The sequence below is a fragment of the Pungitius pungitius genome, chromosome 1, assembly GCF_949316345.1.
Source record: "Pungitius pungitius chromosome 1, fPunPun2.1, whole genome shotgun sequence".
Lineage (NCBI taxonomy): Eukaryota > Metazoa > Chordata > Actinopteri > Perciformes > Gasterosteidae > Pungitius > Pungitius pungitius.
The window spans coordinates 6,345,010-6,633,367 of NC_084900.1; the positions used below are offsets into that span (position 1 = coordinate 6,345,010).

Sequence of the window (288,358 nt, forward strand, 5' to 3'; positions counted from 1 at the left end):
GGAAGGTCATATATTGCAACATATATCAAACAGAGTCAAATGGACAAAAGACGCTTGAAAGCACTTCATGCAGTTCATCACACACACGCCCACCCGAAAAATGATTCAGGAATATTCTTAAATGAATTGCTTAAGGTCAATCCATTAATATAAATCGTTCTGATGCTTGATTAAAGCAAACAGCAGCTCAGTCATTAACTGTATGTTATTGACTCCAAGTCCCATGACATTTTGATACAAAAGAAGAGTTCCACTGATTTTGGATGTACAGATTGCTGTCCGTTGTCCCATAACAGTTTTCTCTATTGGACATACTCACATTGTTATTTAGAGATTTGGGCATTAGTGGTGGGGAAATGTACGCACAGACTAGTGCGCTGTAGCAAAGCGTTTAGTACTTTATCAATGATACGGCTGAGGGCAGACTGCAATGTTCCCACTGTTGATGCTAGGACTGTTTTGAAGTGATCCTGATTAATTCCAGTAAATCTAATATTGCATGGCTGCTTCATCTGTAACGCGTAATGAATTTGTGTTCACTCAACTGAAAAAATGTGATCCTTGTGGCAAAAATCCTTTCCCCTCGACCCCACCGTGAATGCATTTGCATGACACGGGAAAGCGTAATTTCCCCTTTTCAGGTTCCCGAGACAGGCGCAAAAACGTTAGTAAATGAGGCCCTGAATGTCCTTAAATATTTTTATTTTTAAGAAGAAGATTGTTACAAATCAGCCCGATATGCGGGATGTCTTTTCAACCTGTAAGACGCTTCCTTTCTGTAAGAAGCACATGCAGAATTTCTTTTGTCCTTTGATTTACTACTTACACATCTCAAAATAATAGATAATAATTTCAACCTATTATGCTGTGCGTAACTGGCAATGAGAGATTTTTTATTCATTAAACTAATAAGAAGTTTGTTCTATCCCAATTGGTATCGCTGTCTTGTTTTCATCAAAGTTACATTGTTTTGCAGTTCAATGCGGAAGAACTGCCAGGAAAAAAGAAACACAGGAGTACATTACTGATGAACCCTAAAACATTTTTTAGAACAATAAAACCGTTTTAATGGGTCCCTGAACCCAAGCAAGTTTAGAGACCCAAGATCTCCGTAGGTTACAAAAACTAATGGAAATCAATGGCTGCCTTGATGGTAAGAGAAATACAAAGAATTGAAACAACAACGACTCAACATCTCAATTAGAGTTTACTTGGTTAAAACACACCAGGACAAGGCATCACGGGGACTGGGCAGTACAGACCGACCAAAACAAAGGAAAGGGACGAGGAGCTGACAACAAACCAATGCATCTGCACACTGTCTTCACATAGAGACAAACACATTGAGCACCGGCTTAGGGCACGTGTTCCACAACGTGCTCCCATTCAACATTTGATTCTCCGCAGCTGTCTACCATCACGTAGCCTCCGTTCAGCGGAGCAGATTCTTAAGGAGTTGCACCATCAGCATCATCGCCTCATCCGCGGGCTCTCTATGGTATATATGGTACATGGTAAGTGCATTTATTTGTACCAGAACTTGGGCCGATTGTAATCAGTAGATTAGATGTTATGCATTACTTGCAGTCGATGAGATCACCTTTTATGTCTACTATTCATCTTATGACGTGCTACTTTCACTGGAATTATTGGAAGTCTGCGACTGCAGAGTCCACATACAAACCCATAACAGCTAGCGAAGCCCCAATATATTGGGCACATCGACAATCAAACAAGCCTAGCACGTACACAATATAGAACAAGCTCACAAACCATTACATGCCAGTTTTTGGTTATTTTAACGTTGGATTCCATTGCCTGTTACAACGGCAAAGCAGGTCTGGATCTTTAAAGCTCAAAGTGTGGTGTGAGTGGCCGGGAGCAAAGACCAAAGGGAACCACAGGAAATAATGGAGAAAGTCACACAAAGGGATAAGATTACAAAAGAAAGTGTCTTTTATGAATACAATATACCTCAATAGGGCTGCAGATTAATGCCATTTTGGTGGAACGTGCATCCAAAACTTTTGGACATTTCCTTTCAACCTTTGTGCTTGATATTTAGCAAGTCGGTCAGTGTGTGCGCGCGTAACACATTATGCCGCAGTCCGTTAGTACAGAGCATGATCCCATTACAAAGAAATGACAAAGACTACTTTTTCCTAAAACGTGGTGCTTGCATGCACACTGCAAAGTTCAATGGACATTGTACTTTGCCTGCATGTTATCCTGTCTTTACATGGTACTTCTTTGTATGTGTAACCTCAATTAAACTCGCACTAAAACAAACCTGCTTGGAATTTGACTCTCAGAGGTGTTTCGGGGAGAAATTGATTGAGATTTAGCCAATTAAGAATTTACAAGGAGAGCCTGGCAGTTAGGGATGTGAATGTGTTGTTCAAAGCCTGAAATCAAACAACTTAATCAATGCACAAATCCTCTCTAAGAAACAGTCTAGGAAAATGTAAAGCTTTGACCGAGCCTGCTTTCACTGTGTAATAAAATGCAATTTAAGTCGGATATAACGACGCCCCGAACAGCCGCTTATATGAAAAATAATAGTCCTACGTGGATTAAATATTACCTGGTTTGACATCAGGTTATTCAAAGTTTTCTGAAGAAGAACGTTTGATGAAACAAACATTCACATAACATCTCTGCCTCTCCAACGAATACAGACTCTACTGCTCAGCGACCCAATTAGAAAACACGGCACTTTACAACTTCATTATTTATACCTAACTGTGTACAGCTACGTGCCAGCATCCGTGCTACAACCCGAGTTGGTATTAGCATCCAGCCATGTCGGCCCCTGTGATGAAGGCAGATGTGTACACATTAGTGGGAGCATCCCTTTAGGATATCACAGCAGAGTCCAATCAACAGTTTCCACAGAAATCCAGAGGAATATATATATTTGTAGCTATGTGTTAGCTTATTTTGGCTCCTCCCTTGCCTGTTGAAAGCCATATCTCTGGTCTCAGTAGCATATTTTTGAAAGAACACTGATTATAATCAAGCAAGGCCAAGAGATTAATGGATCAGTGAGCTCATTAGAACCACACACCTGATCTTGTGAACTCACATCAAGAAAATGTACACTTTCATCTTTCACTTCAAAACCAAAATACACTCACCGGCCACTTTATTAGGTACACCTGTCCAACTGCTCGTTAACACTTAATTTCTAAGCAGCCAATCACATGGCGGCAACTCAGTGCATTTAGGCATGTAGACATTGTCAAGACAATCTCCTGCAGTTCAAACCGAGCATCAGTATGGGGAAGAAAGGTGATTTGAGTGACTTTGAACGTGGCATGATTGTTGGTGCCAGAAGGGCTGGTCCGAGTATTTCAGAAACTGCTAATCTACTGGGATTTTCACGCACAACCATCTCTAGGGTTTACAGAGAATGGTCCGAAAAAGAAAAAACATCCAGTGAGCGGCAGTTCTGTGGGCGGAAATGCCTTGTTGATGCCAGAGGTCAGAGGAGAATGGCCAGACTGGTTCGAGCTGATAGAAGGGCAACAGTGACTCAAATAACCACCCGTTACAACCAAGGTGGGCATAAGAGCATCTCTGAACGCACAGTACGTCGAACTTTGAGGCAGATGGGCTACAGCAGCAGAAGACCACACCGGGTGCCACTCCTTTCAGCTAAGAACAGGAAACTGAGGCTACAATTTGCACAAGCTCATCCAAATTGGACAATAGAAGATTGGAAAAACGTTGCCTGGTCTGATGAGTCTCGATTTCTGCTGCGACATTCGGATGGTAGGGTCAGAATTTGGCGTCTACAACATGAAAGCATGGATCCATCCTGCCTTGTATCAACGGTTCAGGCTGGTGGTGGTGGTGTCATGGTGTGGGGAATATTTTCTTGGCACTCTTTGGGCCCCTTGGTACCAATTGAGCATCGTTGCAACGCCACAGCCTACCTGAGTATTGTTGCTGACCATGTCCATCCCTTTATGACCACAATGTACCCAACTTCTGATGGCTACTTTCAGCAGGATAAAGCGCCATGTCATAAAGCTGGAATCATCTCAGACTGGTTTCTTGAACATGACAATGAGTTCGCTGTACTCAAATGGCCTCCACAATCACCAGATCTCAATCCAATAGAGCATCTTTGGGATGTGGTGGAACGGGAGATTCGCATCATGGATGTGCAGCCGACAAATCTGCGGCAACTGTGTGATGCCATCATGTCAATATGGACCAAACTCCCTGAGGAATGCTTCCAGCACCTTGTTGAATCTATGCCACGAAGAATTGAGGCAGTTCTGAAGGCAAAAGGGGGTCCAACCCGTTACTAGCATGGGGTACCTAATAAAGTGGCCGGTGAGTGTATATAACCAATGTAGTTTGGTCGTGTGAAGGAGGCAGCAAAAAACAAGACAACCTGTGTGTTTGAAGGTTTTAAGATACTACTGGTGCACCTGTGACCAGAGCAGCTACCCCTGCCGTGACACTATCGCCAGAGTCAATCTTCAATATGCTGATTCTATCATAATAAAGAAAATTGGCTCAATCCCCAAAGAGAGAGGCTCTAATAGAAAATAATTCTGCCCTTGAAACACTCCGGGCCCGGCTTTGATTAGATGATGCTATCTTTGTTTAGACTTGAGCATCTGGGGCAGGACCATGTGTTCATATATTTAATTAAAATGCCATTGCTTGCACTGACAAAGGGTACTTATCTCATAAAAGTGTTCACCCTGGATTTTTTTTCCTTTTAATTCAAAAGATTATCTGTGTTGATTGGCCGTAGATGTGGGATGGACGGTATGGAATCTATTGGCTTGTCAGAACACTGGCTCATCCTGTGTCCACCTTGACATCGAGCCAGACATCAGCGCCGCGAGCCATCTGGCACCCGCACACAACTATTTTACCTTTATCGCCGCAATTTTATCATTTATCTAGAGGTTTGCGAGAGCATAATTACACTGTCATTATGGTTGTCATAACCTTGCGGCAGCATTTGTATCGCTGACCCACCAGATATGACCTTTGTGCTTCTGCAAGAAGCCTCGGTGAATACTGACACACGTGCACAATGCAGCCTGTGGAAAAAATGGGCTTTTGTCGTTGTTGTTATTATCATTAGTATTATTATTATTATTATTATAAGTGGGGCGGCCGCTATCTTGCTCTATTTGACCAGCAGTCCAAAGTCAAAGAAAAACTAAAAATTCTCATTTGGGAACACTGAATTGAAAAATAAACACCATTTCCCATAACGTCGGGAAATATTGAAGGCTTTAAATGTTGTATTGATCAAATGTTGGACAGAAGAGAGGTGGTACACACACACACACACACGCGTGTGTGTCGATCCAGCTGTAAATGACTATTGACATTATTTTAAAATATTCTTGATTGAAATGTATCAATTTTGGTTTTCGACAACACTTAGGTTTTCCATCAGCAGACCAGTTGATGAATCAACTAATGTCGCAACTCTATTTACAAGCACAATGTAAAGTGATTTAAGATGGATGTGCCCTGTAAGTAGGGCCAATATCTGAAATGTTGAGAAATGTTTTAGATTTGGTTGTCGCTTGTAAGATTTCAGATGCTTTTTACAGATATGAGGTGAAGCCATCACACAAGCGCCGACGTTTTCACATGAAGGGGTCAATATGAAATTGAAAAGTAAATTAAGCAACTATTCAATGTTTTTTATGACAAGTGGATGACATTTTATAAACCGTGAGCTAAATTTAGGAAATCCTATCCAGTTAAAAAAAAAAAAAAACATTAATAGAGTGAAGTCTATTCTGCACTATTTAAAATCGATCTGACGCGTTCGCAATGTATTGTGGGGAATCAGCTATGACCCAATCCAGTTTTTCAAGGGCGACATACTGTAAACATCCCCCCCGTCCTGTCCAGACCGACCGTAAACAAGACTGCAGAGGAGGGGACTTAGCATCTTGCAGGCCGCTGAGACCTTCCCCCGAAAACGAAGTAACGGGCGAACTACGCCGCGCTGCAGCAGTCCCTCCGTGTTTATGTGTACAGTAGCCCACTCCATCCCGGACCAGCGGGCGGCACCAACACACAAATTCCCCGGAGGGTCATTACCGCTTTCCCAGGTAGCACGCTCCTTCTCCTGTGGCCCCGTGCACTGAAAATTATCCTCTAAATTAAGTCACCGAGGATCCTCGCAAATGTCACGTAAGCCGTTTGCCCGTGGCACGGGGGGCCTGTTGGCTTCTCCCGGGTGAGTAAGTGTTGTGATGCTGTCAGGCATTAAAGGGGGTTCCGTGGTTCTGCTGCCTCTCCCTGCCGTCGTACAACAAGGCCCGTGATAGGACGAGACGCGGCGTGTTTATGAGGGAGCAGAAGTGACGAGGGGGGAGCTGGGCGAGTGTGATTCAGAGACAGAGCAACGTAAAAAAAAGGAATGTGTAAAGATGTATGTGAGCAAACTACTACAAGTGTTTATTCTGTGAATAGCTAGAGAAAAACAAGGTACTAGTCAGCAGTATTTGTTAGCTCCTGTTAATATTTTGAAAATGATCAGTCAATTTAATAATTTGTTGAAAGCACTATGCAACAAAACACAATAGATCATTTCATTGTTTTAATGAAGAAGAAAAAAAAAGTCCCATAATTTACTTTATTCTAGCATCTGAAATGTGCATTTTTTTCCATCTTCCTTTAATCATATATTGCAGGGAACTAAATTGGTTTGCGGCTACTGGTTTGGAAAACAAAAGACAGCTTAACTTTTGGAAAGCAGGGATGGGCAAATTGCAGTATTTCTAACATATTACAGACCAAATTATCAACGAAAAACAAACATTAAAAATGATTGGGATTGCAGCCCCAGAAGGTTTCAGTTAGATTCGGATTGTAACCACTGTGCCTCCTTCTCACAACAGTAAATCATGCATTATGATATTTGGCCCTGTAAACACGACATTTGCACCGCATAAATGTAGAAGCTTTTCTGTTTCCAATAAGTAAGGGAAATAAACCATGTATGTACTGTATACTCTATAGTGATATGAAATAAGCAGCAAAAATAAAACAAAGTGAATTCCAGTCAATACTCAAGAGAAAAAGGACTTGACAACCTACAATAAAAGCATAATGTGCGGTGTGGTTATGAATACATTTAGGCTCCTCCCCTTCTCGTACCAAAGCTGAGGCAACGCTCTAATTACCTTAATTACCAGTTATTCGTTGCAGCTGGGAATTGTACTCACTTTTTGTGTTACCAAGTCGTCTTTAACGTTCTCCCCAATTAAACAATTTCTAAAAACTGTTACCGTGTAATTACGTTGTAGGAATAATAAAGCTCACCTTTGTGGCGTCTTGTCCGAGTGGGTTTTTTTTTTTTTTTTCGGGAGACGCTTGAAGTCCTGCACGGTGTTTTAAAGTCGCACACAAATACGCCCATACTGTACTTCTCCATTTCAGCCGACATCTTCCCCCCCCCCCCCCCCCCTCACCCCTGCCCGTTAGATGCACCTTTCAGCTGGACACCTTTCACGCGGGGGCACTGTACATGTTGTGTTGGTCGCGAGGTTATTTCCTCCGCTTTGTTTGACAGGCTGAAAGCACAAAGCTTCCTGGCATTTCAAGTTATGCTACAAACGGCCCACAATGCAACACTTTCTTATACTTATACTTCCGTGCGACTGCGGTTACATTTATTGCGGCATTTACCCATTTTATCCTCCCTCATAAGTTGTTTCCAGTATAATTATTATGGAAGTAAATCTGTGCCATCGGGGGTTGAAATAAAAAGTTGATTGAATTTCTAGCACTGAATATTTATGCATTGAAATTATGTACCTGAATGTTTTTCAACATTAAAACACCGCAAAAAAATTCAACCTAAAAAAAAAAAATGTTGAAATATTCGAAATGGAGGCTACAATATTCAACCGCAAAAAATTCAACCTTGGCACACCAATATGCGGAGGCTACAATATTCAACCCAAATAAATTCAACCTTGGCACACCAACATCCGGGACACTAAGGAACAGCAATCGATTCTAGATTCAAGATCAGGAGCGTGCGTCAAGCTAAAGGAGCGAGCACCCAAAACACCTTCGGCTTTGGATTGTAAACATGTCCAATAATAACGGGGCTTTAACTCTTCTTCATGTCATCAGTGTGGTTTGTGTCTGTAAGATTCCGTAATAGACAGCTGACATTTGTACATTAACAGACTGTGTTGGACATGAACTAAGCGGAAGTTAAACAAGAGCGTACAGCCGCTCACAATACGCCTCTTCTTCTAGTTTTGAATTAATTTAATAATGCTGAGATCCTTGGACAAGCTGTTAGGAGTGATTGGCGGAGTTTTGAAAACCAGGAACGCGCTTGAAGAGGCAGATGAGCCGCTGTATCGTAGTGGGGGGGGGGGGCAGCGGCAGCGGCTTTAGCGGAGCGTGCAGACGCATAAACCCGACAGGACATGCAGGAATAACCGCAGTAGCGTCGGTGGAAGGATCCTTTTTCACAGCGGCACAAGCCGATCTCAGTTGGGTATTAAGCGACATTCAAAGTCCACGTAACGTTTAATGAGTCTTCATGACCATGGGTAAACTTTATTGAGGATCTGGCACAACACAGCGACCTGCAAGTAGCGCAGAGTCTTACATAAAGGGATGTACGTCTTAATGCGAGGCTTTAGAATTTATCTCAAAGGGATCCTGTATTTGCTCGTAAAGTCTGAAACGAGAACCCATTTTTCAGTGACGGTGTTACGTGCCTACTGGTTTTTGAACTACTGGTTTGGCTACGGGTGCGTGTTTGTTTTCCCCCGGTGTTACGTGCCTACTGGTTTTTGAACCTACTGGTTTGGCTACGGGTGCGTGTTTGTTTCCCCCCGGCAGGCAGGTGTTGTCTGCCTCCGTCACTTGAGTCGTCACACATTTGCAAACATATTGTTCTGAAAATGTTCAAAAATGCATCCCATATCCATTGCAGCGATTACGATTGTATAAGTGAGCACTACGTCACTGCCACGTATGAAGAAATACATAAAAGAACATTTATTAAAAGTCCGCCACAACCGGGATTCGAACCGTGTCGCGCAAAATAACGTAGTGCCACAGAGCGGCTGTGCTACCCACTCGGCCAACCGAGCTTAAGGGTTTACAGTTGATTTGTATATTTTAATAGAGTTGTATATCGTCAGTGGCAAGCAAACGTTTTGGTTTAGGGTGAACATTATATGTTCTTTTATGTATTTCTTCATACGTTGCCACACTGATGACATGAAGAAGAGTTAAAGCCCCGTTATTATTGGACATGTTTACAATCCAAAGCCGAAGGTGTTTTGGGTGCTCGCTCCTTTAGCTTGACGCACGCTCCTGATCTTGAATCTAGAATCGATTGCTGTTCCTTAGTGTCCCGGATGTTGGTGTGCCAAGGTTGAATTTATTTGGGTTGAATATTGTAGCCTCCGCATATTGGTGTGCCAAGGTTGAATTTTTTGCGGTTGAATATTGTAGCCTCCATTTCGAATATTTCAACATTTTTTTTTTTTAGGTTGAATTTCTTTGCGGTGTTTTAATGTTGAAAAACATTCAGGTACATAATTTCAATGCATAAATATTCAGTGCTAGAAATTCAATCAACTTTTTATTTCAACCCCCGATGGCACAGATTTACTTCCATAAATTATTCCTCCATCTAACAGTACGCTGTAGTCCCACCATAAGTGTTATAGTAGTCATTGTTTACCTTGTGTTTGGTTTCACAACACAATTTTTCTTGGAAAATAAAAAACTTAAATCTCCGGCCTAGTGTACAGTAAAACATTGGTACACATTTAGTCAACTACTAGCTTTTCTTAGAACGTGAAGAATTAATATAAATGTGTTTGAAGACATATAACCACACAAGTGATTGAATGGGCGGGTTTGACCTCAGGTGGAAGTGAGTGAAGCTAAGCTTAATTATGTATAATGCAATGTCTAATCAGTGTCTAATCACCCTAAATAAAGAAATGACTAAATTAAATAGGCTATTTATTATCACATGTAGTTAAAGGAAGGAGCAACATAAAACTCTTTATGTAAGACTGTGGAATCCTTTGAAGGAAATTTCAATGTCTCACAGCTCTCACAACATAATAAAAGTTGATGACGAAAACTCACCTGTATTTGTTTACCTTTGAGTAGATAACCAATTCATTGATATGCTTGAAGTTTCAATGTTATCTTGGAGAATAAAATGAAACAGGTATGTTCTTTTATGTGCTAAGGCTGTCAAGTTGTCCCAATACACAGCTGGAGATGACATTGATTCACCTTTGATTTTCGAGTTCTGCCATCCATTCGGCCAATGATTTTTCCACCACATAGGTGAGGGATTGGGTAATGAAGCAGTTTGTGTACAGCGTCTTTCCTTCATCAGCATTAGGAAGCGAAGCAGAAAACTTCAAGCGATTAAGGTTTTTAGTCAAAAGTTTGATGGCCGAGCCAGTTAAAAGTGAATACACGTCCACTTGTGCTAGTTTGAAACCATTCGCACTCGAGTAATCAGCGGTAATTGAAGACGGTGCTTGAATTCAATATCATAAACTGACTGCAATCTGTATCTTTATGTGCCAGTAAACATCTGTGCACCTTTATAAGTCTGCAAAGCCAACGGGAAGTGACCCGCAGTGGCGCTTATTCACAGTGCCATTTTGTGCCGTGCAAGCAGGTTTCCAGCCAGCATCGGGGCGGCTTATGAGCTCGTGTTCCAACTTATTAATAAAGTGGATGAGGAGCCAGACGGGCATCTTCAGCACATTTCATGAACTCGCCCCAGTTTGTAAATGCCATTCAAAGCGACGCAGCGGTGACAAAGCGAGCTCTTCCTGTCCACCGAAGTGATTCATGCTTAAAGCGACGTCCCCAAACCTGAGGTGCTGTTCATTAATCGGCGATTGGTTTGATGTAAGTTAGTAATTTAGATATCCGAAACCATAGAGGTGTTTGTCTTCTCTCCGACCCATTTGTAAAAATCGTCTCTCTCCAGATATCATGACCCAGCTACTCAAAATAGTCGTCTTATCGGCAGTTTTTTGAAATTTTTCAACACAAGCTTGTTACCATGTAGTCCCATTATAATGAAGATAAGGCAAACATCTCTGTAGCTGATGTCTCACAACCAAAACACATCTACACCACTGCAAAGGTAAGTAAAAAAATCCTTGCTTTTGATTTTGGGACGAACTGTCCCTTTTAAGTACATGGCCCAATGGAGGATCCAAGCTGTAATAAGAGGAGCCAAACATCCCTGGTTTCACAATGACCCATCAATCACAGAACCAGCTCTGGGGGGGGGAAAAGCCTGAATTCTTCATTTCTCCCTGCAATAAGTTGCAACAGGATACAATGAAATACAAAAGTGCAGAACGTATCATTTGTATTTGTCCACTGGCAAAGGTTGAGAATAAGGGACTTTGTGAAAAATGTGATGCTTTTTTTATGTATATATATGTACAGTATATATCCCCTAGTTGAACCTCACTTTGTCCGTGGGTCATTTGGTGCTTCGGCTGGTCGCAAACCGTTTGCAGAATAACGTAACATCTCGCTCAGAAGACGGGACATTCTCACCTCCTCCCCCTGTCCTCTCACAGGATGAACGGTCCGGCTGAAATACACACCTCCTGCCCGAGTTTACCAAACTCACGTCAAACGTACAGTGTCTGAAAAGAATTCATTGGTTACACCTGCGATGATATTGAAATATTTATTACAGTTTATGAAATCACTGCTTTCTATTGTAAAGCAGACCAGAGCATATACAGAGCACATCCACTGTTTCTGGGCCAAAGTTTATTTGGCACTAAAATGGACGGAGGGCTAATGAGGGACATTAACTGATAATAAAAAAAAATGACTTGATCATTTGGAGGTCCTTCGCTGGTGTCCATATAAAAGAGTTCCGAGACCCAGACAAAACTTTTGTTGTAGCTAAGTGATGAATCTTTGTCAGTTATTTATTTGTTGGTAAACAAGTTTCACTGTTACAACAAATATTAGTTATGCGGCCATTCAACTTGGAAACCGTTACAAAAAGGAATAAATAAGAAGCCATAACCATTTCCAAGAATAAAAACGTATCCGAGCCACTCAACTCAATCCCATCCTGCATTTGATTACCGTTTAGAAAACAGACAAATAAATATATTTTCTCCTTGAGGAAGAAAAACAAAAAACACTTCCAGTTTTTCTCACTCCAAAAGCTTTTTCTTTAATAAGTAAAACAAACACCTTTCTGTTTTGTACAAGTGCCTAGTGCTCATTAATGTTCAATTTGTTCTCGCTCTCTTTCTCTCGAAGCACAAGCGAATGCCAGTGGAGATGCAGACTGCACGACCAACCTTTCTGAGGGACACCTCGTGATTGACTTGGACTTATTCGGTGTCCCCGACGATCTGGGAATCAGAGCTCTGCTATCTACACAGTAACAAGAGGAGAAAGAAATCTAAATGAAACAGAAAGTAGACCCGAAAACAAAGACAAATGTAGCACAGAAAATGCCAGCACGGTACATGTTTTGTGGTGATAGATTTTTTTTTTTTGTGTTATCTTGCTTCTATTCAGATGTTCAATTCTTGGAAAGTGATAAAAGAGGAAAACAAAAACAATAAACAGACTGGTACCAGAAAACCAGAAATGCCAGCACAACAGAACGAAATTGCTCCTAACCACTACATTTACACAGACAAAGGGTTTGCCCGGAACAAAAAAAAGCATACTACTGTGTGCAATGCTAGTTATCTGTACAATTACATAGAAATATCTCATAATTATCTTATTAGTTTTTTTTCTCCCTCTTTAGACAACTGTTATTACAGTAAAATGAAAGAAAAACAACAGCTATGCCTGAAAGCATACGATCAATAACTCCTTCGTGGTAATTGTTCAAAGTGTGTGTGTTGGTGTTTTTTTTTTTCTTTTTTTTTCTGCGTCATGTTTTCATCGAAGGGACACTTCAGCAAACAAAATGTGCTGCAACTCACCAAAGAGGAAGAAAATCTTTCAAAAAAGCAATATAGATACAGAAGTATAATAAAATAGTCCTTTTTTTAAATTTCCCATTTATTCTGCAGAAGTCTATAGTTTAGACTTGTATAGTTGGGGGGGTGGGAGGGGGGGGGGGGGGAGGGGGGCTATGCAGTTCATTCTGACTGTCAGACTATTTCTCTGAGACCTAAAAATCCTGTGTGAGTAATTGTCTCTTTTCACACCGAGACAAAACACACCAAACCACACAGGGTTGGAGAAGAGGAACACAAACATCAACAGGTTCCTGCAATGTTTAACCAAATAGTCACACATCAGGCCTCGGACGCGGCAACAATGGCCCCCGGCTTGTGGTCAGCGAAGGCGGGTTCGAGTCATTTGCTCCGCCTCTGTCTCCGGGGGGGGGGGGGGGGGGGGACAGAATAGAATAAAAAGAAAGGCTACCACTGCCAACGACTGGAGGAACGAGGGGACACGGTGAAGAGGACTACGGGAATCGGAGGGGAACACCGGAGGAGCGGCGGTGGCGGTGGCGGCGGCGTTGGGGCCTATAGGCTGGTGACCAGGTGCGAGGGCTCCGGCGGGGCTTCTTCTGGAGACAGATCCTCTTTGTTTGGGGGCACGATGAAGCCGTCGCTGCTGCCCCGCCCTAAGTGGTAGTAGGAGTGCAGCTGGTGCAGGTGGTTGCGTGAGCCCAGGTTGGGCATGCTCTTGTAGTAAACGTCGTCCGAGCCGGCCTCGGGGCTCTTGGCGTCCCCGCCGTCGGCGGCTTCCGCGGACGGGTCGGGCAGGCCGGGCAGCATGGGCATGCTGGTGTAGAGGGAGTCCCTCTGGTGGTTGTGGCCGGGCGATGAGCCCTCGTCGTCGGTGTGCTCGTTGGGGAGTAGGGGGAAGAAGCTCTCGCTGTTCTCCTGCGGGATCCTCCGGCGAGACGAGGAAGTGGCGGCGGACGAGAAGGGGTGGTGGGGCAGGGGGAGGGGCGGCGGCGGCGGCGCGGACTGGTGGAGGTGATTGTTCATGGCGTCCACCGCCTGCAGGGACGGGAGGGGTCTCTGAGGCAACAGCGGCGCGTTGGACTCCTCGCGGATCAGGTCCAGGCCCAGGCCTTCGTCGTGGTGCGGGCCGAAGGTGGAGTGCTCGTCCAGGCTCAGCGCCACGTTCATCCCCATGCCCATCCCCATCCCCAGGCCCATGCCGTAGCCGCTGTCCTTGCCCCCGTTGCTGACGTTGTTGACCAGCTTGTTCATAAGGTTCCGGTTCTGCTCAGTTGCGCGCTCGTGGGAATTGTTGAGGTAGGAGGGGATGTAATTGGAGGTGAGCTCTTTCAGGATCTTCTTTTCCAGGGTGGTCTCCTTGTGGTTGTAACCCCGATCAATGATCTGGACGCAGTCACTCATGTACTCGGCGCTGGCGATGCTGTAGCTGTTGCCATGGTTACCATTCAGTGGTAGAGTATCCATGACACTTGTATCCCGGGCATTGTTCAGTATTCCCTCTGGAATGACAAACGTGGGTTGGGTTTGGGGGAGGGGGGGGGGGGGGGGCAGAGTGGGCGAATGAGATAAAGCTGATGGGATGTAATTGCAACAACTAAATGGCAGCCAGTCACCAACACAAATTCATTTCAGGAATTAGGAAAGACATAAAGCACAATAAAAAACGTCATCCTGTAAATATGAACATCACACACTTACCTTGTAATAAAAAAAAAAAAAGACACAATTCAAATTTGCAATATTTGATGGCGTGAAAACACTGAAATAAACGCAACAACACAGCACAGGCACAGCACAGCACACACACACACACACACACACACACACACACACACACACACACACACACACACACACACACACACACACACACACACACACACACACACACACACACACAAAGCATCAAGCAAACAAAGACCAAAAACATGGCCAAGCATGCAACACTTAGAGTGAACACAAACCAGAGCAACAGCTGTAAATTTGGCCCCCTGCCATATTGTCCCATTTGAGCGTTGCAACAATAAAAATAGACTTCATGTCTGCTTTGCCCGTGTAAAGACAATTAGTCTCTCGCTCTCTCTCTTGAGAACTTAATTAATAAAACTTAACAACCCACACTGAAAGGAATGAAACTTCGGTTTTCTCATTTTATCAGTTTGTCAGAGTCCATGCCATCAGCAAAGGGTGATGTTTGATTTAAGTCAAGCTACGTCATACAAGGCCATCCTGCTTGTTACTAGTGTCAAGCCCACAAATTGAATGACTTGAAGACTCATTTCAGTGACCTTCAAAACATATGTGGGCTTGATCAAAGTGAATAGTGTGATGGTATATTATCTACCAGCTTTTATTGTCAGACCGCTCAGTGTCCCGCACACTTGGTTGTGCAGTGACATAAATGACCACCAATGGCGCCTGTGCTCACCTTTAACAGCAGGAAGGGGCTGAATGCGGATGCAGATAGCTGACCGTTCAATCGTTAACCATTCAACAGTTAACGACAGAATTGTCAGTTGGAAAACCTTTGTCCGGATGTCTTTTCATTACTTCATCCTAACCCCACCCTTGTTCTGCTCTTCATAAGCTGTAAACATCCTGCATCAGACTGCATTGCACTGTATGACGATTGAACCTTCTCTGCACAGAGAATGAATACTCTAACATCCTCTTTTCTCTAATTTCTGTATTTCAGTGCCATTGCAATTACTTGGTACTTGTTAATACTTTTGCCACCATAATGGTACAATATTACCACAATAAATGCATGGACATGGGCACTGATAACAATACAACTTGTTTTATATTGATCGGCATGTTGAGTCTAAATGGTGAACGTATTTGGATCCACTCAGTCGGGCTAATAGATGTTTGACTGTAAGAAGCAGCATATTCCTGAAGTCTTTTTTTACATCAAGAAGCGCAAAGTACAATAAGCAGTGAAGTCAAGGATGTGATTTCAACTGATTTTTACAGGTCTATTCGAATTGGTGCGGGCCTTTGTCATAAAATAATGCTGTTACTTCCAAAGGGAATGACATTTTGTTTTCATTACCCCTTTGTCAGCAGCGAGTGAAAAGAAAGTAAAGCCAAAGTCAATTACATTTGATAAGCAATGTTTAGTTTGACTCCCATACTTGTCTCTCTGTAGGGCTCTTTTTGGGACAGCATGAGGGGAAGGAAAGAAGAAAAGAAAACACAGTAAGCACAGTGACAGGTAGAAGAGAAATGTGCACATACAGTATGCTGATGACGCATCAAGAAAATGCGGCTGGAATGCAATCGCTTTATATTATCGTGCATATATACGTATATATATATATAAAAGTAGAGATGCCTTGCAAAGACTTTTTGCAGAATCCTTCAGGTCGAAAAATAGCAACGGTGGTGGAGTGTCAAAAGTACCAGTTAATCGTTGGATGTATTTGCATTTTTATCCCTCCAGATAGTTCTTTAACATCTAAGGCAATGTAGGTGAATTATAGCCCACTGTCACCAGCTCCGATGCAGCACTTGTATTGAATACATAAATTATGCCCCGATCAAAGCTCTGTGAGTTTGTGTCTCGGTAACACACGAGTGTCTCAGTTGTACTGACTCACAAATTTACAGGAATTTCATACTGACAGCTCAAAATTGAGTTAAAATAAATAAGACTGGTATCGAATAGATTTATTCTAGGACCAATACATTGACCTACTGACCCCACCATCTCACCTCCCCCAAAAAGCTAAATGTAGAGGGGGGATCAAATTCAAGTTCAAAATGCAAGGCTAATTTATTCATTGAAGGAGTTGGTAAACAACAATTCATGGCTTAAAATGGAAGGAATTCATGAAAATATCAAAACACTAAGAATCAAATTAACACTAATCCTCATCTTTAATCTTCAGACTATTTCATTCAATGGAACATGGTTAAGCTATCGAAAAAAAAAGCTCTAAACAGAGAGACAAAAGACATGGCAAACAAGAGCACATTTAAAATAAATGCCTGGGGGTGTATCTCGCTAACAACAGGCCCATGTTTGTATGCAATGTCTATGTTGGCCAAATGCCTGAAGGTGTACTTTGTAACGTAATGGCCTGGCCTGACCTGAAGACAAGATACACCCCCAATGAAAAAACGCTCAGCAGGACAAACCTGTTTTGCAACACAAGCTGTAGTTGTTTCAATGCTAACACACACAACATGGAGCAGTGTTTTGTTTTCTTTTCCCATTTTGTATTAAAGCCCAGTAGAATCACTCAGGGGTAGACACTGGCACTTCAGCTCAGTGCAAGTCTGTCACTTGGAGCTCGCCAATCATGAAGTTGCAGTCTGTTCCCGGGCATGAACAGGGATGTGAAACCCCAGAGTTTCTCCAGGGCCAAACAGCACGAAAAAAGAAAAAAAAAAACACTGCCCTAACCACAATGTTAAAGAATGAAAAGAAGCTAGCACACCTTGTGTGTTGTACATGCCCAGAGGGTTGTTATAGACTGCCGAGTCCCCAAGCAATGTGTTATAGGGATTGTTAGTGCCATGAGGACGTAGGAGTGCATTAGGTATAAGATGGTTAGCCATAGCCCCTGGAGCAGCCAGAAAGAGACAGAGCGAGACAGAGAAAAAAAGACACAAGAGAAGAAGAGTGTTGAGAAGGGTAGGTGGGTAGTTTGAGATTTGGACGACAGAAAGAGAGAGAACACACATATCAGTTGGGCAGATGCAGCTGAGCAATGACAGCCATTAACACCCAAATGATCACATGATCATTAATGGAGTGGGGGGGCAGGGGCGGGTTTGCTACATGAAAGTGGCGGAGCTGACATTGCTAATTGGCCAAAGTGTGTCAATTGTATTGTTAAAAAAAGCATCGTACGCAACCGTTTCCTAGAAATTAATTGCTCTGAAACATGACTTATAACCCCCTGAAGGGTGTAGCAGCGTCTGCATCTGCAGAAAGCCTGCTCTCTGACTCCACTCGCCTGATTCTGCTGTGCTCAGGACGTTTCTGGGCATCAGTACAGAACATTTGGACCCCACGCGGGGAGGTGACCCCCAGCCAATAAGCAAGGGTGTGCTGCCTGTTCTCATTCCTAAGTCAAACAGCGCCTGGTACGAGTGAAAAATGAAAACAGGGTTGTTATATCCTTGTGTGTTTTTATGTGTTTTCCCCCGTCTGCCTGGTGCTACATTGGACCGTGTCAGTGACCGGGCGGAGACACGGAGACGCCACGGCCGGATGAAACGTGCCTTTAGCGCTGCAGCCCGTAGCGTTGGGGATGTGTATTTCTTCTGTAGAATGTAAACAATCAGGAGCTGTTTTTCTCTTCTTATTTACTCTCTCTCAACACATTATACCTTTAATGGCAGCCATTAGTATTTCTGTGTGCCACGTTCAGGTAGCATACTGGCGTTAACAGACATACATCACGAAGAAACGTTGACATGGCCAAAACAACACATGAACATTTCTAGACTGTTGCATGAGACCTTTCCTGAACAGATATTGCAATGATTAGCAGTTTTACAATTTAACAGTCTCACTAATGACCAGTCGGGGCAGAAGTTGTGGTTGCAAAAACAAATCAGTTTGTTTAGAAGTTTATGAGGAAAATTATCCTACGTCTTACTTGATTTATTACCTCAATGTGCTTTTTGTGTATTGTGGTCCCATTTGGAGTAAAACGAACGATAAAGCAGCATATGCTTTAGGCTTTTCTTTCAGAATCAGAATCCATTTATTGCCACATATGTAACACATAGAGAAATTTCACTTGGTGCATTCATAAAATATAATAATGTTGAAAGGCGAGTGGCATTACCTCTGTGGCCATGAGTTTTTACTCCAACCTCTTACGTAAGAAGAACATTAGCTTATTTTCTATTCATGAGACACTTATTAGACACTTGACCAGATGACACATCCAAATCCCGACCACATAGCACCAGACCAAAGCAGTACTCACAGTCTGAGCCCTGTGATTCGATTTTGATGCAATCTGAAACTTGAATGGTGCAAAACCCCAGATGTTTTTGCTATTTTTGCCATTGAGAAAAAATATTTATTTCCAAAGTGGTTGAATGCATCATGCTGAATATCAGGTATGCTGCAAAAATTCCCTTGAAAACCTTTTTACAAAACCGGTCAATGTGAAACTTTGCTATTATTTTGAAAGAAGCAAATTCAAGAATTTGGAGCAGATGAATTTGTGTGCAACCAATATAAATGTATTTTATCTGAGGTACACGTGCACATCACTTAGACCTTCTGGCAGTGTGCATTGTCCCTTTCTAATGCTTTGAATCTGTTAAACCAATCAAAGGGATTTTTATCTTGTGATGATGACCATCTTCTTTTTTTAATTTAATACGCATGATCACATTTTGAAGACAATCCTTTATGCTATTTAAAAAAAATATAAGCCTCGGTGGTTTTGCTCATCTTTCAGCATAAATCAATATTGAGATTAGCAATTATTTACCGTATTATTATTGATCTTGGAAAACAGAATGTTTAAAATGTTTGTTTTTTTTAACCAGTAATTTGTTGTTGCTGTTGCTCTATGCCCTAATTACAGTGTAGTCCATGCACACTAGCCCCTTTTGGATTCTCCAAGTGACAGATCCCCCACTTATTGTGTCTATGTTGGGTAAATTGGACAATTTCCAAAGCGTCACTGATTGCACTGATTGTGTGCCGCAATAACCCCCGAACACTGCGATAAATTGAACATGCCATGCTATCAGGATGATTGCATGACTTCGCTCTCGAGAGGGACGCTGCGAGAGTGTCAGCTGCGAGCTCGCTCTCTGGAGGTGGAGGCGCGGGGGGGGTGGGGGGGGGGGAATCAAAAGGACAAATCAGCAGGAAATAGTCGCTGCTCAACTCATAATACCTTAATCACAGCGCTGGAGCAGCCACGGATAAGTGGAATTTGATTTGCATCTGTTCCTTGTGATACTTGCGATGGCTGGACACACTCTTAAACTCTTGTGAGTGTTGTCTCTATCAAATCCAATCTGGTAAGAAGCCACGGGTATGAAATTGCATTCGTGATTACCGACTCTGCCTTTTTGCCTTCACGGAACGTCTTGGTGTTGCCTATTCCGCAGCTTTTTTTTTTTTCACTCGCTCCACCTCCCGCTCCCATCGAGCTCCTCCACAATGGATTGAGGCTGTGTCCGTTGATGGCGCTAAGCTGAGTGTCTAATTATTGAGGACCTGACACTTCTGCCCTGTGTTGAACATTAATCCATCATTGTAACTGTGCATTAGTGTCGACGCAAGCAGGCGCCCGGAGTGAATTTAGAGAGCGAGCCGCGTGGGACTGGAGCCCTGCATCCCAGGATGCGGTGAGAGCGCCGGGGATGGATGCCAGCCACTCCATGTCTGATGCCTTCCTCTGCAATCTGAGGGACTCTGGGCTGCTGTCAAATACATTCCGGAAATGTGCTTTTTACTTTTAGTGTTTGTACTGTTTATTTTTCAGCACTTTCCCCGGAGAGGCAATTTTCTGAGTAGTACCGAATGGCCAAAACCAGCATTTTGGTAAACAATTTGATTTATTCGCTCAAAATTTTGCTGATTTATTGATGCTTCGAAAATAAAATGCATGATAAAACACGTTTTTGAAGCAATGGGAGACCAAATCAGGGTTTTATCCTCTTTCAATCAGCCTCGCCTTCACGGTCACATTCTTTCTTCCAGAGCTGTTGACAACTGCACCGAGCTTTTGAAGTAGTTACATTTAACTTTCGTTTATGTTTGGTGATTATTAACATTTGGGCAAAAAAAAAAAACGTTTTCTACTTTGACATTTCAATTATTTGGAGTATTTTGTGCAAACGTTTTGTGAAAGGATTCACCTTAACTCAAGGTTTGCAGTTAAAAGCTTGCTTTTCAAAAAAACGGGCTTTCATAATCTAAAGTCTTTGTGTCCTAATGAATAGAAAGGACTGCAACCACAACATCTGCAATCTTATGTGAAAAGCTGTATCTTGTATTAGTAATACGTCTAAAAGGTGAAGGCCAGTGTATTCAAGTAAATGAAAAAAAAAGTAAATATTCAAGTACAAGTGTTTGCTGTGGGACCAAGTACCTCTGTTCAGGGATGCAGAGCTGTTGATGTCTCCGGTCATGAAAGAAGACTCGGACTGCTTTCTGACTGTGTCGTTCCACATTCGACGGATGCGGCTCTGCGAGGACAAAACGACACGGCAAACGCGTCAGAATCCACTCTGATCGTCGTCCGAAAATATAAACAACATCACTACATGTTTGTGAAGATCTATTTTGTTCACCTACTTTTGAGAACAATTAAAGGGTTAAATATGAGACATAAAGTTTTTAAGCCATTAAACGTGTCGGTCACGGGCTAAGAAACATCCAATTAAAGATGAGCACTCGTACTGGGATAGGTGAAGTCAATAATAAAGCGATCAGTCAAGCTCTCCAAATAAGTGTCAGGTTTCAAATGCTCAATCCAAAGGGGCTCACCCTGGTTAATTATGTTAGGGTCCCACGGGCTGTTGCACAAGCTGAGAAGGATTTGGGTATTCAACCATGGAGCTGAATACTTTCCATTCCATGCCAGACGGGCTTGGCACGCGATTTCACAGATTTTAGAAATTGGTGATGGTGGAAATAACTTATTTTGTAAAAACGAAATGTTTGATTCATGATTGATATCGTTAATAATACTTTGGCGCAAGAGTATCAACCCCACACTGCAATGGCACTAGCTTATATGTATGAAAGGCAAACTACAACATAGCAGCAGGGCCTAAGAGTACAAGAAGTAACGATTTCACGTTAACAAAAATCAGCTCAACTAAATCACTTCCATCATCATTACCTACATTTGAAACAAATGTCAATGTGCCAATTTACTAATTACATTTTTACTTTGACATTCCCATCTTGAGCACGTGGTTATACATTCAAACGTAACCATCTACTCTGCCCACGCAGATGTGGTATGATCAAGGCCGCCCTTCTGTGTCAGCCCCAAGTGACGCACAACTCTTAACAGGAAAAACAAACATTAACATATTCTACGTCATGTTGTCCCCGGCACCTGGGGGACAGATGGGTTTGAAATGACAGTGTTGCTTTTTTTGGGACGGATGAAAAAAACTTGAACCATTTCATAGCCAGCGGGTTCCAATGTACTTTGCTGATTACACATTCATTTAGACGCCTCAGAGAAAGCAGTAAACAAGCACATCTTTCTGAGTGTTTCCATTCCCGTCTTGCTCATATAAAGCCACTGAGCTTGAGGTTCGAGCCATCTTGTCAAAGCACTGTGTATAATTAAACGCTTTCATCTGTGTGCAGAAACAGGCTTGTACCGTGGGTTGCAAACTGCACACTTGACTCCAAGGACTATTTATATAACTGAACACTGGAAGGAAACCACAATCTTTAAAATATGCAAATATGTTCAATTACAGTGCATCACAGCAATTTGTCCTATACTTCAGGTCAATCCATAAACACTTCCCAGGGGACAGAAATTCACATATTTGGGAATGTGGAACTCAATGCCGGACTGACATTGTGTAATCCATTTTGTTTTTAGCTTAACAGCTAATTTCATTTCCGACCATATCGCAGTCGCCTCGAAAACATTTTCTCAAATGTTCTTAATGACGACGTGCAACACATCCAAGTCCTTAAAGAGGTGCACAAAGTGGGATGCCATGGAACGCCATCGCTGTGTCAAAAGGTAAAAGTTCCTGTCTAAAACCAAATGAGAGTTAGCTTGTTTCACGCCGAAGACAGAAGGAAAATGACGGTAGAGGTTTTGCCACCTGTGAGCCAGTGGAGTACCGTCCCGGGGCGCGGGAGGCGGTGCCTTTTCCAGAGCCGACGGAGCTGTCCACACTTTTGCCACTGCAGCAGTGGGTACGCAGGCATTTACCGTACTCCTTACGCACCTGTATGGAAGAAAAAAAGAAACACAGCCACAGTCAGGAACGACATCCTACTCGGAGCGCTGGGAGAAGCTGGGAGAAGGCTTGATGGCCGAAGCGTGACAAGGACCCAATGATCACGGCGCGTCCTGTGAATGACCCCGTACCTTTTTCTGCAGCACACAGTGGAAGATGAAGATGAACATTCCTTGCAGGGAGTTGAAAATGGTAAACAGGTAGGCCATGACCACAGTGCTCTCGTTGACATACATCAGGCCAAAGGCCCAGGTCAGGCCCAGCAGGCACAGCAAGGCAATTGCTCCAATGACCCATGATCTGGAACATAGACAAACGGCCATCTTAAAAAAAAATACACGCGTCATAGTGCTCAAAGGGCTTTGAATCCTGTTTTGCACACAATAAATGGAGGTTGAAAGTCACAACTTTAGGAAGAAACATCAGTTCAATGTATTATCTAATCCACAGGGAGAAAAGGCACACAAATGAAGAAGTGGGAGAAATTCATGAGAAATGACAATGGATTCTTGTTTTTTTTTCATTCTTTGCTTCCTTTTACTTTGCTTAGTTGCTCTGTGAAGCGTTTTGCCACTGATGGTTTCAAAAGCCACAGACGATCATTAAACTGCACATTTGCACATACGAGAACGCAGTTCTGCACAAACGCTAGAGCAACAGAACATGGCATTTTCATTAGAAGACTATTTAAATAAGTGCATGGGATAATGAATGCAAACACAGACTCTACTAAGAAGGAAAGGCTCCATCTCCACGCAGGGTCCACTCTGCACAAAAGTGGCCCTTTCTCTTCACCTACAGCCTTTTAGTAAAGAGGCGGGCTCTCGCACGCGTCTGTCATGTCCAACAGCCTGCATGCTTGACAATCTTCTCTTTCAGTGGGATTAAGTGCTCTCACACCCATCTGAAGGAGGCATTCGTGTTTTCTCTCGGCAGCCTCTGATCTGAGCGACACGTTTTTAGTAAAACTATCGCACACAACCAGATCATAATTGACTATTGCGACGCTGTTGGATACATCTTGATATTTCGGCTCCAGGGGTAAAGCCAATTAATTAGGCTACATAAAATGTAATATAATTAATATGAACTAGTGTACCCATGTCTATCTATTCATTATCCATCTATTCCTAGAAAAAAGGATTAATAACTGACAAAGATGAGCGCCGTATCTACATTACAAAGCTAATATAGCTATAGACTGCACTGTGAAGATGCAGGTGCCATTTAAAACTAATCTTGCTTGTCACATCTGTGGGCTGCGTATATTTAAGACAAGAGTGCCGTGTGCACACTAATGTGGCCTCCATCATAACTTAGTGCTCCGCAGTAACTCACGTTAATGATTCAGAGAGGCATCTAGATGGATTCGGCTGCGGAAATGTTCATATGGAGGAGTAAAATGAAAAATGGAATTATGGGAAAATGGCCCTTCCGTTCTTGTCTTACTTGATCTCAGGTTCATAATCCTGATAGCTGAGTCACGTGATGAGAGACAAATAAAAGGAAATAAAAAAAGCAGAAATAAATCATATCACATAACAAAACATTAAGAGACGTTATCAAAAACGTGTGGCCATAAATACAACGTAAAAACATAGACATTAGGAGGGAAACAATACAACAAGAAGGAAAATGACAATTATTTATTATTTTGGCAGCAGAGTTGAAAAGAGGAATTCACGGCGTTCACATCAAAACACCTGCCGTTCATACATTTTGGGAGGGTATTTTTTAGTGATTTACAGGTGGTAACCCTAATTATCCTGGTTCTAACTATCTAACTCCCCTCACGGACGCTGGAAGACTTTCACATTTAAGCTGTTATAAATGAGCCAGGTGTGCGGCAAAATAAATGATTTATGAATTCACCGGGGCAACCATTAAACATAATTTTCCCAGGGCTGTCTTAATGACCTGGTTGGAGAGGTACTTCATCACGACGACTGCCCCCAGAATGGACACAGAAACACAAGCAGTGGGCACAAAGAGAGCAAAATATTCTCCTCTAACGAGTGACAGCTTTGTCCGCCGGATGGTTTACGACGGAGACACATGAGGTCATGAGTAATGCGTCCGAGTGGACAGGATATGAAGAGGCTGCGACTCCTATCGCACACGGCTTATCTTTATCTGGAGTTATCAGATACAAATATAAGGGATGAGTTCGAGAGCCGCATGTAAGGAGCCTTCGGGCAAAACTTTAGAGACTGCATGAGAGCACCTGAAAAGCACAAGAGCTCACTTATCAAAGATCTGTTTTTTTCCCTACCAGGACGGCAGCATGCCTGAAAGCTACTATTACAACCGCTGCAAAACCTCTCGGTTCATATATTTGGCATCGTAATCTATGTAAGGAGCACTAATTGGTAAGGCAAAATATGCTATTTAAAAATAATTCTAATTAAATGTGTATTTTAATACCATTTTAGAATGTTAAATATAGCATCTCAGTTGCAGAAGTACTTGTGCTTCAACTGTGCTTTTTACTCAACCATCTATGTATGTTAATGGCAGTGCAACATGTAGATGTACCAGCCATCTTTGAGGGGTTGCAGCAGATCACTTCCAGGCTTTCGAAGCACAAAAAAAGAGACAGAAGCTTCATCGTACCAATCGTCTACTAGAATTTTGAAAGAATTAGCGATTTTGAGCAGAGAACCCGTTCAGACGGGTATCAAATTACCACCAATTTCCTTCAAAATGACTTCATTTGCAGAGCTGCCATTCATTGCAATGTCACAGATCATTTATGCATGAGATTGCAATTGGACAATTCAACCTGTTTCAAATCTGTATGAAGTCTTTTTATAGGCTGTTTCTGAGGGGAAAAAAGTTCTGTGACCAACTCGACAGGGTGTCAATTATTCAACCAAAAGTAGGCTTAAAAATCGCCCCCCTGTGTTTAAGACATCAAGAGCGCAAAGTTTTTTTATGTCGGCGTAGACGTTTTGTATCTTTGAAATCATCCTCGTTAGAACATTTCGACTGAAGTTTCTCATCTGTGCTGCAAGGAAGCTATGCAAGTCAAAAGGCACACCTTCCTAAACACTTCTTTTTACAGTCCATCATGTTCTAAATAATCCACATTCAGGAGCAAGATTGCTATGGAAAATCACGACGGTGCAAAAGTCATGTTGTAATCCATGAATCACAGGGCAGTGGCAGCCACTGTCACTATTAATGGGTGAGGAGGGGAAAAAAAACACATCAAACACAACACCAAATCTATTCTACATCCTCTTATTGAGAAACGTTGCATCTTACCAGTGCCATTCTACAATAACACATCCATCATAATAACGGTAGCTAAAATGAAGAGGAAAAAGAAAAATGGAAGATGAAAAACAGAAAGATGTTGTAGATTAAAAGGAAGGATGTGTGCGCTTATCAAAAAAAGGAAAGGGAGGGAGGTAGAAAGAGATCCGAAGCGGAAAAGAGATGAAACATTCATAGTAAAACAAAGCAGTGTGATGAAATCTAAAGCGAAGACGGGACATCAAACCCTAAAGAGGAGGCAAACAGCAGAAATATAACACAGTAGAGCACACGGCTCATTAAACAGGGATAGATTGACTTAATTAACCCGTAATATCATTATCACAATCAAACTGGTTCACTTTGGTGCGTCGTAGAAAAGCCGACTGGCAAATGGGGGCTTTTCAATGACTGACTGCTCCACCACAGCCCAACACTCCATCCCTGCCATCCTTACCTAGTTCTACTGGCTCATGCAGAACCAGACCCTGGCATGATGCGCTTGGCTCAACGGCACATTCAGTAAAGCCGGTTGTCCGAACGCGTCGGCCGCCCTCGTGTTGAGAAATGGGGTCTGGACCCAAACACCGTGTCAGATGAACGAGGGCTGACAAAGGCGCCGCTGCTCCAAAACCACTCTGCAGCGGTCACGTGAAACAATGCCGACTGTTTCGAAGTGAGTGAGTCTCGGGGGGGGGGGGGGGGGGAAGCGGGGAGGGGTCAAGAGGTCAGTTGTTTTGTACGTTATGAGGGGCCAGTGCAATAAATCACACGACACCGAGAGCTCCAGCAGTCAATATTTTACTGCAGAACAAAACCACGCAATGTGTCTTGCGGCACCAAAGAAGGGCAACATACAGAACCGCCGTGACAAATGTTATCCGGAAAACTAGTACAGCGTTTTCTTCTGGCTTCTGCCGGCGCGGTCGTGGTTCAGGACCTCCACCAAGCAACCTTGTTTCCGCGCCGTTCCTCAGCGTGTGCAAGTGGAGGGGGCTGCAGGTGGTGGTGCGCCTGCCACGCTGGCCGGGGGGGGGGGGGGGGTTGGCATCACACTTAAGAGGACGTTTGATGTTTCGGGGCTGAATTTGTTTTGGTCGCATATGGTGTCTGAGGGACAAACGAGCCTGTGCCTCTGAGACCCTCGCTGGGCTGCTCTCGAAAAAAAAAAAAACTACACTGTGGACACACTACTGCGGTGATTTCACTCCGTAGGAATGGAATGGGAAAGGCCGCGCGTTCCAGAAGCACAGAGGACAGTCGGATGTCCATTCAGATCGCTGGAAAAGTCCAGTCGGGGCGGCGGTGTCAACGATCCAGGCATCTGCTGCACAATTCTCTAGTCGTGACGCAATTGCTGTTCTTTCCTTTCTTCACAGAAGTGATTTAAGTTTTAAATACTGTTATTTCAATTTGCCACTATCTGGTTGCAAATTGGGAAAAAGGAGGAGATACTAAATGGCTTCAACAATGTAGCCACCCCAGTTTGCATTGACCTGTCGTCAACATTGCAGCAAAGTATTTGGACCTGGTTGTAGCTTTGCCAGAGCATGGCAGAAATAGCAGAACGACGATAGATAAGCAATAAAACAAAAATGGACTGTTCTCATATAAGTGTGTACGTATTGTGTCACTTAGTAGCAATCGTTTGATAGCATTAAGTGAGCTTGAACATATGAAGAGCTCGCGTAGCGGCTCCAACGGCAAAATATAGCGACGTAGGTGTTTCTAAAAATGGACACATCGCGTTGAATCTCGCCTCTCTGCCTCGTGCCACGTCGAGGTAACTGTAATGTCAGTCACTTTGGGCCTGCTCAAAATGCAGCACTTTAAAACCGCAGCTCCGGCCAGGAGCATCCCGCAGTGAATTTGTAATTGAAAAACAAAGTAGGGTCGGACACGGTGCAGCTTAAGCATGCTCTATCATGCCTGATGGAGATTGTTTTTCTTTGTGTATCACTGTGCCGCGAGGAGCAGGGCAGACGGGGGCCACTGCGCCGCTGAGACACAAACGGCGATGTGATGCCACAGAGAAGGAGCGCCGGGCCATAAAGTAGACTAATGTGTCCGGAGTGGCTGAGAAAGAAAGCGGAGGAGACAGCAAGACAACTCTAGGCCCTGTGTGGATCGAGACCTCACTGACACCAGGCAGCTTGAGCTTCAACCAAAGACAAGGACCGAACGTGCGGTTTCATTCTAAAGGGCAAAGGGACCGTAAAAGGAAACATTTGGAAGTCTTGTTTGGACTCGGTTTGGACTACTGAGCCTCTCTGTCGTTTCATGGATATAGATGCAACAGTGTGTATCCGTACGTATACAAAATACATCTGACGGACCGAACAGAAAACTTTTACTAGCTGAAACTTACCTTTGCAAAAACTGACATGAATGACACTGAATATATGCTGAAGGATTCAAACTGAAATGTTCTCCAGATATGTAAAACACTAAGGAACGTTTGAATCATCGCCATTATCGTCCCGCAAGCTTCCACGCCATCCGGAAGCAACCGGGGCAAAGGCAGATGAACAGACCCAAACAAACAGAGAGCACCGAGCGCGATGCGAATGTTCATCGGCGGCGTGTTGACATCAGGATCACACCCCGTCAGGAATGTGCCTCTTCCCGCGCGGACAACAGCGACAACAGCGGAGACGCAGAAGAAGACCCGTTTGACTGTAACCATGCCTGACACAACCTTTCAGCCTAATAGGAGGTGCTTACCTTGCAGCCTCAGACTCTAGGACCCCTGGGTTGGGTCTTCACACCCCTAAGTGCTTCTAATGAGGTTTTTCGAAATATTAAGGGGGGGGGGGGGGGTGAGGCGGCAAGAAAGTGTGAATTTTTCGGGAACATGGGCTTGAATACAGAGTAAGATCTTTCACCAAGGCTTCATTAGACTTGAAGGAATAGTATCTCACATCATCTGTCAGAGTGCATTTGGTGGGGGGCGACTTCGTCCCGTTGAAACATTCCTCCCATCCGTGACAAACGTCATGAGGAGGGCTATTTCTGGAGGACTTTTATGGATATTTCGGGTGATGCGAGTACTCTTACTTGATGTTGTCCAGGCAACCGGAGTCCGGTTTCAAGATGGCCGTGTGATGGAACATCTTGTAGAGAGCGATGCCCAGGAAGATCACATTGAGCTGAGAGAGAGAGAGAGAGACAGAGAGAGAGAGGTTTTATGTTTCCTGTTCATTTTAAATCAGAGCACTTTGTAGCACAGAGCTGGACCGCTGCAGCCAGACGTGCTTTTCCACTTTGCCAAACAGAGCACAAAATCCCACGGACCCTCTATGGGTGTGTGACGAACTGAACAGTGAACGCCGGGACGCGACAGCTGCATACTTGTGCGGGGCAGCGTTTCCGTCTGACTTATTCAAACTTGTCTCACACTTGGAGACAAGCGCAGGGAATATCTGGCACGGCTGCAGAGCTTGTTGCACAGGGATTAGTGTTGTTATGGTAAAGATTATGGTGTTTCATATTTTACATTGGTGTCAAACAGGAAAATGACGTTTGTGTAAAGCGACAAAATATTGTCTACATGGCGTGTGTGGTTCTTGTATAGATTGGATATTTCATTCCTTTTTTTAAGCAAATACTGATCAATTTAAGAAATTGGTTATAAATATTGATAGTCGAATATGATGGAGGTATAGTAATATTAAAATTTCCCTTACTTTACAGACGTTCACAGCTGAAATTAAGCTTATATGACGCGAGTACTCGAACATGACATCTTTGCCCGAACTGTCACCAAACTCACAGAGGACTTTTGGACCTGAGCTCTTTTCTTGCTTGTGAACCTGAAATAAATGATTAAGTTGTAAAGCATACAGTGTCATACAATGATTGCACCCAACTGGAGCATGAGGGTGCGTTATGCATGTTGGGATTTTAGCAGCAGAGCAGCAGGACCTGTGCTACGACTCGATGGAATGTCAGATTTAAAGCGGATGGATCAAAGCACGAGATATTTCATTGGTAAATTGGGGTTGCCCTAGTTGGGAAAGGCACAGAAAGTATGTGTGTGTGTGTCCTGGCTGTGTATCTACACCCAAAGCTGTCTGTGTGGCTAAAAAAGGTAGTGCGATTTGGAACAGGAACAGAATCAATCATAATCGCAGTGCGGATTACTCCAACACTGCATACTTAGTTCACTGTGTGTCCCCCCCCCCCCCCCCGCCGCCCCCGCCCCCGCCCCCTAACCCCCAATAATTGTCTTAGCCGGTGACTGCAGCGGGGCGACAAACTGCAGTATATTTTCTACACCCCTCATTCGTTTTTTCTGGACGGGTCCGTGCCCGGCGGTGGCATAAACGCTCAACAGGGCAGTGAAAAGAGGGAGGATGGGAGTCAAAATCAGGAATCTCGGTGGAGCATTTAAGCGATGACCCGCAGGCTAAGTAGGGTTAATGAGCAGAAGGGGTGGGGGTGGCGGTTTGGGGGGTAACGCTTACCATAATTATCAAGGTTGCTGGTCCTATGAAACTCCAAATGAAGTAGGTGTCCAGGCGAAGCCAGCAACTGCAATAAAAAAGAGGAACGGGGGGGAGGGGGAGGGGGGGGGGGGGGGTTCAGAAAGAGATTTGAGGGTTATAGCTTCAATTTCCCGCACAGAGGATATACATCAAGTAGGAGGCTGGAGTGACACAAAGGAATAGGTACTTCAGAACACAGATTGCCGCAAGGGGCTTGGAGAATTATGGGCATCAGTAAGAATTTGGAGGAATGGAGGGCTTTCAGGGGGCTATGACAGCAATAATGATTGGCTTTCATAGCCAAACAGGTGACCTATCAGAGATAAAGGAAAAAAAAAATCAAACGGAGTGGGATGCAGCTAAAACTGTAATGGATGCTGCCAAAAGGCCGGCAGTGACCCGACTCTAGTACACTTCTCGTTCAATTTGTCGGGTCGAGATAGGAAATTACACGTTACAAATGATAATTTATGGAAGATTCAATTGGTGCTCAATCGAATCCCAGCTGTACCACTCCAAAGGAATTGGATTGACCTTGACCCGGAACAAACCTGGTCACACAGTCCTTAAGCACTGAGCAAAGCGTCCTACATGTTCACGTTAACGGCGTTGACTCTCTAAGACTGCTGTAATCATGTCAAGAATTAAATAACACTCTCTCCTGATCTCAGCTCATATCAACAAAGAACAATCAGTTCTCCTTTGTTGAGGCAAACAGAGTACAGGCCAGAAGGGTCTGTTGGAGGTGGCGGTGCCCCTTTGAAATGGCAAAAAGAAAGAAAAAGTTGATTCATGACCTGCGGTTGAATTATTAATCTTTTAATCTCCGCTGCTGCGGCAGACAGACGCCTCCATATTCGGCCACTGGAATATTACAGTCCATACAGGCGTGTTGTCATTCAGGCTGACACAGCTGGAGTAGAAGAGTGCACGCGGTGATATCACATCGCGTTTGGGGCGCAAATTGAGATCGTGAGGAACACAACACGGGACCAGGCAGATTGGTGTATCAAGTACAGAAAGCAAAAACACAAAGAAATCCATATTTGTCTTGAAATGGCTTTAAAGTTCCTGTTCATGACGAAAGCTCAGCTGACTTCTCTTCCATCAAGGCCTATTGTGGAAGCAAAAGACAATGATCTATGATATCATGCACGCTATCACGCTCCCATTGTCTTAAGGAAAAAGCAGCATTTAACAGCCATGTTTTTCACATGTGCTTCACTTTTGGTCAGCAAATAACTAGCAGACAAATGAGAATGCTGCATATGAAGAGACAGGACAAACATGGGCTGGTCTTTTGTTGTTCCTGAGACTTGATATGTTTAAGGAAACACAGGAATACACACACGGAGGAAGAAAAGAAGTCAACAGGCGCAAACAAAAGACACACAACACGCACAGGACTCCGGGCCGCTCATCCAAGCACGTCGGCGTTTTAAATTATGCCAAAGGTTTCTTTTGGTTGTTTTCCGTCTTCTTCTTCACATCACAGAGAGATTTAAAGCCTCGGTGGGCGGCGGGAGCTGCGGGGCTGTTATTTCTCTCTGCCTCCTCTACCTTCCCTTTCTCCACTTGTGTCACGGGTTTTTGGGCTTTTGGATCTACCATCCCGGTAGGATTCCTTTTGCACTATGCCATTAGTGACCACGCAATAAAAGAAATAAGAGGAGCGTGTGGCGCCCAGAACCCGAGCCGTGCATGTGCCAACAGCGCCCGTGGCATTCTGCAGGAATCAGAGACGGGCCTTCCCTTTGAGCAATGGCGGCCTATCCGCAAAGGAGTCTTTGCAGCGTTTCATTGGCGTGACAATGAGCCCGTGACCAAGAGAGAACGCGGAGTCATGTGACGCGATTGAGCCGAGGAGATCACTGGCAGCGTTTTGGTTTGGTCTCAAGTCCTGAAGGGAAATGATGCCTTTAAAGTCGAGAGGAAAATAAAAATGCCTTTAAAAAAAAAACTTAGGAAAAAATGGGAAAATAGTTTACAATATAACCTATAACCTATTTTAGAGCACCTTCTCTAAATAACACAATATTTTCTAAATTTATAACCAATATCATAGTCCGCTTTTTACAAACTATTTAGTTTCACCGGGGAATACTGACAACACATTGGGATTGATAGAATTGCTCTTGTTTGGTAACAAAAGGTAAGAAAAGTTGCAATGGCTTGATTAGCAGGTCACTATGTTTTTTTTAATTTTTTTATCCGGTGCTCCTCAAATTCCGTCCAATGGCTTTAAGCTGATACACCAGAAGGTATACTCTTGCAATGAGTCGGCAAAAGCCGGAGAAAAGACCAAGAAAAATGTTCTCAAAGGAAGGGGCCACAACGGTACAAAGGCCAGAGTGGCGTGACGGTGGTGTGCCCCACTGCAAAATGTATATTTTTCAACATTCTAAATTTCTAAACTACTATTTAAATTGACAGAATTTTGCGACAACGCCATCACCGCACTGGAGCAGATTCAAGTTCCCATTTGATCAGCCTTTGAACCAGGAATCAGGAAACACGTATTGCCGTAACATATCAGACATATGAGGAATCTGACTTGGCTTTTGGTGCATGAAAGCAGACAGTAGGACAATGGACAACATACAACTTAGTGCAGGAATAAGAAAAACAATTGAATAGAATATAATGCTATGGGTTAGTAATATAAAGCTATGGGTCAGTTAAGTTAAAAAGAAAAAAATAAGTGCAGTGGGAGGTCTTGATGGTCCTCAGCCTTCCACCCGATGGAAGGATGGAAGGGGCACAGGGGTCAACGGGCAACTTCACAGGTTCCTGCTGCAGCCTCTTTTCAGTGTTCTTCGTTACTGCCCCTCGGCTCACGCCATCGACTAAACCTCCCTTTTCCCTTTTTGACAGCGACCTGTTGGATATGTTCAGCTCGAAGGGATCCCGCCTGTGATACCGCTGCTGTGGTCACCGAATCAATTTGCAGCCGGGCCGCGTCCCCGCGTACCCCCGCCCCCTCCCGGCGCCTTTTGCTATTCACCACGTATCACGCCTTGTCCTTCCGCCCATCCTTCAATGGCTGAGTATAATTGTTCCACCGGTGGCAGGCTTTAATTATTCACATGATGCCAAGGCTCAGGCGGTGGCAGCTATCACCTCATCCATCACCAAGAACTATGGCCCGCGCCAATCTGCAAATGCACTGTCTGTCAGTTGTGTGCAGCGCTATCTATGTATGTGTGTGTGTGTGTGTGTGTGCGTGTGCGTGTCATTTATGATAAACATCTTTGAAGCAACCTGCTGATGCCGGTCTTCATTATTTTCAGATGGATTTGGGATTAACAGGAATGGAGGCCGATCCTCTGCTTTGGCATTACACCGCTTTACAGACCACTTTGAATTTCAGAGGGAAGAGCTTACCAAGCTTTCTTAGGAAATTCAAAAAGGCAGTCAGTGTCGCGGCCCATCTTTTTGTTAATCTCCCGTCTCCTCCTCCTCTCATTGGCTCTCCATCTCCCTGGCCCATGCTCACGGCCCACCCTCCTTCCCTCTTAATCTCTCCACGCCTCTGTTGTAATTTGTGCATCCTAAAATGCTGAAGACGTTAACCATAAACAGCCCGCCAGTCATCCAGAAAAGCCATCTCCTGAAGTGGCCATTTTTCACCGTGGAAACCACGTCGATTCAGCAGCGGGGAAATGTACGCAGCTCCAATAACCGTTCGGCTTCATTAAAGGTTGATGATGAGCAATGGCTGATGGAGCGTCACCGGCAAGATTGTTACGGCCCCTCAAACCAACGCAAAACCATTTGTGTGGCTGATGATGAAGCGCACACGGGATTGTTGTCCTCTTTTTTTGTTTGTTGAGCTGAGCCCAACCTTCTTGTGGCCGTTCTGGGTTCCCACGAGTGACACTGCTTTGAACTCCTAAAGTGACACATCAATGTGGGAGCATCTTGGCAACTGCACTGGCAAAAAAAATGATATATTTTGCAATTATGAAAGTCAACTTTGTGGCTAAGAGAGCTGAACAAGATCTTCCATTCGGAGAAGCATGAAAGACTGCAGGAAGGAGGAGAGTGTTGAGACGGCATGTGCACCAGTGTTGAGGTCTGAGGTGGGATAAATGTGTGATGTGCAATAACAACCCTCTGATGATGGTAGCTTTATATATGAATACTTATTTTTGTCTTTAATTGCTACTCTGGTTTTAGGTCTTGTTTCCAAAAGTCTTTTTACTATCATCTATTTATGGGTGTAAAATGTTACATTTATAATTAATGCCATCTTAAATACAAGATGTTTTCAAAAACTATGTTTTTCTACTCACATTCGGTCGGTGCCGTAGCTGCGGTAGTCCACTGCGGCGGAAACGGCCACAATCAACGCCGGGACCCCGTAGCCCACCAGGTAGAAGTAGCGCCGCCGCGAGTGCTCGCTCTCAAACACCTCCACCAGCATGATGTAGAGCTGCACCCCCTCCAGGAACATCCACGTGAACGCCGCCAGGAAGAAGAAGTGCAGCAGGGCGGCGAAGACGGCACAAGCAATCTGGTGGCGGTTTGTTAGCCGCAGACACAGGCGAGAGAGATGAAAGAGGGAGGGGAGGAAAGAAGGGAGTTTTGAGTATTCACAGTGGAAAAAGATTTTAATCAAATCCGTTTTAATGCCGCCGCTCGAGGGCGTGGCGTGACTTGAAGACGGTGTCCTCCAAGTGACCTGAACTGAGCAGCCTCCTCTGGCCTCTGCAAATCTGTGTCTTCCCGACAATTAGCATTGCTAAGCTTTGTTTGGCCGAAGCGACTGGATGTGTGCCTGTGGCGACTGGCAGCAGAACCCTGCAGCTACGGCGCCCGGGTGCTCTTGTTTGCTGTAGCCGGCACGGATGACGGAGCGATGGGAAGAAGCTGCGTCAACAGTCCAGGAGCCAATTGGAGCTAATGGCATTTAAGATTCAAGCCGCGGCCAGGTGTGATGACGCAAGGCCAGTGTGCAGGTGACTGTCAATCCAAACACTTTCTTATAATAATAAGACACAGTACTTACATGGATCGATCTAATTATGGGCACAGTTGAACATAACTAGCGTATTTTGTCACTGAAACGGATCCAATTAAATAACTAAAAGGTCGAGTGGACATTAATTGCAGTCCAGAAGAGTGAGCTTACGGCCGGGCTGCGAATCTCACCTATAAAACGTTATGGTAGGGAAAGGTTCGAGGACAGTAGCATTATCTTTAACTGGTCCGGGGAGCACCTTTGCAGCTCAACTACGGCCGGTGAGGTTTGGCACTGATAGTAATGCAAATATTTACAAAGCTAAATATGGGGTTTTATAGCATAAAGCTAAAAAGTAAGGACATGTCATTTCTTTGTCTATGAACTTAGTATTTAATATAATTCCATAAATACTTTAGAGCTAAAACACAGTACATGAACGGGAGGTAACCTTTGGGTAGTATGCCACAAAGAATCATTTTAAACAAGTAGATAAATAGAATTATTATGAAGATTATGAATATGAACATATATTACAGCGTCTGCCCTGGTAATACATTCACAGATTGCACAGATGATCACTCTATCTAGCTCAGTACTCCGCCTCGTAAGCAAGCAAAAATGGCATGATTGCGGGAAGCTGTAGGTGGAATAAAGCCCTCCGCCAACGTGTATACATGTAATGACTCCACATTTGTCTGCTGCGTGAGTGTCGAGCACACACACTTGAGGATGACTGCGCGGTGACAGCATGCCTCCAGCTGCCATCATGGCTGAGCTCTTACAGGAAAAGTAATGCAATCCAAGCCGGCGTTATTGTGCTGGAAGACGGTTAAGTGTACTGAACAGTATAATGAAAATTTGTCTCAAGCGTTAACAAATTGGAAAACTAAACACGAAGGCTGTTGTGGAGTGAACGTATGAATTTGCGTCACGGAGTATGTGAGTTGGCAGGTGTGGTGTTGTGTCTGCGTATGAGAGTCTTCTCAAGTATGTGTTTGCTTCTGTGCAACCAGAGGACAAAGAGGGAGTGTTGGTTGAATAAAGAGCATCCATTTTTTTTTTCTCCCTGTCTCTATTTCTTCTTCTCAGTGGGCCTGGGAGAATCAAAAGAGTTCAGAGCCACTGGCCCTCTCTGGGAAGTACCACTCGCAGCACAGCAGGACACCAAAGGTTACGTTCCCTCAAAAAAAGAAATCCTTGCCTTTTAAATTTACAGAAGAAAACATGGTGAACACTCCTCAATGAAGAGTGATACAAAGCTTTCAGAGGGCCCTCGTGGACGCCTCCAGGGGCCATGTATTTGAAAAAAAGACATACCCAGACACATGCACCTCTGGGTGACCATATGCTCCCATGTTAGCGCAGTGTCAACATGGAATAAAACAGATAAGGACATCACATCTTTATTGGCTAAAAAAAATGTTTTACTTTTAAACTCACTATATTCATGGTACATATAAACATGTCAGACCACCTAATATAAAGTGGAACGACTGAAGTCAAACCCGCATACCTTCTAGATAATTATTTTCTTCTTTTTTTTAATGCAGCACACAGTAGTGCTTTGTGACGCGTGCTAAACGCATCAGTGCTAAATAAATCGATGCCCAAGTAAATATCCATCAGCGGTAGTCTTACCGGCTGGTCACCCCGATTGATCCCCACCAGGAACAGGGACTCAGCAATGAACAAGCTGATGCAGAGGTTCTTGTGGATGGTGTTACGATCACTCTGGAGGCCACGGAAGAAGCAGAAGGTGAAGAGGCTGATGAGCAGGCAGACCAGGGACAGGAGGATGCCGACCCAAGTAATGACATCCAGAAGCATGTCGTGAACAGGGTCCGAGTTCTGTAGGGAAAGTGATAATAGAGAGAGTTGTTAACACAGTCACAGTAATTTTACTTTTAATATAGTACCCTTCTTATTATTACTCATAACCACATTTTAGTATTTGACAAAAATGGAAGGACAGAATGTCATTACTACGTAATTTAAGAGCATTCATTTGCAAAGCAACAATTTGAAAACATGACCATATCCACGATGATCCGCCTGTCTTATCCAGCGACAACTCGGAAGCTGCCGTTTCGATGATATATTCAGTTTTAGCTTCAGGGCGTAAAGTGCGTACAACCATCCAAAACACCACGTGACTGTGAGCAAGCCACAGGTGGCGGATATGAAGCATGAATTAGTCAGTGTGAATCAATCTAAAATACGGTTTCATTTTGGTCAGGCAACAAAGTGGAACAAAGTGAGCAGTGCAAATGGTGGCAGGTGTCTGAGAACGACACAACAGAAATACAATCAAACCACAACATGGTCAAGCTCTCACTGATCCGTTTAGGGAATTGGTCTCTTTTCAAATAGTAATTTGCTAGCAAAGCCAGTTTTGGGACGGAAATGCCTTTCGCCGACAATAAATGCGGGCCTTTATGGGCGAGATAAGGATCACCAGTGACTCCACTGCAGCCATGAAACAAAATTTACATCAACCCATAAAACCATAGTGCACACAGGGATACTTGGACAGAAGTGGGCAAAGGCAACACCCACTAAAACAGCAGAATCTGCAGAATGACAGACTTCTGTGGCCTTAAACACATGAATGAACAGACGTTACGAGCGACATTCTGCCAAGATCATGCCCGGGGTCAAACTAAGGACAGTTGGGATTGGAGCTATATTAGCAATGTGTAATAGCTTGCATCCCATCAACAATTACAGGCCCCATCTTGCTTGATCAGGAACCAGTGGTTCCCCAGTGGGATCTTTGGATAACAAACAAAAACACATTCAGAACCAATGCTAAAAGATGAAAATACTGTAGTATCCAGCTAAAATCAATGTTTGTTAAATGGCATCCATTTAGAAATAATTTCAGTAAATCCCATTTGGAGTGTGCGGCAGGTGGTGCGCATGAAGGGTGTCCTTGATTTATCTGACAAGGCTGTCGGGGGTTCATCTAAAGATTTAACCGTGCACAAGCACGCGTCAGCGAAACAGATGCCCGGCCTCCCTGTACAATTCACATATGGTATCGAGGACTGCACTGTCATCTGGCTATTTAGTATCACGTTACCGGAAGGGAAGAAAAGACTTCAGCCAAATTATGACACATGTTTAAATAAGTGTCTCCTATATGTAAAAAAAATAGGGGGATGGGCACCACAGAGATAATTACTGTATGCAAGCACTTTGGTCAGCTTTTAAAGCTTCCTAATTTCCCAAAGGAATTGTCCTCTTTTTCATCCTGCTGGGCTTTGATTCAAAGAAGCGAGTCGACGCGGTTGTGGTGGTTAAGGGAGGTGTGTGTGTGTGTGTGTGTGTGTGTGTGTGTGTGTGTGTGGGGGCTGTGATTTGAAAGAAATCTGCAATCCTCCGGACGACTGGGTATCATTCCTGCTGGGACTCCAGTACCATCTCGGTACAACTTTTAAGTGAATTGACGACTACGTCTGAACGCTAATGAAGATGAAACGGGAATTTAAAGACAGAAGAGTGTGGAATATAATTAATGGCAGACGGCTAATTAGCAGTGACGGACAGTTTAGAAAAACAAACAGTAAAGTTAAAGGTAACGATTCTTTAACAGTCTATAGATCCAGGACTGACACCGTAAAACTACCAGACTTCAGAGGACAGTTTGGCAGTTTGAGATCAAAGGTGTGTGTGTGTGGGGGGCAAGTCGTGTTTGACTTTGAGCTATAGCGTCCGACAAACACAAAAAAATATTTGCTCAGACGGTCTAATATGTCTCATAACAAGCCCGTCTCTAAATCATGTTTCGACCACAGTCAGCAATATTTTTAGCAGTGAGAGACAGCCTATCAACAGCCGCAGGCGTTTTTTTTTTTTTTTTAATACTCCCTCACACCCGTGTAGTCGGAGTGAGGGGACCTGGGTCAGCGGCGTATTGCGCAACAGCCTTGTTTGGTGGCGGCTCGGCGGATGCCAGCAGAGAGGGGAACAGATGCTGATCATTAAGGGGCTCCGGTACAATAACAGCCGCAGTGCTCCTTGAGTCTGGGGAGTGCGCTCTTTTTGATTTTCCTGCCTTATGAGCCGATGTGTATACGTTGGAGGGCTGGAGGGGTTTAGAGAGGGGGGGGGGGGGGGAAGATGTTACACAAAGCAGACCGCCTGTGTGTGTGAATGCCTGTACCCCTGTATGAAAGGGATCTGGATGTCAGCGGCATTACTTAAAAGGGGTGCACACAGCTTATTATTGCATTTTTAAAACAATTTTTTATATTATTAGTGTTTGCATTCCCCCTACGTGCGGCGCCCGCTGCACTACAGAAGCTATCGATGCGGTGGGTGGTACTAGCTGTGGCGCATTGCGAGCGGCCCCCTAAGGCCTCCCGGGATAGCGGGGGGCTAGCGGGCTGTGCACCGGCTGCAGGCTCTATCCATCACCATCTTGCATTCAACTGGAGCGGGGCCAGGTCAGAGAGACAGAGAAGGCAAGAGAGAGACAGACACAAAGCCTTAGAAACACTCTTTCTTCGGGGGGGGGGGGGGGGGGGTGGATGATGGCAGAGACGACGCCGGCTCCTCTGCTCGAGTTTCCTTTTGCCGGCGGGTCTGCCCGGCCAAGGATGGCGATTGGCAAATGATCCGCAGAGCCTCTGCACCTAACCTCGCACCAACCGAGCCTAGATGATGGGAATCAGTCGAGGGGTCTCTGAAGGGGACAGACGTAATTTGTTCGGAGATCCTACTCGCCGCGCAGCGAGGGCGGTCGAGTCATCCAGCATCCATGTTACTTAGCGGGGCGAGGCGCATTTATTCGATTTGCCTTCCAATCTTTCCCTTCTACATTTTTCTCTTTATTTTTTTAAACACAAATATTTTTCATTCCAGGCGGATGCCTGGGGAGATCGTGCTTCGTCCCTGACAAAAACAGCACGAAATAAGGTTTCCTGGCACTCGCGCAGGGCGCCAAGGAGGAGCATAGGTGTCAACCGACCGGGTCCATCCGAACTTCTATTCTGCATCTCACACATCTAATGCATCTAATGACGGCAACCGTCCACGTCCAGAACCTCCCCGAAACCACTGCCGGAGCTGCGCGGGGGGGGGGGCGAAGCGGTGAAGAGATACGTTATGCCCACAAGAACCGCTCTCGGCACGGGGGGCCGTGGAGCCAATCCAATTAAAATGCGTAAATCTCGATATGCCTCCGGAGCCGGGCTTTGACTCGTGAAATACGGTCAGGCAGGGCAGACGGTTGCGCCAAGGGGTAGTGGCCCACTGCAGGGAGTCATGTGACAAGCTCACCTCCGGTATGACCAAGGATTTACGATCGGCACAGGGATGAGGAACAGTCGCGGAGAGAGAGGGCACATGAGTCACGGGTCCTGGCAAATTCGTCACATTTAAAAAGCGCTGGGTGAGGGAATCCAGCTCGCCTGGCGGGAGTTGACATTCAACACATGCTGCTGATGTCACATTGTGTTCTAAGCTACAATAACTATGATATAACGCCCGGGTAGGACTCTGTGTTGCTATGGCAGTGAACCCGGTCTCTATTGTCATGTGCCCTCACCGTATGAATGGAATCATTTTGAAGCATCTCCCGAACCTCGCCTATAGCGCCGCGCGTATTCAGCATCGTGAAATGCACAAGTCACCTTGATTGTCCTTTGTCATAATAGCTACTGTCTGATGGTGCCGTGGATGGAGATGTTTTATAAAGACAGTGATTAATGTCCCCCAAATATCACCCTGTTCATCATCTAGAGGGATGTGTCATTGATTTATATGAACTGGTCTGTTGAGAATAGTGCCCACTTACCAGTAGCTAAATGCCTCCATGGGGCCGATCTTAGCACAACCATCTACCACGTGAATGAAAGGACACACCTCGTCCTTATTCTCTTTCCCATTGTTTTAAACTCAATGCCCATTAGCTGTATTCTGTAATAATGGCGAACTACAATTCAAAGGAAATGATGCGGTAAGGAGCTCAAGTAGCTGCAATGGGCATGAACCACTCGACAAACCCTTGTGACAACCTCATTGAGCTCCTGCATCTGAGACCCAGACCAAGTGACTCATAAAAGGTTCAAATGGAATGAATGTATTCAGTATTTAATACATATTAACATTTTTTAATCAGAGTTAATGTGTTGGGCTCAGAAAGAGGGGAGTCCTGAGCGTTTCGCAGCAAAGTCACATTCAAGTTCGCTCACCAAAATCAGAATCCATCATTCTGTAAAGACACCAGAGACGCATAATCTCTCACGCGCAGCTGCTGTCGTGAGTACAGTTTTAATTTGTTTATGTGTTGCCATCGGCGCTGCTCGGATTTCAGGATCAGCCAAAGGCATCAGCTCTCTGGCTAGATAACTCAAAATGAGTTCACAAAGGGCTCGAGTGGCAAGACAGCGGTGACGGCACTCAATGACCTTGCGATCACCTAGGACGAGGTTACCCGATTCCCTGTATCTGACAGATATCCTTTTGTCGGGGTGCTTCTGATAAGGAACAGGCTTGCCTTAGCTATTTGATTTTAATGAGTTCTTTTGAGCTTGCCTCTTGAAAAAGATTTCACATTGGGTAGTTTGAAAAAAAAAAAAAGAAAAAGAAAAAAAAAAAACAGTACGCCGCAAAGCCACTAAGGCAATAAACATCCGTGGGTACGCAGATATTCAAATATCCACAACATGTGAGTTGAAAGTTATTCGGAGGAACTAATTGACTTCAAACATAATTAATCCCGATGAGACACAGTCTGGAGGTTCTCCACGGCTGAGTCTGTCTAATAATCTCATGTACAGCACATTCGAGTTCAAGGGATTTTCATGAATCTGAATGGTTGGGCAACTTTTTCACCTTCACCAACACTCAAAGACGGGCGGAGGATGATTACAGTGCAGATATTGCTAAATGGGATATTTTGTGTACACACATTATAATAAAGATTTAGTAACTGATCTAAAGATTATTTAACATGGGAGGTATGATTATATAATTATGTAGTCCTGATATACAAATCAACCGCAGACAGGACGGGTGTATTTTTCTGCTAGATATGAGCAGGAATAAAAAATAAAAAAATCGTATTCTCCTCATCCAAACTGTTAAAGTTCAAGCCTCCAAAACCATTCGGCAAATTCAAATCACTGTCAAGGACGAAATGACACCGGTCATGATGTCACGCTCACAAGTAGGGGCATTTAGCCACTTCTAATTCGTATGAAGTGTGTGGCACTTCAAATGCATTCTGAACTTTGTGCTAAAATTGTAGCACTGGGAAACGCATGACAGACAGCTTATTAAACTCGACATAAAGATCCCTGAATATAACATTGTCATTATCCACAGCCGGCGTGCCCACGACCCATTGGCCAAAACATCAAGATGAAGGATGATGGTGATACTGAGCATCCGTCCTCCAAAGAAAACTGTAATTGCGCCTCGCCTATCTCTTTTTTTTCTTTTTTTCTTTCAGTGATGCCACTGAGAAACAAACCAGGTTAGAATATTATCTGCTGCTCTGAGGGTAATGAGTAATAACAATGCAGAGATCAGCAGTGGTATGTTCCGTTGCCATGGATACAAAAACAGATAGTTTCTTCAATTTGCGGAATTCCTCTCACCGCCTCTCGCCTCACGCGCGCGCGCGCACACACACACACACACACACACACACACACACACACACACACACACACACACACACACACACACACACACACACACACACACACACACACACACACACACACACACACACACATTCCCTCCTTCCCTACATTGTGTTCCCAGACACAACAGTGTGACAGTTTGGCAAATGAAAAGTCTTTGTATCTTCCATTCAGTGGCACCTCCCAACAAGCGGCCTTTTATAACAACCAAGTGGAAAAGATAAAGAATAAGGGAGGGGGAGAAATCGCTGTCACTCAGCACTGGCATGTAACTACGGTCCACTTCCCTCTGCTGAATGCAGTGCAACAAGCAAATGCTAGGGATTGGCTTGACAGAAAGCACTCATTTTAACGCTTCCCTTTTTCCTCCTTTCTTCTCGCTGCTTCGCTTTCGCCGCCTGAAGGATCCCATTCTTTGCGGCTCCCTCTCTATTCCAGACTCGGCTTCATTGCTGCAAAGAACCATGTGGGTCCAAAAGTCACGCTGCTGAGTGACAAATAGTGGCTCTCTCTAGCTAAAAGTAAAGCATATCACCCGAGACAGCCCAGAAGAGTTTTAGACTGTGTGCATGATAGCGTGCACACTGGGGGAAAAAATCAGAGTTGGATGGTGGGGGGGAGGAAAAGACTACAGACAATTTATTTTAGTTTTTGCATTCAGAGGAGAGGCTCTGGAGAAAGATGCCTCGATAGATACAAAGAGCTCCTCAGACATCCTATGACAGCAGTGATTAAGCCGTCTGTCAGCATTGGAAGGTACAGCAACATCTTCAACTTCTTGCCCGACTGGATGTCCTCCTTCCTCCTCCCGGTCCAACACGCTGTGTCTCGACACACTCATACTGGTCTCTCTTCCCTTTGCTTTTTATTTTCATTCATCACTCCACACAAACCTCAGAGCCCAAACACAATTCCACTAATCCCAATGAATGGATCTCAAGCACTCCACATTTACATTAACACATACTGTGTTTATTTCCCTCTGCCTGTGCCTCTACCCAGAAGGCAAAGAAGCTAATGGCACACTGAGACAGTCTTGCAATTTTTATCCTCCTTCCTGTTTTTACATAAATAAATAAAAAAAAACATATTTCATGCATTAGTAAAGAGGGCGGATGGAAAAGGCTCAGGCTAAAAATAAATCTTGATGTTGGGTTTCATATCCCTTTATAAACGTATTCAAGTTGGGCTCAAAACTAATTTTAGAAAAAAACTGTTTCATGTTGATCTAGCGTTTGTTTAACTAGATCCTCCCCAGGGAGTCAAATATCTCTTTTTACTGGGTACAACTGGGCAAGACAGGTTACTCTGTTTTGCCAGACCATGCAGAAAGCCAAAAAGCATTCTTTCCATGCCGCTAATAGTCTTGCTAATGGTTATTTACATAATAAGGTACACTACATATTGATAATGGCTTTGGGTTCTTATGCCAAAAAGACTTTTGTTAGATTTAAACAATCCCGGTTTATTTATGTGAAAAAGACTCATTTCTAGGCAAATATCGAAAGAATATTTGCTGATGTGATACATACATACATACATACATACGTGATATATGGACTACATGCATGTGCACAAAGCACACCACCCACTGGAGCCAATCACATATTTGGGCTGCTTTTAAGGTGGCCGCAATTAATGCTCAGTTAATGCCTGTTTAAAATGATAGGAACAGGTTGTGTGTATCGCCACTTGAAATGTTAGTCCAAAAAGTGCCGTGAAGGGCCAACAACACTTGGTCTCTCTTACCCTGTGAACAGAAAGGCAAGATACTGACAAAAAGCCTCTGCTTTACAATGTTTTACGCTGCCTCAACCTTACTTTACCCGTCAAACCATCATCTCTCAGTGGACTTGCTGGGTAAAGCGTAACGGATGAATGCGTTTTCATTCCTCTCAAATGGATCTGCTAAATTGCACGGATACACATGTCCATTAGGTCCGCGAGAGAAGGAAGAGAGCTGGCCTACCTTGACGTCCACGTGGGCCATGAGGACAGCAAAGTTGGTTAGATGGGTGCAGGAGCACGTGGTGTGTGTCCTGTTGGTGCCGAGCAAGCGGCAGTCCTGCGTCGACCAGTAACCAGTCATGGTTTTCTTGGAGTAACTCCAGAATGAACAGTTGGGGTTGAAGTTCTCCTCGGATTGCTGTCGGGGGGGCAGAGAGATGAATGCATGAGTCGAATCGGAAAAAAAGTGGATTTAATAACTGCAAAACAGTGCGGCACGTCCACTCGTTAGGTACAACGCAGGCGTCTGGACTTAATCACATACAAGACTTTGTCCCTTTCTACCTGCCTTTGTTTGCAGTAAAATCACCTCAAACCCGGTTCATTATCCCCCCAGTGCAATCCATATCAATTCTAAAGTGACTAGCAGGTGCTTTTACTGTCCTAAAGCCCCGCGTCTGTGCTTTATTTTTTTTATTGTTTTCTGACCTTTCTCATCAACTTTCACAGCATGAAAATGGACTATCCCACTGTTTAATAGGCACAATCGCTGCCTGTGACGGGCTGCAAACGGCAAGCACAACAAAACAAGATCTAGATACATCGACGGCCTTTTCCTCTCCCTTTTGTATCTTCGGAGAGAGCGCTAGCCTTTCCTTGGTGACTCACTGCTTGCAAGGTTAAACGTGTACGCCGTCTTACCATTTACACCACGAGGAGCTGTAGTTTCCCCATAGTTTCACACTGGCTGTCGGGTAATCAGTCCAATAAGGTTTATCCTCTGTGAATGTAAATTTGCCGCCGACTGAGTTTACCCTTCACACATCCAAACCCGGCGTAAAATACTCCACGCTAAGGAGACGGGATGACCCCCCTGTTCCATTAATGGATTTAATTGGTCTCATTAAGTGGTGAGGCAAGGAAGCAAAACAATAACTAGAGGACACATCATTATCCCAGAAGACCAGTGATCCGCAACATCATGGTTGAGGAGGGAAGCCCAAAAACGGGAACACGAGCTCGCCATGGCGGTTTAGATAACCATGGTTAATGTTCAAGGGCAAAGTTGAAGTCAACCCAACGTACCTGAGATACATGTGGATACCTTATTTTCTCTTGAGGAGCATAGCGTATATAATATTGTATGCCAGCAAGGATGTCTATGCAGGGCTGACAATCAGAGCCAAATATAACTCCCCTCAGAAAATATTATGGGGAGGCTCTTGTCTGCAGGAACAGCCAGTTCGCCGATAAGTTCTCTCAACAACCTCTCGGACCAGTTCAACAGAGAATCAGGAGCAGCTTCATTTGATCCACCAGAGAGACGTATTGGCACTGAATGCAAAACGCCAATATCGCATCCAATCAAATGTAATTAATTGCAGAAGTTTGTAATGATTATTATTATTATTATGTAACTAATTGCACAGCCCTCGGTGAACACAAAAACGCACTCTTTGTGTAAACGCTGCATGTCTGCCGCTTTTCTTCAAAGCTGTAATGCATGCGGCGGCTCTCTCTATGAGCAGAGTGCAGAACACACTCGGCTCCAAAAGGGCACAGCTTTATTGAAACGACTTGATCTGGCCAAGAAAAGGGTATGAAAGCGCAACTGCCCCAACATTAGACGAACAGTAAAATGGCTGGATCTAGGATCCAAATTACAAATTACACTTAAGGCAGGTGAGTCAATAACTGCGCTGACATTGCCCCCTGACATTTTACCACCATTCAATTTTGATATCCATAAGCTTCTCTCCTTTCCCTCGCTCTTCACGCTGTGTACTTCACCGCCGCTCTTTCTTCCTTCCAGGTCCCTCCTACACGCGGGACCCGCTGCAATTCTCTTATGGTGGTTTCGACGTCCTCGATAATCGCTGAGGGCGCTGTTTGTAGACAAAACGGGGATATTTCGAGGGTGGCAGAGTGTGGAGAAGATAATGGAGTCGAGAGGGAGTCGTTGCGACTCCCCACAATGACTAAGCAGCCTCCAGCGAGGCTCAATATGACGGATATTTGTTCGAGAGATCAGGCTAGTATTTGTTCAAACTAATAAACAACAACATGCATCTCCAGCATCACCTTGTGAGCTGGAGATGAATTGTTCACACCTCGCACAGAATAAAACGTCATTTTAACTACATTAATTTCTGTTCGGAGAACCGGGAATCCGCCTGTTTCTGCTGCACTCCGGGCACAGACGAAATTGTGATGAAAGGGTTGTATTAAGGAGGCACATAAAACAAACATATAACACACAACAAGCATGTAGTGTTTCATAATAAAACTGAAGGAGACAAGAAGCCCATTATATCAACCAGGGAGACACACATTCAGGGACAGACGAGTACCTGCAGGTGTCTAATGGTAAATATGACGGGGTCAGAGAGATAGACTTTGTTGGCGTCCTTGTTGATGGCGGCCGTGATCACCGGCGAGTTGACAATGACGGAGTAGTTGGTAGCCATGGCTTCGCTGCCCAGCTTCATGCTGGCGTTCTCCGTGGAAAGGTAGACCCCGATGTGTTTGTACAGCACGAACGCTATCCGGATCTCACCTGCGGCAAGACGACAGGGGAGGAAGTGGTCAACGTGACACCCGAGGAAAGATTACCCCGACATGGCCAAAAGGTTACGGACAACCAACCATTGAATGATTGTTGAAAATGAGGTTCATAGTCAACCCGCACTGAGCTGCTTGATATACAGGGACGGTAAGTAGCATCAGCCTGAGGTGTGTGGGGAAGGATCAGTGATACTTGCTGTGAATGGAAGCTTGGCCCTGCTGCCCCAATTCAGTCAAACTATGTTTACAAAATAATGAATAATATCTTCAAATGCTGTCGGAGTAAACAATTCTCAAGTGGAACCAAAGTAAGGAAAGAATCTGAGGAGCAAAGGCTCCAAACACCATACAGTGTACTGTTATTATAATGTGAATGTGCTAAAGGACTATAGCTTACATGCTGTTGATCCTTCCAAGCTTTTCGCAACACTTAAATACTGTAAATAATTACTCAGTTGAAGCTTTGTGATCACAAGAATAGAAACAGTGAGGTAAAAAATAAGACAAAAACTGGAGAGAAATGTCAAGATTGCCAAAAGGGTTCAAAGAAAATTTTGGTTCAGCATGAGCCGAAGCGTTTTTCTTATCAATAACGTTTTCACTCTCCCTCACACACATCTCTTCCCCCTCCTGCTGCCTACATATTCTGCACTGATATGAAAGAAAACACTCCCGCCGGGACTGAGATCACTCACTCAAATGAAGAGAAAACCATTTGGGTGCTAGCGAAGGGAACGATCTGCTACCCGAGTTCTAACGATGCGCCCGGGCTCGGCTGGACGTACACTGAGTCATCCGCCTGAGAGGGTTTGGAATCCCTACAAAACCTTTGCAGCTCCCGATGCAATATCACATCAAGATTTATAAAAAAAAAAAAACACAAAGTAACACAACAGCGTTTCTGTTACGGTCGTGTCAAAGTCTGTCCGTGGCAATTCTGTGACATTACACACTCGAATGAAACAACAAGGGACCAGCGGATTGGCAAAGGCTTTTCCGACCACTCACCATTTCTTCCGTGCTGCTTCAACGTGTTGGCCGAGAGGTGGATAGCGTTGCCCTGTCCTCCCGTTTGTGGGAACTTCAGATCAGGCAAGTTCCCATCTGTGCTCATCCTCGCCACTTCCAGCTCTTTACACATACGGAAACAAACGCAAGCGTCAGCAGTTAATCCATACCTTTGATTTGTTTGAGACATAACAGGCAAACTGCTGTGCAATGTGCTTGCTGTAACCATTCCTTTTAGTTTCCTGTGAAACGTGAAAGGTTAGAAGTCATTCATATTGGAATTTTGGAACCCAATAACACGAGGGTAAAACTGAAGAACCAAATCCGATGACGCTTCGGACGGAAGCCGACCTCCACGTGACTTATTCGGTTGAACTTCCGTGAGGTAAAGACCTAACAACTGCTACTCACACAGCAGCCACAAGCAAACACATCTCCAATCACTTGACGCATTCATTTTCATGTACAGCTGATTTTATTAATCCAAGCATCTCCAACGAGCGCTAAATGAGACACATCTTGTCTTGATTCAAGCGGCTTTGAAGCTCCCGATGAAGGGGACGCCTGCTTTTGCTGTACTCCGTACATGTCTCTTAATCAAATGACAATCGAGTGTTCAGGTGACGTCGTTTCCTCTTTTAACTTTGTCTTTGGCCTCGACGTCTTCATTTTTAAAAGATTCTTTTTTTCCCCGAGAGAGCGAGGTGTACAAGGAGATCAAGACCAGCTACGGGAGAGGAGTTCACTTCTGTGGCAGCTCGACAGCTGTTGTTTTTTGCAGCGAGCTCCTAATTTACGGTTCAAAGAATCCGGCGTCATGCAGCAGAGGAAAGCGAGCGGCTGATAGAAGCCCAGCTGGAACAAAGAACCCTCATTCCATCAGTTATTAAGGCGTGATAAAACTCAGTTTGATCAAGCAGCCGAGCGGCCTCAAAGCTGCAGCGTCGGTGACCTGCGCGAAGTCTGGCCCTTCAGTCGCATTAAACCCCCCCCGAAGCGCTGAGACGAAGAAAAGAAGGTGATTTCAGCAGTATGGAGTAACACAGGCGATAGGAGCAAATAACCAAACACCACGTATAGACTATTCCTTTTTGCAAGTGTCTCTGACTACATTTATTTTACTTTTTTTCCCCCAGAAAGGTGTCAGTATAAACAATTGAACTCGAATGCCTTGCGTCCGAATAACATTCACGTTCATATCGGCTCCTTTCATCTATTTCGTTAACGTTTCACGGTCAATGGCAGCGCATTTGCTTTCCGCCATGCCGATGCTAATGGCAGTCATCTATGGCGCAACACATAAAACTGGCTGGCAGATTAGTCTGCAGCCGAGAATCTCAAACACAATTTTACCCAAGTGTAGGAAATGGAAACTTCATTAAGCCTGATAAGGCATTCAGGAGATGATCAGTGGACTATGACACCTCCCGTCTTTTGCGAAAGGTTAGTGCCCACGGAAAGCTACAAAGGGGCCACATCTAATCCTCCTTTTTATCGGTTCTCAAACCAAGGCTTCCTATTTTTTATCTTAGAAAAAAAAAAAAAAACCTTTGTATTAACATTCTCTATTGCTTTTTTTTTTTTTTTTTGCAGAGGCCAGGGGGTTTCGGCGATACATTCCTATTCAACTTAGCTAAGACAATACCCCAGATGCCCCCGCCATTCCCTGGATTCCACGCCTGCCGTTGGAATGAAGAGAGCATTTTTCTCTCCTTCCCCTGTGTGGTTGTGTAAAAGAGCTTACGATGGGCTTTGGGGAATGCCTTTGATGCCATGGTCGTTGTTGGACCCAAAGGCTACACCTTCAAAGCCCGTCTAAAAAACACGCTAATCGGCAGAAATCTGCTCAGAAGATTATCATGCAGAGAGTGAAGAACACATCGTGCGCAGACAAAGCCCTGGACCAGCGCACGCAGTGTGGCGTGTAAACACAAACACAGTCACACAATGGGTGAGGAAATAGCCTTCCTCTTTGAACGTGAAGAAAATAGATCTCATTATGAGCTTACATCTAAAATTGGAACCAGGCCTTTTTTTTTACTGCTAAAGATTCATTTTGACGCAGAAGAGCGACGCTCCGTGAGAATGTGAAGAGCTACGGTACACCTGTACGCACAAAAAGCCGTCACTTCGCACGTAATTCATTGTGAGAGATCAATAATTTGCTGCCGCGGTGATTACTGATGTTTAAATGGGCCACCCTCGTCTTCATTTATCCACTCTGCGGGGCATGAGGGATGGCAGGGGCCAACTGGCTGAAAAACAACAAAAAAAACAAGCAGACAAACAGAGCGTCGAGGCCAAACCACCACAGCAAAGCTATAAAACCTCACTCCAGTTGAGTTCCCCCCAAAAAAACCAGCCCAGAATCTCCTCCTCAGTACCCACACGAATCGTGTGCCAGATACGATGAAATCATTTCATTAATTCTCCTTACGCTTCCTTCCTTTTTAAGTCTATAGACCTCATTTTTTTTATGTTGCCATGGCAGCAAGAAAAAACCTCCACTTCTTGTGAGTGGAGGGCGATACATCATAGCATTGCTTTATTTCTTGATTCCTCTCGTCTCACTCAGCCCCCACCCCCCCCCCCTCCCCCCCGTGTCAAAAAATAAGGTGATTTCATTCAATTCTACTTGTGAACATCTGATGTATCAAGCTTTGAAAACTCTGCGGGTGGAAATATTGATTACAGGTGTTTCATTATCTGTGCTCACTTGGTGTTTATACACCGGAGAGTGAGCACTGATCCCTGATCTGCACAACTAGTGGCTCATTGTGGCTAATAATTAACATGAGTAGAAGCACAATCATTTGAGATAATTGTGCATTTCCAGCTGACTGCCATCAGGCATAAGAAGCCCTGCCAAATTTAACCTCCCGTTTGGGAGGAATAATGAAAGTGGTGACCTTCGCACACCTTCCCGACGCCGCAAGAGCACCGCCGTCAATATGGCAGCGCCGTGGATCAATAACTGTACGGTGAACTTCTTCACCTCAGTGCGAATGGCAAAACCAGGATGAAACACTTCACACACACACACACACACACACGAGGGAAAACACCACAAAGACGACACCAAAACATTCAGCTCTTTAAGTCGAGCGTCCAATTTGGTAAATATCATAATTGAGAATGCGGAGCCAATAATCTGTTTCTCAGCAGCTTGAGGAGAAAATATCTTAACTCGGTCCAAGACAGTCACGCAGACGGACCAAATTAAAGTGTAATTTGTTTGCTGGCAGACCATTTCCATTATTTCTATTGCTAAAAAAGAATTCCATTCCAGATATCTCCATTAAAGATCCATAACTACCGCTATGCATTCATGACAAAATGAATGGAAGATTCAACACACAGTATCCTGCTACGTTTAAAATGACAATAAAGGACATTTTCGGGTGAAGCTACAACGTCTTCCCTCGCACTCACGGATGTTGTCGGTGTTCTCTTGCACGATGTCGGTCTTCAGCAGGTTGTCGGCCAGGACGAAGGCCCCTTGCTCCACGGTGTCCAGCAGCATGGTGGCGGCCCGCAGCTGCTCGCCCGTGCTAAGCTCCCTCCAGGCCGCCTGGGCCTGCGGCTGCAGCAGGTTGTTGACCGTCTCCACCATGGCCTGGGGAGCCCAAATCAGCCATTTAGTCAACAGAAAGCTAAAGCTGTGGTCTGACATGGTGATCCGGTAAATAGGTGAGAGTGGACGAAGTGAGATGAGGGTTCAGGGGTGAACACAAAAACAACAACAACAAAAAACAAAACTGCGTAATCATAATTCATGACCTTATTTCCACTTCATTTATACAAGTTATCTTTTCATGATTGGTGGCAGCAACACCTCAATCTGTAATGACATTGGTAATGTGGTTAAATTGCTTTTGCTAGTGCTTCCTTCTCCCTAACTACAAGCAGAATGAATCACGTAAGTGAATCAGGACCTGTGCTTACACGACTGCAGGCCAGCCCGTACATGACTTGAGGCTAGAGTCTTTAATTGGTGAGATTAATGTTCTTCCATGCAGACAATCCCAAAACAACAAAGCATAACAAAAAGCAAAGCAATATCCAGACGTGCCGATGGTTGGGCAAGGTATTTGCTGGTAGCAATAACTATTCACATCCTCCCTGCATAGCAAGTAAATACTATGCCCCCTCTAATCTCCACTACGACAACGCCAAAGCCAGTGAGCACGGAAGGAACGAGAACATTGTCAAGAAATAATGAAAGATTTAGAGCCATTAAAGATTGAAAGAGCCAACGGCAAGATTTATGAATAGAATCCTAATTGGTCAGGCAAACTAATTCATTCCCACTGCCACGGCACCGAGGAGCAAAATGAGCCTGGCTGCAGGTGAAGTAAACATAAGAATACAGTCGGTGGTCAAACAGAGAATTGATACACTTTATATGAGGCTAATGTATAATAATAAGTAAAATGACATCTATGATTCGAGTAAAGACATTTCTTTACAATGGTTGTAGTGTGTAAGTAAGATATATATTAATTACATTAAGGAAGAAAAACATTTCTGACCACCTTGTTACAACAGGGATTATAAAACCTTAGGAATATACTTTTAACTATTACAAATATGGGAATTATAACACACCATCTTTGGAGAAAAACTTCCAAATTACTGACCAACAATTTTAGTGACCTACATTGGGAAGTAACTAAAAATGGATATAAACAACTAACACACTAAACACCTCATAATGTATTATAATTAGTTCACCAAGCACTCTTCATATTCCCCAAAATACTGAAAACCGAGGATAAATCATTTGACGTTTGCTCAACATTTTAGACATGGACGTAATATAAAGTATGTTTCCGAAGATTCCCCGGACCGAAGATAACAACATTCCAGAAGAATCCTAATAATTGGTTTGCCTTTTGATTCTCCGTTTGCCAGTTCAGGCTTGACATCCCTAAACTGAAGGGGGCGGGGGGGGTGGTCTCCTGAAAAAACTTCTCTCTGAACTTCTCTAAGATCCCCTCATTGATCAATGGATTATGAAAAGGAACATGAGTTTTGGTATGACTCAAAATCGGCAAGAGGATAAAGCAAAATAAGCAATAAGAGAAATCATTTGCGCTTTACCAACCAACTAAGTCACTAAGCATTACTGTAATGGACCCCACAATTACCTCATGATGTTAAGTTGTGCGTTGGCTTCAAATCACAGTGATAGCAAGAGGAGACGGACTGTATTCCACCCACTGGGCCTGGGTGAGAATTTCAAAAAGCACCAGCTGGCTTTTCCTCGTTCAAAACATACCCTGCATGCATTAAGCAGCCCACACGCACACACGCACACACACACACACAGACGTGCACGCTGTGAAGGACTGACGCAAGAGTGAACACACACCTCTGCTTCTGCTGGTAGACAAAAACACAAGAAAAGACTCATGCAAGCGCATGCACGTACACATGCACAGTCTCCCAACTTGATGTAATTATTCGTTATCTGCAGCCAATCTCCAATCACACCTTTTGACATTCTGCCAGAGGCAGAGGTTGATTCACTCTCAATTAAGGAACTCTTTTTCTTCAGGCACTGACTGGCGAAAAAACTGATTTTTTTTTCTTTCCCCTACCTTTTGTTCAACACTGCAAGATTTTTTTTTTCTCTCCTTAAAACACTGAAATAGTTATTTGGGGAAAAAGATTGATGGACTTGCAGAGGAAGCAGTTTGGTTTCTCCCCCAGTACAAAACAGAATAATAGCACACCGCAAAGACAGAAACTTGATGAGGAGAGTCTAAGTGAAGGATAATTGATAAACAGTATGTGTCAAAGATGCATGTTGTTACGGTCAATTTTCTTCCTGGCCCTTCAGGCATGTACAACATTGTCCAAGGAAATGCAATGAAGCATTAACTCAGTATGCATCATTTGGACTTCGATTACCAAATCACTGTTATGCAAGTCATTCATTACAGGTATTTATATATGCGAGGAACATGCCAATTTTCCCTCATTGGAACTAAAAAATTAAATTATTATTAATTAACGTATTGTCTGTAGAGAAGTATGCTGAAATACCCAAACCTACACTACACATACAATATAATGTGGATAGAAATACCAATAATAATATAATAACTTATTTATATAGCACCTTTCCAAACAAAGTGCTTAACATTATGCAAAAGCATGAGTCTTGTGGGGAAAGTTAGAGTTGCCTTTGCTGCATTCTGTGATATTGAGAGTTTTCTTAAGATATCTCTAGATCATTAGGGCTAACGTTTAGTTAGCATTTCACAAATCAATACAGAACGTTCATTTAGAAACAACCTAATTTGCTTACTTGAAGACATTTAGATGAAAGACTTGATAACAGTCACCATGTCTGTGCAATGAGTATAAAGTCATATTAACGTGGAGCAATCAGTCAGTATTGTGTTAGTAGGAGAGCTTTGGATGTATCCCCTATTTGTAGTTGTTGTGCTGAGCTCAGCTAACCAGCTGCAGGAGAGTGCTATTGATCGTCTTCCCACCTCTAAGTAAATAAACAAATAACATTTCCCAAAATGACAAACTATGTCTTTGAGCACACTAGAAAACAACCAATATCTTGTATCGTTGCGGTTCTTTTAGTCTTTCCATTGGCAATTTTTCCCAAATAGGGAAGTAGCAATCTTTTAGTAAAATAAGTTTTGAATGCATTGCATTGAATGCATTGAGTGAAACCTTTTTGGGCTTGCACTCATGTTCATTATTATTATTATTATTTATTACAAATAAATCCTAGTTATGACTCTGATGCCAAACACATGAGGAACATGCATATTTACATATTGTCCACCTTCCGAATAGATACCGTGTGTATGTAAGGATTTTCTTTATGCGGTCTGTATTTGGCCAATCATTCAGGAGAAAAAACACATCATATGTCTCGTCGATTCATCCAGGGAAAGTAATTATGGGACATTTTGGAAGATATGCTTTTTCAGTCTTCTTGTTACGGGACAGATGAAAGCGATTGATGCCACTCTCGTGTGTGCATGGTAAATATGAAGCCACAGCCAGCTGCTGGTTTAGATTGGGATGTGCACCCACGCATCGCATCACTACCACCATCGCAGTCTGTGCAGGTGAGACGGGACGGCGGCCTGCTGCTGCTGCTTTAGCGTTATTAGCCCACTGCCACTCCATCTGTCAAATTCAGAGGCTCAGTCTGCTGCGGCCTTCTTCCAACCGCCTCCCGCTTACGCTACACGACAATCCGGTTAATCGTTAACCCGGCTCACTGCCGGAATGTTGCACCGGGGGGGAAAAGCGCCATGACTGCGCGTGAAAAGCTGCAGTGCACAGGAAGGAGAGGTGGACATTAGTTTGAGCTTGGCAGGGGTCCCGCCCTGCCTATGGTGTGTGTGTGTGCGTGTGTGTGCTTCTATCTGTGTGCTGATTGATGGAATGAACTCTGGGTCTGGGAAATTGATTCTAGCTGAGGCTGATCCCACCACCCACCCCCCCCCCCTCCCTTCATTCCTGGCTCACTGTCATTGGCCGGCTATCTATGTAGGCTAGTTTCTCCTGCCTCCTGGCATCCTATGGACCGGTTGGACTCCTCATTTGTTGATGTGTGTGACTGCTCTCAAGATTTGTGGGGGAAAAAAAACACTAGAAATGATCATGTCCTCTCTGACTCAATGTCTCTTGGCACAGGTGAAGCTGTTGCATCATTTGTACATTTTCTTTTCCTTGCCTTTCTTGACTTCATGAAATCTCCCCCCTCTTCTAAGTGGGGAGTTGTGTCTGTATTTGAGTTACTGTGGGATTAGCTTTGTGTTTTTTTGTTCTTCTTGTGTCTTAAAGTTAATCAATTGCACCCAAACAGCAGTTCTTCATTTATTTATCATTGGCAGAGAGGCAGACTATAAAACTTTAAAAAGTTCCACAGCGCTAACTTCCTCAGTACAATGATCACGTTTCAACAACCAGTGCCGTAAACATGCATTCTTTCTAATGGCCATGAGGGGGAGACTCCTCTTTTTGCAAAAAATGATGTGTTAATACTTCTCACTCATTGTGAGGATGAGTTTAAGTTCTCAATTACTACTTTCAAGTCTTCTTAAACACATCAAGATATTTAACAACATACCCATTCCTATTTAAAGTGAAACGGTGGATGGAGCAGGTTATGCTTAATGGAGAGATGAGCTGAGGATTGACAGGTCCCTACCACAGTAGTCAGAGTTGTTTGTCTCTGTCTTAGAACTTTAGCAACTGAAAAAGGCAAAAAATAGCTAACTTGCGGCTCTCCCACCAATGAGTGACATTACAATGACTACTTCCACTTCTTAAGTGATTTCTCAAAACTCACCACAATGCTGTCAATGCGTTTTTTTTTTTTTTTACAGAGACACACTTTTATATTCACTAATTATTTCCATTTTGTTCAAGGAAGCCAGATAATTCCCATTGTAAAACAAACTATTTTCCCATTCAATGAGAAATTGGGTCCAAACGTTTGACTGGTTGCAGTTCATGTGTTATTATCTGGGATCGAGGAATTTGCAGTGTGCAAATAGCATTGTTCTGTATATGTATTAATATGACTTAAATAATGTATGAAAGAAAACCCAACATGGTAACATAGACCTGAAATCCCAAGAGTGAGAGAAACCACACACGCAGATTCAGGCAGAGCCGTGCGCAGTGAGACCGATGAACGGGTCCCGGTCGTGAGGATGAGGATCGTCAAATTGACTACCGGGGAAATGTTATCATCTCGTTACATTCCCCAACGAGGAGCCTCCCCTCGTTTCGCCTGCTCTAAGGTCACCGCGCGCTGTGACACTCCCCCGAGTCATCTTTGCAAGGTGTCATTTTAATGAGGGGCCAGAACTCGGTATCCTCCCTGTATCTTGAAAATTCACTCTCGCTTGGCTCCCGCTAAGGAGGGAGATATTAAATCTGCTCTATTATTTGTGGAAATGGCCATATGCACGCTTCATTTAATTGAAAGTCCCAAACCTTCCGTTTAAAAAAAAAAAAAAAAAATCAAATAAAGACCGAAGGAAGAGGTCTTTCAAAGCTCGCGTGTTTGACTCTCGCTACATCACGGATGGACATAATCACAGTAATTGGACCATAATGTCACTGCCTCTGAACAAGCTGCCATTACTAGAACCAAAAAGGCACAGGAGGCAGGCCGCTATTTTCATCGTGTTTGTTCAAAAATCAAAGGGCACAACAGAGAAACATTCCTCCGGGGGCAAAATCACAACGTAGGCAGTTGTTCGCTATATTGGGCGCGTTGGGGCTTTATCAGGCACAAATGGGTGGATTTAATGAAATTAAATTAGCAACGTAATTTGTTTATGAACAATAGGGAAAGATTCAGAAGGCCTCATAATGAATGGTCATTTCATCTGCAGAGGATAAACACAGGGAGGGAGATTGCTGCAGGTTGAACGGTTTGTAAATTTGTAATTCAAACAACAAATGAAGCGGCTGGAACTCCCTAATAATCCCGAACAAGATAAAGACCTCAGTGCCCGATGAATTCAAGTGGCGTCTCGTTTTTTTTTTCTCCATCTTGTTTACCACTACCGCTAGATAAAAGCCCTCAATCAGGCCATAATCACTCGTCATCTCAATGAGACACCTACCTCCAGCGCTGCACTTGATGTTGGACCGTGTCCTCCTTCATCACAACCACACCTGCCCTCCCGCAATCTGCCCTTCCCCAAAGTACCGCTGGAGTCTGCTTTCAGCGCCGTCCCCGAGCACAGGGACAGCTAAAGCAGGTGCGCCTCTCGTTTGCTTTGTATGCCTCTGCTAATCCCATTTACGTCAACCACCAGGGCCCCGTCGGAGAAAACATTGCCCAATTTCCCTAATCAATGAAAGTCCCTCAACGGCTGGCAGCGGGCGCAGTCGATGCCTGTGTGTACCTAAGGCCACAGATGTTGCTCCATTATTCCGGTTCGTCAGGTGAAAGCTCCACGCTGTTTGTCAACCCGGCGAAGGGAACGGAGGAGGGGGGGAGGAGGTCCACAGCTGAGCAGCGTGCGTACAGTTGTGCGCGGCGACGTGCGACCCATCCGCAACAGATACTGCACCATTGGAACATGAGCCCGGATGCTGGCGTAGAAGCGTGCACCATTTTTTGTTGCATGGCTGCATTGAGGGCAACATTGCACTGGCAGATCACTTTACAACGGGCTGAAACTGTGAGCAGATATTCATGGCTAATAACTATTAAGCTGACATCTAGATGATTGGTAATAACATCTAGCGCCAATGCTCATTTGTCCTTAAATTTGTCCTCAAGAGTATATTTCAATTTCAATTGAAGAAAAAGATATTATCATGTAACCTAGTAACTACACCTGTTAAACATCAGCATTTTAACATTGTTTTTTTTTTAAATGGAGATTTAAAGATTTAGCACCAAGCAACGAGAATTGCTGTATTACTATAACACAGCCAATTTTCTAATTTGACTACACAAGACAATTGGCATTTGTTGGCAAAACAAATGTGTACAGAAATAGGACACCACCGGCCTTATCGTACGAGCATCTCACACTCACAAACCCATCTGCACATGGGCGCACGCTCAGCCATATGAAAGCATTCCAGTTGGATGTCATTTGCTCAATCGGTTGGCTATACATAGCAAACGGCCTTCTGATACGCCTCAGAGGAATGGAGGCAGATACACGTTGCTTTACATGAGCGCTGCGCACTATGAATACGAAAACAACACCTGCCTCTAATGTGCAGGTTTATTGGGGCTGTATGCATGGCACACTCGGATGCCAACGTATTCCATAGTTCTCTTGTCACGGTAGGAATGATACCGATGGCAGCTAGTATGTCACCCCAGGGATGACAAGATAACCCAGAAGCCTGAGAATTAGCTGAGGGAAGCAATAGACACCTTCCTAAATTAGGACACACATGTATTATGCATCAGGGGGAATCATAACACGTCATGACTTTGGCTGACTTAGTAGTTATAAGTTGAGTTGATGCTATAATGAGGCCACTTCTTTTGGCTCCAATATTCGACTGATGCTAACCTCTCATATGGTTTATTTCACTAGAAAGCAGCTGTTATGGTTTCAGGGTCTTTCTTTATAAATGACTGAGAAACACAGAGTGGATATAAGGCATTTCATATGGCAAGTCTCATGCTCAGGCACAGCTTGTTTGAGGGACAATATCACGACAAACCATATGCATGCAAGGTCAAATAAGGACATATTACATGACTCTTAAATGTGGGTATGAAAAACTGATGTTCACTTGTTGGTATAGAAAGAGAAAGAGAGAGAGAGAGCTGTCCACTTAAAAAGGTCAAACTCTAATGATATGGTAACAATATGAAGGAATGGAAAGTGGGTACGTGGTAAAGTTTGGAGCAAATACCTGAACATAAAATCGGCAAGAACGCTCTCTTTTCTGCAGCTGCAACCAAAAGGAAATGCATAGTTAGCAAAAGGTCATAAATTCAAACAACCCCCTTGAATGCATCCCATCTGTTTGAAATACAGACTTGAAAGTAGTGAGAAAAAAGAAAATCTTTGTGTGCAAAGTAGCATATGAAGTACACAAATGATGTGCTACCAAAGAAAAACACTTGTGTGTTAATTAGCACTGGAATGAGACGTACTAGACGTTCGGGAGTACGCCTCTGACACTCTTAAATCTGATTCAAAGCCTTCTTTTATCATTTATATTTTTCACTTGAGAATTTCTATGCAAACTCAGGAGAGCTGTTTATCATCTGAACCTCTGCCACAGTTGAAGGAGAGTTAGTGCTGACAACAATTTAGCACACCTGAGAAACGCTCAGGTGTGCTCGGGCTCAAAGAAACGCCGCCGGCACTCGGTGGAGAGCGGATGATTTTAATTGAGTTCCGATACAAAGCGCGGCGGCTACGCGGTGCTGCTGTGTGGTTCACCGACGCTAAAATCCCATGCAGGTAGGCTCCAAAGAGTGGGGGGGGGGGAAAAAAAGAAGGGGGGCCTCTTCCTCTACATCACCGCCCACTCTTCTGAAAGCGCTGCCGTCCGTACCGCTAGCCGGCAGCTCTTTGATCACCAAAAACTAAACCAATCTCCCCGTTAGCCAACTCAATCCTTTCATTGTCTGCTGGCAGGACGCATTGTGCTTCGCTATCGAAAAAAAAAAAAAAATTCTTTCATTCGCTTAGCTCTTTGCAGATTGTGTCAAAATGATCGAGCTGGTTGAGGTTAAACATCAGCCACTGGCGGAGAAGAGTTCTGTGAGCTCTCACAAGCAAAGGGGGTCAAACACGAGGGAAAGATATCCGACCATTTGTCTACAAGGAGAGCGAAAAGCAACGTTAGACCGAGGACAGAGAATTACGCATTACATAATAAATGTGTAATCCCACGGCCTTCTAGATTATCATGGATTTCAAAGAAATGTTTCTTTTTTTTCACATCCCTTTCTTTTTGCCCTTCACCCTGCTTTAAAAGAAGAAGTTAAACACTCCAGAAGCAGTCACAACCACAGCCGCTGCCTCCAACTTGTTGCGTTTCAAGCGGTATTATAAACTCTAGTTGCCCCTCTACGTGGATTTGCTCATCACAATCCCTTATGGGGACTTTTGGCCGTCTTTACAACCTCCCCTCTCCTCCATTGGAGAAAAATGGCACTAAAATCTCAATGGGGACATCTGCGCCTGCCCTGGCAATGAAATAAAAAAATAAAAATAAAAAAAAGACTATCCGCGAACAGGTGTTGGTGTTTCTCTACAAGTGAAGCCGCTTTTAAATTAACGGCTGACATTTGGAAATTCACTAATGTTTGCTCGGCCTGTCGGCTGCTCGGCAGACAGGGAGCCTTATTTTAGATCGCTTTGCCTGAGTGCCCCACACTCTGCTCGACTCAAATTGGGGAGTGAGCGCATTAGATTCAGCTTCAGCAAAACCAGAAAAAAATTAATATTATCTCGCACAGTTTAGGTACAGCCCGGTGAAAACGTAGCCCGTCTCATGATTAAAAACAAAGTGCTGCGAGCGCAGGGCGTTTGACGAGCGCGACGTCGTCCGACGCACTGCCGATCCTTTTAAGAGCAGATCAAAAAGTTGGATCGATGGCGGGACACACGATTCCTCGTGTAAGTGATGCGTCGGAGCTGTTCTGCTGAAATTTAAGGCCCTCGTCGGAAAGGTGAGATGATTTTATCTGACAGCGATACGCCAGGCGGCACATCATTAAAAGAAAACCTCAGTGCTCGGGTTAACGGGGGGGGTTGACGTTTTAGTTTAAAAAAAAAAAAAGGTTTACGTTACCTTGTTGAGGCTTCGCGCTGCGCTGTCTTTGCCTCCCGGCGTCAGGTTCCTCAGCTGCACGTCCAGGAGATCCACCAGCTGGACCATGGCCTTCACCGTGAAGGTGATGTCTCCCGCCTGAAGATTGCGCTTGGTCTGTTCCGCCAACTCCCTGGCAACGACCGCGGCTGTCTCTCCGGCTCTCAGCTGCGAAAAAGGAACCATTTGATACATCTGAACTGGATAATATTTATTTCCTGAACAAACAAGCCTCATAACCTTTTAGTTTTTAGTTTTTTTTTTTTTTACTGTATCATTGTTACAATGAAAAACATGACAAATTGCTCTACAGAAGTATGTGACCCCTTAAAATGAATACCGTTTAGCCTGTACATTTTCCCCCCGACGGCTTGTATAATGCACACAATTAATGAGTTAAGACGGTCGTCAGCTGAATGTACAAACTGGGGCTCATATTGTATCCAGAAGCAATTTGGAAATTGGCTATTGGGGCGATTTCCCCAGATCCTTCCCGGGAATTAACCTTTCTTTTTTCTTCCTGAAAGCACCACATCCATTATGATACGCGAGCGTGGGCCCTTTTGTTGTCGTGAGACTTAAAAATGAGGTTTGCCTCATGACGTTTTTGACACCTCTTTTGGTTTCCCACTGACTCCACCAAGGTTACCAAGGTGACTCTTTTCTGTTGCATTGCTGCTTCGCAGACTCCCCCGAAACAATTGGCCTCGCTTATACAAGGACATTCCTCTAAACCACACTCTCCACCCAACAGCCATTATTCAATCATTGCTAATACAGCTTACAATAGCTGTGGCATGCCAAGACGGGCAGTGCTTTAATGTGAAGTTTAAACTGAAAACACACAATTACAAGTGTAAGAAATTGTTTAAGGAGTGCAGTAGGCCTTCTCCCTCATGTCAAAATTTGTTCTGTGTAGTATTTTTTTTTTTAAAAAGAAGCTTTTTGGACCTTTTTGCTTGACGTACGCATCCATTAGTCGCATCTGTCTATGGTGTTTTTCTATAAAGAAGAAGGGACTGTGCACCATGGATTTGTTTTTGTTTTTTGTTTAAGGGAGAAACTTACCAGTATCTAACGTGTGAGCTATGGAGGCATCTGCTTATTGACTAATGAGGCTCACCACAAACCCTGAAAGGTTTGCTTCCAAACTTTGGACTTTTCCCAGTTATTTAGGCTTTCAAATGAGTTTGTACATACCGTATCAACCCAGCTCTCTGTACCTATTAATGTGCAGCGGTGCCCCTTGATGTCTACCATTTCCCACTTTTTAATTTATGTGTCTCTGCTTGCCAGACAGTAAATAAATGGGTCTTAACAACTTTAACAAAAAAATAACAAGCAATTATTTTCGGTGCATTGCCATGTCTCTTTTTCAATTAGTATTAAATGCATAATGGGAAATAAAAAGACTGAAGTCAACAAATACATTTTTTACACGTCTGAAATAATAACACAAACAGTAGGTAATAGTTGATCTCAAGTCGGAACACTAAATTCATTAGCGCAGTCGACATGAATGAGCGGTGTCGTCTTTTAAAAAGGTCCGGCCCCTTCAGCGTTCTACTAAAAGACTGGGTGTGGTAAGATGGAGCCTAAAAACTGCTGTTACGCCACCGATGCGGCCCGATACGGATTTACTCTGGCGTCACCTGCTGTCACCGCCTGTGAGTTTATTAGTCGAGCCAATTATGCTGCTTAAATTGGTCTTCGCAGAGAGGTGAAAGCAGGGGATCTCGTCTTTGGAAGATGTTTTCCTCATTTCCCTCTCTGCTCCGCTCTCTTAATGAGAGGAGCTGGGGAGGCACAGTAGAAAGCAAGAGTTTTGTGTCTCTCCCTCTCTTTCAGTTTATCTGGTGTCATTTCATTCCCTTTTTTTTTCTCTACAGATCCCTTCCCCATTTTGTCTACTGAACCATCTGGTAATGAGCACAGCCACATTCAAGACAATGGCTACAGATATGAAATAACGAAGTGCCAGATGGGCATTCCAGATCTATGAAATACTGATCATTCATTAAAGGACGTCCTGTCTTCACAGTGTAGTAGTGTGACTCGCTTTTAAAACATTAAATATTCAATGAAACAATCACACGGTTACTGTTCCATCCATGCAACGGCATAGAAAGAGCCCTTAAAGCGGGAAGCCATCGCTCGAGTTCATTTCCGCTAACCGCAGCCTAGAGTGGAGCTTTATTGCGGCCTTCAAATGAACAGAAATGCACCTTAAATTTCTCTTCCTTCTATTTTGTTCCCCAGCAGCAATCCTCCATCCAAATCTGCAAAACTGCTGTTTGTTTAATGGGCCGAGCTTTGTGCTGTTGAGTACATCCTAAGTGTTATAACATGCACGCCTCAGGGCCCTGTGAGTTTAAGGGAGAACATCGCCTGCAATTCACAACCTGGAACCCTGGATCCTCACAATTTCATTTTATTCCATTGCAGATTTGAACGTAGCAACGCTTCATGTGAGGCGTTGAATAATAACTTGTCCGGAGAGGACAAGATACAAACGGTTTATGCTTGAGAAATAGCCCATGCAAATTACTGAAAGACGGAAAGTGGTCTGCATCAGCTGTGGCCCAACGCGGTCCACTAGACTAGAGGGCTGTGGTGCAGATTTACCCTCCGCCCCCTTCCAACCACCGTAGCCAAACACAAACATTCGCCCTACTGTTAACTGAGCCCGCTGTCTAATCCCTAACAATAATTGAGTAGTTCGGAGGAGAAGAGAACAAAAGAGAAAACGCATGTTTGTGTTAAAGCAAGGTACACCCTTGGTTTACATGTTTGTGTGGAAGTGGAACCTGGCGAAAGAGCACAAATGTGTATAAAAACCACCCTGTATTCATTCCAAAGCAGAGCACAAAAATGCACCTTCCAAATTCCGTAAAATCACCCCAAGTAGCACATGCTCTGCTTATTGGATCAGTTTGGTACCTTCTGGCTGATGAGTTGGACCCAAGGGGAGGTGCAGTTGCTGAAATTCGGTCCCTGGGGGTCCCAGTACCCCTCTGGACTGACACACACGTATGAGGCCACGCCTAGAGAGAGAAAAGAGACAGCGGCTTAGAGAGAGCAATGACAGCTCAAGTGACACGGCCGACGCCTTTGTTATTCTATGAAATGTCTTGAGAGACGATGAAAATTACACACATTTTCTCATGTGTCCTGCTGCTTACACACTAGCCATTGCATTAGGTCTTGTCATCTAATGGCCAATTTCTGTGTTGAGCACTTTTCTTATTTGCATAACTTGTTGAAACAAAACTGCCATTTTGCAGAAGCACAATTCTTAAGTGAGTAAATTAATGGGTGTAGCGAAATGTAATTGGATGGTTTTTATCTTATTGGGATTAAAATTAAGTTGCTTTACTTGAGGCCAACAAGGTTCACCCGGAGCGCGTATGCGTTTTAATCATTGAAAGTCAGACAGTGTCTGCATGTTGCAGTTCAACTCCTGCATGAGAAAAATGAGGTGCCAATTAAGTCTGCCATAGCAGAATTCATCACCAAAGGTCAATTAAGAAAACTGTCTCTGCAGACACATTCATGGTTCTAGTTTCACTTAAGAACAACACCAGCTCCGATTCAAACTAAACAGTGGGACCATCATCTATTAAAGGCTATCTCTATTTCTACCTTCAACCTCATTATAAATAATAAAAAAAAATAGAATTGTTAATCCAATGTTTAAAAAATAAATTCTGTCTTTGACTTGCTCTACCAAGCATTCCAAGTAACACACTGACATTTAATTGCCCTTGCTTGTGCTTAGAGGGAGAGGGTGTGTTGGCGGGTGACACGGCCGGCATTAGCGGATATAAATTTTGATTGACATACAATTTCCTCCACCAGTCCACCTTGGACAGCCTCGTGTTTGATGGTTTTATCAGATAAGGGAACTGTGTATTTCCTCCTATATTGAGAGGCGGGAGAAGGAGCGTGAAAGAGGGAGGGAGAAAGAGAGGGAGTCAGACGGGTGCAGGGGGTAAACAGAGTGGCAGTGAGCGAAGTGAGGTGGATGGAAGGGGAGCTCGAGGAACTTTCAAAGACCGGCAGAGTCGCGCTCTGCATTGGCGGCGTCGTCTGAAGAGCAATGGCTTTGAAGAATGTGCCGAGAGGAGGTGGCGTATGCGTTCCTCTTATCTTGCCATATGACGGCTGTTAGTGAGGTCTCTCGGCGAGTGCTGGTGCGGCCCATTAATGAAGCCTGTATCTGTGTGTGTGTGTGTGTGTGTTGACTGATTAAATGAACAGGCACTATAAAATCATAATGAAAGAGAGGTTTTAGATTACCTGACAAAGGCATGTTTTACATTTCAACGTCTCATTTGCATTACTTCCTGTTGGAGTTTCTGTCTTTGTTTCCTGAATACTGAACTATAGACCTACGATGACACAGTTGCACCTTCTCTGCGATGTGATTCCAACAGACGTGTAGCGGTGCCCTGCTGTACCCCTGCACAGTACGTCTATGGAGCACTTTCCAATACATGTGTTCCTCTCAAGACCTCGCACTTGACTTTACGCTTCCTTGAATTGTAAGCGATACACAACGTGTTAAAGTTGATCCACTACCGAGTTGCTCGATTATTGGAACTGACAGCAGAAACGTACATTTTCATGGTTTCTAGGTTACATTAGAGTTAAACTTTAATTCTTCCCACGCGATTCGATTGCAGCAAGATCTTCATCAATATAAAATCAAAGCTTCTTTGCAATACGTTCCCAGGGCCATTAAAATACATTTAAAAAGCTGTAAATGTAAAGCAGATTTATATCTTGGTTACAAAGACTGAGCTGAAACAACGTAGGAAGACAAATGGTCCGATGCCTGTTAAACAAAACAGTCCTTTCAACAATTAATAAATTACTCCCATTGCATCCTGAGAGGCAGCAAATACATATGGTTGTTAGGGGCAGTAGTTTACTAGTTTCCATATGGATGCAGGGCTAAACTATCTTCAGCCCTGCGTCAGTGAGTCACGAATAAAGGGTGAGACGAGAGGACAGGAAGCCAGACGATGAGAGCAGGAGGGGAAGTGTAAACATAAACAAAACACAGTCCAGCAACCAACATTAAGGAGAAGAGCCCGATGGCAGCGTCTCTAAATGAGAGCAACTAAACACGTCTATTTGGAAGATCAATCAGGTTAACTTAATGGGACTTTGGAATATGGTCTAATCTCCCGACGCGCTTTGTTGGTGCAAACGATGAAAACCATGCTGTGAAAAGTCCACTCCCAAGAAATATTTGCGTTATCAAAACTGATTTTTCGATTTAAGTGGCTAAAGTGAGGCGCCCTCACCCTATACTCGATCATGACTCGCCCTGATACAGTACAGGTGAAACTTGAAAAAATAGAATGTCGTGCAAAAGTTCATTTATTTCAGTAATTCAACTTAAAAGGTGAAACTAATATATTATATAGACTCATTACAAGCAAAGTAAGATATTTCAAGCCTTTATTTGATATAATTTTCGATGTTTACGGCATCTAAAGAAAACCCCAATTTCAAAATCTCCTAAATTTTTTGGCAGTTTGGGCAGGTTCCAAGTCCTGCTGGAAAATGAAGTCAGCATCTCCATAAAGCTTGTTTGCTGAAGGAAGCATGAAGTGCTCTAAAATGTCCTGGTAGATGGTTAAGTTGAATTACTGAAATAAATCAACGATATTGTAATTTTTTTGAAGGTGTGTGTTTGGGAGAAGACTTTCAGGGCAACGTTTTTTTACCTTGCTATTGTCACAATTTGGATCCACAGTGGAGGTTGAATGGAATACCCTCATTTTATCTTCCAAGAGAACCAAGGGCCAAACTACAAAAATTGGACTGATTAAAAATGAAAAAAAATCGAATCCCCGGTACCTGTGGTTCCTGGTGGACAGGGCATCGTGGCCACCAGGCCCTGCTTGGTCTTGGGCCAGGAGATGTCCATCATCACCAGGGGATTGCAGTTCTCTACCCGGATTTTGGGAAACTGCGAGGAAGGCGGCGCCCCGTTCTCGTCCTCAGGGACAAAACCCTCCAGAGACGTCTGCACGGGGGCCACCACCGTGGATGTGGTCCGGGGCCACGGGGCCATCGCGTTTGTTGTGGCGGGCGTCTTGGTGGTGGTGGTCCTAGCCGGTGTGGATGTCATGGTACCGGTGGTCGGTCGAGTGGTGGTCCTCGTTGTCATGGTGGTTGTGTCCATGTACACCATGACAGAGGAGGACGTTTCTGGTAAAGCAGAAAGAAGCAACAAGGAGAATCCACAGATGTTAGGAAAAATGCAGTTGGAATAAGAAGACTAAGAGTAAATGTCTCTCTTTTTAGGCACGACTTATTTATGCATGAGGTGGGGGAGGGGGGGGGGGCAGGAAGTGTGCACGCAGCGGGGCTTCTGTTCTTCCCTACTTTTCCACATGTCAGTTTAAGAGGAGATAGTTAGGCGGAGATCAATTGGAAGTGGCAGGTGTGACTTGCGCGGGCACGCGTGGCGTTTAGTTTTGGACCCCCCCCGCTGGTTAAGCTAACAGACGTACACAGCTGTGCAGTATAAGGGTGGATGTTGACGAGGGCACATCTCTGCGGGTCAGTAGCCGGGTGTTGTAGCTACATGCTATTCCTGGGTCGGCCCGGGACAAACTGAGTGGCCTATTTCCAGGATGCGAGTCCTCCCTGTGGTTACACTCCAGGAGGTGCTAGCTCATGACATTGTTTACCTGAGCAGTTGGGGACGAGGGCCGTCATAACACCAGAATACACACACACACACACACACAAACACATTAAACCGGCATTGGTTTGATTAGGGTCCTGGGTTTGCTTGTTTTTCACGAGTTTTGTTTACAGTACAGCAGCACACGCAAACAAACGCACACCAATATGTGGTGACTCGGTAATCCTTCTCTTCCTACTCAAATGTATTTACACCTCCTCGACCCGCCGTCATCAATCATCCCGTCTACTGAGCCATTATGTCCCCTTTTTTTTTTTTATTCCTTCCCCTGTGTTACTGATTGGAAAATACAGCCCACAAATATATTTAACTTTCGGACTTTTTTTTGATGAATGTGTTCACCTTGTTATGCTTCAAAGTGTCAAAGACAACACTACGAGGTCATGCTTTAATGGGGAAGTAGCCGCTGTTCCAATGACACTGTTTCCTGTGGAATATCAGCAACAGGATTGCTCTGCGGTACTCACAATACTTCTGCATTATTGTGGAATGGAGATTGTTCAATATGAACTACTTGCATTTTCTCTAGTCATGATATTACTGCTGGGTGTAGTCTGGAGTAAGGCCTTTGAATAATTTTTGAATAAGTTCCTATGAAAGAGCAATACACCCCACACACACACACACACACACACACACACAATCGGGCCTTTGCAAAAAATGCAATTTAGGATAGTCGTCTTCCCCCCCCTCAATGCAGCAATACAATCAAAATGACAGAAGGGACAAATGTCCCAATCTTTGCAAGATAGGGGCGCAAAACTAAATTCAATGAGGGTGGATTTTAGGGTACAGCACACAACCACAGAGCTTAAATAACGGACATCACTTCTGAATTCCAGTTTTCCCAGATTCAATTTGCACCTGGACGATTCCCCTGTATGGTGAGTTGGAAAGCATTAAAATAAGACTAAATTAATGCCACTGTTTGTGAATTGCAGAGATGCCTGTAGGCTGTAATGACACAAAAAAAACAACTTGCAGCAGTCAATTCCGTCGGCGTTTAACAGAATTCACCAATAGCCAAGGTTGATTGAATAGGTTGCCACCACACCTAAAGTCCCGGGCTGATTGAGTATTTGTTTTCTCTCTCACTAACTAAATAATTTGCTGTGTTTGTAAAGATCCGCAGGTATCTTGGGCGCCCCCGTGGAGACACTCCATCAGTGAAGTGGGACTACAACAAGAATCTCATTCAATTGCAACGTGAACTTAAGGCATGCGGAGCATTAAATGATAGTGCGCCATTATACAACTTCAACATATCCATCACCAGGATTAAAAAATATATATATGCTTATTATACAGACAACATGTTAAGTGGAATGAACAAAACTTGGATGAAGATGTTCTTGAATACGCTGGTAGAAAAGCAGCCACGTGCACGATCACCGGCCGCCGCGCACATCACCAAGTTAATTTGACGCGACCAACCATCAACGGGGCTTTAAAAATAAATATAGAAGTCCCATGAATACTCAAAAAGGCATTTAACATTCCGATCAGCCACAGAGACGTCAGAATTTACATTCTCTAACCACCGTTAGACATCATCATCAATCTGCGCCACGGCAGCCCAATGGTCATGAAAGCGGGAGGGTGATATATCTCCGCGCACGGCACTCTATTCATTGGCTTATTTATGAGTGAGGGAATTCATCTTTGCATTTGTACTTGAGAAGTGATGATAACCCCTTAAAATGCGTTACACCGACTCCTGGTAAAGGCAATGGCATTCATTTGAGTTTATTGAAATCAGTGCGGTGGTGCTCAAGGTGCGTATGGTAGGAATGCCCACAAGATTACCTCATGGAATCCTGATCATGGAAATTCACCGCTCATATCGGGGTCAGCAAAGGTCACCCTGCACACACTCAGATAAGCCAGTGGCTTGAAATCTGCGGCGACGGGCCTCTGAACATAAGGGGACTATTGTACTGGTGGAGGACGGCTGATGCGGGAACGATTTGGAATGTCACAGATTTCTTGCTGATGGGAGTTTGCAGCCTGATGCAGGTAAGCGCCCTGTGCAGGAACGCGGGGCTTATTTCATGCGCTGAATGCAAAATGCAAAGGCCTTTTTAGTGCATGTGACGCCCCAGTCAGTTTAGCCCGCCGTCGCCCTGCACACGGCGGGTTGTTATGACGCCACCATGATGAGAGCCATGTGGAGGCAATCACTCAATCATAGAAATACTCCGTATGAAATACACTTTCCTATGGGGTTAAAAACAGTGTAATAATTACACCGCACAATATATTAGACCTTGTATCATTGATTTAAAAATCAGTGTCATCATTAGAGGAGGTGAACGCAGCAAAGAATGATGCGTTCACCTCCTCTTTAAACATTTTGTGATTATCTGGGACGTGCTAAAAGCATGTCATCATACATGTCTCGTCTCATCAATTTTAGAAAGGCAGCAGTTTGCCATTTTGCTAACATTAGCAGCAGTGTGTTGCATGACTTAAGACAAACTATTCACTCTCCTTTTAAATGTTCAACGCTCTGGCTCTGCAGTTCCTCAAAACACCCAGAGCAACATTCATATATCATTGTCCATCAATTTCAAAGAAATGAACTCAGTAAACCTATCCTTCCTTGAATAATCAAAAAGTTCCATCGCTTTTATCAATGCTGGGTAACATGACGGTACGAACAAATATGTCCCGAGGAAATTGCCCGCACGGCATGAGGTTGATTCAAAGTCGCGAAGAACCATGTCTAGAATGTAATTCCATACTGCCACATAATCCCGTTGAGCCGGCTGTTAATATTATCTTTCAACGCGCGGCATGTTAAATAGGCCCTACACGAGACGTACACAAGAGGCAGAGAGCGGGAGTGGGAAAGAAGAAGGCGTCCTTGAGCAAACTTGCGTATCTTTTCCATGGGATGAGCAGCAGAAAAAAAGGAAAGCCACAGCAGCCACGGTCTGAGAGCCCTATCGCCTTGGAGACATCACAAGGACATTTTGTTTTGCCAGCTAACCCATTCTCTCCAAGGGGATGAAGGGGGGGGGGGGGGGAAATGCTCAGGAGCCCCAACAAGGTTAAACATTTTTTGGTATTCTCAGGGGGATTCACGAGTCAACAAAGCTGCCGACCACATTCATAGTGAAAATAGTCTGGTGGATTCTTCTCATGCTTTTGAATAACTGAATTCCAAGTTAGAACCTCGACTACCTCTCAGCAGTATCTTTAACAATTAACTGGGTTCTTTGATGTGATCAGGTATTTCGCAATGAGGTTTTAGAATATAAATCTGCATTCAACGAATTCTCCAAGGCATTACAGACCTGATTAAAAATGAAAAGTACCAAAATCCACCTATCAGATATTCATGATTCTTAAGCTTAGGGGGCTTACGGCTGTTCGTACACCTGATCAGGTGACCTTTTCATTCATACTAGACAGGAGCAAGCTGCTGTGTGCGCTCCAGCTTCCTCTCACTCCACTCATCATTCCACACCTCTTCTAATGCACAAAATCCCCCTCACTAAACGCATCAAGTCTGTTTCCACCACACACCGAGCTTTGTGCTCCATTTCAAAGCATTCATTTCTAACTAATTAGGCTCTCTCTCTGTATCCCAGGGCTCGTGGCTTTCACAATTAGATAAGCGCGCTCTACGTTGCTCCTGGAGAAGAAACTGCTATGCTGCTATGAAATGAATCCGGTCTATACGACTTGCCGTTTCCGCTAAGAGAGCGCGCTCGTGGGCTCTGGGAAACTTCTGCACACTCGAGATCAAAAGAGGTGCAATGGACTTTCGGGGAGGAAAATGAAACTGGCATCAGACAGTGAAGTGACTCCTCTTTGTGCTGAGCCCAATTACCTCTTAATTTTGATATTTGAACCTTTATGCATGGTTATAACATCTGAAAATAGAGTCAAATATTAGAAAGTAGTGTGATGTCCTCCATTAGCTTTCTACTGGCCTGTTTCAAGTCTTCTAAATGGGATTTCTGGGTGCTGGGACATGTATTTTTAGAGTGACGCGTAGTAGTGTGGCTATTGGTGGAGCTATCAGAAATACATTTGACCATATACTTGTGTCATTTATTTGATCGGAAAGTGCTGCTTCTATATTCATTAGTTCTGATGTCAGAAACTCTTATTAGCTAGGTACCAATAAAAAACGGGTTATCCTCTAATTTTAGCTTTTAGTTGACCAATACATATACATATAACATATTTGCGACTGTGGGTGATTGGGGAGCGCGGTCATCCTCCGGTAAGAGGGTCGGTGGTTCGATCCCAGGCCCTAACCTGCATGTTGAGGTGTCCTTGGGCAAGACACTTGACCCCAGCATTGCTCCTGTGGCTGCGAGTACAGTGTGTGAATGTTGATTGGCTGGTGCCACTGTGTGTGGTAGTTCCTGTCATTAGTGTATGAATGGGTGAATGATGTCATGTCATGTAGTGTTAAACCGCTTTGAGTGGTCAGAAGACTAGAAAAGCACTGTACAAGTCAATTTACCATTTGAAATGAATGTTAAGAAGGTGTTTTCTTATATCAAATTGTATATATAGGAAGAATTTAAATAAAAAACATATCTGAAACAGGGTTTGTCAATTCTCAGCCAATCAGATCATTCATTAGAACAACGTTTTATCTTATGGATGAAAAACATAATAAAACATGGTCTTGTTTTAAGCAATCTTGCAAAATAATAGCAGTAGGCACTTAATGATAATTAAATAAATAATTCTCTACACTCACAAGCATATCAATTCCCTAATGTGTATGTTGCATGATTCCAGCAAAAATGCTACGCGTGACAACACGTGACCTCTTGTGCTGAATGGTTGGCAACGCCGAAGAGGTCCAGTCATTTAATGGAGTCTTTTGTGGCAGGACCACAAATCCATCATAGAGTGTAAATGGAATGTGTGTGGGGGAGGGGGGTGGGGTGGGGGGGGGGGGGGGTGCAAAGATGGTGGAGGTGGGAGTGGGAGGTAAATAATGCAGCCAGACGTCCGGTAATGCTCCGATATCATCCGACATGATGAGAACCATAATGGATAGGAACTATGCATTGTTTGCCAATTAATTTCGCATCCCGAAGCTCTCTTCCCGGGACTTGAAGAGGGCATCTATGGAGGTCACACAGCCCTTGGATAAGGGTATGCTCCGGGCTGATATATATGCACGCATAGACGCAGGCCTGCAGGGACACTCACAGGGTTTGAGTTAGCGAGAAGAGAAGAGAGCAAAGCATGCTTGCTTATGTAATGTGCAATAGGGTGAATTCACAGAACTACTAGATCTACTGTAATTACATGCAAAGGCATAAGAACACCATCCCCAAGTTTCTTTTATTAATTGGATATATTGTAAAACTGTCGAAAAAACCTAAAGAAATACATTATGGAAATACGTTACACATCTACAGTACATATGTAGCAATAATATATATCCTATAACACTGCACTGGTTGTTTTTATCATAAAACAGTCTATATTCAGCCAAAATCCTTTATGAAGCCAAATGGAGTAATGTTGAAGTCTCACAGGCTAGGGGGGGACGCAGGAGGATGAGGAGAAAAGAGAAAGCATATCATCAGAGGGGATTTCAGAGTCACTAGGAGGAAAGGAGCACTCCTTCAAGGTCTCTTCCCTCTGCCAAAAAGTTCAGCGAAGCTTTTCAAAAGACTCTCGGCCAACAGTAGTACTGTCCAAATGGAAAGAGCCAAGCCGAGTCAAAGAACTCTGACCCTGGTTACGAAGACAATTTTAGATACTCCTGAGGCCTCCGCTCAGCTTGTTCTTGGCTGATTAACCAAACTAAAATCCCTTTTGATTTTTTTTCCTTTGAGTAAATCAAAAAGCTGTAATGTAATATGCTAAAACTCTAGAGTCATGGTTTCCCAAACCCATGCGCGCACACACACACACACACACACATAAACCCATGTGTAGACTGAGGAGGAGGAGAGGGGGCGACACTACTCTTGTTAGACATTGCTTTCCTCCTGTTTGATATTCATTGGGTGAAATCCCTGCCAACTACCTGCTTGGTTCACTCAGTGCACGGCTGATTGGCTGTGTGGGGGAAGCTCGGGTGAAACGTGTGCGTTTTAGCCAAACAAATGAAAGACAAACTGAGAGGACACGGGGTATCATTTTGTTCACTCTTCTCAAACTAAAAAGGGGCCAATAAAGTATATTTTGCTTTTGTAAACAGGTCGGGAACAATGGCACCTGTTGCTTATGATCCCCATTCGTCCTTTTTAAGTGTTTTTTGTCCATGTCCATGGTGTCCATGTCACGACAGATGGATTGGTTTATGGGCCTTAATTGAGGGATTGCCTGCCACCTCTCTGGCCACACAGGTGATCTGTGCATGATTTCCGGATGAAGGCAGAGCTGCCAAGGCCCATGACGGATGGCCAGCCAGGAGGAGGGACACCAGGAGATATCACGCGACTGACAATGCCGCTTCACACGGACCAAGTGAACGGACATGCTGAATCCACTTGTAACATGAGCTCGCACAGCTCAAAGGATCCATTCAAAATCCAAATCAGAAGAAAACAAACATGAGCAGAAGACGATAGCGTTAATGTGGCGACAATGGTTTTATAGTAGAATGTATTGAGTAAATAGTATTCACATTGAGAGGCTTTTAAACACCAATGAAGTTGTCCCTGTTTCCATGCAAAGAAAAAAAAAAAATCTAAAGCTGCATTACTAACAGAGCCCCATTGTGCTGCAGCATTAAAGGCTTTGCAAGACGATCGTGCATTTGTGCATGTGTTTGTGTGTTGGACGGAAATCCTTCGAAACTATAATCCCAAACCTTGCACTTTCCCTCAAAGAGATGCCCTGTGCATGAGGTGCACCGGGCACGTGTTAGGTGCGTAGCCTGCAAATAAGCATGTAGCCTACATTTCTAAGCCTCGACATCAAAAAGGGGATTCATGCAGCATGCAAAAGGCCGTTTACGACGCAAATTTTTTCTTAAAGCTGTGTTACCAAGAAAGAAAAAAACCTTCTGTGATGACAATAAACAACTGCAGGGTTTCACTTGGATCCATGCAGGAAAGCGTCAAAATGTATGAATCGAAAAGCAGCATGACAGGTCTGGGATGCCAGTGCATGAGCAACGGAGGCCGATGGCACTGCAGGTTTTTTTTTTTGCCTTTAAGAACACACTGAGTCACACTGAGGATTATCTCCATCAGACTCTGCCAGCCAGCGTTCACTGCTGCGACGCTCTTAATCAACTTAGCATGTCAGGCACTTCCATCTAAAGCCAAGACCGGCCTGAGCTTCCTAAACATCAGCTGCTTCGGGCATGAAGGTCAAGGCACCCCATTCCGCGGGCTCCCTCCAGGCCAGCGGCGCTGGCACCGCGCCTCGGCCAGATGGCAACATGCGGCGAAATGACAGGAACGCCAGACGATGGCTGTATCTATGACACCAACCGCAGTATCACTCACACGCCGTCTCTCTGGAATGCGAGCTGGAGCCAACAGACACTCCCCTACACACCGTTATCTGAATGCTGCGATTGAAATGAAAGAAATCATCGAAAGGCCAAATTGCTCTATTTCCACAAACAGTGTTTCACTGGGAGTGAAGCTAACGCAATGCGTCCGAGTCGACACACGCGTATGATGCAGCGTAATTATCAGCAGGAATTGTGCATCAGCAGGTGTGTGAGACTGGGGGTAACTTTCTCAGGGTCTCAAAAGGTGAGGTCAGGTTCAGAAGGAACGTCTTCAGGCTTCTTTTGTTATTGTTAGTTAGCTTTCCCCTCCTGCTGAGGGTAGGTCAATGGCATCAGCCTCGGGCTTCTTGACCGTTACATCTGGACACGTGTTTGTGCACGACCGTGTGGGTGGGTGGGATGTTTTCACGTGTGGAAATCAAATGAAATGTGTTATTTTTAAGGAAAATAATCACGTTTGCTTTGAAATCTAATACATAAAACTATCGTTTTGGAATAAAACTGCGATCTGCACTGAGAAATAAAGCAGTCGGAATCTGATGGAACACAGACTTGCATGGTATATTTCTACAGACGTTCTGTGAGGCTTTGGTTGAGTCTGAAGGAAGTCTTGTAGTGGCTAAAGCAGAGTGTTGAGATGATGTAATGGTGACTGGCTGGTTAGTATTGATTAGAATACTTGACACTGATTTCAAGCAGGCGAGCTAACAACCCTAGCTTTGCTCTGCGGAGGGGGGTGATGGAGCGGATCGCGCACTGATGAAAGAGGAGGAACACTAAATGGTGGATTTGGAGAACTGGGTCATGGCTAGTTGGGGGACAATTACTTTCAGAAGATCGGCAACCTCTAGTGAGGCCATTAGCGTCGTCGCAAATGAGTTTGCAAAAAGTTCCATTTACCAAAAAATACATTTTTTTTTGTCACTGGTTGTATATATCTTTAATGTTTTTTTAAAAAGATCATAGAGCAATTACTCGGTTGTCCTTTCATACTCGGCATTGGATGTGATCATGTGAAGTGGATTAATGGTGGGAGAGCTTTTATATCTGCCTGGTAATAACAGTCTGTGCAGCCTCGTTTTTTCATCCCCAATTCAGTGAATTTAATTATCAATCGAGTTGTCATGGAAGCACTCTTGGGCATAGATCATCCGTCCTTGAAAACAGCCTCCCTGCTGAATAGACTTCAGCAACTGCGCTGATCAGCACATGATTATTTCTCGGAGCGTACTAAAAGGGGCTAAATGTGTTTCTATTCATGAATCTTTTTCACTTATTTCTTGGTGAGGTTAAGAAACAAACTAACCTTTTTCTAGCATAAGATTGCGGGCGGCAGGGAGTGGTTCTGTGCTATTCCAGGTATCCTCACCCTGCCCCTGCCAGCTGCCCTGTAGCAGGTGCCGTGCCCTGGCCCATGTGGTTGGGCATACGGTAGCTCAAGCTGTGGCCTCGCCATTTCTCTCTCGCCTCTGCCGCCAACTTGCCATGCTCCGCTTGTCTGGCAGGTCATGCTTGCTCGTGGAGGGGAAATGAACTCGAGTCGAATGATACCTTTCTGCCACCGCCAAATGGCACACTGATTACTGACACAAAGTGACAAAGCACTACCTGGCCCGCGACCTTTTTACGCGTGTCTCGAAATAACTTTGAATCTTAAAACATTTGGGGGGTTTTCATAAACTATGTGCATTTTTGTTTCAGAGTACCCATCTTTGCTGAGAGTTTATGGGGCTACTATTTACACAGTTTGCTATTTGATCTAGGCACACATACCTGGGTTTCAACATTTTAATGCACTAATGTACGGACCGGTTTGTGTGTGTTGAATTAGTCAGACAACAACAAAATGAGCAGGGCTGAAAAAAACTACTTAATTGTACCACAATAAGCGTGCATGGCCAGTTTTTGTATTTGGTCTGGGAGTACACTAAATTAAATGGTTTACAGTCCATTCAATCACCCTGATATTTCTTATCAGCCTGTTTATCTGACATTTGTATTATGTTCTTTGACTCCATCCATCCACTTAATGCAACATTTTACTATCTATATTCATGCAGCAGCTTCTCCACTTGGCAGCCTATTCTGCACAACAGCAGCGGCCAGACACACAAGTGAACATCTCACTGCAAAGTGTAATGCTGAGGCCCGCATTTGCATCTGAATTGGCATTGCTGTGTATGTATGTGTGTGTGTGTGTTTCTGTGCGTCCATGCAAGTGTGTGCGCGCGCGCATGCAAGTGTGCGCGTGCTCATTGTGTATCAGTGTTAAAAAGTGACGGATAATCATTTAATACAGAAAGCACATTACAACATCATTTCACTCCCCTTAACTATAACAAATTATATTACGAGTAGCTGTGTATTATCAAACCCAAGCGCTGTAAGCATGGTCAGTGAATGAATGAATACATTACGGGGAGTGTTGAAGCAGGACTCGGTGCGTGAAAAAAAGAGTTGGCGAAGGGAAATAAATTAAACTGGCAAGCGGCAGGTAGAGAAAGCTCCAGAGGAGAAAGCAGAGGTAGGGACTTCACACTCAAATAACTTGTGACATTTCTGACTAGAGCTGTTGATGAGATAGCGCAAAGAATTACCATGGTGTGTCAAAACAGGTACTTTTTTTTTTTCATTTCATGCTTCAAAACAAGCACCAATTTATAAAAAGAACAATGGAGCGGAGAAATCAGACTTTTGAGAAGAGTTTTTGGAAGTCTAATGCGAGCAGTGGTTCATATCCAAAGGCAACAGCGAGAGTGAGGACATTTTATTGCTACTTACAGTGTTAAACTCCCAGTTATCATATTTGAATGACACATAAGACCTCCTGTTGTTAAAAGACAATTGGTGAAGCACGTCATGGGACTCCTAACTATGCTTTGACACTGCTCACTCGTAGGTATCAACAGAAGTTTTCAAGTTAACTTTATTCCAATTACCCTTCAATAATGAAGTAAAAATACCACGGTAACACATCAAGCAGCATTCCATAAAGCCAATTATCACAAACTTGCCATGCCAAGCTGTTCTTTGCATCCCACAAACGTGTGGCGCAAGACATAAAGCATGCTGAGAATTTTGCTTTTCTTAGAGCCGTTCAATTAACGAGGCGAAGCATGTAGTTGGTTTGAGGCGGTTGGAAAGAGATCTCCAGGCGTGTTAGTCAAATGGGTCATTACAAGGTATTCAATTATTTGGGAACAAGACTGTATCAGGGAAATAAATCGAGTAAATAGTATTCATTATTTTTAGGAATCCTTCTTTTAATGTCCTGTTATATCCTTTATTCGTATTGTTTCATCTATAAAACGTCCTCATTTTCTCTCAATTACCTTTCACGTTCACCCGAGTTCGGACCTGTTTTGCTTCCGTGTTCATCTGTATGTAGTTATCTAGCTTAGCTCTGCTTTGGATCAATACAAGACAATTACAAGTCTGTTGGGAATGTCAGCTGGATTCGTGGATGATCGTCTAGGTTCATCCCCTGGGAAAGGGATTTGCATAGTAATTTGAAACTTACACCTAAATAGCATGTGATGTGGCTATGTGGAAAGATGGTTGATATTGAGGGCAGATGAGTGGATCACAAAAATATATCTAACGATACTTATTTTAATTTAATTATAATATAACTATAACAAAGGAAAAAACGTTCATAATGTATGTGTAAAAAAGCAAATGTGGTTCACATCGTCTTACACCTTAAATTTCGACGCTGTGTTGTCATCGGCGTTTGCTCTGAAACACCAAGGTAGAAAAAGACAAAACAAACCAACATGTATGAATATTAGGAGAATAAAAGTTGAAAGTTGGCCTTACCGAGTCTGTTGTCCAGCGCCCCAAAGTCCATAGTATACTTCACCACGTGGTAATTGTTCCAAACGTACAGCAGGTTGTCCCTGGGATTGTAATCCACTGCGGCAATGTACTGATAGGAGTTGGGGAAGGGGATGTCCAGGGAGCCATCTTTGCTCAGCTCCGTGTTGTAGACGTAGTCGATCTTGTTGCCGGTGGCCTCGTTGTCGTCGTCCTCGTACACGGACTTCACCACGTACAGGATCCCGCAGATCATGAAGGCGTTGGAGGCCGAGCGCTTGTCGTAGGCGGTGTCCCAGGTCCCCTCCACGCGCAGCGTGTAAGGGTTCAGCTGGCTGATGACGATCCGCCCGTTGTTCTGCTCGGTGGCATAGATCACCCAGAGGCCGTTTTCGTCGACGGCCAGGTCAATGTCCGACTTCCCTCCCCAGCGGTACGGAGAGGTGTCGTGGTAGTTGGCGTTGGCGATGATGGCCTCGCCGCTCTTGATGCGGGTGCGCAGGTCGAACTTGACGATGTTGCGCGTGCGCTCCTTGTTGAAGAAGAGCGCCCCGTCGTAGACCACGAAGCCGGTGCCGTCCACGCGGTGCGGCAGCTTGTAAGTGGTGGTCGGCCTTCCGGCGATAAAGTCTTCCTTGGAGGAGTATTCGGTCAAGGTGTCGGTGCGGTAAGGTGTCCAGGGCATGTAGTAGATCTTATCGGAGGCTTGGAGCGGGTCTTTGCACCACGCTCCAGACTGGTGGTCCGACTCAAAGAGGTGCTCGCTCTGGTACACCCTGCGCAGAAGCCCTGGGCACAGGAATACTGAGGAGCCAAAATAGGGGAAAGACAAGCACAGAGTTACATTGGCAGGTATTATCCCTCGAATGGCACAAACAGCACGTGGATGCGGATAGTCAGACATTGGCACGTGCAGCCCGGTTCCGATCCCTCCATGGAAGAACAAGGCATTGAGTCACACCCTCCTCACAGCGGCGGGATGACCCAATTAAATGCAAATGACTGTAAATGTTTTGACATGAAAACACAAGTTAAACAGAAAGTATCCAAATGCAACCACTGTTTTTATTACGTCAAACATGCAGTTAATATATCTAAATGAGATACTTGCGATTCAGTTATTCTCCAGGCAATTAGTTTACAATATCAATGAAAGAACGGACTTGTGGTTGGGTGGTTACATCTTCTGACTAAATGTGGAGCACAAACAAGTCGGTGATGATAAACTTACCAAGAGTCTTCCAAAAGCATTTACGCACGATACCATTAAAGTTTGTGTCTCCATGTCTACTAAATTACACATAATTGCAACAGTAAACAAAAAGTTGCATTGTGTTCCTTCATTAAAAACGATTGTGACAGTTCTTAACAAATAGCACAAAGCAGACAAACCCAAAGTTAAAAGATTTGGATAAATAGCTGCGCTGTAATTATTGGCTTCAGGAGATGAAAAACGGAGGGCACAAATACAGTAATTACATCATCTATACAATGATTGCCTGCCCATTATTTCACCCACATGACATTTCTAGTCTGCAGCAGGATTTACAATACCGCTGAGTAAACTAATTAAATAGGAACTGGTTTGTACACAGATCTGATAAAGCCAGGCCAAGGCAATACAACTGGAGCAGGCCAATAGTGGAAACCGTTTGCAAAAGCTTATTTTGGTTGATTATGCGTTGACTGTGGCAATTATAATTCTCTGTCTTTCAAAAAAAGATGACATGTTAAGGATGACGGTCAATACAATTCAACAGGAATTTTAAAACTAAATCATAACAAATAATCAGTAAAAAATGAGTATACTCAGACAGAAAAGATAATTCATAAAGAACATCTGCCTGAAAAAGACAAACTGGCCAAAGTGTGATGGATAAGAAGCAATAAAGGATTTGCACAGCACAGCTTCCCCTTTCTCCCCGGGTTTGGGCCCTACAGCACATCACAAATGAAAACGGCGTGTCACCGCTCCTCTCGCTGTAATGGGCCAGGAGCCTGACACAACGCTGACAGGTTCTCGCCGCAGATCCGTTGGGAGGTAAAAGCTGCACGCTCCCGAGAAGAAGGAGGAGAAAGAGACAGCGTACACAGAGTCTCCTTTCCCTCGTAATCTCTGAAGATTAAACATGTTGTCTACCCGCGGGTTGGAAAAAAAAATGTGTCGAGACGCGTCCTGTCGACGCCCAGCCTTGGCACACGCGCCGCGGCTGTTGCTCCACTCATGCTAAGAGGGCCGTTTCACTGGTTGAAAGAGACGAGATGTGCACGGGCTACAGGGGTCAGGGAAGGTGCGCTTTTGTACTGACGGCACACTGGGCTCTGTGAAATATGCTTTTTTAATGATGCAAGCACGGGGGAAGCGAATGAAATGTATTAGAGAGGTGTTCTAAAAGCAATCATGGCTTTCATTGGGAACAAAAATGTTACCTCGGCAGCGCAGACATCGCTGTGAAATGTTTTGAACCCCTCCCTTCAGCTTCATTGCTCATGCTCTTTGCCACATGTTTCTGTGTTATGCCATTAATTTATGGCTACTATGAGAGCTCAAATTTACTGTGCAGCTACCAAAGCGGAACCCCCCCCCCCCCCCCCCCCCACCCTTCCTCCCTCATTAAGGATTCTATTTCTATCTTTTAAATCCAGGATTGTGTTTAACATCTGACAAAGGACACATTCCCACCTTAATGTAGAAAGATAATCCTACAAACACAAGGCTCCAGGGGCACAAGGGAAGATTTAGTATATGTTCTGGAGCATCATGCTGCGCTAATAAAATAATAACGACTGGCCATGATCGGCCTCCAGTATTGACTATTGAGTCCCTGAAGGTTACAGCCATCATTATGTTAGAGCTATAATCAAAAACGCTGACAGCTTATTGGACAAGCTATTGATCACCCCGTACAGCCTTGTCCTTTAATATTATGCAGCGTGGAAAGCAGAGCTGGAATAATCTGCTTTTATTAAAGGGAGTAAAAACATCCCAGGGTTGTGGTATTTTAATGGAGAGGTCTGTGATGACCTTTCCTTTAAGAAGGACCATACATGTGGCAATGACCAAAGAGCCGTGAGGGGAAGGTCCACAAGACAAAATGAACGGAAGCGTTTGACTAATAAGGGTATTGATTGATTGGCGCGACAAACCCACACAATATCAGACACCTGCTTAAAGCAACCCGTCACCCAGAAAAACAAGTCCATGCTCAAATGAAAGTGCAGATGAAGAAGAAAAGTTGTTGGCATTTAGTTACCTTTTTGTTCCACTTCTATTTTTAGGCATGAAGGGAAGAGAGAGAAAGAAAAAAAAATACAGGTTAATGATGTGAGCACCAGGAAAAGTCGTTTTTTCACTTTGTAAGTCACACAACAGTATAAGAAGAGCACGGGGTTAGTGGAATGAACACAAAAAGCATTCAATCAAAAGCTTTTAGGAAAGAGAAACCGTCACGGTGTCACACACGAGGCTGTTGGAATAAAGGCAGGTTAATCAGGGCTTAAATTGTACAAGATGTTTTTCCGTTTTTGTCACTGAGGCCCGTGGGATGGTGACGTGTAAAACAGACGACTTTTTGTACAGCAATAAAATCATTCAACTTTATGGCCACTTAGAAGCAAGCTTATATATGTCCTGGGTACGACTGCGAGTGAAAAAAAAAAAGGACCTGGTATGCAAATTGAGCCGCCTCCATTTCACACTACGCACAGCTGCGGCTTTCACCTGATAACCTGTTACTTAAATGAGGTGAAATTACCTGCTGGCAAACTGTTGATCATCACGCATCCACTGAACAAATCTGGTCACATGCTTGAAGATACCGTAGGCCCTTGTATGCTTGTGTTAGTATATATATACATATATATATATGGGTTTTCATACTGCTTTTGGCAATGGAAATAGAGTTTTTGAAAAGAGGCTCATTAGGTTTCACTTACAGCTCAGTTCCACAGCATCACATGGCTTTGTGCTGCTGCTACTTCTGTCTGCGGCTACCAGGTCATACGACCTACAACCCCACATCAAAAGACCAAGTGAACTACTGATGTTGGCACAATATGCTACTCCAGTGGTGTAAGGAACAGGATTGATCCGTGATATTTAATCTCATTAAACCCACCGATGACAAAGATTTTCTTTTAAGAAGATACAACAAAACAAAACTCAACAAGGCAGAAGGATAGGAGTGGCTAAAACCTCTTTCTCCTCAACACACTGAGGATTACTTCTTCCGGTGGACACGCGTATTATGTGAGACATGGTATTCGGCTGGTCCTGTCCATTCCCCTTCAGTAATCCCAGTTCTAATAAATGAGGATTAACCTCTGTTAGCAGGGCTTACACGGGTCCTCTCCTACAAATGGAGAGTGCCAGGGACTGAGGTATGGAGGTCAGTGGAGAAGGGCAGGTGGGGTAAAGTTGTAAAGTCATGAGAGGAGAACGACATGAATGCCACGCGCTGAGCCAGTGAAAAGCAGCGAGTGACGTGGAGCCGTTTTCAGAGAGAGAAAAATAACAGGGAGGGGTCAGATCATGCAATTGTACGCTGGTCCACCATTGCACCTCATCAACAGCAGAGCCTGCAGCTCTCATAGAAACACAATAAGTCCATAGAGGGCCTGTGCAACAATAGCTCTGGGCTACGTCTGAATCACCATTACCGGCGACTCAGATTCGCCAATAACTCGGAAGTGCACGTGGACCCCATCGCTCAGATGAAAGTAAATAGCCGATCGAAGCCTCTTCGCCTCCCATGAGCGGCCGCCACACAACGGGCACCACTGGGAGGCCGGCGTCTCTGATTGAGCGATGGCTTACAGTGGCGAGGGGGGAGAGGAGGGTAATGATCTATAGAAAAGGGCATTAAGCGGTGGGGATGTGAGAGGTGGTGTACCAGGCAATCGCCGTGGGAGATGGGATACAGGATATGGATGAAATAGCCGACAAGGAAATACGCCACACCCGAGGCAACCGGAGAGTACGCGCGCCACTGTGGCTTGATCCAAGAAAAAAAAAACGCTGGACAAAACAAGGTCACCTCTGGGATCACTCCAAACAATTTGTTAATGTCACTTCCAACCACGTTTCACTGCAAATACAGTATAGGCTGAGAAGCACGTGTCACACCAGCTCTGGACGTCCACATTTAGGCCGTCACGGACACAAGTGGAGCGCCAGGAAAAGCAAGAGTGAGAGGGAGAATTGATTCATTTGAGAAGCTCCTTTGCTCTGCCCCACCGCGCCCATTGTGGCCGTAATGCGATTTTGGTCACGGCTGTCATTGAGTCACTAAAAAGCACTTAGCTCTCTCATCCTCTCATCCCATCCCGCCCCCATTTCTCTCCCTTCCCCTCGCATTTCTCTCTGTGTCCTCCCTGACGTCTGAGGAGAATGAAACCATTTAAACGTATGCGCGAATGTACAAATCACAAGAATAAGGGTACGTCAGGAGGCTCCGTCTCCTCTGTCAAAGAGTTACGTCCCCTTCCGTCACACAGAATGTGCCGTTGTTTCCCTTCTTCGTCGGCTCTACGTGATGAATTTATCTGCACGTTTGTTGCAAAACACTTGGTCTAATATTTAAGGACAGAACACGGGCTCGGGGCTCCTCATTCTATGCTCTGCATCGGTTTCATAATGGCTAAGGGCAACAACAAAAGCTTTTTTACCCCAGAGACATTTCGGAGGTGCACGGTACTCTATTGAATTGTGTGATGACGATGTTAAAGTTAATTGCATCACTCTCCAACACTCGCACAGTGAATAGAGCAACGGGCAACTTATTTGAAACAAAGAGATAACGAGTATCGAGCGTCAATCAAAAAGGCAGAAATTAAGGGTGGACAGGCCCTGCACCTTAAGTGTTCGAATTACCGCCTCAACCTATAATTCAGAAAAGTAATTTCACTTGTCTGATTGGGAAAGTTAGAAAAGGAAAACAGCTCATCATTTCATTGGTCAGTTATGGTGCATTTATTATCTTGGATTTGCCGACACCCGGTCTTCGCAAAATTGCACATGGCACACGTGGAAGTAGCCAAGTGCACACTCTCTGATAACACAATCTGTTAGCCAGTGAGCAGCCGTTTGGGCTAAAGAGCAAGGCTCTGAGACACCTAAATTCCACTCACTCACTTACTTATCACGATATAGATCCATCCAGAGATTAGTCCAGGGATAGAAAACTGCTGCCCACACGGACATAGACACAGCCGATGCTTGCGAATGAATAGTGGGTTTAATAATGAAAATGCATTATTTAAATTGTAAATTATTCTTCTTTTGGGTGGGTTGTTTGTGTTAATGACAGTTTTGGAAACAGCCAATTAGATAAGTGTTGTACAGGCCATCCTCAAATTAGATTATTGAATGCATTGCTTGGAAAGGTCGGGGTCAATTCCTGGCAACAGGTTTGGGCAAAATAATAACTCACTGAACTGTGTGCATGCAGCTTGTAACGGTCTGGCTGCTGCACGGTTCACCCTGCCAGACAAATAAAGCTGGGAAAGGCAACATGGCTTATGGGGCAGTCTACCTAATTGGTCAAGCTGTCGTAACCAAATTTAATAGACCGAACAAGTAACCTAACCTTGAAGATAATACGAAAAAAAAGCATGGTTTCTAAAATTGCTATTGTGATGAAAAACTTAAAAAGACTTGTTTGCATGTAATTCAGCTTTTTTAAAGTGCAGATAACACAAGAAGGCAGCGGCGCATCCTCCTGTTCAGCTTTACCACACCCTATACAAGTCAATTACATCACCACTGTGTATTGCAGTCCATACAGTATTTGCTCATATAATGAACAATTCTAAATAAGTAATTTGCTCCCCAGAAGTCGCTCTGCTTGCGCATTGTAGTCGAGCGGCGAGCAACGGGGACCCTGAGCGACTGAGAGCTCCGACCCCATCATGTGAGCGGCAGCTGTATGGATTTCCATTTGAATAATTAACGCTTCCCAATTTCACGCTAATGGTTGAGAGGTATCAGAATGGTATCATTAGCCGCTAATAGAGATTCATGGTGGAATGGCAGCGATATTTTTCGCAATATCCACCCCCCCCCCCCTCTCCTCTTTTTCCCATTCCCTCTCTCTCTCTCAACGAAGGAGATGCAGAGTGCAAACCTCTTAACTCCATCCCATCATCTTTTTAATTAATGACACAAATTACGGCGCCTTGAATAGCATGTGCCTAAGGACGGGGGAGGACATGCAGGCCACCATAGCTCTTTCTCTGGAGTCTCTCCGCGTCTCCCTCGTTCTTTTCCCCTATCATTTCCCCCCCCCCGGTTGGTGCTCATGAGTCTCTCCCGCCTTCATCACAGGTTCCATTTCTCAACACCACTTCTTTTTCTTCCAACTACTTGTCTGCTCTCTTTGCGCCCCTTTCTCGTACCAAGTCAATCCCCCCCCCCCCCCCCCCGGTCTCCATCGCTGTCGCTCTCCTTTCTTACTGCGGCGCTGCAATGCTCTCCATCGTCTAACCTTGACGATGCAGGATGCTGCGCGCGTTTGTGTCCCTGCGAGCGTGTTGCCGGGTTGGCTTGTACTTCTGTCTGTGTGCGTGCGTACGTGTGTGTGTCTGTCTCTCTTTGAGGGACAGGGGCAAGGACTTGGCGCCCAGCCAACCCAGCTGCCCACGTGGGACACGAACAACAAAGGGAGAAAAGACAAGAGCAGCCGCGGCGAAAAAAACAAATTAAATACAGTGTTTGTGGAACATGGCTGCGACTGGAGCAGAAATAACCCTAAAAGCAGCCCCCTGAAACCTTTCTTGATTCTCAAGGACCTTGAAATGATGGAACAGAGCAGAGGGACCGGGGGGGGGCCGGGGGATCGTGGAGGAGAAAGGCAGCAGAATGTTTAGCCTGGTGTGTGGCTGGACGTAGCGGAACATTAGCGAACAAAAGAACGAAAGGGAAAGACAAGGAAATGGAAAAAAAAAATAAGAGCTTTGATTAGTATGTTGATCATTAAAAGGAGAGACCCCCCCCCCCCACACCCCCCCGAAGAAACTCTAATTAGTGCTCTATGCTCGACACTTGGCAACCCGAGAGTTCTTTCAGGCGTGTGCACGCGAGTGTGTGGGCTGGCTGTTGAAGGAAACACAGATACAAGCTCTGCTTGTGTTATATAAATGGAAGTGTTTATTAACACCCCCAGAAGCGTGTTCGGATTGCAAAGCGCATCTGTTCCGTGTGTACAATTTTTTTGTCTTTTTCTGTGAAAAAGGATGGGGACGGTCGCACATGTACGTCGTAGCACGAGGGCGGCTGGTCCAAAACAAGAGCCTGATCGATTGCACCACCTCATTCAGCTATTAGTAGGGGAAACTGTTTCTGCATGTCCAGATTCACCCCTTCTACACCACCATTTATCCACATTGCTAATCACAGCCTCCGTGTGCAATTACCTCCCCTCTCAACTGGGGGGGGGGGCAGAAAACAAGCCTTTTTGCTACGCTGTTATGAAAATGTAGACATAATTAAGTAGATATAAAGCTGATTTCTTTTATTCAATTTTCCATACTATTTAATTTTCCATGTGAAAACAGTTTTGTACATCAAATTCTTTAATGAATAGTACAATAACAGTTAGTGTACATTGTGTCATCTTTTAGCAATTAGCTGTACAAAATTTGAAAAAAAAACGTGGTTATCCATAAATTGTCTTGTTTGATGCGAATCATAACAAATTAAATCCTCTCCAGCACGTGTATCTGCGTTTGTAAACCACGGGTCCTGGGTACTCCTTTGAGAAAAGAATTTCGTTACTAGCAATTGATATTACGCATTGGAACCCCGTCTGCGTTTTATACTCAAGCTCTAGTCAATCAAATCATGGTATTTCAAACTGTATTTGCATTAAGCAATAACACCCCCGTTCAATCAGAGGTAGACGGCTGGCTGCCGACTCCACAAGGCACAAGAGCCAAAACAGCAACCCACATCAACTCTCGAGCTCACGCCTCCTTCTCATCTAGAAACAGACTTCGTATCCTGCAGCACGCTGGAAAACGGCACTGTTCATTATCAATTAACTAGACAGGAGTAACATAAGCTCACTAAACTGCTTTACTACTCAAAAACCTCTGAAGATTGGTCAGTTTGGATGTTGATGTCTATTCTTTAATTCACATCTGAAATAATGCTGTCTGTCATTTGGCTGTAGTTTAAAGTCGTTTTTTCTGTTTTCTCTGCATCCCTGCAGCAAATGAGCTCGGGAGCTGAACCGTCAATCAAGCACTAACACTGACACGCCCCTCAGAGGCTTGATGGATAAGACGGTTTCTTCGATATTTCCCTAAACCTTTTGATAAAATGATCTTCCTTTCTTTAAAAAAATCACATAACTACAGAAAGCGTTTTCAAAAATCCGGTACACAATCATTTTTTTTTTTTACTTCAAAAAGAGTGATGAATCATTTCAGCCGGACCTAAACATGCAAAGACAGGGTGGTCACGCAAAGCACAAATTAAAACCAATGTGCTGTGACAAGATGAATCTTTGCAAAATCACGCCGTGACACCAGCTGTGTGAATCGGGTGACAGAAAGTCACAGTCATCAGAGCTCTGTGCGTGGGTTGGGGAGTGGTCAGCTGTCACTGAGTGATGTGATGGCAGCACAGGCCCCCTTCACACTTGAGAAGACGTGCAGCTCGTCGCTCAGGTGGGGAGGAGAAGAAGAAAAAAAAAAAAGCGGTCCGGCCAAGGAGGTTAATGCTCACTGGCAATTCCTTAGGGAGCGAGGAGGGCGTGGTTGTGTGATGTATCTGCTGTCACGCCGTTGCTGCCCACGCTAGAACCTGATGAACGTGGATTAAAGAGCTCAAGGGCAAAAAAAAAAAAAAAAAAAAAAAAAAGCCACTGAACTTCAATACAATCTGCTTAGTAGATTTACCGATAACATCAAACGGAGTGATCCACTCTTGAAGAAGCTTGAAATTGGTGCAAGATTATCCGAGGCAAAGAGAACTGCCTGGGTGCCCGCGAGAGCGCCAATGGCGTCGGCGTGCTGAGCGAGTACCAAAGCCGCTGTTAATGAACCTAAAACCAATGGGGTGACCTTGACAAAAAAAAAACATTACCAACCCGCACGGTGACCCCAGGTGGTGTTTACCCTAGGTGTGACCACTACATCACGGGGGCTCTTGTAATCACGCCGCAGCCTGCCCGGGCGCCGTTGTACGCGGCGGCCGCCATGTGCAGAGCATCAATTTCATGGTTTCACCTGCCAACACGGAGGGACAGAGAGTGGCAGCAGGTGCCGACTAGACCACGCCAAAACAATCTACTCCACTACTCGGTCGGCCAACCCCCTCTGAACTTGTTAGGTATGGTATTGTTGACTAAATGAATTTAAAAAAAATAAAACTATAATTCAAGTTGGAAATAAAGGCACTCTCCAAATGACATGGCGAGTGTGAGCTCAGGATGATGCCGCTCCATTCAAATTTAGAAAAACTGATTGCGTGATTATATGTGCTGGCTCACTTTCCAACGTGTGAGCCATATCTGACGGGGCTGAGCTGGATCCCACTGCGTGAGACAGGGTTTGACATTGTCCTTATTAGCTACAAACAGTGTGGGGGGGGCTGGGGGGGGGGGGGGGGGGTCGGCTGGGGGCTTATGTACAGCTACAGACTGCCAGCAGGTTTTACGCCTTTGTTCTCCCACACTTGTCTCGCCAGTGTCTTTAACGCCCCTCATCTAACATGCATACTGAAGCGCCAATCCAGGAAGTCTTACTTTTGGGGGGGGGGGGACAAGGGGTTTGACCGCTCGCCTGGACAAAATCAGTCAATATACTGTGAAAGCACACTGAGAGGTACGTCACACTGCTGATGCCCGGGAGGAGGACAATAAAGGAAAGGTAACGGCATGCTGTCGACAGCAGAGAGAGAGACTGTCCTCAACAAAGCAGGTCTCGAATGCGTTTTTTTTTCTTTTTCTCTCTGACCGGTCTGATAATTGGAAGGGCCACAAAACTAAGTGCTTCATTACTGCTGACGAAGAACACCGGGTAGCCAGGGGGGGGGGGGGGGGGGACACAGTTGTCTTGACTCCTTACGAGCTCGACCTCCTCTGGAGGAGCTACGCGGAGAGAAAGACGGGAGAAAAAGGGGTTTAATAAGACGTTAGGAGAATGGATGCACATCTCTGTGCTGAGCCGTGGTAAGTCAAGGTGAGGGGGCGCAGGCAAACGTTCACCAAACTCGTGTTTATGAGTCATCATAAAGCGTCAGCACGCCACTTGCTAATCTGTAGAGTGCATGGGGGAGCACGCTCAAACTGCACTAGTACAACAGACCCCTGGCAGATGAAGGATGTGTTTACATGGCTCCATCATTAACACGCGGTCATGTAGAAGGATTTCCAATTTCTTGTACTAAGTACTTGGTTTTTTTATGCAAGTATCCTTGAATTCTTTTCATTGTTTCACAGTCATATTGTCCTTCATTGTTCAATGTGATGGTATGTCCTCACAAATGACACACACACAGCTTTAATCAAATCATCAGTCAGCTCATATTAAACAATTACAAGTGATGGAGCAGATCAAATTGCAAATTAATAAAATCAATACTGCATCTGCCGCATGTGTCATGCATCAATTCGATTTAGCACTCTTATCTGCCATTATTAAGGCTGGATCTGACTGTGCCAGCTTATAAAGATATGGAGGAGACAGCGGGTAATTTATCCTCGGAGAAGGGAAGCTCCACACGCACAAAACACAGAATAAAGCTATGCGTCAGGATGCTAAAGAAGAGAGGAGCGGCGGTTGAGGGAACCGGGGGAGCAAATAAATAGATAAGCAGAGCCCTTAAAGGACAAAATGTAAGTGAGAGTGAAGGAGACTTGGAAGAAGAATACGATTAGAACAGAGAGGGAGAGCTCATCGGAGGAATATAGAGTAAAGACTCCGCCACTGAAGGGGAGTTGGAGACATGGCTGGCTGCTTCCCTTATTAGACACTCAAATCCGGCAGTCCGTCTCAGGATCTTGGAAGAGAGACTTGTGCTTGAAGCCCATCCACAATTGAGCCGTCGCTTGTCGTACTGTCCCTTTGCCAATGTAAACACCCTGACAAATTTATCAAATCAAGCGAGTCCCTTTTAGGTTGAGTTTCAGTGTGAGATATTGACCTAGCGGTTCATACGCCAGACAGGTAGCACTAATTTAATCGAGACAAAAAAAAAAAAAAAGAAAGAAAGAGAACAGTCTCTCCGGCACGTTCGATCCAAAAGGATCGGCTCATTTCGGAGGCCAGAACGGAGCGAGTCCACTGGGCTGTCACAGAGGAAATGCGTCCACAAGCTGCAGTCAAATATGTTTCACAATGCGTCTCCAGTGACTGTTTGTGATTACACTTTGCTTTCCCCGCGCAACATACAAATAAACGCCCACATGACTTCTGCACGGCCAGCGGAATATTTTATCCTTCCAACGGTCCTGGACACAATGCACGGTCGCGGGCAGACAAGGTGCCCCCCCCCGTTTACCTCCCTGGTGTGGTGCACCCCTGACAAAGCCGCCAGAAGCAGTTTGGGCAGACCGCTCCATGCTTCAACTTGGCTTTTGTTACGGCAGTTGAGGAGAAAAAAAATAAATAAAAATAAGGTGAGTAGTTGAGGCGGATATGTGGATGTGAATGCCGTGGTTCCCGGGGGAGTGATGGCATTTCTGTTTGAGAGGACAGCTGTTAGAGAGAGAGCCGCGGGGAGTCCTGGAAGGCTCTGCATCGGATGCCAGCCGTTCTACATCCCGTCATAATGTGGGACTATGTCCTTAAGAGGAAGGCAGTTTACGTCCACGTCTGTCCAAAATGTCACCGTCTAATCCTTTTATGCTGAGAGACATTTGTGAAAATGCATATTATTAGCATATGGTTAAAAACGTGAGGTCGCAGTAAGATTAACCTTAGTGCACCAAAACAAAAGGGTGCAGTTCAACTTCTGTGCAAATATCAAAGAAATGTCCTAAGGGCGAACCTGACCTATTGCATTCGGGAGAATGGGGTGGACATGAAGTCACAGTGATTTTGACCTTTGGCGACCTTGAATTGAATCAGTGCATCGTTGAGTTTATGGACACCTCTGAAAGACACTGACACAGAGGCGCTGGACTAGAGAAATGTGATTATTGAAAACAGTGTGGAATAAAAGAGCCATCTGCCTGCTCTGGATCACAGGTAGAAATGGGTTTTGTAATTTTCACAATATGAAAGCTTATATCAGGCATATTGGGGAGGGAGCCATGTAAGGACATCAAATGTTAAAAAAGATGGCTTTTGATCAGATTTTGAACCCAGCAGCCAACTACAGGGACCAAATATCTCTCACACTGACAATATGTCCGATTCCAGCAGGCTTCATTACTGTGGCTTTGGCTTTCCATTTCAAAAGGTCAGGATAGCACATTAGCTAAGGTCATATGGCAATGTCCACGCCACTTCCTTTGGTCTCCCCTAGACGTCCTCTCTGCGTGTTCATCCTTCCACCCCATGCTGATCAATCCCTTCCCTGCTCAAATGTTTCCACTCAAGTAAATTTACAGTGTTTTTCACCTGCTGCACTAATTAAATCCGTTCTATTCGCTTGTTTCAGAGATGCTTCACTCGCCTCGAACGTTAAGTGGCGTCCGCTGGGCTGAACTGAACCGGAAACAACAAGAGTGTTTCATTTTGATGAAAGTCATGTGGTCTTGATTGCCGCTATGATAACAGAGACATGACATGACTCCTCAAAGATATGAAAGCACTGTGAACTGGGGTGTGCTGATGGGGAGGCAAAGACCGGCATTACATTACCACTGTTTTCCTGTTGTAGCATGTGCAACAAACAACAAACATTTCCCACACAAACCTGTCTGTTTCCAGGTAACAATTTTGACATTTAAACTCCATCTTCATTTCACACCTCAGATCCGCTTATTTCATCATCAATAAATCACACAAGCCATACTCACTCGTAAATGAATTGATTGGAAATCTGGCGAGCTGTTGGAGTAATTGGTGTTATGGCAGATAGACGTTGCTCATCTCAGGTCGGTTAGAACAAAGACTTGAAAGTTTGATAATGACAAGTATTGTATCTACGACAAAACATTGATCATTTTTCACATAATATTTTCTGTGCCCTAAACGAGTTGTTATGCTTTGGGGATTACAGCAATCCTCCCTTGACTGCACATCCACTGAAGCAACGTTATCGGTTCCGCTCGACTGGATGAACCATTCAAGATATTTGGGGAGATATGGTTGGTGATGAGCCATTGCTGATAGCAGGAAGTGAGCAAACAGGTGGTTAACACTGGGAGATAATTAAGGAATACGTACTGTAGGGGACACATTCATATTGGACCTCGAGATATTTGTAGGTTCCCGGGCAAGGGTCAGGAAATACATCTGGTCCGGCCACGACGGCACACTGGGTCCGGTTATTACATCTGAAAGTAGAGGAGAAAGAGCAACGATAGCATCATCAGACAATCTCGCCGTTCTCATTGGCAACGACATACTGCGGCTCAGATGTGTTCAGAGTGCCGTTAATGGAGTTCAACATCTACTTCTGCTGCAGAGATTAGGAGCACTGTGAGGCTCTCCCATTTATAGGAACTATTTATCCATTCTTCTCCTTTAAATACACAGTCCGTGTAGGATTTTCATGATTTGTAAGTAAGTCGTGTAAGTCTTGTAAGTCCCCCCAACTCTAAAAGAAATAGTATGAAACAATTGCTCGGTTACCCCTTTAGGGCATGGACTGTTAAATGGGGACTAGATTTAAAGCAGACATTTGGGAAAAATACAAGCTTTAGTTAAAGGATTGATGTATTGAGGCCAGTTGCAGATTAAAAAAGAGCTTGAAAAATATATTTTCAATATCACATGTGGCATTTCAGAAGGGTGCAGTGTTTCATGATACATATTTTATTTGATAAAAGTGCATTATTTTGTTTAAGTGGTCTAGAAAGGTTGACATTAATAAGATTATTGGATTTGTTTTATTTATGGACACCCATGAACTGACAACTCACAGAGCAAACCTAATGGAAGGCATTTAAGGGAGTACAGCATTGTATGCTGAGGCAGAGTTGGGAGACCCTTCAGGTTGAGGTAGTTCACCCCTTGTAAGATAGCGAAACAATCTCAGGGGTAAAATAATCTTTCTGTTGAGGGGTAGAGTTGAAAGTCGCGGGACTGAAACGCGGCTTTAAACCCATGAACAGGTCACGTTGCTTTTACTCCATGATGGATGGTGGTGGTGTTGTTGTGTGGGGGGTGGGGGAGGGGGGAGATGTGTGCGCTATCAGCTCCAACGTGAAATGCAGGTCTTCATTAAAAAACACAATTATGGTGCCGGTGGTGTTCTCATGTGACATTTTGTTTTGGGCAGTCATCCATCAAAGCCCCACTTCATATGCACACGAAGCCTTTCGCCACACATAATAGCAAACCGTATCCGAGAACATTAACTCTTCAGACTGCCGCCACATGCCGAATGTAAAAGAGGCTCTGTAGGTCCGTCCAGAGTCCAGCACCCCTTTGTGTACGTGAGGTTCCTGAGACCAGCTGCTGCGAGGTCACACTGGACACACACACACACACACACACACCGGATCTCCGTCCGTCTAAACTCATTTGCATGCACGCTGCCATTATCTTGCACAATATATAAAAAAGGTGTTTGTTCCCCTGCAAGACCGTTCCCAGTGTAAGTCGTGTGAAAGCCACGACAGGGTCCGACACAGTGATTCATACGGCTCAATCAAAGGATTCTCTAGACCTTAATTAACATTGATTGGTTGTTGACTAATCAATCGAACCGGTGAGGGACAAAGGAAAAAAGGGGGCCCCCCCCCATCTCATTTCACGCCAACGCAGTAATAAGATGTGGTCTGCCGAGTCCCGCCCACGCAGACTTTATGGGTTCAGGAACCCCCATCACCCCCTGCCACTCAGTCCAGTCAGCCGTCTGCGGCCTAGCCCCCCCGACGAAGAGCTAATTCCCAGGCTGTAAATGCCAGTCAAATAAATAAGGGGTCAAGCCCATAAAACCCAGAAACAATTATCGAGGCAGCCTTCCCATCCCTGCACCCTTCCTCCTTACTACCATTTCCACTTTATTCTGGAGACACAATCTCAATATTACGCACAATCCCACACACACACATCAAGTTTGGGGCTTATTTTGTCAAAAAACGACACAGACAACATCTTTTGGATTCAACATTGTTGCCCTTAGAAGTTAAGCTATCTGTAATATTAATTTTAATGTGTATTAACTTCCTCATGAGGGATTAAACGTCATGAGCGAAACTTAATCCCAGCCGTAACATCTATCTTGACCCATATGGAAAATCCCGGTGCTGTGCATTTTTACCTCTGCACAACACAGCCACAAATACCTCCTGATCCGATTGCCGCGAGTGTCCTGGAGTACCCGCATCTTGCAGGGGAATAAAACAAGGTGGATGAATAATTCCGATGAAATGTATTAAGTGCAAATCAATGGCAGGGTAGGAGGGGGGGGATCAATAGCAGGAGAAGCTGCCCACGCCAAATGCCACAACGACTTCACAATTACCAATTAGAGGGATAATCAGGATCTCATCAGACAGCTGGCTCTGATGGAGCCCTTTGAACTAGCAGGGGGGGGGGGGGGGGGTGAGAGAAATGGATCCACTCTGAGTGATGTATTCAAACACGGGAAGGCCGGGTCTAATGTGTAAGATTTAGAATTTGAATCCAGAACTGTCGCAACATCAGATATATTCTGGCCCAAATAATTTACATTAACAACAAATAAATGCTAAATAACACATGGATGCGTGGGCGCATCATATAAATATATAAATCTCTATCAATGTATATTTCTAAATGATTGTGGTGGCGTTGTATAACCTACTTATCCCGTAGTCTGCGTATTGCCTACGGTGGATGGCAAGTGGCCAGTTTGGAGAAACAGACACGAGGTCCAATGCAGTACCAGTAGATTTAAACTAGTATGGATTTTCCTAGGTGGCTAAAATAGTTTTTCTGCTGCCCGCGTTCACAGCAGCATGTTGCTTTGTACTGTGGCTGGTAATCTGCTCTGTATCTACAAACTGGGGGCGGGCAGTCTACCGTCTACTGGGGGTGGGATGCTTCATTTGGATAAGCCCCCCATAAAACCTCAGGTCAAACAATCCCTCCCATGTGGTTGTTGTCAACACCACTATGTTTTGACAGCCCAGATTTTGCCTTATCAGCCAATAGTAGAGGATTGCCTCTGGATGGAACCCTTTGTAAAAGCTAAAATGAAAAAGAAAACTTGATGTTTCTATTCAGCCTCCTGCTGCTCTTTTTTTTCGCCCCCGAATTTTCCCTTTTCCTCCCTGGTAGCTTTTTCCTCTTGTTCCCTCATCTGCTGTTTGTTATAACTGGCAGATTAGAGCTCAGACTGCCAGCTGACAAGGGGAGATGTGGCACAAAGCACCAGAGCCCTATGTAAGCACAAACTGTAATGGCTATAATCGCTGGCTGATCCTGCTGCTGCCTCTGCTGCAGGTGGGTTGAGTCCCCGCAGTCTATTGACCACTGACAGGAGGAGAAAAAACAAACAAAAAAAAACAAATGAATAAATAATTGATTCAATGGAAGAAAGAGCACCAGAAAGCGGGAGTTTAAGACGGGGACGGTGCAGCTGCTGTGCCACTGTTCTCCCTCAGGAATCAAGTGATTTGTATCAGGCGGAAAATACCGACCAAGTGGAAGGACGGAAAGGTTCAGGTGGAGGAACACGGCAAATTGCTCTGAGTGACTTTCCAAATTCACATCAAAGAAGTTTGCCTTCAGAGACGGTTTCGGGGTGCATACTTCATCGAGGGTACGCCTCTCTGTGGAGTTCTCCCACAGTGGGTACATGTCTGATAAAACTGTCAGAGGGCACATACTCTCCATTTGCTTTCAGTTAAAAAGAGCAAACACAGCCAAATTGCCTCACCTCCAAGAAATGAACCTAACACACACACGTTGGCATTAGTTCCCGTGTTACAAGATGAAAATCGGCACAATGTGCTTAAGGGACTTGTGTGTGTGTGTGGGTGTGTGCAAAAAACAAAAGTGTGTGTTGGTATTGTGTGCTCAATGTGTACACTGCAGTGTGTGTTTGCGTTGGGCTGTGTACACACTTGTGAGAGTTTATATTTGTAAGAAAAGGGAAGGAAAGGGAGCAGAGAACAAAGTGACGGACAGGTCAATATCCCCATCCCTCAGCTGGGACCCATTACGCTTTAGTGATGGTCTTCGCCACCCACGGTCGACTTCATTCATTATCTTTTTTTCTTTTTTTTTGCTGCACACTACAGCATCCATCTTTTCTCATTCAGCCTGTCTCCTGGCTCACGTCAAACACACACACACACACACACAAAGAAAACCTTTTAAACTCCCATGAAAACCTAAAGAAAATATTACAAGGAGAAGGGGAGCAAGGGCCTCGAGCACTGTGTATTTAGCGCTGGAGTAAAACCAGGAAGTATTTAAAGTCAACGGTTGAGTGTTGTTTAGTGTGGCCCTTATCCGTCCCTGTGGAAGCTTATTGTTCAGCGAGGCTGGCTGAGGAGCGTTGGTTTCATGCTTTCCGTTGTGGAGCTGCTATAGAGTAATTCATTCTGTATGTGTTCCCCATTATTGGGAGTTACTTCAAAGATATTCTCATCTGGGAAAAACGGTGCTTTTGCTCTGTAAGTACAGTTTCTGTTTATGAGAAATTGGGTTCATGTGATCAAATTCAGCGGAATTACACTTTTTGTTTGTTTTTTTCTTGTTCCAAATTTTAAAGCTTCCATTGAAATACACCGATATATTGGCTGCCAATCAATTCAAATATCTAGTTGATTAACATCTTAATTGTCCAAAGTTAATCACAAATTAGTTTTTTTTTTTTTTTATGCATTTGAAATACACACATGAGGGATCTGATTGACATGGGGGTGGGCAAAAAGGTTTTGCTTCATGCAAACGGATGCAGACCAATCTTGGGAAATCACGTGACCCTGCCGTAGTTAGAGGTGCACACGTGTTTCCATAGAACACGAGTTACGTCCAGTAACCACCGTCACGGCGTGAAGTCCCCGGAGAGCACAACCGTCGGCGTCGGTCCGAATTCCTCTGCTAATTGCACAGGGGTCAAAGGGTTGAGGCTGACTCAGAAGTGCACTATTTCATATTATATTCACTTACTTACAGATGTTTTCTTTCTGTTGCGAGCTACACAATGTGATACATACATTCACGATGGCACTCCCCAATCCACCCAACAGATTACTCTAAAGATGCCACTTCCTTTCCAAAAGAGAGACTTAACGCAGATGAAAAAGCAGAAGAGGAGGACGGGGTATGAAAAGTATACAACGTGAACACAAAGGGCCAGTGTGGGCGTGGAGTGCTTTAAGTACAGCTCTGAAGGGGCTGACGGTCCTTGAGTATTTAAGTTCACATCGCACCGCGCACACCGGAACGAACATCTGCTCGCAAAACACACGCATCGCACCCATAATGTGTCGCAGTGGTTGATGGATCGAATGTGAACAGTCACAGTTTGCTACTGGATGGCATTCGCAACCTGCTACAAATCCACAGAAAAGGAAGAAAAAAAAAACCTGGTGTGCTGTTTTTACAAACACTATGGGTGACAAAACATCAGCCATATTCCCCTTTTTACAGGATTAACTGTGTGGAACTAAGCAGAAATGAATGGAGTGCCGAGTGACGGTTCAGTGTAGAGGAGATGGAGTGTTCATGTGCATGAGCGATATGAATGACCTTTAACTGGCTCTATTAGGTATGGAATAAGAATTTGATTCGGGATGGTTAAACAAAGCTCAAGATTGATCATCACACAAGAACTACTTCCAATGCTTTCATAAAATCCATCCATTCATTTAATAAAAAAAAGAAAAAAAGGATCACTTAAGCTCATTTTTTCCTCCTGACAAACATAATCCCTCGTTTGCAATTCACACTGCTTCAGCTTTGGTTTGATAAGATCCAGTGGCACCAGATGAGAGATGACCAACTAGAACACAGGCAGCACGTGACTACATCGTGAGACTTTATGGATTCATCTGTGAGCTCCTTCGCTTGGATATCGTCCAGGAGCTCGGCTTGATAAACACGCGCTTTTGCCGTTTCGCCGCGTGTTTGGACGAGTGGGCACTTTCGCGGAGGTGACGACTGAAACCTGATTCCGTAACTGAGAAGACAGACCGGGGCTTGTTTATGCCTCGCGATGATGGATGAGACGAATGAAAACAATAGTCAAGCGATTTCTCCTCTCTGATTTGTCATAATGACTTGCTCTCTGAAGCCCACACCGGGATGACTCATGCTTCGTTATTCTTTTATTTTTAACAGCATATGTACCTTATATTCACACTTTGGGAAGAAATGTATCCAGGTTATTTTTAGTCTTGATCTTGTGACTGTGTATTCATTAATGTGTATTTAACACCACTGTCAACTACATGAAAACAGTCTAAAAGGCAAAGATTAATCTCCACAGCAACGTCACTACAAGATCAAGTTGTTCCACAACAACATTTGTGTTCTGATAGGAGCACGGCAGTAAAACACAGACTTGGGTTTCCTCATATGCTGGCGTGTATATTTGGTCAATTTGAATCATTTAGAAGAACTTTCATAAATTTGAGTTCAGGCCAGAGGGAGGGTATAGCCTCAGGGGACACTGTTATGAACCACATGCGAATTGTGCAGAGAGCAGCCTCCTGTTTACTGACACCACAAAGTGCTGATCAGCTGTGTAAACAGGCGCTATGAGGACATAGACAGACTTAAATCAGAAGAAACAAAGAGCAAATCGAACAAACACAGTTATGTAATACAAGTCGCTGTGCTTTGGGATTCAACAGATTAATACACAGATTTTTTTTTCCAGTTTGTGGCACCAAAGCCTGCGAATGAATCCTAAATACTGGACGCCTCAGAAACGTGATGAGTACTCAGAGTACGTTTGGGTGGTTGAAAGAATGAAGAACCTCTGAGCTCTTCGGTGCATGTTTACTTCACCTTAAGCCCCATCAGCTTACTCCAAACACTCGGCTTGTGCAACTGGGGAACTGAGACTAATTCTGCAGCGGCGGGAATGTGCAGAGAAGAAAGCAAGCTCTTTGTGAAGAGTATAAGGATTAAGCATCGATTCGGACCAAAAACAAAAAACAGGAGGATTGTTGTTTTTTAGGAACAAAAAAACAGCTTTGTCCCTGGGTCACGTCAAATTCAATGAAATTTCTTAGAAATAACTTTGAATAAGACTCCTTGTCTTCTTCTTATTTTTTTTTAAAGGAGAAGTAATCCTGCCGAAGACAGATCAAACTTGCCCAGCTAGCCACTGAAATTAATCCATCTATTTAGGTGCCACAACAGGTATTAGATGATGCAACTTCTCTCTCTCCACCTGAAAGGTCAATCCCTGATTCTGCACATCCACGCCGTCGACAACAGAATTCCATTACAGCATGAGTTGGGCTCATGCTGGGGAGTTAAGACGTCTTCAAAATCAACGTTTTGTGAGTTGCAAAGAGCAAATCGAACAAACCCAGTGACGTAATACAAGTCGCTGTGCTTCGGGATTTAACGGATTAATCTAATCTGATCTATGTAAATCCCGGGCTGTCATTATGAAAGAGAAGTTACGGTTTATACTTCAACCGCATTGTTTGAATAAGGCAATAAAGGTTTTTGCTTGTAGGATAATTCATTCAGATGCGTTTTAAAGTTCACATTTTTGCAGTGCAATTACATTCATTCACACGACGGCAATATATATATATATATTATATACACAATATACAATCCTTCTTTTGAACACATTGTGTGGGAGGCTCTCTCTTTGACATCAATGCCGGGCCCTTTTCAAAAATGCATCCGCATGTAAAACTTATCTCTGCTTTCAAGGCAGCAACTGGTCTCATGGAGCACAGACACTTGTGTCTGAGTTCTAGCTCTAAAGGGCAAGGATAAACCACGGCGGAATAATCCTCAGCCTTTCCCTTAGATGTCAGGGGATATACATCTCGGAAATAGCGCAGCTCAAAAAAAAGAGCAGAAAAAACAATGTTTTATTTAAACATAATAGTGATTCCAAGTTCGGCAAATATTAGCTCAAATCTTTCTCCGTCACAGAAGCACACAAACATTGAACCGCAGCCTCGTAGCCAGGGTGGGAATTCAAATAAATAATGCATTATTTCTTTGTTTTATTCTTTGAATCCACTCAATCCAACACTAACGTTTACGGAAATCCTACGTTTTCCATTGGATGATCACCGTGATCCTTATTGCTCCTCGTTCCACGGTGTCCTAAAACAGATAAATGGTGAGCGGTGGGGATAATGAGTTGTGTGTGATTAACGCCATCATACATGCAGAGGTGTACAATTTATATGATGCAGCAGCTACGGCGGTGGATAGTCAGGGTTTGACATCTGACGGATGACCGTTCTGGAAACAAAACTACCTCAGTAGAGTTCGTAACGTGGAAGGTAATAAAGCACTGCATGTTATTGGCATTTATAGTCATGGGAAGCAGTGGGCATGTTGTTGTGAGACGGCTTATAACCAAGGCAACATTTCTTCCAGTGTGTTCGGGACAATACTTAATCAAGAAGTGTTTGGAGAGCTGTTGCTCGGAGAATAATCGGCATTGATTGGAAAAGGCGATTTTCCTTCCGACTCGATTTAAGCACGCTGCACGGTACAAAGCTGACCTGCTGAAACACATGTTCGTTACACAAGGCAAAAAAAAAAAATGTATCACACATCACTTTCATTAAAGGTAAATAAATAAATAAAGCTCGGGCATCTGATTTACATATATGTCAAAAACACGGAGCGTCTAATCTCCGGTTATGTGTATGTAAATCACAACGCCCACAGTGTCTCTCCAGGTGCCTGTAAGGAGGCGGAGGATTGAAATGTGCAATAACTTCACGAATCGATTTGTTTGGTGGGTGAGGCTTATTCACTGGGGCCTGCCCGTCTAATGATTTACGATTTCCAAGATGAATTTTTCTATTCCTGCCAACAAATGATGCTGCTCCCCATCTTCCCGGTGACGCCTGATTTATCTCCCGGGCGAAGCCCCCCTGGGACTCACAGCCTCCAGGCCCATTTTAGGCGCAGCCTCATTCCAGTGGGGGGAGGACGTGTAAAAGTGAGGATTGGGTCACAGTCATTTTCCTAACCACATCCGTATGAATATGAATGCGTCTCATACTGAAGAAAAACAATAATTTGATGTGCAAAGTGTAAAGTGTGTACTGGGTTTGCCAAGTGGCTCGATTGGAAGCCGTGTGCGTTAGCAATCGCATCTCTGCATGCAGGCTTGTGCTTGGGCGCAAGCGTGCACATGCATTCACACACACACACACACACACAAAATACTCTTTCCACAGCATAAAGGAATCCATCCTGAAATATTCGGGTGACAGGCCCATTGAATTGCTGACCGAGGTTAGCCTTTTGAACCGCTCCTGCTGAGATTCTGAGCCCATCTCAAGAGCATCTCTGCAAGCGTCAGATTCCTCGGCCAGCTCCCCAGTGGTGCCACTGCTGTGCTGGCCTTTAGACTGACGGATGGGTAATAGAAAGAAGAAAAAAAAAAAAAAAGCCAGAAATGCCACTGCTTTGACTTTTTAAGGCATCGCGTCGCGTTTATTACGCACAAAGAGCGGCATCCGCTGCTGGCTCGACTCAAAGCCAAGTTCTTCGGGGAGCTTATGTGGCCTCACGCACTGTGCAGCGGCAACAAAAAGATTTTAATCCTTTCCATGGACCATTATTCAACATCTATTTTCAGAAAATTGTGGAAAATTCTGAGGTTCGAATACAAAACTATTCACACCAACACTCGAACAGAATAGCACTCCTCCTTTCTTTCTGTGTTCATAATCTACACAGAAATCAATATGCAGTCTCACTGATCCCCCCCCCCACTCCGCCATCTCTGTTTCCCTCTTTCACTTTCCCAATTGAGAGCACACACAGACACACAGAGACCAAGGCCTGCCTTTAAGCACGGATTTTTCATTTCTAGTCGCTGTCACCATGGTAACTTCCAATGTCCGACTCGGGCCCGAGATTTGTGCTTTGAGCGCTTTCCCTCTTCAAAGGCCTTTTTCAAAGCCTTAAACCGCATCGCTTCACTAACGGTCCCCCGCAGTGCTTAGCTTCTAGGAGGTTGTTTAGCTTATAATTAGCTCACACGACAAAGGGCCAACTAAGTGCGTCTAACTACAAACCACTACACAAGGCTGAGCGATAAATAAACCTCTCTTCACCATCTTTCAGGTGAAGCCAGCAGCATGAAGGTGGAGGCTGAGCATGACCTTGCAGGTTCTTCACCAGCGGTTCAAAGTCTATGTTTACATGCTCACTTCAACCTTGTTATGCATTCAAAATGGCTGCCTTTGTTGTCATGAAGAAGAGTGTCTTGGCAGCGCCACCCAAGCCACAATCAAATATTCCTGTGTTGACCGATCGATAACAACCCCCCCCCTGTCCCCCCTGCCCGCACCCCCACCCCCCCCTCCCCCCGACCTTCCTCGTTCACATCTCAATAATGAAAGACGAGCAGGGGTTATGAGTAACCTCTGTGTTCGATACGCGAGGGGTCAGGCGTTCGATAGCTCGGCAAGGGTCCAGGCTTGCATTGGCATGCGGCGAATCGCAACGGGTCTTAAGGAATTGTCCTGAAGGAAGCATGGTTGGGATTAAAAGCTCAGGCTTGACTGAACTCCCCTGTCTCCTGTGTCAATATGCCGAAGGTACTGTCAGTCACAACTTCAGTCTGAGAGGAAAGTAATTTACTGGCCCGTAAAAGGCACAAAGGCCCTAATTTAAGACTAGATGTATCAATTACAGTAGGTTAACGGCAGGATCGAGCGGCGGCGAAATGCACCTCCAGCGCAATCAAATATTTTACATCTGCAGGATCCTTATTAGATTTTAACAAAACAAAAAAAGTAAGCTATTGAACAAACTTTTCAAAGCTGCAAATTTACCCCTTTAGAGAAATGCAAATTGGCCCCTTTGAAGGTATGTTGAATTAGCCAATAGCATTTTCAAGTACACATCAAGAGACAACTATTACAGGATAACGTCAGTGCTAAAGAAAACTTTGAATGTCATAATTCTCGGGCAAGTTGGATATTTAAGGATGGTCTTTTGTTATGAAAAATAATTAAATTGAGTCATTGTTTGAGCAGTAGAGGGAATGTTCCATTTTAGAAATGTGTGGAAACATCACTCTTTACTTTAATAACATCTTCCTCTGCAGCTATAATTAAGGAGCCATACATCATGGACACTTGGTGCGACTTCAGATTTATGCACAGCTCGTGTTTGGCAGAGCAGGAGTGCAAGCAAGGTGAAAAAGGAGGGAATTAGAAGTCCAAGTAGTGATATAGTTAGGCCCTTTCCTGTACTCATAGAGGTGACAAGGTGCTCCTTGTACTTCACCCCACGCAGCACCTTTGTCCCATTGGATTTGTCAAGTGAAGGCTGTTTTTTTTTTTTTTTTTTTGCACTTCTCTTACATACCGAGTCTTCAAAAATGCAGCCTGAGGGTCGCAATCAGGTGGAGAACAAAGTCTAGAGAGTGTCACCCTGTCTGTTTCTGCTCGGCTTCTTTCCAACCTCCGGTAAGTATTTGGCGTCAGCGTCTGTTTGTAGCAGAAGATTTACTGCAAAACACTCTGAAATGACAGCTTTTTGGAGAACACCTTGTTGTGCTGATGTACAGAACTTAAAATGTGTTATCGTCAACTCACGGCGGAATTTCAGGCATCTATGATGACCGAGTCCTGTCAAACAAAGCAGGATTAGTGGGAAGACAAGCTAACTTTGGGCTTAACCCTCACTGTTTCTCACAAAGACTTCAAGGATCTGCTTTTTTGGACTAGGCTTGTGGATAAATTTGCACCATCAATAAAGTCAAAAATAACAGATTCACCTGGAGCTGACTTATAGGTAGTTAGAACAAGCAATGGATTTATTTATTTAATAAAACATTTTTTTGGGTTAGTGCAGACTCTGCCTACGTGTAACCAAGGAGAAATATTTTTAAACCAGCAGTGCAAATGGTTTTGTAGTTATGAACAACAATTAGAAAATCCAAAAGTGACATCAATAACCAATACAATTATAACATTACTATTTAAAAATAATGTTCTATCATTTGTATTACTTTTAAAAATGTACCTTTTCTGTTACTGAGTAATTGTATTATATGCTGCTGTAACCTAATCTCCCAACTGCAATCAACACGTTCCATTATGTCTTTTATTAAATATACTGCTGTTATGGCTTTTGCGCAATCCTGTGATCTGAAATGCAGATTGCAAAGAAAGCTGTCTTCCAAGAGCTGATTATATCATTTTAAATTTTATCATAGAGATCAATGGTCCCCACAGAAACCAGAGCCCAGTATTAAAATTACATCTGGCTATATAGGTGAGTGTTAAAAATGGAAATGAGACACCGTCCACTCAGAAACAGATAGTTAGAGAACTCAGAAACCCGAGTGGGCAGTTAAAGGTTGCAAGAGAAATGAGTGTTGAAGGCAAGATGAGACAAGCAAAATAAGTCCATGTATGTATGTGCACCAATTAGCAGACTTGCAGACATGCAAAAGGCTATATTTCAAATGGCGTCAGGGTGTACACGCCTCACCTATTGGATTTGTACTTTCATAATGGAGAAATTTCAATTTCGGGCTGGCATTAATAAAAAATGGGATATGACCCAACAGCAGCCCATTGGCTTTGTAAAATGTGATTTCAAATGAAGATATCCCGGAAAGGCATATACTCAAAATGTCTAATCTTGTAACTAATCAAGCACCAACTGATGTTGGAGGTGAACAGTATTGTACACACCAATATCAGGAAGCAGTGGGCGTTAAGTAAATCCCATCAACTTTTCAAGGTGACACGGTATACCTGATTTGCCGTCAAAGAGGAACAAGGCTGCAGCGCAGACCTTTTATCTCTGCATGCTGCTATTGTCATTCTCCAACTATGAGCACAGTATCACTTTCCTCTTCCGCTCTAAACGCTGCCGGGTTTATTCTTCTACTCCCTGCGCCTATGACACAGTTACAGATTGCACGGACACTTTCAATTTGTAGTTGTAGAGTGATTTGATGTATAAAAGAAAAGCTAGAACACAGACACATTCAGGCCTTCAAAACAGAGCAACTTACAACCATTGTGGCGGCGTAAAAAAAACCTGCCCATGTTAGAGGTGGAGCAGATCATTCTTACCCACAAAATCCAAAATAAGCACTTTCCCGAATGTGGGAGGAGTACCATTATACTGCAAGAAATGGTTATTATAGCAATTAATTTTTTAACAAAATTGAATCAAAAGTACTATAATCTCCGTTGAAAATGTCTATCCTAATATTAATGGAAATTACTCGGTTAAATGGAGGTCACACACACACACTCCTTCCACTGAAAATTCATGTAGTAGTTAGCAATCAACCCTTCTGTGTAGTTCTTCTTCATCCTGATTCATGTTGTTGAACCTTTTTAATGTTAATAGAGAAAGGAAGAAAAGAAAAGGAATTTTCCGTGCCCAATTCTTTTAAAGTCCAGACCAGGGATTCACATCCAGCGCCTCGAACCTTAACTAGATATTCAGCTCCCACCCTCTGCAGCCCCACCTCAACGAGCACATGGATTTAGGTCCATGGCAGCGAGCACAAAAGTCCTGCTTTATGGGAAGCCCGTTTGGACCCAGCAAATAATGAGTGGGCGGGGCTGCACTCTATTGTGGTGTGGCATTACTCTGTGGCAGCTACAAGCATTTCCCTTAAAATCACACCCTTGTAAGCAACAGTCCGGTGGCGGGAAAGGCTATTGATGGAATCTAACCAACAAGAATGAAGCGGCACGCAAGTGGGGAGCTCTCCCTCTTTGCGATATTGACGTGGTCCAGGTCAGGAGACAAACCGGAATGGGAAATTATTGGGCCGGCAGGAGACGCCATTCTAGAAAGAAAAAAACGTCATCAGGAACGTGTGCGTCACTGAGCATGAGGTGCTGAGGTGGCACAATCAATGAGACAGACAGATCTTTCAGCAGAACTATTTACCAACATATAGGTTTGAACTTGGCCAGCTTCTATGAAACAATCAAGACTTGCGTATCGTCTTTGTTAAATCAATAAAGCAAAAAAACTCAGGTGTCAGTCAGGCTTTGCAAAGCCACATTGCTCAAATACACAGGAGAAGCTATGAAAATTCAATTAATCTTTTGTCATCAATTCTAAACACCCTGGGAGTCATGCACAACTCAGAGAACCCTGAATAATACAAGTCTACAAGTGGACATTTCCATATGGATTACTGGATATGTATGGAGTTGAAGTGGCAAACTATGAATATTCAGCCGCTTGGGCTAGATCAAAGTGAATTATGCAAATGTGCTTATGAAACATGGATTACAATGGTGTCATCATTTTTTCATCTCGAACATTGGTGAATACGGTTTTAGCTTTCCATGCAGGTGGGACTAGCACCTGAAGATGAAACAGAAAGGAAGTTACACCCTTTTCATTGATTTGGATTCATGAGTAAGAACGTATCAATTAAAAAAAAGATCTGTGGAACTGTGATTGCAACATTGTAAGCTCACCTTCATGATCACAGATCTGCATGTATTTTCTTGCTAAAAAAAGAAGGAAAGAATCATTTGTGAGCGTCAACTGTGGGTGACGGAGACAATGCTAATAAAACAGGTCCTTTGTGAGGCGCTAACCGCGCAGCCATCACTGAGTGACGAGGGAAGTGGGGTGAAACCGCTCCTCGTCTGGCTCTCCCGATTTCATCTTGCCAAGAGAGGCATTGAAGTACAATAAAAAGACACAAGACATTGGAAGAGGAGTGCTAAGGAGGGCAAGAGGGATTCACAGCAGATCAGTAATTGAGAGGACAGGGAGAGAGAGGGATAGAGGGGTAGATGGCAGGATTAAGAGAGGTAGACGGTGCCTTGTAATGCTGGGCTGAGCAATGGCCGCTGGCTTTACCAGCCGAGTACTTTGAGCCATCCACCGTTTCAGTGGGACTGGAGTACCTCCTCGTAGCCTTAAGTCTCAAAAGATGAGTCATTTTCAAGCAATGTTCAGAGCCAACCGAGCCGAGTGTCACCCATCACATGGATCAAAAACACAGGCCAAATCAAACATTTCAATTACCCACTACAAATAATGACAATGCGGTGTTGTGGCAGAAAGAAAAGACTGCTGTGTCCTCTCGCACAAAGCTCATAAAAGAATCAATGTCCCAACTTCTGTAACAAACGCTGAAGACCGGTTGAAATGCACTTACTGTAAGTCGCTTTGGATAAAAGCGTCAGCTAAATGAAATGTAATGTAAATGTAATGACTAATCAAATAACGACCCCAGAGTCAGTTATTTTACATGCCGTGAAACACTAGAGATTACAGCAGAAGAATGGAGATCTAAATGATCATTTAATATTGGCTATGCACAAGGGACAAGGGTCTAATCAACTCAAATCAGTAGGGGGCTTCATAAGTAAAGTAAATTCCGAAACCACTGGAGAAACATCTGTCCTTCCAGAATCCCAGAAGAGAACAGACAGCTTCGGATCAGCTAGTTGGAAAAGAAGGACTCCAGGCCAAAGCCAACGGCCATTACAAACGCAATCATATTCATCCACCAAGGCCGTGTCTACTATTGCTCTCGTGGCAAGAGGCCAATAAATACTACCAAAGGCAGCTAATCTTGCACAGATGTTGAGTTTCATTCAGCAATAATGTAACTGGCTGTGTGGTAAAACTTTGTTTGGATGTTTCCATTTTTTTTTTCTCACTTAAGTGATTAATAAGGTGGGATTCAATTAGATGTGCAGACTTTTATATGCGGCGGCATCACCGCTGCTGCCAAAACTACGACTGAAGCAGTTTGTTTAAGCCGTTTACTGCATATGATTATGACAAACAATTTCCCACAATAATCCTGTTTACACGACTCTCCAGAGACAGTTGTGGATTTAAAAAGAAGCTAAATAGTCTGCTCACCCTCATCAAATTTAATCAAAAAGATTACCATCATGGTTCTGCTGTAAAACATTAATCTGCCATTCAAAATGAATTTCAGGAATCAGGCAATGCTAGACGATCTAAGTTAGGAAACGACTTCTGCAGGACCAAAATACCAATAAATGAGCTAGAAAAGGGATGCTAAGGGGAACATTCTTCCAATCATTAGGTAAGCATAAATTACCATAACAATTCACACAAGTTGTTGTGTCAATGTGCTAAACTGAGTGGATGAATGAGCCACAAGACGTCTTGCCGCGAATCAATATGAGAGGGTGTCTTTGTGTCTTTGGAGAGAGAAGATATGTAGTCAGGAAAGTTATCAAGTGTCTGTAAAAGTTGCATGCCCTGTCTGTTACTGGGGGAAAAAATGGATTGACTGCTTCAGAGCAGACCTCAAATGTGTATGTTGCCTTCTTCTTCGTGCCAATTAAAAAAAAAAAAAAAAAAAGCAGAAAACTAAAAGAACAAGGATGAAAGACTGTGGAGCGCAGAGAAGGGCAAGTATCAGATCGAGGAAGGGAAGAAAGCCGAGTCGGCTCCCTGCACTCTGACTAACCACCTGCTCCTGACTGAATTAGCCCTTTCTTTACTGTTTGCACTCATCCAAGTGAAACTCACTCCCCTAGCTGATAAATGGACTGAGGCCTCCCACTTTCACTTTTCAGAACATTTTAAAAACACCGTGTTTGGTGAGCCTCCACTGTGACGGCCATTAATCTGACACCAAAAGACCCAACGACCAGACCCAGGCTTCCTGAGGGAAATGTGCCCAGAATCCAGACAGTGGACAAAACTCTCAAACTTCCGGCTGCTCTGGCAAAGTCCTCCACTTGCGGGGCCATAACAACGTCTACAGGGTATTCTGCTCGGGATCTAACAATGGCCAACGCTATGGTTGGACTCAAACCGCTGGCTCGGTTGGAGTCAATGTGCTCCTCTTTTATCTCAATCTCCTGAGAAATACCAATTCCGCTTGATACGGGGGGAGATGTGCTACTTCATCCCCCGTTGGCTAACCCTGAGCTTCCTTTCCCGTCTAATGACCACACGGTCCTGTCGGGCCGTTTTTTTGGAGACCCGGGCTTGGGCCGGATGAGCTGCGGATTTAAAATGTACGGCTGCTAATTGGCAAAAACGCGGGAGGCTCTTATCAAACGCGTACTGGAGTGGGGTTGGGCGTACGAAGCGGCTGAAAAAATGAGATAATGAACGTCAGGTGATGAAAGAAAAACAAATCTCTTGGATTTAAAAAGTCTTTGCGAGAAAAAGAGTTCCGCGGGGGCACCAGGCCAACATGTACAGATGGTGAGGGGGTTGAAGTTCCTACAGTAATCCAAAACAACTTCCAAAAGGTGTTTATTACTTATTTTTGCCTTATGCTGATAAGGGGATGTTTTGTCTCTCTCTGTGTGTCAGAGACGTTATTAATATTCCTTTGCATATTAATGCTGCCATGCAAAACCACCCGCCATTCTCTATTTGTTCATACAATTACAGCGGTCCTTTGTCCCCCGTTGCGCTCATCGGTCATGTTTTTGTTCTGTAATTGTCATGTGCTTAACACATAATTGTATCATGAAAAAACAACAATAGCCTCCTATGGAGAATAGGCAAGACGAACCAATGCCTCTTGTTTTAATAGAGAAAGGCTCGTCGAATAAAAAAAGAGAAATGTAGAAACTCTGCTGAGTGATCAATGCAGAATTTGCACTAGAATCCAATATGCTGGGTACAGGGAGAAAACAAAGTACGTAATTATAGGCATATCTTGAACAATATGACTAGTTTGAGAGTAGGAATCAAAGTCTGCATTCTTTATCTATAGCGGCACCTCCGAGATATTTGCACCACCAACATTAAAGTCATGCATTAATTTACCCGACGTCCCATTGTTTATGCAAACCTCGACACAAAAGGCCACTTCTGATAGAGCTGTGGGGGTCATGCATGAGCAATGACGGTATTACGCTCACATCTGCTCAGTATGATAAGCTCTCGCTTAATGTCAATGGCACTCTCCTATTTGCTTGAATGAAAGACTCTATTAAGTATTTATGGATATGATGTGAACGCATTCAGCTTTATTTAATGCATTAAGTATAAAAGACTACATTAAAGCTGAAAAAACGAAGACTATTAAAGGCGTAGTCAAGCATTTTAGCGCTACACTTGCATAAAGCCGCGGGACTTAAACCGCCAAAGGCCTAGATATGCTGACTTTTATATGGGTCAAGCTCCAAATACTCTGTAGCCTACATTTCCCATGATGCAACTTCATCGACTCCATGCCTGACATCTCCAGTTTGTAATGCTGGGTTTCTGTTTCAAAGCGTGGGCACAGCAATAACACTCATGACCTCGAAGGGGTTCTTTTTTCTGACCTGTATGAAACAGTTCTCACCGTGTATTAATTTTCTTTCTAAAACACAGACCTCACGATGAAAACCTCAAAAAAGAAACGGGACTGTAGATATCAAGCAGATGGTCCCAACCTGATATGTGGCGAGCCACCCTCAGAGTCGAGGGCGGGCGAGGACGGGTAAGCTATTCAGAACAATTACGTGCAGCTTTTTAAATCTTCATATACCGTTTCCGCCTTTGTAACTTACACACATAACATCCCCTTGATTTAAAGACCTCAGCAACCACATTTTTCTCATCTATCCATAACATCCTCTTTTAAATGAGAGGATTTAAACGAAGATAGGCACAAAAAAAAAAAAAAAAACGCAGGGGATTCTTCAGTTAATCCTACTCTGCTGCTTAAACAAATATCTCATCAAATCCTTCAACTCCGAATCGAGGTCACAAGCCAAGGATAATGAGAACTATAACGTATGGGAAGGATCACCGGCGAAGGAGAAAGGATCCTCCCATCTGCTTTCCCCTTCTTATCCCTCAATCATTCTTGTCCCTCTGTCAGCACGTGTTCTTAGCCGTCTGGAGCGGAGCCATTTGTCTCCCACATTCCAGCGAGTGTGGTGGAGTAAATAATGGCCTGGAAGCATTTATTTTGCACATAAACATCATTAACAGGGAGATTCTCAAATGTCAACTGTCACCAGGCCAGCAGGTTCAAGTCACGAGTTGCGCTCGTTTAGTTTCATCATCCTCAGGAGCCTCGTCAAGCTGTGATGTCTATTGACCTTCATCATCAGAGTCATGTGCATTAACCCAAAACGCTGGGGAGACAAAAATGCGTATTGTTCTCCTATGTTCCTTCAAATGACGAGTGTGAGGACACGGCAGTGGAAGCAATCCCAGAGAGGCCGAGGCCACAAAAACCGAAAGCCAAACAAAAGAGGGCCAAGAACGTGCCTGTGTGTGTGTTGGGCTGAATGTATCTGGTGGCTTTGCACCTTGCTGACCTGCTTTTCTCCTTCAGGGGTCATGCACCAGCCTGCCACAATGCTATCAGCTGTCCCTTAAGGTGTCTGCTGAGGTCTACTGAGACATAAGGTGATATATAGCTTTGATATAGCCTGTAATTACTGGCCGTGAAGGCCACACCGCCTTGGGGAAAGGAAGAGGGGAACACAAAAAGAGGGAGGGGGGGGGGAGAGAGAAGCACTGGGACCGATGAGGGAAAAAAAAGGGTCACTGTTGTTTGAAAGCACAAGTGCCCGTCCCCTCTCCAGTGATTTCACACAGTGGGGAAATGGCACTAGATCTATAAATGCTTTGGAGAGAGGCGGCTTCAACAGACGCCTCGGCTCCCAAACAATAAGCTCCAAAGATTGCCCAAAAGGGACTAGCAATGATTGCAAAAAACCACAGGCTCCAGTATGCCTGCAACACTACACAAATACTGGCCTCCCACCGTGCTGAATTAATTCTCGGCAGCGCGTTTCAATCACGGCATCATTAGCGTCCATCCAGCTCACAACCCTGCACCACCTACAGGTGACGTGTTTATCCAGAGGCTGCGGATTCTGCGCGGCCACGACACTCGCAGCACAAAGGGGAGGGTCGGCTAATGAAAGGGAGCCATTCATTTCACCCCTCGTCACAGCATGGTGCGGGACAACCGTCATTTTGGGATGCATTACCAGCACTCACGGGCTCAGTGGCGCGCTATCACTCAGATACAGGCTGCTATTAGCGCTCGCTTAAAAGACTGTAATGGAACCAAACATCTTGCCGAAAAGAGGGCCAGTACACACCTCTGTGAGTGGGCCAAACTGGAAAAGGTAGCACTCGGGGGTTGATAGCTGAATACCAATGGAGGGCTGTTAGTGGCTGGGGGGGGAGCAGTGCGGATTGAGCTGCCCGAATGTATATGTGCAGCTCGCGAGAGAGACAGTGACACGGTTGGGCATTTGCTGGTGATGGATGCTGGCCTGGCATGCACACTAAGTCGGCAGCAGCAGCAGCGTGGCTGCTCTTCAGACAGGACGTGCATTCTAAATACCACACTTGCCAGTCACCACGACTTAACTGGTGCCAGCAGGAGGGGCAGGTGGTACGCAGGCAAGGGGAAAAGAAATAGGGAGCAGAGAACCCACTGGAGGAAACTACTATTTGTGCATTCACAAGCATGCTAATTCGATTGCAAGGTAATGCTCACATTATTGCAAATAAACATGTTTATCCGTGTTTAAATTTAACATAATCATATTAGATTAATTGCCAATCTTTTTGCAGTCTCTGCTGTGTCCAGTTTTAATAGATACTAACTGCATACAGTTACGGGAATGGTGGAATCTATGAAAGACAAGCTTTTCCCTTTCATTCCAATAAAACATTATTTCCCCAGACAACATACCATGCGGCCAAATGAAGAAGTTCTTTAAGGAGTTGGTGTCACCCTTGAAAGCAATTTATTCAGATGTTTAAATGTAAATTGGACCTCCATTTTTTGTGGAATGCGTTGGGAGCCAAACTACCGTATATGAGGTGCACCTTAGTATGCACACTGACTTTTTGATGTCAGAACAGCAAAACCTGCTTTGAATAAGGACGTGGTATCAACATGGGACACAGCCTCAAGGGTTCTTAGAGTGGGAGATAACGTAAAGATTGAGTGGACTCAGCTTCAAGTAAGAGAGAACGGTTAGAATGCAGCTCACATTGTGACTACTCACCACTTTGCTGTGACAAGGTCGATTACGGAGGGCAACGGCTGATTTGGTTTTATCAGACTGAAAAATCCACAGGGCAGAAACCTATTTCAGAGATCCCAATCCAAAAATACATGGTTATGTTGTCCTGCCATGAAATAATGATTATTAGCCGATACAGCCATTATTATTTTTCTGTCGCCCTGTGTGTTATGTAGTCTACAACTCATCCTTTCAGACATAAACGCAGCAACGCACAACTCGTTGATACAACAATTGTTGTGGACATCATGCAAATGCTTGTTCTGGCTATACCGTGCCTGTAAACACACTGCATGATCAATACGGGGGGGGAGAAAGGAAAAAGGAAATAACTAGGCAGGGGAGAGACATTTATGAAAGATTGTACTTGCCTCACTGCTGATAACAGCTCATTGAGATTTAAGTGGACACTGTACTCAAGAAAAACACAAGTTAAAGAGACACTAAAATGTGTGCTTAGAAGCCACAGACCTGATCAAATCGTGTTAGTTGTATTTGTAAAAGGATCACGACCTTGAAAAATTAACTGAGACAGTTATATAAATATGGGACATGGTTTTGCCCTTTATCACAGATCACAGGGTCATCGCTGAAATCGTGTGATATAACAACCTTTTTCTGCTCAAATTGCTGCTTTTCTTGTTGCACTCTATTTTTCTTTTAACCCTAATGAGCCGAGCCGCAGGTGTCTAGCAACGGCTCTGAGCGTCGGAGGGGGGGGGTTTGTTTGTTGCGCTAACCTCTGCATGCTAATGTATTGACGTGACGCTGTAGACACAAATATCCAATAATACTCTCATCACACACTATGTCCTCCACTTTGCAACCTCTCTTCTCCTCTGGCTCTGAATTGAGCGTTCTAGCATCACCGAAACGCCCAGGTAGCAACAAGATGCTATAAAGGGTTAGTTCTCTATGTTGGTTTTGTGTTCTTGACAGTAGCAGTAGACCCGTTGATTTATTCCTGCAGGGATTTTTAGTCTGAGTAGGCGGCTGGAGAACAAGGGAGCAACAGGGTGCATCAATTACCTGACAACATATTTCACACCACCTCTTTTCACCATCAGATGCTTTTCACACAGCTGATTATCCGAACTCTATGGCACCAAACTAAAAGGGCGAGAGCAATTGTTTGATAAAAGCCCAAAGGTCCATTAGTATTGTTCAAACCTAAAGCTTTGGGAATCAAAAGTGGGCTAAAGTTAACAGAGAACCAATTTAGATAAAGTCCATCGCTTGTAAGTGCAGCAATAAGTCAACCGACTATACATGCTCACTCCACAGCCGCCTCGAGACAATTTCTGGAGACCAGACTTCTTGGTGAGACCTCGAAACTTGTGTATACATTGCCTTAATGTAGGCCATCCATTATACGGCAAAAACCAAAGCACGGTAAGCCTACGCTGTGTCTGCCTGACAAATAGTTCCCGGGTTCTCGGTCTGTGCACAACGGGGTCGTAACTCTGAAGACAAGACTCCACGTGTGGCAGCAAGGCCTATCGAGCACATTTCTATTTGGACAAATAACTGATCATATATTACTCCAATTAACCAGTGACTTCAGGACTGATATGGATCAGCAGACACGTGCGGTGAGGTTTATTCTTCTTCAGCCAATTGATCCACCATGGGGACAGTTACCAAGCCACACAACTACACAAAGGGGGGTATTCATATCAATTCTCTTTTTTTTTGCAATGCTACTAATGACTTTACAATGCAAACATTGAGATGCAATTTGTTCAACATTGTAAAATCTATGCAGACTTTTTTCACAAAGAAAGTGCATTTCAATAGTCTACAATGTGAAAAAGGTGAATAACTGCAGCAGTTTAATAAAGAAAAACACCCAAAATCCATTTAAGAAGACCTCAGGTGTGATTTACGGCATTTCTACAATTAACTAAAGATTAAGACTGATTTCGCTTCCAAGATTTCTGAGTATTGATACTATTTATACATAAAAATATTCACATTCCATATTTCAAAGTTCAGCCAACTCAGCATTTTTGTTATTATAGTCATTGTTTATAGAGCTTTAAACAAATCGAGCATGTCTTGCAGCTCTAAGTTCAAACACAGAAGGTAGAAGAGAAATATAGAAGGCCAAACAAAACAGGCCATTTAGTGAACTCATAAAATTCCATCAAAAAGAAGACCTCACCTTTGTGACATGATCTTGTATGCATCCGGGAGGTAACACCGGGTGTTCTCCATCTGCGCTGGGTCGGCGTCACAGATCTTGTCGTCGGTGCGGCCGTAGTTGGCGCTCTCGATCATGATGACGTCCGTGCCTGGGCATCGCAGCTCGATGGGATAGCTCTCGCACGACAGCTCCCTCCTCACCACCGCCATGGGGATGGGTGCTCGACTGAAGGCTGCACAGGGGGAAAGTAAAACAAGTGGAGGGTTATTCAGATCCCTTTCCTGTCTACAAACGCCACCCCAGAGTTAGGTATTGACCAGAATTAAAAATAATTAAAATGACCAATATAGGAAAACACAAAAGCAGATGGGACCTGTAGATAAAAAGGCCCACCCTGGTCTACAGTGTGTGGGTGGACGGACGCTGGCTGTTTGGAGTGTGGGAGGATGAGCAATACCACCGGGGCCCTCGTGAGGCCAGGAGTTGAGAAAAGAGAGAGTGTGAGACTGACACAGATCAAAAGACAAGGAAATGGACACAGTGTTTACATATTGGCTGGTGGAAAGTAAAAATTAATTACACGGGCATTCCACAGAGAACTTAAAAACGGACCGAAGTAGAGCTGAGCGTGCATCATGTAAACCGCTACAATAGCCTTCCAAACAAGAGTTCAGAATTCTTAGGGGACGCTTCATTCCTTTGTCTTTTAAAGTGATACAATGCCCTCCATTTACGCGCACACTGGCATGAGGCGGAGGGTCAAAAGGTGCCTGCTGCCTCGAGCCGCGGCTCGCAGTCTGTCGGCCCCGGAAATGCGGCGTTTACCGCGGCAGGCAAAAAGGCCCCGAAAGTGGCAGCGTGACCGAGCGGCGTGCGGTTCGGAGGTTGCTATTCTTCCTCCCCTGTAGGGGAGGCCCCGCACGCCCTCCCACGCACGCACGCACGCACGCACAAACGCACATCTGCGGAGGTCTCGCGCACGCGCGTGCACAAAGGATGGAGGAGTTCTGTGTTTACAGCCAGAGTAAAAAACGAGCGAGAAGTGTAAACATTGGCCCGAGTGACTGTAGGAGGACTGCGGCAGTTATAGATTTTTTTTATAAACATCCCTTCAGACGAGCGTCTGCGCTGCGAAAGCCACCACTAGACACCGAGCAGCCGGGGACATTCATCAGGGAGGAAGGAGAAGGCAACGGCATTTTCCACATGTGAGAATCGGGCTTGGGAGAAATCAACCGAAATCAATGTCATGATGAATTGTTGCATTTAGCGTGGCACCAGTAAATGAAACCCCTTTTTCTTTTACGTACACAAGAATCTCCGGTATTTCCGTCGGTGTGTGTGTGTGTGTGTGTGTGTGTGTGTATGACAGAGGAAGTCTCCATTTTAAGCTCCAGTCCCTTCCTTTGTTGCACAAACATCAAATGAAGCACATTCATGGCAAGGTGATGAACTGCTCTGTTATTTATTACGTGTGAGATTGATTCTTTTAGTTAGTTTATGATATGGCTGTCAGGTAAAACGGGTTGCTCATATTTCCTCCGCAAAACTATAAATATGACTGATGTCCAAGAGAAGCTACATTTTTTCAGCATCATGTTGAATCATATAGCATTTGATGGGCCAAGTGCAACAGCGTCCACACGAGTTCCTCTATTTGGAATGAAACCAAGCGGAATTCACGCCATGACCAACACACAATTTTCTCTCATCTCTGCACGATATTAACGCACACAGCTCATCGATTCGGCTTTACCGTTCCATGGTACACAATCCAGGCAGTTTTCACATCTCCAAATGTCATCCAGATACCGCTTCTTATCGTGAACCAAAAACACGAGGAGGAATCACAAAGACGGAAAGGAAAGGTGAAACAACAAAAGAAGCCCCTCATTATCTTGTCACTTCATTGTGTCACAGAAATCCTCCAGACCCCAACACAGTAAAGCACACTCGCCATGGAGACATCACAAAGTGGAGTAATTGTATTCATTCTGCTGATGAAAGCCATCAATTATCTCACCCCTAATGGGGAGATGGGTTTCGCCCCCTGAAAAAAGTACTGGTATGGATCTCAACAAACTTCTTTGAAATTGACAAGCGCAGAGAAAAAGGATAATATAGGTTGACTTTGGCAAATACAAGTCTTGCTTTGTTTATTGATCAACAGTATTTTGTGTGCCTTATCTCTTTTCTGGAAAGCTGTCATGGAAAGAAAAGGAGGAAAAATGCACAAAAATGGTTTTTATTATACAACCGTAGAAATTTGAATCTTGACTAATTTGATCGCAAAGCTCTGTCTTTATGAATAATTCCTCCAAGCCTCGTTGCCCTAAAGAAAGAAAAAAAAAAGCGAGGGGGCTCGATAAATGCCTGCTTCCCCGTAAAAAGCATAGAAATCAACATCAGAAAGGCGAGCGTGGCGCCGTCGACATGGGCACCGGCAATCCCCTAATGCACGCGAGTAAATGCATGCCAATGGTGTCTCGGATTACCCGCCTAGTCAACAACTGTAGCGTAATTACATTTGTGCCCGGAGGCGGTGATTGATAGGGCTCATGTTCCCCCCCCCCCCCCCCCCCCCCCCCGGGAGCCAGAGGCGGCATCCTGCACCGCTCATCATTGGCAGAGCTATCCAAAATCTAAATAGCCTTACAGGAAAGTCCCTCCTCCACTCTTATCTTCGGCCCGTGTTCCATTCTCTTCACCTCCCTCTTCCCTCATCTGCGGGCTGACGCGGCGGGCGGAGGATTCCCGTACGGAAGGGATCTCCTTCTGAAAGCGGACTGTCGGACACTCCCGTCACGGAGCAGAGATGGGTGACATCACTCAAATGAATATTTAGAACAATGCCAAAAAGGGCAAAAGAAAGGTCAGGGAGGAAAATGGTCATTTGGAAAATGTCGACCCCCCTGCAGCGTTTTTAAAAATAATTTAGAAAAAGAAAACAGTTTGGAGTTGTGAAAGTGGGTTTGTTAATAGTAACAAAATAAATTATATAGGAGGAAGGAAACATTTTGCCTTTAAAAAACAGCGCTTTTGCTCTTTGGTCGCTGACACATTCTCCTGAATCAACCAACACCCAAGTGCAGATGGAGCGGAGAGAGAATGACATTTAAAAGTCATCATTAGTAACAAAACAGGGGCCTTAAGGGGGTCTTGTATTTTCATTTCATCTCCCACGAAAATGTGTCAGGGACACGGAGTTAAGGTCAACTAGCACAAATTATCACAACGAGATGAATGAGCCTCCGTCAGCGAATGAGCCGCCATCCGTCGAACAGATGTCGGCGACATGTGACAGCCCTCAACAACATGGTTTCAGATCACTTTCAGACTTCAGCTGAAGAGCGTAAGCTGAGACGCAGCGGATAATTTCCCAATAAATAATAATACTCCCCCTACAATTAGGCAGCTGGATCGTCTGGCACATTGCCACATAAATCCCCAGTAGAGAGGTAGGGGAGTGTGTGGGGGGGGATTTCTCTCCCCTAAATAAGTGAGGATGTAATATTTTACCCTTAAGAAAAAAGGAGGCTCAGTCCCTGCAGTGGATGATACCAACTACAAACTGTGTGCATTGGAATGAACTCTGAATTTGTTGAATTGATGGAAGAGAGAGGAGGACATGATCTGGACGGACCCCGGCCCCCATGGCTAGTGATTAATTAGTGCGTGCGTGGATCTGGATACAGTTATTTGAGTTGACCAATGGCAGCCTGTCAAACCCACTTCCTTATTTGCAATAAATGACATTTTCCAAAGGGAGAGGGGGGGGGGGGGGGGGGGGGGGTAATTTGCAGGACTACTTTGAAATTCATAGCAGAAAAAAAAAAAGTAGAGCATTTTTAATAATGCATGAGGGATTATTTATCTTGAAGTGAAAAACAGTTGAGGCAAATTGTTCTCCCAAGTAAATTACGTTTACATATGGCCGAAGGCAAGTGAAAACTCAAAGGCTTTGGCGTGGAATGCCAAATTAGCCGGGAAGTGAAGTGTCAAAGAACTCTGCAGATAGAGCATTTCAGGCAACACACGTCAATAAAAAAACAACGCTTGTGCTTGATGAGAATAACGTGAGGAATTGGTGCAATCACACTCGGTCGCATCGTCAAGGTGATCAGACAACTTTGGACAAAAGTTTCACAGCTTTGAATTAAAAAAAAAAAGACAAAATAAGTCTCATGACAGATAGAACTTGTAGATTGATGAATTCATGAGCTGACCACGGGAACGATCGAGACACACTTTCCCAATGCCACGTGATGGCTGTTGACGCCTCGACCAATGATCCTGCAAAGCACAATTAGCATTACTCATTATGACAGGATCCAGATATCCGCTCAACAAAGCCAACGAACGAGCCATTTGTTTTCGCCCCTGCTTGCGTTCACTGACACACATTTGAACACATTAATTGGCAACACACCACGCACTCGCAGATTCCAGCAGAGGGGGAAAAGACTGATTGAGGTTTCTTTGCTGGGCGGCGACGTGCAAATGCCAGTTTCAGACCGTCAGTCAAACTGCCCGTGATGCCTGGAGGGAAATTAGCTCTCGGTGTTAACAAATTAGCCCAGAGGGAGGACTAGATACAGCGCAGTCATACTAAAGTGCCGCACCACACTGGATCAACCTCTGCATGTTAATCTGCTTTGTCTTTGCTTTGTGTTTGGGAGTGGGGGGGCGGGTGTTATGAGAAGCAAACATGCCACCATCTACCTGATGAATCCGAAGAAGCAGCGGTCGTTACAGAGTAGCTGAGTATTGCTTTTCGTCCCCCCCCCCTCTCTCTCGCTCCCTCTCTCTCTCTCTCTCTCCAAAGCCAACAGCGTATCGACACCATGAGAGTTAATAACTGTGAAAGTTAATAAATTGGTCAGTAACCGGGAGGGAAATCTGCAGAGGACAGCAACCTCCTCCTGGTGATATGCTCCCAATGGACAGTTAGCTCAGGTTTGTGTACACACAAGTAACAAACACCAGTACCTTGCCATCACTCCATAAAAGGCATGATTCACGTACTCAGAACGCAGGGGTGAAGTGTCTTTTCATCCAGCAAGCACTTTCATTGCATTAATCACTACATCAATTTATCAAGTGTATAGCTGTGGCAAGAAAGAAAAAAAGAAAGAAAATTAAAGGGAGACTCTCCCATGAAGGTCTTATGGTCAACCCCACTTTGGCGTTGACATTAAATCAAATCCAACTTACAATCAGTGATATTTAACTATTTTCCATTTATTTATTAGATTAGGTGAATTATTAAAAAAGGGACATAACGCTTCATGTTACCGACAGTTGTTTTAATCGCCAATTCCCGACACACGCTGGCCGTCTTTCTTGTTTTCCCAACCTACATGTACACAGAGCAGAGGTCCGCTTCCTGCTTCCCGTCAGAGGAGAGCCGGAGGTGAGTCCTCGGCGCCGGCAGCAGATGACAGTCACGTCTGACATCGTTCCGCTGTTTTCGTCTCCTTTCACTGCCGCCTGCCGCTTGCCTACATCCCACCCACATGCACAGGCATCGCTCAGGGGAACATCTCAGCCAAGACTAATGCACCTTGGCCCTCACCTACTGTACGGTGCCTCCCAGGCTAAAATGAACACAATCGCTGTCACACATACGCATAGGAAATAGATACACACACACACACACAACTCCCTGAGCAGGCATGACTCAACACGCCCCTATAGTAACACGTGCCCTGATTGTAATTGAGGTCAAAAGAAAAGAAACAAGGGGCTGACTTGTGTGAGGAGAAAGCGGTCTTTTCCTCCCTCTTCTTTTACCACACACCATCAGATAAAATTGCCTAAGAGCACACTGGAGGCAAGGATTGGCTAAATTTAGCATCGCCGACCGAGAACTGCGGCAGGAACGCAGGTTGTTCAGCCTCTAGACAAGGGAAACACTCGAGTGCAGGGGCAACGCATTCGATATGAAAGAAGAGGAAGAAAAAAAAAGGACATGCACGCTTTCTATAACATCCTGCGGTTAAATTTTTCAGATTTTTGAAAATTAGTGTATTTTCTAAAAAGGTACCACTTAGACATCCTTATTATTCAACAGAAGAATCCTCCTTGGAAAAATTCGTAGCTTATTTTGTTTCAATTTTTTTTTTTTTACATATTCCAGTTAGCTTTGAATTTTATTAAAAATTTTTATATAACTAATAAGTGTTGGTAATTCAAAATGACATTCAACCACGGTGGCCACAAATTAGCTCATTCATGAAAATCTATTTGCAATCATGGCAATGTGGTGGAGGAAGTATTTGAATTTAATGAACTAAACAATTTAAACAATTCTTTAATTCAAAAGCTTACAAGTTTCTGCATTCACAGTTTTACAAGATGCAGAAGCATACAAGTACTACCAGCACAATGTACTATAAATGTAATGTATTACTGTATTGACATGAAAGCAGTACTTCCATGTAAAATGTAGCATTTTTAACAATACTGATACTGACATTTTGAGGTGCTTTGCGTGTAAAACTATTAATATTCATTGTAACTACTACATTTTTTTTAACTTAAATAAAAATGTTGGGTACAACAAAATTGCTTGTGTTTAATATACTTCCTTTACTTTGATGCGGATTGTGTGGCGATTTGTGACTAATCCGTTTTTTTGTAAAACTGCTTCAGGTAATATTTCAATTGTTTGCTTGTAACACAATGAAAGCAGTGTGTATTTTGCCAAATCTCCTTCGATCACAATTTCTTATAATGCTCTCACTTTATACCAAACTCCATCTACGTCAGTTTGTCCTTTACAGTGTGATTTAGAGTTTACCCCCCGTATCTCTTTCCTTACCGACTGCACTCCATTTACTGCCATAGCAACCGATAATATACAACGAGCTCCATAAGCTCCTTTCACGCAAAATGCAGCACAGACTGATGACTGAACAACAAGAAAATGCTTTCTCTTGTAATGAAAGGGAAACAAGGCAATACTGCTGTCAGAATGGATCCCGGGGGCTTTGCTCATTATAGTCGTATTAATAGTGCAATGCAGAGTGCAAATCGAGCGGAGCCCCGTCGCTAACATACTGGCCACCAGGTTACCACCAGCACAACCAGACTGATGAGAACGTGAGCCTGTTGATTCGGGAGGGATAGCAACAACAAAAAAATCAGTTGTACATACAAAAACATATTTTATATACATCTATAAGCACAGTGTGGTGCAAAGATAGTCACATCATTTACATAAAAACAGCATATTAGTGGAAATATCCGTTATTCGTGCTGAAAACGTATTCAAAATGTCGCCGCACTTGCAAAACAGGGTTGTGGGATGTAAGGCTGATTCCATTTGAGGACAAAAACATAAAACCGTATCTCTCGTTCGCCGCGCTCTTGCTTGCATTCTACTTTGTCACAAATAACCTCTCCCAAGGTACGAGCTCAATGAATTACATTGTACTGATTTGTTTTCTGCAGCAGGGCACATTTGGAAATGAACCTAAGCAAATTCTCTCTCCCATATTCCTGCTCGTAGAAACGTTACTGCAGTGTAATATCCGAGGGGCAAAAAGCATGAATTAATACCAATTAAAGCTCAGCGCTGTACTGTTTACTTACATAATGAAGAACAAGAAATTATTTAAATTAAAATGTGATTTCATGCATATGCATTTGTTATATTCCTAAGATTAAGACATTACCTCAGAATTGCAAAAATGGTTGTGCCATATCCATAATATCAGGCACTGGCTAAAAACCAAGTCACACTTACTCAAGTGTACTGATATTTTCACACAAGCAGTCAATGACAACCTGAAAGGTATGATTCAAAGGCATATGAATGAGCATATATATAACAGTGACATGATGAAGAAGCGGCTGGGGGGGAGGGGGGAGGGGGGAGGGGGGGGGGGGGGGGAGATGTGGGGCTTTGCCCTAAATATTGTAAGAATCCAATGGGTGGTGGAATCGGCAGATTAAGGGCCGTCTGTATCTGTACTGGAAGTAACTGAAAGCTGTTCCTTTTCTTTTGTCACCTCACTTGCGATTTGTTCGCTCTTGCATGTTTTCGAATGCGCATCGGCCCACTTTAATACAACGTGCACTGGGTTGGGGGAGGGGTTGTCTCCCAAGGGACATGTTCTCTCTCTGGCGCATACACCTACACAGAACACCATTCGAGGATGAACATTTTAAAAGAAGGCCCGCTCGTCCTTTTCCCAGTAGGGTCACTGTAGCTAAGGAAGCAACGGACCATTTGCTCAATTCTACAGCTACTCCGGTTTTTCATGTAGGAACGGGACATTCTTGAAAGGGAAATCTACTCCCACTCTGTTCTGTCCCTACGGCTCTCGCACAACGTTCTTGCATTAGAACCCCGGTCAAAAGTGGTCGAGGCAACGCTCCGATTTGCCGGTCTGCGTTCATGGGCTGGACTCGACAATCAATTGCGCGAGCTCGTGGCAATGCTGAATGGTTAGCATTGGCATACTCAAGAGGTTGGAGCCGACGAAAGAAGAAAGGGAACGTGTGGGTGGCACTGTCGTAAAAAGTAGCTCTTGAAAACCACCAGGTTAAAAGTCCACATCGGGAAAGCAGAGAGACAAAGACTTAGTGTCAAATTGAGAAGAAAATATGCAAAGGCGGATTCTTTAACCACCCACATAGAGGGAAATAACCTCGTTCCACATGTATGCAATCAAGGCAATTAGCCTGGGTGGCTACGCTACAACTGAAACACACAGCTACGATGATCTCCTCTGATCGTTCTTTTTTCTGTATTCAACATGACAGGTATCAGACATGGTTTTAGCGTGCGGAGATAATGAGAGCTGAATATGTATGAAGCAACATGTACACGGCGCCCACTCATCGAATCATCTGGCCTCATCTCTCAACATCCATATTGGACTCTGAAAACAAGCAGAGTGGGCATGAAACAGGAAGGAAGTGAGAGATTTGGAAAAATCTGCCGCATGGTTGCACAAAAGCAGGTTCAGAGCTGTGATGAGTGCTAAAGTAGCACATAGAGATTAGTCTTGCACCTTAAAAAGCTGCTCATTCCCTGAGAAGCAGCAACGGTTGAGAACAGTTCAGGAATGCTGCAGAGCATGAGCAGTTCTTCATAAAAATGCGTCCAAAGCTTCAGGCATGCGGCCATCTACTGAGTTATGTTGTTTTGCTACGAGCTGCAGCAACTGACTGATTGACCCTTTCGATACAAGGGATGGTTTTCACTGGACTATGACATGGTTTATACATGTCCGGGGGCTATTTTTATGAAAACCGTTAATTGTTTTCAGAGTTGCATGGACGCAATACCTTGATGATGGGAAGCCACCATTTGACCAAAAGGAAAACTGTGGACTACATTTCCCATCATGACGTCAGTGGTCGCCAACCTGTAGCTAGGGAGACCTCCAAGATTGTTACATCGTCAACAGAATAAGAATATGATGAACTTTCAGGAAGTGCACTCTTAGCTGAAGGCTAACTTTGACATTTTGGATGAAGTCATTGAACATTAGCTGTAAGTACTTCTTAGTTGCACTGTGACCATTGAATTTTGAGCTTAAAGTTAATTACTGAAACTAAGAAGCAAATACAAGCTTTAACATCAACAATTTCACAGTTTGCACAGCGTGTGTGATGTACTTTTGATCTATTTTACTCATTTATATAACAGAAAGTAAAAAAAAAAAGTTAGACACTATGGAATACAGACCTCCCAAGGGGGGGGGGGGGGGGGGGGGGGGGGGGGCTGTGACCTTTTCTGTGACCTCCATGCAAAATACACACCATTGTATTATGCAGAGGGCTAATATGCAGCTGAGAAACATCTGCAGCAGGTCCCATGAAAATGACCCATTTCGTTTGATGCCGCTGCTCGCTGTGGAATGACATGGCTCACTCTGCCTCTCCAGTTTCAACCCTTTCCTCAGTCCACCGTGCGGCAAAGAAAGGAGCGTATTATCACACTGAAAATGGATCTCCTTCTAACCCCCACCCCCGCCCACCCTTCTCCTCCTCCCAACCAAATGAGGGGCAGTGATCACGGCGGCAGCGTATGTGTGTGTGTGTGTGTGGTTGTGTGTAAAAGTGCTTGCATGGCTCCATGTGTGCGTGGAGAGTGGGAGGCGAGAGGGAGTGCACCACTGGGGAATGTGCACCTGCAATTCTTCTCATTGGACACAATCGGCCTTTTGTAGGGTCCCATGCACCGAGAGGGGGGGGGTGTCTGTGAAAGTCATAGTTCCTGCCCTTTACCGAACCTCCCAAAAGAAGACATCATCACCACACTGTTCTTTAACTCCGTTGGGAATAAACAGTCGATGCATTCCACAGATGACATGACAGCAACGCACATACACACGACTCATCTTACTTGAGAGCTACCAGATGTAAATAAAGCTTGTGACACACTGGTTCATGGGGGAGGGAAAAAATGTAGAACGGATGTTTATATTAAATGCTTGTTTTGAGGTGATTTTGCTGTTGCTGAAGGTTTGTGTCATTTTGTTGGTTTACTGCCCTGAGTAGTAATACAGTGACCCAGGGGTCCATTATTTGAAGAAAAGAAAAGTGTTTGTGTTTTCTATAATCTCAGCAATTCATTTGGCAAATATAAAAATACCATATGTGATAAACTAATGGCCAAAACTACAAAAAATAGGACGTACATTCAAAAAAAAGTAAAAGCCACTTCTCCTTCCAGCTGAGGGTCAAGGGAGTGTACTTTAGGGAGTCTCTTTGGTAGAGATAGCAGTGATCCATGGCCTGAACTGATGAAGCCTCCCATGTCTCCCAGCTGTAGTGGGAGACTGAAGCCAAGTGGTGACCCCCAGAGTCTTGATATAGTACATCTGCCAGGTATGTGCAGGCCAATAAGCAAGATTTGTTTTTGAATGTGTGGGAAGGCTTGAGAGAAGCAACATGGAGGGAGGGTTGGTGGAGGGGAGGGGGGTCTGTATATCTCTGTTCGCTGCGTGTGCACTAAATTAAATACATAAACCAGTGAATTTCCCATCCTGTGAAAAGCAGGAGAACTGTAAACTACTTGAACCTGGCATCCTTCCAAACCAGGGGGGGGCGGCCGAGGAGCTACCATTACTCCAGTGCTATCCATTCCCCTCTCCTTGTATTTTAATGAGAGCACAATAAATAAGGAAACGCAACGGCCTCCTCCACAATGTAACCCTTCTTTTGTCAATGGCAGTATTGAATTCCCTTTCGGGGCCACTGGGCCACATTGGAGGCCATCTCCAGTATCAACCCACCCTCCCAACACACACACACACACCACTGCCGCTCTAACGCTGGCTTCCTCTTGCGCTTATCCTCAAGGTCTCAAGGGCTAATCTGTGCCACAGTATCATTTGATTTCCCCCCCCCCTCCCCACCCTACTGCTTAAAATGCAGACTAACAATACTTCATATTGATTTACTGAGACAAAACAAAATTAATCACCAGCTACAGTGCGCGGTTGGTGTATTCAGTGACAGAGCTGGGTGAAGAAAGCTCAGGGTCACGCACCACCCTGCCCATGATTGATTTCTGCTGCGTCTGTGAGAACTTTTCACGCAAATAGCATCAGATCTTTGGCACTCTCTGTTTGTGTATGGATACATGCAAAATTCACCTGATAGCTTGAGGGCTGCGTTAGAGAGACACAGATCAAAAGGTAAAATAACGAATGAATCTCTTTTTTGATTCTCTTTTATTTGGTCAAATAAAGGCTTCCTCTTATCCTCGGAGTCTGCCTAACTCCAGTATTTTCCTTTGTATTTCTGTAATGCACTTATCCTAAAACCCTCAACAGCAGCAACAAAATCGGATGCATCAAACAATCCTAGACTATAATCAAGATTTAGTAACATTGAGCGATTAAAGGCAGCAGCCGGTTGTTTTACCGATCTTCATTCACAGGTCTGCTTTTTGGTTGTGCCGACAGGGTGTCACTATGTCGCCTTCTTTATCAGCAGAAAGTGCCAGTGTGTTTCATCTGGGGGAAGTGGGAAAGTGCTCCGCCGCTTGCTGCCGTGTGGCTATTTGGAAACGCTTACACAAGCTGAAGTGCATTCCCCTCCAAGTAAGACACGCATGTCTCAATGTCGCTGTGCGACAACACAAACACAACATCCAGATCGATACGCTGAGCCATATTGCGCGAATAGTCAGACGGGTGTAGATATTATCTAGTTATGAAAATAAAAACACCAGTTCAGCTGCATCAATACACAACCACAGCACTTGCCTAGAGCCAGTGCGACATCAAGAAGAAAAAAAATATATTGATATACTGGATTCCCTCCATGCGACTCTCCTCGCTCTCTGCACTCCTGTGCCTAAAGCATGTGCTCTACATATCCGTAACAAAAGAAACATTGGTGTGTACAGCACCGCCTGAAGTGGTTACATAGCTTTTGCGACATGCAATTTTATCACAAATGGACAGCACTTAATCCATTAATCCAAAATTGAGGAAAAATGATTTACTTTATCAAATAGGTTTTAGATAGTGGCGTGCGACTTTGTCCAAACTGTTACAGTCATCTTGGACCTTGAATCTTGTGTGTGACTCATATAACATATGGAGCAATGCCGCACACGCATGTTATAGCAACATGTGGTATATATAATGAGGGAGATTGTAATCAGAATAATTAGCAAATGTGCATATTGTACGGCCTGGAGGCATGCACCGTAATCCTGTGCTGTGGCAGCGACAATTCATCATCGTCAGCCTCACTGTGCTTCACTCACACGCTGACGCAGTGGCGCCCGCCGGTTGCTAAAGCCCGATGGCGGAAACAGAGCTGACGGGGGGGGGGGGGCAATCCTGCAAAGCGGAATAATTTGCATACACAGCACTGTGGTGCCAAACATTGCGACATTGTCTGCGCCCGTGTCGTCGGAAATACAAACATGTCACACGCGCAGGGATGTACAGGCGGCCGCGTTTGGCTTTGTTTCTACAGCCAAAGGAATGAAAGCATATGCTGCTGGTATGGATTTCACAGTAGTAGTGGGGGGGGGGAAGTAATTAACTTGGAATCGAGTAAAGAACAGGTCCCCGCCTTGTGCCCCCTGCGTGGGTTTTGTTTGCCCTTCCTGCTCCTCACACTCCACCCGCGGCCCAAATTACTGCCGGAGCCCCGTCGCTATGCGGTGCAGGAAGCCCTGTGGTATTGCACGCCCACCAAATTTTTTTTTTGCCCTGTGAGCCGGTCGCCGCGGTGACTGAGCAGTTCTCTCTCTCTCTCTCTCTCTCTCCACGCCGGGGCAGACAACGGGAGCACATGCGCACTTTACGCGGGCCTAATGTAAACTAACATCCACCGGCACTTGACCTTGCTGTCAATATCGATCCTCATTAAACACCATTCGGCCGGCCGCAAGTCCACTCTAAATGGCATCATTCAGCGCTTACCAAATTACGCCGGTTCAACTTGGGCTTAACGGATGGGGAGTCTAATTCATTTATTTGGAAGATATACACAGGTTCCACTACGGACACCTATAAAACATAGAGGCATTTAGCCCCCCCGCTGCCCCTCCCCTTGCTGTTCTTAATGTTGCTGTCATCCATTTCTCTTGGGTTGCAAGTTCTGACAGCAATTTGGCAATGTCTACTGGTGCCATGGGCAGCAAAGGCCGGTCTTTTATTCCCCAGATCAAGCAGGTATTGATTTTTCACTCATTATAGAAGAGCATAAAGAGAGAGAAGGGATTTCTGCGCGCCAGGAATAACATGGAAACGAGAACTGAAACTGAACGCAGACAAAAGTGCAACTTACCGCCAGAATTTTACCTTACATTAAAATCTTCAAAAGTACTTTTCAAATAAGAGGCAAGACCTGCCAAAACTGCCATACAAAACATTCTCAAAGCTGTGAAATAAACATCTGAATGACAACAATGGAGGCCACCCTTAGGGTAGGTATGAAATAAGTATTTATTTCTCTATAACTGCAATACCATTATCTGTTTTCAGGAAGCCGTGTGTGGCTTATGGAAAGAGCATAAACCACTTTCTGGGAAAAGATTTGAGAATTAAAAAAAACTGTTTAAGCACTAAACCCAGAGTGTTTTTTAAGAATCTCATCAAAACCATTTTCAAAGTGATCCTGTTTTTCTGTTTTAAGTCAAGGAACACAATTATCTAAACTCTCCATTTTGCCGGCATTAGATTGCTTTATCATTAGATTAAAATATGTAGATCTCAAGTCGGAGCTTTCCTGCAGGGCCTAAGAGCAACTCATTTTGAAAATGCATCTCTGTTGTTCACTCATGCTTATACTTACGACTGTATTGAATTATGTTCATCATCATGCATAGTGCTATATTTTCAGCACAGATCAAGTGCAGTGACCGTGCACCGCGGGGACGTACGACTATCGAAAGGCACAAGCGGATGCTTTCCTGCCTGCGCCGGTTTACTACTTGCCTGGCCCGGCCTGGCCTTGGTATTCATGGCCCCAGTATGTGCAGTACATTGCAAACTCCAATTTGAGCGCTGTTGTACACGTTTCCAAACCGTCGTCCAGTCGGAATGAGGCAGGCTATCTTGCACAACTGGCGCTGGGGTCGTGCAGGAGATAAATAAATGCTAATAGTGTGGAAGGCCACGCCAGTTTGGTCCTGATTGAAATTTCTCAATTATCGGATAGATAGACGATTTTATACAGACTTTCCTGGTCCCCTGAGGATCGACTAAAATGAACCTTGTGAAATCCTAACATGCTTCACCAGAGTGAAACAACCTTGGTGTCATCTTGCCTTTAATTCACCTTCACTAAGAATAAAAGATTTTTCTGTAACTAATGTGACATTCAAATGCAAAATGTACTATCTGTCTTTACACTGTGCCCCTGCCAATGAATGATTGACATCCACCCACTCCCCAGCCCACTTGTATCAATGCATCAAGAGGCATCTCACAGCCACAACTAAACCACACATGCCTCAGCGGGCCCCACAAAGAACCCTTTCTCACTTTGAAATATGAGCAACAAATAAATCATCTGTTTAATTAATTAAGCAAATTAGGCAAATCCGGAGACGCCTTCTCGGATGGAGTTGGTGCCCCGGCACAAGGAGATTAATTAAGTGGATCCGTGCGAGAGCGGTGAGAGGTTGGCTTTTGTAAGGTGCTTGTTGGCATTACATTTTCTTACTTTTACATTGTGTCCAATTCCAGCTTCGTGAATGACATAGAAAAACAAAAGAGAGATGGATGTTTTACTTCTTTTCTCTCTCAGCCACTTTCACAGAGTCACCACTTACCAGAAATTTTCCTGAAACTTACTTAAAAAACCCCTATATGCTGAACAGATGCATCGGGTACACGGCTCCTTTTGCCGTATCAGCCATCCCTCATTACATACTCCCCCCCCCCCCCTCCCTCCTTCCACAGGATGATATCTGCTTCCAGGCTTGATGTATGCACCAGTATCTGACCATGAAAAATATGTGTCAGACTTTACGCTTTCATCTCTCGGATTGGCCCACGAGCCGTCATCCATTATAGCCGCTGTGTCTCAGATTCCACGCATTGGTGTAAGTGGAAAGAATAGAAAATCCTTTCTGCAGCGTTTTACATGCACAGGAACACATGATTAATGTGCTGCTCAGGCATGGCCAGAGTGTTTGGGACAGTGCGTTTGCATTGTTATTCACCGGAACAAAAAACAATGACAAGTGTGCGTTTTACTTATTTTTCAACCCAGTGACAGCATTTGTGATAGAACTTTTGATATTAATCTTGCCAGACTGCATGAAAACCCATGCGGACACACACACACACACACACACACACACACACACATGCATACAAGAGCAAAAGACATTTCTCCACCCACTCACAGCCACAAATCCCTTCTCCACTTTACCATTCATAAGCTGCATTCTATCATTGATATTATTTCATCACGCTTGTCCAAAAATATTCCTCATTTTCAGAGAGTGTCAGACAGCCGATTGCGTATCGACGGACACATGAAGACAGGGACGGAAAAAGTGCCTTTTTAAACACGCATGTTGTGCTGTTCGCTGTGTTTGCTTCTATTCACGTGAACACGCGTGTGCATGCCTGTGCCTGATTTGATATTTGGGGACTGTAGATCCCAAAGTAGGCCAGCATCCCCCGCAGTACGCGTTGCCAACACACTAAGGCGGAAACACGCACAATGACATGGTGGCAAATACTCCCACAAAAGCTTCTCCGGCAGCGGAACAATTCACTGGCAACATCTGGATGTGTCTGCTTACGGCGCCGGGTTTGGGGTGTTACGTTATTTATTTGTCTTCGTAAAACTGCCAAATGATGTACTTTGGATGTCAACCTCTTCGTCTGGTGTTCCTTTGGGACATAGCACCAAAAACACATAGCGACCGAATGGTGTCAGCGGCATGTCCCCTGTTCCTATGAGACCAATGCGTGATTGATTGTTGCGTATGAGTCACAGAGCAGAATGATTGATTTACAGGACCGCACAGGTGTTTTGGAACGTTTAAGCCCATTCATGACAAATCATGCACGCTTGATTTGCTGCCTATCATTGTTCCCCAAACAGTTCACATTGCTTTTACGATTGCTGAATGCCTTTTTTTCCCCTACCTTTCATACCATGAAGACATGAACTCAAAGCAATGATATATATGTGACGGTAGGCAAATACTATCACCAATCCTGAGCATTATGGTATGCTTGAAAAAAGTTTTACGGCATTCATTTGAAGTCAAAATTGATTTAAAGCTAAAGGTTTCCCTCTACTACTTGGTCTAGTGTCATCAGTTATTCAAAAAAGTTAATTTATAGCAGAGTAAGATCACATACAAATCCAACAAACTGCTGACCTCCATCGCTCCATCGTCGAAATACCACTGCTCACTCATAGCCTATATAAAACGTTCTTTGTTCTTTGAGTGAGGGTACTTGCATTATTATGCTGTTGTGATTATGTGATCAGTGGCATTACAATAATATGGTTTATCGCACATCATTTTGGTGCAATAATCGCACAAAAAAAAAATAGTCCTAGTTTTACCTTTGGATTGCGGCGCAATGTCCTACAACTCAGCTGTAGAGTGTCCATGGTGACCCACCGCGACACTTCCTCATTGGACGGGGTCCTACAGTTAGTGTTAATCAAGCAAATGGACCGTTGATATGCATTAAATTCCCTCTGTTCCGATGGTGTTTAAGGACAATACATTTCCGGTCAGAAGTCAGTGTACAACCTGTGCAAGGCCCACAAGACCCACATGGGTCCGTCTAGAAATGCTTACACACCATGAGCTTGAGGGCATTATTTTCATCAAACTCAAAAGGGTACAAATGAATCCACCAGCGGCATCGCGCTGTAACTAACTGGGTTCCAAAAGCAGGAAGTTAGGGATTATTGCCAAGAGATATACACACACACACACACACCCATGTTAATCCCACCTTCCAAGAGGTATCTAGTTAGTTATGAAGTTACTTCTTATCTAAATGTATTTAACCTATATTTGTCATGGTCGGGTCTAAGTGGCGCCAGGCGGTCTCACACTAATCCGCTGCCACACAATGTCTCAACCTCTGGTCAAGAAAGCGCTCTTGAGGACGAATGCATGACGCGTTGCCGTCCCCTGACGTCTCTCTGTTGAGCATTAAGACAAAACTAACGACGCTGGAGAGCGTGTTGTCATTAGCGCTTGATGTTGAACTCCGCCGTCTCCGCCCCTGCTCCAATATCGCGGCGTAAAAACTATTTAATTAGCTTGAAATCACCCGTTAATGGTTTTAGCCGTATCCAATTAACACTGCTACGGGCTATTGCCCCACTCCCAACACTCCCTACGTCTACACCCTACTTGATTGTGACCAGTCGTTCCACACCCACAAACCACCGGCGATGATTTCTTTTAATCGGAATTTAAATGACTTAATTTAGTTTGCCTCTGACACAACTCAGAGTAGACCAAAGAGAAATGCTGCAGAGCCATAGAGGGGCCCTGCTTACCCAGCTGAGTCCTCACAACTTGATCTGGAGATCTCAATGCGTGAAATGATAAAAAGAAGTCATTTTGGGGTTTTTTCCTCCTGCAATTCTCACTTTACTCAACATGCGCCACAAAGCCAAAGCGCTGTTAATGATTTTTTGAAAGCAATTTTGGTTCATTTCCTATTTCCTAAGAGAGCAGGAGACTGAGACAGGAGCAAGAGGGACGGATTTAAAAATAGAATAGAACAGAATAGAAAGTCAAGAGAAAGGAACCCGAAAAACGCCAATAAGAAGAGTGAAGAAAAGAAAAAGTTCCCGGGTTCCCGTTTCAGGAGCAGAAAAAAACCCTGCTAATTAGCGAGAGGAGACATAGACTCCAAAATTGGGACAGACATAAGTCCAAAGGCTTCTTTCTCAGAATCTGGCCCTTAAATAGCAAATGGAAGAAATCCTGAGACGGCTTCAAATCATGCCAGTCACAGAACGCAGTGCTTTTTTTCTTCTCTCTCTCCACACATCTGCTCCGCGCAGACACAAACACAGAGGCTCTAATGAGCCAAACTCACCGAGAGCGGCTGGTGCGAAGAGGCTGGCGAAGACTAGCAGGCGTGCGGTCCACATGGCCTCCTCCTCTTACCGCCCGCTGCCAACGGTCCCAGTTGAGTTCAGTCTCTGGCCCTCTTTATGGCGGGGGCTGCGTCCGCTGTGCCACAGGACCACGAGTCCGGTTGCTGTGGTGCCAGAATCTGTCCAAAATCTGAGAGCAAAAAAATAAATAAATGTAAAAACATACATGTTAGCTCAACAGAAGACGTCACATGTGTGTCCATTTATAGGAGCAACTTGTCTTTTCCAAGAAGCACAACAGATGGACGCACCGCGGCTTCGTCGTCCTTGCACAAGCGCGGCCCTCGCGGCGCCGTGTGCTGTCATCGAGTGACACGTCGTGAGTTGCTCAATCGCCCATCGGCTGAACTCATACCGGGTGAGATCAGACAAACGCCAGGCACGGAATGTGTGTGTGTGTGTGTGTGTGTGTGTATTCTGTTGTCTGCTCAATCAATGTGTCAACTCGCCCGTCTCCACGACGACCCGACGAGAGACGAGCCGTCACTGCGCGGCTCGAGCTTCGTTGCACCTGTGAAGGTTTCCGCGCGGCCCAAACAACGACGACGAGAGCAGCGCACGCAGGCGACAAAATGGCTAAGCAGATTTACTCGGGGGGAGCCAGATTGAGCCCGAGCTTCCCTTCGCCTCCTCTCAGCTCTCGAAGTCATCCCGGAGCTATCGCCGCTTAACATCAGATGCATCGAATGAGCACCAGTGTGAGGAATGCGACATTAAACACTTGCCGACGCCGATGTGTCAATATTCACCAAAAACTGTGTGTAAAAAAAAAAAAGTGCGACTCTGCATCTTATGTGGGAACTATGAACGGATGGGGACAAATTGGGTTTTAGCTACATTCTGATGAGATTCCCTAAAGGGGATCATCCCCATATCATGATATTAAGGTTAAGTCAGCTTTAATGATTAGGTAATCCAAACCCCTCGATTATCCACCATCAACCGGGATCTCCTGCCGAAATCTAATCTGCGCAAAACGCTGAAGCCAAATAGTGCGCACACTGCCGCCATCCTCCACGCGAGCGTCATCCTCGCTCATCAGGCGTTCCGTAACGCATTTTGCACAGTTAATCCCAGTTTAGGACGTCAGCAAGGCCGCATGCGGAAGGGTCAAAACGTGAAGGGACAAGGGACTGGGGAAGCCGACTGTCATCCCTTCACGGAGCTATGCGTCCCATGTCACAGTGACATGTGCCCTTCTCAGAATCTACTTCTTAATGCCCATTCAGAAATCCCAGATTAGAGCAATCAGATTTTTGGGAGCAGATATTGTTGGGTTTAAGAGAAGCGAAGCGAGCCCTTTTCTGCAGCAGAACATTTAGGGCAGCATTAAGGGGTCAAAAGTCAGTGTTCTCATCAGCAAAGTCTTGGCAGAAGACCACGAGCGAACAAAACTAAAATCACATCTGCTCTTCTTGACTTCAAACTATACGATGACATGAAAAAGGCAGTTTTTAAAGAGTGTATTTGATCAAAGAAATATCCTTGTGAGTAAACAGCTCTTAATAAAACACTGACAGCTACATGAGAGCTGAATTAAATATGACATCAAAATCAGATGCACTGACTCCCATGACAAAAAAGAAATACATTATGACAGGAAAGATCATATTTGAATACACAGTCCAAGCGGCAAATTAGACCTGAAGTTTCTTCTCTATGAAAATGTCTAACGTGTAGATAAGGACCCGAAGGGATGCACAGGCAACAACATATATTCGACATGACAGCCTGTCACTGAGCTACACTGTTTGCCTGTTGGCAAGATTGTTTTAAAAGATTAAATTTAGTCTTTTCAGGTTTGCACCCAAAGTGTAAAAAAGACGCAGCGACGGAGGCCGTTTCCGTTGCAGAAGACAATGAGTGTGCGTAGTCTGTGTTGGTGAGACCGAATGCGCCATATCTCACAGTTTAACCGGTAAAACTACTTGCACAGGTGTTACTTAGAAATTATAACGTTAAATGAAAAACACTTCACTATCACAGTCATTAATTTACTCCGACAAAAAGGAGAAAACTGCTTTCCACCGCCAAAAGAACACATCATAAAATAGATATTTATGAGAAGGGCTTGGACCCAGTTGAGAGAAAAAGTTGCGTAAAAAAGGTAAAACATTTTTTTTTTTTTTTTTTTAGACTAAGCCGTAGTCCAGTATTGCCAACTGGTCTTGTATTCCAGAAGGAGAGCCGTGTGATACATTATGGCGCTGACGTTTCAAGGGCACTCACTCTGAGGGCGGACTGAGGATACCTCCGTTAGACGAGCCGGGCCAACGTTTAGCAGCTTGTTCTCAGCCACATCAAGGAGACTTCTTCACCACTGCACGACCACTTTTTTCTAATCAGCCATGTTTGTTGTTTTGGCTGCTTCAGTAATCATGCGTGTGCAAAGCCGATCAGATGAAACCTGACAGATCTCATTAATTGACTTTTTTTTTTTTTTTAATCTAAGTAAGGCCAAACGGAGCCGAGCGATATAGAGTAACAGCAATACTTGATGAGGGGTAAAATATGATGCCTCGCGGCTATCGGGCGACTCGGAGAAAAAGACAAATGGGAGGCGTGGTGCGTTAAGGGAGATGAAACCTACTACATTAGTTTGATTTAACTCGGGAGTCTCAATTAAGGCTGCATTCAAGGGGCCTGGGACCAATTGAGAGCAAAATTGCCAAAGAAAATGCATTGAGGATTCTTCTTAGATGAACATGTCAATTCAAATGAATGCATTCATTACTCCTTTGTGTTCATTTTTCCAAGACACCTGTAAAGGCGTGTCACCAGATTATTCACCACTGAACACCTGCCACCATCTTGACATTGATAACGCTCCCGCGCTCCTCAAATATCCCCCTCTTCACGGTAGCCATATTGACATGAAATAGTAGGCAAACACAGGTTTAATTAATGAAAAATAATTAGGATTCCATCGTTGGAGGGTAAACACGGGTGTGTTTGATCACATTAATTGCGACCCGGTTCCTTTTTTCTGGGGTGGCGCGCTGTGCGTGCCGGCTCACAGGAGTGGCTGTGGCACACCAAAATGGAATGGGGGTTCTTGGGGGGTTCATTTGATAAGGGGCGACGTGTCAAAATGGTCTGCTGTGTGAGGAAAAAAAAAAGGCCCACACCCCGGCTCCGTTTGACCTGGAGGTAATTAGTATCGTTGGAAACACGTTTGTTTACCTACTTATTTCATGTCAAAACGGCTGCTCTGAAGAAAAAAGGTCTACTGGGGCAGAGTCAAATTCGTAATGTTCTAATTAGGCGTGATGTGTGACTGTACTTTATCAATCACACAACACCTGGAATCAACGTTCCTCGGGAGGGCAAGCTGGAAACCTAAATAAATTTATTTTGAAAAAACAAATGAAGAAAACCATTATATTGTGGTGTATACGTTGGCATTTGGTTTAATTACCTGTCACCACTACAGTGTAATTTCTCTCACACAATTTATTTTGGGGGCCATTTCTTTACTTTCTCTAATTCCTGAATGAAAGACTGCCAGGAGTAAAGGACAGTATGCCCATTGTTTTGCATTCTTTTTACATGTACTTTTCATATTTAAATACACAACTTCCAGTTTACATGGAGTCAGATTCTCTCCACTGTGGTTGCTGCTTTGGCTCTAAGAGAACAAGTCAAATCCAGTCTGAGAAGAACGGCAGCTCATTTTAAATCTCATGCTTATTGGATGTACTCTATTATCTATACTATTGTATTTTGACGGTTTCCATCGACTTAAATTTCAATTAATCCCAATGAGGTTAACAACAGACGCATGTGACAATGTATTGTAATTAAAAAACGAAACCTTATCTGTTCTAGTCCAAATCTCATTTGATAAACCATTAAATTAAGAATACAATAGCCACAAAGCCGCCCTGCTTGTGTATATGTATCATTACAGTTGTGGATATTAACAGTAGATAAACTGATTATCATCCAAATGAACTGATACCAGTTACTGGTTATTTTCATTTTCGCGATCAATGATCTATAACATTTCAGAATATACTTGACAAGACCCACTATAATTGACTCTTAGTCTTCAATCTCTAATCTTAAGTCAAAGCACAGCATCAAATACTGACTGTAGAGACGCTCTGCAATTACAAATATAGCTACGACTTTTAAAAGCTTGCTCTTAAAGCTTCATCACACACACATGGTGGGCACTTTACCACCTCGGGGGCCATTCTCCATTTTTCTCTTACTGACCCGAGGAAAGCAAATAGGATTTTCATGTTTCCACACACATTCCATCGCTTTCTGCAACAAAGTGAAACGTGATCCTCGGTGTTCTCGGTGTGACGGGGGTATACTAAGTAGGATGTTACCAGTCACGCCTGCTTCATGCCGCCCCCCCCTGCCCCCACCCATCTTGTTGCCGGGTTAAATACCATGTCGCAGATTTTCAACTGTTTCATGTCCAGATATGCTTATCACACCAGTGAGGGGAGCCTGGTAATTTTTATGGGACAGACAGTGTGTTCATGCAAATAAGGTGTCTCACATAAAATGAATATTAATCCAGCACACTGTCTGCATACAGTTTGATGGATGAGCACTCACTCGGAAATCGCAGATGAGCGCAGATGATTTAAATCGAGACCGTCCGTTCACCCTTGGTGTGGCTCCCAAACCTCGCCGATGGTTAGAAACGGAGCTTGCTGTGATACTAAACGCGGCAGGAAGGTCCACATCATGATTTGTAACACGAGTTGAAAGGTGTGAAAAAAAGGAAAGTAAATGGAGGAGTGCCCTGGAAAGTGACAACGTGAGCAGCAGGGCATTCACTCGTACAATTGTTTTTTGTTTTTTTTTCCCACAAGGGAGCCCAACACAGCTAGCCAGTGACAGGCAGATAATAGCGCTAACTTTAGCCCGCACTGTCTCCGAATGGTCCTACATGATAGGCTTGTTGAGTGTGACCGATGGCTAGGGTTAAATAATGGGACCCTCCAGACGCATGAAGGTATTGTAACCCCCTCCCGACACACAAAACACGCCCCGACCACAAGACAAATGACTCGACGTCAACGGACGACAAAGAGGAAGAAAAAACAAAAGAAAAAACATGGATGCAAAACAAATAAAACAAATTGCCATAATAAATATTTAATAGTAAAAAGGCAAGCATTGGGAACGGGGAAACAAAGCACAGAGGCCCGGGCAGACGTACAGTTTAGTTTATTAATGCAAACGGATGCGTCTTTTCTATCTGCCTTGAGACAGTTCTCCATTATAATGCAAAGCTCAGACACTTTCCATTTTCCACCTCTTCCTTTTCTATCCTCCCTCTCTTCTTCTCTCCGCATATCTTGCCTAATGCAGCACAAATTGATCCTGAACAAAGGAAGAAAAGAGTGGAATAGGCGGAGCGGTAGGAAGGACAGGAAAGAACAAACTGGGAAAAGGAGGGGATGTAAAAGATTAAAGGATGAAGGAGAAGAGGGTGGGAGACAGAGAGAGAAACCAGTGAGATAAATGGGAAGCATGGATCACATTGCTTCATAGATTATCTTTTTTTTGAAGAAAAAGAAAACAGACGTGATATCTGAAGGTCATGAAGAGCACTCAGCCGTTGTTGATGAAGGATGCTTATTTAATTCAAATTCAAGGAGGTCCCGACCTCTACGTCCATCAAATGAAATCAACAAGATACGCTCCTCATTTCAGCAGTGGTGGAATGTAATTCATTACATCGAGTCAAGCGCTTTACCTAAATGCATTATACATACATATATTCATATATTAAGTATTCCACAAAATGAGTTACATTGTATATTCTCATTGACACAAAAAAAAACTAATGACTGAAAATGTATCGTTGTGGATTCCAGCGATTATATAAAGTATTTTAAATTTACCAGCTGCAAAATGCCAATGACTCTATTTACTATGAATTAAAACATCGAATCGTAGATCTACATTTCAAGTCAAATAAAACCAGACAGAAGCAGAGCTTTCCCTTTTTCTCGCCCTATCTTATTTTCTACTTCCCTTCGTAGAAGTGAGATGTGGCTGCGCGGCAGAATTTGAGCTCAAAATGCAGTTGATGCCGTTCTTATGCTCAGCGGTGAGCCTGCAGCGGGCGGCACTTGGTCTTCGTGTTGTTCATAGCCGAGGAAGCTGACCCACTGATCTCAGTCCACCCAAACCTCCTCGAAGGTGTGCAGCGTTACTCTTTCATCTCTCTCACATCTCCCGCACGATTAGCAATCGACGTGATCGGCTCAATTGAGTGAAGCTGCTGCCGTATTAACGCAGTCCGCTGCCCTAAAAGCCGCCTGACCTCGTGAAGGACGGGGCCTTTACTCAGTCAGGGCCTGGACCAGCATTCTGCCATGCCCACTGTGGCGGTTCAGGGGAAGGGGTTACCATGACAACCTTTTGCCGTTGGCCATCCATCTCCTACCCGGAGCACTTGGCTCGCTGTGCCCACGAATCACTGGAAGTCATTCTGTGGTCGGGCTAGATTTGGGTTGTGAGCCTCAAGGCAGCAGAGGCGTAAACTGCATCACTGCTCATGGCGCCACATAATCAAACAAACAAAGATATATATATATATAAAAACACACTGTGACCTCGAAGGTAAATCCCGTGCACAATATGGATTTCATATATATATATATGGTACAGCGGCATCAATATATTGCCGACGTAATATGCTTACCAGAGCAATTCTCCCAGATACAAGTTGACAGCATTGGCAAGGCTTATGGATATGATGGATACTTGGTGGGAGAAAAAAAGAGCTCACAGCCTCAAACATTTTTAGGCCACCTGCAAAGTCTGACCTCATCACCTTATCTAGTGAATATCTCAACACCTATAACATATATCTGACTGAGCTGACCATTAGTTAATTCTGATGATGGCTGGTAAACCAGATGGGCGTCCGTCTTCTACAGGCTAGTTTACAGGTTACTAAACAGTTAACATACGAGGGCAGCTGCAAAGCACAACGAGCACTGTAACGACGAGCTCTAATGCACACAAGGAAACCCAATTGTCACACCCCTTTCAAACGTGAAACAAAGGCCTGCCAGACAGTCTGGACTCAGCTGAGCCGCGTTTGGAAAGCATCTGCTCAGAAAATGGCCTGCTTTTATCTTTATTCTTTTTCTATTTACTTACTTACTTTTTTTCCAAGTCCCAATTTCCCTGCATGTTTTATTCCCAATAACGGCATTAGCATAATTGCCCAATAGACACTTCATTGCCTGCCAGATTTGAGACTAGAGAGTAAACCTCTCTAACACACACACACACACACACACACACACACACACACCCCAATTTGAGCTCAGCCGCTGAATCGGGGCTACAGCAAATTCCAATGTCAATAACACTGATCCCGGTGGCGCATGCATTTCAATATCTGATGCCGAGCCAAGTGCACAGAATATAATGAAATCTTAAAACACGATTGCGGAGCATCCTCCGTCTTGGCAAATGTGGTGCACATTTTCTACAAGTGTTATTAGTCCTACGCTTAATGCACCAAACACACACCTGATTACAACGCCAGCCCTCCCATCCAGCTGGCGATGCACGTCGGCTGAACCGCAAATCGCAACGGTGCGTTGAGGTGGCACCAAGATAGTGTAGCACGCCGGCAAGAACGGGCTGTAAATGTTCTGTAAATGAGAGGTAGGGCTGTGTCCCAAGCAACCACAGTGGTCACGACCACAGGGAATTCAAATGGGTTCCACCTGGACTCCACTCACAGCTCAATTAGAGGCAGAGCGCGAGAGGAAGAGGAGGGGGCAGGGTGAGGGTCTGGGGGGGGGGGATATTTAAAAACTGCTTGGTGGCGTAAATAAACAAAGTCCATTTATGTCATCCACTACTGCGTCGTTTTATGGTCACACACAACATAGAAATCATAAAAGACCAGTAAGCAAGGCCACTTCTTATTACATAATCTAGTTTTAGAAAAGAGGTCTTTTAAAAAAAAAACTGAATTCTCGTTCACGCGCCGGGTGTCAACGAACATTTGAAATTGAAAGCATATTCAAATAGAAAGAAAACCTGGAATTCGACTACAAAATTGAACGGCGCCTTACATCTTGTGAACAGCGATCACTCTGAAGTCGTTATCACTTTAGAGATGGGCGAGTAGCATCTGCTCATTTTCGACGCTTGCTTTTTAAACCGAATCCCCCGCAGACCATGAGGAATGGATTTCAGGGGCGAAAATACTCCAAAAATACATCTTTGAAAAGTTCAAATGTGTTTTTCAAGAACAAACATTTGAATATTCTTTTTGGCCAATTTCGACGGCACTCGTTCGCTGAACATTAGTTCCTCGGGCAGTGTGAACCCAGAGTCGCACGAAATAACATAACAGATTTTCCAAAAGCTACCTAGATGGAATGAGTCGTTCCCTGAGAGGAACAGAGAGACGGTATAATTTGGGACCGCTGCCGTGATTCACTGCCACACAGTGAACACTTGAGGGCCCTTTTATTGAAGCTGAACAGTTGACATTTCCATCAAAAAACATTTTGCTCGGACCTGCTTTTGTCTTTCATTGTGTGAAATGCCCTGGTCATAGCAATGTTCTGAATGTGCAAATAACAATATGAAAGTGTGAACGAATAATCGATGCATGCAATATATTGTGGTGTGTTTTGTTGGCGAGACATTATTGATTCACTGGCACTGAAAGTGAAATGCATTCTTTTGTGATGATTTCTTCGTCCTGCCTTTTTACCTTTGTGACACTGTAAACACAATGAAGAAATGTAATGGAAAATGTAGGGTTTCTGGAAAATATTCTCTTTCATATAGTGTCTAACGCAGTACATTCTAGTAGCTGTGCCATCACAATATAATTGATCTCAATATTTGCTTCTAACCCTTTAAATATAATATGAAATCAATGTTTTATAACCTTTATGTCTACTCACACTGTTGGTCTAGATTCACTTATTTTCCCCACTGCTGTGATCTGAAGGAGCATGACACAGACTTACTGAAAAAACACTTTAAATGTAGCATATTTATATTTTAAAGCATTGAAAGGGCAGAAGAATGTGAGGGGGGACCAACGCAAACACTCTCACCACTCAGGATTTTTTTCTCCATGTGGTCAACAATAGGCCATTTCCTCGTTGAATGACACTTTCTTATTTACCTAGTGATAAAAGGTAAATAATCGTCCAAACGTAGTTGACACAAGGGTCAGGGGTCATCGCGGTGAATTGCTGCGGAGGCTCCTTTTGTGTTGTCCAGCGGGGCTTTTAGAAAATGCAGGCTGAAATGTGAGAGAGCTTGTCCCCAGCCGAGACCTCGGTGACCCGGCTTTGGAGCCATCGATTAGCGAGCCAGAATAAACGTGCGAGTGCCTGAAGGGACACTCGACACGGCCGACCTTCAAACTCAAAATGGGAGAGAGCAGAAGAAGAAGAAGAAGAAGAAAAAAAAAATGAAAAAAAAACACAAGTAAACTCGTACATAACCGTCTTTGTTGGGGTTATTTACACACTTCGCAGTCAACCCCCGCACACAGCTGCCGGCCTGGCACAGATCCCACCAACCATCTCCCGATCGTTAGGGTACAGGTGGCCCCCGAGGAGCCCTCCTGGTAGCTGCCAACACTTCGTCCTCGAGTCCAAGTCATCACGCAACGCTCAGAGATAACCATCTATAATTGGGCATTTCAGGGGGGGGGAAGAAGTGCCTGCCTAGGAACGTACGGGGGGGGGAAGTGTGGAGAGCCGGCGGGCAGCCGAGGTCCATCAGCCCTCGCCCCGGACGAGCAGAGAAGGGAGTTTGATGAAAGTCTGATTGGTCTGGGCAAACATCCTCGCGGGGAATGTGCCCGGACAAAGAGAGCAATACTCTCCTCTCCTGTCCTGTCGAGGGCCCGGCGCTCTCGGATCTGACAAATCGCGGCCGGTCTCGAGGTGCCCGGTCTTACCGCGAGTTCTAAAACCTGATGAGATAGCCGCTGCCCTCGGGGTTACATCAACCTCAATCTAAATGTCTCCCGAATTTCAAGCCTTTGCGTCTACTTCCGCCTGATATAGTTTTGTCCCAGGAGCCCACTGAGTACATTATGTTTGGTGTGGGTGAACACAACAGAGAACGTGAGACATGAGATTTGCGGCGGGATTGCATTAACTCCGTGTAATGTAGTCCTTGTGTAATACACTCTGCAGCATGGACGCTCACGCCGAGCTATTTGGGAGGAGGAGAAAAAGCCATTTAGGCCGCACTGGTTTCATTTCACTAGATGCTGACTAATTCTAATTAAGTCATTATAGACTCACTTTGAAGTACAAATCTGCAAACACAAGGGATTTAATGAAGGGAATTGTGGAGCACAAAGAGGGAATGGCATTGATACCATGTTGATGCCATCACTGGTTGTTCTATTTCTTTTGTTTGTGGGCATGCTTGGGGGGGGAGGAAAATTAGTCAGATGTTTTCACGTGTCAAATCAGAAGCTGCAGAACACAGTGGGAGGGCAGGACACCATGTGACCCGTGTGTGCCTTTGTGTCTCATGCCCTCAGACACACTTTGGGTAACAGACACACACACACACACACACACACACACACACACATCCCACTGACCTTGCCCTGTGTCTCTTGGCTGAGCAGCAGCATGTGTTTGGGTTGGACTATGCAGGCAACCTTTCTCGTTCTAAATGTGGAGGCCTCCCGGGGTGAGGCGGCCACATAGCGGTTGGGGATAGTTAGCGAATGTCAAAGTACGGGAACAGACTGTAAATCGTTGCTTTCACAGCGCTGCGATTGGGGCTTGCAGGATTAAGAATGAAGAATTAAAAATGCAATCGTCCTTAGAAAATGGGGGATGTACTGCAGCAGAAACAGCGAGTGCATACACTCATCATTCTTTGTCGAAATGCTCGAATTGCCCCTTAAAAAAGTATCACATCTCCCTCTTTCTCCGTTGCTGTAAAACACACTTGACAAAGTATGGATCACAACTTGTGACCCAGGTCCAAGGTCCTAATTGCACTCTGGTGGAATGTTATTTATTCACTTATGCCATGGCCACAAACACCACTGTGCTCTCTCCGCAGAGCGGAAAGAAAGCGAGGAATAGCGTAATTGCTTTTGACTTTTCAGATAACAGCCCGCTCAAAGCATGTGGACATTTCGCAGACCCAGTCGGAGCACCGTCTTTCTAATGAGAGTGCCTCCTGCTTATGCCGATGGGCTAACTACAGTCTCTCGCCGATGGCATTGGCCTTTTCCCAATCAATATTGAGCGTATCAATGCTGGGAGGTCTCTGGAAGCAACCATTATTTGGCCCAAAACGATTGGCCCCCAAGATCTTGTAGGGACGGCGTCCAGCTAGTTTTGTAATGCCAGAGTCAAGAAAATGAACAATCATTCATCAAGTGTCGCTGCAGACGGATGGCTCTGGGCTCTCGCATGCTTAAACACAAAGGTGGTTGATATAAAACATGCTAAGCATCAACATGCTAGCATCGTTATAATAATTAGAGAAATTTCAATGAAACAATTTTCCCAAATGTTGTCCTTTGAGAAAAAGTTTGCTCATGGCTTGAGTGTCCAATCATTTTTGGAAGCGAATCGCAATCTCACAGGTGAGATCCTCACGCCATGTCAGACGTAACCATATGGACTACATTTGTGGGGAGTCCTGCCAGTCACCTCTACCCCAAACTTTCAGTGAGGTTTTCTTAGCTCCACTGAAGGAGACTTTCCAGCCCTCCACCCCTCCAGCCTCATTTCTTTTTGTTTAGATCCAAGGATGTTATTCAACTTACACATCAGGCAATCAGGAGTGAGTGTGGGGGGGGGAAAGGGGGGGGGGGCACCTTTAAAACAACCTCTGATCTCTATCCCACCAGCTCCCTCTTTTCGAATCCACCCCACCACCATTCTGCAACCATTCTGGCAAAGGAGCTGTTTTTACTTTTATGCCATGAGTGCGGGGTGTCTACTTCAATGCCAGACCTTCCACGAGTCTGGCATGCAATTCCTGGTCCAGTTGGTTTTCAGCACAGGGGGGGGGAGTCTGGAGTAGCCGGGGGAGGGGGCGGGGGGGCGGGGGGGGGTCTCTGCTTTGACAGACGTCCAAGACTCGCAGCTGATGCCTCAGGCTGGCAAGTTTAATAACATCATCTGAGTGAGACAGTACTGGTGGATCTCATTTATTACCCGACGGGTCCGTGGGGAAGGTGGAAATAACGCAGCAGCAGCCGCCACCGCGATGCGTATGTATTGCTTTTCAGAATGTATATAGTTAGGCAACTCTTGGTATGCAAAGGGGGCAAATGAGGAGAATACCTCACAACTAGTACACTTAGAGTTTTCTGATTATTAACAAATGACTTAGTCCTCCCGGCAGCCTTCCCCGTGATGCCGTCTTGAGCTTGAGAGGTTTTCCTCATTCAAGTTTTGTGTAATTCATTGCAAACATCAAAGGGTCAAAACCAGTAAGTTGATTTCATTAATTAGTCTGGTGATATTCTGTTGTTTTATTGCCGACCAAAAGATGATTTGAGTTTCTCCCACATACACATCCCACTACCGTTAAGCCTCACTACAGCAGCATAGGTGTATTAATCCACAGCCGGAAATAGTCCCCAAAGTGCCAGCTGTTTAAGGAAATCCCATAGCTTTAAATTGAAATGACATTTTTGTCAGTTATAAGATTTGCATTTGAAGTAGGGACAAAAAGACAGGAAATACATGAAACGCCGTCTCCTTCAATATACGTGCACAGGATTGGCTTAACTCAAAGTAAGCCTACTCTATTAGCAGAAGACAAGACACACAGAACAATGAGAAAAAGTGTCAGTCTACTTTCTGTCCAGATGCTCAAAAAAAGCATCTTCTGAGGCTCACCGAATCTCACTTACAAAACACTTTTCCTGCTTCAGTTCACGGAAACATAACACGGGGTCTGAGACGTATCTGATGGCTGACCATACGCATGTAATGACCCTAGGAAAAATGTTCTCTAATGTCCTGTCCGCATGCCTGATTCCCCTTAACAACCTGGCGTTCTGTGTGCAGGTGAACACAGGAGACGAGTTTCCCCACTGGCTCCGCTCTGGCACTCCCCGCCACGACGGCATCGAGAGGCTGAATCTTTAACGACCCCCGTCATTGAGAATTATGCCTTTCATCCTTTTTTGACACATCACAGCGACTGGGTCTCCGAGGTGATTGATGACGGCAACGTGCGCCGCTGCGCTCCCGTTTCCTGTTGTCTGAAACGTGCAGAGAGAGAGAGAGAGAGAGAGAGAGAGAGAGAGCCCACGAGCTTGAATCGCAAATCGCTTCAGCTCCACTCGCTGCAGACCTTATCTGCATATATACGCGGCTTCTGCTTTGACCTCGCACTGCCCAGAGCGGAATCAGACATCAGCCCGAAACACGTTCCCCCGTACGCGCCTATTCCCCGAGCACAGGCACTGCAGTGCAGCCGTAATGTGAACAAGGATTCCTCTGAATCATCATAACGGAAGATAAGGTTAAGAAAAAGGCTAATGCAATTCTATAATAGAGTGAAGATAATTTAACTACTTTCAAATAGAAAAGAAGAGCGCTATAAAACAGATGTAGTGTCACGGGACAATGTCAAGCGCTGTGTACAGTCGGCCGTATTCAGACCACGGTGGCACTCTGGTTTATTCAAATTCTCTCTGCCCTTTCCCCACTAGGCGTTAAAAAAGTTGAGCCAATGACATTCATTTTCTTCTTCTTTTTCTTACTTTGATTTCCCATGCTTCAGCACTGCCTTTAAATACCACAGGGCCTTCATTTAGTTTTGGAAAGGACAGGAGGCGGCGCACGCGACATTTCCACAGGCCTGTTGCCGGGATGGAGAGTGCACGCCTTAAGTGGAGTGACACAGACCAATGTCCTCCGTTGAGTCTGACTCTGCACATCATTATTCAGATTGAAGCACACCTCAGCGATCCAAGCCTGTATCCGTGCGCTAATGCTCGCCGCAAATGGCCCCGATAACTCATTTGAGCGATTCACCACCCCCCCCACACCCCCCACCCCCAAAACCCCCCTCAAGCTGATGCTGACAGTTTCTTTGACGATGCCTTAAAAGATTCAGATGACTTGCGTGAGACGAAGCACGGTGCTCGAGCTCGGGAGCTGAGGACCGATGGTGTCCAAATGTGCACTGTGAGCGTTTTGCTCAGATTTACCGGACTAAATTGATTTGGATTTTATGACAGTTTCTATTCAAATTAGCTCAAGTGTAATGCTGCTAGTTCAGGTATTTTGACACAGCAGTTTTTATCCTAACCAAAATGTTATCGCACGCACGCACTGCATCAATGCACCCAGTCAACATGCAGAACATCATTCTTGACGACTCCCCCCTTCTCCTTCCCGCTACTGCTCAACCATATCATTAATAATTACTTAACCACATCAGCTTGCGGGTTTAAAGGCCACGAACCATCAAATGTTACATTTCCTTGTCATACTGACAATTCCAGGACTAATCCGTCACATCTTATGTTCCCTTAGGGTTTTTCTACGTACATACGCATCGTCCACTGGCAGCTACAGATGTGGATCTGTAAGCAGAGGCAGAGTCAAAGTGAGAGAACATATTCATTCACACGCAGCACATCACAACACATCAGCAGCGGGAGCTGCGCATTAAAAGACCAGAGACCACGACCATCATTAGGCCGAGGTCTGAGAGCTGGCTCACGTTTCATGTCAGTGTGAGTGTGAGAGGCATGAATGCACATCTGTGTTCATGCGAAGCTTCACCATGACAGGAAACCTCAACTCGGCGCAGAGGTATCGACAGTGAAAGTCTGAGCAATGCGTCACACTTGCTGACGTTACTTCTCAATAAATGAACACAGACACAGCCCGCAGGTCAAAAAATGGGAGAAAAAAAAAGAAAAAACACTGGCTTTTAAATTTTCATAACGTGTCATATTTGAACGATTGAAAACTTAATTATTTAGCGCCTCCAGTCTTTCACAGCGCTCCTTTATTATACTTCTGTAAAGCAATTTATCCCTTATTGCTTTCTAATAGGGCAACGTATCCTGGGTCACATCGTCAAACAGCTAGGGGAAAAATAAAAAATGCTCTAGTGTATCAGCAGAGACAGGGCATCGCAGTTTGTGTGTGTTAAATTGCCTAAATATCCATATAATGTCCCGTCTACGGTGTGAAGCTCGCCCCCCCCCCCCCAACTAAATGAATTATAAACACAACGGACCTCGTGCAAGTGTGACAAATGAAGCACTCGGCTTGGCACTGAGACGACAATTTGCAGTAGTTTGAAGGTTGGGAGTGCTGCGTGACTTTGTATCCACATTCGACTGTGTTATAAGTAAACTAATGGTCAAAAGGATTCATGCATAGCGGTCCCTGGTATCAGAATAAACGGGGGAGTATTAGTCATAAAAGTAAGCTCGAGCTATTGCGTTCGGTATCTTAGAGTGTGGCGCTCCTTAAGCCATGAGCAAAAGTTACAAAAAAAAACGGACTCTTCCTCTTTCTGTGTGACACTGCGTGACGATACATCGCAGACGGTATTGTTCATCTTGAAGGAAAACTCACGAGGAAATACAGCCGAGTATGCAGCGTCCTCGATCACTGTCTCCGCACAGGTTCTTAGAAGCAGTAATAAATGGCCTCGCTCAAGCCCGACGACACAAAAGACCACGTGGAGTGAGCTGGAGATCGTATAATATTATTCTTTGTTAATATGTATGCATTCAAATTCATACAGCTCCGGAGGTCATGTTGTGAAGTGAGACACGTCAGACTTCTTTGTATGGCAGCTTAGATTCTGCGTCTTGTCACATACAAGTAAATAAATATATATATATATATATATATATATATATATATATATATCCCCAAAGTCTCCCAACCAAGTGAAGCGCATCGATCTGCTTTCCTTCAGGAGAAGAAAAAAGTGGGAGCAAACACTAGTAGTGAGAATATTTCTGCATCGTTGCCCTCGATGGCCTTTGTTAAACAGTCAAAGTCACTGAAGTCCTCTCTTGTTTTTTGCCTTTTTGAAGGTCAAAGGGCAAACTGCTGTCGAGCGGTCTTCCAGAATCGGTTGCACAGGAAAAAACTTCCTCCGCTAACTGCACTTTTTAGTGGTTCCCACATACGTTACCATCCAAATGACACACTCCGCTGGGTTATTGATTGGTTCCAGGGATACAAACAGCGGGGCTAAATGGAAATGCTAAGTCTGCATGGAGGGAAAAGTAATGTGATCCGATGAGCTATGTCTGCATGGAGGCATAGCCCATCTGATGTGTCCCTAAATCATTACTGAGACAAAACTGTGTCGCAACAGAATACAGTTCATCGTGGCTCCTACAATAAAACAAATGTTAGTGGGTAAATTGCTGCAAGGATTTTTTGCCAACGAGAATGATTAAATGTCAAATACGATGAGAAATAATGATCCGTTCAAGAAGTGGTTTATCCAAATGCACCTTATATAACAATTATTTAAAAAAATAGATTAAAGAAAGCTCCCTTGAATATTTCCACAAGGACTACATAATAACATAATCACATCTTTAAAGATTAAAATGTCTTTCACTAAGTACCGTGGAATACCATGCAGCAGATTTAGGAATCGAGCTGAGACAAGTACCATTTTGTTTTCCTAGAACAAGCCGGGCGGCCAAAAAGCCCATTACTCAATCTCGCCCTTTACCTCTAGAGTTCTGGATAATGGTCTCCTGTCCACTAAACGCAGACTACCGCATTTAGAAATTAAAGAACGACTGCAAATATGTACGCTCTTGAAAAGGATATGAAACAAAGGGAGCCAGAAAAAAAAAAAAAAAAAAAAACATCCCTTCCCCAGTCTGGCAACACAGATGGATTACAACGCTGGAGAAATCCAAACCAGCGGATAATGCAGGCGAAAAAAACATTTACAACAAGGATTAGGGAATAAAGCGATGGAAAGAGGGATGGGGGAGGGGGGGTGTACTAGAGGAGGAGAAGAGACTCACAAGGAAGGGACATTATTTACACCGTCCTCTCGTTCATTAGAGTAAATATAGAGCACTTCCTCTCGGGAGGCGGAAAAACAGTCCCGCTCCTTTTTCCCACAGAGGAGCCGCCGCGCCGGAAATAACTCAAAGAGTCCTCAGGTGAGAGCCCACAGGGACACAGCCAGAGGAGGTGTGCTGCATGTTATCGTACCCAGCTCCCATCTCCAAATACTTCATCTGAGAAGTTGACACCTTTTTCGTGGGGCAGGGAAGACGCTTTGCAATAGTACAACTTTCACATTTTTCTCACACACCGTGGCGGCGAGGCAGGCCCAGGAGAACCAGTGGAATAAATGTATCCGAGGCGGGACGTAACAACCATAATATACTCTCTGAAGCCGGCAGTGGTTTTGAAGTTTAGGTAAAGATATAAATAAAGTTCAGTCGGTTTCCTTGAGGCCGTTTCATGTGCGGGCAGAAGTACGTCTATTCAGTTAAAAGCGCAAGGAAAAGGCCGGGGCCATTTTTCAAAAATTGATGATGGCCATGTATAAATTATGCAAACTTTTGTCCTTGTGCCAAACAGTGCATCTACAGAATAATAACAACCCAGAGGGATTCGGAGATGCGAGTATGCAGAATATGAAACACTTGCCAACGTCGCCTGTCATCTGTGGCCAAATCGAGGAGAGGAGACGGGGGCGGCAGAAGATAAAGGACAAGACCAAATATGTCAACGTTGGACACGACTTCTTATTCCTTTGTATTTATATACTTGGCCTTTCTCAAACGTAAACCACTCTGTGGCTCAGCAGCCGGTCCTTTTCAACTTTTTTTTTTACGATCTCAACAGCTCAAGCAGTCGTGTTGTTACCGTCATCTGCAGGACTTGCACCAGTAAAAGACCTCGCCTGGCATGTAAATGGACGATCCATTGCTTTACGGTCCTGTTTAGTGGCTTGGATTGCTGTTGGACATTTACAAGTATCCCATGTATTCTTTTTTTTTTTCTTCTCTTTGCTGGAGATAGTGCGGCTTGACAACTCAATGAATAAAGCTGTTAAATGTTCACACTGGGCACAACAGAGTTCAGATGGATTTTACACTCAGCCACACATGGAGATCTTGGAAAATGTTTTCTTCCGTAGCCGATACGAGCTGAACATTTTGGCTTTAATAAAATAATCTAAAATAATATATTAGTTTTATGTCTATAAAAGCCAAGAACAAATGGTATATGAATTGCTTTATAAATAATGAATCATAGTTGCGACAGAACAGCATTGGAAGCTTTGGTTGGTGTAAACTCCCTCAATCAGACAGAGTACGAGGCGATACTACAGCAGGAGCTGGCACGGACAGAGCAGTTTGGGGTTAATTGCTGCTGAAATGCAAATGCAATTAGCTCACTTGATCATCCGGTGTCCTGTTTTGGCACTGAAAAAACGTGTCTGATTGCCGGGGAGTCCATCGGCGGAGAGAGAGCCGCGCAGCTTCCTTAAGGAAACAACCTCCTTGTTCTGTGGTACACGCTGCGATCGGATCGGAGCGCGCCGAGTTGTCTTTTTGGCAGTGACCGGGTATCAGGGGGGGGGACGACGCGGCTTCATTTCGGGTGTGAAATGTCCTCCGCACTTAAATGAATAAAACATTATCCGAGTACACTTCAAGGTTTTAGGAAGTGCATCATTAGCGTTTTTTTTTTTTCCGCAGAGAACGATCGATTCTCATCTAACTCTTCTGGCAAGAAAGCAAATAAGCATATTTACCAAAATGTTAACCTATCGCAATGGAGATTAGAAATCTGGGTAGACTGATTGATGCTACCTAGTACAGTAATTTCCCTCGGGATGCCAGTGAGGCCATCTGATGTCACTGAATACCACACAAATCAGGTTCTGCGTGTGGAACATTTTGTTAGTTTATTCCGCTGGCGATCTGTTTCATTGTGGAAGAGAGAAGGTGGGAAATGGTTGATTGATTTATGGAAATTCATTTTGTGCCCACGACATTTGTCAAGCTGTTATATCAATAGCAACACTGACAGCCACAACGAACACTCTCACTTCACGGGTAGATCTTACAAATAAAGTACACAAGGAAGTGCCACGCGTCGGGGGATTTTAATTGTGTTTAAAAAAAAAATTAAAAAAAGAACTTTCACAATGCGCATTTGCATTTGTCACTTCTGTTATCCAAGAAATGAATTGTTGTCTTAATTCCTCAAAAAGAGATGTGATCACAAAGTACAGAGGAATTGATGTGCCTAAATACACACACACACACACACACACGCGCGCGCGCTAGCAAAGTCATGCACACATCTGCTTGTCAGTGAGCCTGTTGGAAACTGTCACATGCTTGGCATGTTCTGGAACTTAGGCAGATGGTAAAGCACAATTAGGCTCCCTGAATCCCTCAATCAATCTCTCGTATTCCAGATGAAGGACTTGGCTGTTTCACTTAGACCCGGCGCTCGTCTACTCCACTGTTACGCTTCCTATTTTGCTGAATGTCTTTCACCGCGCACCTTTCCTAAAAACAGATTATTCTTCCTTGCTTTTGCAGTTCATGTTTTCTTTGGCTGCCTGTTCTCTGCAAACCAAAAACCCCCCCAAAAAATCACTGCTAAGCCTAGTTTATGGTTCGGCGTTTTCAGCGAAACGCAAGGACACACACACACACACACACAAGAGCCCCTTTTCGTGTTTTTTTTACCGCTTCTTGCGTTTTGTTACGAGAGAATGAATCAGTTTGAAGAGTTTTTTTCGGAATAAATCCGTAAATACTCGTAAAACCCGGCATTGGTGGACACACGGACGGCCTTCAATTCATTGAGGGAGATCTCCGCAAACGTCGGTTTGCAGGTCGAGGGGTGCACAAAGTTGTTGAGGAAAATACGGGACAAATGTGTCCGTGAAAGAAAGGCAATGAAATGCCGCAGTGGCGATGCACAGGGGCAACAAAGTCTGATAAAAAAAAAACGTCACTCCACCTCGTGTTGGTGAGTTGCATTGCGACACGCGAGAAGCCTTTTAGAACCACGAAATCAAACAAGTACGTTGACACAAATGCGCAAAAAGACGCCGCCGCCGCAGAACCGCGCACCAGCCTTTAGTCTTCTACAGCCTTCCCTGGATCCTTTTCACAAACACTTCCTACGACTCCCCCCTCCCACTTCTCTCTTGGCTGGTTTAACCACTGGCCCCAATGCAAGAGTATACTTTAGACAATAGGCGAGCACGAGTGTTTTGTTCACACCCCAATTACTGTGAAAAGGATTATTCTTGCCAGAGTCCCACCAAGGAGCACAATGAGGGTGTCCCAGAGGAACACAATATCCCTGGCGTTTCGCGTCCTGTCCCGTGTTCTGCACACTGAAGAGAAGAAAAGCGGAAGCCAGTGCATGCGACACCGGTGGGGGCCGCTAGCCGGAGCCGGTTAAATGAGGATAGGTCTAGTTGAGCCGCAGAGAGAGCGAGGCCCGCCGAGGACTCTGCCTTTGATCAGGGAGATTTGCAACAACCTTCATTCAAAAGCTCCAATGAAACAACCTCTGAAAACAGTGGAGTGAGAGAGAAGCTGACCTACACTGAAAGGGTTCACAAAAAAGCAAAATTAACACAAACATCCATGAGGATACATGGATTTGCAGATTGGAATATAATCTTAAAATGGGGTTCTTTATAAAATAAATCACTGCCTACTCTATCCGGATAGAAGAAGAAAAAAAACTTTGACTCCTACTTCAACCTTCCTGCAAAAAAGAAAAAAGAAGGGAGACGTGTCCTCATTTCCAGCGGAAGCAAGCCAAACACCTCACTCAACAGCGGGCCAGACGCCACCTTTGGACTGCCAATCCCGCTGTTGTATTTCCCCCACCTGTGACGGGAAGATGATTCACTAGGCCCGCCAGACTGCATCTAGGGGCTGTGTGTACTGGGGCGTGCTCACCGCCGGCACAGACAGAGGGCGGGGTGTGGGGGAGGGGGGGGGGGGGGGCAACACCACTTTGGGCTTTGCACTGTGACCCGCAAACGGGGCTGATGAAATAACGTGGCCCGTGAGCAGATGTATCACACTCTACCTATTTGGGGTGCAACAATTCACCAATTTGAATCAAGGCGCCGGGCCAAATGATCACGATATGGCAGATGGGAGCAAAACTGGGCCTCGCACACACACACACACACACACACACACACGGGAAGAATGCTAAAATCAGTTTGTCGCCCCGCATTGGCGCTATGACGGCACCAAAGAGGCAGCGCTCGATTGAAGGTTAAATTGGATTTTGAGCGTATGTTTGTGCCGTCTCTTGGGCCGTAGAACCTCCAGCTCAAGCTGTGCAGGGATTCATCTCAGAGTGCACAGACAGCACACTCATTTGTTTTGACAATACAGATGAAATACTAGATACACCGACGTTCCGGATTTCACTAGGAATTTATAGACGGGCTATGCTGACTTCCCGAGCAACATAAACAATGGGGAGGATTCCTGGGTGAAAAAAAGTTTATTTGCCTTTTGTTGCATTATCTCCTGTCATACCTTCCTTGAACCTTGGTTATTTTACCTCAACTTCATCTCTGTTACACATAACAGAAAGAGCCAACTATACTGTATATGTAGCTGTACATTTCTTGCACTAGGCTTATCAATAAATTGATCAATACAATTATAGACTGGTCAGACGACCCTAGAAGTATCATTACATGATTATATTACCGCAATTTAAATCAATTGGAAGAGAGGTAAATTGGTTGGCAAATTATATTATTGGCACTTTGAGGGATTGTAATTCTAATCCGTGCTTAATACATTTCAGTATATCTCTAACTGTATTATGGCACGGACCACATGTCAAACAGGAAACCAATTTATTCAGGTCGAGATCACTGCCTCATGCGCGTAAATCGTTTTAAATGACTGAAAAGAGAATGAGCTTCATGTTGAAAGACTGGGAAGAAATGGAGAAGAAAATGCCGGTGTGTAATTATACAGGCCGTCCGAGTTCAAAAGTCGTAATGGAATGTTTCGTGCCCGAGTTAAATTATTATCTTTTTTCCACGACCATTTCCAGGTGTTCATTATTCTAACCATGGAGGACATCCTGAGGGTCATGCCGTGTCCTAATTCCTAATTAACTGCCCAGAACAGAGACCATGGTCGGCAGTGACCCTGGCTGGTGAACAGGGACAGTCGGCGTCTCGGGGTATTACTCTTACTCGGGTAAGACCGGTCCTTCCCATTAAACCCTCCTCTTACTGGAGGTGGGTTTAATGGGAGCGGGTTTAAAAGGCGCAACTGGAAACACCTGTGGACATTGGGGGCTCACACGAAACCCACGGATAAATATATCTGTCACCCGGCAAGACAGGGGGGGGGGGGGGGGGGCGAACACAACAGATGAACATTTCCTGACTTTGTGGCTAATCTCGGGCTAAAAGCTGCATACCTGTCAGTGGTGTATTTTTACGCCGGCTCTGAGATCAGTCATGTGTACACTCGCAGTGCACACAGATATTGGGGCGTTTGTGGCATTCGCAGGGAATACAAAAGGTCCGCGGCGTCGACTTAACGTCCATGTTTGCTTTAGAGAGATCGGGGCGTGCCCTCTGTGTTACAACACGGGCCACCTGCAGTCTGGGAAAGACGTTTCTGGGGGGGAATTAGAGGATTCTGATGAATGAACAAGACAGACATGAGTAACCCGGCCCAATATACTGCTTATCTACGAGCTTATGTTTCACAAAGGAGGCAGATAAGCCAAGACATGCCAGCAGAATGAGGGAATGGGGAAAAGAGTGGAAATGAGGCCAGGGGTGGTGGAAGGGGTGGGTGAAGAAAAACATACCCAGGTCAAGATCTACAGGAGTGCGGTCAGTTGCGACAGAGCCCGGATGCTTTGAATTGCCGCGGAACAATTAACCATTGACCAGAGGGACCAACCTTGCTGCATAGCATGGGATTCATGTCACTCGTGGTTATTCTACTCCAGAGAGCAAGACAACAAAGCATCAAGTCATTCTTAAAGCCCCTGCCTGCCCCGGGGGGCAGTGAATGCAACACCGATCAATGAGAAAGAAAGGCATTGTGGTTGGTATCAGACGACAGGTGATATTATTTTTGGTTTGCGTGCCTGCATGGATGGGATTGTCCTGTCTGTTAGAGACCTCGTGGAGGTAGGTGGTCTGGATGGTAGCCGTTAACGCATGAAGTGAAGGAAGGACACACTTATTCTAAGGCCTAAAAGTGAGTCACCCGCCTATTCATTAACTTTATTAACTTTTGCTTGAGGCAGTAAAACACATTACTATTGTCAGGCGGTAGGCTTTTGTGAACAGGTTTTGTTGGATTTTTTTCCCTTTCATTTCAAGTTTCAAGTTCATTTTTAGTGGATCGCTACCTGCCTCGGTGCCATTGTTACGAAAACAAAAACACACAAAAAGACCCTGAGTTTGGCTCGTTTAAAAAGGGATCCGTTTCTGAACATGGACTGTGTGTATATCTTCTTGGATTGAGTGTTTTAATACCATAATGCCATTTACCTGGCACCAGAAAAATCCTTCCTACGATACCAAGCCATATCAATGATTTACCAAGAGGGCAAAATGTGAAACATCCCTCGTCAACCATTTTGCAAAAACAAAATTTTTCACAGCTCAATCTTTGAAACTGCATTCAATGAAGTCTTTTGGTAATTTGCTATTCATTGGCAATTCATAGACCAGATCATCAAAGAGGCACAGGATATGTGTGATACTATAAGCCATTTCCTGCATTTAAGGCTATTACCAGCTGTGATGAGTCGACAAAATGAAACCGTTCCCGTGTCTGATCAGCGTTTCTCATTGTCTGGTAAATTAATAGCCACACTGAGTCCTGTTTGAGCACTTCACAATAAGCCTCATGTGACAAAATTGAACTTCAGTTGCCACTTCGAGTGCCATAATTCCATCCCCTGTGTGTATTACACAATCTTCCGCAGCGCCAGGAAAAAAAAAAAAATCCCATTGACTTGATTCCTATTTGAGTGTTCTCCTTGAAAATGCTTTATACTCACTCTTTTCTCCGAACCCGGGAAAAAAAAAAAAAATTACTTTACCCATTAAATACCTCTACCTATTTGAGAATTGCATTCCGCTTGTCAAGATTCCATTCACAAGAAGCCACATCCAGTCCTTATTTTGTTTAAGCCTGAGCAGATGTGGCACACCACACAATGGGGGTTTCAGAGCTAAAATAATTGCCTAAATATAGAGTGACAGAGGCGGTTGGTTCGTTCTGGAGAAAACAGTTGATGCTTGTTGAGGGAAAGTGTTGACGGAGGAGGGAGGGACAGTAAAATGGAAGGAGAAAGGATAAAGTGGGGCGCCGGGTGCAAACAAAACACTACATATTTCTCTGAAAGACAAAGTGTTAAGTTAGGCTACTCTGCGCGCTGTCAATAGCGGCGTTCATCATATGGCCAGCCGCAGTCTATATATTGATTAAACCATCCATCACTTAAACTCTACAAGACATTATTTCTAATTAAAAAGTAAGTCGTAAATTGTGGGCTTTATTGCCAGGCTGAGGCTGTAAATAAAATTCAAGGGAGGGTGGAAACAGATTGCGGCCCCTGTCCACAATTTAGAGCCACCGTAAAAAAAAAAAAAAAAAAAGGACAGACGGGCGCGATGGCACCTCGGGGATCTCCGCGCGCAGACCAGCGGAGGCCGACGGCGGGGAGGGGCCCTGCTTCGTCCCAGATAAACAGATGCAAATCAATAATTCCTCCGGTTGGGTGTTTTTAAGACAGCCGTTTCACCTCAGAGGGGCCGAGGAGCAGGACATGCATATGGAGACCTCATATGCAAATTCAATTGCCACAAACCAGGGGGGGGGGGGGGGATATGTAAAGGGAACGGCGGTGGATGCACTTGAAGATGATGTATAATCACGAGAGGCCATGAAAGCGCTCTGTCACGTGACTGAGTTGTCTCCATTTTCCTCTTTTAAATAACCATTTTGCTGCCAAATGTGCAGTCGTCGGGCCTTATTTTATTGATAAAGAGGCCATTAGTACACCCACGCTGTAGCCAAAGCTGTGACGCGCACACGCGGCACACTCTCAGCCATGGCAGAGGACACTTCACAACTTCCCGTTTGACAACTTCTGATTACCTCGCCGTGTGCGCTGATTGTCAGGCGCTGAACCCCCCCCCCCCCCCCGACAGCCAGCTGCCGAGTGGCAGACCGCAGAGTAGGTTTTTTGACGTTCACAGAGGGATGTCTGATTTTGCAGGTACCAGACAGGGGGATGGAGGAAATGAAGGGAGGGGGGAGGGAGGGAGGAAGGGAGGGGGGGGAAGGGGTCGGGTGAGAAGATGAAGGAAAGACGCCGCTGCCGACTGAAGGAAAGCATGTGCAATCATTGTTCATCCGTCTCTGTTTCCTCTCCTGGGCCGATTTTCTTTTGGGTTTTTTTTTTTTTCTCCAGACCTGCCAGAACGGGAGCAGCTCTAACAACAACGGGGGCTGTCTGACAGCAGGGGAATCATATTTCGTTAGCCGATGGCCAGAAAGGTTCTTTGCCAAAAGGTAGGGAGGTGGCCATCGTCTCCAGGTGTAACACAGAAAGAGAGGATCACAGTCGGTGGGGGGGGAGTGGGGAACTAATGAGTGAGCTAAAGAGGACAAGATGGAGTGATCTTCTATAAAAAGACGGGCAGTAATCTCTCCGTCTCTTCCCGCTCCTCTACCACTAATGTCCTATGAGATCCGGGCTCCTCCGTAAATCCCGCCGCCTCTGCACATCTAACGGAGCGGATTAGAGCCGCACACCTTGCTGCAGCTGGAGCTGTGGCCCGGGTGCAGCCCGAGTTCGACAGAGGCTCTGTGTTAAAAAAAAAAACAACAAAAAAAAACAACAAAAGAGGAAAAAGCCCTTCGAGTTAGCGCGCATCTCTCTGGACTTGGTGCTTCTGAATCGCTTCCACTGAATCAGCATGTGACTGCTAATGCTGACTTCAGTGTGCACTTACCATATCTCTACCCCAATGCCTCGGAGCTCAAATTACATCGGTGTCTTTCAAATTAGGGCCATTGCTGCTTTCGGGATTCTTCTGTCATGTCAGATGATATCAGCGCAGCCCCAGAGGTGCAGGCAGAGTTTGAATCTAATTGTCAACAGCAGAGCGTCCTGTTCGTTCATATTAGCATAAATGGTCACGGCGAGACCCAGTGGAGAGGAGGAGGAGGAGGAGGAGGGGAAGGGGAAGGGTTGGCAGGAGACGACGGGAAAGAGAAGACCGCTGAGCTGCTGTGCGAGTTCGCTGTCAAGGGTGTTGTTTTATTAAGACACCCAAACTGTCAGGGCAGGTATCAGGAGAGCAGCCGTGCACACGACAAGATGCACTTGCACGAACATCCCAGTAACCTCTCCCCATACCAAGATAGCTCGGCCCAGATGTAGCGCTCCCTCCGTCACACTCGGGCACACTGGCGCCATTGTCGGGCCGGAACTCACCACTACCAATCAGCTCTTGGACTGAGGAGGTGGCTTGTGAGAAGCAATAACTATGTGTACGTGTGAGAGAGATAAAACTAAAAAAGGAAAAGACCAACCTGAGGCTGAGTTTTTTTTTTTTTTTTTTAAAGAGATCACTCCACTGGACAAAAGGTTTTTGAATAGTGAAACATTGCATTTCAGAGAGAAGCGATCCCTCCACCTCACGTTTGCTTGTGAAGCTACAGCCAAATCTAGTTTGTTTAGCATGGCGTTGTCCAAAGTTTAAAAATAAAAGTGATCTACCTCTAAAACGCACAAATAAGTGCGTTAAAGATGTTTGTTTTGGTTTAAAAAAAAATCTCAATTTACAGGAGGGTTACAAGCTGGAGTATTTTGTGGCCGTGTCACTGTGCAACCAGCGGAGTGACCACAAAACTACAAATTGTCTGTTTGACACTTGGACAATATTGAACTTCAGAGGTGGCGGTCAGCATCCCTTGTTTTGTTTAGAGAGAGCGGGAGACAGACACCAGCTGTCCGATCCGATTGCTGAGCTTAACAAAGTGCCTGTTGGCAGACAGATATGGGAATTTTATTTTATCTTCTTTTACGACCGTTGTCAACATATCAGCCTTTAACCTTCTAAATTAACTGGAGCCGGACAATTAATCATTTACAGTTTTGTGAATGAGTGAAAACCCTCTTAGCGCTGTGTTTGACAAATCCTGAGTGAGATGCGCAATTTTATTTAAAAATGCATGGATGCATGCAGAGACCACAGTTGAAAAATATATATATATACACATAAATATTTCTCACGATATAGTTCAAGTGAGCATTAAAGGACCACTGAAGACATGAATATTGTATACAAAGAGGTGGAGGAGTGGACACGCACCAAGTCTCAGCTAACGCCACAGACATGCATGCACATTCAATCTATGAATACACAAACCCGCTGACATGCAAAAAAATACATCAAGATATAAAGATATAAAATTCTGTCATATATCTCATAGTGAACTCAAAAGCACTGTGATTCATTAAGGTTACGACCAACTAAAGTTCAGCACAACAAAAGCAAAAAATGTGTGAAGTATATGATCCAAAAGTGGACTGAGAGACATTTTCATGCAGCTGCACCAACACTCAAGCCGTTGGGACAAAATTACAAACACGTCTGAGCAAATATATTTCCAGGCAGTTGTCAAGACAACAGCAATTTGCACTGCAGGGTCAACAAATGTATTGGTATCCGCCACGCGCTGCATCAAGCAAGGTGTGCCGTTTAAATAATTCGGTCACTTAGAGGGTTTCGATGCTCTGTCCAATACCCTTGAGCCGGGCTGCTTCGGAGCTGACCCGTTGTTGCCCGAGTAACAGGACAAAAACAACAAAGACGTGCAAAGTCAACTACCTCTGGACGGGATTCAAATTCAGGAGCACTGCTGACAAAACGATTTCACTCCCTCCAATTCAAATGAACTGTTTTGCATCATTTTGAGAAGTCCGGGCCGGATGGCGCAAACTGCGGGGCTTAAGATAACAGAACCAAAACTTGGTGGAGGCTAATGTCTTCACAAGCCATTATGGTCAAGCTAACTTGAATGGATGATGCTTTGGGCCACCATGATGGGTATGCAAAGCATTGTAGGAGGTTCATACCCCCTTTAAAAGGGTTGAAAAGAAGCTTCTGGATATTTCTAACAACGCTTTGCTTGAATCACATCATTCACATCTTAATTCCAGAAAAATCTTAACGCTAAGCCTCGTGATCTGCAGAATCATTACAAAATAGTGTGCTTGTAACTGAAGGATTTTATTCCTTACTTCCTTAAAACGCATGTCCCTGAAGTAGATTAGTCTTAATCCAAATTGAACACAAATTAGGCAAAACAACGTGCGTCAGATGAAGGTTGTTATTTCACGCTGGAGTGCATTAGGTAATGTGTCATCAAAGCGATCCGAGGCTTTTCATTCATTTGACATCTTTCAGCACTAATACAGTATCTGATTTCTAAGAACCAGCAGTACACCGTCACACAGCGGGGCATCCTGAGGAAAGCAGCGGGTTGCAGGACGACTCGCTGACAAGGGCTTCCACACACAACGGAGATCAAGGCCATTCTGTGTGTGTGTGTGCCACATTTACCCCCCCCCATATCCGAGAGGCCAGAGCCACGAGTATCGCCCTCTGCTCTCAATGTTATTCAAACAGTACCCTAATTCTATTCTCACCTGGCACCTTGAGTGAACACTACTCCTGTGTCAGCAGCATTTAAATGTCCTTACTTTGCAGTCGGCTGAACAAACAATTGGGCAATTCATTCTAAAAAATGGGATTATCCTACAACGTGCCAATGTGGTTCCCAATAATTCTCCCGTCCGATCACAGGGAGAATATTAGCCGCCGACGCCGCATCATAAAGGCGATACGGACCATTCTAACGTCGACGGGAGCTCGATAAGCAATGTAAACAACGCAGGCGCAAAAAACATCTGCACTGCCGCAAGGAAGCGGTTAGTAAATGAGGAAGGGAGGCCGTATCGAGTTAGTTGAAGGAGAAACTGGTTAGATTGATGTAGCGGGGATTGTGTGTGTGTTTGTAGGTGTGTGTGTGAGGGAGAGTGGGGGGGCGGCAGCGGGCAAACCCATCATCCACAGAGCCCACCAGTACACTCTGGAGGGCAAACAATCTCCCTAATTGAATTGAATCCAGGCTCACCACAGGAGCAGCCGAGGCGAGTGGCTCCATCCAGCGTGGAGGGGGTTGGTGGAAAGGGGGGGGCGGAGGGGCGTGTCCGTGTTTGCGCGTCGACGGGACGCGGGAGCGGCGAGGGCCTCAGCCAGCCGTGCCAAGTGAGCGGGGGGAGGTGGGGGGGGGGAACACAGGGTTGCAGAGGACAACAACGACAAACAAGAAGATTTGGGTGGTTACGGGATGATGGAGGGCTGGGGGTGGTGGGGGCATGCAAGTGAGCAGACGGATGCGAGCCAGCTGCGTTTTTGCATGATTATTACACCGAATACCTAATTTGCATCAGGGAATGAAATCCACACACGCTCGGCAGATCCGTATGGTTACCGACCAAAAAGAGCCCTCGTCGCCGGCGGCGGAAATTAAAGGCTTACCAATGATGTCCCGCAGATTTGCATATGAAGATGAGTACCTATCGTGAGGCATTTTCATAAACATCCAATTGCACACAAAAGAAACACCCCCAATTGGCCCACATGGATGTTCTTCATCACTGCGCTGCGCACTGTAATCTGGGATCGACACGTAACGGGACATTACAGCTCTGGCAGCTGGAGTCACAAGAGGTGATACAAGTGTGCAATACCTTGGTGTGAGGCGGAGGGGGGGGGGTGGGGGGAGGGGGGGGTGGGAGGGGGAGATCTTAAGTGTTCTCCTCACCAATCCTGTGTGTCACATGCCAGATAGAAAAACCATGGTGTGTCCTGTGAGGAAGAGAGAGAGAGGGGGAGGGAGGGAGGCAGGTTAGGAGACGTTGAAGGGTAGTCTTAAATTAGTGAAACATGGCAGCACTTAATCTCACAAAATACACATCGGGGGAAATAATTAAACCGTCAGCAGGAGGGACTTGTCATGTCTGCCAACAGGATTTCAAGTCACGTTTAGCAGGCCTGTGCAAAGCCACCATGACATGGATTTACTTTGGAAAAATAAAACAAAAGAAGACCTTTTAATTCCAAAAGTGTTAGCTTGTCTCTTCCGGGTCAACCTTTATTAAAGTGGCGTCTTCACACATTTTTCAGCTGTTGTGTGGTTCCCGCAGTGGTGATAGAGCCGGACCGCCGCTGTATGAAGCCCTATTCAGGTCACATCAGCTTTTAATGGCTGATTTATTAGGGCCCGACAGGGGCTCGGTGATGGGCTACGGGACAAAGAGCCTGTTTTAAACCGCATTAACACACACAGTAAATATCCCATACAGCATTAGCATTTTGATGACTGCATCCCGCAGCCACCTTTTGCACCGGCTGGTTGTCCCTAGTACACATTTTCTGTTGCTCCCTTGCTCCGCCCTCTTAGCCTCTGTACCAATCCATATTTTGCACGCGCCAATTCCTCTCCTTCAGCCTTTGCGTCACTGCGACACTTTCCGCACATACGTTTTTTTTTTCCTCGCTCATCGTGCTCAATATAAACCTTTGGTGCTCTGATACCGGTGGGCGCGGGTCAAGTGGTTTGAGTTTAATTACGGCTGAATTAATGAGCTACATGAACGTTTCACAGCAATGAATTCAAATTGTATCGAGTGAGATTGCAGTGGCACATTACCTCTTCACCTTTAATGCTAAAAAAATGCATATAAAACAACACATCTCCCTTTTCGCTCTCTCATTATTGTGATGCAAACTATCTGTACATGTTTTCTAATTAAAACTGACCTGCAATTGAGTATTAAATGGGAGGCTGGTGTCAGGCATAATAAACCCAACAACAGTGAATTAATAGATCTGTGTTTACTATGCAAATTAGGTAAATAAAGGTAAACAATCAGTGAAAGTGAAACATAAGAAAAAACATTTCATAATGTCTGTCCCAGATCACAAACTTTGAAAAGAGATCGAGATGCTACAAAAGAGGAATCAAATAGAATTGCTAAACTTAAACTAAATATCATCTGGGCACAACGGCCGGCGGGTTGTTGGCCTCCACACAAGTGCTGGGGCTGTGCTGCATGAAATCTGCTGTTCATTATGTTTGATCAAATGTTAGACCTCGGCGGGGGAGGCAGATGCGACATGTTGACTCTGACTGAACCGCCGGCGCTGGTTCGGTCAGCGGAGCATCTGCCGGTCGTTTGGCCGGCTGCAAGTGTTTGGAAAGGAGCACAATCACACCGATGCTAACAATCCCTACAGCTAGCGGCTGCGCTAAAGAACAGCCAGTTCATAGAAAATTAAAAAGCAATTATTCTCTGGCTGTCATCACCTTTTTTTCACTGGATACTATTTTTAGGCGTCCTTTTCAGGCCACAATTGTACAGATCTGTATTTTTTTCCATTAATTACCTTTGATGAAACCCATACATCCTTGTCGCCGTGCAGAGACACCGTCAGAGTCCAATTCAAACTCGCTCGCTTATAATCATCTGTGTTTAAGTTCTGGCAGGCGATGAGAACTGAAGCTTCAGACCCATCTTCAAAGGGTTTTCGGACGAGACAAATGTACACCAGGCAGTTCCAGGCACTCAAGGCCATTTCGTGCCATTAATGCGGATGGATTCTCATTCATTCAAAAATATGCACTTCTATTTGAAGTGTGAGGCATGGACAAACCAATGTGACACGGTGTGAGATTGCAGCTTTATAAAACGCAAGGTTGCTGCTTAATCAAAGCATAACCGCATAAGTTACTCAGGAATGTGATGAGTTAGCACTATAAAACCGTATCGATGGCATTCATGCGGAACTGTGGGAACAATATCTAATTCTTTTTAGCGATATTGCAATTAGGTATGTAATGTATTTTCATGGTAGGATAACGAATATTAAACAGGAACATTTTACGCTGCATTATCGGTAATGCCTGATAAATAGATGTGCAAGGACCAGCAGCACCACAAGTTAAATGACTTCAAAATAAACATCAAGCTGTGAGCCTTTTAGATCAGTTCTTTTGATTATTAAGTAAAATGAGGCGCGTGACGGAGCAGCCAGGCGCCTCCTGTTTGTACACACTTAGTCACTCACTTGTGTCAGAGTTTATCAATATCAACTCAGCAAATGTACTTGGTACGATAACCTTTTTTACCTAGTCTAAAAACTTGAATTAAATCAAATAGAGGCCTTTATGGTCTACATACTATCAAACAGTGACGAGCGGTCGTTGAGTCACGCCTCGCCGTGTCTTTCATCTGGGACAGCTCCTTTATGTGAATGTTGGAAAACCCCTGATCCGAAGCTGCTTTAGGACACCTTCAGCCCCCCCAGTTCTACGGTCAAATAGGTAATTTAGGTCCAATCCGACTTTGGTTTCCAATCGTGTTATTTAGTTTTCACAGACTGCTAAGGACATGCTACCAGTCCGTATTACATGGAACACAAAGTGATGGTTACAGAGTTTAGTCAAGCTGCCGGCCAGGATCAATAGATACCTGCAGGTGAATGATTCCCCATTGCAGAAATGCACAAATCCAAGAGGAGAGGGTGTGTTATCGCATTGACACACACAAAAAACACTGTTCCAACCGGGGCGCCTGTGGCCCTCTGGCCGTCATATGACATCACCATTTCCCAACAGTAATGTGTATAATATGGGTGTTACACAATATTTCTGCCATGACAGACATGAAGTGTTTCCTTTAGAGTTCTCATACCCCAAAAAAGTGAAGAAGCCAGGATGAAAAGGGTGAAAAGCAAAGCTTTCAGGGGGCCTATAACCATCTGAATACTGTGCTCTTGTGCAAGCATTTGCCACAATGGAACAGCTGACTAGCATTCCCTTCAAAGCATACCAACGAATAAGTCGCTCCTTCAGTCTGACAAATGCTTTGCTGATGATGAGGAACTATTTGAATTCATCAGACGTTTTGGAGCGGGTCCCTGCTGACTTAACTAAGTACACAAAGCACTTGAATGCAAGTACAATGTGCTTAATCTCAAAAAGCATACACTCCCTTACAAAAGCATGTAAAATATTCTGACTTATTTATTCAACGACTCCTCTGTAAAAAACGAGATAAAAAGCAAACAAAAAAGGGAGCGCAAGTCTCAGAGCAACAAAGCAAGAGAAAGTCCACACTCTCTCATTCATTAAAATGAAAACACTGCTTTTCACATTAAAGAGGAAGGTTAACTGTAACGAGACGGTAGTAAAATTGTACCAAACGTAGCTGAAAAAGAGCCATACGAGAACCTTGCGTGCGTACGTTGGGTTTTCCGTTTCCTCACTCTGTGGCTTAATGCAGTTTCGAGGTAATGATTAAATACAGCACCATGAATTGTACCAAGTTAAGAGACACAGGGCAAGGCCAACCACACTGCTTCTGCCTTAAAGGCAAAAAAAAAAAAAAAAAAAAGAGTAGCATTGTTGAAATACATTAGCAGCGGCTTATCATTGCGCTCCAAGAGAAAAACTGCTATCTAGAGACAAGAGAACACACGGGGAATCAGTTGGACGCGTGCAGCCGCTGTAGTCGACGTCCTCTATAAAAGCATTTACTGAGGCGCAGCCCCGTGGCCCGCCGAAACCTCATCAAAGAGTGGCTTATTTTATCAGTCAAGTGGAAAATGTGCTGAGAACGAGAGGGAGAGGCAATAGTGAGGAAGTCAGCGAGAGTAACTAGCTATTGTGCCCATCGCTGACCCAAACACCCCCCCCCCCCCCCCCCGCTACAGTAGCCGTGGCTGCTCACAACAAAGGCTCTAATCGCTGGAGCAGGGCTCAAAATTAAATGACCCTGTGGTTGTAACACCGAAACTGACAAGCCTCCCTGCGCACGCTGAGGCCAAAGGCAAAAGGAGATATAGCTAATGAACTGAAATGGATTGGAACAGGGGCATTTTTTACAAGCAGAGGCAGTCTCGAGTAGCCTTTGCTCCTGCGTGAAGACCTCAAACACACGCTGTTGGTGCTTTTTCGACTACAGCTACTTCATGGATACACACTTTTGAAGGCATAGATATAAGCAGGTTACGTAAAGATCACATTGGCCCCCTCAGGCAGACTTGCCGTGTACTCGTTTAAAATACCGCGGCTATTTTATTTTGTACGCTGTGAGAAAGCGTCTGCATCTGCTTTGAGGTTCCACTATGAAACAATGAGAGCAAAAATAGAATATTACACGACCGCTTCAGAAAGACAAAAACACACAAGCCCTCGGTTCATGAAATACAACAAACTGTGTCACACCGCTGTCATCAGTTAAGTCATCCTAGGCATCCAGGGTCTGCTCATTTGGAGGGGAGGGACAGTGGGCAGCATTCATAATGCATGGACAGCATCCCTACCCCCCCAAGGGTCACATTCAACTCAGGGAAGCAGATAACAATTGACTGAGGTTGCTGGCTGCTGCAGGGGGACATGATGTATACTTACATGTCTGCTGTCTCATTCTTTATTCTCACTCTAATTATCCGGGCTTTTCATTTTCCCTTTACCCACTTGTCTCATGTTGTGGATTACTTTTGTCACATCTTCCCCTCATATTTCCACCTCCTCTCACATCATTTCATCCCCCCCCCCCCCTCCCGCACTCTGTTGTTGGCATACCAATGAGAAGAGGAAGTGAGGGACATACGGTGGCCCTAACCCCAAAGACTTCCTAATACACAGGCCCTAATTGGCCATAATTGCAAAGGGCTGTAGGTTACTATGTTCTGTGCACATGGGTATTCTACGTCCACTTGCCCGAGTCTGTGGAAATCTACAAAAGATTGAGGTCATGAACAGGCAGCCTCAAGACGTTCATAACGCCTCTGTATCTGCAAGTTTGCCTCTTAAGCCGAAACGATCGCACGATATCACCAGGAAATCCCAACTCTGAGCCGATTCTTAAAGAAAATTCACGACTATGGGTCATGAACATAATATGCATTTAATGCAACGTCAAAAACAAGCTGTCAAAATGTCACACATTCACACGGAAATCCCCTCCTTTGCAGAGAGCGGTTTACATTAGCGGGGGAATATCATTATGATAATCACGCATGTCTTTATTTGGAATACATACATATTCCCAGCACGCTGACCAACCTTGCAGCAGAACATAAAAGTCAATAGAGGGGAAAATTGTATGGGTGACACTAGGGGGGCTTGACACCATAGGTCCTTCACGAGGGCGCACGTAGACGCGCTCAGAGAGACGGCGAGGACGTACTTGAGACGAGTCAAAAAAGAGGATTACCTTCAGTCGTATTTGAGGGGATCCATCATTAGCAGAAGCTTTCTTTTGTGAACAATCAACTGTTGCTCCAACGCACAGTGGTCTAGAGCCAAACCCTGGCTCTGGTGACTGCCTTACAAAGTGAGAGCCTTACATGTTTGGTTGTTTTCCGGGCACACTATAAAAAGATTGTAAAGAGGGTCGACGTCCAGTTACTAGTCCCAGACAGAGGCTTCTTACATTTGCTTATTTGGATAAGCTTTAAAAATATTGACTAAACTATTAAGACTTTCCTCAGTGAATAATGTGCCAATTATTTGTTCAAATAATAGCTCTATTGTATTCCCTTTCATAGACTAGGAGATGAAAAACTCCAAAATACACACTTTTTTTATTTTTTTTACTAGTTGCTCATAATCTAAAATATTTTTACATGCGTGGAAATAGCTAGAAGTAGATATTAAATGAATGAATTAATCCATTCCAAAAACATTGTCATTCATATTACACAAATCATTTAATAAACTGAAAAGCAATTAAAAGCCGTTCCAGCTCTGATGACAAATTGCTTATGAATAAAAAAATATTTTCATTTTCATATCATTTCAAAGACTTTAGCAGAAATATAAACACATTTGCTAAATGGAAGCAAAGGACACTGTGTCCCACAAGTGCTGCCCACTCAACTGAAAAAGAGAAAACCTGCAACCGATTGAAGCAGCAGATCAAGTTACAGGTAGTCTACTCCTGAATCCTGTTTCCATGTGCAGTCCAACCTTCTGCACCCTTGCCCCCAACCCCCACCTGACAAATATGGAACTTGACCCTTTCTAAAATCTGAAGCCGCCCCGCTCACTGAATGTAACCTTGGCCTGGGCGAAGGGAGAGGTGCGTGTTTCCAATAAAGAAAAGTCTTTGAGCGTGTGTGTGTGTGTGTGTGTGTTTGTTTGTGAAAGAGCATGAATGCATACCTTGTGTTTTTGTGAAATTCAATTGTGTGAGTCCTTGTGCGTGCATTTTTGTGTCTAAACACAAGGGTTTATTTATTCATATTTGGCTGCTTTTAGGTGTGTGTGTGTGTCTGTGTGTGAGTGGGTGGGTGTGCAAGGGTTCAATAACCATGTGTACAGCAGGGGGGCTGTGGAGTGTCTCAGCACCGGAGGCGCCAAGGACATGGCTTGACAGGTGTGTGTGGAGGACCTAGTGGTCTGTAGAACAGCAGTGGGCAGCAGCACAATGTGTCCATTCAGGCCTGGAAGGAGACAACCGAGATATCGCAGGACCCCTGTGAGGAGGGGGGGGGGGGGGGGGGGGCGGTCAGCTGGGTGCATGTCAAACTTCACTTTTGACTACAAAGAAAGACATGGCTATAACTGCATCAACACAGTAATGGACTGTGTGACCCCATGATGGGTAGCCGTCCACTGGTCCGTGACACATTAGGGTTGTCGACAATCTTTACTCAAGAGACATAATTGAGGCTAAAAATTGGGTTTGATGTAGAAACATAGGTCTTGATAGGTGAATAGCTGAGTATAGCCCAGCAATGACATTATATAGGCCAAGAGTGAAAACACTTGAAAGACTTGTCGGAAAATATGATTAAAGACTTATGAAGTCCACCTACAGTGCAGAATGTGAATGTGCCAAATACGTCAAATGGTAAACAGGCCTTTAAAAATACATTTGCCCTTTTCTCAAATCTCAGAAAACCAATTTTTATCATCAGTCATTTTGGTTAAGTTCAACAACAAATGTTGCTGGTTTGACTAATTTACAATTTGGTATTCATTCCCCATTTACAAGGATGAATGAAGTGGCCATTGAGGTGGTAATATTTTTTATTATCTCTGAAATTAATAAATGGTGAGGGAAAAAAAAGGCAGTTTGAGTAATTTAACTACGGTGGCATGCGTTCCCACAGACAATGAATTATGGTTTCAGACCCACTCCAATGAATACCAATTCGAAAAACAGACATACACACACACACACACACACACACGTACTCACACACTAAGTTACAGCTAGACCACAAGAACTCACACGGCAAATCACTGCAATATACAAGCTAATGGCAGGATGTGACAGAAATGGCCATTGTCTGGAAGAATTACATGGCTGTGTGCTCCATACGTCCTTAACGCACATCTGACAAGAGCTTTTAAAAACACACAATGCCAACGGCACTGCCATCCATGCAGAAAATTGGACAGCCATCCTTCAGCTGCGACATAAATCTGCGGGGTAGCAAACCGCACTGGGGTGAAATATAGTATAGAACGAGCTTCTGCTGAAACCAAAAAGTAATTGAATGGAGGATGAAGGGGGGATGAGAGTTGAAGGAAAACATGTGATGCGAATTTGATGCTCGCTGAGAGAATGCTTTCAGGAAATATGTTGCATGGAAGGACGAGTGTGCTCAAAGGAATAAGCAACTATCAAAAAAGACAAAAAAAAAAAAAAGAATTCAAAAAGTTGAACACTCTGTGAAGATAGCCCTGATGTCTTTGTGTGAGAATTCATGTATATCCAGTTCCACAACAACCGCAGGATAACCTTAACCTCCACACATTCTTTGGCATATACTACACGCAGGAGGTCTGTGCAGCAGCGACCTCCTAGTCCCAAGGCTATCTGCCCACTAAATCACATTTTCTAGAGTCATATTAAACACGTAGCCCTGAGGAGAGTAAGAGCTCAGCGAAAGAATGATAGGCATCTTTCTATCACTGAAAGAATTCACTGCATTATTCCATGCTCGTGGCTGGCGTGATAGCGGACGCCAATCGACTGCTTTAACGTTACGTGGTTCGATAAAGCGTGTTCAATTGCAGTGAGCCAATGTGACTGAACTGAATGGACAGAATTGCTAATGCAAAGCCACACAGTGTGTGGCAAAGAGGGGGGGGGGGGCAGTGATTATGGTGCGAGCTACAAGAAAGGGCAGCACAGGAAGAGTGAGAAATTAAAAGTCTGAGGTTCTGCAGTGTGTGCTACTGCCGGCAGCAGAGAACCAGGAATGGATAACCTTTAGGCTGAAAGCTCCCCTACAAATCCCACATCCAACCACTAACCCCGAAAAATGTCATCTTAACAGGGAACTGATGGCCAAGGAGAAAGTACAGTTTGGGGTGAGGACGGACGAAAAATACAGAAACAAGCAACCAACGTGTGCCGTGGATACCAAAGCAGGCACCCGATTGGGGACCCAGACCTTTGAAGCAGCTACAACAACAGCGGACACATCGCCACAGCAGTCTAATTAATCCCAGCATCCAAGGATTAATGTCCATTCTGGGTGTTTGTGCGGATAAAAAAGATCTACATCAACGCCAGTTGAGGGGAACTACACAAAATGGTGTTCCCTCCATAGAGGGAGGTGGAGTTCAACCCCGTCAATTGACGATGATCTCATTAATTACAGCGTTATAATAGCCTAAAACCAGTGGTTCTCAAACTGGTGGGCCGACAGGGGCGAAACCAGCATGAGGACTTGACATACGTTGGGTTCAAACCACGTCCCCCCCCCCCCCAGACCAGCTCAGGTTACAAGTGGACAAGGGCATGAAAAAGGCAGAGTGAGACAGAGAAAAGGAGGGAGATATAGCGAGACAAGCAGCATCAGAAAAAGACGCTGTACAACACAGAAAAAACTGTTTGAAAAACACTTTTTTATGCATGGTTCCCAGCTTCAATTTTACTTGAGTGTCTACAAAATGTAATAAAACTATTAAGTGGAAAAGTAAAGTGATGTTTCAATTATTTGTACATACATGTTTAAATATTATGATGCAATTCACTGAAAACAAAGATGGAACGACCGTATTTTTATTTTTTTCGTGGGGGAGGTTGGGGGTGGGAGGGTGCGGCTTGGGGGGTCTTACAATGTCCCCTTTATCCTCAAAGAGGCCCTGACCGAAAACATTTGGGACCCGCTGGCCTAAACTAAGCCGAACCTTGCCCTGACCCAAACTGTATCTTAAATGATTTATTTACCAGTTGCCGTTGTTCCATCGTGTTTCAGTGTTGTCATCAGTACAAACTGGTCTTCCGTCCTTTCGTCAGTTTACTTGGTAAAATAGCTCCTGACTTTACGAACTGTTCCCAGAGCAGTCGGAGCGGTCTCTCTAACCTCCTAGCTTTTTTGGGCCTTCTAGAAATCAGGTCAGAGGAGTCAAATTTCCCTTTTTTAACTGGGCACAATAAGTCATTTCAGCCACTTAGCGGAGGTAACAGTATATCAGGGCACGAAATGGAAAAGCTTTCACAAATGGAAACTATATATTATGACAGTCGGTATATTCTCTGGTTCCTGTTACTCGGGTCATGTATAGGTCGGTATTGAAATTTCAAATGAGGTTTGGAGGTCATGAGATTGGTTCAGCATATTTTGCATGCCATTAAAATTGTATGTGGGTAATGGGTACCAAAACAAACCGACAGTACATGGTAACAGACACAAGGAGACAGATGGCTGCCGGAATGGGGTTTCTTATGCATGACGAATTGTCGCATCTGCCTGGGAGAGTGTGCAAAGCATGCGGCCGGGGGAAGTTCTCAAGAAAACAGGAGGAAGCGTCATCGGAAATCAGGCAAACAAATGTCACCTGTGATAAGGAACCAACCTTTGCGTAGTCCAGAGTCATGTGCAGTGCCAGAGACAGGCAGGAGCCCCGCAGTGACCTTAGGACAATCAAGGTTATATCCATGATCCATATATCCAAAAGCTTTTTTTAATAACGCGTCATCCATGTTAAAAAAATCCACACCAAAGGTTGGCAAAGGTTTGTCAAAGCCAATCACAGAAGCCATGCAGTCAACGTAGAGTGCTTGTGTGGCCTCTCTCCAGACCTGCCTTAGTTCCTTTACAATTCCTAATTAGATCAAGTACATGCTTTCATTGTATTAAAAAGAAAGCAGTGGGGGAAAAAAGGGCCATGTATGGAGCCCTGCTTATTTGCTTGCTGTGCAGCTATAGAGAAAGTTACAATTGTCTCTCTCTCTCTCTCCGGTGCGTCTACAGATGCAAAGAAAAAGGAGAAAGAAAAAAAAAAAAATCAATGCACAAAAAGCACTTCATTTGTGCTCACTTTCATCCTTTATTGCCAGTATAATTAAAAGGCTTCGGCAGACCAATCCAAATCCCTCTGTCAGCTGGAGGTGGCCTGCTCAAAGTCATGTGGCATAATTGAGGGGAAAAGGTATCTCTTGGAACTGTTAAGGCATCGTGTATCCACCACTAATTCTGATTGCATTGAAGGTCAGGGTAATTGACAACTACTCTGGCAATTCACTGGATAAGCATGTGCATGTTTTGCAGCGACAGATGCTTATACTGATTTTGATATTTCAGGGGGTCATATTTAATCATTGCATTATCCTAATGGCCTCCCCCACCCACCAAACACCAGTACAGTGCAACAGCAACAACTGCCACAGAAACCATAGAAGCCGGCCTCTTTCATGCCAGTTGTCGGTCCCACTTAATGCCCATCTTTACCAAAGCAATAAGAGTATAAAGCATTTTTACACACTATTTCCAAAAGTTTCCTGCATTGACAACACCAGCTGAGGGATAGAAATGAGCACATTACCTGTGTGTCATTGCTGCGTTCAAGCCACTGGACCAATTATTTCTGCTCTGCTGCAATTTTAAAGGCCTCTCCAGCTGTGCTTGACACAAAGCTGGCTTAGGGAGGCTTACTACTGACCAAAAACATAAACAAGATTACAGGAGGCTAACCTCTCAGGGCACTCACGAGTGACAACAGAACCTCTGCTAAATGGACTTTTGGTCTGGAGCCGGCGAAAGCAGGGGGATGCCTTTCTAGTGATTTCGACACCTCTTTGGGAGAGACTGAACTGATAAGAAACGGGGAAACAAAGCAATCGTTGTTGTCCATTCCAATCAATACAAGGCTGTTCATTAGCAGAGACAGTATGGCACACGGAATTAACAGAAAAGGACCGATCAATGCTTCAAGAAAGAGAAACCATATAGGCAGAGGTGTAATGAAACCAGATTACAGATGGCTGCTTAACTGCAGCATTCCACTGATGGCTTCCCAGGCAATAACTATACATACCTTATTAATCATCATGGGCAGAAACTCCATAAAGGGTGGACCTAAGATGACCTTAGGGAGCTCATTGTCTGGTGGGATGCTGCAGATAGAGATTTTGCATGCGGCGCTAGCATGCTACTGTGTTCAGCCTGACTTTTAGCTGCATTTATAATGCATGAGAGAGTAAAAGGGCCCCATGAGAAGATTATAAAAGCTTAACATTTTGATGAGATTAATCTAGCGATCAATCTTTGCATGCATACAGTAGTGAACCAATTAAAATGTGGCAGCAAACAAATAACTCTGAATGTGTGTTCATGACCTGCTTAAAAATCTCTGCCACACATTATTTGCAAGCGGAATTATTGCCGCACAATGCACTCTAAGAATATTTATATCATGTGAGGGGCCCGGATCTACGGCGGGTGGGGGGGGATATCGATCCATCACTGTGGAAACATTTCACAGGAAGGGAGTGTATGCGAGTTGCACAGTGAGGACGATCCGACATCTCAACTCCCACTGTCTGTCATTCCGCCTTGCCAATGATGTATGGTTGTTATATGGCACAACTCCCCGAGCAGAACCAGTCAATATGACCATGCTGAGGAACTCTATTGCCAGACAATGGGAGACTGTGACCCTTGTTATGGAATGACAAAAATCCATGTGTTGGGGAAAGTGAACAGGGCTTAAGAGAGGCATGGGGTGTTTCTTATTATTCAATATCACATAGTGGGCATTCCTGTGGTGAGGTTCGAAAAATTAATTATAGATTTCATTAATATAGAAAGAAAGCTGTAAAAAGCATATTCGGATATCGACATTTATTTGGGAACAGTATTGAACGGCCAGTTCAGCTGTTGCTGTTCCAGTGCTATCTGATCAGAGTTTACATTTTTGACACAGCTTTTAACTCAAAAGCACATTTCTGCCAGAAATCTTTAGAGAAAAAAAACATACCGACTCCCTGTCAGCACCTCAATGTGTGTTTGCCATTAACCTGGGGGGGGGGTCTCCAAACAGCCGAAAACACCAGTCTGCCGTATGAAAACTACAAAGATGACGCCCCTGCGTAGGCAGACGAGAGAAAAAGCCCCCCTGCTCTTTCTAGCTCTTTGCCGGGGGAGGTAAAAAAAAAGGGGAGGGCGGGGGGGGCGGCTCTCTTCCTGTCTGCGCCACCGCCGTTATCTGCTGCTTATTATTTGCCTGAATGAGCTGGAGCGGGGCTCAGGGGGCTCGCTTCTGACATAATGACTGATTACAGTGTTGTGGCTCCCCTCTAAGAAATCTCACAGTTACCACCATTGTGCCGCGGCGGCTCAGCATCACGGGAGGGATGCGCGGCGAGCCGCTGGATGAGTGGGGGTAGCGGGGGGGGTAGTGACGGACTGACTGCTGCCCGGGGCCTGCAGCTGTCACGACTGACAGGGACACCGCCGGACACCTGGGTCATCAGCCAACGTTTCATCAGGTGCCTGGTTAACAATTGCTATTTTTTTTTTTCTAACTCGCAGGCTTTTATGGGAACATTTCCAAAGCCAGATTGCAAGAAATGTGAATCTGATTCGCCCGTGAATAGTAAAAAAAACGATATATCCCTTCTCCCTGTGGAACGGTACGTTCTAATGCATACGGACATTAAGCCCATTAGGAATTATAAAGTGTCACGTGAACCACACACACACAATGCACAGCCTTATCAAAGACACCACCCCTGGATGTGGACGAGAGACACACGTGTCGGCGTGACAGCGGCACGAGAAGCACACGAAACAGGCTGTGTCAATACCAGAGCGTTCACTTCTGTCAGCACTTTTCAAACGCCAGCTTTCAGGCAGTCAATTAAGTTCAAGGTGAGACAAAAACGTGTTGTCATTTAAACGGTTTTGCTCCACTGGGGCGGTGCATCAACTCAGTCATCTTCATTCCAGAGGTGACAAAGGGCTGGCAGGTAAGTTTATACTCGCGTGTGGGTGCACACATCCGCTGTTATCACACAAAGCGCGGCGGGAGGTGTACAAAGCGCAGCGGTTCAGAATGCTCGTAATAGACGGGAACAAACAAGCGACTCCTCCTGAGGAGCCTGCTGGCTGAGGCAGTGGGGCGTGCCGGATCCAACCACTCCCCCCCCGCCACTCCCACACTCCTAAATCCAATCCTATGCCATCGATTAAGAAAATCAATTTGCTCCAAGTCACGAGCACAAAGGGAGATGCAGACATCTTGCAATACATTTGGAAGTCACAAGTAGAATCAGACTGTGATTCAACCAGGATTAACGCATGGGGCTAAATATGCCTTCTCTTAATCAAGAAAAAAAGTAAAGTGACCTTTCACAATAGGAATGTGAATCCTTCATTGTGGAGCTACGCACTTATGTGAAAATACTTTTTCCGCCTGCAAAAATTATTTTACCCTGTGTAAATTGTATTAAGTATGGATGGGAAATAGTATTCTAATCTAATGGGTTCAGCGGGATACTGTAATCAACGTTTCTGCAAGGCATTCACGCTTCGTGTGCCAAGCTCCTCTGTGGAAGCAGAAGGATAAAAGTAAAGCAGAATGAAGAAACACTGCAAACATGACAGTAGCACTATCAAACTTTCTCAGTCAGCTGTTTGGTTACCCGGGGTGATGGTGGTGGTGAAGGTGGTGGTGGTGGTGAGGGGGAGAGATGGGGAGTAGAAGGATGCAACAGGACTACCAATTGACGCAACAACACTAACAACGGGGCAAGGGACACCATAAAGAGACAAATCAACCGCAACGACACTGCACAATTTGTTGTGTGTAGCCGTTGTGTCTCTGTCAGTGTGGCGGTCATGGGTCTTAGTCCCGTGCAGCGAGGCTGGGGGGCTTCAGGGCGCTGGGGGCCGTCTTCTAATCCGTCAATGCTGAGAAGCTAATGTTCCCTGAATAATCCAGGTAATACAGCAAATCGTTTTGACAATATATATATAAATATATATATGATGTGTCTTTTGTACTGATTTACTTTAAGTAGTAAATGTGAAGGTTTTGTATCGGTGGCGTAAGACGGCGCCTGCGAAGCCCGTCTGAGAAAAGGCACACCTGATATTTGCAGATACAGCGCCACGTACACAAGGAAGCTTCGTTTCTCTTTGCTGACCAATTAGTGGTCAGATCAGGAGGTCCCAATGGTTTAGTGAGGCGTAAATACTAACCGTTATTTTCCATTCATTTGTATGCGGCTGCAGGTGCAGTACCTTATTATGTATTCAAGCCCAAACCTGCCTCCCAAACGGGCCATAAATTAACTTCTTTTAGAGCTTCGGTCTCGGAGAAGCATTGCATCTTTGTTTGAATCCTCTTCACTGGTCCAAAGTTCAAGACGAATAAAAAAAAATAAAGACCCAGAACAACGGAAAGCAATCAATTTAGTTCCAAAAAAACTTTGCGTCATAGTGTCAAAGGCGCAAAGACAAATACATCAGGCTTTACGGCGTAGTAAAGAGGTTGATGTACTGCGGCTCAGCAAGGCTTTGTCAGTTTGATAGCTTTTGGGCACCTTTTAACACCACCAACAGGGTCGTAAGAGTGGCTTGGATTGCTTTAAATGCTAAGTTGACATTTTTGGGTCCATATCCGCACTCGGGCCGAGAAGGTATCCTTTTCACTCGCAGGCGTTCATTTTTCTCGGGGCCAGTTTAACCTCAAATGGGGCTACGGTTAACAGTCTTATCCAAGTACCCTATCTTTTCGTCAAGAATCTCAAGCCATTTCCATCAAGTGAGGGCCAACCGGGGGGGGGGGGGGATCACTGTACTCATCGCTGGTCAGACGCAGTGCGGTAGCACTTCTCCACAAGAAACATCTCATCAGAAAAAGAAAAAAAAAACATTTCCATCTCAGTTCATGAAACGCACAGCTGCATTTGAACAAGCCAGTTAATGCTCACGTCCCCTCGGCACAAAGACTTGGTGTTGAAACGCGCCTGCTAAGTGTTTTGACCCCCCTGGGGACAACTTAACTACGTGTCAAATTAAGGGTGGAGGGGGCGCCTCGCAGATAGCAAAAGCACACTGTCAACGGTGATGGTGACGTAGACACTTGGTATGTTATCTCTGCCCCACGCGCAGCGGGCTTTGGGACAAAAAACATGAGTATAAAATATAAGATTGTAGCAAAATGAGAGAAGGACAATAATTTGTTTTAATATCCACAAAAACGTTTGAATTTGGGGTGTATGTAAAAAAAATCTAATATCTAAATCAAGTTCATGTTATTATTTGCATTGGAGACATGGTTCCAAAATGTAGCTGTATACTTAACTAAGCGCACATCCCCCTCGAAGCCCCACACACACCCTCTCTCTCACACCATAAGCATTTTTTGTGGTTTTGTGAACCTGCCACAGAAAAACTGCTTGAAATTAATTTGATAATCCCCTTAATCATGTTGATATTTATAGTCAAACTGGTGAAAAACAAATAAGGCGTGTGAACAGTTTGGATTTACCTTTTTCTCTAAATAGATGTAGCTGTCTCACACCGTGTTTATATAACGATTTGTCCTGACATTAGAGTATATTGCATAACAAACAGCTGGTTGCATTGTGCCAGTTTTATCAATCTTCAAACCGAGTCCTTTTTATTTGAAGGGCTGTAATAAAGACCAAAAAAAACCCATTGATGGCAAACACTTCAACCCTTCCACTGTCACATATATCATTCAATAGTATGTTACACTTCATGTTGTATAACAAAATATGCTACTCTAACATTGACTCTTGTGGCCCGTTTTCTTTGAAATGCTCCCAAACATCGGGGGTTGACTCTTCAGAGCTTCAGAGGATCCACAAACTAATTGTCTGTTCTTTCCATCAAGCACCAGCTGAAGTCTCCATCTAAACTGTAACCTCCATTTCCTGCAAAGGGTTGTGAAAGCTTGTGTCAAACCCTTTGTGTCCAAGCTCTTTATGAGACAGGACAGCTAAAGTGTTGAGAGGTGTGCACCTTGAGGACCTTTCCTCTGCCATGTGTTTTCTTTTTTCATTTCCAGCTTTTAGCTTTCTTCTTTTGTGACATTCCTGCCAGAGAAAGGGCCCCATGAGTCCAACCTGTCTCCCTCCTAACAGCATGATAACTCTGCTCTTTTGGACCTTACAAAAACCAAAGGGCCTCACTGTAGCAGTGGGTGAGATTTGGCTCACAGGAATGTTAATACAGTTCAGAAGAGGGGTGGGGGGGGCATAGATTTTTGGCCACCGGACTAAGCAGTATGTTTAAAAAGACATCAAATGTGTATATGAATGATGTAAAGAACATATAAACCAAGTTTTTAAATCCCCGAGCCTTCTGGTGGATAGGGTTACCCTGCAGATGTAACCGGAGTTCTCCCTTACTTCAGTGCTAATCCCAATAATTTACCATGGGTTTCCTCACAGGCCATGGGGAGTTAAAGCAGATATCCACTGGCTAACAAACTGTGCCCACACACACACACACACACACACACTCTGCAGTGCTTCCTTCTCTGCTATAATATAATATTACCGCTGACTACCGGACACTCACGACTGTTACGCCAAAGCAGGCAGTTTATGCCGGACCAACAGTCAGCCGACAAGCTCACAGCTAAAGCACTTGATGCAGTGGAGACTAAAGTGGCTGCACGTGCTGCAACATGGTGGCTGCCGAGGCGGCTGCCTGTTCCGATGGGTTTAACCTCCTCGTGCATAAATCTATAGTTGAAAGGTGACGAGAGGGTGCCTTTTCCTGAACCGGGTGCGGTAGGCGTCGCCGTAGGGTTGCGGGTACTAGCAGTAGCACAGTTTTGGGCTTGAAACCAATATTGTTGCATCCTTAAAAAAAAAAAACTCCTTTTTTGAAGATCCCCAAGATGCATCAGTGGGTAAAAAAAATGAATTCAACTGCAAAACATGTTTCAGAATCCATAATTTAGACCAACTTTGTGAGATGCACCATCGCTTTTGGGGTTCTCCTTATTTTGTAACTCAATACGGTGCTGCTGCCTATGTTAAGTCCAAAAAAAAAACATTTTCTATTGGATAACAATAAATTTATCAAATGATCCTTTCAGCTCTAAAGAAAATCCATGCCATTGCACTGGCTTCAATTGAAGTAAATGGAAGAGGGAGGGACCTTACATTACAGTAAGTGAAGCCATCAACTTTGATTGTACCAAATTGATTAGAATTCCAGCAAAGTGTATTTCCTAGCTGCCAGAGAAGGGTTTGAATCCAAAGCCTTTTTGATTCGTACCTCTACCAACTCTGACTGACTTTGATGAATAAAAACACCACTGGATATTTCCCCTCATAAGTGCTAAGGGCCGTGAAAATATAAAAAAAAACAAATCCCAACCAATCCAGTTTCAAATCCCAAAAGAGATGAAAATTTGAATAGCTTAAAGAATAAGTGCAGTATGACCTTGAGCATTATATTCAAGCTATAGTGAAATACCTGACCGTTCCAGACAAAGCATTTAGATTGGCATGAAAAAAGTATTAATTCACTCAGCAATTCTCCTCCAGCGCTTTTCATACCTGGGTCGATTAGTATTTTGGAGTCATAGGACAGGCAAGGTCTCACTAAATTCAGTGTCTCTAAAGTTTAAGGAGATGAGTTTAAAGCCAGAATAGGTGCACTCATTCATTTAAAAACAAAAAGGATCCACGGGTGTGTGAGAGGGACGCAGTACTGTCTCAAATGCTATTTGAAGAACGCTTGTCCAAATTAATACTCTAGTTAAAGCTCATACTGTACATAATATGTGCCATGGAGGTGTACCTGTAAAAGATAATGAAGAGCCCACGTCCTCTTAACGCGGCGTAAGAGGCTAAAAACTCATAGGCCTCTAATGATTCATACAGTTAGGTGGTTTTTTTTAGGTGTAAGAGTTGTCAACAATTATGTGCATACATATTTCCAGTTTAAAGTGCTGAAACAGTGGCAACATTCAAGTACAGTAAATTAGTCTGTAACCTGCCAGTTTGCATTTATATTCATAGCACCTTGCTATCTCAATGCGTCCCTTTAGGTAACCGATCCAAACGATCACCTGCACACTGGCTCATATTCACAACACCATCTCTTTACAGATTCAAGTAAGGGAACAATTATTCTATTTTCATTTGGTGCCGTCCCATCAGGGATCCCGTCAGATGCTAAGTTCATCCGCGGTTATATTAAATGTAACAAAGACTGTATTCCACGAGGAGCAGCATTTAACTGAATCAAAATGGAGACACACAGAAAACAAAAGTGGGCAGGTGGAGATAACCGTTTAGTCAGGAAAAAAAAAATCTAAAATCAAAAACATCCCCTTGGGTTTCCCTGGTGGAGGAGGTCAAGATTTTAACTGTTGGTAGATGGGAGACTGTGTTTTTTTTAGGACACTTCTACCAATGCAGATGATTTGACAGATGATGCTGCAGTTCAGGACATAATAAGTGTAATTTTCAAATCAGGATAAAACCAGCAATAATGTTAATCATACTCTGAAATAAAGCTAGTCACACATCTGAATCACAAGAGGCCTAATCCTGGTAAAAAAAAATAAAAAAAACGTTAACAACATTGTTTTGGATACAATTAGAAGATCAACATTTCCAATTGTTATTTGGAAATGAAAGGCTTTTCTCGGACTCCAGGTGACAGGCTTAGTTACCGAGTCCACTTTGATTGTGATGTTGAAAGACAGTACACTGTCCCTGCATCAAAGCATGCGGCACAACGCTGCACGGGGCAGCAGGTCTTCCTCCGCAGGGGCATCCGCTCCCCGTTACCTCCATCACAGTGTTCATTAAATGAGTAGATGGTGCTGTGCAGTATAAAAAAAGCAATAGTAATACTATCAAAAAGTGTGTATATATATAACATTAATCCTACATAGTCTAAATACATTCCCATATCTTATTCTTAAAAGAGAGTCACCTATATGAAACCACTGCATACACCCTCACTCCTCTTGTACAACAAACAACAGAAAGCAAAGACCTGCATTGACTCATTTCTTGATGGCTTTAAAAAAAAAAAAGTCATACAATTAATGCTTCACAGTCAGCTACTGTCTCAGCCCAGTGGCATGAGGGCTACACCTTTTCAATATAAAGTGCAAAAGAGGAGAGGCTGTAAACAGTTGACCAGCATGACTTCACAACGTTGAATCTTCTTCAATGCTTGAACTTAAGCTTTCAGTGTGGAACTTCTTCGCAAAGCGCCGCGTGAATGACACAAAAAGGACCTTTCACCAAATCAACAATTCTCCGGATGCATTTGATCTTAATCCCGCAGTCCAGCAGAGCGGATTAATTAGTCCGACGGGGAATTCAAATGTTCATATCGGCTATCAATATGTTGCGCCTCGCACCGCGCTGATCACACCTGAAGGCATCGATACCCCAGTTAAAGTAATTAAGAGCGACGCGCACGCCAAGACCGACATCACGGAGCACATGAACGGTGCAGCGGGGATGCGTTACCGGGCATTACTAACGCCCGCGGCGGAATCTGCAGATAATGCCGACCATTGTACAAGTGCGCACGGACACCACGGACACCACGGACACTGAAAGTGACACTTACCGCGCATTTAGAAACCACCGGCGATACGCAGGGACAGCTCACGTCCTTCCCGGCCAAGTATAAGCGAGCATTTCTCTCCCTCAGCTGTCTTTGAGGCGCGCGGGGGGGGGGGGGGGTACTCGTCCTTACGCACCGCGTGCGGGGAACGGGCTTGCTTGATGAGAGAGATTGGGGGGGGGGGGGGCGAGGAGCAAGAAAACAAAACGAATCCAACAACAGTTGCCTCCGGTCGCTCCGGTTCAATATCCTCGTGCAACCGCCTCGCACGAGTCCGCTGTGCGCGTCCTGGGGATGTATCCACGGCGCAGTCCCTTACATCCCTTTATGGCACGAGGCTGCGTCCTTTCTGTGCGAGTAGGGGGAGAGGGGTGGTGGAGGGGGGGGGGGGGGGGCGCTACATCACGTCCCGTGGAGCTGAAAGGCGGCGAAACGCCAGCAGCCCTCGCCACCCGCGCGCACAAACACGCGCATAAAGAGTACCCCAAAAGAATTTGAGAATGGCGGGCGGAGCTGGGGAGGGGTATGATGAGAAAAAGACCCCCCCAAAAGCAAAACAGTCTGAGGTGGTTTGGGTCCCCAAAGCCGGAGGCGGTGAGAATCGGACAAACCAATTGTGCGCACTGGCTGCGGGTAGTTCTGCACGCAGACTGAGGGTATGGAGAGCCTGTGGAAGGTGAGAGGGAGGAAAAAACAGAAACTCGCGATGTGGATTGCCGCTCTCGCCGTATACTCGGGCTCCACCTAGCAGCAAACACTGGATAACATGCTGCAATCCACAGCCTTACCCTACCCACTGTGTATAATATATATATATATATATACACTCACCGGCCACTTTATTAGGTACCCCATGCTAGTAACGGGTTGGACCCCCTTTTGCCTTCAGAACTGCCTCAATTCTTCGTGGCATAGATTCAACAAGGTGCTGGAAGCATTCCTCAGGGAGTTTGGTCCATATTGACATGATGGCATCACACAGTTGCCGCAGATTTGTCGGCTGCACATCCATGATGCGAATCTCCCGTTCCACCACATCCCAAAGATGCTCTATTGGATTGAGATCTGGTGATTGTGGAGGCCATTTGAGTACAGCGAACTCATTGTCATGTTCAAGAAACCAGTCTGAGATGATTCCAGCTTTATGACATGGCGCTTTATCCTGCTGAAAGTAGCCATCAGAAGTTGGGTACATTGTGATCATAAAGGGATGGACATGGTCAGCAACAATACTCAGGTAGGCTGTGGCATTGCAACAATGCTCAATTGGTACCAAGGGGCCCAAAGAGGGCCAAGAAAATACTCCCCACACCATGACACCACCACCACCAGCCTGAACCGTTGATACAAGGCAGGATGGATCCATGCTTTCATGTTGTAGACGCCAAATTCTGACCCTACCATCCGAATGTCGCAGCAGAAATCGAGACTCATCAGACCAGGCAACGTTTTTCCAATCTTCTATTGTCCAATTTCGATGAGCTTGTGCAAATTGTAGCGTCAGTTTCCTGTTCTTAGCTGAAAGGAGTGGCACCCGGTGTGGTCTTCTGCTGCTGTAGCCCATCTGCCTCAAAGTTCGACGTACTGTGCGTTCAGAGATGCTCTTATGCCCACCTTGGTTGTAACGGGTGGTTATTTGAGTCACTGTTGCCCTTCTATCAGCTCGAACCAGTCTGGCCATTCTCCTCTGACCTCTGGCATCACCAAGGCATTTCCGCCCACAGAACTGCCGCTCACTGGATGTTTTTTCTTTTTCGGACCATTCTCTGTAAACCCTAGAGATGGTTGTGCGTGAAAATCCCAGTAGATTAGCAGTTTCTGAAATACTCAGACCAGCCCTTCTGGCACCAACAATCATGCCACGTTCAAAGTCACTCAAATCACCTTTCTTCCCCATACTGATGCTCGGTTTGAACTGCAGGAGATTGTCTTGACAATGTCTACATGCCTAAATGCACTGAGTTGCCGCCATGTGATTGGCTGCTTAGAAATTAAGTGTTAACGAGCAGTTGGACAGGTGTACCTAATAAAGTGGCCGGTGAGTGTATATATATATATATATATAAATAAATCTCGCCTGCGGCTGGCAGGGAGAGCGTTATATTACATTCGGTGGGCGCGCGTGTGTGCAATATTTATGCCTCTCTCTCTTTCTCTCTCTCTCTCTCTCTCTCTTTCTCAAAAGATTCGATGCCTCTTGAAAACGAGAAGTGCCCATCAACAGCTCAATAAAAGGACAGGTAGACCTCTTGATGCCAAACACGGTTTTTAGGTTTTTGTGCAAAAAAAAAAAAAAGGCTCCACTAAGTACACGTGTTTTATCAGAAATATTTTCAGGTTTGAAAAGTTTGTAATCTTATAAAAAAGTGTTCTCTGGGTCTTTGGTTTTCTTGCTGTGGATGTGTGAGTGTTATGTTTGACAATATGTTCTCAAAGAAGAGTTTGTACGCACTTTTTTTTGCTGAAAGACTATTATTCAAGTCGAAGGTCGAAGCTCGGTCTTGTTATTCTGCCTCAACTACAATCCCAGATGCTCTGTGTATGTAAAGAATTAAGTTTAAGAAATGAACAAAAAACACAAAGAAAAACTTCTGTTGACCTTTGAACACTGCAGCAGCTGCACACCTCCAGCATTCCAACTCTCAGTCATCTGCTAGCCAATTAATCACTTTAATAATCCTCATCAAAATCCAACAATAACAATAATCATCCAATCACTCACCCAGTGATCCAGTAATGAGCCCATGGAAACACAGACCTGGTAAAGCACATTTTTGCACTTGTTTCCTGTACCAGAAAAAAAAACCTTGAACTTCTGAGTGCCCCGATGGAAAATAACGGGCTGCCTGCGTTTGAAGAGATTTCCGTGTTATCTCCCCCCTGGCACTGCTTTCCACGCACCCCCGATGGAAATGGATTTCTCCAGGTAGAGCGCTGACCAAAGCCGCCTGCCATGACACTTGCATAAACCACGTAGCTTCAAAGAGAAACCTTCATGGACTGCTGCCATCTTGAGTGGATCATTCACACACACACACACACACGAACTACAAACAAAGCCGCTCCATACGAGCATTACCACGGTGACCGGGGATGCAGATGCCATCGAGCTGGTAAGATGCTGCTCCGATTTGGACCAGTTCCCTTTTCTCTTCTGAATAACTCACTTCTCTTGACAGCACTTGGAAACATATTTGAGTGCCCTCCTTTAAAGTGTAAAATCATTCCAGAAACATGGAAATTGGGGCAAGTTAGACCCGACTTGATCTCGTTTTTACTGCAGAACAAGACAAAAAGGCGGGAGTCCCTGAACTGTGTGAATTTAACGGTTTCCCTTTTTGAAAATTGAAAAGGAATGAATGCAGAATAAATGTTGTTACTATTTCAATACCTCAGACAATATCTTACTCTGAGAGATAAATCAAAGATCTCAGTTTTATGTCTATAAAATGTGCCCATTAGCAGTAATGCAATTACATTTTACAATTTACAAAACAAAATTCCACATGCCTCTTTCAAATTGCAAGAATTAGAATGTGTTCAATTTTGGAGGTGAAGCGTTTTCACAAAATCAAATCCAACACCCACACAACCCATGCATTATGATACAAACATCATGATTCAAATTCTCATTATGAACAGAAATACACAGGGTTTAAAACTACTTCATCAACCCTCCCTTAGGGAACAGAGCAATAACACATTTTTCTTAAGTTGGACCACGGACAGTTACATCTTTTAAGCTGATATAATCAATACTTTTTCGATTTAATCACAAACTCACTGCATTGGTTCACAGTTCTTCTCGGTATCTTATTTTGGTAGCAGTGAAAAGTGCTCTACCCTCCAGTATCGATTGGCCGGGAGGAAAAGTTAGCAACTGATCAACATTCTCTGACACATATTCGTAATCAAAGTGCACAAATATGGGGGAACTGGTGGGTGCTTTTGTCCTACCGGGTTATTAAATCAGCCCTTAATGACACTACTGTCATTATTACTATTGTACCGTAGGTTTTATTAACAAAGTCAACTCTGAATGCATTTGGTTTCACCAAATCTCTGGTTTTAAAACAGAAGTAAGGGGAAATAAAACTAAATGTTTTTAGTGTACACAGTGTGACGTATGTAAGTAAGCAAGAAGCTAAAGACTATTAAATGTTAATGAATAAAAGAGTGCAGAGGCAATGGGGAGGAACACTTTGTGAGCCAAGCCATTAGCGTAAACAACAAACTCATCTCAATGTCTATTTCCTTGTAAACAACTTTTGAGTTCTTGGAAATACGTATAATCCTGTGCGTAACATGCTAATGCTAACTTTCCAGCTGCCAACAATAGATTTACTAAATACAGCAGAGTTAAGCACCTGACACACACTCATGATTGAACACCATAAAGTGATGCACAGCACCATAAAGCCTCTGTGCAGCCACTCAGCGTGCTGTTGTAAGAAACTCCTGCCAAATATAAAGCTGTTCAGGAAAATTAAGGCTTATGGGGACAGTTGTTGTGCAGAGTAAATCCAATAATGTAGAAGCCATTTTTCCTGTTTATCCATGCTAGCAAGCCCAGGAATTATCATCTCTGCAGTGCTGACACTTACATATGCAGCAGTGCTTAAAGTGCTAGACGACGAGACGTTATTCTTCAGCCGTTTGTGGGGAACTGTGTGGATGTGCACTTGAATTAAGAAAGAGGGCCATATAAAGTGTCATATGGGAACTAAAAGAACAAAGTGGAAACATGAGAGATACTCGTTAAGCAATGGTGGCCATGTTGGCAAAATACAAATCCAGGTCATGGTAGGATGAAATCAACGTCACCTGCCACAAACAACTGACCATACATCTCACTGTTCAAGTCACAGCTGTTCTTGACCCACCAATACGCCTTGAAGAGGGCTTTATAACCAATATAACCAATAACAATGGCTGTTTTTCTCAGGGAAGGACATCCTGTGCTCCAAACGGCTCCTTTCGTGAAGGATGTAGGATAAATGATTGATATAAAAATGAAAAGAGGCCACAACAAAACAAGGCTTTACCATCAAGGCGTTCCCAACTAAGCCAAGTGCAAAATCACAAAAAGGACAGGTTATTATTAGAATACTCACCATTTGTTTGTTTTTTCAGACTGGTGCCTTTTCCGATTGCTTTCCTGCATCCCGGTTGTGTTGAGATCCTCTAGTGCCGCATCTACAGTACGAAAAAAGGGGGACAAAACATAAAAAAAGGTGCATTGTGAAGATCAACCAAAGCTCGCATGAGGCTTCAACAGTCTGAGTCGGCCAAACTGAGAAGGTTTCTTTCATAGTTTTTATATGTATCAAGCAAATCTCCCTCTGGGTTTCATTTCTGAACCATGGCAAATAGGTACAACTGGTTGGATGCATTTCCAGAGCTAATAAGTAACAATACATCTATGTATTTAACTTTCATGACAAAGATCCATACTCAATGTTTGATTTGGGTAATCCCATATGGCCAATTGATAATTGTGCACAGTTCGGTGACTGTGCCTTGTCTTCACTTCTTAGAAATAAAGTTGGTCAAACGGAGAAACAGCTCGATGCTGCGAATAAATACAGCATCAACATACACATATTAGTGAGAACACGCTTCTGCTTTGTTGAGTATTTAAAACAACACAGTGCTATTAGGCACCTCCTCTCACAGCCCACCTTGCAACATTTAACCCATTGTGTAGGTGAGTGTAAAACGTGTTAAACAGTTGACTTTAGTGCGTGCACGCACATGACACCCCACAGTCAGTGGGCACCACATGCCTGCCTACATCCAGCATTACATCAGCTGTGATAAACCACCAAGCAACACCTACCCATCTTTCACCCACTGTGGCCTTGATTCTTCAACAAGGGAACATTCCACCGTGTAGCAAAGGAGCGCAAACAAGAACCATTCAATGCCCCACATTTAGGACAGAAATACAGCAACAAAAAAAACATTTCATCTTTGTATTTTCTAGATATTAGAATCAGTCACATTACTAAATTTGAAAAGCAAGAGGGAGTCAAGGAGGTCAAGCGTTACGAGTAAGTCAACATAGTGCTGTCCAACATGCTGGTCGTGGCGATTGCACGTCTGCGTGCATATACGCCTCTTTCTAGATGGAGGTAAAAGTTTTCATCTTTTAAATCTCATTTATATGATGACTGAGACATATTGGAGTCAGCCCTAATAGAATCTTTTATCTATTTATATTATTTAATCAACAACAACAATTTCCCCTCTCAGAGTATCGGCTGCCTCAGATTAATCTGCGTCCTAACGAATAGCGGTATAATGATTTTGACACAAACTTTGAAAAAGAAGTGTATTCGGAGTGGTGAAATTAAAAGCTGGATCGATGACTTTCGCTCCTCAAGCTACAGCGCGTCTGTGTGTCTGCAGTGAGTGTGCGGGAGCGTGGCCAGATACACACACTGACTGTCAAGTAGGCAAAGCTTGTGCGTTTGCTTGTCTGCGTGAAACCGAGGGGGGGAAGAAAAAAAAAGACTCACTTTTGCTGGGGGTGTTTTAAAGTTTCAGGTGTTTGTGTTATTTTCTTTAATTAAACTTTTTTCTGAGGCTTTGTCTCTTAGTCGCTCGGTTTTAATGTATGTAAATGTGTCAAATCTGTGATAATATAATGAAGAAAAAGTGATCCTATTAATAATCACGTAAACACCAACAGTGCAGAATTGGGCTTGCAGAGCATCTACGGAGACGTCACAGAAGGCGAACACTGGAGCTTTGTTCTAACAGAGCAGTGTTTCAGAGCAGTCTGCCAGCTCCACTCAGTTTTATGCACAACATGTACAAACTTTATTCATGATACAAAGTTTTATTCTCAGAGTTAATTTCATGTTATCAATACCACGCGAGGAATTTGTCTTATTTTAAGGTGTTGATGTGTTTGGGGGTGGAGAACATATCATCAGCTATTCAAACTAACACAAAACTATGACACACATGCTACGTACTTTGTGCAGCATTTCCACACTTTTGCTTAAAAGCGAGATCCCTGGAAAGCAATTATGCTGTCTCTGAGATTTTTTACATGCCATCTATATTCATTTTAGCCAATACAAAGAATACCACACTGTATGGATTTTCAAATATCGTTACACTGTTCCTTACCTTTAGATTAGATAAAGTGTAGAGAAGATATGGGGATGCAAAATTGGTCGACCCAGTTCAAAAGACTAATGTTTTGGTTAATCACTTTGACTGTAATTATGAAAGAAATGAATTCAATGTTTCTTACAGTTAGTTCAATGAGATGATCAATATACTCTCAGGTCCGTGCTTTAACTTCACTCAAGGAGGAGGAAGTGTGAGGCAATTAACTTAGTTCAGCTTAAAGACTGGAGGCGGGGGAAACGGCTAACCCGGTTCTCTCTTCTTTTTTTTTCCTGTTTCAAGTTGAAAAATATGCCTAGCAGCTTCTTGAAAGCTCCCTAATTAACACAGTGCATCTCATCAGGATAAAAAAAAACGAAAAATGTGAAAGCATCAATCCAGCGCCTCGTCTTGACAGTTAGGGTGCCGGGGAACGAGCAGAGACGTGAGAGTATTGAGCGGATAGCGGATGGAAACAGCAACATAGGTTAATGCAACCTTAAATAATTCCTCCTGAAAACAGACTTCTAAATTACTACACGACCATGTGAGTAAGAATTGAAGAAATAACACACGTGTTAATTAATTCGCTTGTTTTTTAACCTTTTAACCTTTTCACCGCTACGTCCAGCTTTTGTTAATTTTAGCTAAGCTAAGGCTGACATATCCAAGCGCACACATTGGTAGCAATAGTTCCATAAACTCTGAAAAATAAAGAACAACTAAGTGCAACTAAGGCCTTCCACTATCACTTAACACTAGCATTAGTTATTTTTATTTGCTTGCTTATGTCAGCAGTTAGTGGACAATTACACGTTAACAACTTTAATTTAGAAATTGATAGCCACAGGAGCTAGGTGTTTTGGCTAGGTGCTAGAGCTACGCACACAAAAGTAAGATGGAGAAATTTAGCAATTAGCTAGCTTTAGCATGCGGGAGTTTTTGGCAGTGAAACAAACAGATGTTTTCCACAGCACAAGAGACACAAAAGCAAACTGAATATTGGACGTACACTTACGCGACCAGAGACACGACCCCCCCCCCCCCCCCAAGCCAACGCTAACGTGGCTCTTTGCCCGCCTGATGCGTGAACATACAATTTCCCTCGACTGTTCCTTAAGTAGCCAAAGAAACGTATTATTACTTCAACCAATGGGCCTTGCTCACGGCAGGAAGAGCACAGGTGTTGCTAATAATAATAATAACATAAACGCTGGCTGCGTCCCATTCAGGTGTTCCATCGAGAGTGGCAGCCGGCCAACGCGCGCACAAACACCAGGGACCTGAAATCAAAGCGGCTAAATTGAATTCAGCCATCAATAATTCCATTATAGACACCTGTGCTTTTTCCGACCATGACAAGTCGAGACGTGTTCTGTGGAAGGAAGGCCACTGTTGCCCAAAGCACGGTTGGATTTGAACAAGTTGGTTTTATTTTTGCTGACATTTGACGTCACGATCCCTCAAATGTGATCTCAAAATCTGAAATTATTAGTGTGCTAGATTAGGCACTCAAATAAGGGACTTTTAAAAAAAATGACATCCTTTGTCTTCTATATTATATCATGGCTTGGCAGGTACATGCACAAATCGAGGTTGCACGCAATGTATGGTTTCTGTTTTGTCGTTGAACTTTGATCATTCTAATATAATTGTTCTGTCTCATTTACTGTCACTGACAGCCACAGATCACATTCAGGTCTCAGATCACATAAAGAAAAGAGGATGAGGGAAGGGGATAATGCAGTGAAAACCATTGCCTCCAATTTCATTGTTGTTGTGTTTTATGTTGATACATAGTGTGAATGTTTATTTAAGTTGGTTAAATGTTCGTGCATATCTTGTTCTAATGTGTTGCCCTCGTTTGTTGCCATTGTCCATTTTGGCTTCTGTTCGTTGAGGGCAACCGGAGACAACTTCCGAGTCTGGGTCAGCATACACGTCCATTAAAGCTTAGATCATTTTGACTCTGATTCACGTTGACTCGAAGACGACCAACTGTTAACGTTGTCCGTCATGAACACTGCTGTGTCCGCTTCTCTGTCCCTCTCCATCAGGCACAGCCAAAGGGCAAGGCGCGTCTAGGGCGCAGCATCCCTTTCTCTCTCTCTCTCTCTCACACACACGCACTCTCTCACACACACACACACCTTCACATTTCGTCACGACGCACAGCAGGAGAAGTAGTAGTTCTGAAACATGCAATGTGCTCCCGTGTAGAAACGACGAGCCGGTAACACACCGGTAACGTGCGCACTTACCGTTCTCCACCGACTCCGGCGTCCCGGTGCTCTGCGCGCGGCTCCACCGTCTGCAAACAGCTCCGGCCGCTGGCGCAGCTTTTTGAAAAAACGCACGCAGCGTCAACGCTTTCGCCCCTTCAGCTTCGGCTCCAGCCATGCTGCTCCCAATCGAGTCATCATCCGGGGGGCGTGGCCGCGCCGGAGGGAGGGGGGGGGACCGGATCGGCCGACCACCAACCTGCCGCTCCACGAGACACGCTTTGCGTTGGAGGATGAATTAAAAAGTCGACCGTTTCCAAAGGAAGCGCAGCGGAGGTGATGGTTTGGTAACCGGCAAACAAACTCAAGGAAGAGTCATGCGTAAAAGTGTTAACGCTACTACTGAAAAATGCAACAAAAATAAGTCATTATGTTGTTAATGGATCTTAACCACCTGTGATGGGAATGCACATACTTTGAGTGATCAATAAAATGATTTGGCTCTTAATTTATGTTGCTTAAGTTGTTGTTGGAGCCACTACAATCCCTCTGATTTGTTTGTGTCTTCATAAATGTATCATATAATGTTGGATGAGTCAGTTATAGCCAGTGAAACTCTTTCTGTTTCAACGAGATCATCACAGCATTCATTCACTGAGTCCTATGCATCATAAAGTAGAAGATCAGTCAACAAGCAGACCGTTTTAGAAGAGATTCTTAACAAGATGTTTCCTCACCCTGTCACACATACAACATGGCGGCAACTTCCTCCGCAATTAAAAAAAAACCCATTTTTCACAAACGACACCACATTATTTATCACCATGACAAGCAGCTGCAACTCGAGCACACTTCAACTTGAAAGTGTGGTGCATAAATGGCCAAAAATATGTTGAAAAGTTTAAATCCTCAAAACAGATGCACAGCTTCAGCTACAAAAAGTGAAAATCATTCAAGTGCTTCTGGCCACAAACTGTTTTTAATTATTACTATAATCGTTTCACCCCAGTGGTAAGTTCCACCTCTTTGGAATTGTAATGGCTCAAGTTATGAAAAGGAGTGCCGTGAGGCGACAATAGAAGCCTTTTCAAAGTAGAATTTTTGAAATCCCGCGCTTACCGTCGACAAAAATGTGTCTCAGAAGATAAACGTTACTCCCTGCATCCCCTTTCCCCTCGAGTCTATATGTCTAAAACGCTGGCATATATGTATGTTGCCCTCTGGTCGAGCGGCATTTTAAGGGTCCTTAAATTCCCATTTGACAACCTCTCGGTAAACCAAGGCTGACACAAAGGATTAGTGAGTTGCATCAGAAGCAATGGTGTGAACTGCCGTGTTGTCCTTCACTCTGATGACGCTTTCACAGCCTATTTCCACGCTAGGGTTCCTGGGCAGTTGAATGCATTGAAATTGTTTTAAGATGCATATCTTGACATCATTTTCCAGGTGAATGGAGAAGTGCTTCTCGGTTGTATATATGCGTCCATCTCTTTTGAATTTGTTTCACCTAATGCCGGCACAATAGTAAATAGTAAAGTAAATATGTGAGTTTGGTATGACATTCCCATCAGCTTTAGCTGTATCTGTTGTTTATTGTTAATTCACAAATGTTAGCCTGCAAATGTGATAAAAGGTGAAACCTGGTAAACCAGTCGGTTTGGGTTGAGCTTAAAGCCCTGCTGTGCTCACACACACGGGCTCACACACACGGAGCCGATGGATGTACATATGACCATCCTTTTCTTCATGCAATACAGCATCCTTTTGCTTCAGGATGTGAAAGAATATAGTGAAAATGTTCTTTTGAAATAATAAATTATCATCAGAGCATACAAAATAATGATAAAGATAAATCTTTTTTGGGGCTATTTCCAGACACCATCTTTATTCAACTGATATAAACAAATTTGCAAAACAGGTTACATATCCTTTCTTGTTTTAATGTGCTGCTCGCTTCAATATATTTAGTTGCAGGCGGATAGAAAAAGTCTTTGAGGAAACAGAATGTCTCTTCAAAACAGCAGTGAGTGTAGTTAAATGACCTGCGGCGAATTTGAAAGTCTGGCTTGCAATTTATCTTTGACAAAAACAGATGCCGTGGATATGCGAGTCGAATGTAATCATCAATGCCGCTCTAAATGTCTATATAATGAATACAAGTCAGGCACGGAAACGGCTGTGTTGCGTAGATAAATGTAGACAAAACGAGGTACTTTCTTTCCGCGGCAATGACAGGGCTTACATTTAAACAATGAGCGGCCATTTCCTTCATCCGATTTTTTTTTTTTTTTTTTTTCCAACATTTGCAAAGGCAGATATTATTTACCCTCACGGCTCCTCACCTCACCTGTCGCGACTCAGGGCGCCCTCAAAAGCTTTTGGCTTCGCGGGGACAGTCGGCGCTTTGGGGGAGCTAATTGTGGCTGTCAGACATATACGGAAGGTCAAATAGCCGCGCTAAAAGCCCTTTTCGAGTCATACAGGTTGCAATTTCCTCTGAGTGTGATGTTACAGAAACTTGAAAAGAATATGGGAGGAAAGAAATTGCTGGTAATAAGCTACCGAGGCGGGTTAGCAATCAGCGACCTATAGCGAGCAATCGCGCAGCTGCCAAGTGGATGGCAAGGGACCCCAATCACATTTAGTTACACCACCCTTCTACCCATCGCTCTGTGAAGTCTGAAATGCATCTATGAGACAAATTACTACCTTTTTTTTTTTTACCTGCTTTCACTCATCAATGATTCTTTTTATGTGCCATCGGGTTCATTCGTCTTCTGGTGAGGATACATTTTCTATTGTACATAGAGCTTTAAAAGGATAATAGTCAAATGAATCCTTGAAGACTTTCTCTTCCATCCAGGACCTTATATCCATGCAAACACATCTTTCATGCTGGTACTGTGAATTGGAGAATTCCGGTGTACATTAGCGCCCCAGAGGAAACTCTGGGTCACACCTCAGCAGTTATCGCAGAATGTGTACAAAGGATCTTATTTTTACGTCTGAGTTGGTTTGACATCGGGTGTGTTCCCAAGGGGGCGGAAGACGATTGAACCTTTTTTCTCCACAATACGGTCAGGCTAAACTTTCAGTTTATAAACCTGTGCCCCCGAAGACCACACCCAAAGCCACAATTCCCTACATCAACGCAATCTTCAAGTTTAAAAACACTTTTACATTCCCAAACTGCTTTATTTGGTCTTCAAACTTGTATGCCATTTAGAACTACTGACACAACATGCTGCGAAAAAACCATTTCCAAAAACAACTATTAATCATGACGTTGCATTCTTTCTGTCAACCCTTTTAGATCTTTTGGGATGTTACACTTCTAGAGGCTTTTTGAATCTTGATGCATTTATTGACAATAAACGAAGACGGGCACACGACACCGCCCTTCACTCTGCCAAATTAGTGCCCAATCATTGGATTTGTGATTCCTTAAGGGCATATCTCTATTACACCTCGTGACTTCATATGCCCAATAAAGCAGGATGTGTGAAAAGAGAGTTCTGCCTGTGGTTTTCAAGCAGTGATGTCATTTCCCCCCCCGCAGAGGCAGTGGTCACGTTATTGCTAAACTATCGTGCCCTTGACCAATCATTTCCGCCATTAGTCAGCACACGGAATCACAGTATATCGCTGTCAAGCAGCGAGAGACACGAGCCGAGCCACGTGAACGCGAACGGCACCGTTTGTTTTGACCCGTCAGACGCAGGTGTCTCTAACAGCGTTCATCCTGACAGCGAGCTGTCTGGGTGTGCTAAACTTCTCTAAGCGGGGCGGGGACCCCGCGCTAATGTCATTACTTACACCTGTCGCCGTGGACCACATTTTCACGGCAGACGCCACTTATCGTGTAAATTGGTGTGTTTTTTGACACAGAATGCATCGATCGGCTTTAACGAGGCCGTATCGGTCTATTTAAAAAGGGATAATGAAATGAACAGATGAAATGAAAACCAAGCACTGACAAGGAGCAGGGTGGGAAAAAAAAACAGTTGAAAATAAACAGACAAGATTTGTATCCAGTTGCCACAGATCTGGTGTCACTAAGCGGTCTCAAACAATGACTATTGTTGAGGGCTCGTAATAGGCAGTCATGAAAATACAAAATGCTGAGGCCGCCTCGCACCGAGCTGAGGTCTTTATTTTTCTTTCCTACCCTTCTTTCTCGTTTCAATCTCTTTTCTCTTTTACCGTTTGGCTGAGTCAGACCTCCCACACAAAAGTGGCTTATTGTCAAAGTGAGAGCAGAGTTTTAAGGTGGATAAGAGAGAGGTAGAAGCAAAGATAGAAATAGTGAAGGGATTTAGTCAGTATCAGCTCTCTGAAAGCCGCTTGAATCCCTTTCTCCCTTGTTGGAATGACTTCTTACACAGTGACCTTCCTGCTCCATCCTGGGGTCTCGATCCATTTAAACTAAAAGTTCCTCATTGTCATAGGGCAGATCAACAGCTTGTTCGCAATCTGACCGACCAGTACCTAAAGTACGGACCTTCACTTGTGCCTGAAGACGAAGGGAAAAAACAATGCAAGTATAATCGCAGCATTGCTATTTTGGTGCTTTTGGATCTGACTCATGACTTAACAGGCAACAGCTTCTATCCCAGTGGGCATTTGATACATTTCATTTCGAGTAACAGCTCATATCAAATTTGATAAGCATGGCACATTGCCGCCTGAAATGGAGTGCATAATCCTGTAAACAGGACACAGGCCGAGAATTCTCGTTTTATCAGGATGCCGTGTCCTTTTCCAAGGTGCTTCCTCGGCCGGGAAATGCTCGACTCTCCTCTCGGAATTGAAAACCACAAACGCACGTTGCTTTTTACACAACTTTTACACATGCTTCTGTGGGTGTCAGCATGAACTACGTTTTAAGACAAAGATTGTGTTGATGACATCTGACTTTGTAACGTGTAGTTGAGAAGTCCGCAAATAGACTAAATATGTAAATGAACGAACCACACACATCTTGCCCGACCAATAGGCCGGATTCACTATAGAAGGTGGCGATCTCACGCTGATTAAAGATTGAAGACGAGTTATAGCACCAGTTTGTGTTGGTTCTGCCAAGTGTGGATACCCAGGAGCAATGTTTGCGATAGGCCAACAGTAAATCATTGAGGTCTGCATTCCTACTTATTTGCCCTACATGACTCTAATATGGCTAAAAATAAGGACAGCTGTACTTATCTTCCTTTATAATGAGCCCGTATTGAAGATACAGACCGTAATGTTTAGCTCGAGGCTGTATAAACAGTGCACTACTGCATCTGTGCCACATATGGGTTGCTGAGGCCAAGTGTCCTGAGATGTTACTATTTCAAGGACTTAATCACATACCTTAAACAAAACATGCGTTTGACATTTTGTCTCCCAAACCTGCTCATTAAAAAAAAAAAAAAAAAAAAAGAAGATCCTTCAAGGTAACTTTTATGAAATTCACCAATTCCTCAGTGGTATCAGTGCACATAGTGCGAACCAGCTCGCTGTGTTGACCTGAGGGGGAACCGGATGGTGGGTTCGTTTGAAAAAAATATATATATATATTATCAGCTTTAACCGCTGCATCAGCGCATGGTTGAGCAGCGGCTGCGAGCTGACTGGCGGGGCACACACACACATGTTTACTAAAAAGGAAAACACACAGCCGGCCCGGCCATGTCAACAAAGCGCAGAGAAGATCGAAATACAACACACAGAGAGATGGAGAGTGACTTCACTCAGGTAGACATTGACCCCCCCCCCAAGTCTTTACATTGTAAGTTTGCGGCTATATTAATGCTGTAAATATTCTACAGTTAAGGACACAATGCTGACTACAATATTTGATCTAAGGCCCCGTGGGTGTGTCCTATAGGGAAGTACGCCATTTGGTAAGCCATCAGCCTTGGTGATAGGTATACAAGTGAGATGTGTATTGTAATGGCAAACTATGTTATTACATAGTCGTATGCTAAAGGAGTGATAATTGTCTGTATTGAAGTTTGACATGTGGAAAGCAGAATCAGGAATCGGGAAACGTTTATTGCCATAATATGTTAGACATGGAAATTGTCTTGGTGGTTGGTGCATGACGGAAGACAGTAAAATAATGACAACATAGTGCAGCAATAGGATAAAAAAAAAATAAGTATAATAAAATATATGCTATGGGTTAGTACGCTAAAGCTAAAGCTATGGGTTAGTAAGGTAGAGGAGATAAAATTAGAAATAAAAATAAAGATGAAGTGCACCAGCTAAACAAAGTGACAAGTGACGAAGTGAATGAACATGGGAGTGAGAGTCAGTCAGGGGGGGCCCCGGGCTCTGTTGATGAGCCCGACTGCCGAAGGGAAGAAACTGTTTGTGTGGCGGGAGGTCTTAGTCCTGATGCACCTCAACCTCCTGCTCATGTCCAGGGTGGGGGGGGTCGGCTACAATCTTTCTGGCCCGCTTCAAAGACCTGGAAGCGAACAAGTCCTGGAGAGACGGCAGATTGCAGATTGATGGAGCTGATGTTCAGCTCCCACTTGAGGTACTGGGTGATGATGGAGCCCAGGAAACGGAAGGAGTCCACAGTGGTGACGGGGGAGTCACACAAGGTGAGGGGGGGAAGGTGGGGCTGCGTTCTTCCTGAAGTCCACGAACATCTCCACTGTCTTCAGGGCGTTAAGCTCCAGGTTGTTCTCGCTGCACCACGTCACCAGGTGGTCAGAATCCCACCTGTAGGCGGACTCGTCCCCACCAGAGATCAGTCCAATGACTGATGGAAACTTGGGGTCATCCCACCAGAGATCAGTCCAATGACTGATGGAAACTTGGGGTCATCCCACCAGAGATCAGTCCAATGACTGATCTCTGGTGGGATGACCCCAAGTTTCCATTTGCAGCCGAGTCCGCTCAAAAAAAGGAACTGTCTGTTCCCCCATCTTCAACTTTACCCGGTGCCTCACCTGCTTTGCAAAGGGTCATAACCTAGTTCCGTACGTATCGATGCAAGTTTCGTAACCTAGTTTCACATCTCGCTCGGTTCGCAAGTTCCACATCTGCCATCATCGTCTAGTGGTCATAGGCTTCGGCGCCGCTGCGGGCCACCTGACACTGGGGTTGACCTCCTTGCGCGTGTATAAAAGCTCTGTACTTTTGACTGTTCGGAGACGCCATCTCCACAGAGCACTGTAGTATACGTGCTCGTGTATTTGACCTCCTGCTTGCAAGCAATAAATTGACTTTTACAACTTTGATCATTCGTCAAGACCGAATGAAATATTCCACAACAGTGTTGTCTTGCTTGCGCTAAAACTGAAATGCAAAGCCACCGATTAGGTAGAAAGCAGGGGACTTCACTGATATGACTCAACTAGGGGTTGGCAAAAAAATAATGCTTAAAATTGTGATATTCCACACAACTCCTCCGTGAGAAATACCATCCTTCGTTAATATTGTTATTAAGTGGGGGCAACGAAATCCAATAAATCCCAGTGCTAACACAGGGGCCATTGTGCAGGTGACACCAGACACCCGTCGCCCCCGTTGAGCAAATCATTTCAGCCTCGAAAGTATCAAGAGGACCCCGCTTTCCCTTAATATTGAAATAAACTCGTTACCATTTGCATTTTGATTAGTTTACCCCCCCCACCCCCCAGTGCCAAATCGGAGCCGGCATACGGGCCAACATCCCTCGGGCCCGCCAGCAAGCGGCGCCTCTTCTTCTCTCCCCCCCCCTCCTCCTCCTCCTCCCCTCCCTCCTCCTCCTCCTCCTGCGGCTCAACGCTCCGTGGCCGCCGCTGAAAATGTCCACAGAGGATCGAGTTACACTACGCCCCATCTTTAAGCCCCGCTCCGTGGGGCAGCGCGCCGTTAGCCAGCAGCACGACCAGAGGACAGGGCCGTGGGACACACCGAGCCTCGCGCTCATGTAAGTGATTCTCTTCTACTTCTTCTTCTTCTTCTTTCTTTTTTTTGTACCTCCCTCGGACGTGTTCCAGGCCGGGTTCATGTTAATGGAGCTACGCTGGAATACAACGACGCCCCGGGACAGAGTCGCGTTGCTCGCTTCAATGTCGCGAAAATGAGGAGGCACAATGTTCCGAGAGACGCCTGTTGTCGCGGTGGGTTTCACCGTGAGGAGGAACAGCGGGCTTAAGTTTTTTTTTTTTTTTAAAGCTTGTGCTTATTTTTTTACGTCACTGTCAGCAACCACCCTTGGGCGTTTGGGGGGGGGGGGGGGAGAAAAAAAGAAATAAAACAACAAACCCGGCGATACTATGTAAACTTCTTCCTCTCGGGAAGCCTGTTGCTTTGCTCCATGGATGAGAGGAGGAGGAGGAGGAGGAGCAGGAGGAGTTGAGAAAAGCGGATTGCCCCAAATGCTTTTGCGACTTTATTCAAAATACGAGCAAAACACGCGGACACACACACAATAGTATATTGTAGCAAACGCTTTATGCGGATTAATACACGTGAACTGCGCGTTATCGAGCGACTCCCACCCCCCCCCCCCCCTCCCTCACCTTTTGTTTCGGAGGAGAGCTGCCCCGTGAAATGACAACCCGTTATTAGCCGTGTGTGGTCACGGCAGAGCTCGCACTGACTCCACCGGCGGGGACCATAAGGCCCTCCTCGGGCCTCCTGTGGATCATTACACACAACTGGGTGCGTGAAAGCCCCGAGAGGGAATCACTTTGGCCCTTGCTCGAGCATGTATGGACCACTCACCTCCAAAACGTTCCGACGTAGTATTTTCCACAGGTCCCTGAATGCAGCATTCGTGATGCTTATTACTGTTGCCATATTATTGTAATCGATATAAATCCAATCGCAAAGCAAAAGCTCGAGAGCATAGTTGCGGCATTCCGAATGCACAGTTTATTTTTTGTTTTGTTTTACACAAGTACATCAAATGCTTGGTATTAATAAATAGTTCTTAGATACATAAAGTACACAGCGGCCACATATCATGCTTTGAAAGCTCATTAGTGGGTTTAAAAGTTCTAAACATCGGATGAACTGAATTGAGTGGACATAAACAAACCCGCGCTGCAGTGATCCCGTCGGCACATGCACTGCAGCTATTCTAAGATTCTATATAGGGCATTTAATGGTCTTAACAATCTCCTTTAATCGTGTAAAGTCTCCCCGAGTCATGTTGTGCTTGTAACGAAGCCACTATTAGAAACCTGTGAGAGCATTCCCAATCGGACGGGCTTTATTATATTTACTAAATACCTACAATGTTTTTGTTGGTTGTGGTAAGAGCCTTAAAAACATTGATTGCTGTTGATGTGTACTGCTGTTTTTAGCAAATACAAACAAAAAGGTTTCCAAATTGCATTTCCCGTCAGAGCAGTAGGGAAAAGACATAAAACATTGTGTTGTTCTTTGCAGGCCTTGAAAAAGGGAAGCGCTACAAATTGTTGCTAATGGGGAGAAAACACATTCCACTGGAGTTCTAACAATGATAGAAACAATGGGTAAGTAATCGCTTTTCTAATCCTTTCACGGTAAGTGGATACAACCAGTACTAAATGCTTCGCTTATTCAGTCGCATTGCCACCATTATAAACAAAAAAATCGATCTGCGCCTTCTGGAATCTCAATTTTCGTCTTTTGAGATGAACTATTTCTTTGTGCAAGGGTTTGTGTTTTTATCAATCTGGTGTCCGTCTTTGCTGGCTCGCCAATCCGCGTTTTTTGGCGTCCGCTGTTAGCTCCTCTCAACCGGAGTAAGAGGCACTGGATTCGGTTCAAGGCGTGGGGACTGCCAATGTTGCCGTGTTTTGATAATGTTGCCATATACTTGGTTGTTTGTTTGTCTCCATAGAGATGTATGGGTCTGACTGTCAAACGCGGCGCCAAATGAGCGCCGCCATCTTCTTTTGTTTCAAGCTGCGACGAGCGGTCACCCTCAAAGCCGGGCCTCATGACCGCGCTCTTACTGTGGGTGTGACACTTAGTCCCAGTTGATGGAAGATGGGGGGTGTTTGTGCGGGCGTACAGTTACAAGAGGGCTTCATAAAACATTGATTTGATTTGGGTGGACCACCAAGTGTGCAGGCATGGAATGACAATGATGCAATATGATAATCAGCAGCTTTAAATGGAATTGGGTTATTACTATCATGAGCACATGCTCAACCAACTTTCTCAAAGTCTGATGAAGCTCACTTTAAATTAAACTACTTCCTTAATCCAATTTCTGCATATGCACGCATATAAGTCAGTGTATAGCTGTAAATATTACATCTTTTTCTACATCATTTAATTTCTAACTGTTTTGTTAATTTAAATATTAATTACATGGGAACATTTTCAGTAGTTTTCTTGTGTCGAGCATTAAAAAAAGTAGGCTTTTGTTTCTGAAAACATGGTATAACGTTACAGACATTGTTATCAAGATATTAAATGTCCAAACGTTGCTGATTGTTGCAAGTAATGATATTACTAGTAATTGAATACTACTAGCTTACGTAACACACATCCTTTTTTGTTGAATGATCAGATTTTAAATATATGAAGAAATTGCTTTATGTTTTCAATTAATCCAACTTAGACTCCAATTCTGATAGTGTTAAACCTAGGCTCCGTTCCAGGACCACCTTGTCTTTTGGAACAAACGCAAACAGATGGATGCCCACATACATGCCAACCTCTGTGGGAGGGGGTGGGGGGGGGGTATGAGGTATTAAAATGACACAGTTACCTCCAAAGGACAAGTGGCGCACCCAGAAAGGTGCCCCCACTGTTATTGGCTTGTGTACAACCTTTGTTCGGACAACAAAGCTTCGTAAGTGCAAAAAAGTGCCGTGGACCTGGTGCACGCCCTGTTAGGTGTTAGTCACAGTGGGTGGGCTTCGGAAATTGCTTTATTTTCGTCCAGATGACGTCGGGCTTGGCCCATCCTCACTAACAAGCCACTCAGGAGTTGCTCGATAGTGGGGCTTATGCAGGGTCCAGCAAGCAAGCGGCGGAGAGCCCGGTGCTTTTATCTCCCCCCCCCTCCCCCTCCTGATACCAATTCAATGCTCCTGTGAGCCATTGACACAAAAGGCCACAACAAGCACAGTGTACTACTACAACTCTCAAGACGAACGGCGCGACTGTTCCCTCCATTTTGCTTATTTATCATTAAAAAAAGCGAATGAGATTTGAATGAATCCACCCGGCTATGTCCTCCTCCCCCCTCCTCCCTCTCCCGTCCTCCCTATCTCTGCCCATGAACTGATAAAGCCTCTGTCCTCATCCCCTCTCTCCACCTCTATCTCTACCGTGCTTGCATCCACCCCCCCCTTCAATCTGGCCGGCGCTGTCATTGAAATATGCGACGGCTTGCAGATACACAGCGTGCCTTGCAGGCGGTGGAGCGTCTCCAGGCCAAACTGAAGGAGCGGGGGGAGGTGCCCACTGAGGAGAAGCTCAGCCTTCTCAAATCGGTGCTCCAGAGCCCCCTCTTCCACCAGATCCTGGCCTTGCAGAAGTCCGTCCAGCATCTCAGAGACCAGGTAAAATGAACATTTATTTTTCATGGCGATTCAATTTTTGACGGTATTCATCACGATTGCACAGCTACAGGATGGTTTAATCAATTAAAAGTTTGAATCGTTGTGTCAACAAACAGCCTTCGAGACTGTCAAAATGTTAAAATCCAATGACGATGCTCCATTTAATGAATGATGCGTTCCAAGGCCAGTGGAAGGTTATGGTAATTTAGAGTTTGCATAGTTAGTATATTAATATATGAATGGCCAGAAAAGCCAGATGGCAGCATCCCACTTTGTCAGCACAGAAGTAATATAAACAGAAGTGGTCAGGTTTAATGATTAATAAGAGCTTCTCAACATTTTTATGATCGCGATATTGGATGAGCTGAGGTGGAAGCAGAGGTGATATCAAGTGCCAGTCACAGCTTTTGTGTCAGTGTAGAGAAGTGCTGGCATCTTGCACACAATGTAAACATATTTAAACCGTGGCGCTACCTGTATGACATATAATATTCCCCCAAACTCCCCCCTACGAATGCAAGTGTCTTCATCTTTCCTGCTCTCCTGTGTGACCCCGCCGATTCCCTTTTTGGCTCTCCTGTAAGTCCCCCATCCGCGATAGTCTTTGGCCAAATGGCTGTCAGGGTTCACAAAAGCCTAGAAATATTATGAGTGCATGATCAGAGGTACTCAGTCCAAGTCAGGGACTCTTTTTCATGCTGATTCTCTCTCCGTTGAGAATAGAACATTTGAGTGGAGGCAAAGAGCTCTTAAGTCACAGTGGAAAAGGGCCAGGGTAAGCGTTTGAGAAATACAGATGGAAATATTTGAGCAATGCTGTGGGAGGCAGGGATGCTTTTTTTTACCCCTTGTGGAATTTAGATTAGAAATGCCCTGCTGGCATTTTTGTGTGCTGGTGATTTAGCTTATTTGAAACGAGGTGCATTCCGCCTACTGGATGTGCACGCACGCACGTGTGTGTGTGTGTGTGTGTGTTTGCTGATTCGCGTGTTTGTTTTAATAAGCCAAATGTATCAAGCAGCAGTTCATCACAAATCCCCTTCAGATTTCTGAAATGGACTAATTCCATGTTGTAATAAACGATAAAGAGACGTGTTGCAGGTCTGTTTTTATAGCACTTTCAAACCCAACTGCATTTGTTTGGCCTCCTTAAGCAGAACCAATGCGGAGGGAGGCTGCGTTTTTTTGTTGTGAGACAAGTGCCAGACATACAAACACACACACACACACACACACTCTGTCTGTCTTCTGGCTCTGCTAGTTAGGCCTTGCACAGCCCATGTCGCCATGGCGACAAGGCCCTACTCTCCAATGAGAAAGAGGCCACTGTATGAAGTGGGGCAGAAACAATTTCTTAAATGTGCGAGAACCAAACTGGAACTTTAATCCTCTTAGCCAGGCCCCAGCTAACAAAGCTCACGCATGAGGACAGGAACTTAGCAGCATGCTACGCTAACTTAGCCCGGCCCATAGGGCCATGTTTGCAGACGCAGCACTAATGGGGGCTGTCCGATTGCAGTACATGTTCCCTCAGCGGAAAACCTCAGTGCAGTCGACTTCCCAGAGATGCAAATGCGAGAGTTCACAAGGACAGCTTTGGCTTCGGCTATGACATTTGCCAAATGGAGTGTTTATGGAGTGATTGCTGTGTGCTATATACGTCAGTTTTAAATCCAGCTCAGATGGCCATAAACGTTATGCCCTTTGGCTAATGAAATTGGAAAAACCCTGTTTTATGCCGTTACCTCGTCCATGTAATTCATCTGTCACACACGCAAAGTCATTGCAGTAATTAAAACCCAAAGCCTAGCAAGGCATCCAGATGGTCTGCGATGCTTTCCCCCCCCCCACCATGATAGAAATATTGTATTTGGAGCCTACTAGTCATTGTTGGAACATCCGCTAAGCGCCATTATACCCTGAAGGATTAGGCTGCTTTGGATCCAGCTAATCATTGCGGGATAACAAACCATCCGTCATCCCAGTGGCTTTAGACACCCGGACGTCAGGGTTTTGTTGTCTAAAATTAAACCTGCTGAATGTTTACGTCGACAGGACGACTACATCTTGTTGACGTCGGTTGGACTTTTCATTGTCTTTAGGGGGATTATTCCCAGTAAATGCTGTTCCCCGCAGGTGCATTTCTGCAGACATTCCTCTCTGTGATGTAGCCGCAAACTGCCAACCTGACAGACACTACCAATTGTGGTGGAAGACTTTCGCAGACAATTGGAAAACAATAGTAAAGTCTCTGAATCAAACACGTCTTTCTCCGTTTATTTCCCGTCAAGGGGGAAAAAGATCACAGCAGCTACGTGGCATCAACAGAAACGTGCTTACATTCCAACACACATCATACAACTCAATCAACTTATTGTTACACTACAACCGTGAGACTGGAGACATCTCACTGTATAGTATCACTGTGAGACACTTAAGCTCAATACTTTCCCGTAGCCACACGATCCCAGCATCGGCAATCTCTGTACCAATCTGTGTTTTCCATTACACCGCATTTATATGTACTGTAGTAGAAGGATAATTGCTCGCTTTTTGTTGTTCTTTTTTTTTTTCTTCACAGGAGAGCATCCCAGCGTCGAGTGGGAGTGACGACGGCGATCATGTCGCAACAGTCAACCCCAATGGCGACCGCGTTCCCTGCTCAGACACATCAGCTTCTCCACACATCAATGGAAAGACACCATGTGACGATTTTGAGCACCTTGTTAACTCCATGGCGCAGGTATAGGCAACCGTAAAGCAGAAGGGGGCCCTTGTGCCATTCATTTTGGCGCGCGCACACACACACACACACACACACACACACAAATCAGCATCTCATCTGTAAACATGTAGATTACCATGATTAGTTCCTTCTTAACAGACAAGATATCTGAAGACAGTCAAAGATGAGAAATGCAGACTGCACGCTGCAGTCTTTTCTCTTGAGGCACTTCAAATAGATTTCTAAAGGACAGCCTACGGCTTTGATGCTGCAGGGAGTCAGCACAAAGATAAAATGTGTGTGTGTGTGTATATATATATACGTAGAGTAAATGTGTGTGTGATCCAGGGGCGCTGCGTGACACACGTGGACCTACAGAAGCCAGTGTCAGGGGGCCTCGGCTTCAGCGTGGTGGGCCTGAAGAGCGAGAACCGAGGAGAGCTTGGCATCTTCATCCAGGAAATTCAGCCGGGGAGTGTTGCCGACTGGTATGTAAAGCTCCACATGGCATTCCTCAAAGATTCTAATCGGATAGCAACGAGGTCAACATTCCTTACAAATGTTTCAGCATTTGCCAGTAGTTCAAGAATTAACGGCTCAGAAGTCTGTTTCAGACAGTCGGGGACTAATACAGGTTTTCTGGAGAACTCCTAATGAACCTATTTTACCAAAATTGAAACACAACATTTTTACTATTTTTTGACTTCAATGTGGCTTTGGGGTGTTTTCTTTAAATTTGAATCTAACAATACACGAGTGTTACTAAAAAATATGAGACTCCATGAAGCAGAACTTGCTCTCCCCCTCACCATGAAATCTCCCCCCCCGCCCCCCTCCTCGCTCTCCCTGCCCCACCCACAGCGATGGCAAGCTCAAAGAAGCTGACCAGATCCTGGCCATCAATGGCCAGCTCCTGGACCAGAGGGTGACCCACCAGCAGGCCATAGGAATCCTGCAGAGCGCGTCAGAGAGGGTGCAGCTCACCGTGGCCAGAGGACCAATACCTCAGCTGGTCAGCCCCGCGGTGTCCCGCACGCCCTCGGCCGCCAGCACGGTGTCCGCCAGCTCCAGCGCGGTAAAGAACCACGCTAACCGGCAAAATCTCGCATTTGTTCCTTTGCTGGAGGGTGTAACACAATACACAAAAGCGATCCAACGCGGTATTTCGGCATCAGTGCGGCGGACATAGGGAGCTGTCTCGTATCCAACGGTGTTAATCGCGGGATTAAATCCCAAAAGTCCCATTTAATCGCTTCACCCGTTCTTCTCTTCTTCTGCGCTTAGTGGCAGCACGTGGAAACGATCGAGCTGGTCAACGATGGCACCGGACTTGGCTTCGGTATCGTGGGAGGAAAGACCACTGGGGTCATTGTCAAAACCATCCTTCCTGGAGGCATAGCTGACCAGGTGATTCCTTTAATGCATGAGCCCTATTTTCTTTGGGAACTGTCTTTCTGTTGTACATTTTATGAAACTTTCAATGTTTTAGAAAGATGTGTTTTGCCAGTTAGTTGTCGTGACGATAACAAGCCAAGCCAGCACATTAATCCCTTGTCACTCATGTCCGTCGCGCGGTGGCAAAGTGTCATTATGGGTTCATGCTCAGTGAGAAATTTGACCTTTTTCTACCGCAGGATGGCCGCCTGCGCAGCGGGGACCACATCCTGAGAATCGGCGACACCGACCTGCACGGCATGGGCAGCGAACAGGTGGCCCAGGTCCTCAGGCAGTGTGGTAACAGGGTGAAGTTGGTGGTCACCAGGGGTCCCGGGGACGAGAATCCCTCCCTCTCTGCGGTCATGCCCGTGGTGCTGCCCACTGTCAATGAACAGGTGGGAGCCAACAATACGGCAGAGCATTGCTACAAATTCTCACAATGCGGGAAAAGGGTTACTTTGAAATGGGTCGAGTCATTTGGAGGTAACACGAGGCAGGATAAAGTACTTTCTCGGTTACGACTGGTCAAGAGGATGATTCACATCTGAAGTGCAGCTCTGTCCTTTCTTACCTCGACTGGCCCGGAATGAATGGAATGAAAGAAGTGGGTCGCCTGTGACTCACACATTGAAGAGCAAATGTAGCTGTAGACTTATTTCATGGCTACTCGGGGTACTCTATTTGACCCCATTTAGACTTGAATGAAATGTAGTGACTCACTATAGGCCCTCACACTCTTTGTTTTGTCATTGCACATATTAGCTGCGTTTTTATTTCTTTCAAAGCGCTGTAAATTATATGTGTGTTGGTACAGCCGGATGACTGCAGCGCCATGACTGACTCCTCTGCCGTTGCCCAATGTATCATCCTTTGCTTTTATTCTGTTTTATACCAGCGGATCTTGAGCTGTCCCTACCTTTACTCTATTTCACAGGGCTGCGAAGAAGAGGAGGACGAAGCCTTTGATGTGAGCCTCACCAAGAACACCCAGGGTCTGGGGATCACTATTGCTGGCTACGTTGGAGATAAAAATGCAGGTGAGAAAATGGCCGCTCTGCCTGGGTTTGATTACACCCGCGCATCACTTAATAAGTTGCGATGATCCATATTTGTCTCACGTATAAACACTGGGTCAAGCGTGGGATTTGAAAGCGGCTGCTGAATGTGATGAACCCGGTATTATCAAGTCTACAGAGCATCGGTTAACAGCTGATTGCTGAGCTGATTTTCACTTCCACAAAATGAAGAAATAAGCTAAAATTCTACTGTTATCGTAAACGGCTATATATTTTTATATTGGCCGTTGAGTGGCTTCATCCTGATGGTTATTTTTCAAGTGCACTGGGTTTCATCACATTGTTTTTTCACGAGTTGTGTACTGTAATATTGAACCGTCTTCACACAGCCAGACTTGTAACTTGTGAGATGAAACAGCTGTTTGCTTTTCTCCTTCGGGTCTTAATGTCGTGACTCGTGTTCTTCCATCTCTTTACTGACTTTGCACTTGTTGTGACTCCGCAGAGCCCTCTGGCATTTTTGTTAAGAGCATCACTAAAGACAGTACCGTAGATCAAGATGGCCGTATTCATGTCGGGGACCAGATAATAGCTGTAAGTATCAATTATGCTCTTTGAAGCTAGTACGGTTTTCTTTATCTTCAGTGGCATGGGGCAAAAAAAGAAGAAAAATGCAGTGAATGCCTAATACAATCTATTATACATTTAGTCAATGAAGAGAAATACTGAGATGGATAATTAATAATTCACAATTGACTGATTTCAACTTTTTCCCTGTGCCTTGAAATACAAGACTTGAATTAACACACTGAGCGTTTACGTTTTTTTAAATTCCATTACTGCAGGACATTAACAATGGAGTCAAACTGTAATTTCTTGCATCATTGAAACCTCAGTGAAACACAAGTTCATTTTAATTGTTGTTGTGGTGTATTGGTGTTTGCCTTATTGCGTTCTGTTCTTAAGCGGAAATGTTAATGTGCTGTGGGAACTTAACTATGAATTCCTTAAACGAATGCAGCTTTTTTACTTTTTATAAATTATCTAAATTAATGAAGTTAATGGCTCAAGTAGATGGGAATAGTCATGTGCAGCAATCTATTTCCACGCCTGCCGGTATTTCTAATCACTTTGATTAATGTTGCTTCAATCTCCCCTCTATCAAACAAGAATTGAAATGTCACTCACATTGTCAGCACCAGCTGTCCCTCTGGGCCCTCCTTTAATCCACGGCCTCGCAAATGATCGCCCTCTGCAGGTCGACTGCGTGAACATCCAAGGGTACACCAACCAGCAGGCGGTGGAAGTGCTCCGTCACACGGGCCAGACCGTCCACCTGAAGCTCATCCGCCGGGACTTCAGGCCCGAGGAGACCCCACCGGATCTGGTCCCCGCGGACACCGCCCCGTTCCTTGCCGCCGTCGCTGTCGTTGTGGTGGAGCCGGAAAGGAGGGAGGCTGAGGAGGCTGCTCAAGGTGGGAAGGAGGCAACGAGAGAAATGATTAGGCCAAAACCCAGTCTTTGTTATTCATCACCCTACCCCAAAAAAATGTTTTCATCCGATGTGCCAATGCCGCTCAGGAGGCGGTTTTATGACTAGTGACTCCAAATGGAGATTTCCTTCACTTTTTATAATTTCAGTTGAAAAAAACAGAAACTAAATATTCTCCTGATGCATATAAAAAAACACTGTCTTGGGTTCCACTGAAAGGCGATCCAAATTGAGTTTGACATTGTGATTAATTATTAAATAAGAAAGGACGCCTTCTACTGAATATGTAGCAGCCCTTATTTCTGCTTCTAGTATTTATTTATTCATATTTTGATGAAATATTTTTCATTTATTATAGAATGTGAAAGATTGCCTTCTCTCTGTGTTTTTTTACGGAATCATTTATTTTTGTAATATGTTCATTGAATATTTGACACCGTTCTTAATACTAGAAAAAAACACATGCCTGCCTAACAGAGTGAAATGGACTCATTCAGAATTATAACACAGTTATAAAAGACATCGTCAAACAATTCCCGTCAAATCCGACCCATCTGTTTCATTGTCATATTACACTGGCTGGACTGACCCGACAACCACATGTCAAAAGAAAAAACTAAAAGCTTTTCATCATCTTAGATTTAAATTGTTAAGTGTCTTTGGGTACCAAGAAAAGCGCTATAAAAAACGAAAGTATTATTATTATTATTATGTTAATTAGACTCACACTACAAAAACATCCAATAATGAATAAGCATGTGATGCCCAACATTTGACAAGGCACACACATTGCTCAGACATTGTTACAACGGAGGTCTGCCAGCGTGTTTTAGTATCCATCATGTACTTCCATGTCCTTTTGAACTCCTTTTTTTTTTTAGTGCTGTTTACATCAAACAAGACAGACAGAGAGTAAAGAGAAAGATTCTCGCGCCCAGTTCTGACAGGACCTCCAGGCCTCTACAAAAGGCAGGAAAAAAAGCAACGTGCATGAGTTGCCAATAGTGATGAATGGAGCCTGAGAGAGATTCTGGCAACAGGAAGTAGCCCAGAAACCCAATCAAAAGTCGACAGACGGGGAGGGCCGGGATTCTCTTGGCTGCAGTGACACCAACACTGCAGACCTCAGCATTACAGATGATAAAAACAACTACTTCATATTATATGATGTCATATCCTTGGAGCTCCCTTGTTATAAACAGAAGAGTTTGGTGAGAAACAATACATTTGAGCTAATTTACTGGGCATGATATCACACGTTTGATGTACAAAGTAGTAATGGGCAATTTAATGGTTGGGATTAACGACTGTTGTCAGTGTTAAAGTTGTTGAGCCGTGAGCTAGAATTGGTTTTCATGCTAGCCCTTCAAAGTTTCCCCACTGAACAGGCTCCACCGCGGCTTGCTCGGGCGCATTGGTAGTCATTTCATGGGCGACCACTTTGGCGCCCTGCGGAACTCCAAACACCCTAAACCGTGGCATTGAGTGGTAAAAAAAAACGTACCAGGATCATTAAGCAGATATTTGAAGTACTGGAATGTTGGAGCATCCGCAATTTTGGAAGAAAGATATTATTTGGAATAAGTACTGTATGTATGTTTTGTGTGTGTGTGCGTGTCTGTGCTCGCCGCCCCACTGCCGTCCGTCTCACTGTTCCACCGTGTGCTTGCGGGTCGCCACAGACGAAAAGCCGCTCCAGACAAAGAGTGAAGGATCCGAGGTGGGACCCGCCGCGGATCGGCTTACAGAAGCCCAACATGGTAGGGGCCAGGAGACGGGCATTGCTCTTTCACAACGAGGACATAACGAGATGAGTGTCCCTGGTAATTCCACAGACAATGCACAAATGCACAACATTTTTTTTTTGGGGGGGGGGGTTTCGCAGGTCTCATTTTGAATGCGACAAAAGTCATTTGCAAATAGCTCGATACGTATTTCCCATTGCCGGCTGGTGTGAAACGTTTATGGCAGACTTGCCTTTCATGTTGTTTTGCGCATTCATACTTTTGTCTCGTTATCCGAGGGATGGAGCTAGCGCCCTTTGAAGAGGAAGATCTAATGAAGAAGTGGCAAGAAATTCTGGGGCCAAGCAATGAAGTCGTAGTAAGTTTCTTTTTCAAAGGGAATTTCTCCCATGCAACAGTACTTGGGCTCCTGGGCATTGGCTTTATGATGGTAAACCGCACCTCCGGATGGAGTCATTCATACAATTTGTTTCAAAGGCTGGCTGAAATGTGATTATCTTGTTTTTTTTGCCGTAACAGGTGGCTCAGGTGGAGAAGTTTAGTGAGAACAGTGGGCTGGGCATCAGTCTAGAAGCCAACAGCGGGCATCATTACATCCGCTCGGTTCTACCCGAGGGACCCGTTGGCTGCTGCGGAAAGCTGTTCAGCGGAGATGAACTGCTTGAGGTGTGCGGCCCCTTATTGAAAAGAGAGCACTTCATCAGCAACAGGGATTAGCATTTCTAAGTTACTTTGATATACAAAGGATATCCATACATAGCTAAAAGGTGGCCAGAGACATGACTCCATGTGGATGCTAATGTGACTGCTGGTTGTGTATTTAAATTAACAGTGATTAATTCATCGCTACTTTACTAACTAATACTTACCTCTCCATTTGAAGGTCAATGGTTTATCCCTGATTGGTGAAACCCACAAAGAAGTAGTCAGAATCCTGAAGGAGCTACCTCTGTGCGTAACCATGATATGCTGTAGGCCCGCCCCTCACCAGCAGACTGACATGGATGCTGTCCAACCAGAACCAGAGACTTTCTTAACTGCATTCAAATTAAAGGTAACTTTCGGAACTTATCATGACACACGATTTGTCAAAGGTAGTTACGTTAGGAAACAATCCCTCAGCCAGTGCCTGAATGAGCTCACGTTGATAATCAAGCAGGGTTTTGCAGCACATGATACTTTCAAATAGGTATTGAAACTCCCTGCATCACCTCAAAAGGCAGTAATGTGCATAATGAAATATGTTTCCCTGCCTCCGCATATTAACACGGGAACATGATAAGGGAGCAATACTCCCAAAGTAATCCTCCTTTATAACCCATCAACTGTTATTAGCTTTGCCGATGTGTCAATCGCTCCATTGACTTTCAACACTGTCAACGATGATGGATAAAGACTTAACAATGCGCAGGGGAGGGGGAAAGTTTATTAAGACCAATTCTAGTGAAACCTCAGCAGCAGCAGCAGCAGCAGCAGCAGCAGCAGCAGCAGCAGCAGCAGCCAGCAACATTTACTCGAGATATGAGACATCAAAAGCAGCTTCCCTTTGCGGCCGGGGTTTTTCATCATTCCAGCTTTATCTGTGATAATGCACTAAGGCCCTGGCATCGCAAATATATTTCCCTTTTATCCACCGCCAGTAACCTGAGCCAGAGACACAACTAGAGGGGAGCAATCTAAGGGGGTTGAGAGTTAAAGTGACGGTGCCACGCTGTTACAGTGAGATTTGGGGATTTTGCTCTGCAGAAACAAATAGACCCGAGCGGCGTACCGGCTGCTGAAGACTCCGAGGTGAACGTGGCGGCAGCGGCGCGGGACAAGGTGACAGAGGAGGCGATGGGATCTCCTTTGGCCATGTGGGAATTGGAAATCCAGAACATTGAGCTTGAAAAGGGGGAAGGGGGATTGGGATTCAGCATTCTGGATTACCAGGTAGGACATCTTCCTGGGATTTAAAGTTGTTTGTACTTGTTATATGCGTTGCTGTCTTTGTTTCCATCATAAACTATGCAGCAATAAATTACGTCGTCAGGAACATTTCAAGTCATACACTAATGACATTTTGTTACATTACTGTTGAGTATATTTTGTATTTTTTGTTTTATCTCTGCAGAAAAGAGAGCACAAATACATTAAATATCCATAGAAGCCTCCCGCTGTGATAGTTCACCTGTTGACAGCTCCTCAATTTAACTGGACCGGACTTCCCACAGGACCCATTGGACCCCGCAAAGACGGTGATTGTGATTCGCTCACTGGTTCCCAGCGGCGTGGCCGAACAAGATGGCAGACTGTTGCCTGGCGACCGGCTCATGTACGTTGACACCACCAACCTAGAGAACGCCAGCCTGGAGGACGCTGTCCAGGCCCTGAAGGGAGCCAGCCGTGGCAAGGTCCAGATCGGAGTTGCCAAACCGCTGCCTGTGAGCATTGAAGAAAGTCTTTTGTACTAGTACACCCAACTGTCGGTGTTACTTCAAGTTTTATACATATTGTGTTTTGTGAAGTAGCGTCGAGTCGTCTGCGCATCGTGTGACTTAGGATCCGGTGGAAGGGGGCTCAGCTTACGAGGGCATGCATTTTTCATCCAGGGGAAAAAAAAAAAGAGAAAAGAGTTGGGGTTGGCTGCACGGTGTAGCATTCCACCCGCCGGCCATTAAGAGGAGGCCACCCGCCTGCGATGCTCTGCACTCCTCGTTTCATATATTATATTATTGAATTTTCTTCCAAGAGCACATACCCTTTTGTACATTCAAACACATCGGGGGCAGCTGTCAAAATATTGGGGTGGTCCAAACAACGTTCATCGCTCCAGGCACCTGTGCACTTTCGTTGGGGATATTTCTCTCTGCAAAAGAACTTTGGAGCTGCGTTTCTCCTGTATTGAATGTGCGGTTGGAATACACAGTGAGACATGTGGGCAGCCGGGGTTAGCTGGATTACTGAGCCGGGGGGAGCCTCTGTGGAATGATCCTGTCCTGCAGGACGCTGAATGCCCCTCTGAAGGATATTTTGGGCTATTGCCTCTCAAAATTGACTCCGACAGTGAGCCTTCTCGGGTTTTCTTATGTCTACCTAGGCGGTATGCTTTGCCAAATCGATACCAAGAGCTACACATGAAGTGAACACGTTTTCTTTTAAGAATAAATTCAAAGAGAGTCGCGAATGTGCCGTTTGGAGCCGTTTCTCTGTTTGAACACTTGTGCGCCAAGATCAATGTCAAACTTGATATCAGATGTATAAAAAACTGAGTAACTTCTAACATCTAACATCATTTTCATCCCATACTAATTTATTTGTACTTGATTTGGTCACAAAAAAAAAAAAAATCAATAATCAAAAATCTAATTACACATAACTGGAGACACTGAAAGAATTTCTCCACTTTCCTAGGGAATATGTGGATATTCCCACTCTCCACACCCATATGGTGAGCAGGAGATTACTTCGTCATCCACCATCCATTCATTTGACTTCATAAATATTTGGGTGGAAGAAGGAGAGGAAGAAGGACTGACTGAGGGCATCGTTTACCGAGCAGAGCCTGCATTGGTTAGTTAGCTTTTTGGGAAAGCCGAGGGAACAAATTGTACATAACATGTTATTTTTGCTTCTGCCTTATCCCGCCAAGCGAGGGCTGTTAGTTCGTAGTCATGCGTAGATTTATGTCATTTAACCATTATATTGACAAATGGGATTACGGGATTCATTAGGGGATGCTGTGACGTTGTATCTTGTAGAAATAGAAGCAGTCTGTCATTAGATAGTCCACAAAAGGTATCAATAATTCCAGCGTCCGTTGTCCCACTTGGTCACACTCCTCCCGTCCATTATCACAGGTGGACGCCGGCGAAGCAGACCTGTCTGACGAAAGGCTGCTAGACCTCACTTACTCTGGGACAGAGGACGACACTTTCCAGGCGTCCATGATCGCTCTCCACGGCAGCAGCTGTAGTGCAGAGATGGATTACCTGCACTCATCCACGCCCAAGGTAAGCGGCCAAAGGGACGGGCCAAAAGGCACAGCTTGAAGTCATTCTCTTATTGCATTAAATGCCACTGCAAAAGCAATCGCCCTTTGTCGCTGTAACTACACAACGTGTCGTCATTATTCTTTATTTTGCTACCAAAATTCAAAATGTCACACGGAATGTGTTTGTGCTTTTGAAAGGCGTAGGTTGTGTATTGGGGTTTTTAGGTGTGCATGCTGTGCAGCGGCGATTCCCCCGAATAGATATTAAAGCATTAAAGCAAACAAACAAAGAAGAATAAGGTCACACAAACTGTTTTCCAAAAGTTCACAACCGACCTTATTTTCCAGGGCCTCCCCAAGAAATGTACACTACTATGACAGGGCAGCCTAGAGGGACGGACATGGGCCGGGACAACGAGGAGCATTTAATAGCACCGCAGGACTTTACCAGACAGATTGCAGAAGTGTTTGTGTGAGGTCAGACGGCTGAGTCTTCTAGCGAGGATGAACCGTTTCCGCCTCCCCCCTGGGAGCTCTAGCGGGCGGCAACGAGTCTGCAGACACATTTTAAAAAGTGTGACAGTAAATAGCGGACCGGCGTTTTGTCCCGACTTGCTTGACATTATCTAACGCGACGTTTCGCAAGCAATGTGAACGATTTCGTCTTTCTGGTCGCCACATTTAAAGGTCAACTAGTTTGTTGAGGATCAAAAGGCGCGGGTCCGCCAAGTCAGCCTCAGAGCCTCTGTCGATAAATCAGTGACCGCTATTTTGGCCATTGAGTGCTCTGACGGATAGATTACAGTTGCGCTTCTCGGCACCGCTTTGAACGGACTCACCCATGTGCTCCTGCATTGGTTGTTCTGTTAAGGATCATTTAAAGGCACTTTACTGTGATCTCCTCCTACAAGACTAGGCCTTTTTTTTGAATGATTCGACCAATTCGATAAATTTCCCTGAACAAGCCAAACCAGTAATATAATGTCTTGCTGTGTACTATTTCAAAAAGGATTTATTGAAAAAAAACGTATGGATTTAAGGGCAAAGTTTAATGTTTGAATCCTAAAGATTACTCCGGTTGCATCACCCCCCCATTTATTAAGATATATGCATGCTATACATTGACTACCTCAGTTTTTAAACCGAAACGTCCTCCTCCTTGTGCTACGTATTTGCACCCTTTTCTTTCTTAAAGACTTATTCTTCTCCCCCGCTCCTCGCTGAGATTCAGCACTGCTCAATCCGCTCTTAATCAAGTCTTACATGCTGTGACAGTAGTGCTTTAACGGAAACTCGTGCACGGCAAGCTCAAGATCACCGATAATTTCCGCTGCTCTCTATTGGCCACTGATGGCTTTTCCGTGGCTCATCACGAGGAGGGCGGGATGGGCGACTGAGGAAGATGAATCCTCCCTGTTGGGCAGTTGTCTTAACTGTCGCAGGCGGAACGCTCATCCTGCACGCTCGCGCTTTGTTCTACTCCAGCCGACAGCTCGCCTGGACGTGTTGGACGAGCATCTCGGCTTCCCGCCGCCGCCGCCGCCCGACCTCGCGGACGACACGCGGCCGTTCTCCCCGGAGCCGTCGGCCCCTTTCACTCCTCCGGGTCCCGGGGGCCACGACCGGTCTTTCGGCGGCGCGTCGGGCGGCTCCGATCCGTTCCTGGCGCGGCGCGCGGCGGAGAGCGCCGACTCGTACACCCCGCTGCCGGAGGTAGGGACGAGGTCGCCCCTCCCGGATGGACCTGCGGAGTCTCTTCGCTGCCGGAAGGAGCCAGCCATGTCTCTTGAAGACTTCGGAAATATGGAGATCTTGATAAAGGTAAAATAATCGACTCATGACAAACTATGAATGTGGACAGAATAAGCTGAGCAGTGAGTTATCTGCTCGAGAGGATAAATGATTGGCATGCCGTGAACATCACAGATAGGCCGAGGAGAATAATGATCCTTGAGCATATAATAGAATCTCTTCAGGTAACATCAAAACCTCCCCCCCCCCCCCCCCACCCCCCGGTCAGACCCGACACGCACTTTAAAACACGAGATAGTTCTAAGCTTGTTCCTTTCCAATTCATTCCCACGGCCAATCAGCGGCGCCCACCTTTTCTCCAGAGAGCCCTGCTTTCTTTGGAATCTGACCGAATATTTTCCCTTTTACCTTCATGAATAACTGTCGATTTGTCTCCCCCCCCCCCCCCCCCCCAAGGGCGAGGAGGCTGGCGTGAGAGAATCAGCAGAAGCCGCAGACAAGGAAGTACTGACCTCAGGGAGCAATTTTGAAAGGACTATCACAGTTGTCAAGGGCAACTCCAGCCTAGGTTTGTGTTAATTTCTTTGCATTCTTTGATTAGTTCTTTTATTTATTCGTCTCCTCATCCTTCACAGATGTGTAAATGAGGTTTCCGGACCTGAAAGGCATATTGGCCTTTTATTTTGCATCATTATTATTGTTATTATTTTTTTATAAATGCCAGATTTGAAGCAAAACGATAGAAAGGATTTTTTTTCTCAGTCTGAAAGGGTCATTTCATTGCTATAGAGGGTATTTCCATTTCAATACCCACCCATGGGGCTGCTACCGACTCAGAGAATACTAAGTTGTAGCTTCAACACGGAGGTGTTATGAAGACATGTTTATAATTCTCATTGCTTCGCTGAAAGCCGTGGCTCATTTTGCTTTTTAGCACACTTTGAAGGTTTTTATTTAATGCTGAATTCTAAATGTCTACAACGTAATGCGTTTGGGTTTTGTATTTCTTATCTTCACCATGTGGAATTCAAAACCAAATTCCACTCATACGTAGAGCATATGATGTTATTTCTTGTAATATTTGCAAAATAATCCCTTTGCACTGTGGAGGGGAGTTTGAAAGTTTTAGATAGACCAGTCTCCAGAAATATTATGCCGCACTCTGAAGTCACTCCACTGAGAATACATCGAAACCCTTAGTTGTGAATAATACGACCACTTCTCGAATAATTTGATGAGATAAGAAGAAGCTTTCTTGTAGCGTGCATCTCATTCATTTCAAGTAAGGGCCCCTTTTCATCTGCAACAGAGCCAGTGGCCGACAGGTATATCGGTGGCCCCGGGTTTCTTAACTCGAAGAGCTCATTCGTCCGCGATTGCTCTTCAAGTTGAAATCTTTAAACTGCTCGACCTCAACTGCAACCCACACCCGAATGCACGGGGCGCCTGACAACATTCTCCCAATGTCACCTGGAAGGGATGACCGTGAGCGCCACGAAAGACGGTTTGGGGATGCTGACCCGCAGCATAATCCACGGCGGATCCGTCAGCCGCGACGGGCGCCTGGGCGTCGGCGATCTGGTCCTGTCCATCAACGGGGAGCCCACGGCCGACCTGACCAACGCGCAGGCTCGCGCCATGCTGCGGCGGCACTCTCTCGTCGGACCGGACCTGGGGTAGGAGGCTGTAATTAGAAGGCGCACACACACACATGTAAACAGTTGTTGTGTCAAAGCTTTTTCCTAATGAGCACAACATAGATATAACTGTGATTTGTGGACCTTTGCCTTATTAGCGTGATTGTTTTCTGATTGACGCAGTCCTGATTACGATGCAGTTGTTTAACACCATTGCTGCTAGGTTTCAATATCGTTGTATTAGCAACTCAAAAAATCATATAAAGATATTCCTTACTTAGCATTCCGGGCCAACTTTCACAGCCTTTTCATTCAGCCGTACTGCAAACATAATTTGGTTGGTCGTGAACGAGAAAAGGTCTTGTTGAAATTGCTCTTGGCTTTTGAAAGATGAATGCTAGTGAGATATTAAGTGTACACCTCTAGCAACTTTCAGAGCTGCCTTGTATACCTCAAGGTCCAGCCTTGTTTACACCGCTTACGGGATACATGAAAAACTACACAGGGTATCTGGGCATCTGCAGTTCCTACCAACGTGAAAGAGACCAGTGTGAGTGTGAAACAAAGCATTTTACAAGCCTTACAAACCATACACCTTGATGTAATTAAAGTGTATGGATAATTAAATAAAATATGAACACCCATGTTTTGAAAAACTTAAAAATCAATGCTTGAAATGCAGCCTGAAAGGATATTCAGTGAATCTAAAAAATAAAAAAATATGCGAAGGCAAATGATGCCACATAACGGGAAAAGGCAAAAGAGACGATGTTCAACACGGAAATTGGATGTGGTGGTTTCACGAGTTTTGCTTGCTGAACTCAACTTGACAGTTTGTTCGCTCCGGTGCATAAAAGCCCAACTCTTCACATTCTAGATCTGCTTGTGCACCCGAGGACGATCTGTGCCCATTTTATGTGTGAGTATGACTAACTTCCACGCCGGTGGCGTTTTTTTTCTCGGTTTGACGTCCTCTCGTCCTCTCCATGTGCCGACGGGCTTCACGGCGGTCTGTTCAAGAGCTTTATCCAGACGCAGAATTAGACCGGTGATTACGGCAAAGTGCAATTGGTGAAGATGTGGCTCAAAATGTCACCCCCCGATTGGTCAAATTGATTGAATTGAATTTGTTAAACCGCTGCACTGTGTATTGAACAACACTTATTTAAAGTCTGTCTCGTGGCAGCGCTTTTAACTCACAGATCTTTGACACATGTGGTCAAAACAGCATCTGGATGAAACTTGATCGACTGCACCTCTTACTGACTTGCTGCATGACATAATATTGGATGTTTTTCTCTATTTTTCACTCCCTGTTTTTCCCATTAACAACACATTGGTAACTACGCGCTGCCATATCTCTCCCTCGCATCCATTTAATTATTTCACTGCGATGAGTTTTGCCTCTCTGCGTGATACCATGTCAAAGAAATCAAGGCCTTCAGTGGAAGATCTGTCAGCTTCAGTTAAATGTGGTCTTCACAATCAACCTCACTCTGAAAGCTTTGGAAATGGGACTTTTAAATGGGTGTCGGATTTTGTAGTGATTTAGTAATCTACCAATGAATTTATGATGCCATGTCCTTCTAATTGGAGACCGGGTTCTGAATACAATGCTTTTAAGAAGACAGTGGGGTGTCGTTATCAGATTTAAAATAAACTCTTGTGTTCAGTGAAAAGGGGGTAGTTTTAGTGTTTTTGTACTTATTTGTCTCATTTTTGGGAAAAAATGACCGCGCGGGATTTCTAAACGAGGGGCTTTTAAGAAATGACTCATTTGCGTGTGTGTGTGTGTGTGCTTGTGTGTGGCCAGCATTACATATGTTCCAGCAGAGTATCTGGAGGAGTACAAGGCCGGCCTTGTGCAGGCTAAAGATGACGTCTTCTGTGTACCTGCTCCCATCCAAGTAGCAGATCCAAAGTAAGTCCTCATGTTCGAGCTCGGCAGATTATGTCGTGTGGTTTCGCTCAGAAGCAGGTCCACTTGGAATGTGCCCACAAACCCCCAACATTATGGAAGCACAAACCACGTGCATCCGACCGCTTTACGCTCAAATCTGTATTAAAAGCCTATTAAAACCTCAAAAGGCTTTCATAGACAACAATGTGTGAAGCCGTGGGTTTACTAATGCATTGGCCAAATATGTTAACTATGAGGGTTGCGCCCATTCACCATCAGGAATTACTACCATAATTAAAAGATCAAACTATTAAAACCAAAATGGCCAGTGCACACATAGATGTAAATAAAGGCTAGATGTCTTATGTTCTAAAAAATAAAACAATGTTCTAAAATAAATACAAGATTCCACTTTACAAATATACATCAAGAAATACTGCATGTTGAAATCCCCACTCTATACAGATAAGTATTCATGACACTGCATAATTATTATTTAAAGTACATGTACATTTATTATGTATATATATAAATATATCTATGGGTGCACATGTGTCATAAATCATTCATTTTGTGTGTCAACTTATTTAACGAGGACCCTTTGTCTACGTCTGTGAGATCTTTCAAACACGTTATAATCTCTTTTGTGAAGAAGGTAACAGCTAAGCTTGTGCTACCTTCTACCACCAGCTGGTCAGCGGTTGAGAATGAGGAATGAAACAATGGACCACTTAGAAACATTGCAGCATAGCACCACTGATGTTCAACACCTCCTCAGGATAACTTTAATGCATCCTATGTAAACAAAATCTATCTTTAGTGTTGGTCCTTGGAGCTTTCTTTAGAATTGTATCTCTTTCTTTCCATTTTTGTCTATTTAGAAATATTCCAAGCCTCCCTGAACGGGAAGATGGCGAGGGGGAGGAGAGTGCCGCTTACAGCAACTGGAACCCACCCAGGAGGTGAGGAACCACCGCGTTTCCTACTTTGTGAACCTGCCCGTGACAGACACAGATCAAAAAATTGTATCTTAAAAAAAAAAAAAAAAAAAACCTTAATCTGGCCTTCCTCAGAGTGGAGCTCTTCCGAGCGGCAGGCAAGTCCTTGGGTATCAGCATAGTCGGGGGCCGAGGGATGGGCAGCCGGCTGAGCAACGGAGAGGTGATGAGGGGCATTTTCATCAAGCACATCCTCGAGGACAGTCCTGCTGGACAGAATGGGACCCTGAAGACTGGAGACAGAATCGTGGAGGTAAAGGGAAGTTCCTGCTCACACAACATATACTGTAGCTGGAACCAGAAGATAGAATTAAGATGTATTCTATCAGAAAGCTTTTTATTTTGAGGACAAAGTGCTTCAAAATAAGAATCGCCCCGAGGAGGGTTTAAAGTCCTTTAAAAAACAACAACAACCTGAGAGTGTTTTCTCTTGGTCAGGTGGATGGAGCGGATCTGAGAGATGCTACTCATGAGGAGGCAGTGGAGGCCATACGCAGGGCGGGCAACCCGGTGTCCTTCTTGGTCCAGAGTATTATCCACAGGCCCAGGGTAAGTCTTTATAACCGGGCCAGAACCAATTGCTCGTGAATAATCTGAAAGGTCACAGTTTGTTTTCCCATTTTCACGTCATGTTAAGGCTTATCTGCAAAGCCCATTTAGGGCACTTTCAAAAACCACAAAGTGAAAAACACAAGCCCTTGGTGTAGTATCCGTTTGGCATTTGATTTTTTTTAAATGCCGTTTTCAGAGCGAAAAACAAACCCTGTGTGGCATATTAAATATATATTAGCGAGTATTTAATCTCCTATCGCGACACTCATTAAAACCACATCGAGAACAGGGTTTGGTGCTTTAAAAAGTGCCCTCAGGCCCTTAAAACACGAGTAAATAGATTCCTGCTGGGGCTGCAATTTGTTGGGCTCCAGTGTCTCTCACGGTCATCTATGGCGTATCTATTGCTTTTCCTTAACTTTCTGGTCAGGGTTAGGGCCTTTTAGCAACTCAAAATGTAATGATGAAGAGTGGTGAAACTTCTTTACTCCAGAAAAATGTCTTTTCTAACAACAACGTTAAATGTACACAGCAGACAAAATTAGCAACTGGTATCGATTTGATTATTAACCAAATATTGGTATCACCACAAAATAAAGGCTATTTTATCAGACGATGATACCGGGTTTCGTTAACTTTGGTCAGTGTAAAGCTAACGCTAACCGCCTGCTGGCATTAGCTTCATGCTTAGGACACATTTCGTGGCCCTTCGTCCCAACTAGGATCACGCGTCCTTTATGTCCACACCACAATATTTAATGACTTTTCCTACATTTCTGAGTCGCCTCAAACCTGCGTCTGTGTGTTCCACTGCGGCTTCACTGCTTTGTCAGCCCGAGTCAATGTGTAACCCGTAAACCCAGCACATCTTTCCCACGCATGCGCCACATCCCACATGTCAGGTAATCTGTCTCTCTCGTTTTGCCTCTCGTTTCTGTTGCATCAGCTATCCATCACAGTTAATCTCTGTTGCGTTATCGCTCCTGCCGCCGCCGCTTTTTTTTTTTTTCTTCTTCGTCCCGTCTCTCAAACTGTGTAGAGGAGTCTTTCTTTTTTTAACGGGCCTCTTTGACTTTGATACACGCATAATGTGCGTATTGACGGGAAAATGAAGACAAAGTGGAACCGGAGGTCCATTCTCGGGGGGGGGGGAAAAGAAGCACGGGGAAATGCACATGTTTTCTACCACTGAGTCGTCTCACTTTTACAACGACGTGGCCCACAATTTTGTTTTCAATCAAAAGACTGAGCGAAATTATGTATAACAGATTTTTTTTTCCCCCTCTTTTTAAACATCTGTGCTGGAGGTTTTTAAATGTTGACTTTATATACACTTTTCAGATCATATTCTTAATGCGGCCTTTACCACGAGTGCTATTTATCCCCGCCACGTTTCACAAAGCAACTCATGGAGTCGACCATAGAAAAGTAAATTAGCAAATCATTCACACCTGCGTCGCCGTGCGGCTGTCAAAACGCGCCCGAGGCGCCGTCAGCCCATCAATTATATAGGAAGAAGACGTCTTTTCAATTCACCATAAAGTCACTGATATCGGGTTAAAATTCATAATGATTGCCTGAACAGTTTGAAAAAAAAAAAAATGATTATTTTGATTGGATGATACCTCTGAGTGCTGCAGGCGGGTCAGTAATGCGGCTTTTTCCAACGCGGCCGCCGGGATCCACCTAGAGAGTATAATAGCACATCCATGCTGTCTCCCGTTAAGTTTCCAATCCTTCTCTTGTAAGCAGTGAATAATCTCCATGTAGCCTGGGGGAACCTCTGAAACATTTTGTTAAAGTATTTCGGAGAAAGCGGCTTTGGTGCTGATTTTTTTTTTTTTTTTTTTTTCCATGTGGAGGAATCGCTGTCCTCAAGGAAGCCGCTTGCTTTAATGGTTACTCATTTGAATAAAACCTTAGGTGCCTCACTACCATGCTCCCAAACCCCCCCCCCCCAAATGGCCTCCGATTCAATTTTGTCACAAAGGCTCAGCCGTCATATTAAATATTTGTCATGCGGTCCCTTTGTGTTGCTCTTAGAGGCCGCCCCTGCCCTTTCTGCAGCTAAGTGGCCGCCGCGGGTCAAGCCTCGGCTGCACTAATCAAACCCACTTAGCGCCTGCCCCCCCTCAGGTCAGAACGCTACCCCGTGTCCGTGTCTGCATGCTTGTGTGTGAGCATGTCCCTCTTTCACCTGCGCGGCGGCTTTGACTCGTCCAAAAAGTTACGCTAACAACGAGCCGCGTGACGCGAGGAAAGAAGCCGACGCGATGGTGGTACAAATTTTGATGTGGCTTGTTTTTTTTTCGATTTCCAAACTTTTCTTTTTCCTTGGCCTTGGGAGGTGGTGTGAGAAAGCAATTTCTAGGGATTGAAAGAACGGTTCAACAAAGGGCCGGGTGTTCATAGGTTTCAGTCACGCAAAAGTTGAAGTTTTTATTTCTTCGCGCCACGCTCCGAAGAGACATTTCTTTTCACCTGCTTTCGTAAATGAACAAAAAAAGGGATTGTGGCTAAATTGCTCCCCGAAGGTTCACCGATAAAATAAGGACATTGGGAACTTAAGGCTATCCAGGCGAAACCTGGTTTCTCTCGTTTTTGAGTCCTAAACACAAGGGGAGAAAACAACTTAGAAGGCACTTCCAATGCGTTTTTCTCTCACTTGTTTGTGTGCGTATCTTGAGTGGATTCCCTCGTATGTTGCCGCATGTGCGCCGCTCCTTTCAGTCCATAAAAAAAAAAAAAAAAAAATGAAATCCCAGTTGAAGCGTTCACTGTTAATGAATTGTATTTTTCTCCTTATGCCAGCCTTTGAGAGTCCAATTTTTCGCCAATTATCCCTCAAACATTCTCCCAAGTTGTCCTCGCTGCCAATGCAGCGAGGACAACTTGACGGGACGGCGTGACGCGACGGGCCGCTAACACCAATGTCGTCTCTTCCTAATGCCAAGGCTTTTTCTGGCAAACGGCCTTTTAGCTCGATCGCTGCAGAGAAACGCCGGAGCTTGGAGAGACGTGTGGTTGTCGGATCTTTCACTCAACGCACCGGCCACGCATCTCGCCGTGGTTGTGTCAGCGAGTGGGGTTTTGCCAAGATAGAATATATATATACATATATATATATATATATCTAAGAAGTTCTTCAAGTTTTTTCGTTATTCCCCCCCGAAAAAAAAGAAGTGCCTTTTTCCTCCACTAGCATCACATATGGTTTTCCACCATACAGCATATGGTCCGGATTGTATTAACTCAGAACGCTTTGGACTCGGTGTGAATTTATCCATATTAGTGAGATTCAAACACAAATCTGTACGCGGTTGGACGTGACCCGCATTCGTCTGAGCAGAGTGATTTACCTGCGTGTCTGTCCCCGTGCGCCGCAGCCGTCGCCGACAGACTCCAGCCAGGAGAGAGCCGCGGCTCAGACGAGGGACGGCAAGGACAAGGTTGGTGTTTTCAATTACCCTCCACTGACAACTTGAATCAGTGTTTTTTTTTTCCCCCCCGTTTGCCCTTGTTCCCCCCGTCAACTTTCGGAATCAGGTTTGATCAACATTAGCAGCGCTTGCGTTCGACTCTTCGCGAAAGAACGCGATATGTTTGTCGAAGGCGGCGCTGTCACCTGGACGGACAGGTGTCCGTCAGAAATGTGCTGTCTTCTAAAGCTGTTGCCCTTTGTCTCTTCTCCGTAGGAGGGTTACAGTCACAGTAGACTTTTCCTCCGCCTCTCCCCAACTAACCCTTTCACCCCTACCCCGTTTAAGGTTTGTGGGTCCTCTGTGTTGTGCTTTGAACTTTCCCCTCTTGGTGCGGGTACGTCGATTCAGCATGACAGTACACCCCTACATGCCCTAACATACCTCGCCGTCTGGTTTCCTTGGTGCATTTTTGTGGAGTCTGAATGCTGTTTTGCATTTTGTTTATTTGAAATTGGTACTCACCTCAAACGTGAATGTTAGAAACTGATTTTCTTTTGGCTTGACGTCGGACCAAATGCTTTGTATTGAAACAAAGTGTGTTATTTGTGGTCCTTGTTTTTCAGGTAAGTGAACATATGATTGCTGCATATTAGGTAAACTAATTTGGTGAAAAGTAATTAGATCAATATTAATTAAGCCATTACAATTAGCATTTTCAAATCAAGTGGATACAATTTCAGTACAGCTATGTTCCAATTAACCTTAATGAAACTGTGGTATCCATTTGAAAAGACATTTTTTTAGCTTAAAACTAATATCCCGCTCAAGGTGATAAAGCAGTTAATTCTATTGATTCCATCACCAGCTCTCTTGAGCCTTCCTGATTCTGAAAACCTCATATCAAGCTCCTAAACTTAAAAGAACAAAGACATGAAATTCTTCCCTCTCCTTTCCTTCCTCTAATACACCTTTTTTTTTTTTTTTTAAACTCCATCTGTGGCGTGACAGCCTGTGAAGCGCGAAGCGGCAAAGGCATCTCCCCCCAGCCCTGTCCTCCCCCTGCCAGTGGTGCCCCATGTGGGAGAGACTGATACAGACACGCTGACAGAGATCCCAGGCAGACCTGCTGAGGAAAAGGAGGAGGAGGAGGAGGAGGAGGAGGAGGAGGAGGTGGAGGATGAGTTTGGATACAATTGGAGTGAGTTGGATTTCGGTTTTCCTCGGGTGAAATTATATACTCTGTTTGGAACAACAGTCAAAACATTTATTTTGTCGCATTTTCCTCATCGGTTTATTGCTTGTTTATTGGTTATAATTTCATCCTGGTTTGAGTGGAAGGTGCAGACATACACACATGCATATATGCTCCTGGTAGTTTCCCCTAATAGTACAGTATTTGTAGACATAAACCATATGTACTAACTTACTTTGTGCATGCGCTCAACTGCCACTAGAGGTCCCCCAAGGCACATTTCGTTTCTCGCCTGCTCATGAAATCGTCCCGAGTCTGCAGTGAAAACAGACCAGACTCTCGTGTTTGAGGTGCTTGTACTTCAGCGAAACCTGAAGGACTCATTAGCATGTCGCAGACACTCGAATGTCAACTGCAGGATGAAGCCACCGCTTCAAGGAGAACGAGGTCACACAGTCAGTCCCATTCAACAACCAGCGTAAAGGACACACTTCCAGCCTCTGAACACCTGGGACTGTGGCAAATGTGTGTGTGTGTGTGTGTGTGTGTGTGTGTGTGTGTGTGCGGGTTTGTTCCCATCCTGCGGGGATAAGATTGATGAGGTTGGGCCCGAGGAGGTGAGTTGTGGAGATTAGTACAGGACTGATGGTCCAACAGTGGCAGGGCGCCCAGAACAACAGGATCCCATCGGTCTGAACAGCGGCTATCTAACACACCAGAGACAGGAGAGGTGGAGAGAGACAGAGAGAGAGAAAGAAAGGGGCAGTGAGGGTAACAATAGAGACAAGATTGAGACAAAGAGATAGAAACTAAGCCGTGTGACATTTTTAACTTTTATCATTTTGTGTGCTCTCGCACTAAAAAACCCAATCTCACCCAATCTCCAAACACACACTCTTTCCGACCAACACAGACGTGGAAGTCAGGGCTCGAAAAACAAATCTGGACCAATTCAGCAGTATTGTTAGCTTACATCTGTCCGCTACATGGACTTGACCTCCTCTCTCATTCAGAGAACATAATCCAGCGCTATGGCAGCCTTCCGGGAGCCCTGCACATGATTGAGCTGGAGAAAGGCAAGACGGGCCTGGGCCTCAGCCTGGCGGGGAACAGGGACCGCTCTCGCATGAGCGTGTTCGTGGTGGGGATTGACCCCAACGGGGCGGCCGGCAGGGACGGGCGCATGGGAGTCGGGGACGAGCTGCTGGAGGTAAGTCGTCAGGGTATGTGACCCGCTGGAAGATATATAGATACACATCTATTCATGAGATACATAGACATAGATACATTTCTGATGTATTGCCGCCTATGTCTTAACTCTTATTGTTTTTCGTGTCCCGTCAGATCAGTGGGCAAGTGCTTTATGGCCACAGTCACCAGAATGCTTCCTCCATCATCAAGAGCTCCCCACCGCAAGTCAAAATCATCTTTGTCAGGTATTTAAACCACTGTGAATACATTACCATGGCAACAGTCACTTCATTTCACTCATGGTGAAAAATTTTCTCTATTGCAATTTGGTTCAAAATTCAATAGAGGGAGCTATTGTAATTCAACAGTAGCATGCAATCCATGGCGAGGAGTTGGGATCATTATTTTAAGATGCCAAACGAGTTGAAGTCATATATAAAGAACACATCCCTTACGCGACCCCTCAAAGACACGCTGCGAAACCTTTGACACGAGTACCGACTCTTTGGAGCAGGAACGCGGAGGCGCTGGACCAGATGGCTGTGGGACCTGTGAGAGAACCCGAGGGAGACACCGCGGAGCCGCACACCGAGGTGACTCATGGCAGCCACACATTCACAAAAACGCACAATGATTTTGGAGATGTCAGGGAGTGAAGTCCCGTCTGCATAACAAGCCATAGAACTCACCCACAAACCATTATAATTACTTCTACCCTTGTGGAATCTACAGTGTTTTCATGCACGTCTCTTACTCCTAAAAGTGTCTTTGTGTGGTCCCGGGTGTTGCCATTCTCCCAAGCATGTGCCTTAACTCGCTGGAAAAATGTTAAAACCACATACACACCCGGCAATGGCCAGCAGACACAAACACACGTTTCACTCCTTCTCCTCACAGCTGGAAACGACTGCTGCTAATGGTGATGCCGATACTTCAAAACATGTGCAACACAGCATAGAGCTGGAGGTGAGACACACTGAACACCCCCCCCCCCCCCCCGCCCGCCCTAGACAATAATAGAGAGGAAGCAATGTTATAATGAGGGAGGATGTACACACAAAAAAAAGCCCAATGGGGTATGACGGAGAAGGAGAAGGGGAAGCATACAGGAGCAGTCGAGTCTGACAAGCTGCCAGCGAAAAAGGAGACACACGGTTTGTCAAATGAAAAAAGGGGGGAATAAACCAAACAACACGTGAATGGTAGAAGAGCTGTTCCAATGGGACAATAAAAGGTTCCCACAGAAGGCTGCTCACCTGGAAGCCTGGGGAGGATTCCACATGTTTGTGTCTGGGTCTTTCTTTCCGTACTTGGCAACTGATGTCGGGGGTTATTGGAAAGAATCGTACTATCTGCCGGTCCGGAAGAGGCCTGTTTTTAACGGGCGCCTCGCCGGCGTGTGACGAGGAGCCCCCCCCCCTCCCCACCCCCCCGGTAGCTGTGGGAACATCCAGATGCCACGTCGGGCCCCAGGGAGGGAACTCGGCAGCATCTGGGCCGCTCGTCGACACCAACACAAAGAGGCCCCGCGGGGGGGGGGAACACACCATCGGAAGTGTGAAGGATGTACGGGCAAGCTGTGACTAATTATCCATCCGGAGATAATCGTCGATGCTTGTTTTTCGGTTAGCCGCGCGGACCCTTATTGCCTAGCAAGCGTTGCGGTCGCGTGTCATGCTGCATTCTTGGTTTACATCATTTAAAGAATCCTAGTTACGCACTACTGTGTCTCTCCCCCCCCCAGGGCGACGGGGTCATCGGCGTCACGTACGTGGAGGGAAACGGCGGCGGTGGCGCCGAGAGCCAGGGCGCGTCAGAAGCGGAAGGACAGGTACGCGTTGCGGTTGACGGTTTGTGTGTCCGCCATGGAGGTTCTGTCTAATCAACACTGGGATCTGCTCCTTATCAGGAGGGCTGTGTGAAGCAAGCGGACAGACTCCCAGCTGAGAATGGCGATTCCCTGCCGGGCTACACTGTGGAAAAGGTAGTGTGGCTGCAAATGAACTGCCTTCCTCATCTTATATTACCTTTATAACCAGGTTTACCTGTTGTAAGAAGCGGGGGCGTTTGCCGTGTCCATTAGATCATTCTGCTTTGGGTCAATTCTCTACTGAGAAGAGCCAGAAGGTTGGCTGAAGCCACCCTTCAAAACAAATGAGAGCCTCTCTTCCTTCTCTTTGCTCCAGTCAACCTGCCAGGACGGGGAGTGCGGCGTTGATTTATACCTAAGCCTACCCAGCATGCCCAGTGGCACCGCGAGCACCCCGGGTCCGCCGCTGGCGGAGGCCGACACTAGTGAGTCGCCATTGAGACGTTGGACTTTCGTTGAGGTACACAATAAGACCAACCGACTCACTGCGTGCCCCCTCTATTGTAGTTCAGAGTCGCTCCTCCACCCCTTCCACTCTGGCCTGTGACCCGACGACCTGTCCCATCATCCCCGGCTGTGAGACCACCATTGACATCTCCAAGGGCCGAACGGGCCTGGGCCTGAGCATCGTGGGAGGCTGCGACACCTTGCTGGTAAGGTGACATGAAAAGAAAACAAAAAAAAACAAGAGGTACACCATGTTCATGTTTCACCACCAAAAAAAGCAAGATGTGGTGAATATATACTCATTTGCACCCCTCACAGACTACAATCATTTGTTAAATAGGCTGTAAATTTCTGGTTAGAATGTTGCTTGTGGTGTATAAGCCGGGCTCAAAATAGCCCCGGCGGCTGAGGAATGTACGAAGCGTTGTTGTCGCAGCCTTCCTCCTCGTCCGCTCCTCGGCCCATCTATTCTGTCTGCTCAGTCAGGCTTGGGGGAGCAGGTCTTTGTCTGGCCTCGGCCGCAGCAGACAATATCCAGCCCTGGAATGTAACCTCTGAACCCCAAATGACACACACACACACACTGGAACGCAGAGAAAATACAGGAACATTGCGCCTTCAGAGTCATAATCCAAAACAATTCGCTGTCTGCCGTCCAGTTACTCAAGTGTCAAATCTTTCTCTGTGTTCACATGGTCTACTTTTTTTATGTCTGTCATATATGCCACACATCACCTGTCAATCAGGACCGCTCTCCAACGGCTCCTGTTCACCTCCTTCTCCTAGTACTGTACTCATTTGCTCTCTCTCTCTCTCTTTTTTTCTCCTCTCACTCCAGGGGGCCATCATTATCCATGAAGTTTATGAAGAGGGAGCAGCCTCAAAAGATGGCAGGCTCTGGGCAGGAGACCAAATCCTGGAGGTGCAGTGCCGCATAATGAGGGTCCCATACGACCTAGTTTAAAAAAGAAACTGAACGCATTTCAATGACTCGAGACGCGGCAGCAGAGAGCGAGGGTTCCCGAGTTCACTCGCCGATCAAATAGTGCTGCTCATACATCTCAAATCTCCATGAAAGCTGCGACCAAATGAATCGGACTCCCACTCACACCGAGCTGTGAGGTGTTTGGGAGACAAGTACTAAAGAATGAAGTGATTCTGAGTAAAAATTCAGGAGGGAAGCACCAGCTAGTACGAGGGTGTGTGTGTGTGTGTGTGTGTGTGTGTGTGTTAAATGGAGAGACAAGTTAAGTATCCCGGCTCAACTTGGGATTTGCCCTGCGTTCGACCTGCTTTTGTCACAGAGGGAGGGCAGGGGTGGAGCCCGGGAGGTTTTTTGTTATGGTGGCTCAATCAGTAGACCTTTTTTTTTTTTTTGTTGAAAAAGCACACATGCATGCACGCACGTATAGACACACACTTAATGACTTAATTGCCCCCCGCTATTCGTTTCTGTCCTCGAGCCAAGCTGTTGTGTTTAGAAAACAGGGTCAGAGTGGAAAAGTTTAAAAATAAAAGAGTGGCTTCCCAGTCCACTGCAAAGCCATTAGCTGCTATGGGAAAAATAATGTTTAGCCTGTTCATGGCGAGGGCTAATGGGGTATTTCCCCCCCCCCCCCTTTTATGTGGTGAAATAAGCTGGAAACAAAACGTTAAACTAGGCTATTCAGATTTTCCCAGACTTCTCTGGGTAGTCGGCTCCCACTTAAGTTGGACGCGTCGTAGCATTTTCATATTGTGACCCGGTGTTCCGATAGATGTCAGCAGTCTTTATATCAGGAATAGAAGGAAGGGTCTTCGTCCCTACATATGACCAATACGACAGGCCGACGCCGTGTCGCTCCAGCACTGACCTCCCTGCCGTCTGGCCACAGGTGAACGGCATCGACCTGCGTGCAGCCAGCCACGACGAGGCCATCAACGTGCTGCGGCAGACGCCGCACAGGGTCCGGCTGGCGGTCTACAGGGACGAGGCCCAGTACAAGGAGGAGGACCTGTGGGACTCATTCACCGTGGAGATCCACAAGAAGCCCGGCCAGGGCTTGGGCCTGAGCATTGTGGGGAGGAGGTAAATATATATGCATTATCAGTGAACTTACATATATAAGTATTACAGAACGGTATTGGGGATGTATTGAACACAATCACAAGCAAATAACATTAACTGTTTGAACTTTCTTTTTTAATGCAGATCACGGGACGAGAGGTAATTTTTGTAATACAAAACAAACTGTTCCTTTGGAACGTGTGTAGTGTGTAGTGTAGAGACAGATCGCACACAAACACACCAGGAGTTTTAGATCTGCTAATACATGTGTCATGGTTGAAAAAAACAGTTTATATGTCTATGGGATTACTGACAAATCAAACATTGCAGAAATGTGAGTAGCGTTGTGTTTTCAACACTTTAAAGCTTCTTATTAGACTCGGGATCCTTTTCAGTGGCACTGGTTGGGGATCACCGGGCGTTGCCAGAGACACGGGCCGTAAACAACCCGCGCGGTTGCATCTGAGAATGTTCCTGCTTTTGCTGCCATTAAAGCCCGGCGAGGGAGATTAACTTTAAGACTGGCAAATTGGAAACCTTCATCCACACAAGCCTCCGCTGAGAGCTTCTCTTCTCGCGGGTATCATTCGTGGGTTAAGGCTCGGGACGCGGTGCGTGGTGATGGATCTCACCCCTGGGATAACCCTTAGGAGCGGCTTATCCAGACCACACATGCATATGCGCTGATGGTTATGTGTGTGTGTGTGAGTGGATTTATACTGGATTCGTCCACAGTAAAGGGGCCACGTCGGGGTCATGGGTTGAACAGCTCGGACGGCAGCAGGCGTATCGACTTTAAAATGTAAATCTTTGCCTCTGTCACAGTGGTTCTACTCCACAGAGGGGAGATAAAAACCAAAAAACGCTCAACAGTATGGAAAAGGCAACAACGTTACAGCCTAGAACCCTCTGCTGAAATGGAAAGTGCAAGCAAGCAGTTAGTGGTGAGGGGGATGTGACAGCCAACTGTGTCTGGCACTAAGGATTGTATGATGAGGTTGCTCTGCTTCACAGCTTGTGTGAGTTTAGCCACGTGGAGATTTGTACTTCAGATATGCAAAGTCAACAGTAGCAATGTGCTCTTTTGGGGGGGGGAGGGAGGGGCACGGGCAATCCTCACGCCTAATGTTAACTTAATGTCCCAGAGGTCAGTGCTCAGAGCAAATCGGTCTTTGGCTTTAGACAATCAAGAACTTTATGTATTTTCCTGACACAAAACCAACTGGTTTCTGGTTACCACCACCCCCCCGACCCCCCTTTTTGGCAGGGATGAAAGGAAAACAGATGGTCATCAGATGACTGTCAATCCATTAAGCAAGCGCCTTGACACGTGTGTCAAGAAGACAGGGTCTTATATGGTTGGTGAAGGCAGATTACTGTCACTAATACATGCATGAGAGGAAACCAGAGACCTAATCGGTAAATCACATTCGGTGCTTCTCACTTCTTATGCCTAACTGCAACATGTCCACAGTCAGCGTTACCCAGGATTCGAGATGGAAACAGACGGACGAAACACACGATATTCCATCTCACCAGCAGTCTGCTGCTTCCAAAGCCCGAAACGCATGTTTGCACAAAGACCCACAGGGGGGAAGAACATGTGGAATTGCCGGATTAATGCCATATAATCCATTACATGCTCAACGAGAGTCAGCGTTGCGACACAGTTGCTTCCAACGAGTGGAGAGAAAAACTAAAAAAAAATCCAGTACGCGTCATCTCACCGCCATGCCCCCCCCCCCACCCCCCCATCTCTTTCCCCCCCCCCCCCCCCCCCCGCCAGGAACGACACGGGAGTGTTTGTGTCCGACATCGTGAGGGGGGGTTTGGTGGACACCGACGGCCGCCTGATGCAGGGCGACCAGATCATGTCCGTCAACGGCGAGGATGTCAGGACCACCACTCAGGAGGCCGTGGCTGCACTACTCAAGGTACCTCGGAGGGAGGCAGTAGTGAACAACACCCCCCCCCCCTCTCTCTCTCCCCGGCTTTAAACTGTGTTGTATAACGGCTCTCAAAATTCTGTGCCCTGTGTTGTAGTGCTCTGTGGGGCCAATAAACATGGATGTAGGGAGGTTTAAGGCGGGGCCCTTCCACTCAGAGAGAAGGCTGTCTCAAAGCAGTCAGGTACTGTGTTTTCACATGTTTTTTTTAAATATTTTATTGCTGGACAGAAATTGCGAAGGAAGCAACTTGAATGCTGAATATCTGTGTTTCAGATGAGTGAAAGCGGCAGCCCCAAGGGGCCCCCTCTGTCATGCTGCGACTCTGGGAACCTTCCCGGTGACAACGACCAATTAAGTCGGAGTCCAGATCGTAAGTATCCTCTTAAGTCCTATTCATCCTCAGCGGCCACGGGAGGAAAAATAAACAGCGGACAGGGCATCGTAACATTTCGCATGTTCGTGCTTTCTCACAGCTCCAGAGTACCAGGAAACCAGAACAGTTGAGTTCATTAAAGGCCCCAGTGATTCTCTGGGCATCAGCATAGCGGGGGGCGTGGGAAGCCCCCTGGGGGACATCCCCATCTTTATCGCCATGATGAATCCCATCGGCCTGGCTGCTCAGACACAGAAGCTCCAGGTACGACATTTACGCCCCCCCCCTTCTCGTCGACCTTTACCGCCAAACGAGGCGCTCGCATGCCGGCTCCGCCCTTGTGTGGGGTTTCACGTGAATTTTAATTATGTACAGCGATCTCATTCCCACTCGCTTTGCTCAGTTTGTGACTCCTAAAGGTCAAGGGCCTTTAGGAGTCTGAAGCTGACAACTGTGGCTCTGTGTCACACGGGCCGCAGGAGGACAATAGCTATTGCTAACACGGATAATAAATCTCCCACTCCCGCATTCAAACCATGAAGCCTACAGAAGGGCTCATTCAAATGAATGGCGTGAAATATTGAATAGTATATTCATGCTGCTTTCTCCCCTCAGCCAGAATGAGAGATGAGAACGCTGCATAATGAAATTACTCAGCCGAACACTGGCTTTTGTGTGGCATGGTGAATTAGAATTTTCAAAAAGTATTGGCCACATCCTGTTATCGTGCAGAGTTATCTAGACTTTTGTGAAGAGCACTCGTTTACGTCTGCATTCTTGATTTAGGGATCAGGGGAAACATTTGAGAGAGACCCCCTTTTGTTACATTTTAATTGTTGCAGTCGGTGTTTCCCACCCAAACACTGATGTGCTTACTTCACTGCTCAATGGCCCAAGTGTTTTTTCTCTCTTTCTCCTTTTTTCCAAGATCGGGGACCGCATTGTCAGTATCTGTGGAACCTCTGCCGAAGGCATGACCCACTCGCAGGCTGTCACTCTGCTCAAGAACGCCACAGGCACAATACAGCTGCAGGTCTCGAAGCAAACACACACACACACACCCTCTGTTCTAATGAGATAAACCTGCAGACCTATTGTAGGTAGATAACCTCTAGTTGAGGAAGTACTTTATTCTTGGATTCACGTACGAGACTTCACCTGACGACAAAAGTCAAAAGGCTATCAGCGGCAGACTTTGAAGTTCCGTAAAAGCTACCACCATGCCGTCGGCTTTTGTGTCGCAAGTCCCCCGCAGCATAAAACCGTGTGTGTGTGTGTGTGTGTGTGTGTGTGTGTGTGGTCCTTTGTGCACCTGCAGGTGGTAGCGGGCGGGGACACCACCGTGACGGGTCCCTCTCAGGAGCAGGCGGCTGCGGGTCTCACGCCCAGCTGCATCTTCCAGGATGACCTCGGGTATGAACTGTTTAGAGAGAACATTTCACCACAAACATGTCAATCAGTCCAAGTTAAAGTGAATTTAGTCGGGGCAGTCCCTAACTGTCTCCGTCTTTCCACCAGCCCACCTCAGTATAAGACCATCAATCTGGAAAGAGGACCAGACGGACTGGGTTTCAGCATAGTAGGGGGCCACGGCAGCCCCCACGGAGACTTGCCGATCTACGTTAAAACTGTTTTTGGAAAGGTACGCCTCACATTTTGTTTATATATTGAGCAGTATTGAAGAAGCGTGTGTGTGATTAAGCTAAAAACTCCCCCTGCGTGTACGTGCGCGCTCAGGGTGCAGCAGCGGAGGACGGCCGCCTGAAGCGAGGAGACCAGATAATGGCCGTTAACGGGCAGACTCTGGAGGGCGTCACTCACGAAGAAGCCGTTGGCATCCTGAAAAGGACCAAAGGCACCGTCACTCTCACCGTGCTATCATAGACACGCATGTGCAACAAGCCGCAAACACTCCTGTTCCTACAATTTTAGTGCACACCCAATGTTTATCCACATCAATAGAGACCGAAACTTTAATGTGGCGACACACCTCGCCGGTGTGATGTCATCACGTCTAGGTGGAGAAGAACTCAAACCGGGAAATGTTTCACCACTGGAAGATCCCGCTAAAATCACCAGATGTTCATCTGTGAAAATATGCACACTGAAATAGGAATATTTTCTCATATTCATTATTCATGAAGGAGCTTAATGTAGCTTTGAACACTGTGATCCACGTACGCCTGCAGCTAGCAGATTTATGCATGTCTCATAATACAATTGCTTTTATCACTGAAAGAGCCACCTCAAACAGTGGGTCAAATATATGCATTTATAAATAGTTTGCCATACAGTGTTTTAATTAGTTGTATAAATAATATTAGTTATAGCCCCATTCAGTTACATTCCGCGGATCTGCATTGAAGTATTCACTTAACTAAAGGGGCTCGTGTATTTTGCTGTTTCCTTGCTTTTGAGATCATTATTTTACAACTAAGAGTACACAAGAGCAATATCCGAAAATGTCTAGGAGGAGGGGCAGATTTTTCAAGGTTTTTAAACAGTCTACTTACAAGGAGTCCTAACACTAAATTAAGAGCATGAAACTCCATGAAAACCTGCATGAAGTAATTAACAGATAAGCAGAATTTTGCCGACGGCTGTATTAGCTGATAACAGCATTATTTGTCTTTTACATTGCACTGCTTTTTTTCATGAAAGGCTGATGCTGCTGCTGTAACTAACTGACTAAATTGTCTTAGAAAAAGTGGCCAATGCAGCATTTTTTAAAGTGCTAATGGCTAGAAGGCTGATATCGTAAATGTATACAGAAAGAGGTAAAATCCTTAAGAAGTGCGGTTAAAGTGCACATTTGACCAGACAAGGAATTATATCCTGCTGCTAAAGTCAATATAAAAAGTATTGTCTCAGTATTTTGATCTTTTTTTTAAGTATTAATTAATGAATTTTCCTAGATGAAATAGCAAATAAAATGACCTGCAATTTAGTGAGTGGACGTGTTTAATTTGTCAAATGACTCTATATTGGACCTGAGCTCATTTTTGACCCTACTGCATACTCAAAATGTCATGTAGTGTGTAGTTCCTGAAGTCATTAGGCTTGTGTTGTGTGGTCTAGTTAATCAGAAAGTTGTATATGTGACAGTATTGAATTTGTTCACACCGAATTAAATAAAAGTGACCTTTGGATTCAGCCGATGTGTTCCACTTTTTCACCCAAACAAATATCGGCCGAGTGACTATGTACTTAAATTAATGAATAGTTGAGCATGGTGAAACACAGGGCACCAGCTGTAACTCAATCCAACTGCTCGTTGCTGTTATTTTACACATCACATGAATTTATTTACCCTCCAGGAGACAGATCCAGCTGGTCACATTTGAACGAAAGGCAAATGGTTTTAAGAAAAGCTGAAACGCGTCAAGAGTTGAATGCACGTGATGCACAACTAGATGGATATGGAATAATATGGCCACGTGGAACAGCACGTGGACTTGCTTGAATGGACTTTCTGTTCTCACTTGATACCTCAATAAAGCCTGGATAGAGCGAGAGAGAGACCCATTCAAACATGGCCTCCCATTTGACTACACTGACAGGCACAGCTGCTTCCCAGCCGGCATGTCAGGTGGTTTTGGTGGAGCCCTCGGGCGCCCTTTTTCCTTAAGTTGGTTTACAGTCAACATGGAAGGCTCGCAATGAATCACATGAGTCACGTCGGACGTTGTAAGACCCGTGTCTAACGGGCTCCGGGGTTTGTTCGGTTTAACAGTGGGCTGTCAGGAAAGAACTCTTTACAGGTCCAAAGTCCACCCGCTCGACGCGGCGACCGGCAGCTGCTGCTAGCTAAGCCGCGCGCCCGCTACCGCCGCGCACCCGGCAGCTGAGCTCTCCACAGGCACCTGTTGTTTTGTTTTAATGGTCCCCTGTGGGGTTCAGAGGTTAGCATGGCCGCCTCCTCCTCCTCCTCCTCCTCCTCCTCCCCCCCCCCGGGTTCAGCAGACGCTTGTTGTTTTACACACGAGACATGCCCGCACAGGCCTTTTCAGACGGGAGATCGGGTGTTACCGCCGCGTCACGCTTGGCTTGAATGTGGGCTCAGGGTGTAAAGATCCACGTCAGGCGGCGCCGAAGCTAAATCGCTTGAAAAGACTGCAATACCGAGGTGTCAATCAGGCCTCTATCAACATGTTCATGGGATACTACCACGAACAAGACTTCTTTGTTGAATCTCGCGAGCGAGTAGTAACAAAGACATTTTTTATTCATTTTTTTATGTCTAGCTCCGTGAAAAAAATCCTTCCCCCACCCCACTCTGCGACTAAAGCGCCTCACCCCAGGGCTTTATAGATACGTTTGTCGCTGCCCATTCAAAGACTTCAGAGCTTGGACTCATCGTGATTCATGCTAGCTCCACACCGGCTATCAAGAAGTTAAGCAAGCAGAAACCTAGTGGATGATTGAGCCATGATGACTCATCACGCATGCCAAGAGGGATGCCATCACGCCGGTTAAACAGCTAAAAGGAGTTATGACTGAGTCCGGGAGTGACAAGAAGGGACCTGACAGAAAAATTCCATAATGTCGCGTTATGACTGTCTACCTTTCTAGCGATCCTGGCAGCACAGGCCTGGGAAGGCCTAGACTGAAATTTCTCACTCAATATTGTGCTTCTTTGTAATTGTGTGTGTAACTAAGGGTAGGACACCTCCAAGTGTCAGAAAGCACACACGCCACTTGGAGCGCACACGCTTGGTTGGACAACATCATTCATCTCCCCGACTATACCCGATCCGGCTCGCCATGGACTATCCAACGTCACGGAAAAACAAAATTAGACATTAGACCCAGTGACCTCGGAGGGCAGGAGATCCCTTTTCAGAGGCCCGCCCTCACAATGACGCCAAGTTGCATGGACAAACCAGCAGGCGTAATTAAATTTCCACTGTGGCAGTGGTGCAAGTGCAAGCAATTGCTGCTTGATGTACAGGCAAGACAACATTTTCTCTTCACCAGCATTAGAGGAAAGGCAAACTGAAGCAAACTTTTGACCCCTGTGCTCGGTGAATCTTTAATTATTAGCTGTCACAAAAGATTAGCACATCAGAGACGCACACAGTCCTCGGCATTGTTTGAGTCAGCGTGCACTACTGGCTCTTTAACAATCCCTCCTCCAAAGACAGTGGTGTGACTGCCTGACTAATTGGGTGGAGATTGTCGAGAGAATCCATCCACAGTTTACAGACAACATTTTTACCTCTGAGAGATGTATTGACAAACAGTATCGTTAGATGACAAATAAACATTGCTTGTTTTTTGATAAGATCATAGTACGTGTGACTTAACTTTATTGGAGGGATTAATGATTAGAGGCAGATAACCAAGTCTTACAACCCAAACTATGAATGAATATCATTGCTCATAAAATGAAAAGGGGGCCTTTGCATGACAAATGTGATCCAGCCCTGCAGGACTAAAAAAAAAACAAATGACACGGAACCATTCTCCTATATTTAAATAGTGTCAGCACGCACTCCTGTGTTCTTGTTGAAATAGACCCGGGAGTGAACCAAAGGTGACATCATGCCAGATCGGATTTCCTCCCCACCTTTGGCGTGTTTGCACACAGCTGGGTGTGAGGGCTGAGGCTGGTGTTTGCACAGAGCACATGTCCAACGAGGGGACATCAAACAGTGACGTATGTTGAGCCCCTTAAACTGCCGTTATTACATGTTGGCGACACCCACAACGTCTACTCAGCTCAGACTCTCGACAACATGGCACACGCGATGCTTCTAAATGACCTGTCTCTAAACCACACACGGTCCTTGATAACAGGGAAGCCGCTTCGCCAGAAGGCCACCGCTTGCCTTAAACACACTTGGCGAGTTTTCTCTTTGTGTATGTTTGCATTTCTGCTACAGCTTCAAATGACATCACCGCGACGCAGGCCCGATAAGGCAGAGTGTGTGATCACCCTTTTATGAGCTATGTGTGGAGTAATGCGGTGATGTAACCCCTTCGAAACAATCGCAGAACCTGAGGGGTGAAGAATCACCTTTGTTTGCCCGTGAGAGCTGCACACTTCGGACCTTGAGGAAGGCCTCAGTTACATGTGAAACCAGCCATCATGGACAGAAAATCGTTAAATACCCATGGCAGCGTGAAATCCGATGACGAATGCAAATAACTAATTTAACTGAACATTGCCGTTCGTTACTTAGCAAGAATGGTAAGTTACCAGATCCTCCTTATGTTGTTTCGTTGAACAACATAAATCGACTGAGCCTCTGAGGAGCATGAATGTATGTACAAACCAACCAACAGAGCTGCGAGGCATCCCACTAGAGAGGCTGAAAAACACAGTACAGTAACTACAAGTAAAGGTCTATCAAACCTACCCCAGTGTGCTTGTTCCACATGTGTTAATGGTCTGTGTTATTGACCGCAAGCCCTCGTAGTTGGTGTAAAAACTATAGATTTATTGATTTGAAGGCAGGATGGAAAAACGAGCCAGCGCTTAAAGCCCATGCACGCCTCCGGCCCTCTGCTGTTGTTTGAGCCCATTTTCTCTCTACGCTCAGCAAACCAGCCTGCGCCATTAAATTCAAGCAAATGTCAAATTAGATGACGTGCCATAAAAACACGTTTTTATAAAATTGGTGCTTGTTCAGGCCTCGACTTGAATGTCTAACTTTTGATTCATGCCAAGCTCTTTTATTTTTATTCTCTTATCCTACATTTGCGAGGCTTCGACCCCTATTTAAGACTTGGTGACAATCATTGTGAATTTTAATGTGCGGTGTGAGATGTATTTCATCTACAGCTGTAAAATGCCACATTCAAGTCCACTGTCGCAGAGAGCTTATGGCAGGCTTTGATCCCGCATCTTACCAAATCAGTACTTGCATCACACAACCATTATCTTATGCCGTAATAGACTTGATGAAGTCCACCTGTGTGGAGTAATATGGCAACCTTTTGATTGGAAGCCTGAAGTAGTTTTTTCCCCCATAATCTTATCTGTTGGATAGTGCTCCAGTAATGGTTTGAAGATGCCAAACACATACTGGTGAGTTGTAATGTTAGGATTTTGAGGAAATTCTTGCAAGGTTGCATTTCTAAAATCGTAAAAGACGCTCTGTACCAAACAGTCACGTTCCCCCGGGGGAAGACAGCGCTGGAAGTGCTTGTTTGAATTTAGTTGTGACATTTAATTGAAAAGAGCATTCGTTACGCAGCTCAACGAGGGTCTATATTGTTTTCCTTTATATCTTAAGAGCAGTAATAAAATAACCTGCTTTGTGGCTCCACTGTTGTGTGTCAGTACTCCAGCTCCCCTGCTCCCCTTGCTTGATTCATGGGGACTCCCAGTTGCCTCTGAAAGAGACCACAACATGCTGAACGCAGACAAGCCCTGGACGAGGTGATGGGGTCCAAGTCCGTTTTGTCCTGGTTGAGTGTTTGCACATGGTTGCACAAGAGAACCCAGATTGGCAATGCACCTCAGTAGGGCATATTTCTGGAGGAATCTGCTTATGCATGGTCAATAGGGGCAATGTTTGGACTTCTGAACACCTATACCGCCTTCAAAAAGCCAAATAATATCAAACGTAATGCCGTACATGTTTGTGTGGCAGGGTCATACATGTATGGCGAAAGCAAAAACCAGCACACAAGTGTCGCCAAGGAATTCATCAAACGGAAACTGTAGGGGCATAAGGAGACTTTCCGGCTAACTTGCATGGACATGCTATTTGCAAGGAGTCAACGTGATTCATGCGCTCGATACATAACTACGTCCAATTACATTCCTACGGGCCAGTAAAACCACAGAGGCGTAACCGCCCATCACCGTTTATGACAATTAAATCAGATTAACTTGGCTTAATTGCCACCTTGCTTGGAGGATTCATTTAATGTCTTTCAGGACAAACAAAGGCATCAGCCGACACAGTGCTTCCTTTTCGAAAGTGATGAGGTAGGCACATTTCTGCTTGAACAGGCACAGAAGCTGAGTCTTTTTTGCCTTGGGAAGGTTCCTCACCGATAGTCTTCAAGTTTGCCCCCATGATGCGTGCTCATCATGTCAGCTTCAATGCTAGCTTCATTAACTCCTTTAACACAGACAAAAATGAATGGGATTCATGCTGATGGACATAAATAGACATGAACAATGCCAACGTTTCTTTAAATGTTTATTAATTATTTCCCAACTCCTGATGAATTCTCTTTCAGATCTTTCCCTGACCACGTGACGTTTTCAATAGAAGGAAAAGTGGTTAGGAATAGACTTCAAAAGGTAATTCTTGGACTTTTCAGTCGGAGCCGAAGAGCGACTAGACAACAGACATGGCTGCAGGGCCTTACCGACTTACTTGATGTCATCAGAGGACACTTGCGCATGATTTGACAGGTTCCACTTCACCAAGGACATGGGCGCGCTTGTTGAGAAGGTATACCGTGTTGACTGTTGCATGGTCATGCATATGGTTTTATTTTCTACCCTACAAACAGTGCACCAATTTCAACTGAACGCATGGTGTTCTGAGGAAAAAGGAAACAAGATGAGTGAGAGCAGATCACTTCTGTTTCAGACCATTTCACTCTAATTCAATCAGCATTCAAAACCCGTCTTTCATTCAGCTGCTCCGAATGCTGAGTTACGGATTCATTTAGTCGTTAACTATATGTGAGAAATGTTTGGTGCTCCTTTAGTGAAAAAAACAGTAACAAATCATCCGGAAAACTTGAATACAACCAACCCTTTTGCTTAGAATGTAGTGATCTGGAGATGGAACGTCAGTCTCCCCATACAAAAGAAAAACAACTGTTCTCTCTCTTTGTGTGAAGTGGGCTTTTGTGGAATCTGTGCTATGCTGAATTGCTTTTCCAAGATCCATGAATTATTTTTTAAACGAAATATTCCATTTCAATCTGATGCAATGACAAATGGGAGCTTCAGCATGGAGGCGTTCATTCTCGAGCCGGGGTGACAAACCTCTAGAATATAGGTATAATAGGTAGAATAATAGGTAGAATATTCCAGAGGATTTCGACCTGCCTAACAGCAGCTGCCCCAACTGGGACTCCAGTCATTTCCTTCTCTTTCAACGTTTCCAGCGCGTCGTCTGCCGTCACTGTTAAATTAAGGCCAACTTCCCACAAGCAAACATACATACACGAATGGCAAAAAGATACCATACTTTATGGTCATCTGCTGGTATTGGCTGGATCTCTATAACAAGGGTCAGGAAAACCATTATTTGCCTTCGTTAGTCTCAAGCACGACATCCTCACCTGTGTGTTCGCAGCACTCAGAGAAGGTGTGTGTGTGCGCGTGTGTGTGTATATCAAGCCATCTGACTACATGAGCAGACAAGCCTCCAGTGAGTGCTGCCCCGGTGATTTAAATAATGATCTGTGCAGGGAGAACCATTAAGTACTGTCTGCAGTCGCACAGTGTGCATATAAACACTGCTGCCCCCCCTTGACTCCCGCAGCGCGCTGTTGACCCTGCATCTGGAAACTCTCACAAACACGAAAACACCGCATCACAACAAACCGCCATACCACGGGCTACAGTAGAGAGAACAATGTCACTGTATTGCATGGCTGCGACCTCTCTCCTATCAGTAACAGCCTGCTAAGAGGCTTTACACCCCCCCCCCCCCCCCCTCCAGCACAAAGAGCTGTCTGTCGGGCCAAGGAGGCATCCGGGGAGTCAGCCGAGACAGGTGGCTATCCCCACGGGGCATGTATGTGGGGGCTGGGGAGCTGAATGCTGGAGTAATCATAGACAAGTCAAGACAAAAGCGTGGCGTTGTTTCAGCGGCTTGGTTTCTTGGCGGGTGAACTTCTGGGTTAAATGTTTGTTGGAAAGCAAACACTGCAACCCGGAAGCAAAAGGAAGACAAATGAGTGTCAAAGTATTTTTGGTCCATCCCGAGCTTGATGGACAACTGAAGCCCGGACAGAAATATAAGTAGTGCAGATCTTGCAATGAAAAAAACAAATTATAATTAAGAAAGTGGGCATCCATTGGTAGAATTGATTAAATAGTCTCCGTCAGTTGTTTTCACTTTCTCAAAAAGGAGAACAAAAATTAAATGGCATTACAATGAGTTACTTTTGGGATCACAACATTTTCAATTCTTTTGAGGCAAAGCCGCTTTTACAGTTAAGTTGATAAGTTGGCTTGTACCAAATCTAATGTAAATCTAATGCTGAAGGGCCTCTCGCGGTTGCAGTCACTCACACTGCACATTTGTATCCTGCCATTAATTAACAGCCGATTCCTCGCTCGCTGCTCTTAGTTTGCTCACTTTCATCGACTCGATCGGCTAACTGCTCGAACACTTTTAACTGCTGCTCTTCTGTCTTTTTATTCAACCCTGTGTTTACCGCGTATTGTTACAATACAGCGGAGGCTGTTGAGAGGCACACCTTGTGGAGTTCTCTGTGTTCGTAAAGGCGATGACGAATGGGGATTTGTTTAAGGGATTAAAAAATAAATGTTGCACAGTTGATAAATAAACAGCAGGAAACTCTGTGCAACTGTTTGTCTGCATTAAATCTGGATCCTGTTACAGCGATGATGTGACGAGGACAGCTTTGTGTTTATTAAAAGGCACTTCATGGTGATCACAGACTGAGAATCAGCAGTAGGACACTGAACACCAATAGAAACCATAGATGGCTAAACTATCTTGATAAGCTACAAAAGGATCATAAAATAACTGCCTGTGCTTAAAACTGGCACAATTCATTTTTTATCTGATTACCAATCTTTTAAGTTCGGCTTTTTTCAAGGACATTACAAAACACATTTACAGAACCGGACATCAGACAACAGTTTAAGTCCGGTGCCACGAAATGACCATGGGAGCATGTTTCCCCCGGAGGGACATTTGTGGGGGAGTGCGCTGTTTGTTCTTTCCCAAGAGGATCACATCTCTTTCCCAGGAAGGACGGCAGTTTATGAGAGGGTGCAGACGGACAGAACGATTGGGGGGAAAATAGAATCACACAGTGACAAGAGAGCTGGGATTCTCTTGTGTACAGTACTGAAGACAGAGGAGCAAATTCGTGGAACAAATGGCCGAAAACAAACAGACAGGCCTTGAGACAAAGGGGAAAATAATAATACTAAACGCGACAAACGTGCTCTTTGAAAACGTTTTTCTGCCAGTCTTTCCCTTCAGATTGTGTGTCTCTTGGATTAAAACCAGAATATGCCCCAGTTAGGATTACAAAATAACATCCTGAAAAACAGCTTTCTAACAGATAACTTCAAAAACCATCAAATGCTTTTTGACCACTGTGGTTTCAAAGGATTGTTATGCTTCACTGTTGACCCCGAGCTTGCCAAAGAAGGAGTAGCCTGAGCTATGCTCCCTTAACCATCACGGTGTCATCTTGTTGCCAGGATACACATGAAAAGACATTTGACCTTTCAGGCCTCATGTTGCCTGTTCGCCATGTTGCTGGGTGCGTTTCTTATTCCCATCCTAGTAAAACCAGTGAGGAAATAACCATTTTAGAAATACCTCAAAAGGGTGGTTTGGGTTCCGTTTTGGATCGCATGTCCTGAAATAACCACACGTGTACGCCTCGAAGCGACCATCACATAAGCATTTCGTCTTCGGAACTCACAACTTGGCTATCGTAGGGGCGAAGCAGAAGTTCAAAAGCTGTGGCCTGGTCAGTGGCTTCTGCAGACGTCCCTTTGATTCCCAATATAGCCATGGAAAGGCCTCCTGGCCCGGACAAAAAAGAGAAGGGAGTGAAAAGTGGGATTGGGCCCACTGTACAACTGCTCGTTATGTATCACCAGTCCAGATATTCACCGTGTTGCTCTTTACTTCCCTGATTGCAAGTAGAGACAAAGGTTACAATCACTGATCTCAGGCATGAGGGTGACGCTCTGTGACAAATGACGACTAATTGGCCGGCCAAACCTTAGTTTCCAGCATAAACGGGAACACATGATAATAGCTGGCAAACATGTTGAGATTACAGGTGGTCGTGTCGCATAACTGGTTCCCCCAGTTTGTGCGTTCACAAGAAAATGACGTCACAACCAGCCACTCATTGATTGAAGTAATCATGATGAATTAATCATAGCGAGTAACTAATTAGTTATCATGAGTTAATAGTTTCCTTCTAGGAAGGAGACTTTCTGGTTTTGTCCTCTTTTAGCATGACGTTGTTATTTGTAAAACAAAAAAATCTGTTCAAAAAATCTTGAAACAACATTTTGAATACCTTAGCGTTCATTCTGTCCGGCATCTACACATGTATTGTAGAAAAGTTATGTTCAATTGCGGCACTGAAATGTATAGATAACTAAGTTTAACCCCAGCAAATGATTCCCAAATTCTCATAGGGGGGTAGGGGGTTGGGGATTTTGCCTCTTATTAGCTGGAACCACATTTGATAAATAAATCGAGAACTCGTTTGTGTTTATGCTGTTTAAAAATAACCTCACGAGTTATGAATGGAATGTCGCCTCACCAGCTCGGGTGAGCGTGATGTTTCTCTGTGTAATGTTTACAGAGGCTTCCAACGGGGGGGCTCTTTCTCAAATCTCAGCCCAGGCGGCCATTGTTAACGTGTAATATCATCTCTCCGACGTGTCACTTCTTCAGCTCCCAGGGGCAACCAGAGTTTAACGAGGCACCCGAGAAGAGACTCCCAGATCCACCGCTTGGCAGAAGGCCAAGCCCCGGGACCGTGGTCAAGTCACATCATTTCCCCAGAAGGGACGTTGGACACACATGACTTCAATGTCATGTGCGATAATCCAATCGGAAAGAGGCATACGCTCGGGTTTTAAGCTCGAAACAGTCGCCGCGTCGGCAGTGCGGAAAATCTCATGCGAAGCACAAACATTGGGGCCAACCTTGACATTCATTGAGTATTTTTTTCCTCGACGAAACCAGATATTCATGCCATGGGGACAGGCCTTATTAAGTTTTCCACGTCTTCATGAATCTACCGAACGCGGAGCTCCTTTGCGTCTGGGAATGTATTAAATGCAGACGCAGCGGATCTAATGTGCCACATCCATCACGAGCACTAGCATGCAAGGGCCTTTCGCTCATTTCTGAAGTCCACCCTGTGGTGCACGAGACGTGCGCTCTCTTTAATACAACTCCGAAGTTTGCATTGACCTGGAACACCCAACAGCACTTTGAACCTGTCCAGACGCCTGGAAAAAATAGGGAAGTTCATCCAAACCAGAATCAAGTGTATATTTACTACCTATCTGCGTCTTCCTGTCAGAGGTGGTAGCCTGCATCTCCGTCTCTTTTCACCCCCTTTGCCCCCCCCAAGAACCCATATCCTGTAACCTCATTTGGTAGCATGGTGACAGTTTCCCCAGATACCAGCCAGTATTGGTTTCCCTTCATCTTGTGGGCCGGGCCCAACCCCAGGGTCTAATTTGTTAATGGATCCCTGCTGGAAGCCTCCGTCTCGACTGTGCTCAAGCAAAGTAACTGGGAGAACTGGGCTGCTTAACTCAGGGCCCTTTCCCAGCCGATTTCCCCGTTGTTTGCTTTCCACAGGGCCTGGGTGTCATTCACCCTCCGATGGCTGACGGAAGAATTCGGTTGACTGACTGAGTAATTTGCCTGAACTACAAGGTCAAAACGAGAGGTTTACCTCAGACAGTGACATGGAAGGGTGTTATCAGTTTTAACTGGGAATTAGCAAGAAGGGTTAATTTTCTGAAATCCTGTCTTCTCCTGGCAGTGTCAAACACCCCCCGCCCCCCTTTGGGAAGGAAAGGCCAACTTATGAGGACAGAGCAAGGTCCAAAAGGAAACTTCTGTTTAAGTGAAGCGTACCATGTAGCTCTAAGGAATTTTGGACTCAGAGCACCAACAGCTGAAACTTGCAGAACCTGTTTTGTGTCCAATTATTTTAATGCCACAAGCTCGTCCCAAGGGCACCCCCCCAGCCCCCCTTACCCCCTTCCGAGGGATATTAACATAACTGTCATGACAAAAGGTACATTTGTTGATATCACATTTAGTCAAGTTTAGGGAATTTTTAATTGAATTGAAACAGCGGAGGTCACGCGGCCGCTCACAGAGCAGTTCAGTTAGGCAGGGAGCTTGAGCCGCTGGAGATAAGGAAACGGCATAAAACCAAATAAAGCCGCTTTGCACTTTGGTGTAAGACAAAGTTACAAGTGCGCTTAATGCGCCCGGGTAAAGTGATTATATCTGTCTGGAGCTAACCCCCGAGAGCGTCCGTTTGTGCGCAATATGGTGAATTTGTGCGTCGCTCACGTCACGCGGGACGAGTGCGACGCATCCAGAAGACATCCGCGCACGCCCTTCAGTCCCGTGGCTCACATTAATGCCCGTTTGAAATGAGAGCATTTCCAAGTCAGAACACGGTCTGAGGAGACTAAGTACTGCGCCCCACGGCCAAACAGACAGAGCTTCTCATCTTTCTTATAATGACTTTCCCTCTATAGTCTGTCAGGAACTCCAATAATCACAGGAAAGATAAGAAGCTAGACAGATGAATTAAAAAAAAAAAAAAGAAAAGAGAAATTTCAGCAAACCAGCAGATAGTCTGCAGGGCTGGAAATTCAGTTGTCTCCTTTTTGATGGGGGTTATTTTCATATTAACTTCAGCCAAAGTGTGGCATTCCACAGGGTTTTAGTAACATGATTCCTCATCTATTACAACACATGGTATGTCATTCTGAATAGCATCCTAAATGGCATTTCTCCCTGCTGGGAGCGTGGGAAGTTTAAAGGGTAAAGCAACCATTTGCCAAATTTAGAGTCATCTTCCTGCTTTTGTGTTTTAGCAAAAGGTAAAGTGACACGGAGTGAACTATCAGGGTCATTTACACTCAATCCCATTTCACTAAGTGATTATTCTTAATTTAATTATACCAAAAAAAGGAAACGCAACATAATGTTTACGTCATGTCTTATTGAAGATCCATAATGGGGGTCGGTGAACTTCATTTGGGAAAAACGGAAACATTTAGTGCGTCAAGGTTTTCTTTTGTTGCATTTAAGACTTACACAGTGTGAGCGAGAGAGAGAGAGAGAAAAAAAAAAATCACAATATATTATTCCATTTCCACAACAATTAACAGCAACCAATACAAAATAAAATAACAAAATAGCAGGCAGTGTAAAATACAAACATCAAATCAGCATGAGGTTTAAAGCTAAAACAACAAACCTGTTTTGGAGACTTGAAAAATGTCCCACATGTCCACCGTCAACCAATCTCCCAGCAGGCATTTGCCTCGGGCCCAAATGATGACATGACATTCAAATTGCTTTGGTTTTCAGTCGAGCATCTGGGCTTTGAATGTGCTACTAATCTCTGGTACGTTAAAACTATTTGTCAACAGACAGTGATTGAGTTAAGGAACTTCAATCGGTCCAAAATATTAAAGTAAAAAAAACAAACAATTAAAAGCTTTATCATGAACAGTAGGTGGAGCTCACAATTTGGCATGGAATCAAATTGCACTTGCGTCAACACCCACCACCTTGAATAGTTAAGACACTTGAATCACTCGCCGTGAGAGATGCAATATGCCAAGTGGCTGCTAAATCCTAATCTACTCCTTCACTTAGATCAGATGGTTGGGGTCGAGCCCAACACAGAGCTCAAGTTGACATTTTTCACAGATAAAGACGTCGTGATAATCAGCTTACGCTGCTACTCTTATTGCCCCCTTCCTCCCCCCTCCCCCCCCCCCTGTCTTAGCTGATTTTAGTCCAAGTGGTACCCCATCTGTGAAAATAAACTGCTGAGGTATTCATAAGAGCCCCTTTTTTTTTTTAAAACACCTTTTACCTGCATTATAAAATATTAAGACTTAAAGAACGGTTAAGATGTTGGGACATGAAGTTTCAGGTGGTGTGTCCAAACCACACACCGTAATGACGCTGGTGCTTTAGAGTGTCCACGGTGGGGAGGACACATGCTTAAATCTTTCTTCACATCCTATCTCAGTAGTCTCAGAGGCCACTGTGCTGAGCTTCTCCCTATCCAAAGCAGTAGTATTCATCCGATTCCGCCGCCAGTTTCAGCTGCGATTTGCCGAACGCATCCCCGCCCACGACCGCTTTGTCGGCGAAACTGTCGAGGTCTGTGGGCGAGGGGTCGTCCGAGAGGTCCTCCTCCAGCGTGTCCAAGTAGCTGCCCACGGACATGCTGTCCAGCCTGTCGCTGTTGCCGTCGTTGAGGCTGTTGAAGCTGCCCCGCAGCGACGCGCCGTCCTGGCTGTCCGACAGGCTGTACAAGCTGCCCGACAGGCTGCTCTCCTGGCTGGCCACGCCCCCTTTCTCTTCTATCATCCAACGGATGGACTCGATGCCCTCGTTGATGCACAGGAGCTGCTGCATCAGCTTCACGTCGATGGCTCGTAGATGGGCCTGCGAGACGGAGAAAAGCATCCGGGGGGGGGGGGGGGGGGTCAGGCCACGGTACTTGTGGATGATCCGGGCATAGAAACATAAGTAAAATGGATATTTTAAATCTAAAAGTCCTCAGAACAAAATAATACACATTTTTACACCTCTATAACAACTAGGCAACCTCCAAATACGGATGAAGATCATCTGACATAAGGCTCCGGCTCATCTACTTAATGAGTCCTTGCAGGGGGGGGGGGGGGGTTCCCACGACAATTGTTGCCATTCTCATACCCTCACTTGGGCAGAACACTATGTGCTATTATTTTTAGACTATCAGGCTTTGTTGCGAACGTAGAGACTAACTATGTGGCTCCGGAAAAAGGGACACACTTAAGATCCAGGAAACCAGCTTCCCCTCTAGGATTCGGACAGATATGCCTTCTTTACACAGTATGGCCATTGATTTAAACTCCCTGCCATGACAAGGGAGGAAGGGGGGGTGGGGGGGGGGGGGGGGGGGGTGGACAGCATATGGGGTCAATCAAAGAGATTCTTGTGTGACTAACACTGGGTCAGAATGAAAATACACACCCACGGAAGACGAGCAGATGGAGCCGTATTGTACTAATGAAGTCCAAGCAGTGATCTCGTGTTAATAAGATGGCACCATGACCGGGGTCGGTGCCCACAGAACGAGTTTGGGCAACACAGTTAGCGCTGAATTGTTTTGTTCCTTCTTGGATGGCAATTTAATCTTTAATCTTTCATATGAAACTATCAAGAGCTTAACCACAACCTTTTTCTGCACTGCACATTTCTGAGTTCATTCTCTTCACTGGTAGGCCCCTCAAGTGATGTACAATGTAGCTACACCAGATGTGTGGACACTAAAACAGAGCGGCCAGATAAGAGACCAAGTTGTAATGGTTGACTGTCGAGATCGAAAAGCATGAGACAATCGTGTCTCTGCCTCATAAATAGCAGCCCACCAACACACTGGAGATGGCCAGTGTGCTCATTCAACTTGGCCATCTGCTAAGGAATCCCAATACCTTCCATGACCTAACTTAAAATTCAAGGGGGGGGGGGGGGGGGTTCGTGAGGTGAGGACGGTTAATCAACAATTGTCTCTGCTGATTAAGGTGCTCAGGTGTGAATGGCGCTCGCGCATTGGCCGCTTTAGAACGCGATGGAGGCACGAGCGCCCATCAGTTGGACTTTGCATTTAACAACCATTTGGGTATCAAGTTGTGTATTTTCAAATTTGCATCCGGCATTTGCTTTTAGCCCAGGTCAGGCTGACAAAAAAAATGCAATACATTAAGAGGTTGAGAGAGATCTTTTTTATGATGTATAATTAGCTGGTTTGATAATACAGTCGGATTGGTTTCCTGTTGCGTTTGAGGAGAAATACAAGGCTCGGGCGACTGTAACGTTAAGCATCAGGTTGTGATAAGTAACGTTAAGTTACTACTAACAACTTTATTAAACAGGACAGAGAAAACAAAAAAAACAGCTTACCATTTCTTGTTTTAGGAACAGCATTTTGCCCTCCAGTCTCTTCAGGTCCGCGCTGTTTGCGTACGCTTTTCGGGTCCCTGAACGCGGCGCGCCGGACTTCTCGCACTGGTCGGGATGCTTTCCCGCAACAAGAGAACGAACGAGGCTCTCCGGGACCTTCAGACCCAATTTGGTCTCTATATCCTTCAAATCGGGCAAGGCGCTGTTATCCTCTTCCATTGCAGACACTCAGATAAGCCCCAGTGGGAGGGGGAGAGGGGGGGGGGGGTGGGACTGAAGCGCTGCGCTAATAGATGTCCCTCATCCGAACAAAAGTTGTTTCAAAAAGTCGTCACGGGCGCTCGGGTCTTCACGGTTTTACTTCTAGGAGGCGAACGGCATGAAGTGACCGGCCGGGTGACGCCTCGAGCTGACTCCCGTCGACCCGCCGGTGCGCCAGCGGACCTCCCACTACGAGCGGCGGACCAATGGAGAGTCAGTTTGACAACAACGTGCTTTCGGTTGGCTCCTCCCACAGCAGCGCAGCCTCCGAAACCTGACACCGGACAGGTGGAGTGACACCGGGCGCGAGGTGAAAAAAGAAACCGCAAATGACGAGTTTAAGGCTTAAGGTGTTAAAATGTAGGTAAATACGGTCAATTGTGTGTAAAAAGCATGTATGGAAAGCAAGTGAGATCCCTTCTAAACATGAACGACAATACGTCCTTGAATATGTTATGAGCTCATGCTTATGTTTCCTGCAGCGTCCATCAATGTTTTAATCGGTGTGGAGTTACAATTTAATAATTTGCCATGCACCCAGATTTAAACACATTCCGGCAAACGTATAAATGTAAAATATACCAATGGTCGCTTAGCTTTGATAAAATAAAGAAAATGCGTATGGTTTGAGCAAACAATTCAGAAAAAGCATCGGATTAGAACAACTTTATAGACACGTTTCTTTCAAATGACACATTTGAGCTCGTAATTTCGATCAATTTATCTTAATACATCTTTTAAATACGATCCTACCTCACCTCAAATTGTATATTTATACCAACAACTCGGAGTTATAGAACTCTTGCACCCCCTTGTGGTCGTTTTGCCTCCATTACTAGTTTTTGATAACCATTCCTCCCTTCACTTCTTAAAGGTCTACAAACATGGTGGAACTTGTACCCCTGTATGTTTTAATTCATTTGTATCACTATTCCTTAAAAAAACTAAAAAAAGACGCTGAATCAACCATTTTTTTTACACTTTATCTGCTTGTTACTTAGTGCAGTATTAAAATCTAGACTACAGGAGGCAGAATTTCTGATCCCAGAAAGTCACTTACAGTAAAAACCCTGACAGCACCAGTTCAGCACCACCTGCTGGCATAACACCAACACTTCACTTGGCTATGGTCTCTTTATTTGACAACAAATTCCAATTTTCCCAAAACTGAATTTTTCAAAGATTGGACCATTGCAATCTTTTGCAAAACTATACTAAAGTACTGCATACATCCAACATTTTCAATGACAAATGCATCTTCAATGAGTGCTGCACATCTGTTCTATCTGTAACGAAAAATGCAACAACACCAGATTACCTACATGGACATGAACAAAGTCAACATTTTACCATTCAAAAATCGACACATTCTCTTGAGTGACAACACCTCCGTGCTTCGACAAACTGCAACGCTGTGTCACTTTAAGAGTAAAGAGAGAGGGAGAGGCTCATGTTCAAAACGGCGCACTTAGACCACCGATTGGCTCTTGGCATCGTCGTAGCGCTGGTAGTGATCCCCGAGCAGAGGCTGGTGGCCCTCCATCTTGTGAGACCTGGCGCGCACGGCACACGTGGTGGCGGCAAAAATGACGGCGACGAGCACGAGGGCGGCGACTATCGCCAAGGTGATGATCTCCGTCATCGTTAAAGCTTGACCTGGAGAGAGAAAAAGAGCGTGATTAGTACTTTTGGTCGCCTGGATTCATTTAAAAAGTAGTATCAAAAGGCACACCCAAAGGAAATGCGGTAATAGTAATAGAAGTCATCCAAATGGGATACCTGGCCATTCAGCTTCGTAGGAGTAACCCAGATTTTCCGGGGCGGTCACAAACATCTCGGCATTAGTCACTGGAGGCCAGAAAGGCACCATGTTGTAGCCTCTGTTGTGACCAATGGGGGCGTTTGCTTCGGGATACAGGGTGGAATCTGTCGAGAAACACTCAAAAGTTAGCCGATAATGTGTAAAGCAGTGCAATGAGCTGCTTTTATGAAGTGGAAGTGTTTGGGCAAAAAAAAGGAACCTGGACTGTGTCTTCTCAACCACTCGTCAAATATAGCGTCGGTGTAAGTGTGCAGCAGGACGAAGATGGGGTCATTGGGAGAGAGGTGAGTCTGTCCTCCCGTCCCATTCAGGAACAGGTGGGCCAGATTATGGAGGCTCCTTACAACAGGGTCGTAGTTCCCCTTGGGGGCGCTGTAGCCTGCCGAAAAAGAAAAAAAAACATGGGAACTCATGAAACAGCAAAAAACATTGTATGTCAATGTAAAAAATAAAATTAAAAAAACAGTTTAACTGAAGACGCCTGTGTTGTCGCTCACCTTCGATCGTGTTTCGGAAGCTTTCGGAGGAGGTGGAGTAATAGGGCGGTGTGTCAAAAGCGTTGACCTGCAGACAGTCTGCCACATCCTGGGGCTCCGGGAGCCGCTGGACCATCGGCCTGTTGACGTTCCCGGCTGGGTTCCTTCTGATGGGAGACGTCTCAGTGCCTGAGAGAAAACACAGACCAGAGGTACACTGCAGCAATTTCTCTGCCCGGTGAACACTGTACCAACACCATGTGAGCATTTCCCACAGGGGGGGGGGGGGGGGAAACAGTCTTACTGTTGCAGATGGTTCCCAGGGTGTCGTAGTCCTCTACGCTCTCGCATATGACCCTCCACTGGGCGAAGAGGGAGTTGCTGCTGAGGGAATTCATGTCAAAGCTGCTCCTGGCTCCCATCAGGTCGTCCGTGCAGATGTCACAGGTGCTCCCGCCGATGGCAAAGTTCCAGTAGGGCAGCGCGAACGAGGGGTCTTGCAGCATGTCCTGGTGGTTTAAACAACACAAGCACGATAGTTGGTGAATTTGAGGCTTTATTTGATCATGTATATCACACCCCTGAGGTAACGTGACAATGCATGTTCAGTGTACATTTTGTCATGGACTCAACGGACAAGGTACACACTAAGGCTGTTGATGACAACGTCTGTTAACAATGCACCGATACACCTGAATATTGCTTCTTTTGAAAATCGTTTTTTAGAAATCAATTTACAGCTGTTTGATAATTCAACTATAAGGAATACAATGTGTTGACAAAATGGAAAAATGTATTAAAGTAGCATGCAGCAAAACGATTAGAAAAAAGATGATTGATTTAGTGACTAAAGAAAACTTTCTGGATAGAAAAGATTTCCCACGGAGATTGCGTTTCCCACAACCTTTTTTTTGTCAATTGCAAAAAAAGTAAAAATGTCAGTTCTATAAAAAGGTAAACATGTCACAACAAAAAGTCACAGGTGTGTTAAATCATTAAGTTGATGCAGTGCGTCCTGGTTGCAACTATACGCCCACATCACTCCACCGTCTCGTACCTGCATGTCGCGCTCCAGCTGCAACAGGTGGAACCGGTGCCACGTGACGAAACCGGGCCCCTCGTGGGAGAAGTCCACCCCCCCGAAACTGGCCTGCCCGGCACCCAGGAACGTCTTGCTGACCGAGAAGTAGTGGGTCCACACGAAGTAATTGTAGATGGTGACGTTCTCGAACTGCACGGTGTTCCCGTCGGGCCCGAAGATCTCGGCGTAGCGCCGCGTGGCGATCACCAGGTCGGGGTGCACGGTGCGCTTGGCCTGGTCCAGCGCGCTCACGAACGCCCGCTTCTCATCCGCGCTGAGCTGCATCACGTTTCTTCTTACTGGGAGGGGGGGGGGATTATGGAGAAAGGGAAAGTGGATTAACTCAGCTGGTCATGCGTTAATTGGGGATCCGTTTTTAATGAGTGAGGAAAGAAGTATAGAAATGCGTGCAAGCTCCCAGCAATTCCATGTTTTTTTTTTCAATCAAATGCCCTTTTCTGCTTTTCAGAATATATTCAGCTAGTTTTATAGGGCAATAATGGCGATTGATTATGGTAAAAATAAACCTCCCTCGCTTTGCAAATCGGCAATAAATGACTCCAAAGCCGTTCACTGTGCTCCCATTGTGCTCTCCCACAACTTGAGTTACAGTCAGTATACCAACGCGTTATTAAAAAGGTGATTTGCCCACGCCTCGCGCACTCACCAACAGGGACGCGCTGGTCGCAGCTGGCCCCCGTCCACCCGTGCCTGCAGCGTCCGCAGTTGTAGCCGCTGAAGTTGCCGCTGCACTGACACGTGCGGTTGAAGTAACGCACCGGCCACTGTTCGCGGTCGTCGCGTCCGTCGTGCGGGTACTGGGGACCGTGGGGGCGCGCGTCCACCGCGACGGACACGCACTGGCCGCGCCCCGCGCTGGCGCCGCACGGGTCGTCGGTGAGCCCAGGGGGCGACGGACAGCACCGTCCGGTCCGGAGTCCTTCGGGTGTCACGCACTCTCTGGGGAACTGGGCGCCGACGAGCACCGCGCCCACGAGCACCAAACAACAGCAGCGCCACATTTTCTCGTCCCCAACAAACGGTGGTCAGAATTTACGCACGGCCGATTCAGTTTCACCTAAGTGCAAGTATGCTCTTTAACATTCATTAAACGTCCCCTCCAAAGCACCCAGGCCTCTGATTGCACTCCCCCCAAACCAGTGAATTGTGATCCTTAAATACCAGCTTAGCGCATGACCAGATTTCCCTCCGCGTGATGCCCTCACACAAGGTAGTCTGGCCCCTGGTGATCAGTGTTATTCTTCTAAAAACTCACTGGACTTTTAAAAGTTGCTTAAATGTTGTCTAAATTAAATCAGGGAGGGAGTTTGTTATGATGAAGTAGTAGTATCCTTTATCATTTTTATTTCTCCACAATTGAACAATAGCCATAAATGGGCCACTTTGATGTGATTTGTACCCCAGAGCCATAAAACTCCCATGCAGGTCCAATTTAGAAAAGTCTGAGGTTTATTTCGGGTGAACTTAGGTCATTTGACTTCAGAAGTCCTTTCTTTCTCTCCGACACGTCCTCCTTTCCTTCACCTCGGGGCTGCTTGTGCTGCCATGAGCATGTGAGACGTGCAGCCATGAGGGCATTCACTCCACAAAAGCCATCTTGTAGAACTGTGCAACAATGAAAAGATGTTACGTAAATGTTATATAAAATATAGCTTTTTAAATATATTTTTTTCTATTGGGAATATATATAATAGTTTTCAAAGCAGGCACATTTTTAAAGCCATTTAACATTTCCAAATGTTCACAGGGCACACAGATTTTTTTTATTCCACTTCCATTAAGTTAGAAAATGTAATGTTAAGAAATGGATCATCTTTGATGCTGACTTTTAGTCCCTAGTATTTGATGAACTCCGGCAATGGATCCTCCAATCTCTCAAATTTGAACCAGCAATTATGTCAACTCCAACATGACGTGATTGCATCATTAGACCCTTCATGCCTGACAAACTCTACTCATCCCATTCCAGACTTCATTGTCCATTCCTCACCTTTGAAAACAATGCTCAGATGTGACAATCTGTGTTATTTTGGAAAATATGTTGTGTGTCTTCCCATGATTGGCTGCTATTGACGACAAAACCTCAAGCCGACCGCAGTGAGCCTTTTATCTGGGGCAAGATCAGCGAGGATGTTTTTTTTTTTTTTTTTTTTTCTTCTTTCGCACTTTTCATCCTTCACACCGGGTTGAAGTGAGGACACCGCGCGCTAATTATCAAACCGAGGCCTCACAAGTCCACCCCTCAGATGACGGCGGTGGAGAGGAAAAACACAACAGTGCTTAAACTTCAAAACCAGACTTTTCGGTAAGGAGTGAGGCAGCCGATGAAGAAGGATCCTTACAGAAGATAGAAGAGCCACTTAGAAATAGCCTCCCTACTGGCAGCTCAACAACAATGCAGTGAACAAAGGCATTGAACCAAAGGTTCCCATTCCTTTTCGGACTTAAATGGTGTTTGGACGGGGCCATGTTCCATATGTCTATGGGGTGTTAAAAGTTTCACTTTAGAGTGATGGTATTTGGATTGACGAAATAACGGTTCACTCAGTCTCGGAATATGAAGCAGAACTTTTCTTTTTCCTAATTTACTCACAACTCCTTCCATCCATCTTGTGACCGGCCCCTTAGGTTGTGAGCCACAGGATGAAAAACATATTGAAGAAATTACCACAGTATAATGCGTCATACACAATGACGCACAAGTATCAATTGTAATAAATACAATACATACAAAGATATAAATCACTTGTCTTGGACAAATGGAATGAAGCAGATAGTGTCCAGATGAATCATTTGCTTGTAAACTTTATATTTAAATGTACCCCTCCGGCATATAAAAAAAAAAAAAAACCCATCATAACAAAACAGCAGTTTTGCAGGACTAAGGCAATCTTTATCCAATGTGATCTTTCACAATGAAAGGCAAAGATTCCGGACCAAGTCACAAGTGTTTCACGTTGCCTATCATTATTCCGGTTGCATGTATCGTTTCATAATTGGGGCGTGACGGCGAGGATTACACAAAGCTCGCGCTAAGCTCATTCTCATGAAGTACTCGAACAATGCAGCCACATTCCTTATGTTACTGCGGTTCCCATGTTCCTCTTGAGATTTAGCAGAAGACTCATTAGCTTGCATTGGTATTATGATCATTTAAACGCTATTTGCCAGGAAACTACGTCTAGTTTTCCACCATTCCTTTTTAAAAGAGTAGAGGGTTGAACTTTAACAGTTCTAATGATCAATTATTTGGACCAATGGAGACTAAACGTCGGTGATCACGTCATGTGGTGCATTTGAAAGAAATAAACATCTCAAGCGCTCACATGTCGGTCTACTGTTACGAAATCCACTGCATTACTCATGTGCACATCCCTTCTGTTCGTCCCGTGACCAGCCCTCATCCGACCGCCACGCCATCCCCACTCACCCCCCACTCACCCCCCGCCAGCAGGCTGTGCGTGCTCATGTCAGTGCCTGTGTGTGAATGAACCTGGGGCAGGATAGAGGATCATGTGAGAAGATGTGACTCAGGCTTAATGGTAATCCTTGCCTTTGCACAGTGGGAGTCATTAGCAGGGAGCTATGCAAGCAGTTAATATTCTCCCCCTCCCCTCTAAGAAAATAACTGCAACTTCTGGTCACTCGTTCGCTTTATGTTCCTGTGTCTCTCGATTAATTACAAAAAATATATATATATTTCTCACTCTGATGAGTCCCATATGAACACACAGCGGCCCCCCCGCCCCACGTTAAACAACTACTTACTTTCACCCAAACCACGTTTTCCTCACAAACAAAAAGTTACCATAGCGATTTAAGATGAACAGATTTGCTAAAGTTGATTCACCAGATTTCCATCCAAAGGACAAATATTGTTTTCAGACAAAGCCAACATGGGAATTAGGGAGCATTGCAAATATTAAGAGTTGGGTTATGTTGGCGGCTATTTGTTCCCATGATTTTAGGTTAAGTGTAAAAAACATCTTTACGAAGCATTCATTTTTTTCAGTTTCTTTCAAGAAATTTTGACATTCTATAATTTGGACTGGAATTGAATAGCCAACATATATTGCCAATCACACAATGCCTTTGGGAAAATAAGCACAATTCATTTCAACATAGAATGCTCATTCTCTGATCTTTGAGGTTGTGTAAGTAGAAGATAAGGCACGGTGAAAATGTGTACATATTAGTTTGTGTGACACACGGTACTGCTATCTGATATCAAATTATAATTAAAAAACAGCTTTTGAAAACTGGAAATACGGAAAAGGATAGAAAGTTTACTTCTTAATTGAGCTGGGAGGGAATGGAGGTCCATCCTGCGGGACTCTGCTGACCCAATAAAGCAGGATCAGAGTTACAGCTCTGGGGCTGTAGCAGTAGAGTGGGAATGTGTGTGTGTGGGGGTGAAAGAGGGATCATTTCTCCTTCACACAGCAGATTTTGTGCTTCATTTCTTTAACTGTATATACACCAGAAGGGGCATTCACTAGCAGTTGTAACTGCAAAAGGTATCTTGGGGCCTAAACACAACGTAAGAGTACGCATTTGGTTTTCCCTGCTTGGTATCTCAAATAAATAACCAACACCAAGGCAAACAACGTAATAAAAAGGTACGACCCACAGTGACAACATTTCTTACAAACATTTGGGGTGGTTATGACCTTATATTTGTGCTAAGAAATCAATCTGAATGGAACCAAAAAAACTCCATTAAGTTTCATGCGATTTCTGCCACAGAAAGAAAAATAAGATGGTGAATGAGGGAATGACGAAGTCTTATGCCCTGGAAAATAGAACAGAGACTTGTGAACAACAACACCATCTATAATCACAAAGCGTTAAGCATGTTAATGGTCCCAAGCTTGAAATCCAACACAATGGGAGTTACTTGTCCCCATCAGCTTGTTGGCAGAATACAACCAGTTTTAGCACAATTTTCAAAAAAAATAAAAAACAGCCTTCAACTTTTCTCTAAATTGATCTCTTCACTGTGTGTGTAATACAGCCGGAGAACCAGCAGAGGACAGTGACATCTAAAGATAGGGCCACGAAGAGCTGCGAGTAAACTGAACACTGTGGACACAACGTTACAGTTTTCTCTGCCAAAATATTAGTTCTCAACAACCCTAATCTTGACAAATGCGACTCCTTTGTGAAAACACGCGTTGCATTCAAATCAAGTCATCACCGAGTTTACAGGCAACACGATGCACTGCAAAAAGGTTTGGAATGAGAAGGCGTGTTCACACTTTTGACTGGTACTTTAGTGCGAAACTACATTGGCTTCAGGGAAATACAGAATAAGCATTTCATGTGCGAGTCAGTTTGTTTCGCCTGCGAACTTCCCAGAATGCAGTGCCGGCTCGAGGTGGACTGACCCCCTGACGAATAGCAGGAGTTAATGCCTCAAATGAAGGCCTCCACCAATATCGGTATACTGTCCACTTAGCACATGCACCGGCATCTTAAATCTGCTGCTTTCCAATACTAAAGTACTTCAGGTGATTTACAGGGCAGTAATTTAAACTGCAGAGGTGCCGTGACCGGGCATTGGCAATAAAAAATGGGAGATCTATCGCTCGGACTGCTGATACCACTTGATTGCTTTTTAACAGTCATTAGTCTCGGGGAGCCTCATGGAAGGGCATCATTTTTTGGGTCAAATCCTTTGGTTCGCCTCAAGAGTTTTTTTTTTTTGTCCTGATGTATGGAAATAAAGGAGGGTGTTGAGAAGTGCCGTAAATGGGAGAGGTGAGGCGAACGCCCAGCTGGGTCACAGATCAGCGCAGACAGCGGCGGTAATTAGTGAGGAGCACGAGTGTGGCTGCTGGTCGTGGCAGAGAAACAGCTGGATCGGGAGGCTGCGGAGGCCCCAGTCAATTAAAATGCCGCACAGAGGTAAGTGATGACAGGCAGAGGTTAAGACGGGGGGGGGGGGGGGGGGGGCTGCTCATCATTACCGGTGCGTTCAACGAGACGCTATGAATGGCAGTCGGGAGCCAAATTTGATGCACCGACAGCGATGCAGTACATCTCGATGCGATCCCAATCGCCGCGTGCGTTTTCTGGTCGACGCGACCCACTTCGCCGCGCTTTCCTTTTCACACAGAAAACGTCGCAGGCCGTTAGTGAGCGTCACTTTCACTCATCCTCTCTCATCAAAGCACCGATGCTTAAGGTTCAGGCGGGTTGATGACTCCATCATTAGCAGTGCCAATTGTATTTTGCTTACCAAGACAGCTTCCCGAAAGCCCCCAGACACCCCCTTTTCTAATAACCTGCCCCGTACGGCGCCGTGCACGTAGAGCATGGAGCGAGTGGACGGATGGGAGTCAGACACTGATGTGGCAAGTCGAACAGCGATAGAAGCACATCGCCGGTCAGGGCGAGGCATGCAGGAGCAATGTAATAAATCACGAGTGAGCTCCTCGGTGCTGGAGGTCACAGTCAGAGTCGAGGCCCGTTCGTCTCAATAAAAATGTCACACTCCCTTTGTGCCGTGTCATGTTTTTTTTTTTTTTTTTTTTTTGGATTGGAAACATGTTAATTTGTTCCCAAAAAGTAAACGAACAAGCATCCTTTTTATCTGTATATGCGGGTTTTTTTCCAGACGGGTTTTAATTCAGCAGGAGTACTTTAATATAGACTCTCATTGATCTGTTCTACAAACTTTGATAACAATCAAACCACTGAACACAAAAGAAATGCAAAGTTTCCCTGCGTTAATGATGTCAAGGTGGAGTGGGCCTTTGTTTTTGGAACGCAGAAGACTCGTTAGGTTCTGAACAAACTCTCAAAAGGTGACGACGATTGGTTTGCAAAGACTTCCTCCTAATGAGACACCGGGAACACGCATACTTGCATTTCTATCCGGCGCGAGATGAAAGCAAAACATCACCGCTCCAGCCTGGCAGGGTCTGGTCGCTTTTGGAAAGGGCCGAGGTAGATTATTCTCATCTCAAAGGAAGCATTTGGACACGTTCCACTCTCCCATGTTCTCAAAAAAAAAACTCTCCAGGAATGATTGCTCGCTCGCGACGTCGCAAATCTGCCTCGTCGCACACGTTTCCCCTTTCTTTAACTCTCGCAGGTGTGATGAGGTTCTGGCAAACGCAATTCACCTGCTGCAGCCTCCCTGTACCTCACTAGGGCGGCGAGTCATTTATTAGCGATCCGTTGTGCCGTGTAGCCAAATGTGTTTCATTTGTTATGCATGCCAGGGTGACAAAGGTGGGAATGTTCTTGCTAATTTAATGCCTATTGAGAAAGAAAATTGGATCTACTCCATGGAGCCCCAATGAGTATCCTGACGCCCGAGCTGACAATTTCTCCCCGAGATTAATTAAAACCAAATTTCCTTGGGACCCGTGACAGTCTCCTGTACATATTTCTTCATAATTGGAATCACAGTCAGCTTCTGGGAGGAGGAAGGGGTTTCTGGGGTGTTTCAGGGAACCAGCAGGGATTTGCTGAGGTTTGCACTGGGGATGCTGGGACTGTACTTACAAAAAAAACATATACACTTTGAAAAGCTTGAACACACAAGAGAAAGAGGACATCTCATTTCTTCAAACATGTGGTGTGAGGGAATAGCAGTGCTGCTGTGGCATGAATGTTAGGACAATGAAAGGAGAGTCCACTTACAATCCAGCAGTGAGCAGTGACAACTGACAACTGCAAAAACATCCCGCGTTTAGCTTAACTCATGCAGTTGCACGAGAATATACTGCAATATATGAATATGCAAGCACAGTATGCACAAAACACAAATAACAGACTTAAATTTTTTTTTTATTTCCATTTAAAAAAAATCTATTAAGCAGATATTTTGCAGACTAATTCAACATGAGCTGAACTATGTGAGGTTTCATACTATTTTACATTAACTGTTGTGTTGCCTTATGGAAATGGCTCGACCGACTCCAGGGACAAATTGGTGCATAAATGGACCCCATTGTCTCTGTCCCAAGTCCTCTAACGCTATGGTACTGTAACACTAAGTTGCTGGCAAATAAAAACACCAACACATTTTCTTGCTCCAGCGACTTGAATGTGAAGACGCGCTGTTTTCTGCGGCTGCTTTGGTGATGTCGGTGTGTGCAGAGTCGATGACACCCAATGGCATTAATGCAGCTGCAGGATTTCAGTTCGGTTATCACTTCAAAGATAATTCCTGTCTCATCAAAATACCTTTTACGTGTCTCGACTTTTTTTTTTTTTATAGGTTTGGATGTTGCTTTTTTCCCCCAACGTTGTAGTCATCAAAGTAATTGCCGAGATCAGAGAGCATCACTTCATTTATGTCCGACGTGGCGCCCTGGGACACATTGGTTTAGATTTTTACCGTTTGCCTCCATCTTCAAGGATCTCTTTTTGGCAACGTGTACTTTTGCACATAGGAATCATGGCCAAACCGTTGAAAATAATATTCAAGTGATAATCCAGAAACTGTCTCAAAAGCTGGCCTTCTCATCATTTCTTTGCATGTTCCTTGATCTCACAGTTCTATCACACCACAGAGAACATTCATGCGATTCACAGAAGAAAAAAAAAAAAAATAAGTAGAGCACGCTCCTTCTGTCTTTTTTTCCATCCATTCTGTAATCCTTAGTCAAAAAAAAAATCAAGCCTCTTTCTTACCTTTCGCCGTAGACGGGAGCTTACGTGCCGTCCCAGGATGGATTTGGGCGAGACCTAAGCTGTCTGTAAAGCCTGTTAATGTTTTCTTCTCTTTTTAGTTGGTCAAAGCAACGGTGTTCACAAGTTAAATGCAGGTTTCGGGTGAGAGTTAAGGGCTCTTTTAAAAGTAACGGAAGCAGCAAGAGTGCGCATACGCACGAAGACACACACACACACACACACTTGTCTAACAGACATATTATATAACGAGAGACAGTTTACAGCAATACAAACAAGGAAAAGCTGACTGTTGCAAAACAAAAAAACACTTAATGCCCTTCAACTGGGAGGCATACTGCTAATTAAAGACATACAGAGCACATTGTTTCCTTTGTAGAGTTCTTAACACACAAGGACAGCGCAAACAAAGCACCACGCCTAAGGAAAGACTTTGTCTTTATGCATTGAGGGGAAGTTACATATTGATATAGTCTTCTCATCTTTGCAGCGACAGGCTATGGAAACATTTGCCGCTAACAGTCAGTTTACCGTGCACCCTAAGGTCCCTGGTGCTGTTGGTAACTGTCAGGTCCCATTGCTTTGGTTAAGCACTAGCTGCGTGGAACCTGTGGTATGCAAATGAAGATGACTGGCATTGCTATTGGGGGCGAGTAGGAGAACCATGAACCCACATCCCATTCGTAAAACAGAACTAACCCTGAAAGCCCTCGTCTTATTAGACAATGTTCATTGCTATTTTGGTAAATTCTCTAGAGTTTGCGCTGTTGGTTAATTAAATCCTTTGCAAGCCCAACCAGCAACTTGACCTCGCTCTCAAGGTCTCATCGGAGAACACTGCCCAAGGATACTTTGCATTTTGAATTCAGTTTATTTTTTCCAAACGGAGACAATTTTCTCAATAAAAATCATTCTAGTCTCACAACAACAAGTTTTATCATACACCATCCCTCGTGGAGACTACTTTTTTCTAATTGGGACACAATACAACAATACATTTCACGTTCACATTTGACATTCAACAACAAAGTCAAGTTGAAAGAGAAATGTAAAGATAACTGGAAGATTGCTGGAATCCGAACACGTGTATGAGACAAAAAAACTGGAATGAAGGTTAGTGACGATAATATGTTGAGCCTCGGGATCTCTTTATATATATATATATAATGGTTCTAAAGGAAACGCTGTGGCCTGCCTCAGTCAGTTAGGCACCAGGCAGAGCACCCTTGATGCTGACGTGAAGCAACAAGGAGATAGAACAGAGCAGGTTGAAATCTTCAGGGAGGGCGGCAGACTTAACCGACCCTGACACCGGAGCAACTTGGGACTGTTCACTGCCTTCAACAATCGCACGTGATCCTATTGGAGAAATGTTCCGACACATTTAACGTGCAAAACCAAAAACAGAGATAAAGAGGTGCATACGGACACAAGTGGTCATGTGACAGACCTTCAGGCACTCCCCGCTGCCATTTGGGTAGGAGACAATACCCTGTCTGCTCTGCATATTCGGGCCGCTTATATAACCAACCGTCGTGAATTATGCAATGCACCCCGTTATTAATTTTAAATGCATCCATCTTTGAAGCAACTATAATTGGGCACTTAAATGTTTTGTGCCTCGTCCCGGAGGTATCGGCGCTCTATGACGTTCAGTGGAAGCAAAATAGAGTCTCCGAAGCACAGCATGCATTTCATTGCCATGTGGCTCAAGAGTACAGACTGGATCCCTCTGATTAAATCTAAAGTAGAAGACTGTTTCATCCCGTCATAGGGACTGAAAGTGTGACAGGCTGCTTTTTCTTTTTTTTCTTTTTTTTTGCGGGCACTCAGAGAAAAGTTTCTCTGAAAAACCCTGCAGCAGAGAAAGCAAACTCAAGTGTGTTGAGCTTTGACAGCCGTTGTTAAGCTTTGCGTATTTTGATAGCGCTACAGTGAAGGCCTTAGCGCCACAGAGCAGGTGTGCTAATTTATGAGACAGTGGTGGTTCGGCCCCCCCCCCACGATGCTCGCTGCTCTGCTTTGTCATCATGGCCTGCAAATTAGTCTCATTAGTTTCTCAAAACGTTTAGGAAGAGCAAAGGGTAAACTTATCAGAAACATTTAGCCTGTTCGCCAACTAATGCTACAATACATTATATTTAAAGGAGTAACAAAAAAGGTAATTGCTTGAAAGCGCTGCGGTTTTAAAAACAGTTTGATTGCAAAATGTATGTTTTTTTATAGATTGTTTCGGGAAAAAGTGACAGCTAATGAGTCTGCCCGTTTGAGAAAAGAATATACAGTACACGTAAAGGCAAAATGTAACAGGGGACGATACCACTTTGTATCCGAAGCTCTCTAAAAAGCAAATGAAAAACCACTTGTCCACATTTTATTTGGCTTAAAGAATCAAAGGAATGTATTGAAAAAGTTTGCAATGGCAAATTCAGTCAAGCCAAGTGTATTTATTTGAATTTATCTGAAGAAATTCAGAGCAGTTTATATAATACATTAAAAACAGTTTTTGGGGAGATTGAACCAGATGTATGTAAAAAACTGAAGGCAACATTACAATGTTTAGTTTTAACTGTTCCCTAAATTCAGTAAATGCATTACTTTTGGAAGACCTTTGAATATAACGCTTATGTAGCTAAGTTTACTAAAACCTTCCATGAGGTTATACAACAAATTAGTCATTGCTTTAATACACCAAGGTTTCTGGCTTGGTTTATGTTTTTTAACACTACTTATTGAAGTTGAAAACTGCATTTTTAATTCTTCCTCCTTGACTCAAAAGACAACTAATTGTTATTGAAGAAAAAATTCTGGCACATCTAATCGATGTTTTTTTAAATGCATTAAGTCGGTGCTGTTACTCGACTACAGTCCCCTGGTGAGATGGTTATGTAAATGTGTGTGTCATCTTCAGAATGATGGTAATCGATCAGTTTTTTTTTTTTTCACATGCTGAGCCAGTGGAAGCATGCAGATGAACAAAGCCTGTCAAATGCATCAGCTCTGCTTTTGTGAATACCCAAAGACCACATCCTTTAAATCAGATTAAAACCAGTTCAATGTACTAGAAAGTCCTCCCAGTTTTCCAGTCGATTTAGTAAAGTGTTGCGGTCAAGCGTGTGAGAGCATCTAGCACCGAGATCTAATGGTACACTGTGTTTAAGTGAATGACATTGAAGACAAGACACAGTCAAGAGTTCCACCAAGAGCAGTCTCAGTGCTACGGGGCGGAACCACATCTAAAGCCCGATTGGATGGCGTCAAAACTTGTTTAGTGACAAAAGAATTAGGATTCAGCAGTTGAAAAGCAGCCTTTATAACGATTCTACTTCAAAACGCGAGGTTTGATATGGGCCTGTAAGTGTTCATCAGTGATGTGTTTGGCCCGATATATATTTTAGGAGTGCCTTGATCACTGCAGTTTTTCAGGGCCTGCGGGGAGACAACTGAAAGCAGAGACATGTTAACAATTTCCAAATGATCTGACGCAATGTCATTTGAAACATTTTTGAAAAACTTGGAAGATTTCAGCTGTTGTATTAAGTCCCCCAGACGTTTGTGGCCATTGGATGAGATTGCGTCGTATTTGAATAGAGCTTAGGTGTCCACTGGGTACACACATTAGCAGTTAGGAGGTTTGTTAGCCTGCAGATCTGTTGTTATTGTTTTTTTCATATCGGAGAAGATGGTTTGCATTTTCCATTTCCAAATGGTATATTATAGGTCATTAATTAATTACAATAGAATAGAAATGAGCCGGCTCTTTGACAAGACATGTTAGCAATAAAGATAACATATGCACTTTCCACCGCACACCATTTCATAATTCCCTAAAATTCGACAAAAACTCCACATTCATTGTAATGTTTAGATCGCTGGCCCACACTTAGGAAATGTAGGCTCCTCATTTTAGGTCACCAGCAGGCCTTCACGTCTGACCTCTTTCTGTTATCACAAAATGATGGTTAGCCAAAAAGGGAGGGGGGGGTCATCCACAAACCCCCACGGCGACGAGTTCAGACTATCGATTAGACAACCCCATCTCCCGTCGCACGACGACAGGGCTGGTATCCCCACGGGGACCATCAAAGTTGAATCGGCGTTGGCGCAAAGAGAGCCTAGATACATTTTTCATCGTTGTTCTGCATTCATCATTCATGGTAATCATGTGAAGTCAGAAGCCTTTATAACACAAACATGAATCCAGTGGTTCTCAGGGGCTGCTCAGCATTCCGTGAGATGCTCCTCCAAGTGCAGCCTGCGTGTACGTAACCAGAGAAACATCTAAAAAGGAGGACGCAGACGTTCTCCACACACAGACTGACAGTGAGGAAAGACTTCTTTATCCTACCATTGATCAGAAATGTGCCCGTTATCGGGAGATGCCCTTAGGCCTAATTAAATATTAAACCTTTTATTGGCTCCCACTAAGGTATTTGTAAATACATTTCATGCCAGGGGAAAGCATCAAAGATTCCAAATTCCCCTGCTGACACAAAGTTGCGGTTATTGCTGCCCAACCCCACCTCGCCCCCTCCTAAACCATTTAGGTGCATTTAGGATGATGAAAGAGGCAGGAAATTGCTGGTGATGGCTTCCAGGGGAATGGATAGCATATACATCTCAATCCATCTCGGAGAAATTCCATGTTCCCCCAACTTATACGAGGTTATAAAAGGGAGATCATAAAGCTAAGCCAACGTTTAAGGTTTGCCTCACAGTTTACGGACACTGTAATTCCCATCGTCGGATGAAAAGTAGTCCATTTCTCTTAATGAAGCTGGAAATAGCAACACACCGCCAGTTTTAGCGGCTGCACCATTGTTACACTGCCTGGCCGAGAGTAATCACAGCGAGAGGCGACCCGGCCCGTTCCTCGGGAAGCTAACTGGAGTGCACGTGTCAGTCGTAAACAACAGTACGCACGTCATGTCCGTCCTGGCCAAGCGCCTTAATTGATCGTCCCGCCCGACATCAACTGATAGATCAGAGAGCCCATCATCAGCAGAAGCGCCACCAATCAAGTCATAACCCCGGCAAAAATAAATGGAGTGGAGCGTGGCATAAAACACATATTGGCCTTCACTTGCTTGGTGTATCCATAATTTAAAAAAAAAAAGGCATACATTATCCTGCCTCAGCGTCATTGCCGAGTTGCCGGCTGTCCCCTTTTCGGTTAGCGGGCAGGCGGCTGAGGTGAGTCAGCCGCGTCACAACACAAAATTAGGCACAGTTCACGTGACCAAACAGCAGATGGAGCCTCTTTCATTGGCTTCATGTGCAACCCCAACAGCGCTTTCAGAGGAAACATTACATCAGTGATTCATTCACCTCCCCCCCTCCTATGGCTCTGTGTCATCACCATTACATGCCATTTATGTCATTACGGTTGCCGTGTGTCTGCGTGCGCTTTAGGTTTCCACACAGTGAGGAGACGCGTGGGGCACACAAAATAGCAGAGGACTGCCATGAGACTTTCAAAGGATCTGCAGAAATGTGAGCCATGGTAGCTCGCATGTCAATTAGATTTGTCAACCCTAATTTATACACACCACGTGTCCATCAGTCCCCCCCTTGGGTTATTATTCCAACTTTGACCTCTGTCCCTCTCTGTGGATGCATGGTGTTTGAGCCCGGGGCAGGCATTATTTTCAAGATTGTTTGACCCAATGTCTCATTTTATAATTTCACTTCCATTTTTTCCGCAGAGATAATTTGTACTTTCTTTGTGTTTAAAGTCGATGCACTTTACCACTGTGAATGTTACTCAATTGGCAGGTTAGAAAAGTTGTTAAATTGGCATCCATGCTTATAGAGACCGCATCAATCGTGCTCTTTATTTCATTTTTAGAATTATTTTTTTTGCCCATGAGATGCTTACATCTTTTGGTCTACACTCTATTATCAACCCTAGCCATGAAGAGCAGGAATGTATCCACACTATGCTGCAATAGAGACAGAGCAGCGCTACTTTCGATGTTTGTTAGCCTGAAGGAGCCCCATGGGACATGATCCCAATGAGAGATGACATTTAAGGAACAAAAAAAAAAAGAGGAAGTAGTAGAAGAAGCAGTGTGGAAAGCTTCTGGCTGGGGCGCCGAGGCGTGGATGGCACTTTTCAGCGCTGATTGCTGCCACAGTCGAGAAACCAGAAGGGGAACCCGTTGTCATTTTGAACTTTCTTTAACAACGCGGGGATCGAGTGAAAACGCTTCCACACACCTGCACGCACGTCGACTCCCTGCGTCCTAAATATCCTCACTTGCGCACAAGAAATTGTATCCCTCGTCACAGTCGGGCGCACACACATGCACACCCACACACAAGCGGTTGCTCGGCAGTAGAGCTGGGCCAGATTGCCGGGGCTGAGGACACATGGTGGAATCATCAGTCACAAGAGGCTCCTTCTGGCCAAATCAAGTTTGTCCCGGTGTGATCAGTACCCCTTAGCTGGCCCCTTCCAGGTCGGCGGTCTGGAGGGGGCATGCTTGGGCCTTTCCCCCGAAATCCGGAGTTATGTTAATTTACGGGGCAGATTGAAGGATGGGCGGACGATGATTGCAACGAGGCCGTGACTTTGTGAGGACAGTTTGCTACGATGCCTCCAATGTCGTTTCCTGTGTTCTTCAATCCACCTTACAGCAAAACGACAAGCAGCTGGAGAGCTCCTTGTACAAGCTACACCTGCTCCCCACCATCTCCAGATGTTTAAAGCGACCTTGGGCCGTTATTTTAGGGCTTCTTGAAACACAAGGAGGCCGAGGGATGTGGTGGAACAGTAAAGTACAGCCATTGACAACTTTCAAGTCCAGGTTAAATCATTACAAATATGAGCAGGAGTTTCCAATGGCCCTCAGAATTCAAAGTCACATTCATATGTACTTTGAGCAACAAAACCGCGCTCTCTGCGGTTCATTAAAATGCAGACCAATGTAGCTCACACATAACCGATGCCGTTGCTTTGCAAAGGAACTGAAATACTCTCGTGCTGTTTTTAATGTTACCCCTTCCTATCTGCATTCACCTATTTGTCAAGGTCAACTGTTTCATGGGAATGGAGAGGAGTTCTGTGCAATAACCATGCTTGAGCAGCAGGTTCCAGGGGAAATGATAGCGCTGAAGTGCAACACGCACAAGTGTAATTGGTCTCCCGGCATCTTCACACGGAGCCTTGATTAACGTGCCTTTGAAGCATTCCGGACACATTCGCCCATAGAACAAAGACACAGCAGATAATGATGATCAGAAATGTCTAATGTTATTGACAGACGAGGTGTTTGAATGTCTCGGACATCCTTCTTTGATGTGAATTGACAGATGTGCTCAGTCCCTAAAGGTGCAGTTATCTCCAAAAAGCCAGACAGGATTATAAAGAAAATGATAGTATTATGGGCAAGCAAGGGTAACATTGATATTAAGGCTCTGTCAAGCAAGGTCACAGAGCATTTTAATGCCCGTCTATAAGGAAACCAATTAGTGACTGTCTGGATTCTTTGAATTAAACCCATGAGAGTGTTGTTTCATGGAATACAGTAGTCTGGCAACTCTATGACATACTTAATCATTTATGTATTGCCTTGTATCAGTGAAATATGGTCATTGGAAGATAAGGGGTCAACCCTAGCATAGATTCATTAAAAAGCAAACAAAGACAAACTGTCCTATATGACAACATTGGTCAGTTGTACATTTCAAATGACCTTAAAAAATGAGACGAAGCAGGTTCTTACTTAATTCAAATTCATCATGGTTTTCACTTCTTTTTTCTTCCCATGCACCTCAAATGAAATCTAGATTTGTCTCCGAAACCCAAAAAAGTCATAAAGTATCCGGATCTACAAACCAAATGAGAGTCACGAAGGCACTTTTCTTTTCAAACATGCATCCAATCAGTAAAGCCTGTTGGAGAGCGTCGTTTCAGCATCACAGGGTGACACAGCTACACACATTTGCACTTTAGGAGGAGCCTGATTTGACTCCAGCGCTCTTATGTTGGACGCTGTGCAGCTCCGCTGGAGCAGTTTTTGTTGAGGTGTCGGCACTGGATTTTTTGCACACAGAAGTATAAAAACCACAACAAGGAGAGTTTCATCCAATTTTCTGTCAACCACAGACTTTTTTTAGATATAACTTGCATTGCATTGAAGACAGTATTGTGAATAGTCTGTTAAACATTTTACGTGTTAGGCCTGCGGACCATCTGTGGAGGGAGAAAGCACAATGGATTCAGCTGAATTATACTCTAAATCTCTGTTCAATAGATGCCCAAAGACATTTTACAGTTTAGACGTCACGGTTATTGCTCACAGGGAGGTTAAATGATTATTTTCCACCACATAGAACAAACTGGTCACATAACTTTTGCAAATCAGTTCCAGATTTATTTAAATTCCTCCTGTCTTTCCTTTCCAATGGTGTCTGTCTCGGTTCATAAATCTTTCACTGAACTAAATGTCATCAGATACCTTGGGTGGTAGATGCCCTACACTATGTGACAGTGATCAGAGCAGCAATAATTAACTGATCTTAAGCCTGCTGTTAACTGACTCTGCTCCACAGAGAAAAAAACATCCTAAAATAGAATTCAAATTGCTCAGTCAATTTAACATGAAATGAATTTAGGTCAAACAGACTAATCTGTGTTATTATAACAAACACACCTACACATAGAAGACTGGCTAATGTTTTTGTTGTCAATGGAACAGCTGCACACCTGAACACCTGTACTATTTTACAATAGCGACAATAACAAAATCTGTATTTATATTCATGTTCACAATGTGCCAATTCTGTTCTGGGGTGGATATTTCAGTACCGTCACAATGTAATAAAACTATGCAACTAAAATCTTGGATGTTAATTTAAAAGCAAATTGAAGAAAGACATATTTAAAAGCCAGGACTGAAAATGGAGAAAGATGTTGAAACCAAGTCAACCTCACATTTTTAGTTTATTTGTTTTAAATATACAGATATGGGGCATACTCTGTGTCAGAGAGTAAAGATTAAAGACTACAGTCTCCCACAATTGCCAATGGGCGCCACGACATGCATTAATACAGCCCATGCATTATGGTAAAGGCTGCTTAATAACATCTGTCTAAAGAGTCTTACTTTAAAAAAGTAAAAAAGTATTTAAGTGAAACAGATGCATGTTGTTTTTTTAAATCACGAGGGTGTGACCTTTGCTAGGAAAACATTTAAGGAAAAACACATCTTTGCACCAAAAGACCCTATGAAAAAGAGGAAAGAAGCTACCCGGCCCAGAGGAAGCCCGGGGCCCCCATTTGGAGCCAGGCCCAGCGAGCGTCTGGTGGCCGGGCTTGCCGTGGAGCCCGGCCAGGCATAGCCCGAAGGAGTGACGCGGCATCACAAGATTCTAACCCCCATGGGCTCACCACCTGTGGAGGAAACCGATGGGGTCGGGTGCGCTGCTACAAGGGTGGCAGTGACAGTGGGGGGTCTAGACGGAACAGACCTGGGAAGCAGATGCTGGCTCTGGGGACGTGGAACGTAACCTCTTTGGGGGGTAAGGAACCGGAGCTTGTGCGAGAGGTGGAGCGTTATCAGTTGGATCTGGTGGGGCTTACCTCTACTTCAAACGTGCTCGTGGGCGACGATGGAGATAACTGGAGAGGCGTGATTGGGAGGAATGGCCTCCCTGATCTGAACCAGAGAGGTCGTTTGTTATTGGACCTCTGTGACAGTCACGGATTGTCCATAATAAACACCATGTTCAAACATCAGGATGTTCATAAGTGTACGTGGTACCAGAGCACCCTAGGTCAAAGATCAATTTTAAAATTGTATCGTCTGATCTGAGACCGCATGTTCTGGACACTCTGGTAAAGAGAGGGCCAGAGCTGTCAAATGATCACCATCTGGTAGTGAGCTGGGTCAGAGGATGGGGGAAGACTCAGGACAGACCCAGTAAACTCAAGCGTGTAGTGCATCTGGAGGAGGTAGGGAATGTGTCCATAACCCAAGTGAAAAAGTTCAAGTACCTCGGGGTCTTGTTCACGAGTGAAGGGAAGGTGGAGTGTGAGCTTGGCTGGAGAATCGGAGCAGCGGGGGCTGTAGTGCACTCGTTTTACCGCACCGTTGTGACAAAAAGAGAGCTGAGCCGAAAGGCAAAACTCTCGATCTACTGGTCAATCTTCATTCCTACGGTCGTGAAGGAGGGGTCATAACCAAAACAACTAGGTCACAGGTACGAGCGGCCGAATCGAAATTCCTCAGGAGAGTGGCTGGCGTCTCCCTTAGAGATAGGGTGAGAAGCCATTCGCGAGGAGCTTGGAGTAGAGCCGCTGCTCCTTTGCATTGAAGGGAGCCAGTTGAGGTGGTTTGGGCATCTGGTAAGGATGCCCCATGGATGCCTCCCTCGGGAGGTGTTCCAGGCATGTCCCGTTCGGAAGAGTGCCCGGGGAAGACCGAGGAGTAGGTGGAGAGATTATATCTCTGCACTGGCCTGGGAACGCCTTGGGATCCCCCAGTCAGAGCTGGTAGATGTGGCCAAGGAAAGGTAAGTTTGTGGTCCCCTGCTGGAGCGACCAGACCCCGGATAAGTGGTTGAAGATGGATGGATGGACATCATGGCATTTTAAATTTATATTTTCAAAAACACCTTTTGGAAATTGTATACATTTTAACAACATAAGACTCCAAGGGTGGAGCTTGGTCACGTTGAGGTTGACTTACTGTAAGTAAAAGTTTCACATCTTCGCCTTTCAAAACCCTTTGAATCGAGGGAAAAACGAGGCTAACTCCTTTTTGAGTGTCAACCAGTTTAAGCCGATTCTGTTTTTTATCCAAACTCTCTCACTGTATGCATCCTTGGGATTACAAGTGTTTTTTCTCTGCATGTGTATTCAAACAGAATGGGGAGGATAAATGGTAAACAATTAAAGAGACATAGAATCGGAATCTGGAGCACTGCACTGTAGAGGGGAATTAATGTTATGCCATGATATTCCTGTGTAGTACAATCACATGCAAATTAGAGATGAGCTCATGCTGGGATCCACGACTGCACCGCGCATCCTTAAAGATTTCTTTGTTCTTCACGCCTTTGGGATGCAGCTAACATTAAGTTAAAGGATGAACAGTCACAATTACATCAGGATTAATGAACCTTTTATTTCTTGGCGAGCCAGCCAAAGTGCTTCATCTTGTATTACTTTCTCATTGCTTTCAATATTTTTTCAAATTAAAGTGCGGCTAAGCTGATTATGTCATGACAGACTGCCGCTCCTGGCTGCAGGTCATTAGTTTCACTGTCTGGTAGGTCACATGTGGAGTGTAAAAGTTTTGAGTTATTCAATGTTCAATAGACGATTTCTTCTTTTGCCTTAGAAAGTTAATCAAATTATGTCAACTTCACAGAGCAATCTGGTAAAAAAAATTGAAATTAAACAATTTGCAGAAAAAAAAAGGCCCTGAGCAGTTTTGGGCTCAGAGTCATCATTGCCACTGTAATATTATTTCTTTATTAATGCTAAAAATATGCATCTGAGGTGATTTCAACCCACTCCTCAATTTGCCACACTTGGTTTCCCCGCCATTACAGTAATTCTTAATATGCAGATTTTAATCAACATGATTAAAATCTGCATATTTGATATCTACCTTAATAATCAACACCTGTGTGACCTATACCCAGACAGCAGGGGGAATACAGTACAAGCTTTAACAAGTAAAACTGTGTCACCGATGGAAAGGGAGATGTTTAACCACCCACGCACTTAGTTGGTTGGTTTCTATAAATATGCAGTTTAATTCTCTCTCCAAAGTATCCTGTTCCCCAGCATGTGTTGACGGCCATATGGGCAGAGGGGGGGTTCTGGTTATCACCTAAGATGTGCCCAAAAGGGACAGAAATGAGAGGAAGCGAATGAATCACTGCATTCTGTTCGTTGTTGGTACAGATGACGGCAGGGCTTTTGAAGTCTCTTATGAGTTGCTAATTCTCAAAAGGAGGAATGTCTGAGTTGATGTTAAGCTGTTCAAACACAAGTCTGAACAACCAAGCACATAAAAAAGGAATCTTTCCAAATCTCTGAATGTCTTAATTATAGTATTCCAAAATGTTTAAGATCACGGTCATGGTTAAGATGTCTTTTATAATTGGAGGTCCAGTGTCAATGCAGCACCACCTGCAAGCTGCCTCGACCTAAATGGTGTATTTTTTGTGACCTCGCTGCTCAACGCACTTCATCATATCACTTTCAATATTTCGTGGGGGTCAATATTTGGCTTTTTGTTTTACGGTCAATAATGCATCAGCGTGTCAAACAATGTTTTAGTCCAACGTGGTCTATCTAACCTCTTTTCCAGCTTGAAACCCTGTCGGTTCTGGGGTAGCTTTTATGCCAGAGATCAAAGCATTGCCGGGGTTCTGTTTTTACCCGACTGCATAAAAGATCAAGGCGTGTAATGAGGCAACCTGAAAGGTGATAGTTCAGAAGACGAAGGTATCGAATGCTTTGGTTATGTCAAAGCAATGTGTACTGTTGTGAAATTCAACCATCACATGCTTCCATTTTGACTGTACTTGCGATTAACTGTATTATCCTCACTTTATCTGTGATCACATCTGCTACGTTGAGTATGTGTGTTATCTGATTTGGAATATCCTGCTTGTGAAAAAAAAGACTATTTGATGATCCCTGCATGATTACCCTGCATGAATGTTTATTACTGAAAACATTTGCCAAATGTTGCATTGTAAGCTTCAGTTTAAAACTAACAAAGCCAACTGAACTCTTTGTTCATGTAAAAAAACAATCAAACACTTCCTTCCTGTCCCATTATATTTCAGAAATGTTCTATTTATTTTATTCTGTTATATATAAGCACATATATTGCACATGCACACTGTATGTTGTGTATATGTTGAGAATGTTGCTCTTTTGGGTGATTTCCTTTTTTCTAATAGGTTTTCCTGTACTGATGTGGGACCATATTATATACTTATAAATATACACATATATACTGTATATAAATACACATACGTATACACAAATACATGTATATTTACAGTCAGAATAGATAAATATTGTTGATTTTCAATGATTTCAAATAATTATATATATTATATTGATGGGCTGAGTTTAAAGAACTCCTTTCATAATTTCTGTGAATTTCTTTGAATACTTTTGGGGTCCACAGTTAAAAAAAATACTTTTAAAATTAATCAGAGAGCCTCTTGAATTTGATTCATTCACAATGACCCAGAGAGCAATCAACCAATCTCGTTATCATTGACCCATGGAGGAATCAAAGGTCATTGCCATCATGGCGGCAGCACGCAGTGATTTAATTTCAGTGTTTCAACAATACTGTGAACTATAGAAAAACTGGAATTAATCTATTGGTCGTAACTTCAGTCACGCTGAACGCAGTAAGCCAGCCCCACATTCCCCATCGTGGCATCAGCACTTCATTTTCACTTAACCCTCTTTGACTGGTTGTTGAGGCATGATCGGACATGCAAGTGTTCTGTTAAGCACAATCACAGTCAGTCATGTGTCAGAAAAATACCCAAAGCATCAAGGAACTGTCCTTGTCAGCTATTGATGGCCCCATATTTCTTCAGTCAAAAAAAAAGAAAATAGATATCTTTCAGAGGTTTCAGTGTTTGACTTGACCTCCCCTCAGTTTTGAGAACAACGATTAAAAATCACTCAATTATGCATGTGGTTTCCAACGCAACAGGGTTCTAATTTGACTCTAATAATGCTCATACCCTTATGACTAATTCTGTGAAGGGCGCAGCAACAAAACCCAAAATATACATTACTGTCTGAGCCCCCACATTGCTTTCCACAGCTTGTTGGAAAAGAATAGCTCAATTGACCACGGCCATCTGGTTGAGGCATTGCAGCTGAGACTATACCAACAACAACTCGTCTCATCCTACTTACACGTTTGTCCTGTAAAAAACACTGAGACATTTGCCTCATTTTTATAAACACTCGTTGAATTTGGTAATTTGCTGAAACTATATTTATTCTATTGAACATTACGTGTTTTAGATTGGATCATAAAATGGTCAGATCAAAAGGGATGCATCTGTAATGTCAGTTTCCTCCATCATTCATGGAAGCCTGAGAAGATAGGGGACTTATTTAAATCAGGTAAGATGGTTTGCTACTAATTTGGCTTTTTGGGAACCAATGCATCTGTATCACAATGATATATTATTCAAATAATGGAATTAAAGATGTGATGGAAAAGACAAGAACATTTTTTCAAAAGAATGAGAGCTGGCACATATGATCATCGGGGAAACTGCATTCCAAACAAAAACACTGCAGCTCTTGCGTGTACTGACAGGCTTTTAAGCTTCGTCTCTGAACTTGGTACATTTTGAGTCTATTTATTCCCTGCACATCTTCCCACCATTTCCTATTCCAGAACAAAAATTGTTACAAGAAAACTTCAAGTCTTGATAAAAACTTGTAAGGTAGTTGGAACAAATGCAGGGTTCAGAGAGCTATCCACTGGATGGAGGACACAGAGGATGTGAATCGATATAACAGGAGAAAGCACAGCTGGACAAGAATGTTTGGTATTCCTTGGCCGACCTCATCTTTGACCCCCTTTGGGATGCACAGTAATAGTGGGGCTATTTCTTTTACAAAAATAAAAAATATGTTTACATTAATTGGAAAAATGAAAGGACACAACTTTACATTTAAATAAAAGTATGATGTTCATTTTTTTAATTGGCACTGACAGTTTAGTTTTTGTTGTTTGGATGGCTGGTTCACAGAATTAACTAGTGAGCTGAGCATATCTACTCAAAGAATTTCATATGTAATGCGTTATTTAGTGAACTGAAGGAGTACGTAGGTGGTTTTTAACGCCCTCAGATGCAGCCAATCTGTTTTCAGACTATACGATGCTTCTGGCTACAAAACCTTGATTACATAACAGACATTCATTCACTTATTCTCGACTATAAAGCAAAGCCTATTTCTTAAGCTGCGGAACTATTCCTACAAATAACTTCCATTCAATTTACTCACTGAGCACTCATTTGTAGTGCAGAATTAAGTCAAACACAGTGCAATAGCGTTTTGAGTTTTCCTCTGCTATCGTTTAACAATTAATGACATTTACACCATGGGACAGAAAGCCTACTTGGAGGCATGAGAGAAGTGAATATTGGAACAAGTCTGCTGCCTACGTCCGTGGTCTCCTCTGTCGTCTACTTCCGCTCCATTTCTGTCAAGGAAAAAATATAGAGCGCTGGGATAGGAAAATATTTTCTTCTCATTTGGCAAATAAACAGAGTCAGTAAACACGCTTTGGCTTCCTGTTCAGCGTCTTTGAAGATTTTTCTCCTCTGTCACATTAACATTTAGAGTTTAACCATGCTCACTGAGCTTTTACATATTAGGTGCAACACCAATTCAAAATATTACCAAGCGATAACAAGATTCATGGACCCCTTTGTCCACATTTGGGTAGCTACTGGAAAAGTCCTAATGAAATAGACTGCATACAATTACGCACTGCGCAGGTTAACAATGAGGCAAAAAGAAAGCAAAATAATGAATAACAATGGAGCAATATTTTCATGATTCTTCCCAGCTACAATGAAAGGGAGAAGGAATAATGAAGCTAAATTTACAAGTATATGTCCTTTTTGATTCACTGTATGGTAATTAGGCCTAGTTGATGGGTATTAGCGGTAGTATGGGTTTTTTTATGCACTGTGTTATTGTTTCATTTGAGCTTTCAGCTGCCTTCGGGCTCGCGAAAGCGGCATTCTCCTGAAGCTTCAAAGCGGAGAGCAAAGCTTTTCACCCTTGTGTGCCAACTTTTTGATCACAAAGAGACATCTCAACCACTTGTCAGTCAGCTATCGTAGCAGCAGGGCCAGAAGACAGGCACGCCGACGAAAACAAACAACCAACCACCACCTCCATCTAACCTATCTCGGAATAAATGGACAAAAGCAACGGGGAAGCAATAACCAGACCACTAAAAAACCCGCTGCGCTCCCCTCGCACCGGCCAATTCAGCATCAAGACACCCAAATGTTATTGCACGTGTGCAGGCATGGCCGAGGCAAAGTGTAAATAAGCATTTCCACGCGCTGCGCTGGGTGTATTACATGGTGTCAGGTAGCCACAACCAATGCAGAGAGGCACGCGGAGCAATCAGCCAACCTTCGCCTCCCTGAGATGGAGGGCCACCGCCGCACACACAAACAACCAATCACCCCGGGACAGTGATTGATGTCTCGTCCCGCTTTGAAATCTATCATCCCGACCAAGAGGCTGTCGAAACGTCGCCCGACAGACTGTTAAACACAGCTTAATATGCATCACCCGGGCAAATAGTTCATCAATTCTTTATGACGTGGACCCGGGTTGTGTAAGCCGTTGTCCAAACCTGTATTTAATACACTAAGTGCTTTGGTGTCCCGTGTGAGACACGGTCAAGTAATGCTGCATTCCATTTAGTTAAATCACCATGTGATGGAATTACCGCAGTACGCGACAAAAAGGAGGAAAAATTCATTTTGCACCTCGGCGCTAAAAAGAAAAGAAAAGGTTTATGGACAAAAAGGAGATGTGGAAAATAGAAGGACAAAACAATTTAACACCACAAGCGTCTTTTTGCTGAATTGTCGTCATTCGGTTATTCAAATGAATCGGCTTGTGGACACATTTGCAGGAGTGGACCGAGAGAAGGTAAGGAGACCGAAGATACTTGTTGACGTACACCAGGATTTCAGGCCTCCACACTTCATTAGCGAAATTCCAAGGCGGTGAGACAACAGTTTGTTTTATTCTTAGATCTGTGAAATCACATTGCATCTTGCCAGTGTCGTTCACGCTACCTCACCTCACCTTTTAAAGTTTACTGAGAGACTGAGCATAATCCAGGCAGGCACCGTCTTCTTGCCAGGGTTGTTAAAGTCCCCGTGGGATTTTTAGCAGCTTACTTCTGCTCAGTTTCACAAAGAGCTATTTTGTTGCAAACAAATATTGAGTTCGCCGACATAATTATTTAATGCACTTTGGCATACTGACAACTGAAGCTTATATGGTGTGGCCCTTGCGGACCACATCCTGCAACAAAAAAAAAATCACGGAAGGTATGTTGCTGCCAAAAAGGTCCGACTGAAGAATGCCAATGCAACATAAGTTGCATTCCTTACAACGCGGGGCAAGCTGCATCACTTGTTTTTTTTTCTTTCTTGCTGTTTATCATCCGCCATCCTGACAAGTCGTTCTCAAATGCCCGAAAAACTAGTGTTCCCCTCGAACCGCTTGTCCCCTCCCCCCTGTTGGCGGCCAGGGGGGAGCCACAGAATAGACCGGAGGAGAGGCGGATTCACGGCGGCCGTTATTTTTCCCCCCCCGATCCTCGTCTGATAAGTGTGTTTGCTCTTTTGTGTCACAGGGCCACCCTTAATCAAGAGGAGGTGGAACTACGGATTTCGAAGGGGGGCTGCCGATAAGGAATGCACCTTTTTAACATTTGCACGTACACGCGGGGGTTAGCGACAAAGGCAATTCGGCCTCAGGTAAGGCAGATAGAAAGGTTGGCGCATTAATGCAGATGCATTTTGAGAGCTGCAGACAATAGCAACACTCTCCAGTGGAATTATCTCTTTGCCTGGATTCCAGTTCATGGTGAAATTGATAGTATATTTTTTTGATTGCCGCCTCATACTGAACTACATGAACTACATCGTCAGTCCCGGCACAGTTTTCCTGGTGCTATACTGGAGGTAATTGTATCCAGTCATGTAATACACACATCAAGTAGCACAAATCTATATCCTTTATATACAGAAAGCGAGTAAATCACAAAGGACGACAATCATCCCTTTTCAAGTGCAGTATCTGTGACAGGTGCAGAGTGGACACTTAGCATTTCAAAGCATTTCCCACTGTTCAAAATCCAACTTCATACCTGTAATCGCCCCTCGCAAATGTATTTTTAGCCTCGTGGATTCTGCCTCCCCTCAACTGGCTGCTTCCCCCTGGGAAATAACCATTCCCAGTGCTGACATCTACGGCGTGTTCTCTATAGATCAAACATGCCTGGTCTTGAATTGCCAAGGCCCTGAGGGTCCATGCTGCCAAACACATGAACTGTCTTTGTTAATGCCTGCTGGTCGAGTAACAATAACGCCGGGAGGGGTTTTGGCACATCGAAAAAGCATCACATACCATGTAAAGTTACAGGTCAGAAAGACAGCCGAACTCGATCCGCAGGTAGGATTGTGAGGAGCTTGAAATCATGCTCCTCCTCCTCCTCCTTCCTCCTTCCTCCTCCTCCACTGCCCGGAGATCAAACACAGGCTTCCTTCCCCAGTTTTGGAGGCTTTCCGTCCTCTTCCTTTAAAAACCCCCAATTAGGAGAAACGTATTTGTGTGTGGGCTTCCACTCAGTTCAAACAAAGCCCTAATCATAGAGCATCACTGGCATTGTGAATAAAGCAGCTCTTGGCAGAGGGGCAAAGCATTGGCCTGGATTCTGAGGAAAAGTTTGTTCCACTTTTCCCTCCACTTTTTCACCGGTTTCACAGTGCTGTGTGTTTGTTGCTCCCATATCAGAGATCAGCACATTTCTTTAATGTGGAAATTAACTTTCATCCTGTCGTGCTAAATTTAACGTGGCACAAAACCCATCAAAAAAATTAAAATGTGGAGCTGGGTGGAGCTGTTTTTTTTTTCCTTTTAGGAAACCTTCACAGAGAGAAAACAAAAAATAGGCTATTAAATTATCTTTTCCGGCAGCCATTCTAACATGGGATTTCTTCAACACTGGTCCATCAAGGGGCTGTCAAGATGGAGAATTGAGGGAAATGTGTTGGCTCTTTCATTCAGAAGGCAGAGGCAACTTCCACTTGTTAATCTCACTCGGTGCAGATTTCCCACTGGTAAAAACTCGGTGGTAATATTCTGCACTACAACATACTGAATATTTCTGTTTTTGTGAGCCGTTCGTGATCAATAAGCTGCTATGAATAGAACAGGCCCAAGGAAGATCATAGCAGGCCAATAATCTCCGTGTATTTGTCAATTCTGGGTGAGAAATTTCCTTTAGAGGCGAGTAGTCACTCAGACTGTTGTTGGACACTTTAGTTTATGTGAAGAGCGATAAAGGTTTCACTGCCTGAGTGAGGAAAAGCCGGTGTTTACGTTGTGAGCATTTCTTACTCTAAACAGGTTTATTCCCCATGGGTCTAATTATCTGCACTGGTGTTGAAAAGGGTACGAAAGGGGCAGGTTTCATGCATTGTGTCAATGTCATTCTTTCTGTCAACAAGACAGAGATAAAGGAGGAATGACCCAAGGTGGGTATATGTATATTAAACATGGCCCTTTCCTTGGTAGGCCAAACTAAGCTTGATTGATAGGGGCTCCTTAAAATGTAATTTAGAAAGAGTCAATTTATATATATGCATTTTTCCCCTTCGTAAATATTCAAAATTTGGCAAAATGCCTTTTTACTATCCACCGCGTGTAAATACAATAAAAGATGAAACA

General features: G+C 44.6%; 4 protein-coding genes across 25 annotated transcripts; 1 reads left to right on the forward strand and 3 right to left on the reverse strand.

Moving 5' to 3' along the window:
• Positions 1-13,124: 13,124 nt before the first annotated feature.
• LOC119221817 (adhesion G protein-coupled receptor L3-like) lies at positions 13,125-195,620 on the reverse strand. Of its 17 annotated transcripts, none has more exons than XM_037477901.2 (26): positions 195,474-195,619; positions 191,205-191,286; positions 166,013-166,056; positions 136,050-136,240; positions 117,535-117,748; positions 94,471-94,580; positions 83,385-83,399; positions 80,134-80,934; positions 68,000-68,353; positions 65,069-65,172; positions 62,111-62,296; positions 60,215-60,253; positions 52,253-52,436; positions 48,821-48,943; positions 47,599-47,804; positions 45,270-45,446; positions 37,284-37,493; positions 34,975-35,195; positions 30,659-30,725; positions 29,250-29,341; positions 23,066-23,234; positions 22,797-22,922; positions 21,083-21,179; positions 17,444-17,569; positions 16,136-16,153; positions 13,125-14,497 (listed from the first exon to the last, which is right to left on the reverse strand). In XM_037477901.2, exons 4-26 carry the CDS (start codon positions 136,102-136,104, stop codon positions 13,551-13,553), a joined length of 4,641 nt encoding a protein of 1,546 aa, XP_037333798.2. In that variant the 5' UTR covers positions 136,105-136,240; positions 166,013-166,056; positions 191,205-191,286; positions 195,474-195,619; the 3' UTR covers positions 13,125-13,550. The 17 variants fall into 17 exon arrangements, with proteins under 17 accessions (XP_037333798.2, XP_062416863.1, XP_062416861.1 ...); XM_037477915.2 differs by having other exon boundaries at positions 14,303-14,497; positions 16,102-16,153; XM_062560879.1 differs by lacking the exon at positions 60,215-60,253 and having other exon boundaries at positions 195,474-195,620.
• A 7,576-nt stretch (positions 195,621-203,196) lies between these two features.
• LOC119222214 (multiple PDZ domain protein) lies at positions 203,197-241,793 on the forward strand. 6 transcript variants are annotated; one of them, XM_062560913.1, is made up of 49 exons: positions 203,197-203,343; positions 204,813-204,898; positions 206,760-206,926; positions 209,508-209,669; positions 210,000-210,139; positions 210,513-210,726; positions 210,936-211,058; positions 211,286-211,483; positions 212,023-212,125; positions 212,610-212,698; positions 213,363-213,579; positions 215,279-215,419; positions 215,620-215,699; positions 215,861-216,007; positions 216,225-216,395; positions 217,088-217,273; positions 217,555-217,764; positions 218,735-218,893; positions 219,181-219,333; positions 220,800-221,135; positions 221,523-221,634; positions 222,544-222,742; positions 223,581-223,622; positions 224,517-224,624; positions 225,485-225,565; positions 225,677-225,854; positions 226,040-226,150; positions 229,540-229,602; positions 229,849-229,920; positions 230,584-230,773; positions 231,781-231,977; positions 232,112-232,203; positions 232,473-232,551; positions 232,856-232,924; positions 233,703-233,789; positions 233,868-233,942; positions 234,145-234,253; positions 234,336-234,481; positions 235,114-235,197; positions 236,150-236,343; positions 236,467-236,481; positions 238,109-238,256; positions 238,366-238,452; positions 238,545-238,641; positions 238,745-238,908; positions 239,573-239,671; positions 239,957-240,057; positions 240,163-240,286; positions 240,382-241,793. In XM_062560913.1, the coding sequence occupies exons 2-49, from the start codon at positions 204,883-204,885 to the stop codon at positions 240,526-240,528; spliced, it is 6,282 nt and encodes a 2,093-aa protein (XP_062416897.1). In that variant the 5' UTR covers positions 203,197-203,343; positions 204,813-204,882; the 3' UTR covers positions 240,529-241,793. The 6 variants fall into 6 exon arrangements, with proteins under 6 accessions (XP_062416897.1, XP_062416900.1, XP_062416898.1 ...); XM_062560916.1 differs by having other exon boundaries at positions 215,279-215,356; XM_062560914.1 differs by lacking the exon at positions 236,467-236,481.
• An 11,889-nt stretch (positions 241,794-253,682) lies between these two features.
• LOC119223334 (leucine rich adaptor protein 1-like) lies at positions 253,683-256,966 on the reverse strand. Its single transcript, XM_037480587.2, has 2 exons — positions 256,536-256,966; positions 253,683-255,032 (listed from the first exon to the last, which is right to left on the reverse strand). The coding sequence occupies exons 1-2, from the start codon at positions 256,752-256,754 to the stop codon at positions 254,643-254,645; spliced, it is 609 nt and encodes a 202-aa protein (XP_037336484.2). The 5' UTR covers positions 256,755-256,966; the 3' UTR covers positions 253,683-254,642.
• Positions 256,967-257,447: 481 nt separating this feature from the next.
• LOC119223550 (5,6-dihydroxyindole-2-carboxylic acid oxidase-like) lies at positions 257,448-261,788 on the reverse strand. The gene is made up of 7 exons (XM_037480889.2): positions 260,843-261,788; positions 260,152-260,474; positions 259,399-259,603; positions 259,116-259,283; positions 258,818-258,997; positions 258,576-258,722; positions 257,448-258,452 (listed from the first exon to the last, which is right to left on the reverse strand). The coding sequence occupies exons 1-7, from the start codon at positions 261,195-261,197 to the stop codon at positions 258,265-258,267; spliced, it is 1,566 nt and encodes a 521-aa protein (XP_037336786.2). The 5' UTR covers positions 261,198-261,788; the 3' UTR covers positions 257,448-258,264.
• Positions 261,789-288,358: the final 26,570 nt, after the last annotated feature.

Excerpts from the sequence above, each read along its gene's own strand:
- LOC119221817 (XM_062560877.1), bottom strand. The coding sequence starts at position 136,104 with ATGTGGACCGCACGCCTGCTAGTCTTCGCCAGCCTCTTCGCACCAGCC. Across the intron at positions 117,749-136,049 it reads CTTCGCACCAGCCGCTCTCG|CCTTCAGTCGAGCACCCATC; the intron begins GTGAGTTTGGCT and ends CCCCCTGTGCAG. Across the intron at positions 62,297-65,068 it reads TCCAACTCATCAGCCAGAAG|CTGAGAGCCGGAGAGACAGC; the intron begins GTACCAAACTGA and ends CCTTTTTCGCAG.
- LOC119222214 (XM_062560913.1), top strand. Across the intron at positions 238,453-238,544 it reads GGCTGTCTCAAAGCAGTCAG|ATGAGTGAAAGCGGCAGCCC; the intron begins GTACTGTGTTTT and ends TCTGTGTTTCAG. Across the intron at positions 238,642-238,744 it reads ATTAAGTCGGAGTCCAGATC|CTCCAGAGTACCAGGAAACC; the intron begins GTAAGTATCCTC and ends GCTTTCTCACAG.
- LOC119223334 (XM_037480587.2), bottom strand. The coding sequence starts at position 256,754 with ATGGAAGAGGATAACAGCGCCTTGCCCGATTTGAAGGATATAGAGACC. Across the intron at positions 255,033-256,535 it reads TGTTCCTAAAACAAGAAATG|GCCCATCTACGAGCCATCGA; the intron begins GTAAGCTGTTTT and ends TCCGTCTCGCAG.
- LOC119223550 (XM_037480889.2), bottom strand. The coding sequence starts at position 261,197 with ATGTGGCGCTGCTGTTGTTTGGTGCTCGTGGGCGCGGTGCTCGTCGGC. Across the intron at positions 260,475-260,842 it reads CGACCAGCGCGTCCCTGTTG|TAAGAAGAAACGTGATGCAG; the intron begins GTGAGTGCGCGA and ends CCCCCCTCCCAG. Across the intron at positions 259,604-260,151 it reads AGCTGGAGCGCGACATGCAG|GACATGCTGCAAGACCCCTC; the intron begins GTACGAGACGGT and ends TTAAACCACCAG.